This window comes from Epinephelus fuscoguttatus, linkage group LG8 (genome assembly GCF_011397635.1).
Source record: "Epinephelus fuscoguttatus linkage group LG8, E.fuscoguttatus.final_Chr_v1".
Classification (NCBI taxonomy): domain Eukaryota; kingdom Metazoa; phylum Chordata; class Actinopteri; order Perciformes; family Serranidae; genus Epinephelus; species Epinephelus fuscoguttatus.
The window spans coordinates 9893663-10177021 of record NC_064759.1 but is presented as its reverse complement, the minus strand read 5'-3'; the positions used below and the strand labels follow the sequence as shown (position 1 = coordinate 10177021).

At 41.5% G+C, this 283359-nt stretch overlaps 18 protein-coding genes and 1 long non-coding RNA gene across 35 annotated transcripts in view; 13 read left to right on the top strand and 6 right to left on the bottom strand.

Annotated features, from left to right (window-relative positions):
• LOC125892712 (uncharacterized) overlaps nt 1–7836 on the bottom strand; it is a 40833-nt gene extending 32997 nt beyond the window's left edge. Inside the window, exons 1-2 of the long non-coding RNA XR_007449777.1 lie at nt 7147–7836; nt 4499–4618 (exon numbers count right to left, since the gene is read on the bottom strand). This is a non-coding gene — a long non-coding RNA (uncharacterized LOC125892712). The remainder of the gene's footprint in view (nt 1–4498; nt 4619–7146) is intronic.
• Nucleotides 1–19953, top strand: part of pear1 (platelet endothelial aggregation receptor 1) — a 90330-nt gene extending 70377 nt beyond the window's left edge. Inside the window, exons 13-23 of one of the 2 annotated variants that reach the window (XM_049582831.1) lie at nt 1241–1343; nt 2462–2614; nt 2705–2836; nt 2994–3125; nt 4513–4629; nt 4868–5086; nt 8867–8976; nt 9224–9350; nt 11953–12015; nt 12234–12428; nt 16241–19953. In XM_049582831.1, the coding sequence (XP_049438788.1) occupies nt 1241–1343; nt 2462–2614; nt 2705–2836; nt 2994–3125; nt 4513–4629; nt 4868–5086; nt 8867–8976; nt 9224–9350; nt 11953–12015; nt 12234–12428; nt 16241–16380 (1491 nt within the window). In that variant the 3' untranslated portion in view covers nt 16381–19953. The remainder of the gene's footprint in view (nt 1–1240; nt 1344–2461; nt 2615–2704; nt 2837–2993; nt 3126–4512; nt 4630–4867; nt 5087–8866; nt 8977–9223; nt 9351–11952; nt 12016–12233; nt 12429–16240) is intronic. The other variant, XM_049582832.1, reaches the window with a different exon arrangement.
• A 1749-nt stretch (nt 19954–21702) lies between these two features.
• Nucleotides 21703–85888, bottom strand: LOC125892690 (lamin-A-like). 5 transcript variants are annotated; one of them, XM_049582835.1, is made up of 14 exons: nt 74898–75051; nt 74263–74383; nt 71980–72358; nt 37719–37875; nt 35863–35988; nt 35008–35178; nt 33538–33663; nt 33072–33292; nt 31141–31510; nt 30700–30807; nt 30146–30265; nt 29990–30049; nt 29307–29474; nt 21703–23341 (listed from the first exon to the last, which is right to left on the bottom strand). In XM_049582835.1, the coding sequence occupies exons 3-14, from the start codon at nt 72312–72314 to the stop codon at nt 23306–23308; spliced, it is 1998 nt and encodes a 665-aa protein (XP_049438792.1). In that variant the 5' UTR covers nt 72315–72358; nt 74263–74383; nt 74898–75051; the 3' UTR covers nt 21703–23305. The 5 variants fall into 5 exon arrangements, with proteins under 5 accessions (XP_049438792.1, XP_049438795.1, XP_049438796.1 ...); XM_049582838.1 differs by lacking the exons at nt 74263–74383; nt 74898–75051 and adding an exon at nt 85709–85888; XM_049582839.1 differs by lacking the exon at nt 74263–74383 and having other exon boundaries at nt 74898–75052.
• A 12889-nt stretch (nt 85889–98777) lies between these two features.
• On the top strand, nt 98778–111400 carry mex3a (mex-3 RNA binding family member A). The gene is made up of 2 exons (XM_049582841.1): nt 98778–99293; nt 102568–111400. Exons 1-2 carry the CDS (start codon nt 98873–98875, stop codon nt 103719–103721), a joined length of 1575 nt encoding a protein of 524 aa, XP_049438798.1. The 5' UTR covers nt 98778–98872; the 3' UTR covers nt 103722–111400.
• Nucleotides 111401–113284: 1884 nt separating this feature from the next.
• Nucleotides 113285–128081, bottom strand: rab11al (RAB11a, member RAS oncogene family, like). The gene is made up of 5 exons (XM_049582866.1): nt 127752–128081; nt 121820–122015; nt 120815–121008; nt 117417–117497; nt 113285–115152 (listed from the first exon to the last, which is right to left on the bottom strand). Exons 1-5 carry the CDS (start codon nt 127789–127791, stop codon nt 115013–115015), a joined length of 651 nt encoding a protein of 216 aa, XP_049438823.1. The 5' UTR covers nt 127792–128081; the 3' UTR covers nt 113285–115012.
• A 9376-nt stretch (nt 128082–137457) lies between these two features.
• rab25b (RAB25, member RAS oncogene family b) lies at nt 137458–156683 on the bottom strand. The gene is made up of 5 exons (XM_049582867.1): nt 156373–156683; nt 146630–146825; nt 141290–141483; nt 140330–140410; nt 137458–138066 (listed from the first exon to the last, which is right to left on the bottom strand). Exons 1-5 carry the CDS (start codon nt 156407–156409, stop codon nt 137951–137953), a joined length of 624 nt encoding a protein of 207 aa, XP_049438824.1. The 5' UTR covers nt 156410–156683; the 3' UTR covers nt 137458–137950.
• Nucleotides 156684–158812: 2129 nt separating this feature from the next.
• Nucleotides 158813–162790, bottom strand: lamtor2 (late endosomal/lysosomal adaptor, MAPK and MTOR activator 2). Of its 2 annotated transcripts, none has more exons than XM_049582871.1 (4): nt 162578–162790; nt 161294–161456; nt 161096–161185; nt 158813–159398 (listed from the first exon to the last, which is right to left on the bottom strand). In XM_049582871.1, the coding sequence occupies exons 1-4, from the start codon at nt 162643–162645 to the stop codon at nt 159342–159344; spliced, it is 378 nt and encodes a 125-aa protein (XP_049438828.1). In that variant the 5' UTR covers nt 162646–162790; the 3' UTR covers nt 158813–159341. The 2 variants fall into 2 exon arrangements, with proteins under 2 accessions (XP_049438828.1, XP_049438829.1); XM_049582872.1 differs by lacking the exon at nt 158813–159398 and adding an exon at nt 160230–160430.
• A 1826-nt stretch (nt 162791–164616) lies between these two features.
• Nucleotides 164617–171930, bottom strand: LOC125892694 (ubiquilin-1-like). Its single transcript, XM_049582844.1, has 7 exons — nt 171748–171930; nt 169457–169608; nt 169208–169365; nt 168421–168683; nt 167523–167638; nt 167243–167414; nt 164617–166596 (listed from the first exon to the last, which is right to left on the bottom strand). Exons 1-7 carry the CDS (start codon nt 171892–171894, stop codon nt 166456–166458), a joined length of 1149 nt encoding a protein of 382 aa, XP_049438801.1. The 5' UTR covers nt 171895–171930; the 3' UTR covers nt 164617–166455.
• A 2461-nt stretch (nt 171931–174391) lies between these two features.
• Nucleotides 174392–175856, top strand: LOC125892696 (1-phosphatidylinositol phosphodiesterase-like). Its single transcript, XM_049582846.1, has 3 exons — nt 174392–174495; nt 174600–174671; nt 174772–175856. Exons 2-3 carry the CDS (start codon nt 174619–174621, stop codon nt 175616–175618), a joined length of 900 nt encoding a protein of 299 aa, XP_049438803.1. The 5' UTR covers nt 174392–174495; nt 174600–174618; the 3' UTR covers nt 175619–175856.
• A 2945-nt stretch (nt 175857–178801) lies between these two features.
• LOC125892705 (uncharacterized) lies at nt 178802–187017 on the top strand. Its single transcript, XM_049582864.1, has 7 exons — nt 178802–178852; nt 182215–182409; nt 182577–182693; nt 183420–183476; nt 185617–185832; nt 186061–186183; nt 186643–187017. The coding sequence occupies exons 2-7, from the start codon at nt 182233–182235 to the stop codon at nt 186706–186708; spliced, it is 756 nt and encodes a 251-aa protein (XP_049438821.1). The 5' UTR covers nt 178802–178852; nt 182215–182232; the 3' UTR covers nt 186709–187017.
• A 1868-nt stretch (nt 187018–188885) lies between these two features.
• Nucleotides 188886–210964, top strand: LOC125892701 (membrane-spanning 4-domains subfamily A member 15-like). 4 transcript variants are annotated; one of them, XM_049582854.1, is made up of 7 exons: nt 188886–189015; nt 189099–189293; nt 189751–189870; nt 191430–191486; nt 209074–209289; nt 209600–209722; nt 210395–210964. In XM_049582854.1, the coding sequence occupies exons 2-7, from the start codon at nt 189117–189119 to the stop codon at nt 210458–210460; spliced, it is 759 nt and encodes a 252-aa protein (XP_049438811.1). In that variant the 5' UTR covers nt 188886–189015; nt 189099–189116; the 3' UTR covers nt 210461–210964. The 4 variants fall into 4 exon arrangements, with proteins under 4 accessions (XP_049438811.1, XP_049438813.1, XP_049438812.1 ...); XM_049582856.1 differs by lacking the exons at nt 209074–209289; nt 209600–209722; nt 210395–210964 and adding exons at nt 191801–192010; nt 192541–192663; nt 193864–195034; XM_049582855.1 differs by lacking the exons at nt 188886–189015; nt 189099–189293; nt 189751–189870; nt 191430–191486 and adding exons at nt 205624–205766; nt 207169–207363; nt 207779–207898; nt 208350–208406 and having other exon boundaries at nt 210398–210964.
• Nucleotides 195301–203222, top strand: LOC125892704 (B-lymphocyte antigen CD20-like). 5 transcript variants are annotated; one of them, XM_049582859.1, is made up of 8 exons: nt 195303–195377; nt 196465–196773; nt 197609–197803; nt 197908–198024; nt 199171–199227; nt 200507–200722; nt 201517–201639; nt 203094–203222. In XM_049582859.1, the coding sequence occupies exons 3-8, from the start codon at nt 197627–197629 to the stop codon at nt 203157–203159; spliced, it is 756 nt and encodes a 251-aa protein (XP_049438816.1). In that variant the 5' UTR covers nt 195303–195377; nt 196465–196773; nt 197609–197626; the 3' UTR covers nt 203160–203222. The 5 variants fall into 5 exon arrangements, with proteins under 5 accessions (XP_049438818.1, XP_049438816.1, XP_049438819.1 ...); XM_049582862.1 differs by having other exon boundaries at nt 195338–195377; nt 196610–196773; XM_049582861.1 differs by lacking the exon at nt 196465–196773 and having other exon boundaries at nt 195301–195377.
• Nucleotides 210965–211156: 192 nt separating the features above from the next.
• LOC125892703 (high affinity immunoglobulin epsilon receptor subunit beta-like) lies at nt 211157–217419 on the top strand. The gene is made up of 7 exons (XM_049582857.1): nt 211157–211260; nt 214129–214316; nt 214649–214768; nt 214856–214912; nt 215092–215307; nt 216423–216545; nt 216779–217419. Exons 2-7 carry the CDS (start codon nt 214140–214142, stop codon nt 216842–216844), a joined length of 759 nt encoding a protein of 252 aa, XP_049438814.1. The 5' UTR covers nt 211157–211260; nt 214129–214139; the 3' UTR covers nt 216845–217419.
• Nucleotides 217420–218165: 746 nt separating this feature from the next.
• On the top strand, nt 218166–244094 carry LOC125892699 (transmembrane protein 176B-like). The gene is made up of 7 exons (XM_049582851.1): nt 218166–218259; nt 221147–221341; nt 237349–237468; nt 238474–238530; nt 239635–239856; nt 240087–240209; nt 243526–244094. The coding sequence occupies exons 2-7, from the start codon at nt 221165–221167 to the stop codon at nt 243589–243591; spliced, it is 765 nt and encodes a 254-aa protein (XP_049438808.1). The 5' UTR covers nt 218166–218259; nt 221147–221164; the 3' UTR covers nt 243592–244094.
• A 2157-nt stretch (nt 244095–246251) lies between these two features.
• LOC125893272 (uncharacterized) lies at nt 246252–250230 on the top strand. The gene is made up of 7 exons (XM_049583841.1): nt 246252–246408; nt 247065–247208; nt 248761–248871; nt 249265–249321; nt 249450–249620; nt 249780–249899; nt 249999–250230. Exons 1-7 carry the CDS (start codon nt 246346–246348, stop codon nt 250002–250004), a joined length of 672 nt encoding a protein of 223 aa, XP_049439798.1. The 5' UTR covers nt 246252–246345; the 3' UTR covers nt 250005–250230.
• Nucleotides 250231–252594: 2364 nt separating this feature from the next.
• Nucleotides 252595–263958, top strand: LOC125892747 (uncharacterized). The gene is made up of 8 exons (XM_049582949.1): nt 252595–252728; nt 254118–254297; nt 254387–254497; nt 254829–254885; nt 256315–256485; nt 256816–256932; nt 258520–258582; nt 263945–263958. The coding sequence occupies exons 2-7, from the start codon at nt 254127–254129 to the stop codon at nt 258580–258582; spliced, it is 690 nt and encodes a 229-aa protein (XP_049438906.1). The 5' UTR covers nt 252595–252728; nt 254118–254126; the 3' UTR covers nt 263945–263958.
• LOC125892746 (uncharacterized) lies at nt 258600–264555 on the top strand. 2 transcript variants are annotated; one of them, XM_049582946.1, is made up of 8 exons: nt 258600–259043; nt 259586–259652; nt 260183–260362; nt 260466–260576; nt 260907–260963; nt 261877–262047; nt 263491–263607; nt 263860–264555. In XM_049582946.1, exons 3-8 carry the CDS (start codon nt 260192–260194, stop codon nt 263926–263928), a joined length of 696 nt encoding a protein of 231 aa, XP_049438903.1. In that variant the 5' UTR covers nt 258600–259043; nt 259586–259652; nt 260183–260191; the 3' UTR covers nt 263929–264555. The 2 variants fall into 2 exon arrangements, with proteins under 2 accessions (XP_049438903.1, XP_049438905.1); XM_049582948.1 differs by having other exon boundaries at nt 260449–260576.
• A 447-nt stretch (nt 264556–265002) lies between these two features.
• On the top strand, nt 265003–274781 carry LOC125892750 (uncharacterized). The gene is made up of 8 exons (XM_049582953.1): nt 265003–265292; nt 266712–266782; nt 266953–267132; nt 267242–267352; nt 267516–267572; nt 271421–271573; nt 273011–273130; nt 274497–274781. The coding sequence occupies exons 3-8, from the start codon at nt 266962–266964 to the stop codon at nt 274563–274565; spliced, it is 681 nt and encodes a 226-aa protein (XP_049438910.1). The 5' UTR covers nt 265003–265292; nt 266712–266782; nt 266953–266961; the 3' UTR covers nt 274566–274781.
• A 1789-nt stretch (nt 274782–276570) lies between these two features.
• Nucleotides 276571–282429, top strand: LOC125892745 (membrane-spanning 4-domains subfamily A member 4D-like). Of its 3 annotated transcripts, none has more exons than XM_049582943.1 (7): nt 276571–276687; nt 279211–279390; nt 279501–279611; nt 279745–279801; nt 281471–281638; nt 281876–281992; nt 282094–282429. In XM_049582943.1, exons 2-7 carry the CDS (start codon nt 279220–279222, stop codon nt 282163–282165), a joined length of 696 nt encoding a protein of 231 aa, XP_049438900.1. In that variant the 5' UTR covers nt 276571–276687; nt 279211–279219; the 3' UTR covers nt 282166–282429. The 3 variants fall into 3 exon arrangements, with proteins under 3 accessions (XP_049438900.1, XP_049438901.1, XP_049438902.1); XM_049582944.1 differs by lacking the exon at nt 276571–276687 and adding an exon at nt 277045–277113; XM_049582945.1 differs by lacking the exon at nt 276571–276687 and adding an exon at nt 277052–277113 and having other exon boundaries at nt 282097–282429.
• The last annotated feature ends 930 nt before the right edge of the window (nt 282430–283359 follow it).

The window sequence follows — 283359 nt, the reverse complement described above, 5'->3', positions numbered from 1 at the left end:
TTAGAGTAATATTAATCTGTTTTGTTTTATTTTTTATTATTATTTTACTACTTTACTTATAGTAATATTCATCTGTGTTTTATCTTTTATCTTTATTATTTTACTAATTTATTCACAGTAGTATTCATCTGTGTATTATGTCATCAAGCTCAGGCCTGTTACAAAAATGATGATGTTATAATAGCGAAAATAATAAAAATTTCATCATCATCATCAAAAAAAAAAAGCCGCTCAATTTGATAGTAAGATATAAACATACGATATATACATACCTACATATTAAGATAAAATATAAATACATAAACAGAATACAATAGAAATATTTAAAAAATGAAATAAATGGAGGTGTAATGACCACAGTAGGGTGCAACATTTTGATAAACAGATTTGAACGTGTTAATCCTCCGACTTCTTCTCTGTTTGTCTTACATATGGGACTGGTGATTACACGATATCGTGGCCAAAAGAGTTCACGACAATGATACTACTGCAAAATGACATAAAATAAATACATAAATAAAATAATGCTATCAGTCATATTAATCTTTAACTTTGATTATTATATGTTTTTTAACAAATAAATTATAATAAAATAACAAGAATCACACTTAATGGACAGTAAAAAGGCAGCCAGATGGTGTTGGGGGAAGGAGACATAGCGAGAACAGACAGAAACAAATTATTTAAGACACACTGGATTATTTACACAATATTATCACATGTGTATTATTACCATGATATCAATATTTCATTTTTAAATGTCACGGTTATCGCCAAAAGTGTAGCACCCCATTCCCAAAACAACACAAAAATGTCTTGGACTAAAGCCCCAGTAATACATGAAAACACATGCCACTTTGTAAAATAATATTCACTGCAGACGATGAGAAAAATGCACTATATGTTTATTCTATGTCGAGCTGAGTGGACAAATGAGCTGCTATCTTTGATAAGACTAACACAAATCATAAGGATGATAATTATACAGAACATGTCGGTTCTGATTGGACACTCTGTAGAAGTGCTGTCCAGTTTTTCATCCCTTACCTCACCCTCTGTATGCTTTAATCTGGGTCTTGGACGTGTGCCCCTCTTGTCTCTGCCACGCCAACCCACCAGGCTGTCCATACAACGACACATTGCCAGTGTAGTATTTTGTCTGACTCTGACTGAGCTGGCCGAATGTTGAAGAGATTCCCCTGACAATTCTTTGCCCGTTGGCATTTGCTCACATGTGCAGATGGGCACGTTTGGGCCAGGCTGCCTGAAGAGGTGTGATTGTGTTCATGCCGACGGCTGCCAAGCTACCACCGGGGAGTGCCACTGTCTGCCAGGTTGGTGGGGTAAGTGATGACGTCCTCCTGGAGTCGCTGCCAGCTTGGCTTTGGTACCACAGATAAGTCTGGTCCAACAGAGCTGAGTGAGCCACAGGTTTTAAACCACTCTGTCTCTCCTTGATTCGGATTGTACTGCTCTCAAGACTAATTGGACCACCGGTGACGTTGTGTATTTTTGCCCAGTGACTTCAAATCAACAATACATTACTGACAAACATTTTTTCCACTGGAGGTTTTTTTACTTTCCCTGCAGCTGTTAGTTTTCATTTTAAAAGCTTTACAGGATCAGACCAGTTCAGACCCAAGATTTGCAACCAGATGAAACCCTTGCAAAGAAAAGTTGCAGTGGTGTGAGCTGGCCTGATGATGTCACCTGCAACTCAGCTGGTCAAATCGCTGGCGGCTGGTTTAAGAACGTAAAGCATGTCACCTGTTTCTACAGCCAATCAGCTTGTAGTGAAGTCCGCTGGTCAAGTCAATATGACCGCAGGCAGCGCGTTTGCTTGCTGCCGCAGGTGCTCAGTCCCCATTGAGCCCTCTGTTTCCATCCGGTGTGTCGGAGTTGGACGGTGGGTCACTGCTGCTCCTCACTGTATGAGCTTATGCCCCGCCCAATTGGCGCTGGTTATTTATATTATTGTGGCGTATTTATTATGAATACAGTTCATCTGATGCTCATTTTGTTTCTGTTTTTCACCGTTTCATCACTACTGCAAATGCAGCTGTAGCCAGTATCTCACCATCACGATCCTTATTCATATTTTAAGAAGCTACAAATTATATTCAGCCACAAAATACACCTGAAAAGCTGCAAATCAGGACATAAGTACAGAGAGTTGTTGCACAGAGATGATACACCGTCCCATCTAGTGTCACTGGTGTGAACCGGCAGGTTTTTAGAACGTTGCAGAACGGCACATTGCCAGTAGTTGCTTGTTTCAGCTCGTCTTGTCGTGAATCTCTGGTCTGAACTGGGCATAAGACAGAGCAGATAGCGATAAGTGACGCACAATCCGTGGTGCTATCAGCAGCTGCAATCCATTCTTTTCATTCTCTTGTGAATTTGCCCGTGAGAGTGGGCCTGTGCTTCTCCTTTCATCCACTCTCCATTTTTTCCCTTCAAGGTTCTCGCTGCAGTGAGCCATGTTCGGAGGGCCTGTGGGGGCGCCACTGTAACCACACCTGTTTCAAGCATTGCCCCAACAGTGACACCTGCTTGAGGGAAAATGGAGCGTGTGTGTGTCGCCCAGGATTCTGGGGAGTCACCTGCCAGAACAGTGAGTGTTACTGTCAATCAGCTGACAAAATCTGATAAAAACCAGAAGTGTACTGGATTGATTGTGTTACTGATTATTCTCGTCTCCCAGAATGCAGAGTTGGTATGTACGGTGACCAGTGCAGTATGTCTTGCCCATCCTGTGGCCAGTCGTACCGCTGCCACCATGTGACAGGAGAGTGTGATTGCCTACCTGGACACACTGGACCCAACTGTGATCAAGGTTTGCGTTAACATCAATATATATCACCCATGTGCAAATCGTCCAAACTCCTTCAACACACATGCACACGGCACAGATGTTATAGAAACTGTCTGCATTCAGTTTCAATATAATCTGTTGCAGGTAATTTTAAAAAATGACATTGTGTGTTTCACAGTTTGTCCAGCTGGCTACTACGGCAAACACTGCTCTGAAGTGTGTGTTAACTGTGCCAACAACTCCACATGCGATCACCGGGATGGTCACTGTGAATGTTTGCCCGGCTGGACGGCCACTGACTGCTCCATACGTGAGTACAACATCATATAGCAACTAGGAAAGAGCATATTCTGCAGGCAGTGTCCCAAGACTGACATGAAATGTGTCTGCTGAGAGCGGAATACAGCTGATTGCTGCATCAATCACAACATCACATCCAAGAATGACCTTTAGTGTTATTATCTTAGTGGTGTTATGAGCGCAGGAGCAATTGTCGTCACAAACAGTTGTCATGCGTGCCCTCTTAAATGTTATTGTTTTGCTTGACGTATGTATAGTCTAATAATGCTGTAGCTAACAATTATTTCCATCATGGATAAATTTGGAGTGGGGGGGGGGGGGGGGGGGGGGGTCAGTTAATCACTTAATGTATAAAACGTCAGAAATAGTGTTATATTTGTCCAGCAGCCAAAACATATTAAGGTTATTATCCAATAAGACAAAGAAAACTGACTGAAACGTTTTATTGATTACACAGATTGCTGCAGATTATGCCGGACATTTTAAGCAATTTCGCTGTCGCAGACAAGTTTCCAATATCGGAATAAAATCATAGGAGTTTTATCGTAGTTGTTGCGCACTCTCGTGATGTTGTTTGTTTAGTGTAAGGTGGTCATAAAACTCAGTTGAAGCTTTCTTTAATCAGCCTTTTTCTCGTCTTGACGATAAATGAAACATGTTTAATATTATCTTACGTTTTTATTCTTGGCTTGTTTAATGATGTAAACACTGTCAGCAACCAATAGCTCTGCTCTCTCCAGCACCAAACAGGAAGCAGCAAACTGTGTAGACAGTGAACATGGAGGGGACTCTGGGAAGCCGCAAGAATGTGTCTCGTTTCTCTCGTACTGTAGAATAGGAGGATAAACTGGTGGTGTTGTGGAGTGAACAAGGCTCGGTGTTTAATTCAGAGTGTATCTGATCCATCAACCAACTTATTTTAGCAACTTCTTAATGATTCGCCCCTCACTCCCATGGTCTCCTCCCACTAAAATAGTGCAGCTAACCAACAGAGGCTGGTAACGAGTTGAGGCGACAAAATCGAAATGTAAATTTTATACGCAAAAATGTTTTACCTATATGCAATATATTGATGCAGAATTGACAAGAACACCGTCGTCATATGATGCCTTTTATCCTGTGTTTCTAGGGTTATGCGTTTTCTCGGACACGCAAGGAGTTGTAAATATGTCATATTTCTTAAAGGGAGTTTGGCTGCACATTTTCCACCAAGATCTCCAGTCTTTGCAAAATCATCCCAAAGCCTTCTTGCGTATAGTAGTGTTGTGCTGATCAACTAATCAGCATGACACCCACTTCCACTATTTATCATGGAGCAGTGTTATCTTTGCGCCGAAGTTAAATACTTGTTACATGTGTCTAATGCATGGATGTGACATGTACCTTGTGTTTTCCAGCCTGTAGTCCAGGTCGCTTCGGTCCATTCTGCACTCAGACCTGCTCCTGTTCGCCCAACCTCAGCTGTGACCGCTTTACTGGAGACTGTGTGTGTGAAGGAGAGGACTGTAAAGAAGGTATAGAGACAAACAGGTTTTCCCATCAATGTAGGAGCTACAGTAATACACTTAAACTGACTGCACACATCAATCTGCCTCTCGTCTTTGGCCTATATTAACCCACTGTGACTGAAGTCAGCCTTTTTCTTAAAAAGTTGAGGATAAAAGCTTCATGTCGTGCTGTCCTTGTTCCATCTCAGAGTTAAAAGGTTAATGAAAGCTGCTGTACTTTCTCCTTCCACCTCCTGTTTGACAGACTCCTCTGAGCAGTCAGGGAGCGTCATGGTCCCCCTTCCTCCTGGTGAGAGGGAGTCGTGGGGAGCCATCAGCGGCATCGTCGTGCTCGTCATCCTGGTGGTCTTACTGCTGGCTCTGCTGCTGCTTTACCGCCGCAGGCAGAAGGACAAACAGAACAACACGCCGACCGTGTCCTTCTCCACCAGAAGCACAGTCAACTCTGAATACGCCGTTCCAGGTACGTCAGTGTCAGTTTGTGTTATTGTTTGACTTTCCACAACGAAATAATGTGGTGTCCACAGCAGCTCAGCTTCTGTGTCGTTTAGGAGGACAGAGCAATATATAGCTAATTTGGAAGAAAGATATCTCTTCTCAAAGAAGGCTCAGTCACAAGGAGGCACATTAGGCGGGCTGGGGGCTTATGTGTAGCAACATCATCATAAAGTAACCTACATTAAGTAACTAATGTTTTTAGAATGGCTCAGGAAAATAGCACATTGATACTTAAACACATGTTCTCTCACTAAAATTATGAATGTTCAGATTTTTAATACATAAGAAACACGACGCTACAGCATGTTAAAGAAACCTTAAAATAATGATAATGTATCTGCCCTCTAATGGCTGTATATCAGCTTCTGTTCTTGATTTTGATTCTACTGACGTAGCTGACTCACCTGTTGGAAGAGTGTGCTTTAACCTGTCTCTTGCTCTCTTTCAATATAATTTTGTTTCTGTTTCTCCTGGATAAGCTTTCTGGAATAGTTGTGTAAACAAAAAAGTTTGGACTCTCCAACAAATCTTCTTTTTGGTCAATAATGCTAAAGAGGTTTCATTTAAAATCATTAATTCAATCATTTGCAGTTTCTGGGTTTTTCTGTTTTTTTGTTTTTATTTCTTCCAGCTTCAACACAATCTATGAAAAAGACTATTTTCTGTAAATTAGCTAAAGCAAAACTGCAATTCAAGTTTTCAATAATGACATGAAGCTAGATATTAAGACAACAACTTCAGCCTGAAAAAAAAGGCTATTAAATCTGAGAGACTCCCAATTTAATGTCTTCACATAAGTTACTTTATGTTTATTCATGTTGACCCCTGGTATATTTGATGTTACTTTATTTCAATTTATGTGGATTTGCCTTTACATCTGTGTATCGGTTTTAAGTGTTTTGGCTTTATTCGCACTGTGCATCTTTCATGGGATTGAACAGGGCCCTGTGTTCGATGGACACGAAACATGGTAACCCATGCCACACAAATTTTACCTGTAATTTGAAATTACATTTAAGACTATATGGCACCTAGCAAAGTGATCTTACAGTTCTTACAGACTTACACTTAAATCCAAGCGTTGTTGACGCTACAGAGCTGTCTTGGTTGCCGTCTGTCATTAGCTGTGTCTCAATTCAGGCGCAGCAGCCTTCAAAGGACGCGGCCTTCGCGGTCTAGGTCGGCCACGTCCTTTGAAGGCTGCATTAGCCAAACCAAACGGTCTCCAAAATGGGACAGTCTGGTCTGATTTCCTGGTTGCATCACCAACTGTTCTCACCGCAACCTGTTGGCGTTCCAGTTACCTAGCAACCAGTTGCACTTGACGAAAGAAGAGGTAAGCTAGTAAGTTAGTTAACCCTAAATCATGGACCCAGAGATTGTTATATATTTAACTGAATACTTGAGGAGATGATTCACTGCCAGAGACACCGCCGTTTCATATATTTCAGGCTGACAGACCGTTTTCAGGCCCCTGAATTGAGACATAGCTATTAAAATTGTTGTCTAGCGCACTGCATTGTGGGAAATTTACACCTGTACTGTACTGTGATATTTTGCTGGTTAAACTTACATACTGTTTGCTTCATGAGAAGGTTTTGGACATACTATGAAATCTCACATACTGTTTTAGCCCTATAAATATCATGTTGGTGTGGAAGTCAAAGGTGGAAGTTTGGACAAAGCCACAGTGTTTCATCTCTGTTCTGACTACTGTAGAAACAACATGGCGGACTCCCAGGACGACCCGCTAGCTTACTCTTGTATAGCGTTACTGTATAAACGGCTCATTCTAAAGTAACAACAATTCTTAGTTTCTAATTATTATCCACTAATGAAAACATAATTATGAATCTTACATTTTATTTCTGATAATACTGCCCTAAATCCTACACACCGGACCTTCAGCTAACTTACACACAGGAACACAGGTCATGTCCTTTTGGATGAGAGGCTAACTGCTACAGCTAACTCAAGTTAGCCGGCTAGCTAACTTACCTCTCATTAAACAGCATTTAAACTTACCTGCTAATGTCACCCCGGGCCATTCAGACGCTGGTGTGGTCATTATTATTTTACACCACTGCTGACAACACGCTGCCTGTCCATGAGCTGTTTATTTACAGGCATGTTTGTTTGTTTATTCACCTTCACCTGCGGAGCTGAGCCTGTCAGCAGCTGTCAATCAAACACATACATGCCCCCACAGCAGCAGACAGGAAAAGGAGCATTTCACATATTCCACCACTTTCTCCTTCTTTTAATCATATAAAACCACATTTTGATTTTTACTGTGACTGCAGAAAAGATAGCCAAATGTGATTACAGTCAGACAACTACACATTTACATAAATAAACTATCAAATTTAATTTTTTTGACATGATTTGTGAGGCACTTTGTACATATTTCCCTGTAATTCAGCCTGACATTACAATATAGTTTCCTTCAAAACTGAACTAAACCAGGCTAGACTACATAAACATTAGCTTGAATATTGCCTAGGCTTGTCTGACTTTCATTCAAGAGACTAAAGGTGCAATGCCTGACATTTTTAATTGAAATTATTTGACATTTATCGATGACATATCAGATGTTTTTACAAGTAAGACCATTGCAAAGTGCTTGTGTTTCCCAAACTCTGGATGACAATTCTTATAATGAGAATCAGAAGTAATTTATTAAGCCCAGAGGGGAAATTATGGTTTGTTACAGTTGCTCCGACATAAAGAATAGAGAATTATAAGAAGTAAGAGTATGAAAAAAGTAAAATAAAAAAGTAAAGTAGAAATGAAATGTGCATAATGCTACCTTGTCTAACACTTGTACTTAAGATATAAAAATAAAATATATCGCCACTGTGCTGAGGCTGTAAGTGTGAATATTTAACTACAATATATCCATCAGTAGAATGAACAACAATAGAATTAGAGTAAGCATAAAAAATGCGTGCAGCCTTGTGCATGTTATGTTGAATTAATATATACATTCAAGAGGTGAGGAATATTTCACAGTTGAATATTTGCACCCAATAGATAATTATGAATTATAAACGCAGTGGGTTAAAAAGTCCAAATGCCGGTGTCCTATGGTGCTCTGTGGTGCATTTTATAAATCTCATTATGTTTTCACAAAAGCATAAGCCGATACTAGTTTTATATTGTACTGTGAGATAAGGCACATATATTTATATTTTCACACACTTAACATACTCAGCACATTGGTCATATTTTCTATTTTGAATATCTTACATACTAGTGTCAACACTGAGGCATATTCCACATATTTTATTTTTATATTTTTACATACTGCGTCCTCATTTCTATCTCTATAATTCTCTATGCTTGGTATCAGAGTGACTTTAATGAACCACAATTTTCCCTGGGGGTGTAAAAAAAAATTTGGTCCTTTTCAATTAGTTATAATTTTAAATTGAGGCAAGTAGCACTGATAATACTGAGCACTGATGTACCTACAAAAGAGTTAAATATTATAAAGTGAAATAATTGCAAACATCAATGTGTGAACTTTAGGTAACAGTTTACTTTAGAGGATATTCATCATTTTTAAATGAAATACTTAAAACATATTTTGATGTTTTTATAGTTATTCTTGGTCACAATGTGGTTTTAGTTTTATCCCGCTGTTGTGTTTTGGTAATTAGTCTTCCACAGAGGTGCATTTTATTGACCTTGAGGTAATTTACTTGCAGCAGACGTGACTCCGTGTGTTTGTTTTGGCCTACAGATGTTCCTCACAGTTACCACCACTACTACTCCAACCCCAGCTATCACACACTGAGCCAGAACAGGCCTCCACTGCCACACCTCCCCAACAACCATGACCGCACCATCAAGGTGAATGTCACCTCTGTTACATCGGCGCAGTCATCTGATACTTCAGGCAGTTTTCGGGCCTCACGGCAACTGTAGTGCAGCACTGTGACAAACATGTAACTCATCCGGTCAACAACAACTAAACTCATTAACCATTAAATGTTGACCCAGGAAGTCACAGCTGTTAAGATTTTATGTCATATTAACCCGGTAGAGTTTCTTTGCATTGATGATTTCTGATTGGTTTACTATTCTGTGTGTCATACAGAACACCAATAACCAGCTGTTCTGCAGCGTGAAAAACATGGAGAGGGAGAGGCGGGGCCTGTTTGGGGTTGAGAGCAACGCCACTCTGCCTGCAGACTGGAAACACCACGAGCCCCGCAAAGACTCAGGTCCGTCCGGGTGACTTTCCACTGCGTGATTCACATTCAGGAACAGTTACTTTATCCACTTAGAGGAGAGCCCTGCAGCATTAGAGCAGAATGAAATAAGTGGATTAACATTTACAAGCTAATAAAAGTAAGGAGTTGATTTCCTGACCTCCTGACCACAGCAGCATAAAAGATAATCTGTGAAACCTCCAATTTACTGCTGATATAACCTCCTGCTGAAAGTATTTCCTTATTCTGTGAAGGGGTGTAAATTACTAGTTTAATCAGGATATGATATTATATCAGTTCTTGAGACAATATGATATGTGCCGCTATCACAAAGTCAACCTCAATATATCATTTCAGGGGTCTGTGATCAATATGCAACAATATGATATGACTGTTTAACACAATTGGTAACAGAGGAAGCTGCCACTACTTTGTTTTCTGCCCTTGGCCCGTAAAGATAAAATCAGCTCATAAATAATTGTAAATAATTTGTTAAAGGTCCAGGGTGTAAAATTGAGGGGGATATATTGGCAAAAAATGGAATATAATATATTTAGTATGTTTTATTTATTGTATAATCACCTAAAAATAAGAATCATTGTGTTTTCGCTTACTTAGAATGAGCCGTTTATATCTACATAGGGAGCGGGTCCTTGCCACAGAGATCGCCATGTTGCACCACCATGTTTCTACAGTAGCCCAGAATGGACAAACCAAACACTGGCTCTAGAGTGGGCCATCTGCATTTTTGTGTCGGCCACTGTAGTAAGAAGCCTCTCCGCAATGAGCAGCATAGAAACAACATGTGGTACTGCTTTATTCAGTGTTTTTACTGCTTAACTCACCTGGAGTCTTATGTATAAACATTGCATACGCACAAAACAAGGCCTGCAAGAGGCGTACGACACTTCCCATGAGAAAGTAGTGATATATGAGCCTGACAGTAGAAACGGTCAAATATTTTTTCCATACATACATTTTTAGTATGGATCCCACGCACTGTTTTATATATGACACCCCATGTCTGTTTTGGAGAGGAAAAGACCTCTGCAGATAATTCGGCTCCTGGTAAAACCTCCTGAACAATGAACACTAAAGGAATTCTAACCAGGTGAAGTTTCAGATGCAGTCCTCACTGCTACATGCCACTGAATCCCCTTAAATCCTACACACTGCTCCTATAAGTGCAGTTAAGTTTACTGTAAACTGACTCCACCAACACACATAAAACAGCACACTGGATAAGTTTGCTTTCAGAGCTTTTAGCCAGAGAGCTCTTTATGGAAGAAATCTTTTTATTTTAACCCAAACCATGATCCTTTTCCTAAAACTTCAGAGCTATCTGGCTTAAAACCCTGAGGACAAACGTCTCCCAACAGCTATAAAACATGGACACAAGATCATTTGGCAAAAGTATAAAGTTTGGCTCAGTAATAACTGTCAAGGTTCAGAGACAAAACAGCTGGTTTTTGCTAATCACCCAATATTATCTAAGCAATTTTACATTGCATAATTAGCCTAGCAGCTAGCAAATTTTTCCTCTGTTGATACTGAGTTACAGTCATAGTGTCCAGCAGTTTTATCACCAGGACAGATGAACCTTACAGTGGGAAAACACTGAATTTGTTTGTGTTTAACAATAAAATAACCTCTCATAAAGTCATTGAATACTACTAAAAATATCAGCTGTCAGCCCCCACCAACCTCCTCCTGTTGAACTATATCATTTTTCCAGGGATCATTATTTGCAAAAATATTGTCCAAATATTGTTTCTGTTACAAAAACTGCACATTACCTTCTAATAACATAAATCAATTGATTTACAGCCATAAAAAGTCACTGCAGTATTTTCAAGAACAACAAAGTCGCAGTAATAGTTTTAATTGCAGCTGAAATACAGCCAGTAATGAATAATGCCCAGTTTAGTCGACAGATGATAAATTGTAATTTCCTCCCAACATATAATCAATATTTGGAAAATTTAACAGCTGTAATACTCATTAGATGTTACATGAGTTTTCCAGATATTATTTACCTGCCAGGGTCTCCTATTAAAGGAGGATTGGCAAGATATTCTTGAGCTGCACAACATTTCTTGCACTCTGTCAGCCATCTTGGTTTCCAGAGATTTGTGTTGCAGTTACAACACCTGGCCAGTGAGCGGCAGTATATGGCATGACACACTGGGGTCCACTGTAGTGACTTAAATGCAACTATAGCATCAAAATTCATGCATATACAAGGAAATGGCTTTTAACTAGCTGTCCTATACCTGAAAGGGTTAAATCACAGGAGTGTAAATACAGGTCAGAAACACGCAGTAACAGCTGCAGGAGGAAACTTAGAAAGTTCTCTTTTTTTTTTTTTACAGTCGACACATCAAAGTTTATCAACCATCACATTTCCTTTGGACAGAAAATCCTCTCAGTCATCAATGCACATTTGATATGAGACAATAAAAACAATAAGGACTTCATAACGCTGGCAGTTGTGCTGCCAGCGTTCACTCACCTGGTATTTATTTTGCAGGTTTCCAAAGCGGATTATCTGCTTTTGATTAGTTTGCCATAAATGAAAATAAAGACGCCAGGATTTGTCTTTTATTGTTTACAGGAGCTTTTGGAATCGATCGCAGCTACAGCTACAGTGCCAGCCTTGGAAAATATTACAACAAAGGTACTTTATCACTCTGTTTTCACATTTTTCCTCTCCTATTACCTGCTACTGAGAATTAGGATCACCAAAGCTACATCAGCAAGACGGTGCTACATTTAACTGTGGGTGCAAAGATTGTACAGACTGTCGACTGACCTTGATCCTGCTGCTGTGCCACATGTTTCTGACTCTCCACATGTGCTCTAACTTCTCTCTCTTTGCGTCCTGTGTGGTGACAGAGCTGAAGGACGCGGTGGCGGTGAGCAGCAGCTCTCTGAACAGCGAGAATCCCTACGCCACCATCAAGGACCTGCCCGGCCTGCCCTTCTGCCCCCCAGAGAGCAGTTACATGGAGATGAAGTCAGCCGTGCCCAGAGAGAGAGCCTACACTGAGATCAGCCCACCACCTTTCAACACGGCCACCTTACGCAGAGGTGAGCAACACCTTACACCTCCTTCAGCAACATATACTGATGAGTTTTCACAACCAAAAAAGGTAGTTCACATCCATGTTTTTCCCATTCTCTTCTCCAGTCTCCTGACCACTCAAGGTGCTTTACACTACACATCACACCCATTCACACGCTGGTGGCTGAGGCTACCACACAAGGCGTCACCTGCTACTCAGTAACCATTCACACACACTGATGTAACAGCTATCAGGAGCAACTTGGTGTTCAGTATCTTGCTAGTACTGGGTTGGACCCCTTTTTGCCTTCATAACTGCCTTAATTCTTGGTGGCATAGATTCAACAAGGTGCTGGAAACATTCTGTAGAGATTTTGGTCCATATTGACATGATAGCATCACACAGTTGCTGCAGATTTGTCGGCTGCACATCCATGATGTGAGTCTCCCGTTCCACCATATCCCAAAGGTGCTGTGTGACTGTGGAGGCCATTGGAGTACAGTGAACTCATTGTCATATTCAAGAAACCAGTTTGAGATGATTTGAGCTTTGTGACATGGTGTGTTATCCTGCTGGAAGTAGCCATCAGAAGATGAGTACACTGTGGTCATAAAGGGATGGACACGGTCAGCAACAATACTCAGGTAGGCTGTGGTGTTTAAACCATGCTCAGTTGGTACTAAGAAAATCTCCCCCACACCATTACACCACCAGCAGCAGCCTGAACCGTTGATACAAGGCAGGATGGATCCATGCTTTCATATTTACACCAAATTCTGACCCTACCATCTGAATGTGGCAGCAGAAATCCAGACTCATCAGACCAGGCAACATTTTTCCAATCTTCTATTGTCCAGTTTTGGTGAGCCTGTGTGAACTGTAGCCTCAGTTTCCTGTTGTTAGCTGACAGGAGTGGCACCTGGTGTGGTCTTCTGCTGCTGTAGCCCATCTGCTTCAAGGTTGGACAAGGTGTTGTTGGTTCAGAGATGGTCTTCTGCAGACCGTGGTTGTAACCAGTGGTAATTTGACTTCCTGTTGCCTTTCTATCATTGGCTGATTAGCTATTTGTATTAACAAGCAGTTGAACAGGTGTACCTAATAAAGTGGGCGGTGAGTGTACATTATATTAATAATCTCAATATGCAAACTAGTAACAAAAGGTTTTGAAATAAACATCCACAACAGGCAGGTATATCTTGCTAGAAATTCAGGGGCGGCTGTAGTAAAGATTTCTATTTTTTAATGTTTAAGTTGGTTTAAATTTGGTAAAATGTCAGCTGCAATAGTGCAGCTCTTTGAAACAGCAAAACATAAACACAAAATTATCCTTACTTCCTCCTTTAATCAAAATCAGACCCAGCACACGTGTCGACCTAAATCTTAGAAAGCTCAGACTTAAAATAATGTTCACCCCAAAATGAAAAACTCATTAAGTTTCTTTTAAAGTCGCGATCAGTCAAACATTAGAACAGGACCAGTGCTCTGACAGACGGGGTGGACAGGCATCCTGAAGGCAGCGCCTGGTGAATCTTTACAGGGAAGAGGAAGAGCAGCAGAGAGGATGCTCTTTTATTAGTCCTGCTTTTTACTGTGGACACCAGCGATACATCAGCGTGAAGTCAGACTAATAAATGATTATGGGAAACACGTGTTGGTGTAGGTTAGGAGAATCAAAGCATTTGATTAATGGCAATATTGGCTCAAGGTCAGCCTCTTTTCCTCAAGTGAAGTGGAGCATCACTGATTTGGAGCAATTCAGGGGAGGAAAATGGAGAGAAAATAGCACTCCCCTACATCAATAACAGTTATTTACACTCAGTCTATTGGAAGCAGAAGACTGTGGTTAATGATAGAAAAACATATATATTAAGACAGCTTTGCCCCTGTCATTTAATAAGGGGCCCAACATTTTGTGATAATAAACTCTAAAATCAGTGATTTGATGTTAAAAACTTGTTTTTTTGGATCATCATGTGTTCACTGAACCAGGGTCCTTTTGTATCTGATTGTTTAAGACTTTAAGATGGTGTTAGGACTTGGCAGAAAACATTACCTTCATCCATCCATCCATCCATCCATTTTCAACCACTTGTCCTGGGCTGGGTTGCAGGGACAGCAGGCCAAACAAAGCACCCCAGATGTCCCTCTCCCCAGCAACGCTTCCCAGCTCCTCCTGGGGGACAACAAGGCGTTCCCAGGCCAGATGAGATATGTAATCCCTTCAGTGTGTTTTGGGTCTGCCCCGGGGCCTCCTACCAGTGGGACGTGCCTGAAACCCCTCTTACAGGAGGTGCTCAGTAGGATCCTGATCAGATGCCCGAACAACCTCAACTGACCCCTTTCGATGTGAAGGAGCAGCAGCTCTACTCCGAGTTCCTCACCCTATCTCCAAGGCTGAGACCAGCCACGCCAGGAGCAAACTCATTGCGGCCACTTGTATCCGTGATCTCATTCTTTCAGTCACTACCCAGAGCTCATGACCATAGGTGAGGGTTGGAACGTGGATGGACCAGATCGAATCAAAAGCTCAGCTCCCTCTTCACCATGATGGTCCGGCACAGTGCCTGCATCACTGCAGACACTGCACCAAACTGCCGATCCATCTCACGCTCCATTCTACTCTCACTCATCAACAAAACCCTGAGATACTTAAACTCCCTTGCTTCAGGCAGTAACTCTCCCCCAACCCAGAGGGGGCAGTCCACTGGTTTCCAGCAGAGAGCCAAGGCCTCAGATTTGGAGGTTACTGACTCTCATCCCGACAGCTTCACACTCGGCAGGAAACCACCCCAGTGCCTGCTCCCCTCCGGCTGCACCTTGGGTTCAAGTCCCCATGTAGATCAAATATGGAGTGTGGACTGGTGGCTGGAGAGGTGCCAGTTTGTCTCCTGGGCATTGCAGAGGTGCCCTCAAGCAAGACCGAACTCCCAACTGCCCGGCGCGCCTGTCCATGGGCAACCCCCTCACCCTGACATCTCCCCATTCAATGCATGTTTAAGTCCTGTTTGTGCATGTGTAAACTAAATTTCTCCCAGGGTATTAATGTCTTCTTCTTCTTCTTCTTTTTCTCAACAATTATACATTTTAAAAATATTAAAACTGTGTTTTATATATTGTCATTTATTATCTGTTGATGAGGAGGAGTTATTGGCAAAAACATAAATAAACACTTGAGTCTGCTTGCATCTACGTTACAGTGTGTCATAGTAAGTGTTTATATATTGAGAGGTTTAGATTAAGTGTTACTAGTCATTCATGCTCTCATTGCTTCCAAATCCAAGTTTCTATACATACAGTATGTAAGGATGAATACATTTACATCTCATCAGTCTTACATATCGGTTAATTCTTGATTTTATGTAAAGGTGCTTTGTGTGAGGATTTGCTTTAAAATGCAGATTAACAAAGGTTAAATCATCAACACTCTGTGCATTAAAACAGGTACAGTCACACAGTAAATCCCTCTAAACTAAACCCTTTGTTGTAGAGCTTTAGTCAGGACTGATTTAGACAACTATAATCTTAAAACCCACCAGTCGAGTCTGGGTCACGATCGAATTAGAAGCATGAAAATAAGATTTTTCAGCGAGTGCTCTGTACCACCCTGCAACTAACCAGTTCAAAGCAGTCTCAGTACTATAACCAGACAGTGCACAGGTGTGATCTATTTGCAGCACCAGGAAGAAAAATAACCAAAACCAGTTGCTGAAACATGAAAATTTGATAAAATCAAAAACAGTTTGCTCTAAAGGAAAAGATGAAGAGAGGAAACGCAGTGGAATAAGAGTTGGATATTTGCCTGTAACTGTATAAAAGAGCTTCTGTTTGTCTTCACAGAGCGTCAGAGTTCCCTCGGTCACGCTCCACATGAGGACCCCCAGAGCCACTACGACCTCCCCGTGAACAGCCACATCCCGGGACACTATGACCTGCCACCTGTCCGCCGCCCCCCCTCCCCCAGGAGAACACCTCAGTGACAGTCACAGCAGCAGAGCAAGTTTCCCTCCTCCTCACTTTGGGGATGATTTCAGCCACGCTCCCAAAAAAGGAGTAAACTTTTACACTCTTGTCTGACAATCAGAGCTGCAGACCACCCACAGACCAGCGCCTGAACGTCTGACCCACTGAGGAACAATTGTTTACTGTGTCTGCCCCCCTGTCAGCTCAACACTGCCCCTCTGTGGGCTAAAGTGGTACTTGCTTCACCATGACAGACTTGTCATCCAGACCGGGGAGCCAGCAGGCTGCGGTGAGGAAGGCTGGACTGTGGCGACGCCAGCGGGGCTTCAGCTGCATTCACCTCCCATGGGAAAAATACGCCACAAGACTTCATGCTTAAAAGCAAAAACTTGGGAATGTTTATGTGTTTGAACTCATCTAAACTTGCTGTAATTTCGCCTGCTACTGACGAGCTGGTGTGCATGTTTCAAAGGCCCTTTTTATTAGATTTCAAATCTGCATCATCAAAAATGACAAATTAAGACGTAGTTTAAGTTTTATTTTTGCTTTTTTGGTTAAATTTAGACATATTATATTCCAAAAATGTAAACTTTTTTATAGGCAGCTTTTGTATGAACTCGTCATAGCTGGACTTCTTTTGATTAGCTCATCAAAAGGGCAGAAACAAAGGTCGAGAGACCTTTTTAAACATGTCTTACAACGCATATGAGTTTGTTTTGGACAGCAAAAAATCATCTCACCAAAGTGCCTGAGATTTTTTTTTTACCAAGATGCACAATATTTTTTATGACTCATATCACTGTCTTCTCCTAATGTGGCATTTAGAGACACGATGATGCACGTGTCCCCCGTTTGTTTAAACAAATGTGGTTTACTTATTGCTGCTGTCAGATGGAAACTTTGTAAATATAGAAATGAATATATTGTTAGCTTTACAGAAATGTAGAACAACAGCCCTGTTTGAGGATGTTTTAAAGGGTTTGTGACCAAAGATTACACATTTATCACTAACAGATAGCAGAAACTCTGCTTAAGCACAATCATTGTTCATGCAGGACAAAAATTCCCATGACCTTCATCAAATGGGGAATTTAAAGCCAAATCAAAGCAGTATTATGAATGTTAACGCAGTGACCTACAGTAACTTTTGTCTGTGTGGTATTTAAAGGGCCGGTTCACCCAAAATACCAAAAGTTTAGCTTTACAGAGTACTCCAACTCATCCCAGGGGCGGAGCAGGGGGGTGGCTGATGGGGGTCCAGCCCTGAATGTTCAAGGTTTTTAAAATACCTTCAACTTTGTTTCATTTCCCCTCAGTCTCTCGACTGCATCAGCAAATCAGGGGAGCAAAACCTCTATTATAGGTGAAATATCACCATTTAGAGAGAGCGTGAAGTTGACCTCATGCTGTGTTGTTATTTTTTTGGGAATGGGGGAGCCATCTTGTGAGGATCACACTCTGTTACCTGTGCCTGCTATGGGGGCAAAGCAACGGTTTTCAGACAATTAATCACGATAACGACATACAGCTATATAAATTGGCAGCTCAAGGCTGGATTACAGGCCCTGTAATGATGTTTCAGGTTTGTGAATCTGCAGCTGTAACACTTGGGCTAGTAAGGTTAGCAGTGAGTTGGTGAGGTGACCAAGGAGGTTTGAAAGAGGAGAAGTCATGGCGTCATATAGCGTCATATCATTGGGGTGCAACACATGCGTAGTAAAATCTGATCTGCACTTCCTGAAAGGCTCAATAGAGGATGGGGGATGACTGATTTGTTTCAAAAACATGTTTTCTATATGAAAAGGCTCTTTTGTATATCGGCTGCCAATTATTCGAGTGTACCCAAAAAGTTCTGTCAGGTCCAGTGCACCCAAGGTGGCCAAACATAGCGAACCCTAAAAGCACCTCAAGTGGACATCATCCCTTTATTCATAACGCCATCTGCTGTGACCCTCTTACATCGCAGCTCCAGTTACATTGTGCTTATGTCATACCCCGTAACTACCATTGGGTCAAAGAGCATGTCCCAGCTTCGGAGGTGACTAGCCTAATATGGCATCATGTTCTCATCCTGACACGTCAAATACCAGTTGTTAGTGGACCTACATGTCAAAATATGACACACTGGGTACCCTCCCGCATCAGTTTTGGAAGTTCGGGTATGGCGTGTCAAATTACGCTCATTACACGCTTTGTGTCTTTTCAAAATACACTCACAACGTGGTGTCACCTCACAGCAAGAGGGTTCCTGGTTTGAACCCCAGGGTGGGCAAGCCCTATGTGTGGAGTTTCACACAGTCCCACAGTCCAAAGACACGCAGGTTAACTGGTGACTCTAAATTGTCCGTAGGTGTGAATGTGAGTGTGAATGGTTGTCTGTCTCTATGTGTCAGCCCTGTGATGGTCTGGTGACCTGTCCAGGGTATACCCTGCCTCTCACCCAATGTCAGCTGGGATAGGCTCCAGCACCCCCACGACCCCCAACAGAATAAGTGGTTACGGAAAATGAATGAATGAATGAACTTACAATGTAGGTAAAACAAGTCGGTGAAGATTCTCAGAGTCATCCAGGTCATGGTAATCGGAAGTGCTGTATCGTAGGCAACTGGACTTGCTTGCGTTTCTTGAAGACGTTTTGCCTCTCATCCAAGAGGCTTTTTTCAGTTCTGATGGACTGGTGCGAAGGTGCAGGCTATAAACCCTGTGTGGGTGGGAACCCTTGCAGAGTCGTAGGGGTCATGTGAGCTCTTAGTTTCAGAGTCGTTAAGGTCACAATGTGTCGTTGACCCACCTGGCCACCATGTGAGTTGTTAGGGTCAGGTGGGACCAGGGGTGAATGGGTGTGAAGTCATCTGGGGAGGGATCCTAAGACTGCAAGGCCCAATCCCAATACACCCCTTAACCCTACCACTTGTCCCTACCCCTCCGTTTTGCACGTTCATGCATAGGGGTAGGGATGTCCCAATTCTCATTGAGGCAGAGGGGAAGGGCGGAGTGCTAGGGCTATATGGCCCCCAAACGGAGTTTTTTCAGAGGCACACTTCAAAGCGAGTGCTACGAGAAATCTCCCAGAATGCCTTGTGAATCACCGGCAAGATGGCAGGGAAGGCTTCAGAGGCAATGAAAGAAAACCATAAACGTAAGTATTTTCTTCGTAACTAAAGATTTAAAGACTATGATAACCATCATTTCAATGTATTATATACATTTGTTCTAACAAACGTAACAAAAAAAATCGCTTGTTGTGAGGTTTCCCCGGCAACATACTCGTCGCGTTTTATTATGACATCACTGACAACTAATGATGACGTTTCCGGGTATGAAGGGTTGTCCCATTTCATAGGGGAATATTTCAACCCTTACCCCTTGTAACTTTGTTGCAAGGGGCAAGGGGCACTCGAAAAAGAGGGGTAGGGGCGAAAATGAGAAATGGGATTGGGCCCAAAGGTAGGTAAAACAACTTTTAAGTTTATTCCTTGAGTTTAGGTGACAAAAGTCCGTGGTTAGGTTTAATAAATAAAATCATGGTTTGGCTTTGTGACACATGTCACTTGCTACGCATACTAGAACACTAAGTTGATAGCAAAATAGTTCCAGACTTCTGGTGTCACACGTGAAACAGCAGGCTCCAGGGTGAAAGCCCAGAGTTAGTTTGACCAATCCACTCTGCTGCGCCAGAAATGGCTGCTACCTGTTGCATATCATACCAACACGATGGGTGCCTCTGTGTGTCGGTGTCTGCCACCAAGTCGTTTGATAGTGCAGCAGTATCTGACATGTTGGGAGTGGTAATGGCCTGAATATGGACGGCTGGCTAGCTAGCTAGCTTTTGTTAGCTGGGTTAGCTCGCTGGCTAGTTTGACCGAAAACCTTCCTGTGTTGACTTTATGTACAATTCCGAGTACTGAAGGGCACATTTACTTGTACTTTGTATTGTTGGGGATCCTTGATTTGCAGTTCATTCTGTGAACTCCAGCACATTGTCACAATGGGAGGCTTCAACATTAGTAATGCTGTTTTCACTAATTACGTTATGAATTTTCATCCTGTTACTTCAAAATAGTGACATCAGACAAATGAGAGAAAACAAAGGAGAGAAAATTAGTCATCCCTATAATATGTTGTGTTGTGGTTTCAGAATGATGAAGATGACGTTTGAGAACAATTAGATGCAAAACAGGATGTGGGCTCTACGGGGTGATTTTTCATCTGCAACTGTCATGTTTTTCCAAATGATGTACAGATTTTTAGGCATTCTATTAACTCAAACAGCTTCAAAAGTGGAGCATATAGCTGCCGTAAATGTGGAAAAATAAATAAATAAATCAAGCCCCCGGGCCCCCTTTGATTTGGGCTGAGCCTTGAATGTTTATGTCTGGCTCCGCCCCTGCTGATGTTTTGTGTTGCCTCTAAATGATTTTAGAAGTGTCATCATGTGTTTTGTTTTGTATCGAATTAACTGTTTTGTCAACTTTACCATAGAAACTCTGTGTACCACAAAGAATGTACAACATGCTTTACATGCTATAGTTTTGGGTAGAGCTTCAGCTTCTTTTTTTGTTGTTTACGTATGAACATATATTTCTGAATGTAACCATGGGAACATGTGTATATAATGTAAATAAAAATGACTGCACTTTTCGTCACTGGTTTTGAATGAGAATGTTCTACATCAAGGAAACAAGTACAACAGTCAGTCACTGGAGAGAATTTTACTCAGCATTATTTTAGAAAAGAAAAAAAAAAACATTCATTACATCGACTGAATGGCTTTTCCATAACGTTAACAGCATCATTATGATCGACACAAATCCTACTTCAAGCAAATTACAACTTTGGCATTAAAGGCTCACAACAACAAATCCCTTTCAGTAACATTTAAATCCTCAAGTCCTTCAGAAGATTCCTGAGGCCTCAATCAGGACTTTAACAGGGAGGGTTCAGGAATTTTTACAAAGGCCCCTCAAGACATTTGTCACATAAAGCACATCTGGGGTTTGAATCTGATGTTGTTAGTGTCTTGATTCTTCATCAACTTGAACTAACATTGCATATAAATGTTAAAGAACAGCCGTTTGTTGAGAAAACACAAGCCTCTGAAAAACCCCCGAACACACCCTCTAAAGCATCTGTTCTGAGCGGGATGGTTCAATTAATAGTTGCATATATTTCACAATTACATGCAGTAATCATGTCTCATATGAGATAAATACTGTGCCTTTGCTTATTAGAAATGAGTGTCATCTTTGGAGCTGGTCATTTTATTAATCAACGATTGTCATGGACTTTTTAAGGCACTTTGGGGATCATGGTGTCAAAATCCGACATGTAGTAAAGGCAAAAAAAAAATAATCTAATGTGGCAGAAATACCATCTATGAAGTACAATACAGAGAAAAATATCAAAAACAGCTATCAAGTATTTCCCGTAAATGCTTTGATATGCTTTCCACTGGAGTATAAATGACTTAAGCTGCCAGACTACAGTACAAATCTACCTGCTGTGCATATTTGGAGAGGCCCTCGATAAAAGCAGTGCATGAAGCCAAAGTCACAAAGTATAGAACCCCCCCGCCCCCCAACAATCCTGCTCAGATCCCAAAATCATGCCTGGGGATTTGCAAAGCCAGTAAGCTTAAGCGGAAAGGAAGAAAAAAAAAAAGCCCTTATGACCAGTTTTTTAGGAGCAACACAAACCAGAGGATAGCTGACAGTCACAAGACTGTGATCGGAGGCATGTGCCCAGAGAACAGTGATTGTTACTCTCCGTCCTCTGAAGGCAGTCTTTTTTTTTTCTTGTTTTTTATAATCTGTAAAAAAGCTTGTTAAAATGTTCCCAAAAACTACTGCTGCAGCTCACTATCAGAATAATCTTAATGTGGTTGAGTAAGCTGAGAAATCCTACAAATATATACTGTATCTATGGCACCAGTAAAGACTCAAAATATAGTACCTGTTCCTGATATCTCCCCCACGTAGAAAACATTTTCCTATCATCATGACAAAACATCTTTGGAGTTACTCAATAAGGCAACACATTTAAATCAAACTGAGATACACATTTATGTCTGGGTATATTATCCAGCAGACAGTAATTCCTTATTTCCACACACTTTCAAGAACCAAATACATCCCTCTGGGGTCGAGCTGTGAATTGCAGAAAAAAATATATTCATCTCAGATAATTATTTTTCTCTCTGTGTGCACCATTGCAGCTCAACCATGCGATCTAAATCCACATAGAAAAAACACTACGACTAAGGCTAAAGGTGAAACACAACCTGCTGAACGCCCTGAGCTTAAAGTACTTTGGCTTTCTTTGGAGACTTTTCCAACATAGTTTATCAAACAAAAAAATTATTTAAATGTATTTTCATATAAAGATACAACAATACTATCCCAAAATGAGGAAAATAAATTTCAAATGTAAACATCACCTTCCATAAACATTTGATCAATTCAGTGGGCGACAAACGTTATCAACAAACCCCACAGGATTCATTTTCCTGTCGACTGTAGAGACCTTCTCCTGACAGGGTTCACTAGCTGTGCGTGTTGAGTGTTGACAGCCTGGCCATTAAATGTGAAACCCCGCCTCGGATCCAAGCACAAGCACTGGTCAATGGAGCTGTGTGTGTGCGTGTGTGTGTCTGTGCGTGTGTGTGAGAGAGAGACTGTGCAAGAAGAGCAGAACAAGCATTAGCACGGCACACATGCAATAACATACCTTGAATACACAAACTCAAAAAGCTAAATATGAAAATCCTGTGCCCTCCGCCCAAAAAACCTCAAAGCAACTCTAACCTGCAGATTAATCTGAATACAAAAAAATAAGACCATATAAAAAAAAATAAAGACAAACAACCCAATGGTAGGACATTATTATTCTCCTATATGGGCTACAGGAGGTGGTGGTGGGTTCAGGTGAGGTGCTGTCTGGTTTTTACATGACGGAGCAGTTCTCCGGCTTGGCACGACCCTGAAGGAGGAAAGTGACACAGTGCAGTGTTAAACATGGAAGCACATTGACAAATAAACTGCATTAATGATGAGACGACTTTTCTTAAAGGGACAGTTTGATTTTTTTAAGTGAGGTTGTATGAGGTACCATAGTCAGTGTTTTATCCACAGTAGATGGCTGTCAACACACCCTGAAGCAGGCAGGAGGACCACCGCAGTAGCTAAGAACCATAGGTGAGGGTTGGGACGTAGATGGACCAGTAAAGTGAAAGCGTCGCCTTCTGGCTCAGCTCCCTCTTCACCACAACGGACCGGCACAGTGCCTGCATCACTGCTGAAGCTGCACCAACCCGCAGATCCATCTCACACTCCATTCTACCCTCACTCGTGAACAAGACCCCGAGATACTTGAACTCCCTCAGTCACAGTGTAACAGTAAAATAATATCACTTTATCGTTTTATTTCATCCGAAATTTGTGTGAAATTTTGTCTTAATTAGTGTATGATAAACATGTTCTGTGAGGTCACGGCGACCTTTGACCACCAAATCTGACTCAGTTTATACTTGAGTCCAAGTAAACAAGCAAACATTTATGCCAAACTTGAGGGAATTCCCTGAGATTTTTTTTTTTTATGCGAGTAAGACCAATGAGGTCACAGTGACCTTGACCTTTCAACACCAAAACCTAATTAGTTCATCACCAGCGCGGAGGCATAAAAACAAATATCAGTCTAAGTGGATGTTATATTAAGAATATTTCACCTCTTCAGCTGCCGTCAGACAGCTCTGTCCTTTTGGCACTACATTTTCTCCAACATAAAACTTCTGTGTATTCACATGTATAAAAGCAGCTGTTAAAAAGTTAGGATTTTTTTACTGACTATCATGTTGTGCACACCCATTTCCTAATATAGAGGCAAACTCTAATTCAAACTATTGGAAAGAATATTCATGTAAGGTGTTAATTCGATAATTTAAGACACCACAAATTCAAAGTAAGTATAAAGAAACACAACCTCAAGATGTTGGAGAGAATGTAGTGACCAGACAGCAAACCACAGTCACATATTCTGGTCTTGTTAAGTGATAAGAGGCTTCTGGGAAAAATCTTTTGGAGAACTGTCCAATATTTTTGACATTTCTTTAAATAAAAACCAACTAGTTCTGTTTTTCGTTCTCTACACATGTTAAATAATCCTCAAAAATGCAAGTAAAAACTAGAACTACAAGCAGTTATGAACGGGGTCCAAGCCTCCCAGCGCAACTCAGCCTCCACGCCCCATGGAGCCCACAAAAGTTGGCCCCGAAGGACGACGGGCTCGGGGCGAGCGTCAGGACACAGGCCAACGTCTGAGCTGCAGTATTCACTGTAATGGGAAGTGCACTGGAAGTACGAAAGCCTGAATGCATTTGTTGCAATAAGTCACGTCCACTTTGACCAACCATTACCATATTTGCGGCTGGCCTCAGGGCTGTCCTCTCACCAATTTTCGTACAAATCCGATCAACTTTTATGAAACGTGATATTTCTGGGTTTACAGTGTCCACTAGTGGCCAATTTGGGCCAAATTTGGCACCGAGCCTCTGAACAACCTCTGGAACAAGTGTATAAAGTGTCATGTTGATATAATGTAGTCTGACAAAAATATGCAACAGTATGTGTCTTTTAGCTAATTTTTTTTGTCGTCAATAATTCGCACATTTTTTGACCGGGCAAAATTCTTTTGATAACTCTAAATCAAGTCCATCTTGTGAGTTGAGGCGCCAAGTTTCATGCAGTTCGGTCAAAATCTCTAGGAGGAGTTCGAAAAAGTAGATTTTTCAGTTTTTGCTATTTTTGGCGGGAAAAAAGTTAGGCAGAAGTGGGTGGGGCCATGCACACGTGATGCAGCTCCATTCAGGGAATCCATGGATATAAGGCTTTTGAATGTGCGACATACAGTGTGGGAGTTACATGCAAAAACGTGTTGGCCTTGATTGTAGCGCCCCCTGCAGGTGCACATATACATTTTTGCATCTGAGGTCCCTGCAGGGGTCTGGACCAACCCTCCAAATTGCACTGCCCTCCCTTCCACAGTCTGCAGCACCCAGCACCGCTGGTCCTGCGGGATGCGTCTACTTGCATACATGTTCCCCAGGCCCCGCGGGCTTGGACCCCTAAATATAACGAGGCAAACTCTACCTAATTAATGTAATTTAAAGTCACAGGGAACCTACTTGTCAACATTCGTGTGAGGGAATTATAAGAGCGTGACACATCACATTATCTCACATTTTTTAACGTTTAGATGGATGTGTTGTTGGTGCTTTGATGTAATTTTAATAAGTTTAACATGAATTTTTGAGTCTTTTTTTTTTTTTCCAAATGTTTCATGTGTGATAGTTGGTTGTCAACTGTTATTTGATATTAGTAAATAAAAACAAACATTTATGTCATGATAAGAGCGATAACCCAACGTTATAGAGACTCAACGAACTGACAGAGAGAGATGTTCAGAAATAAGTGAGCTCTACGGTCCAGAAAATGTTGCGCCAATGGAAAGAGCTGAGTGACGGCAAGGTGAAGTGGTGAAAATATTCTCAATATAGCATCCACTTAGGTAGGCCTTTTTTAAGTGGCTAGAATATGTTTAGCTGCTGACCCCCATCCACAGCAGTGCATTGCTGAGCTTCTGTGTCGGTACTTTGCCTGCTTCTCCAAACTGGGGTTGTGCTGACCGCCTTCTACTGAAGGTAATACATTGACTATGAATACGTACCTCATACAACCCAACTTCAAGAAGTCAAGAAACATCCTGTTAAGCCAAGCTTATGAGTAAAATCTGATGTTTAATTAAATTTCTTCTTAAATATTACTGTTCATGAAGCCTTTTTTACACATACAGTACAGGCCAAAAGTTTGGACACACCTTCTCATTCAATGCGTTTTCTTTATTTTCATGACTATTTACATTGTAGATTCTCACTGAAGGCAAAAAGGGGTTTTTTTGGGGAGTTTTTCCTTATCCGCTGTGAGGGTCATAAGGACAGAGGGATGTCGTATGCTGTAAAGCCCTGTGAGGCAAATTGTGATTTGTGATATTGGGCTTTATAAATAAAATTGATTGAATTGATTGATCAAAACTATGAATGAACACATGTGGAGTTATGTACTTAACAAAAAAAGGTGAAATAACTGAAAACATGTTTTATATTCTAGTTTCTTCAAAATAGCCACCCTTTGCTCTGATTACTGCTTTGCACACTCTTGGCATTCTCTCCATGAGCTTCAAGAGGTAGTCACCTGAAATGGTTTCCACTTCACAGGTGTGCCTTATCAGGGTTAATTAGTGGAATTTCTTGCTTTATCAATGGGGTTGGGACCATCAGTTGTGTTGTGCAGAAGTCAGGTTAATACACAGCCGACAGCCCTGTTGGACAACTGTTAAAATTCATATTAAGGCAAGAACCAATCAGCTAACTAAAGAAAAACGAGTGGCCATCATTACTTTAAGAAATGAAGGTCAGTCAGTCCGGAAAATTGCAAAAACTTTAAATGTGTCCCCAAGTGGAGTCGCAAAAACCATCAAGCGCTACAACGAAACTGGCACACATGAGGACCGACCCAGGAAAGGAAGACCAAGAGTCACCTCTGCTTCTGAGGATAAGTTCATCCGAGTCACCAGCCTCAGAAATCGCAAGTTAACAGCAGCTCAGATCAGAGAGCAGATGAATGCCACACAGAGTTCTAGCAGCAGACCCATCTCTAGAACAACTGTTAAGAGGAGACTGCGCGAATCAGGCCTTCATGGTCAAATAGCTGCTAGGAAACCACTGCTAAGGAGAGGCAACAAGCAGAAGAGATTTGTTTGGGCCAAAAAAACACAAGGAATGGACATTAGACCAGTGGAAATCTGTGCTTTGGTCTGATGAGTCCAAATTTGAGATCTTTGGTTCCAACCGCCGTGTCTTTGTGAGATGCAGAAAAGGTGAACGGATGGATTCCACATGCCTGGTTCCCACTGTGAAGCATGGAGGAGGAGGTGTGATGGTGTGGGGGAGTTTTGCTGGTGACACTGTTGGGGATTTATTCAAAATTGAAGGCACACTGAACCAGCATAGCTACCACAGCATCCTGCAGCGACATGCCATCCCATCCGGTTTGCGTTTAGTTGGATCATTTATTTTTCAACAGGACAATGACCCCAAACACACCTCCAGGCTGTGTAAGGGCTATTTGACCAAGAAGGAGAGTGATGGAGTGCTGCGGCAGATGACCTGGCCTCCACAGTCACCGGACCTGAACCCAATGGAGATGGTTTGGGGTGAGCTGGACCGCAGAGTGAAGGCAAAGGGGCCAACAAGTGCTAAACACCTCTGGGAACTCCTTCAAGACTGTTGGAAAACCATTTCAGGTGACTACCTCTTGAAGCTCATGGAGAGAATGCCAAGAGTGTGCAAAGCAGTAATCAGAGCAAAGGGTGGCTATTTTGAAGAAACTAGAATCTAAAACATGTTTTCAGTTATTTCACCTTTTTTTGTTAAGTACATAACTCCACATGTGTTCATTCATAGTTTTGATGCCTTCAGTGAGAATCTACAATGTAAATAGTCATGAAAATAAAGAAAACACATTGAATGAGAAGGTGTGTCCAAACTTTTGGCCTGTACTGTATATGTGACTGTTTGGTTTCTCTGTTTGAACTGAACAGTACTATGAATAAAGAAGTTAATTAAAGAATAGTTTGCAAAAAAAAGATGCCTTCTTTTACAGATTCATAATTTTTAAATACTATTATAATGATCTCCTGAGAAGTTTCCCAAAAATAATGATGCAATTTGGTACCAATTACACAGAAAAAAAACAAACAGTGTTCATTTGGCACCCTTCCAATGAATTATTTCTAATTAATTGCTGGTGTAGCCGACACAGTGCACAGCAGGTTGGCTGAACATGCAAAAATTAAAAAAATGTCGATGGAAAATAAAGTTTCCGGTGATGAATGATTAAAAACCGCTGCTAATTGCTTGTGTTTTGAATAAAGGAGGAAATTCTTATTTTACCAGAATTAATACAAAATTCCACAGTTCTTCTTTCCAGGAGATTTCATAGAGAAATGATTGGAAATTACAGACATGTGAAATGAGGTGTGGCCAGCTTTTGGTTTGACTGATCAGAGGTCTGTAATTTCAGACAGATTACTGTTTCATATCACAGAGAATCAAGCTGTCTTACAGACATCCTTTTGCTGTGTTTGTCCTCCCAGTGTTAAAAACTAAAAGATAGACAGAGGACAGGAAACCATCCTGCTGTCTGCACCTGCATTACAACAATGCAATATGATCTTCTGAGTAACACTGAATGCCTCCAAACAGAAAGAAAAGCACCTCTGACTCAAGTGTCTTATAACTCTAAACTGTAAAGTTTCTCTGCAAGCGTTCGCACCACAAAGACAGACGAAGGATCAGCATTTGTGGATTAGATGGTCACCCAAGATTTTTTTGTTGATTTGTATTTCTTCTTTTATTTTCTGGGCTTTTAGCCTTTTTAATGACAGTTTGAGGCGGGAAGGAAAGAGAGAAGAGGGGGGACGACGTGCAGCAAAGGGCCACAAGCTTGAACTGAATCCATGGCTGCTGTGGCAAGGAAACTACCATACATGGGGTACCCGGTCTTTACTGGGCGACCGCTAGCTCACCAGGTAGACCCACATAGGCGGAGTCCTTTGCAGTGGCCTGGCTTTGATTCCAACCTTCCCATTTTCCTGTCACTCCCTAACTGCAGTATAATAAAGAGTTAATCAGTGTTATCTATTTTGAATAAAATTATAAATATATACATCTTTAAGTGACTCTTTGCCCCATCCTTGAAGAGCACCTGATTCTTTTTTTACAACTAACTACACAGAGCCGTTACCATGTGCAGCACTCACTATTTTGCCTTCATAATACAATGCTGTTCTGCTCTGTGCCGTGTAGTTCCTGTTCCAGTCTGTACCGTACCTGTCTGGGCTCATTGGTCCCCATGAAAAAGGAATGTCCCACGAGGCCTTCAAGACCTCCGCTGCCACAAGAACCTCCGCGTTCTGACGGCTGCCCGCAGGAGTCGCAGATCACCGTGCGACTCCGCAGGTTGTACTCGTTGTCTACACCGCTCGTGCTGTGCGCTCCCTGTGAACAACACACAACAGGGTGAGTTACTCACACTGCTGCTCAACTGGGAGATGCTGCAGGAGTCGCCTTACAGGAATACTTCACCTGCAAAATAAGCTTTTGTTTATCAGTTACTCTGTCACCTTGGATTTGTGGAGAAAGCTGTAATTCTCGCATTCCTCTACAGTGAACAGGGCACACTACTTGCAGGTGCAAGTGTTTTATATTGTAGCGTTTTTGTGAAAATGCATGTGTTTGGAAAGTACTGAGCATACGACTAGATAAATGAGATTTGGATTACACTGTATGAGGTGTCTGAGAGTTTCTAAACAGATGTTCTGCTGTTGTTTAACGCAGTCCTCAGTGACTTCAATTCATCAAGAATGTTTGCCTTTTTGGATTCTCCGTTCACCATGGAGGCATGAGAGAAAAGGAAAGTCTTCCTGACAAATTCAAGGTAACACGCAGTGAGCAACTGATATACAAACTTCATCTTGCAGGTGAAATGCTCCTTTAACAGAGGAGGTACTTACCATGTCGTCATCATCATCATCAGTGAACAGGGTGCGTGTCACCTTCCTCATGGCCATCTCCTGATAGGGAACAAAATAACAACGTGATGAAGTAACTGAGCATGTCTTATATTCCTGTTACTTTGATACTGCAAACAAACACAGGTGAGGTCAGACCTCTCCGTTGGCGCTGATGAGGGAGGTCTGCAGGAGGTCGCCGGTGCCCCACGAGTTCTGGCTCTTCCACACCAGGTCACTAGGGGGGTTGTGGGTTGCACCGCCAGATGCAGCCCAGATCTGTGAAGGTCAGAGTTAGGAAGAGGTCTTGAACTTAACTCATAATTCATAACCTGACATATAGGATTCAAGATTTATAAAAAAGGCGTCCTGTGTGTATCCTTGAGGCTGATGAACATCTTTACTTCCACATACAACATATACAAAATAATATCCATGTTTTCTTGCTTGCAGTCTTCTTCCCTGCATTTAACCACACTGATACTTTTCTTGGCACATTACCGCCGCCTATTGATCAATGTAAAAGCTGGACACATTGGCAGGAATGTGTATTACGTCACCTGCTTGCACACTATACATACAAAATGGGGACCCACTCGGAGCACTAATCATGGTCACAAAAAAGAGTACCTTTCTGTGCAGGGAAACAACAGTTATATTGACCATGGAAAGATCAACACAGCGACACATTTAGAAAACTTGGTGTAACTTACGGTGACAGTTCCTCCGGCCTTCAGATTGAACTTGTGGGGGAACTTGTAGACGATAGGTGTGGCACTACCTACTTGTCTCTTCACCTGCCAGTTGCCCAGAGATTGATCCTGCATGAGAGAAATGGGAAGAGAAAAGAGGATGGGACAGAAAATGTAAAAATCAAAACCAAAATGGATTCCTGCCTGTACATTTATTTATAGACTGAAAAGGTGTTGGCTGAAGCTACAGATAATTACAGCTGTCTGTCTTAAAATACATTAATACAGCAATAAATGCCACTTATAATCATATTTTAATTATCAAAAATGTCGGTTATGTAGTATTTTGTCGCCAGGACTCAATTTCTTACATCTTTTTCAAGCTCAGTCTCAGAGCTGTGAAATCACCATAAACCAGGTAAGAAGAGTTTATAAAGCCACCTGACAGATGGACTCACTGACCTCGTCAGCCTTGTTGCTGAGACGGACGTACTTGCCCTCCAGGTCAACCTCATCCACGGTGATGCGGCCGCTGGCTGAGGCGTGCTGACTAATACGAGTCTTGGTCACAGTGCCCCCCGCAACGCTGGAGGTCTCGCTTTCATTGTCATTGAGGCGGCGCTTCTTCGCACTGGCTGTACCAGAGGAGTTGCGGCTGCTGGAAGCGGTGGCAGTGCCAACGGCACCGCCGGAGCCGGAAGCGTGGGCGAGACGGCTGGTGTGGCTGTGGCCTGAGCCGGAGGAGTGAACCAAGCGGCTGGTGTGGCTGTGGCTTGAGCCGGAGGTGCGTGCCACTGTGACCTTGGCTTGAGTGCCGGGTGACAGACGCAGCCTGAGGAGAGAGGGGAGATTTAGATGATGGATTTAGACCGGAGGAGTCGGTCACACGTACCGTGTCACTCGTGGTTAAGTGCCTTTTTATCTCTTCCTTACTGCCCTGATGCTCTTACCACAGCTACTGTAACCAACCTGCTCCAGTGAGGCGTTAAAGCTTCACGAACCAGAACAGTTACTGCTGTTACTGCAACAGTCTCATAGAAAAATCTGCATCAGATCTCCTCTCAGGTCTCTCTCAGCTGTTCCTGTTATTGTTCGCATTTTTATAGTGTGTAGGATTTAGTGGCATTTAGCAGTGAGGTTGCAGATTGCAACCAACTGAATGCCCCTCCACTGGACCCTCCCCACGGTGAACCTAGAGAGGCCTTCAGGTTACATAAAGACATGAAAGACCTTCTCTAGATCTCTGTTCTGGGCTACTGTAGAAACATGGCAGTGCAACACGGCGGACTCTGTGGACGAGGCCCCGCTCAATGTGTTGATATGAAGGGCTCATTCTGAGCTAATGAAAACACAATGATTCTTAGTTTTAGGTTAGTTAGTGAACATCATATTTGATTATCGCCAATAGCCTCCTCTAAATCCTGCACACTGGACCTTTAACTTTTATAACTGTCAAAGAGCAGGTTTACTTTGCCAGCTGCACGTTTTAATGAGGCCGCAAGAACATGAAAGCTACTTGTTCATTTTTTAAAAGTTTATTGTATTTTCATTAATGTTTTTCATTAATCTTTAAGGTTTTATTATCACATTCTGCAGGTAAATTAGTCTAAAGACCCTGAAGGCAACATCAGCAAGGACAGCGGACCCTCACAGCTGCACTGTCAGAAAGTAGAATGAGCTGTTCTACAATAAATTTGAAAAAAAAATTCTTTGTGGACCTGACTTTGGGCACCAGGGCTCTCCCCCAAACTGTTGCAACTAAGCTGAAAGCACGCTGTTATCTAAAGCTGTGGTTCCCAACTGGTCCAGCCTCAGGGTCCAGATTTCTCCTTAGTCATTAGCTCAAGGTCCCACAGTTTGATATATTCAGTGTCATACTTGTCTTTGGCCATGTTGTTGAGCTAGTTTGCTGTCTCTGTCATGTAGCTGTCCGTTAGAGACTCACTCTACAGCAGGAAACAGCACTTTAAAATAAAATCTCTGTGCCGAAAATTCACTGTACTTAAAAAGAAAGTGTTTTTTCACACTTCATTCACAATGGACATGCGGCACACTTTTGGATTGCGACCCACCAGTTGGGAACCACTGGTCAAAAAATACCATTGTATGCTGTAACAATGAGATTTTCCTTTATTTAAACCCTGAAAACAGCCCCAGATCAAAAGTACACACGTATGTAAAAAGGTTTGTCTACATGTAGAGTCATAGTGATTCTGTGTGGTTATCTGCTGAACTGTCTGCTAAGCTGATCTGTGTCTGACTGGCAGAGTCAGTAGAGAGACTTCTCTGTTCGTACTCTGACTTGTTAGTGATTCCTCGTCCCTGTAACAACCTGTAGATCTTCATTTGCCTCAAGGTGTCTTTCAAGAGTCTAGCTCCTATTTCAATCTCACCTCTCCTCCTCTCCCTCCAGCAGCTTCCTGTAAGCATGAATCTCCATGTCCAGGGCCAGCTTGATGTCCAGCAGCTCCTGGTAGTCGTCCAGCTGCTGCTGCATCCGAGCTCGGATATCGGCCATCTCACGCTCCTTATCCTCCAGCCGCCGCCGCATCAGGTCCCGCTCCCTCGACAGAGCCTCCTCCAGCTCGCGCACCTTGGCCTCGCTCGCTGAGAGCTGATTAATTGTGAGAACACGTACAAAGGTTAGTCAATTAAGACCAATTAGGACCAATTAAGCAGTCTGTGCGCTACTTGTAACAGTACAAACACTGCAAAGTCTGCTTGATGAGTCAGGTGAGGCTTAAATTAATCAATGGTGCTCAGTCAGCCACAGTGTAGCCAGTAAAACCAGCAGACCGATCACAAACTCACTGTAGTGACACACTGTATATATATATATGTGTGTGTGTGTGTGTGTACCTGTTTCTGCAGCATGCTGAGCTGGCCTGACATGCCCTCCAGTCGAACACGGGTCTGCTGCAGCTCTTCGTGAGCTGCTCCCACCAAGTGGCTGTTCCTGTCAGCTGAATGACGAGCGTTCTCCAGCTGACACACACACAGAGACAGAAGGTACAGTCAGTTATCAGCAGTGACTTCCTGCTCTCAACAACCTGACTGAACCTGTGCTGTTTGTTTACTTCAGGAGACTTTCTCTTTTGCTCATTTGAAGACTAAACACCAGAACAGATTTGACTTTTTTGGCCTTTTGCAGTCTTTGCTAATTAAAGGAGCAGTGTGTAAGATTTAGGGGGATTTAAACATTAGGATTCCCTCAGTGTTTATTGTTTAAGAGGTTTTTACCAGGAGGACTCAGCCTACAACGATCACACACTCTACCAACTGAGGTCGTCCCGGTAGGAACTTTGTCATAAGTTAGTTTGCTTTTTATTGTATACGCACTGTAAGAACTAGAAACAATCGTAGCTCTCAGAATGCCATTTTGAGGGTCTTTTTTATTTCCTATTTCAGAGTAGGTATTCTCCCAGCACTAGAGGAACTATGAGTGACTCAAGTGAACGTTGACTGGTCGAACACACGAACCAGTGCAGCACCCTGTTACGCCTCACCCTTTCTCTCCTTTAAGGGTGGTGGCCTTGTGGGTAACCTGTGCAGGTGTGACGTGTACTTCATGGTGTATGTGGGGGTGAAGCAGTGCAGAAATAAGAGTCTAGATGAGCTCAGGGCTCCTGTTCAACCTCACGAGGAGGCCATGTTTTGTGGTGAAGACTGCAATAAAGCCATTGTTGGTGAACTGCACCTGAACACCTTGCCATCTTGCCTTCTGCAGAGTGGCCCGCACCGCTAGAAGCTAGTCACCAGGTAATAAAAAGCCAAGCTAAAATTAATGTTGATATGCCTTTCGATATCTTGACGTTGATAAGCCAACTGCCTGCCGGCTTTCAGGACATCATTTCAGCGTTCCTATTGGTGGTGTGAATGCAAATATAAAAAACTCCCTTGTGGTTATGTAGTTCTTTAAGGGGGGGAACTGTTTGGTTTAAAAATGCCTTTGAATTCTCCCCCAGAAACTCAAAAAACAGTTTGGGTTTTGTTTAAAAGTAAAGTCCAATCACCAAAACTGCTGCTGTGTTATCCACGTTCGTCCTACAAGCCAGTGATTATTGCTGTTAAATGAATTCCCCTCCTGTTCGTAGATAAAAGGCCAGAAACAAGCTACAAAGTGAATTCATACACTGACTGAGTGTAAAAAGGACACAAATCAATACGCATTATCTGGATTGTGGATGTTGGACCATTCGTAGCTCATTAAAGCGATTAACAAACACTAAACATCTCCACACAAAGCTGAGCTTCTGCTGAAAGTAACAGCCTCTGCTCGGCCTGTAGGTGGCGACAGAGCTGTGCGTCTGCTGCAGCATCCAGACGTACCTTAGCATCGTAGGTCTTCTCGATCTCCTCCTTGTACAGGCGGACCTGCTCCTCGTGTTGGGCTCTCAGGTCGGCCAGGGCGTCAGCCAGCTTGCTCTCAAACTCCTGCTGCCGCCCGCTGTCAATCTCCACCATGCGGGTCTCGTGCCGGCGCTTGGACTCACGCAGCTCCTGCAGACACACACATACAGGTTGGTGATCAGTCTCAAGAGCACTTACTTTTAGTCTCTTGGATTTGTCACATGAATTGTCTCACTTGGACTCGTGTTGATTAGAAGCTGATTGGACTTTCTAAACTCTATTAAACTACAAAAAGAGTCATTTGTATTGATGATTGGCTTATTTTCTTTCAGGCACCATAAACAATATAAAAGACTCCACCTGTAGAAACCTGCTATGGTCAATGAACTTAATTGCATTGATTAGTCAGTCGCTGTGCACTAATTACTTGTTTACAAGTACAGAGCTCTAGCAGAGAAATCCACCTCCCTAGTGACCTTTAAACAGCTCCTAATCATTATGTTTAAATTTGGAAAACACACATCTGTTGCCAGTTTTGGTCAGGACTTAATTACGACCAGGACAAATTGTGACTTCATTATGGGAGGAATTAAAATGTGTAAATATTTCTGCTTGTACTGTGCTTTATTATTTATGTGAGAATAAACTAAATCAAATAAAGAAGGGGTGAGAAGCAAAGGAAAAAGTGCATCTGTGAGATATCTGAAAGGGAAATGCAAAACAAACAAGCAGGAGGTTGGATGCGAATCAATATCTTGTGGAAAAGATGAAAAGTAGGACAGATGACTTAGACAGCTGAGTAAAAATAGACAGGTCCAGGTGAAGAGTTTGAACCTCGTTGTAGATGTTCTTCTGGAACTCCAGTTCCTCCTTCACGGTCTGCAGGCGGTTCTCGGCGTCCACTCTCCTCAGCATCTCATCCTGCAGCTGCCTCTTGGCATCGGCTAAGCTTCCTTCCAACTGAGAGGGAGGAGGAGGGGAGAGAAGTGTTCTTTAATGGAGGCATGAAAGTTAAAAAAAAAATCTGTGCAGCATTGTTTGAGCTGTGAACTGTTCTTTTAAGAGGAGACCTGTAGTTCCACAGTGTGACCAGTAGGTGGAGCAGGGCTACAACTGTATCTACGTCAGTCCTAAGGTAAACTTCATTGATAAAACAAACAGCAGAGAATGCAACCTTGCCTGCCTCGCCACCATGTCCTCATTCATAGTCAACTGCCTGGAGGGTGCACATAAAATTGCTACCTCCACCAGGTACTTCTGCACTTTTTAAATGTCAGTCACTGCAGCCTCCTGCTCCACTCACTCTGCTTTTCTAAGGCTCTGTCCACAAATATACAGTGTTTTGAAAATGGACATCAATGCCCCCACCTCCACACACCTCATCTATAAAGCCCCCCCATACTACAAAAGCTGAATATTTATCTATTTTTTTTTTTTTTTATTACTCCGTTATCATCACCTAGTTATTACTTTAAAAATATATTATTATTTATTTATTTTACTTATTCATTTTTTTTTATTTCTTTCCTCTATATTTCACATGTAACAGATTTCCTTTACAACAATCGGTAATTATATTACTTTAATAAACAATAACAGCAAAAAGGTTAATATTAGAATTATTATATTATTACTTTGTTTTTGTTTTTTTGTTTTTTTTAATCTATGGACCAATCTTGTGTCTGAAATAAAGTTATATATATATCCTAATTTAATTTGCTGTTTTATATATATTAATGCACACTGTCAAGTTCTGTATGTCACCTTGTTTTCTTTTTCTGTCCTTGTGTTTGTGTGTAAATATACATATATATATATTTGGTTTTGTACCTGTAAAGTCACCACTGTTTTAATTTTGCACAAATAAAATATTAAAAAAATATATTTTACTGGATAGTTTGGTTTGGTTAAAACAGTGAAAAAATAAATAAATAAATTAAAAGAAAAATGGGTATGGATCCATCCTGTTTTAAAAAATAATTCTGTGCTTTTATAAAATATCTCCGTCCACACTAGAACGCAAAAACAACCCCAAATGCTCATCGCTGTCTCTCATCTCTTTTCATCACAAAGGTAGCAAAGTGTACACGCTAACGTTCGACTTTTCAAAACACAGACTGGAGATCTCACCAGCATTAATTCTGGTTTGATATAAGGATGAAGGAGCTCATTCAAAGACACGAGCGCTGCTCTGGATGTGCTAAAGTTTTCCCTCCACTCCTGTGTCCTATGCTCAATCCCACAAGTGTCACAACATCAGCTAGTTCAACTGAGCCTTATCCAAACACGCTGTTTCTGGTGGACTTTAAACTGCAGACACTGATGGAGCAAAAACTCTGGGCGCAGCAGACACCGCTCGTCCATGAAGTGGTGCAGCAACACTAAGTTTAGGTGTAAACCAGCCATTAGACAGAGCAGTGCTGACAGAACTTTAACAAACCAGCAGTCCACCATTGGTATTAATGTTTCTAACAGTAAGAGGACCACAGTGCTTTCTGTTAACGATTCAGAGTGACGTGTGATGTGGAAGACGTCCTCTATAATCTGAAATGATCCTGATATTACTGTAGACGCTTGCTGTGCCACAACATGCATGACTGATGTTTTTCCATGTTTTCCGAGCCATGTAACGTGCCCCTCCTGCCAACAGCAGCCATGTGAGACTTCATTTCCAATAAAGATGTTTTTACCTTGGCCAGCTGGGCCTTGAGGTCCTTCACCTCGGCCTCCAGGGCCCGCTTCTCCCCCATGGCGGTGGAAAGGGAAGCATCTTTAGAGTTCAGCAGGGCCTCCAGGTCCCTCAGCCTGACCAGAGCCGCCTCCAGGTCAGACTCCTTCTTGGTGTTTCTGTAAAGACACGAGACAAAACATGGACGTTAGTTTTCAGTCCCTTTGATACTGTATGTGTCATTGTCACCCCCTGCTGCACACGTCTGTCGTATCACTGTTGGGGAGTTTTAATGGAGGCTTTTCTTCCTCTCTGGCGATGCGGCCTGTCTGTGTTTGTCAGGACAGTTTCGCCTGACACATAATTTTTCTCTTTTTTACTTTGCAGTTTGGATACAGATGATTTGTTCTCTTGGGAGCTGTGTAGCTCATCTCATGTGGTTTTAAAAACTCACACCTAAGACTTGTGTCGTAGCGGACAGTAGAGCTGCAACGATTAATCTATTAGTTGTCAAATATTAAATTAACTGCCAACTAATTTGCTAATCAATCAATCTGAGCATTTTTTTTTTTAAATTCCATACATTTTCACTCCTGCGTAGTCATCCTGACATCATCACACCAAACTAAAGTGAAAGTAAAGAACTGTAAAAGCCTCTGAAGCAGCATTTTACAAGGAGAGAGCAAATCCATGTATAACTTGCTCCTGAAACCTGGCACCTCTTAGCCTCCACCAGTGCATCACTATTAGGTGTGCAGAGTCATCCAGCGGGCCGCATTGGACACTTTGGCGGGCCGGTTCTGGCCCCGGGCCGTATGTTTTGACACCTCTGCCTTACATCATGAAGTAAAGGTCTCCTCACTCTACCTGGAATAAATTCTGAATCAGCGTATGGTGCTGTCAGTCCTTCTCTCTGGAAACTTCTACCGCAAGAACTAATGTCTGTTACAGCAGTGTCATCTTTTAGAAGCAGTATTGTTATCCGCTTTTTAATAATACCCTCTTATCTTACTCATGTTTCACTGTATTACTTCCTTAGCTTACATTCTTATCTTCTTTGCTATGTGTGATCTTTATTGTTTTAGCTTTTTATTTGAGGCACATTGAGTTTACACATGTTGTATGCAATGTGCGATACACATGAATTTGACTTTGACTTGATAGTGGCCTAACACCTAAGATTACCAACCTCTTACTCTACTTTTTGACGTCATGTTTGCACTTCGAAATGCTTCTGTGTTTGAAAACTGCCGTACAAATAAAGTTGCCTTTGTAGAGTTTTCCCATGTGACTAATGCACGACAAGAAGTTTTCTGTGAGAGGTTTACACGACATAATCTGTCTCTTTTTATCCACTTAAAGAAGCAGTGTGTGAGATTTAGGGGGATTTAGTGGCATCTAGTGGTGAGGACTGCAGACTGAAACCAGCTGAAACTTCTCCCGGTCAGAGTTCCTTCAGTGTTCATTGTTTAGGAGGTTTTTACTGTGAGCCAAATTGTCCGCAAAGGTCTCTTCCTCTCTAAAACAGATGAACCAAGTGATTAACACTGGTAGAAACACTGATTAAAGCAGTTTCATGTTACAAATCAGTGATTCTCCTATGGTGTTTGGCACATCACAGACAGGTAGCTAGCCCAGCAACAGCTATGTGTGCTCACCTTATTTGTCTGATAATTTAAGATCCAGATGTTCAGGAGGTTTTTACTGCAAGCCGAATTATCAGCAAAGGTTTCTTCCTCTCCAAAACAGATGAACCAAGTGATTAACACTGGTAGAAACACTGATAAAAGCAGTTTCATGTTACAAATCAGTGTTTCTCCTATGCTGTCCGGCCGCTAGCCCAGCATCAGCTATGTATGCTCACCCTATTTCTCTGATAACTTATGATCCAGATGTTCAGGAGTTTTTTACTGGGAGCTGAATTATCTACAGAGGTCTTTACCTCTCCAAAACAAAGGGACCTGGTCATTTAAACCAAAAATAAAGCAATTTCATGTTAAAAAAAAAAATAACACTCTTGTCGCAGAGGGGCTGCTAACTACTGTGGCTGACGCAAAAACACAAATGACCTTATCTAGAGCCAGTGTCTGCTTTGTCTGTTCTGGACTCCTCTGGAAATGGCTCTTTCCAAGGTAAGGAAAACCTTCTATGCACTAAAAGTATATATACTCACTATAATACATTTCCATTTCTGCCCAGATTTCCCCCGAGATCCTCCACACTGCACCTTTAATGTGTTTCTCTGGTAACATTAAGTTGTGATGCACTATCAGCTCCCACTTGCTGTCATATCTGATAAGTTAATGCTGATACTAAGAGGACCCTGTTTCTTTCTTTCTGCTTGAGTGAAACCTGACGAGCAGTGGACGACTGTGCGGCAGTGACACAAGTTGTGGACAACACAAACTCTCATTGTGCGGCGCAGTGAGAGCAGCAGTTGTCAGGCGTTGATGTGAACTGAACTCGGGCCAGCACATCGACGCACTGCTATTAGCCTTCTGTACTGAGTAAGAGCCCATTAAACTTTATCTCGAGGGAGCCCGTGTTGAATTAAGAGAATTCACGTTTGCTGCGCATGTGCTTGCATGTGCGCCCCGCCTCCCCCTCTAACATCTCTACAGGAACCAATTTAGAGTTCTGGTCAGAGAGAAAAAACTTGGACGCAGCCATGGAAAAACAATGCATTCCCTGGAGAAGATGAAGAGAGCGGAGGGGAGACGGAGAGGCGGTGTTAGCAGTATAGGTGGTTCATGCACAGCCAAGGAGGAAATGGGCTCCTTGTTATTCTATTTGGCCCTGTGGGCTAGTCTTCATTGTCACTAATAATGGCCATCTGCTGAGGGAGATGGCTTCCAGGCTGCTCACACACACCTCAGAGTCATCCGGTCACTGCCAGCCGAGTGTAGCGACGAGCTTTACAAAACACACTGGCAAGTCATAAAGTTACTCCACAGCAGGAATAATGATTCACAACAAAGATCGGGCCCATTCAGACGCCATCAGCTCAGAAGTGAAACTCTAATTTATGTGTTTATGACACAGCGATTAATATCCATCACTGCATTCAATAAACACCAATGAGAGGAGCTTCAGAAGAGCTGCATAGATGTAATTCTGCTTCCTGAAAAGAGCCAGCACAAAGAGACGATATAAAGTGGCAGAAAAGCAGAACTGCACTGTGGCAGCCTGCTGCGGGGAGAGACAGAAAAAAAAGATGGAAAAAATGAATGAGGCTTTTATGTCCAGCACAAAAAAACGTCTAAAATAAAATCCAGAGAAAACATACTTGTGATGCTTTACAGATGTACAGTCAAGCTCAGAGAACATGAGCGGGTAATTTCAAAAAAGACTGCTCATTGTTCACAGTCTAAAATTCTTCAGTCCAAATCAACAATCATGGCCGCTCATGCACACAAACACTTAAACATAAAAGAAGCTCTGTAAAGACGGCACAGATTTCCTACATCAATCACCTGTATCGCAGTTGCCAGTTCATTGTTAAACACACAAACTGTTAGATTAGATTGATAGATTAAACTTTAAGATCATTTTGGTGCCGTTTAGATGTATTGTGACATACTGAGAGGGGTTTCTAATACTTAGTTTACCCCACTGCGTTTGTTTCTGCTAGGTGTACCTAATAAACTGCCAACTTAAGTGAATATATTCTACGGAAACTCAACAATGACCTCCTGAGCCCATGACCACATTTAAATGAGCAGATGTTGGGACCAGATGTTCATACAATCCTTTTTTTTTTGCAGCAATGCACCAATTCATATTTACAAACTTATCTCGTAGTTAAAATACAGTTTTCTACCATTTAACAGCTGGTCGTACGAGTTGTTAGAGAGGTGTTGATTCAACTGTATGGTCACTTTAGAGGATGCATGATGCTGTTAAGTTATATTCTTTTATTTTGCTACTCCATTTATGTCAGTGAGGATAGATCAGGTCACACAAACACCTCTTTTTACTGTGCATACACGCTGAAAACACCAGAGTAATTCTGAGTAGATCACAGAGCTGGGGAAGTTTTTTTTTTTTTCCCCCCAGTGAACACACTGTGACTCATAAAGAGACACAAGAATGTGACTCTTTACGACCCAGGTGTAAAAGTGCTTCAGACTCTGGTTATAAATACACACAGAAAACCATGTGTGTCGCACACACATACCTTCAATTGTTGAACCCACATAAACTGGAGCCTTAAGTGACACCGTCTCCCCATACAGGGCCGTAATTTATAGGGGGGACACAGGAGACGCATTCCCTGCTCTTTTTTGGCAGCTAGCTGGTAACAAACGATCATGTCGTACAGTTAAACTGTAAAGCCTAGTTCACATTACACGATTTTCACCCCGATTTTGCGTCGCGGAGACTATCGTGATTTTTTGAGTGTTCATACCTGAGGATGTATGTTTCTGTCAGCGGGAGTCTCACCAACTGTGTTACGACCTGTGTGTGCACATCACAAGATTTCTCCACCGAGCCTTAGCCAACAGAGCTCCAGATAACACGGTGACGCCACCAAACTTGGAGACGACACATGGTAAAGGCATGGATATTCTTCCCATTGTTGAATCAAATCTGCCTCCAGGGCCTGGGTCCAAACACAACGCGCTCCCCATGATCCTGTGGACGCTGCCATTGTTGTTGTTGCTTGCCGGCTTGTCAGTGTTGCCAGATCTTGGGAGAGAAACAAGCAACCAGGGCTATGGAAACAAGCCCAAAAGAAGCGACGGATATATAGAGAGAAAGGTGACGTTTAGAGAGCGAGCCCAAATATGCAACTCCACTTTAGAAACAAGCCCAAAGTCGCAGCTAATAAGCAGACCTGGCAACCCTGCGGCTTGTCCTCCTCACATTTCTTCCGTCCTCCTGCGTGCTGACGTGTGATGTATCCTGCCTCTCATTGGCTGATGCTCTTTGTCAGCAGTGTCAGACTTCTCCAGTTTTCTAGCATGCCAGATATCCAGTCCCAGTCGTAGACGAGGGGGCGACTTGCTCGTAGGCTTGTTCACACATGAGGACTCGTCGTGGCAGACTATCTGCCAACTCACCTCCGACCTAAAGTGGCTCTCAAGATCCTCTGCGACGTCAAAATCGCGGTGAAAATCGTGTAATGTGAACTAGGCTTAAGCTAAAATATGCTTCTGTAGACAGTTAAGGCAAAAAATAGGCAACTCACTGACAGGATCTTGGGTTTATATTGGATCAGCGCTACTTAGTTTTACCTTTGATCTAAATTTTTAGCCTCTGTTTTCACTGTGCAGGAAACAGTATGGCGCACACTTCCTGTTCACAATCTTTCATTATTACGGCTAAATATGGCGCTAAAATATGTTTCTTAGGAACATTTTTGGCAAGAAATAGGCAATACAATGACATAATCTTGTGCCTGTGATGGCGGCATGCGACCTGTAGTTCAAGGAACAGCCCAAGCCCCAGTGAAACTTTTGCAGAGAGATCTGGGCACTGGTTAGATGGAGGGAAGTTCACCACAGTTCATTTACACACACTACCCACATTGTTATGGTACAGAGCTGGTTGAAAATTGGCAAAGACCCTTTTAAGTAAAAATAGCTTTCTTTTAAAAAGGTGTCTGTGTGAAATTTTCAGCCGATGGCGCTCCACATGGCTCTAGTTTTATAATTTGTGCCTGTACTAACTGTCCTGATACAAACATATGAGCCATCAGTCAGTGTCAGGATGCCGACAACACAGACAGATTAGTAACAGGGGTAAAATGAGACACGGTTGCTGCTGTACAAATGTTTAAAGACCATAATCTTGTTGTGACTGTAACAAATGAATAGAGCAGGCTGGGCCAAGGCTTGTATAACTCTCAAGGTGTGTTAAAAACTTTCCAAGGCAGCTGCTGCTGTTATTGTGGAACATTTTTAATTCACCACCATGCTGCTCATTAACATATTATGGACTTCAATAAGAAGCCCAGATCGACCAGAACAGGTCTGAGGCGAAGTTTTCTTCTAACTTAAATGGGCTGTAAAGCGTAAATGCATTAGTGAAGTGTGCACACACATTTCTTGTTTACAGCTCGATTGCATTTTAAACTATACGGCTCTTTGTCTGGACGTTAATACTTTTTTCAATTAAACTCTTTAACAGTGTGATTCTGTGTGTGAGTGTGTGGAGGTGGCTGCTGTGATGCTCATTAGTGCTAATGGGCCCAGTGGTTCAGCTCTAGCAGTGAATTAATGGACAGAAGTGGGTTTGGTATATTGACATGCTGCTTGACTGTTTGTACTCTCCTCGTACACAAATATGACGGCAAGACAAGAGAGGGTTCCTGATTTACAGTCTAACAATTTAATGAATGCTTTAAATAGAAATTTCTGACAATACTTCTGCTGTGGCTTCAGTGCAAGTGGGAGATGTACCACGATTCTTCAGTGAAAGAAACAATACTACTAGTGTTAGAGTGTACTTAGACACAGCCATGCTTTTGGCTAAATGCTAACACAAGCATGATGCTAACATGCTAATGCTTTTGCAGGGATAATGTTTATGTTCACTTTGGTCATCTCTGATGGGAGTGTCATTGGTTTTGCAGGTATTGGGTCATGAAATAAAGCATTGTACCAATCAAAATGTTTGACCTGGTGATGGGGGGGGGGGGGGGGGGCGGCGTGAGTGTGTGTGCCAAGTTTCATGGCAATCCATCCAATAGTTGCTGAAACATTTCACTCAAAAACACTAATGTCAACTCCGCGATGGCCTCAGAGGAAAAGTCAGGGGATCACCAGAGTCATTTAACACCATCCTGTGGGAACAATATGTCGCTGCCAAATTTTGTCTGCCGATCCATCAAGCAGATGCTGAGACAGTTCACAAGCTAAGTGAAAGTTCTGACTGACTGGTGGTGCTGCAGGACAAGTCAGGAGACCACTTAAGTCTTTGGGATTCATCCTCTAGGGATCATGAATGTCTGCACAAAATTTCATGGCAACCCATCCAATAATGATACTTCAGTCTCGACCAGAGGTGCAGATGGACGAACCGACGTACACTACTATGCTAGCAGGCAGCTAGCATGGAAACAGCTGTCAAATAAAATCACAGTGACATTTACGTACAGCGGGAGCTGCAGTATAATGAGTCAGGACATTGTGCTTCTGTACTGTACAGAAATTATTACACAGTTCAATCTGACCTCTGACCTTCATGTAGAAAAGTGTGGATGAAAACAAACCTCTTTGGGTAACGGGCAGGGTTGCAACGGTATGAAAATTTCAGGTACAGAAAATATTGCAGTTTCACAGTATCACTATATTACAGAATTATTATCAATCAAAATGACCCTTAAATGAAGGAAAAGGAAGGGTTATTTTTGGTTGATCAAAGATTTTATTTATTTTACTATAACCGAAACTTGAATTTTTTTTAATAGAAGTATGTGTTAAAGTCTCCTTTTTGAAGTAACTAAAAAAACGGAGATTTTTTTCGTCTATTTGGGTTTTTTTTTCTAATATTATAGATAAGCAAATGCACGTGGTGAGATACCCTTCAGTTTTCATATCACAGTATATCGTTGCAACCCTGATACCAGAGTAATTATTAGTATCACTGTTGTCATTAATAATGCTTGTAAGCAACTCCATCTTAATTTCTTTTTCCTATACTGTATGTAACATGTTTTGGTAGTGTAAATCTGGCCCAATTCCCCAGTCACATTTAATTTGAGGTGTCCTCAGGCAGAAAGAGGGCTATCAGGGGAACAAACTTGTGCAGTGCTCATCTGACCAGCCTGCAAACACTGCAGCTATTGAGCCCAGATTTGGTCCCAAACATGGATTTAGTCCTGACTGAATAAACTAAATTCATTTAGCTCCAACATTCAGTGCTCTTCAGGCTCCGAAGAGGCCTGCATGAGTTAAAATATGGCATCATCAAAGAATGTGAAAAGCATAAGCTAACTCTATTTTGGAGCACACTGCTGCTACAATATAGGATTAACAGGTTGAGGATAAAAATTTGTGGCAAATTAAAATAATAATGCACTTAAATTTTCAAAAGCAGCATCAGCAGTTGACCACCAAAGCTCGACATAAATTTCCTGACCCAACCAGGGATTCTGGTTCTGGCTTGTAAAACAACTCCCTTTAATATGATCATGTTTTTGTGTATAATCTCAGGTTTGAATACAGATAAACGGTGGACGTGAACCACATTTGAAGCCAATTTTAAACATGTAAAAAATAAAGTAAAGTAAAGTAAAGTCAGAGATCATAGCTCTGGACCACTTAGCCTCCCATGGCTCCTGGGATACAACATCCACGCCTCGTCTGTTCGCAAATATCTACATCGCAGGAACATCTCAACCAGTGGCTTCAGTTCAACATGTATAACACAGAGTGGTGTGATGGACAGGTCTGTGCTGTACTTAAACATGTTGTCTGTGCTTCTGGCACATCCAGGATGCTGCTCCTGGATGTCGGCTTAAAACAGAGAGTGGCGTCTGAAGATTTGTGTGTGTGTGTTTGTACTTCTCTTCAGTGCGTGTGTATATGTGGGTGTATTTGTGCATGTTTGAGTCTGTTCTGCACTGTGTGGGAGTGTTGGCTGCAAAAACTGTGTGTACCACTGTGTGCGTTAAAATGTATCTGTGTGCTGTATGAATGTGAGTGCGTGGTGGCACATACAGGACATGTGCATGTATGTCCCTGCAAACGTGTTTTTCCTCATATACAATTTACATAATCCAGTGCAGGGTGTGTGTGTGTGTGTGTGTGTGTGTGTGTTCTTCGCACAGCCATTTGCTCTGGACTACCTGTTTATATAATCCAGTATGAAGTGTGTAATTAGAGAGCCTCGGCATAAATATCCACTGACTTCATGTTTACATTCTGTTCCATCAAAGCCTCGCAGCCTGCGCTCAGAACACATGTGTGGAGACGCTCTGCAGTTATTTTTTAAGAATCACACTATTAATATTTACAAAACAATACACAGTCAGCATGAGACTAACAAATGTGGTACTGAGAGTGGCTGTGAGCCAACAGATGAGCAAACAAATGCAGATTACATTTGGGAAATTAGGTAAATAAAGAGCCAAAAAATATCAGCCTGTTTCATCAAGATAAGGGAAATCTGTTGCAAGTGAAACAAGGCGGCAGAGTTGTTTCTAAGCTTGCAAACTGAGGAAGACCTTTCTGCCGAGAGGGGAGCGCTGCACGATTTATATTCCGCTCTGAACGGAGGAATTAAAAACAGAAAATGAAGTGTAATTTCGGCAAGCTTTATTCTTATTTTTTTAAAGCGTAAACCACTTGCCTTCTTTCCTCCCACACACAAATGTCTGCGCTCTTGATAAAAAAAAAAATATTACTAAAAAATAATAAAGGTTTGCACATCATTCCGCGCTTTTCAGCTGCAATATCAAAGCTTTTTAAGGCATTTTGTTACAGAGCAAATAGAGTAAATTACACATTTTGAGGCACAAAGACAAAATGGGAGCTATTGGACGGAGACAGTGTGAGATGGGGGAGAGGAGGAGAGGAGAGGCTGTTGGGGGGGTAGTGTGAAATGGAAATGTGAAAAAGAAAGAGACAAAAAGAAAAAGAGAAAGAGGGGGAATAATAGAGACGAGAAATCTGAGGAGGAGGAGGAGGAATGTGTTGGCTCGGCTCCCAGCCTCAAGGATGACTCACAGCTATCTTTGTCCACCCCAGTAACGAGAAACGAACCCCGCCTCGTGGAGTGAAAGAGAGAAAAAAGCCCACCCCCCCCCCCACCCCCCTGTTTTGCTATGCCGTTACCGTGACAACCAAGGCCTTGTCGTCAGGCCTGCTAGTATGCCATTTCCACCATGCTGTGGACGCAATGGAATAATAAAAAAAAAAAAAGGTGTAGACTTTTCTGTGCAGATTTTCAAAATATCTCAACACGTAGAGGGTGTGCATTTTTGTACACTACCGAAGGAAAGTATAACCTATAATTTCTATTTCTAATTTATACGACGGAGGAATTACTGCAGCCACACGGTCAAAACAGGCACTTTATGAGACCTGAGCAACACTGACGCCAAATAGTTAATCAGCATCTGGAACAAAAACAAATCCCGTAATTTGACTCAGCAATATCAGAGCAGATCCACATTAAACCAAGAAAGAAAAGGCATCCTTTATTTTTGTGCACGTGATAAAGCAGAAGCACTATTTTAATGCACTACTCTGGATTTCAGGGCCACTTTACCAGAGTTCCAAATTTAACACACTTGAGATTACACAGCTTCATCATCGAAGCTTTGCACTACAGGAGCAGCCTCCCCCGGTTTTCCAACTTTGCAAACCAAATCCATGCTCTTACTACGGAGGGTCAACGGAGGCCACTGCACTGAGTCCTGCACTGATCAGACTGTTTATCATAATGAGAGGACATAATCTTGGCTGCACTGGATCTGATTTAACATGTTAGTTCACCAAAGTTACAATAAAACATATTTCCTCACCTCCACTCATACACATAGTGTAAGATGTTTTTGCCCAGGCTTTAGATAATCATCTCTGAGATATGCTGCCACCCCAATGTAATTGAGGTGAGAGGCAAATTTGTTTCAATTTGTAATTTAATTTAAGATCTCTTTCCGGAAACAGTTTCCCCATTACCCTGGATAATTCACAGACCTCACTGACGAGCAGGGACTGTTGGTAGCATGCTCTCTACTCTTTTTATCCAAAGTAGAAGGAAAAAGACAGAAAATATGTTCCTGGTGATTTTTTAAACATTTTCAGTTTTTTTTTTAAGATGACTTTTTTGGGCTTTTGGGGCATTTGATGACAGAGTAGTCAGAGGTGTGAAAGGGGAGGACATGCAGTAAAGGGCCAGCGGCTGGAATGAAACCCACGGCCACTGCGGGAGGGACACTGCCTTTGTACATGGGGCGCCTAATCTTACCACTGAGCCAATGGGCACCAAACTTTGTCAATGCTGTGAGCACCACAATTAAATTAAATTTACCTACATTTTACCACGGCAGCAGCAGAAATCTCAGATATGGATATTTCAAAGGGACACTTTGCCAATTTTCATCCAGCTTTGTATCATAACAACATGTACTGTATGTGCAAAAGAACTATGTTAAACTTCCCTCCATCTTACCAGCACCCCTCATTTGCCACAGAAAATCCGCCATTTTCGCTGGCTCTAAAGCTGTTGCTCCAACCACAGGTTGTACTTCTGCATTTTTTTATACCCGCCACCACTGACACAAAAAGTATAGAAGCAGATTGAGAGAAGAGAGTTGCCCCTCTCTTTCTCTCCCTCTCTTAAACCCTTTTCCCACTGCACCAAAAACCCTTGAACACTTGCAAACATCTGGCTTTTTAATGTAATGGGGAAGTTTACAATCGGCATTCACACCCTGGTCAAATGACTCTGCAGAGGTCACGGGTATTTAACGGCTCCGGCTCCAAACGGCATTGATGAAAACACAGCACGTGGGTGTATGTGCTAATTTTACCAATATGTGCTAATTTCTCCGCCCAAACTGCGCTCAAAAATTGATCCAAATTAGCCTGAGCCGAGTTTGAAAGAGACTGAATAAGTAAGAGTTTTCACAGGCCTCCATGCTGCCTTCTACTGTTTACTAACCTGTTTTCCAAACCGTCTGTGGCGTCGAATGTGACACGCTAAAAAACCCCTTCTGCTGCGGAGGCATTAAGAAAGGAGTCTATAGCCTGTTTTTGGAGGTTTTCCCGTGTTTAAAAACCCTGCGTACACATATTTCTTGTCAAAAATGTGCTCAGAAACATATTTTATATGAACGATTTAACTGTAATACAAGATTGTTTGTTGCCAGCCGGTTGCCATATTGTGACTGTGTCAAAACGGACAAGCTTGCATTACGTCACCCTCTACGGGGAGTGTTTATTAGTCTGGTGCGACGCAGTGCATTCAGGTAGTTGTGGGTTTACTACCTCTCGAGCTAAAGCGAATGCGACAGCCCTTTCCTTTGTTTTTCCGTCTTTCTACAGCAGACAGCCTAATTTTATAAAAAAGTCCACCTTTTCTGCAGCGAAAGACTTTTCTACGTGACATTTTATTTTTTTTAATAGTAGCTGACTAACATATCTCCATATTTGTCAGGTGGAAGAAGCAAAGTAGCTCCGAGGGATTGAGATACCTACATGCACACCAGCACCTTTGGAGCTGCCCGCTACAGCTGCAGCCTGGTGCTGTTCACCACAGAGCAGCTCCCCTGCAGCAGTAGGAGGTTCAGCACTTTGCACATGGGCACATCTGCTGAAGCTGTGGAGGGACGGGGAGGGTGCACACCTCATTCATTTCACCCACAGGGTTTTTCCCTGCCAGTTTTTTTTAAGCGGTTTCTCTCTGTGTGAGGCTGCTATAGTTACAATCCATCACCTCCTTCATTTCCTGTAGTCAAAGAATGACATGCAGTGTAAGTGTCCATTGATCCATATTGTATGTTACTATGTAAACAGACACACACACACACACCCCGTCTGGCAACCATGTGTGGGCATGTGTGGGTGGGGTTTCCCGATGACTCATTGCTGAAACACTGAGAAGAGGAGAAAAAAAGGGGGGTCTCCCAGATTCCCTGTAGATTGTGGAAAAATGTTCCCTTCTCCAATTATAGCCCCCTTTCCTTTTTCCACCCTGACTACATTTAGTTTAGCCATTCACAAAGCGGCTTTATGTGGAGAACACTGGAGGGAAAAGGTGACTAAGAGGAAGGTTGTTGAATAATGGGGGTTTTAGTAAACAAACACTGGGACCCAGAAATAGAGCTGGCACCAGGAGAACATGCGGCGTACAGTTTATTACTGTGTTAATGGGCCATTACATGAAACACCTTCCATGAAGCTGGCTGCATTATCATGTTGATCTTGCAATTATTTTTTTCTGTTTATCAGTTAATTGTTTTGTCTTTACAAAATATTCCCATCACATTTTCCCGGAGCCAAAAGTGACGCCTTTAAATTGCTTGTTTTGTCCAACCAACCGTCCAGCACCCTCAGGTATTAAATCACTTAACAAGCAGTTTCTTCTTATTTAGGACAACATCCAGTCGAATCCACACTCGACTCTGAGAGGCCGTTTACACGTTGCCGGCTATTTTCATCAACGGACATTTCACCGTCTCCGTTTTCAAAAAGATCTTCGTTTACACTTACCTGTGTATATATACACAAGAGCATGCCAAACCTGTAGGTGGCAGAGTAACGAGAAGCTCAAGCCTTCCATGTATCCAGTGTCACCATAGCAACATAGGTCGCACTTTTGACACGGCCTCTGAGAGACGATACATATTCTCAACACTCCATCACGGAAATCATTTTGAACCCAGTGTCACTGCAACAACTGTGGTTATTTTGTAACAAGATCAAAATCAAAATTAGAAAATTACAATTACTGATAATAAGTAAAAAAAAAAAAAAAAAAGATACCTCCATGAATTCATGTAAGCATTTCTTTGACTAATTCTGACCTCCCTTTTTGAAGAGACCAGGATTGGGACTCTAATCAAAGAGTTTAACAACAAGAAATATAAAACAAAGAATCCTCGTATTTAAGAAGCTGGAATGAGCAAATGGCATTTTTGTCCTTAAAAATGTCTTTTTCTATGAGCGAAATTGCTGGATTAACTTTCAGTCAATTGCCTTATCAATTAACCAACGAACGCTTCAATACAACTTAACAAGACATACTTTAACTCAGTGGTTCCTGACTGGTCCGGCCACGGGGTCCAGATTTCTCCTTAGTAATTAGTTCAAGGTGCACACAGTTTAATACATTCAGTGTCATACTTGCGTTTGGCCATGACGTCAAGCTAGTTTGCTGTCTCTGTCAAGTAGTCATTCACGCTACAGCAGGAAATGACACTTAAAAAAGAAGCTATGCGCCAGACATTCACTGTACTTCAAAATAAAGTGTGTTTTTTACAAACATGACATGTTTGTGGGTCACTTGTGGTCCAGTCAGAATGGAACCACGACCCACCAGTTGAGAACCACTGCTTTACCCTACAGAAGGTGTATTAGAGGTCTGGGGTGGATCTAACTGAGAGGCCAACAATACTATGCAAGCATGGCTTGTTAATCACAAGGTAGCCACACCCTAAAGCACACCCTGCTTTGTTGTCTATTTTGCTATAAATGGGACAATAATTTTCAAAATGAACATCATGCTGTAGTGAAAACTTGAAACTAGCAACTGAGTCCATAAACTAATTAGGAAAATATTCACTGAGGACATAAATCAACTGAGAATTAGGGTGATTTTCTTATAGACTTCTACATAATCGGGCTCCTTTTAGCAACCAGTGGAGTCGCCCCCTGATGGCCATTAGAAGGAATGCAGGAAAGCTGTAGTTGGTAACTTTCATAAAAAAAGAACCTTTCGTCATTTTTACTGAAAGAGATGAGATATGCAATCCCTCAAGTGTGTTCTGGGTCTGCCCCGGGGCCTCCTACCAGTGGGACGTGCCTGAAACCCCTCTAACAGGAGGCGCCCTGATCAGATGCCCGAACCACCTCAACTGACCCCTTTCGACACAAAGAAGCAGCAGCTCTACCCCGAGCTCCCCGAGCTGAGTACAGGATAAAGATTATTTGTAAAAACATACTCCTCTGCCTCCTCTTAGTGCTTCTAATGTCTTTTGTACAAATGTGCCACACATGAACAAAAACAACCAGTCACAGTCGAGGAGTCTCTGATCTTTGTTATTATTTGCGGTCAAATTAGGCAGCGCTAATCAAATATGACTCAAGATTCTGTCACTGCGTTGCCTATTTCTCACCTCTAATTATTTCAGACACATATTTAGTGTACTGTTTAGCTGTAAAATGAAGAAGTTAGGCTAGTGGGCAGTGCTTGGTTTTTGCTAGACTGTTTGCAACATGGCAGCCAGGTCACATTCTTTCTCACTTTACAGCTAAACAGTACACTAAAATATGTTTCTGAAAACATCTGAGGTGGGAAATAGGCAATGCAGTAACAGAATCTTGATTCATGTTTGACCAGCACTGCCTAGTTTGACAGTCTGACCGCAATTCAGGAGCAGCGACTGATATAATTAACAGCAGCATTAGAGACTCCTTGGCTCTAATTGGTTGTTTTCATTCACATGGGGCAAATTATCTGCGTCATGTAATACTGTGTAGATGTCGGGACAGTTTCTGCAAATAAGACAAAAAGTTATTTGTATGCAGGTTACCAACTGTAGCTTTAGGGCACTTCTACATTGGCTTCACCTTTTTAGACCCTGAGGCTATGGCCGTTATTTTATACAGTCTGTGTTTTGCAGACAACCTCTAAGATACACTGTTATACTAACTGCAAACACAATGAACACAGGCATGTGTAGTGCAGCAGGTAAGAGTTGATCCACACACTCTTACATAAACAAAGATGTGAGGAGCGTCTCAAGAACAGACTGCAAAACGGCGATGCAAAAGCTGTTTAGGCCTGCTAGCTCAAGTCAGCAGCGCTTTTCTCCAAGTGTGTTGTGCAACTGTCTCCCAAAAAATATGCAGTAAAATAAACATTACAGGCTGGCACATGACTGTTTCCTGTGTCTCTTCATGGATGAGGAACACAATAACAGGGATTGTGTGTTTGTGTGTGTGTGTGATAAATCATCAGACACCGACAACAGCGCAGCCTTTGCCAGAGGCCACCCGTACACATCCACATGTGGCAGATGGGAACAGAGTTGCCAGTGTTTTCAGTCTGAAAGCAGAGCAAATGTCGACCGTGTCTGATTTCAGTGAGACGACTTCTGACAGGGCAGCCACAGAGGGAGGGGACAGACAGAGAGGACGGGCAATGTTCTCTTATGTCAAACTCATGGTTTTGTTTAAGCCGTCTCCAAAGCAAACTTTGTGAACTCAAAAGAATCGTATGCACTCTCTTTGTTCCATTCATGCCTGCGACAATTTGCATTTGTTCATACAGTTCCTCAAACACGGCGTCAGTCAACAAGATGAACGAGAAAGGTGTCCCGCCTTTTATGAAAAAGTGTGTGTGTGTCCACAGACACCAGAAGGCCTCACAATGAAACAGCCCTTTTTCCTCTCTACATGATTAGTTGATGATTCATCTGGTGAGTGAGTCAGACACTAGTTTCCCAGTCTTTGTGTTAGTTTACAATCTACATTTTTACTGGTACTGAATACGAATATCTGCAAGGACTCCGAGGACTCACCCTTTCACTTTCTACTTTATAGTGTCGTAAAATAAGCAAGAGTCCACAGGGGAAAAAGATAGGGAGTGCAACTGATAAATCAAGATAAGAATAGTTAATAGTTACTATACACTTTATGAGTTTTCCGTTTGTTGTCTAAAAAAAACTGGCTCAGATCTGAAAAACAGTCATGTACACCATTCCAAGTAAATGACAAACATAAGCCTTGGCTAATTATCTCCTGAATGCATCCTTGGTGAGCCTGCAGGCACTTAAATATCCTTTTTGCATCCTTATGATAACAGGTTCAGCTGCACTGCCTCAACATTCTTGCTTTACATGTACAGGAAAATGCCAGGAGCAGGGGTGGAGGAAGAGATCCTTTATTTAAGAGAAAATACTCCACTACAAGTAAAAGTCCTGAACCGACAATGTTACTTAAGCAAAAGTATAATCAGGAAAATGTACTTAAAGTATTACAAGTAAAAGCTGTGACTGTAATTTAAAAGTTATGTCTGTAACTTTAAAAAAAATCCTTATTATTAGTGACACCTCCCTCTGAGGCCGTTAAGTGAGCATCCTGTTGCTTGTGCTCGTACTCAGTAGCCGTTAGCGGCACCTGGGCATCAGCCAAAACAGTGATTGACCATCATTATGTTCATATGATATTCAGAATAACATTACTTTCTGCAATGTCCTTTTTTTTTAAAAAAAAAAATTGGACAGTTGGCTCCATGATATCACGTAGCTTAACCACAGATAACATTATCTATCAACTGACACTGTGAGCAACCATGTAAAATAGCTGATTAGAGCTAGCTGGCTAACATTAGCTCAGGCTATAGTTAGCTAATTCGCTGTTACTGCATCACTCTTGGTAGCTGAAGGTACTTTTTACCATCACATCTTTAACTAGTGGTTAAATCAACACCGTTTGTCATAATACAAAAGTTAGTATCATGTTAGCTGGGAAGTAATTTGGCGAGCTAGCCAACTGACAAATCCACTCAGATAGTGTTGTGCTAGCAATAACATTAGCGAGCAAGCAAGGTAGGCTAGCCAGCTAGCTGTAACCCGAACTAAGCTATGCTGTATTTATCTGGTGTTGGTTGCTTTATAATGCTCGCTGATAAAGTAATTTGCAACCAGCCAGATCAGACGTGGAGTCTGGATGAATTAAATGAGAAAGCTGGGTAAAGTCTTAGTTTTTAAGTTACATTACAACCTGAAAAGTTACACAAAGAATGTTTAAACAATTGTCAGACGAGTTTCAGATTAATTTTCTGTCAACTGACTGATCATATGATTTTTCTGCAAAAATCTCATTTTCTAAAGTAACTAAAGCTGCCAGATAAAAGTGAAGTAAAAAGTACAGGTAAGAACAAAGTCAATTTACAGTAAAATTAAAAAATATTCGGTTATGATTTAAGCATGTATAGAAAGATGGTGCATAAACCAGCAAACTGTTGGGAGAAATAAAATGGTACAATGGCCAATTTTGTTGTTATAGCACAAAAATTAAAATCTTGTAGAGGGCATCGTGCCACACTACTGGGGCAAGATGCACCCTGCGTAGGGCAAAAAGCCCCCGAGCTATCTAACTAAATAAAAGAAATAAAAAAAAAAAACAACCCTGACCCATTACAGGATTATCTAGAATCCTTTTAGCCTCTCCTTCAGGCTAATTCTTTTAATTTGAGGATGACTTCCTCCAGCAAGCTTCTTAAAAATGTTGGCTAATTCTGGATAGCTAGCAATGCTAAGGATTGCTAGCAGTAGCAGCTAGCTATCTAGCTAATAATGCTAGCAAGCTGTTAATACTAATACTAATACTATATGTAGATATATAAAGTCACATATAGATTTTGTTTTTTTAAACTATTACTTTGAGGAGGGATGCCTTACATTTTTATTTTAAAAGGAGAATTTTTTTTCATCTTTCAAACTAAATTATTATTATATATAAAAAAAAATTTATGTACAACTTTATATAAATAAACAAACAGATCACTATTTTCCAGTGATGAAAAATTACATTAGTTTACCCTTAAATGGTTCTGGTGTAATAAAAGAATGCAGCAATTCAGATCAAATGTCAACATTCATTAAAGCAGAGCCGTGTCTTGGCTAGGAGAGGAACTAAGGGGGTGGGGACATCTAACCCCATCTAACCCCTACAGTATTTCCCTCTGAGATGTGGTGGAGTAGAAAGTAGCATAAAAAAGACTAAAGTAAAGTACAAATACCTCCAGTTTTTACTCAACTACAGTACTTGAGTAAACATACTTTGTCAGATTCCACTACTGCTCAGAAGAGACTTTATGAGCACTGATGCTCTGCACATATGTGACGCTGCTGCACATTAATTGTGCTTCTTAAGCTGGTAATTCACATCATTCTGATTGGAACAGTGTCTCAATTTGCATCCTAGAGTTTAATTCTCATTTGCACTAACAAGAAATCTCCCTGGTGTATCACCACCCTCACTTATGCTCCTTGCAGTAACAACAGATTGTTTTCTAGCCTCCCCTCCGATGAGGCACAGCGCTCCTTCCAGCTGCACAATGAAAACTCCATGGGTAGAAAGACTGCTGCTAACGTTAGCTTGAAGCTAAACAAAACCCTTGTGGAGTTTATGAGACTGTGATGAGCCTTGGTCAGCATTCTTTAGCTTTTGCTAGCGTATGAGGCGGAAAAAAAAGGACATGATGCCTGGAGTGTAACCGAGTTGTGGTTGTGAGACGAGTCTGGCGATCGGCTGCTCTCACGCGACTGGCATCAAATACAGACACTCAGGAAACACAGGAGAGCTCGTTGATGAGTGCTTGACAGACCAAACGGAGAGATGAGATGTGTTCTAACAGCAGACATCCACAGAAAAGGCAGAGTTTGCATTAGGACAATTCACTTTGTGTCAGGTGAGCTGTAAAACACTGAAAGTAACGCCGCATTGACTTTCCTGTCATTGTCTCAACTCTGGCACTCTGTGTCCTGTTCCCTGTGGCAAACCCCACCCATCTGGCACTAAAACATGCAAACTATTTCCAAAATAGCTGCTGAGCCAGAAGAGTGTGTGTGAAAACACACAAAAAACACTTAAAAAGTCATCATATCAGTTGTGTGTATCAAACACACTGACACAGCAGCACAAGAGCAGACAAGTGCACTTCTCACAAAATACATGTGATAAAGATTTTAAATGATACTAATTAGCATCTCCAACTATTTTACCAAAGTACAACAAACTAACTGATGAGGAGCCACATCAAGATGTAAAAACTTGGCTCCTAATCAGATTCCCCCCGTCCTAACGAACAAGAGTACAGCAGTTAATGCAGAACATCTGAGACATCTCACATTGATTCAAAGAGCTCTCTCACAAACTCAGTGCCCTGTTTAGATTATACAGTAGAGCTGCTCCAAACATCCCATCAACCCAAATTCATTTCAGAGTAAATGAGGTTTTGCAGATCTGGAAATGAACGATTGTTACGTAACAAACCAGATGGGACGAGGGTGGTTGAGGTTATAGTGCACCCAACCCTGCCCACTTCCAGCGGTGGAATGTAACTAAGTGCATTTACTCAAGCACTGTATTAGTATTTCCATTTTCTGCTCCTTTATACTTGTCCACCACATCTCAGAGGTCAATAGTATAGTTTTTACTTCACTATAACTTAAGTTACTTTTCAGATTACAGTTTTCCATCCCCCCTCTTATCCAGTGAAAATCATGTACCTCCAGATGTGCTGATTTTGGGTGTTTGTGCTAAACTAAAGGATGAAGTGTTCCTTTATGCGTTAGAAAATTCTCCTACTTCTTAAGCTAAATAAACTCATAAAAAACCCTGTTGGATCAGACTTTAACTTAAGGTTTTAAATGCAAGACTTTGCTCGTAGTAGTGTTTCACAGTGTGGTATTAGTACTTTTACTTAACTAAAGGATTTAAATGCTTCTTCCACCGCTGTTCACTTCCTAATAGGCTGGTCTTTGGGCAGAGAGAGCCAGTGAGCTGGAGAGGGAAATACAGAGAGAGTCTGGAGTCCCACCATCTTAAAGTGATTTACCCTGTCCATGTGCGAGTGAGTCATCGAGGGCTTGGCTGGCTCTGAGGGCTCTATGGAAACTCTAATTCTATAAACTACAGACACACACACACACACACACACACACACACACACACCAGCAGCAGCAGCAGCAGCAGCCTGCCAAAACCTCTGCTTGGTACCGAGTTCTGGTACGCTGAAGTCCAAGACCGACTCTCTCATTACTCGCACACCAATAAACCCGACAGAAACGGCTCCATACTAACAGCCATTCAGCACATTTACAAGCCTACAGCATCTGTTCTCTATTACAAAGTATTCTGTTAGAAGCCAAGAGAACAAATAGCCACCAGGCCAGCCAGCCTCACACACACCTACTGACATTATCTATAGGATATATGTTCAGGAACGAAATACAAAAACAAAACAGTAATAGATCATCAAGCAAACTGTGTGTCCTTCAGCTACAATACCTCAACATAATAAATCAACTGTATCAGGAGGAAAACATCAGTGAAGAATAAATGTCTGTAAATTAAAATAAACTGTCCCAGAGCTGACACAGTAATTAATAATCTGCCATTATTTTTATAATCAGCGAAGAACTCAAGGAATTTTTTTAAGCAAAAATACCAAAGATTCTCTGTGTCTCGCTTCTCAAATGTGTCGATTAGCTGCATTTTTCTTTTTTATATAACAGTAAATCAAATCTATTTAAGTTTTGGACCATTTGTTGACAAAGCAAGTAATCTGAAGACACACCCTTGGGCTAGGCCTGTCACGATAATTATGTTATCGACTTATCGTGGTCAGTAAAAATTAACAAGGTCACGTCCATGTATTGTACAATATTGCCACGGTTTTTACATGTGTTTGTTCACATAGGAATGTCACCAAAATTTTAGCCAACGTGATGCCAGAATAAACAGCTGGGTTTGACCATTATAAGACTTGAATGGAGCACGTTTCTTCACAGTGCCTGAGCCAAAGGAACAGAAAAAAAACACTATGCTAAGACATGTTTTTAACTTTAATTTCTCTCTGAATTTTTAAGTGCGTATTTGCATTACTATTTTTATTATTACCTTTTAATGAAATAATACTGTTTATCACAAAAATTTGGGATAATGTAGCCTGTCGTCCAACAAAAGTCGAACAAAAGTAGTTATCGTTACAGACCTATTTGGCTGTGAGAAATTGTGCTAGCCATTTTTTATTTTTTTATTTGTATTTATTTATATATACTTTATTTATTATATATACTTTATTAATCCCTCTGAGGGGAAATTCAATTTTTTCCACTCCGTTGTCATTAACACACAGGTCCAAAAGACACACAGATGCACAAACAGGACCTATACATGCACAAAGTGGAGAGATGTCAGAGTGAGGGGGCTACCTTGATCAGGCGCCCCGAGCGGTTGGGGGGTCCGGTGCCTTGCTCAAGGGCACCTCGGCAGTTCCCAGGAGGTGAACTGGCACCTCTCCAGCCACCAGTCCACGCTACATATTTGGTCCGGACAGGGACTCGAACAGGCGACCCTCCGGTTCCCAACCCAAGTCCCTATGGACTGAGCTACTGCCGCACAGTTTAAGAACAAATAATTACATTAAAATAATTGTTAGTTGTAATCTCTTGATATGAATTAGGGATGTCAACAGTTAACTGCCAAGAACATTTTTGACCGGTCACACTGTGCATCACCCAGGTCTGCTGAGAGCTAGCTAGCAGTGCCACTCTTTTAGCAATTGCTGCTAATAACGCTGTCCCCACCCAGCAGTGTTGCTGTGGTAACACTGTGCTCACCCTCCGGTCTCCGCCCAGGCTGCCACTGTGAGTAACAAACCCCACTTAGCATTGTTATCACTGTTAGCTCTGTTAGCAGTGTCAGCACAGCTAGTGATGCTAGCATAATTAACAACGCTAGAGGGGTTTTGTGGCTAAAAATAAGGCCGCTTATTCACCAGGGCTACCTCGGGCGAGACCGGAGGGTGGCCACCATGTTTCAGCAGCAACACCATGCCACCACCAGAACAGCCTTACCAGCAGTAATTGCAAACTGGGCAGCATGGCTAGCTAGCTCCCACCTGACCTGAGTGGCGCACAGTGCAGAACGGCTAAGGCTAACAGTAGGTAACTAACCAGTAAGGACTGGAGGGTGGGCAGTGGGTATGTTTTCATGTGTTAACACAGCCACCCAACCATAGGTCAACAAAGCTAATGGAAGATAAAATAAAATGTATAATATGTACAACACAAAAAATTAAAAATTCACCACCTCTAAAGGGATAGCGATTGGAAATGCGATGCTAAAGTTCACTGAATGCAGCATCATTTAGTTCAAAGGAGTGGCAGACTAAAAGAAAACTCTTGTATTTCATGTCATTTTTTTTTTTAATTAACCAGTTAGTTACTGGTTAATGGGTCAACAGCAAAATTAACAAAACTGACATCGCTAATATAAACATGAATTTTGTTGTGGAATAAAATGTGCATTACTCCTTTAGTTTTCATGCAATCACTTACAGCTACTGTTGCTGCTGTGTAATGTCACAAAAAATGTGCTGGGTAGGAAAAACTGTCACCCAAAATTATTAATATCTCTATAAGTTAATTCAGCTCTAAATTATTAATCATATGCAAAAAAAGAGATTTTTTTTTTTTACTTTACTTTTGAACAAGTTATTCAACACAGAAGAGTGTCTTCAATGTTGTGACGCTTAGAAAGAGATCACTTTACATCACTGCTGGATAACACCCAAAATCACGGGCTGCTTCTCGGCGCTCTTATCTGCCCTCGCATGACTCAATGTGACAGACAATTGTCTGCTGTCACATAATACAAGCTGAGATCAGCGTAGGGGAACACTGGGTTTCCCCCCTGAGGCAGCCGGCAGAACAGAGGGGGCGTGTGATCAAACTGCATGAGGGAAAGATGTAGAACAGCCAGATGAAATCTGCCGCTGGTGGTTGATGGTGGTTTGCAGCCCGTCTCTGGCCTTGGGGAGCAGAACTCATGATGCTGAGCTTAAAATGCTAAATGTTCTAGAGTTTAATTTTGTTCCACATCCAAACCTGAGCAAGGGTGTCAGGGACACAGAGACAAATGCATTTAAGAAGGAACTAGACATTTTTCACAGCAGACATTTTGATTGAAGTCATTTCAGGAAAAAAAAAACTGGTGCAATTAATAATAATGAAGGCAGTTCCAGGCTGTTGGTATTGTGCACACTGCCTCACCAGCATGACTTACTGGGACACTTACTGGGAATTAATCCATTGTTAATTTAATTAGTTCTACCTGTGCTTTCCCTGATATGACAAGTCAAAATGTCTGCTGTGAAAAAAAGGTCTATTGGTGCAATAATTATTGAGGCTGAAGGATAAAAGATGTTTTCTAATGGCTGCTGGCTTTGTGTTACAGTGATGCAGTAAATTATGAATGAAGTGGACAGACTGTAAGCTTCCACAAGTGAGTGTTAAGAGAGAAATACCCATCAAGGTGGGTATTTGACATTTAAACAATGATATACCAGGATAATAAGAACCGGGCGAGCTTAATTTTTCATCCCACTAATGACTCTGACCTAATAGCAGCACGTTACAGTCATTAATTTTTTACCAAGCCTGCATAATGAGTCTTTTAGATGTTGGAGGGAAGGTGCGTACAGTATAATGTGCTATAGTTTAGACTTAAGCTCCAAAATATTCCATCTGCTGCACTGACAGAATAGTTTTATTTGTTTCTTGTAGAGCTTCCGGCAGAAAATTAAAACCAACAACTACTTTTCTAAAGAATTAATTAATTTTTTTTAGGATAAATGACAAAAATTCTCTTGTTCCATCCTCTAAAATATGAAGAGTTTCTGCAGTTTTTTGTTTTTTTTTAAATTTTATTTTTTTGGGAGTGAGTCTTTTGTGATAGTAAATTGAATCTCTCTGGGTTTGGATTATACGTTGAAAAAAAAAGAGACAATTTGAAGACGTCATACTGGGGTTTAGACAATTGTGATGAGCATTTTTCACTAAAAGACCAAGAATTTAATTTAAAAAATATCCTGCAGATAATCAATATTGGAAATAGCTAACCAATATTAAAAACAATCTTTAGCTGCTACGTATTTGTCCCTGAGATGCATCAGATTTTTTATTTGTGACTATGAATGGATAGAGCATTTTTAATATACATCACTAAAGATCCTATTTTATTATTTATAATTCAGTCTGTTACATGAATCTAACTGATTTCTTATGTCAGTCAGTCTGAGATGCTGAAGTACATGGACAGCTTTTTATGCATCCGGAGATACATTCAGTTGTTAAGAGGAGAAAAGGGTGCTTATAGGCATCAGAACATTTTTTGAGATCATTTTTAACCAAATTTTAAGATTAGTTGTCCGACAAATCATCCTTTTCTTGCTCAAGCTTTTAATTCAATTGAATTTTATTTATAAAGCCCAATATCACAAATCGCAATTTGCCTCAGAGGGCTTTACAACATGACATCCCTCTGTCCTTGGACCCTCACAGCAGATGAGGAAAAACCCTTTAACGGGGGAAAAACAGGAGGAGGAGCATCTGAGGAGGTACTCTCCTTCCAGGACAGCAGACGTGCAATAGATGTCATGTGTATAGACCACATCAACATAATTAAATGACAGTAATTCATCTATTGTAGTTAAGTATAAAGGTAAGTAGTATATATGTGGTTCTGTGCAGAGGTTTAATGCAGAAATATGACCATTACAGTGAGTTAGGTTGATCTACAATTTGCCAACAGATAAAACAAGTATTAACTGCGTTGGGTAGAAACTAGTTACAGGTAATTAAATTACAAGATAAATGTCATTGTAATCAGTTACAGTTACTAAGAAAAACTACATAATATAATTACACTTAATAGTCAAAATGTAGGTGATTATAAAGAGGTGGCATCTGCATATATTATTTTTGGTAAAAGTTTATATGTAGAATTCTCTTTATCGTTTATATCCATTGTAGTCACTGCTTATTGTACTTATAGTGATGTCTGTGGATGGTGGTGGTGTTATTTATTTATTTATTTTTATTTTAACTTTTTTTAATTAAATTTTTTATTCTTGATTTTATTTTATTTTATCATATTTTATTTTATTTTAATTTTTCTGACTTTTTTTGGGGGGGTGGGTGGACGGTATGGGGGTGTACTGTTCAGTGTTCAGACCTTTCATTTTATTTTTTCCCTTCCCGGAAAATTCAATAAAGAGATCAGTCCAAGAAAAAAAAAAAAAAAAAACGTTCATATGTAGAATAAAACATCCATTTTGTTGCTTTGCATGTTTTCGCCGTGTTGACACGCCTCCTTTTGGCATTGCCTGTTTCTGGACATTTCCCAGCTTTATCGCCCACATTAAAACTTCAGTTAAGAAAGTAAGCAAAAAGTAATCAAATGCAAGAAGTTACATTACTTTGATGAAATTATTAAAAGAGTTACATTGCTTATTAGATTTTTAATAAGGTAACTAGGAATCTGTAACCTATTACATTTCAAAAGTAACCTTCCCAACACTGAGTATTAAGTAAAAATACAGTATTAGATTCAGCTGTAGGTTTTAAGATTTGTATCAGAAATGTGGACTTTCACACAGAAGAGCTTGACTCATTTTAACAAAAATAAATCAAAAAATGACTAATGACTTTTTGGGTCTTATATTTATAAAATTAAACGTGAGAATTTTTAAGGACCTGCAGACAAACTAACAAAAATAACGCTGTAACTGTTGCCACCAAATTATCCTGAGCAAGCTTCACTATAAAAAAAAAAAAAAAAAAAAAGCAGCTAAGGCATTTGAAAGGCTTCAGAGCACGATCAGAAGTAGAGTGCAGGCTGCTCTTGTCCATTTTAGGAAGAGATTTTGAAGAGAAAAATTTTATCTCAACAAACTTGACATAAGCAGCTTGAATGAATCCTCCTGTTATCCACAACATGGTCCTGTTATAGCACGGATGTATAATGTGTCACCTTAGAGACGCTTTGAAAGTTCCCCTCGAGTTAAACATAGAAACTTTACTCACTGAAACTCGAGCTATTACTAATATTACACCACTTCTTATGACGTCCACCTCTGCCGCCGCTCCGTCATGCTCCCCCCCTTTTACTTCCCCTTTTGGCTCATCAGGTTGGTGGAATATTAAAAAGCTTTTGTTTACCACATTGCATGCGTTGCTTAGCATGTGAGGTCTGCTTCTATTGTGCCATAAATGTCAGAGCCTGCTGTGTTGCTCCGAGATGACAATAAAAACATGTGATGTGTTGTACGAGGCAAATTAAGTCTCCAGATTGTAACGAATGAAAGGTCAGAATGCAGCTTTACATCTAAATATGCTATCATGAAGAAATGTAGTTCATGGGATAACAAACACTTTAATGAATCAAAGAGAGCTGTGGGTGATCATAAGAAACAAACTGCAAAAACACCAGTCATACTTCATAGAAAGCAAATATCCCATAGAAAGGAAATGAGACTGTGCTATAAGATAAGTGCACTTCCTGCTGCATTCTCTGATAGCTCCAACATTACATATTAGTCTGTGAATACAGCACAAGAACATGTACAGTGCTGCACAAGATCTTTGTGTTATATTGAGTTTCAGCCTGTGCTGCGCCTGGACACGTTCTGTTTCTACTTATTGAATCCATTTTGTTTTTAAAAAGACATTGTTCCAACAGACTGCCCGTACAGAAATGTCTGAGAGCTTCATCTGCTTGCTGCCACACCCTAAACCACAGTGTGCCGACAGGTGGGGCAGACTGAGCCGAGGTAAATCCCTGCTTTTATGTATTCAAAGCAGATCAGATCCAGAGAAGGGTTTGGCGGTTTACTCTTCAACCCTAACAGTCGAGTCTCCTGCTTATCGGACAGACTTTGACCAAAGGTGCAGTTCAAAGTTTAGTCTCAGAAAGGGAGTGTTCCCTTTTGATTAGACAGGGTGTGCAGCAGATGTATGCCACAGATAATACTACATTAACATTTTATTTTGTCTTTTACTTTTGCTTTTGCTTTATTTTGAGAGGCTTAAGAGACTTAAACGTGAAAGAGGGAGACAGACGTGATGATATGCAGCAAAGGGCCAAAGACTGGAATCAAACCAGCGGCTGCTGTGGCGAGGACATCGTCTTTGTACATGGAACACCTGCTCTAACCACTGAGCTACTGGGCACCCATGCCACATTTTAATTAATACAGTAAAAGCAGCTCTGCACCACAAAAAGCTCAACTGAACTGAACTGAATTTCAATTGATTTGACTGAATTGAATTCAATCGAATCAATTGAAAAATTTAGATATTATATACTATTATACTATTTTTGATATTTTTTAGTTTTTATTAAAAGACAAATATACCTCCTGACTTTCCTTTTCTTGATTAAAGCAGAGAAAAGCAGAATGACTGTAGTAAACATTAACAATAAAAGAGAGCAAGAAAGCCTAGCTGGTATCGGTGTATTGATACTGCTGAAAATGATTTTGAATCTGTTTCAAATATTCAGAATCTGTATGTATCAATAAATCGATATATTAGACAACACTTTTTGCTATGGAAAGATATAATGGAATAATGAGCAGACAATGGTGTCACACCGCCTCCTACCTATGTGTGATATGGCAATATGGAGACAATCACGTATCACAATATTCTTGACCAAATACCTCAATATCGATATTGCAGAGATATTGTAGGGTTGATTAGTGGTGCTTTTACAATATAGTTACACAATTAGACTTTTTGATTAATAATCATTATTTTAAAATAAAAAATCACATTACTGATGACTAAGTAGTTAAAGTCTGGTAAGTTCAGAAAATCATTTGTATTGATAGAATATTTTAAAATATATTGCCGAGATGTAGCTATAATAGCTATAATAATGTAGCTAAGTGTGTTTTTGCTGAGGTAGCATGTGAGTCCCTGTGTGTGGCTAGCTAGTTGTTGGTTAACACTAACATCGGGATGGCAACATCATAGAAGCGTAATGCCCACCCTCCAGTTCCCTTCTGGAGGGTGGGCATTACGCTTCTATGATGCCCACCCTCCAGTTCCCTTCTGGTTAACACGGTTAGCTCTGACGGCACTGTTGCCATTGTTAGCACTGGTCACAGTGTAAGCACCCTTAGCTGCAAGTTCACGCTGCTAGCACCACTAGCTGCTGCATGTTTACGCTGTTAGCACCATTAGCTGCTAACTGTTCACGCTGTTAGCACCATTAGCTGCTAACTGTTCACGTTGTTAGCACCATTAGCTGCTAGCCGCCAACTTAGCCACCTCCATGTTGAGAGCCAAGTGCAGACAATCTCTGAATTATAGATACACTCTGAATGTCACATACAGCTCTTTTAAATTGGGGCTGCAACTGGTGATTATTTTATTAACAATAAATCTTGATTTTTTTTTTCCCCATAGCATATTTTTAATTGTATCAAACGATGTTACATATTAGGTATTGACGAATAATATTAATTCCTATTTTTCCATTTGGATAAACGTCCTGTTTTATTTCCAGCTGTATTTCTTTTTATTCTTAATTTTATTTGTAATAACAAAGACACAAAAGTGACATATAGATAGGAACGCGGGAGCAGGTTCATTTCACTGTTAAATGATAATGGTCAGGGGGGAAAAATGCCCATCACTGTTTCCTGAAGCCCAAGTTGACATATTTAAATGGCTTAACACAAAGATGTTTAGTTTAATATTATAAAGCACTAAAAAAAACAGCTAATATTCAAATTTTAGAAGCAGGAAGTTGTACATTTTTGGCCCTTTTTGATTTTGAAAATGAATAAAAAATAAAAAATAAAATATCTGCAAATTCATTCATAGTTCATGAGTGCATGTCTTTTGCACAAAAACCAACATAGATAAAGAAAACTTTAACCTGAAATCTACATGTGCACATTGTAAATACCATCTACTCTGCTCTGCCTGGGTGGAGTGTTAAAGACGGATTTAGAGAACGAGTCTTGCCAGTGATGAGCCAGTTCCCCCACACAAGCTCCTGTGTCACAGCCAACGGCACAGCTGGAGGTTAGACTGGGCACGAGACACCAGACAGACGCGCTATTTCAGTATTAAAGCAAAGACGACTGAACGAGGTCTCGAAAAACCTGTGAACAGAGTTCTGTGGCTCCTGCCGTAGCTCACGGGCTCATATTTAGCATTTTATGACCTGTTTTTTTTTTGGATACCTGGATCTGAGCTTTACACCTCATTTTATAGCACCACATTCCACCCACACCTGATTTTGCCAAGTTACGTGTATCTTTTCTCTACAGTTCTGAATTATTCACAGTCAAAGTCAAACAGTGCTGTGGGGAGACTGGTTGGCATTCTGGCCCAACAGCTTGAGGTTTTGCCTCCGGAGGGGGGGAGGGCATGTGTTTCCTGGGTGTAGTTCTGCATACAAAGACGTGTGTGAGGAGAAACAGTGTCATGCCTTTGGGCTAAACAGGTGTGTCCAGTCAACTGAACTGCAGTGACGGCTCCACCTGTTGCTGTGTGTTCTGTCAAAATCGAGAGGAATAACCAAGGACACCCGCATAAAGTCAGCATATTGTGAGACGTAGATGTCCGGTGTTTGTTGCACCGCCGTCTGCTGCTGTCGCCACCTGAAGCTCAGCTCAGCTCAGCTCAGCCCAGCTCAGCTCTGCAGCCCATCACAGTGTGTATTAATAAACCTGACTTCCCGTTATAGTGAGTCCGCAGTCAGCCCATTCCAGAGACCATGAAAAACCTCTGAGTCACCACCCCCGTCACACGGCCGAGCCAAGACTCTCACAGCGCCATGGCAACAAAACACCAAACACAGGGGCTAACAGATAAAGCCGGCCCAGGCTGGATTGAGTGATTCTTTTCCACCACACATGCGTCAAAGGATCTGTGTCCTTTAGAAAACAATATTACTGCGGGAGCTGTTGGTGCTTCTCTTGCCAAGTAGCTGGAGAGGCACAGTGGCATGAGGGATACTGTGGCAGTGAATACTAAATTTAATAATACTATTCTCTCAACACTTAGAGGATATACACACACACACTGCCTTTTATCTGGAGCACACAACAAAGTAAACATCCTCATCCACCTACAGTGATGTGCAAATTTACAAACAATTGATTGATGAGCTCGAGACCAGGGCTGCAACTAACAATTATTTTCATTGCTGTTTAATATTCTGATTATTATCTATATTGATCGATTTGTTTGATCTACAAAATGTCCGAAAATAGTTAAAATGTTTCCCAAAGCCCAAGATGACGTCCTCAAATGTCCACAACCCCAAGATATTCAGTTAACTGTCATAAAGAAGGAAAGAAAGCAGAAAATATTCACATTTAAAAAGCTTAAATCAGAGAATTTTAACTAAGCTTTGGCAAAAATTACTCGAACCAATGATCAATTATTAAATTAAACAAACATTAATTAAATAGTTGACAATTAATCCATTAAATATTGCAGCTCTGCTTAGAACAGTGACACCACAATGACCACATTTAACAAGGCAGAATTTTTACATTTGTATTCATCTTTCCAAACGCAGCACTGAGTCACTCCCTCTGAGTATTACGTGCATTCATGAGGACATGCCTCACAGTGCACATTCAAAAATAATGTCAACCTAGTGAGCAGAACACAATGGTGCTAATTGGAGGAAAGTGCTCCTTACCTTGTGTGTTCCCCTCATACTCTCACACTGCTCTTTCAACACTGAAATATGCCTTGTTGAAATTCAGTTTTGTTTGTTTGAAATGTGCTGAATGTCTCTATCTCTGCATTCTGTCCCTCCCACAAAAGTGAATCTCTGTGCTACAAATGCAGGTATGTAAATGCACTGGGGGAGGACAAATACTTTCTTTGTAGTGGTTTCATTTTCTCAGACCCCTCTGCCCTCGGTTGCACTTTACCAAGACATTGACACATTCCTCAGCAGCCACTGCTGGCTGCGGCCTGCGGCAGTAGTCAGGCCTGCAGACATTCACCTAAGTAGCTGAAATCACAGCTCAGGAAAACACTGACGACAAACCTGCTGCCAGCACCTCACCTCAGGAAGGACTCAGCCACACATTTCTCAGCCTGGATGGCAACAAGCGGGCAGTAGAACAACAGTGGTCAACACAAAAATGGCCCTATGTGGAGCCAGTGTTTGGTTTGTTTGCTCTGGGCTACTGTAGAACAACATGGAGGACTCTGTGGAAGACAACCTGCTCTCTTTGTAGAATAAACGCCTCTTCTAAGGCAACGAAAATACAACAGTTTTTAGTTCCACATGATTAAAAACACAGCTGTGATTATTTTATACAATGTCTACCAATGGATGCCCCAAGATCCTTTAATATTTAAGGATTCTGTTATTCTATATTATTTTTGTTTGTATTGTTTTTTGTTAATAAAATAACATTTCCAAGAGGCTTGCTGGGTTTTGTGCAGAGAGTTCTGGTTGAACAAGGTTCTATTTATGCACTTTTGTGACATAATAACAGCGTGTGACAATTTATCTTAGCGCGGATAAATTACAGAGCTACATAAATGCTCATAATAATGGGCTCTGAATCTGAGGCGACGCCCAACGAAGTGCCATGAAAGAAACAAAACAAAACAAATAATCGTATCCCAAAACTTAAAACAGAAAACCTACACAACGGACAAATATCTGAATATTTGAATATTCAGGTCCAGCTTCACCGTACAGTCAGTATATGTCTCAAAAGAGATACAAACAATAATATAATTGCATGCTCTTAACTCTACAACCCCTTAAGTTAATAATTTATTACCCTACACACACACACTAAGTGCCAAGTTCGCTTAAAACCACCGGGTGACTTTTATGTGACTTCTACTTGAATATTTCCTGGTAAAACATTAACTTTTCATTTGATTGATGCAGTGTATTCCAACAGGATGTAGCAAGCACTCAGCTTTTCTGTGGTGACATCAAGTTTGTAGAAATCATTTAAAATATGTTACTACTCCACGTGTGTTTTAATCCACTGTGATCTGTGAACACCCCGCAGCTTGTCCATGATCCAACTCCATTAAAAGTGCAACAGATGTGAATTCGGAGCTTCTGTTCGTAGAGGCGATATTGTGCATCACATTAGAACTTTACGCAGCCGAGTTGTGTCACACACTGAAATAATGAAAGACATTCTGTCATTAGGGCCATAATTCCACCTTCACAGAGCAGGCTGTGTGTTAAAGGTGTAGCCTGTTTGGCTGGAGGTGTGTCATTTTCAACTTCCCCGAGGGCTTGAAGTGACGCAGCTGCACTTGCCAACTGACGAGTCACACAAACTTAACCGCCAGGAATGTACTCCGCTGTGCTAATGTTGGGTATGGCTGCACACTCCACGCAGCATTCCTGATAGAAAATTAAGGTGTTGCACTACCTCAGTCATACCGAACAACAGGCGTGAACTGGAGGCGTAAAAAGGTAAAACTACAACATCAAGATCCACACGTTCGACTGCTCTGACTGCAGCGCCGCCTCAACTACTGCTGTGAAATGTTTTGGAAACACATTATCAAAAACAGAGAGCCTCAAACTTAAAACTGAAATGCAGGCGAGTGGCTCTGAATGAAAAAATGCTCATTTAAAAAAAATGAACACAAATGCAAGAACAAACCTGCAGCGGCTGATGTGCCACAGCACGTACAGGAACATCACGTGTTACTATAAATTATGTCACATATAATTCATTCTCGTTTTACTTTTGTGGCTTAGTTTGGAACAGTTTATCTGAATTATCATCTTGTACTAAACATGACTGGCCTACAACGTAAAGCATATAATTCTCATGCATCAGAGCGACGAACATTCCCAAGTTAGTGTGGGATCAGTTGCCAGAAAGACGGGGAATTCCCAAACAAAAGAACCAGACAACAGCAAATAAACGTTAAGTCATCAATACTGCAACGCAACCTACAAGATTTATGGACGGCTCCTGGTGGAAGAGCAGACTTTGAAGTACAGCTGCATGAAAACCTGTTTTAATCTGATGCAGGTAAAAGTGCATTAAAGGGATAGTTCAGATTTTTTGAAGTAGGGTTGTATGGGATACTTATCTATAGTCGGTGTGATAAAGGGACAGTAGATGTCAGTCTGCATGCCCCCGGTTTGGAGAAGCAGGCTGGAGTCCGACACCTAAGCTGAGCAATGCACTGCTGTGGATGGGGTCAGCGATAAAATGTATTTTAGCAACCTGAAAAAGTCTTTGTCAGTTTAAGTGTATGCTATATTAAGAGTCGCTTTATCTTTCTATCAGACAGCCAGTTCAGAAGGGGAAACATAATGGCTTCAGTTCCCCATCTCGTCAAAGCCACCAGACTCCATTGACAAAAACAGCAATTTAAGCACAATGAACACAGGAGCTGCTGGTCTACCACTGCTTTGATTAGTAAGTTAGTTTGTGTTATTGTGTGACTTTGGTGAATCCAAACCAACGTTTTTAAACACTATTGTCACACAATAACACAAACAACATAACTGATCGAGGCTGGGGCCGACCAGCAGCTCCTGTGTTCAGCGATGTTAAATCTCTGGTTTTCTCAATGGAGTCTGGCTTTGAAAAGAGCGATATCACAGCTTCATTTTCCAGTTGTAAATCACAGAAAGGTAAAGCAGTAAAAATATTCTAAATATAGCGTACGCTTAAAGTGATAAGATTTTTTTAGGTGGCTGGAATACGTTTTGTTGCTGACCCCATCTCAGCAGTACATTGCTTAGCTTCCGTGTTGGACTCCAGCCTGCTTCTCCAAACTGGGGGCTTGTCAACTGACATCTACTGTTTGTAAGATACTGGGATACACTATGGATAAGTACCCTATACAACCCCACGTCAAAAAATCTGAACTATCACTTAAAAGAGAAATGAGACGTTCAGAGAGATGCACAAAATATTTTGTAGTGCGTACTATGACACAGTATAATAACATGAACTGTGTGCGTAGCCACATCCACTTTGTGACCTCACACTTGTACCAAAGCCACTCCCTCTCAAGCTCCACCCCCACATGCTCCTCCTACCTGGCTTTGAGCTCCTTGTGCTCCTCCCTGATCTTGCCCAGCTCTAGCTGCAGGCGTGCTCGCTCCTTCGCCACCTGGTCCAGGGTTTTTCGGGCGTCGGCCAGCTCTGCCTCATAGGCCGCCTTCATGCCCGACAAATCTCGGCTGGTTGAGGACTCCGACTCTGTGATCTTCAGGCGCAGTACGGCATTTTCCGACTCCAGCGAGCGAACCTTGTCGATGTAGACAGCCAGCCGGTCATTGAGGTTGCACAGATCCTCCTTCTCCTGCAGCCTGGTGATGCGGGTCGGGGAGACGGCTCCGCGGCTGGTGCGTTTCTGGCTCGGGGTTTCCATGGTAATAATGGCTCAGCAAGAGGTGCACAGGGGTGAGTCACTGGCTGTGGGGGAGGAGGGAGAGGGAAGAAGAGTTAATGACAACTACAGTATCTGGACTGTCTTCCCTAGAAACGCAGTGCACCAAATCATGGGTGGAATCACACGTCAAACTTTAATGGAGTTTATGCTGAAGAAATGTTCCAGTCTTGCGTAACTCTGATCCCTGTCTGGGCAGCCTGCCTTCAGTGCTGGGTCTACTCTGCTCACAGACCTGCATGATAATGTATTCCAGGATCCTTTTTCCAGAGTCAGTAAGCACATCTATAAACCTGCACTTGCATTGTGTGGAGTTAAAACTAATTTGCAGAGGCAGAATTCGTTCACAGGAATGTTTTTCTTGGTTCTCGTTTTTTTAGGACTTCAGATTTTTTGGATACAAAACCCCCATTATTTCATAAAAGAAGGCGCTACAGTGTTCCTGCCCTTTTCCTGTTTTTAGTGCTCCTGATAACATCCCTTATTCACACTGGCATTTCCACTGCACAGTGTAACACACTGTCATAACATATGCCTTCTCTCCTCCAGCTCCATTAAATTGTTGCAGGAGCAGTTTGGCCACTTTATACATTTCACTACCGAGCAAACATACTTCCCACGAACATCAGCCTGTACCCTTGGCTCACTCACAAGGCAATTAAAACACTTTTATAATTACTCTTAAAATATACAGCCGTAGCCAGGGACACTAAAATAAATTAAAACATGTCTCTTTTTCTCTGCTTTCCACAGACTTTTTTGGTGGAATGAAGGCAAACCGCATTACAAAAAGCTTCTAATTGCTTCCACAACATGTTCGGCAGTGATGATTTTGCCCTTGTCCACAGCCATTTGTACCAGCATGGATCATAATACCAAAGTGTTGACTCATAATATCAACAATTACTGCAAGATGCCCTGATAAGGACGTACAGAACATGCGCCCTCTATGTGGGCTAACAGGGGAATGAATCAAAGAGCTCAGGAGTATATTTGAAAATGAGCGGGGAAAAAAAGAAAATGATCCTTTTTGAAATCTTTCACAGAATTTGCTTTGATTACGGCAAATGTGAGCAAACATTTCAAACTGTAAATATAAATTATTGGGGGAAAAAAATGCAATATAGGGCATTTTTTTCCATACCAGAGAACTCTAAAATACAACTATAGATGAGGTCTTAAACCGTATTAATAAAAGGTGTCTGTATTGTTATCATCAAATACATCTGTGGTGTAATACAGGTGTGACTTTAAAACTTTTTCTTACTTTTCAGCAGTTAAGCGCGCGCAACCTAACAGTCTCTTCCCAATAAACGGCGGGAAAGCCTCCTCCAATTTGGTTCAGCGGTGGGTGGACTTTGCCATCCATCCCACCACCGCCCATTACCAAAAGTGCACATGAGGACACGCACGCCCATGTGGGTGGGATGGGATGGCGCACACATGCATGCACATGATGCGTGCGCACGCCCACAGGAGCAAAGCCATACACTCACACAAGTACTCTCTGGCCTAACTTTGAATAAATGAAGCATCCACTTAGAGCTCCCAAAAATGTGGCGAGTGTTAACAGGTGCTGTCTGATGTCCCACTCTCCTGTAACAGCAGGAGGTAAAATGAGCCGCAACTTTCAAAAGTTATTCCACATCACTACCCGACAAAAAATAACTTTGAGCTGACTAAACAGACACTATATCATGAGCGTATTATCTGCACAACTGTAGCTCTGCCTGTCAGTGTAACAAACAATAAAAGTCTCACAGGGAGACAGAAATCTGAGCTGTGAACCTTACCTCGGCTGTGTGGGAACCTCTCGACTTCTGCCTGCTGAAGGGACTAAAAGTGCGAGTGCAGGACCTTTCTAGAAGTTTATCTGCTGGTCTGAGTGTGCGTGAGCTGCAGTGAGTGTGTGTGTGTGTGTGTGCCATACCCCAGAGGAAGCGTAGAGAAGAGGATCCGCTGAATAATGCAGTCTCTGCTAGTGGGTGTGTGCGCCTTTGGCTCGTGCCCTGAACTGCTCTCCTAGCTGTCGCTCACTGCACATGTACCTACTGCTGAAGAGGGAGAGAGGGGGCGGGAGCACAAGAGCGAGGGGAGGGTGGGGCGGTGAGGAGGAGTCAGGCTAGACACACACACACACACACACACAGAGCAGCTGCTGAGCTTTATCTCTCCCTGCACTGGCCCTATCTTTCCCTTTCTCATTTCACTCAGACGGAGCCCTCTCAGACACACTGACCTCAGCGACTGGTGCAAGTGCTCTGTCAATAAAAGGCAGTGACACCGATGATACTCAACAGCTCCCAGGTGGATGAAAGTGTGTGAATGTGCAGATCTCACCCTGCTCCTCCCTGCTGATATGAAGAATACATTCTTAGCCCACTTTTCTGCTTGGAAACGGCTGTGACAGCTAAAGCACACACATGGAGGAAGAATTTCTGTTTCAATTCGAGGGCGCAAAAAGGAAATCCTCCCAGCTTCAGAAACAAGAAGGGATGACCTTGGCACACACAAACACGCAGAGCTAATCAAACAAGTCCAAAGTACATAGAAATCATTTATCACCTCGGAGCAGGGTTGTGGTGTTATCCATGGCAGAAAAATAACCTGTCAGCAAGCTCATCCACTGAATCCAAAGAGGAAAATGTCCACAAATCATTTGTATCATACTCCCAGAGAGAGACAGAATAATTCCCACAAGACATCCTGACAGTCTAAAGGTCTGACACTCAGAGATGAAGTTGATTCTGGTCTTATATATTTATTTCCTCGGGGTGGAGTTAATGGAGTCACAGGTCCAATGAAGTTCTGATGCAGGGGAAAAAGACGTTTTCTGTGTGTGTATGTATCTCCTCACCATGGAAATGGAGGTTAGACTATTTGTGTGTGCATGTGTGTGTGTGGTTAAACAAGGGGCAAGACAGCATCTCTGTTTTTGGGCATGGGGCAGGCCCAGTGGCGAAGGGAGTATCCTGGCTTCAGCGTGGCCTTCCAGTGGAAAGGAGCAGTCAGCCTCTGAAGCTGCCTCTCTGAGTCACACACCCCTGTACAAACAGCCCATTTGTTTCCACCTCCTCTCTACCTCTTTCTCTCTTTCTTTGTCTTTCCATTCTAAGTTACTGCGTTTCCATGGAAGTCGCTCTGGGACAGGCATGCCTGGCTGGCAGCCCAAACATCTCTCTTCGACAAGCTTTTTTTTTTTTTACGACCCACCAAATCTTTTGGCCTTTCCTCGTGTTGTCTGTGTGCAACTACAATAATTAAAGCGTGTCAAGAATGTTATCATGTTGTAATAGGGAAAACACAAGCTTGATCACTGAAGCAGAAAGGGGTGAGGATTTGCATGTTTCCCGAAATTATAGAACAAATCTGCAGGTGATTGATCAACTCGTGGTTTCAAGACTCTCTGCTTATTAGCATTTGAAGACAACTTGTGCCCTCATTACGCCTCCCTACTTGCTAGTTTGCAGTTTTACTGCTGAAGTTCCTCTACAAAAGGGACCCGCAGAGCAAAAACACTTCAAGGCTGAAAACTCTCTTTACAAATTAGAAAGGGAAAATAGAAGGAAAATATATTTCTAGGGCTGCAAATTATCATTTTCATTCATCTTTGTTGTCTAAATATTGTAAAAGGTCAACACAGATTCCAAGAATCCAACGAGATGCTTCAAATTGCTCTTTTCGTCCAACCTGCAGTCCACAACTCAAATATATTCAGTTACACGGAATACTTTGCCACAAAATCACCATCTGTGTATCAGTTACTCACCACACAACTTAGGAGTTGTCTTTGATCCATATCTAAACTTCAATCAGCACATTAAGGGTGTTGTTCAATCCTGTTTTTTTACAAATCAGAAATATTGCCAGAATCAAACCAATACTCTCCAAAAACATAGTTGAACAAACTCATTTGCTCCCCCCTCGACTACTGCAACTCCCTATTTACTTGTCTTAACTATGCCTCTGTTAACTGTTTACAATTGCTACAGCATGTGGCAGCACAGTTCTCACAAACACTCAACGTAGGGTACATATCACCCCAGTCCTTTACCAGCTCAGTGGCCTAGTGGTAGAGTGTCAGCCCTGAGACTGGGAGGTCGTAGGTTCGACCCCCTGTCGGGTCATACCAAAGACTTTAAAAATGGGACCCATTGCCTCCCTGCTTGGCACTCAGCATCAGGGGTTGGAATTGGGGGGTTTGATCACCACATGATTCCCGAGCATGGCACCGCTGCTGCTCACCGCTCCCTCAGGGGATGGGTCAAATGCGGAGAACAAATTTCATACACTCAGGTGTGTGACAATCAGTGGAACTTTACCTTACCTTTAGTCCTGGCTGAATAACACCAGCTCCCCGTTCAGTACAAAATTCAGCTTAAGGTTCGATTAATTACGTTCAAATCCCTACACGGTGTGGCTCCGTCTCACATTTCAGAGCTCTTAACCCCCTGTTGTGCTCCAAGATCCATCAGATCAGAACACCAAATGTTGTTAAGTCCCACGGTCCAGACATATAACAAAGGGCGATCATGCTTTTACTATTTTAGCACCAAAGTTATGGACAAACTACCCCTTATTATCAAATCAGCTGACTCAGCCCCTCAGTTTAAAAAGTTGTTAAAAACCCACCTGAACAGACTGGTATTTATAATGTTATATGATTATGAAGGTGTGTATGTGTGCTTATGTACGCATATATTCATGTGTGTGTATGCTTGTATGTGTGTTTATGGGTATGTGTGCATGTATGTACATATGTGAAGCCTTTATTTGTATGAATACGTATAGATGTGTATGTTCAGATGTATGTTTGTGTTTGTATGGACATATGTGTATAAGTTTCTGTATGTATTTTATGTATATGTATAATTTTAAAATTCCATTTTCTGTGGATGACGTTCTTTTATTTCTTTGTTTTTCATACTGTATGGTACTGCAAAGCACTTTGCAACTCTGGTTTAGGAAAGTGCTACAGAAATAAAGTTGAATGTTATTATTACACGTTACCAGGAATTCGTGACGAAAACTTTATTTTTTTTGTCCTGGTTTGAACCTGGGGTGGGGGAGACCTTCTGTGAGAAGTCTGCCTGTTCTCCCTGTGTCAGCGTGGGTTTCCTCCAGGTGCTCCAGCTTCCTCCCACAGTCCAAAGACATGCAGGTTAATTGGTGACTAAATTGTCCGTAGGTGTGAATGTGAGCGTGAATGGTTGTCTGTCTCTATGTGTCAGCCCTGTGATAGTCTGGTGACCTGTCCAGGGTGTACCCTGCCTCTCGCCCAGTGTCAGCTGGGATAGGCTCCAGAAAAAGTCTTGTTTTTGCGTTTTGTGTGGACCCCAGGAGGAGGAGTTGTTACTGCGGTAACGACTAATGGGGACCCTGAATAAATAAATAATAAATGTGTTTGCAACTGTTGGATCTTTCAGCTCTTATTACTGTCCCACATATATAGTATATAACATGTGACAATGAGACAAAGAGTTTTATATAGGTACAGCTATAAAAAGATGTAGCAGATTCAACAGAAGTAAACTATCATTTTCAACTACTGAGATATCACTACTGACACATTCAAGTCTTGAGCTGCCTGTCTGACACACACACTCTTGGAGTCTGCCCCTGTTTTACTCCTCCTCTCTCATTCTTCCCTCACAGCATTCCAAGCGGGCAGCAAAAAAACAAGGAGTGCCCGTTGTGCAATCTAGAGGTTTCATTTCTCCACTATGAGCCAATGACTTGCTGCTCTCCTAGGAAAAAAACGAGCAATGACAAATAAGGATTTCAGCATGAGAATATTTGGCGTGGGAGGGACCTCTGAAGATTTTTTCCGAAGCAATCAGGCTACTATAAACACCCATTCCAGTTTCAAAACCGGAAGAACAGCTCCACTTTTTCAACCTGCTTTGCCCGAGGGCCACTTTTGCACAGTGACAGGAGGCCAGAGGCCAGTTAGTCCACAAACATCAAAGGCTGTGTATGTAACTTTTAGAAAATCCTCTCTGAGGGTGTTAAATGAACTCCTGTCAGCATCCTGTTGCTCGCGCTCGGGTGCTCGTACTTGGTAATCATGAGTGAGTACCTGGGCATCGGCCAAAAACAGTGACAAACACAAGGCTGACCTTTGTTGACTGTCATCATGTTGATAGAAGGCTGTATCTGCAATGTGCCTACATTTCATTTGGACCATTGGCTCCATGACACTAAGTATCTTTACCGTTTGCAAATTACATCATCAGCTGACGAGCAACTGTGGCGAGCAGCCATGTAGAATAGAGTGCCCCAAGAACGAGTCCTAAAACCAGGAAATGAGTTAGCATTTTACCTCTCCCAGTTTCCTTGTCTCAGACTCAGTGGGTTTTTGGTTAGATGCCTGAAACTTTAAGGTGGGTTTTATGTGCATTAAAAAAGCTGGTTGCTAACAAGTAGCTAGGCTAACCAAACGTCCTCTTTTGCCCGGAGATGTCCACTTTTCACGTCCCATCTGGGACGTCCAGGGGGTTTTTATAAACTGATGATAATGTCCAGTTTTCCGTGTGTGTGTGTGTGTGTGTTAGAGTGCAGCACAGGCCGCATATTTCTGTCTGAACCCGAACCGAGCCCGACATTATTTAATGACCAAAGCAAACCGTGGGTGCTCAGTGGAGAGTGAGACCTCCGTGTTTGAGACGGGAGCGGGAGGCGGGAGGTCCGACGCTTCCAGCGAGAGGAGAGGGAGAAATAAAACAAAATAAGATAAAATACGAAAAACCTCTCTCCCTCTTTTATTTTATTTTCAGCATTTAATCAAGGCGGAGGCGGGCGGCTGGAGGTCCGAGACTTCCAGCGAGGAGAGAGGTAGAAACAAACAGCCAGTGTGTGTCTGTGTGTGTTATGTTCAGGTGTTGTCACGTAAATAACAGTGCTTAAGCAATAAACAGGACAGACAGGATTTTATTTATTTTTACACTACATTTTCACTGAAAGCTGACCGAATCCGACCCAAGCCCGAATACAATTTATAGCTACATTCTTTACCAAACCCGGCCCGACCCGTCGGGTACCGTTGGGCTCGGATCGCCACACTCTAGTGTGTGTATGTGTCCCATATCTATAGGGGCCTATCTGAATTTCTGTCTTTGACAGATATTATTTTTTAATATAACTGAATTTTCTATCCATACATATACATTTTAAATATATTAAAATTATAATGCATCTTTGAGTAAACTGCGAGTATCATTTAAGTAGGCTTTGTCGTGGCCGGGCCGAGTGTCCTCTTTTTTGGAAATCAAAATATGGTCACCCTAAAGTAGCTAAATGAGACTATAGAACGTTTTCATGCCGAATATGGCTGACAGCCTTGTTGCGGTGGCGACGTTAAATTATGCAACCTCGGTGTAGTTGATAGCCTAACATTAGCTTTTTCCTTCTGACTACTGAATTTAGGCTTCAAAAGTCATGAAAGCGGTGTTCGTGTATGAAAAGTTTCAAAACAAAAAAAGTTTGCCACAGGGATTATTTTCAGCAATATTCCAAAATCCGATTGGCTTAGTCGACAGCACCAGTGCGACGCTCACTTCCACGTCAGCCTACAGTAAAACCTCATCCCTGGAGCCCCCTGTAGCTAAGTTACAGCTAGCTTACGTTAACTCAGGCCGCGGTTAGCTTATTTGCCGCTACTGCATCACCTTGATTTGTAAGCGCTTTGTACCAACATCTTTTATATTGTTGGCTAAATCAACACTGATCTCTTAACATAAATTAGTATCATTTATCACGTTAGCTGGAGAAAAAATTTGGCGAGCTAGCCAACTAACCAATGAACTAAGATAGCAGCAATGATCTGGTGTTGGTTGCTTTGTGATGTTAGCTGAAGTAATTTGCAAAAGAAAAGGTAGCTAATTTACCAGCCAAATCAGCCCTGGAGACTGATGAATTAGATGATGTTTATCACCCAGGACAGGATTTTGCTGTGTTAGCTAGCTTCCTTTTCAAGCCCTGGGGGCACTGACATCATGACAAACATGAATGATACAGCAGATGTCTGCTCAGACCTGTAGCCGCTGTAGCAACTCAAATTCAGCCAGCACAAACCCCAGCACTGAGTTAATGTTGGGCTGAATTCGACCTGTCGCAGGGCCCTATCTGAAGGTCCGTCTCCGTCTCTGCGAGATGTATTTAGCGAAACAGCACATGTGTTGTGGTGGGTGCCGGTTGTTTGTTGATACTAGTGGACTCCATCTCTTAGCTAAATATGACTACTGTTTCACACTGTTAGTGCTGTAGCAGAGTTAAGCAGAGGCAAGGCACTTGGGAAGGCACATGATGTTACATCCTTTTGACTTTCTGGAAAATTTGGGCCGAGCTCTGCACATAGAAGTCAGTCCACAGGCTGCTGGAGGCGAGCGAGAAAAGACTCAGTCGAGGAAAGACTCAGTTTTTCAGTTACATTACAGCGACAATTACTATCAGTCAACTATCAGTATGTATAATGAATGAATTGCCTGTTTTCAGCCTTTCAGTGTTTGCTGTTCTTCTCACTCATTATTGCAAAGAGGCAAATCTAGTCGAAACAGCCTCACGCAGGTCAGGTGTCCGCAAAGATCCTTCCCTGGTACTTTTTATTTGATAAACAAGATGTATTTTGATGCTTTTTAATGTACTCTGGCACCTTATTTATACAAAAACTCCAGTGTGAGTGCATCAGAAAATAGTCGAAGGACCACCTTGATCTCTATCGTGGGCCAGATTTGGCCCATGGTCCACAAGTTGAGAATCACTGCATCATCACCTTATCTCCATTTTCCCGCACAGATGTACTGTACAGTATATCTCATGTCCTGATACCTTTTCAGATAACGTGGCCGAATAAAGACGACGTATTTCTACAAATTAACAGCTCACAGAAGCATTAATCTTTTATTTGACGAAGCACCACAGTCAGTTACTCAGAAACACGTTAACTGTCCTTGAGTGTGCTTTGTACCCCAGCAGCAGCTATAATTGTAAAGCAGTCTCTCACTATGTTATCTCTGCTGTTCAAGAGACCATTGTTCACACAGCATGCATTAATCATTAATAAAAGACTGTTGCCGTATCTCTGTCCAACGCACAAGACTCTGTTCTTCAGACTGCTGGTCGTTCTTTGTTTGGTTGCTTTTCAAAGTTAAGCTAAATACTAGTTTGATATTCTGTCTGTGAAATATGTAATATAACGTCAAACAACTGTTGCTTTGGGAGCTTATGTTTTGCTTACCATGCAAATTGTTCTCAGCATGATCATGGCAGCGTTTAGCCTTTATAATTTCTCATAATGTGCAGGAAATGTGGACTAGATATTGCTGCGACAACACAATGTGTCACCTTTGATGTTTTCTTGGGTGCGACTAAACAGACAGAAACCATAACCGAGGAAGGATCAGAAACTTGTCTCATTACTTCAATCAAAAACATGAGGAAGTCACTGTCCCAGGAGGAAATAGAGGAAACTGTAGATGGGAAAGATTAACGACACCCAGGCTGAATAATCTTACTACTGTGGATTTGAAAATCTTATCTGTGTGATGTTGCAGTGTTGAACAATCTCCCCTCTGGTGTTGGGCTGCAACTAACAATTATTTTCACTGTCAAATAATCTGTTGATTATTTTCTTGATATATTGAATAAATTGTCAGAAAATGGTGAAAAATGTCGAACAGTGTTTCTGAAAGCCCAAGGTGACATCCTCAAATGTCTTGCTTTGTCCACAGCCCAGAGATATTTAGTTTACTGTCATAGAGGAGGAAAGTAACCAGAAAATAATGACATTTAAGAAGCTGGAATCAGAGAATTTTCAGTTTAATTTTCTTAAAAAACGTCCTAGAACTGACTAATCCGGTATCATATTAGTTGTCGCTTAATTTAATAGTTAACAACTTATCGATTAATCGATGCAGCTCTACTCTGGAGCTCATCATCTCTACTTCCAGCTCAGTACTTTGGTACAACTCCGAAGTACTTGTGCTTCACTTAAATATTTAAATTTTCCGTTACTTTATATCTAGGGCTGTTAGCGTTAACACATCAACTGCGATGCGATTAACGCCTGAACATAACGCATTACATTTTTTTGATAGCGTTAATCGCATACCGCTATTTTCACTGTCGCCTGTCTTTCAGAGTTTATAGTCGGCTGAGTTTTGAAGCAAAGCTTGAGAGATGATACTGGTTTCTTATGAAACTAGAAAACAGAATGAATCCAGTGGTGCCAGCAATGTCATGCTAGGTTCTCAGGAATTAACGCTCCGAGGTTAGGCTAAATATTGGCGAGGGAAAAATCCAGGTCCCTTGACTTCTAACCTCAAGATATCTGAATTAAAATGGGTTCTGTGGCTCCCCATGAGTCTCCCCTTTACAGACATGTGCACTTTATATTAGTCCCATATAGTTTTGAGCACTAGAAAAACTTAACTTACGATTAATCGTAAGTTCAAATAAAGGGTGCGATTAATCACGATTAGTCACAATTTAAAAAATGATTTGTTTGACAGCACTATTTACTGAACTACATTTCAGAGACAAAATTTGTCAGTTTTACTCCACTGCATTAATTGGACAGTATCACTTTTCAGATCAAGATGATCAAGAGATAGCCCCATGTGTTTTTCATCTATTTCCTTTTAATCTAATATATCATTGCATTTCACAATCTTCATTTCTCATGTGCGCTAGTCTGCAATTGTTTTATGTTTTACAATTATACTGTCTTATCAGCTTGTCAGTCATGTGTAAAGCACATTGAGTTGCACTAACCTGTCTGACGGTGCTGTAAAGGATAGGTTCATATGTTTTCAAGTCTATATTGTACTTACAATATCAAAGTAAAAGTACTTATTGTGCAGTAAATTGCTCCCTGACAGTGTTTTCCAATTATATCTTATGTCTACTGGTGAATATTTCTGCTGCATTAATGTGTATGTTGCATTTTCCTGCTGTACATGTTTAAGGCTGTGCTCATTTTCACTCCTTTATGTACTGTTGGGTAGTTTAATTTACAGCAATGCATCATATTGCATAAGATCATCGTATGTTTGTACTATCTGTCCTGTGAGAACCACATTATCTCTTATGTCGAGTTTTTATGGTGTCAGAAAATCAGCCCTTTTGTCAGCTGCGATGATTTTTAAAGAGTTTATTTTACTTAACCTGCTCTGATCCCCCATTCATTCCAATGGACATGACTTTTCTGGGATGTCTAGATCTATGATTACTGTCATCTGACTCCACCTAGATGCACAGACTCATTTAATGGGACGTCTATAAGCCAATCACAGTGTTCCACATCTTCTAAAGTGGACTGCAGTAGAGCCATGCCCCATTTTTTAACAAGCATGGCTGACCATGAGGCAAGGAGGAAGCACAAGGCACATTTCAGTCTATTAATCATATTGTTTAAGTACATAATTTTTGTTTAAACAGTTTTAAGGTAAACATGAGATGTTATATTACTTACACATCATATAAAAGATTTATAACTTTTACTGAGGATTTTTTTTTTTTTTTAATGTCAGTCCACTGGAATGGATCGGATTGGATTGGATTCATTCATTCATTTTCTGTAACTGCTTGTCCTGTTGGGGGTCGCAGGGGGCTGGAGCCTATCCCAGCTGACATTGGGTGAGAGGCAGGGTACACCCTGGACAGGTCACCAGACTATCACAGGGCTGACACATAGAGACAGACAACCATTCACACTCACATTCACACCTACGGACAATTTAGAGTCACCAATTAACCTGCATGTCTTTGGACTGTGGGAGGAAGCTGGAGTACCTGGAGAAAACCCCCGTTGACACGGGGTGAACATGCACCTTGGGTTTATATAAAGTTGTGTTTTAAGACGATTCTTGAAAATCTCAATGGTGGGGGAGAATCGGATGGCAGAGTGAAGAGGACTCCAGAGCTTTTTGGGCAGCGACAGAAAAAGCCCTGTCCTCGTAACCCTTAGTCCTGGGTCTCGGGACAGACAGGGGTTTTTGATCAGATAATCTCAGTTCTATCATGGTGTGACACAGGGAGAGGAGCTCTATAATGTAAGAAGGGTGAGGCTGTTAAACACTTTGTAAACAAACATCAGAATCTTAAAATGTATCCTGTAGCTAACAGGCAGCCAGTGTGAGGAGGCAAGAATGCGTGTAATGTGCTCCCTCTTTTTTGTCCTTGTTAAAACTCTTGCTGCATTTTGAACTAGTTGAAAATGGGATAAACAAGACTGAGTAATACCAAAATATAACGACTTGCAGTAGCTGTGGCGAGAGGAAATAAAGGCGTGGATGACGTTTGGAGATCGACTGCATGAAACTTAATTTTTCTACATGACTGATTTGTCTGTCAAACTTAAATTCAGATTCAAACATGACTCCAAGATTTTTAACATGCGATTTATGTTTTAGGTGTGCAAGGTCATCCAGTGGGCCGTATCTGACCCCTTTGGCGAGCCGGTTCTGACCCCTGGGCTGTATGTTTGACACCCCAGATCTATTGGGATGCCTAGAAAAAAATAAGACATAATAAAGTATGCTAATCAAAGTTTTGGGGGATTTTTTTCAATGATTTTTGAGTGCATTTAAAGCAGAGATCCACCATTACGATATTTTTTGTGGATTCTGAGCAGGTTAAGAAGTAGCAGGAATTTCTGAAAACATACAGGACTACTTCATCCTTCAGTTTATCACAGACATTCAACACATCTGAATATGGTTTTCATCAAAACTGTAATCCGACAGTGACGCTACAAACATATGATGACCTTGCTGTATTAAACTACCCAAAAGTATATAAAGGAGTTGAAATGAGCACCCACAGCAGTAAAATGTAACATACACATCAATGCAGCAGTGCTGTTAATCTAAAAAAAACAGCACATATAATATTAAAACACTGACAATAAGTGCATTTAAATTTACTTTTCAGTGCACTTTACTGACCACAGATTTTCACTGCAGGACCTTTCCTTGCTGTGCAGCATGTTCACAGTCTGGTATGAGTGCTCTCTCTGAGGTAAAGGACCTGAACACTTCTCCCACCACTGGGTGTCTACCCCTGCAGTGTTGTGTCCTCATGAATGACGCTGCAGCTCTCACACTGCTGCTCTCTGGCGCCCCCTGTCTGCCCTGCTGTCCGCCTGTCGACTCCAGTCATTCACAAGCACAGAGCAGATACTAAGCGCCATCCACTGGCAGACACACTGAATGGAAACTTAAGTGAGTGGGAGAGATCTCTCAACATCGGTCACTGAGTTCACGAGTTACTTCACCGCCCTGTCTGCTCGTGTGCTTTAAAAAATAATGTCCCTAAACACAACACACAGCAGCTTAAAGACACTTCCGCTGCGACACACACTGACTCCACAGTCTTACCGTCTGTCTTTGGAAACGCGTTTCTGCAGTCGTTTAAAACACGTCCCCTCCTTTCCACGGTCACTGCTGACCTTTCAAAATGTCGACAGTCGAGTTAATCATGATATTATCCACTGGGCCGGTTTTTCCTTTGCACGAATCGGTGAGGGTGAACTCCTCTGAGCCGAGCAGGCAGCCGACAGCCACCTGCAAATCAACACACTTGATTAGACTGCCAATCTGTGCTAATTACAATGCAGCCTATAGGCGCCACCTGGCGACCATAATTAACGCTCCGCTCCTGCTCAGATCAGCTGATACTGGGTTTGCAGTGAGGGCAGGTGGAGTTAGACGACATTAAACACACACACTAAATGGAAACAGGCTACCAAAGTAAAGTGAGTTACTACATATAGGTCTATAGTGACTTACTTTGATTGAGTATTTCCATTTTATACTACATTACACTTCTACTCCTCTATATTTTACATCTCAGAGGCAAATAATATACTTTACATTGATATTACAGCTATAGTTACTCGTTACTCTGCACAACACATTAATGCATCATAATTATAATCCAATAAAATAACACAGGCGTAGTGATGCATAGGCATACTTTTACTTTTTGTGTTTTGAATGTAGGACTTTTACTTGCTGCACATTATTTATAAACTATAGTATATAATATATATTTGTAACACATGACATACATGTACATATGAAATATTAAGATTGGAAAAAAAGTTGCTCTTTATCAGAATAAACTGTAGGTGTGTAGCAGTTATTTTCTGTGTATGGCTCATTCAGAAATGTTTATTTTCAAATATGGGATTAGTGGTAATTTTTTTAGGGTATTTATTTATTCATTGTTTTTTTGTTTATATATATATATATATATATTCATATATTTGTTTTACCTTAAGATGATTGGCATGACACAGAAATAAAAATTAACTAACTAACTAAGCAGTAGTGCCCCCAAGTGCAAGGCAGTGGGGGCCATGGCCCCTCTAATACAATTGCTGCCCCCCACCCCGGTGAAAATAACTGACTCTTTGCTAAGTCCCACCCCTCAAACCCAGACTGGCAAGTCATAGCGTAGCATCGGCCAACTCCATCAAGACTCCGACAACAACACAGCTGTGCTCCATTGACTCTCATGCAGTAGTGTCAGATTTCAAGCTAAACGTTATGCCTGGGGCACCAACACATTCTCACTCTGACCTCGTCACATATTGACGTGCTTGGTCATGGACTTTCCACGTGCACATACAGCATGCAAGGTACCCTGGGTGTGTTGGTTGTTAACGTTCTGGGACACCGTGTCAAGTTGTGCCTGTTACATGCATTGTCTTCTTTCAAGATACACTTCTGTTGTCACAGGAAATTTAACGTTCACATACAGTCTCTTTCAAAATAAATGTACTACGTTGGTACAACACCGGAAACTGACATTTTTTTTCCTTCAAAAACTAACACACATGGTTAGGTTTAGGAAAAAAGAACTGGGTTTGGTTTTAGAATCTTACGGGACACGAACAGCGCTCTCTTGGGTGAAAGTCAGGTGAAAGTCACTTTTACACTGTGATCTGTAGCCTATAGTTCGGCTTTAGCTTCTAACTATCTTTGTCTTTTTAACCTGTTGTTGCTGCTGAGTCAGTTTGACATCCTGGATATATGCTTCAAACACAGACTGTAGACCCCTCTGTCTGCTTCTCTCTGGAATCACTGGTTAATTTTTCCAAAAATATGATAATATTTCTTCAGGGAGTGCAGTTAGTTACAGTGTGGGCTGCATACTAACTCCAACAGCTTGACGGACCATGACTAAGGGGCGGGGCTTAGCGAAGGGTCATTTGAAGGTCAATATTACTGTCTATAAGAGGCTGTGGTGTGCTTATTTTTCAAGCTACTGCCAGTGTAGTGGTATGTTGTGAAAGCTAGACAACCTAAAAACATTTATTGGTACCAACCATGTTGGCAAACCTTTTCAGACAGGAGTCTAAATAATGCTCAAAATTAAATTTTGGTGTGAGAACAAGTGGCATAGTCATCTTCAAAGCTGACCTTGTCCTTTCTTACAATCAATGTACTTCTTCAAATTAAAGCTTTGTATTTGTCTTTTTAAGGAAACGGACAACCAGCCTATTTGACGAATAATGAATCGCCTAACACATGTATAGATACATAACGTGTTAAAACAGGATTATTGTGGAACTCAAAATGTTAGCTGTGGCGGTATAAGTCGATGCACATCAGGTATTTAGTAATATTCATTTTAAAAGAATAAACTAAAGTATATCAGTGTGTGTGATCCCTTAACTCTCCATAGATCCTTTTCCTGTTAGTAAACAATATGATGTTTTTTGGTGGGCGGGGCTTAGCTGGAGGCAAAACAATTCTCCACAGACATTAGCTAGCGCTAGCTAGCAAGTTCTGTTGGCTTGTTTTAAATGATGACTCAAACACAAACTGGACCTTTCGTAAATTCGGAGTGCTGTCTGAATGTACATTCCTATGAAGCCTACAGCCCTGTGGGGGTGAGTCCTGTTTTGCCTCCAGCTAATAGAATTACGTCATTGTGACGTCGGCCCTAAAGGGGTCTGTAATGACGTAGTTTTCAACTAGCCTACAAATGACAACAGCAAAAGCAAATTCCTGAAATTCAGTTATGGCTCTTGGTTTTGGTTTGTCACCCCAAGATTTTCACTGGCCCCATATAGCCACCCCTGTTAAATATTTCTGGGGGCGCCACTGTAACTAAGTAACTAAAAATAGGTCATGGACTGTGAGTAATCTCAAATACACAGAAATCATAAATTGGTCATAGCTCCTAATTCCCTTTTTGTCTCTTCGCCACATTTCAGACACCTGTTATCACAACATTATCAATACACTTGGTTGTCAAAACTTTAAAGTAAATACAACAGCAGTGCTATTTATTTTGCTCAGGACCCCCGAAGAGCCCTCAGAGGCCCCCCTGACTCCATGAACCCCACTTTGGCAATGATTGATACACTGACCTGTGCTGGGTTTCACATGAATTGATAATTTAATTAAACCAGCAGCCAGAACAGCGCCATACAACTATTCCTCAAGGCAACTATACCAGCATGACTGCCACTATCAAGCTGTACAGATGGCCCAGTTGAATAGTGCAGTCAGTTTAATTCCCCGCGATCCCAAACTCATTCTAAACACAAACAAAAAAAACACAAATTAAAAACAAGTCAAGTGTGCTGCCGGAGATATTTTACAGAGCTCTTCGTGGATATGCTTATCATTATGTAACAGCTGAGCATGAATTTTACATGACTTATGTTACTGAGCTGTAAATGGTTTGTTTACATTCATAATGTTCATAAATGATGGAACAGGACTGTGGGTCACTTAGAGGCATCCTGATGAAGAGAGAACAAGGCCTGAGAATGTGCTGTGATTGTAGCCTGCTCTGGTACTAAAAGTGTATCTTCAGGGCAGTATTAGTTTGTCATCTGTTACTCTGAAATGATTGTATATAATAAAGATGGTCGTATGTTGAAGCATCGGTACAAAACTGCGCCCTTTGAAGTGTGCTGTTAGGACGACTGAACCCACAAGAATGACCTTGAGAAAAACAGTAATCGTGTTTCTGACATGGTGGTAAGTATAATAATAATAGTGTCGTCAAAAAGATCAGTCTCTAAATAAAATACAGTTGTGGAAGAAGTAGTAAGATCCTTGAATAAAAGAAGCAACACCACAATTTTAAAATACTCCAATAAAATCGCACTAGTGCCACATTAAAATCAAAATGTCATCTCATGATGCTGAATTGACCCTTTCGGAGTGTTATGTATATTTTTTAATTATCATCATCAGCATTTTAATGTTGTAGCTGGCTATGCTGAAGTTATTTTCATTTATCAACTTCGCTCAATTTCATTAGATTTACTTGACTCAGAGGGTTTGTCGGGGGCAGGATGGATACTATTTTAATATTATCTGGGCTTGCCCTTTATTTTTTCACTTTGACAAGAGCTTGCTTAAGCAATAATGAAATTTTTTAGTAATCGATTGCTTTCTATGTCACATCACAGCTGAGCGAAACCCCAGAAAAAGGCACAGCTCAAGCTGAATGTCTCTTTAAAATACTATAAGAAAACGGTCACATGGCTGCAGCCAAACCCTTGAACAGAGGGTGAATGGAGTACCATTGTCAATGCTTTACCACTAGCTTAAGACTATGATATTATCAATATGTAAAATACTGGAAACGATGGACAATATAGGTGCCTGTAAGCTGTAACCCATTACATATGTAATTGAAAGACATTTTCCTGTAAGAGCACTGTATAAAATTGTCTCAAGGCAATAAAACCAACACGAGAGGGACATTTTTTACTTTATATAGTATTGGACAGTTTAATTGATAACAATGAATCACATTTTATATGATTTTTTTAATATGTTCTTTAATTAAAAACCTTAATCTGCAAAGTAACTGTTAAATATGGCTGTCAGATAAATGTATTGTAGTATAAAGCATAAAACGTCCCTCTGAATTGTAGTGGAGGTACTAAGCAGTGGTGGAAGAAGTATTTAAGTCTTTTATTTACGGTAAGTGAAAGTAAAAATACCACAATGTAGAAAAATCCTCTGTTCAGGAATTTTAGCTAAGTAAATACTAGCAGTATTATGTACTTAAAGTATTAAAAGTACTCAGAAGGGGCATATTGGCTTTTCCAGAGTGTTACAATATGTATTCATGTGTAAAAAACATTTTAATGTTGTAGTTGGTATAAGTGCAGCACATTTTAATATACTGTTGGGTAGTTTATCTATGCTGTGAAATCAAAAGTACTTTTTTTTTAATGTAGTGCGGAAGAAGTGAAAGGAAGCATAAAATGATACTAAAGTAAAATACAAATACCTCAGAATTGTACTTAAGTACACAACACTTGAGTCATGGATCGATTACTGAACAGGTCTACGGGGCTCAGGCCTAGGGCCCCCAAGAGTCAGGGGGACATTTGTGAAATATCACTTAAATAACCGACCAAGAGAAGATACAAAGGAACTGCAAAGAGAAACACAGCGACCAGTAAAGACACAAAATGACCTCAAAGTGACACAAAACCACAAGAAGATGCACTACAACTACAAAGAGACACAAAGAAGAAGTAAAACCAGCACAAAGTCTGTGTCTTGCTCCTATTTAGGAGAGGTTATGGGGCCTTTTGCATAACTGTGCCCAGGGGCCCATTGTCCCCTAATCCTGTTTAGTTACTTTTGCACTGGATTAAGCAGCATGACAAGTAAATGCTCAAATAAAGCAGATTTGTCAAAAATTTAACTACACTACTTGTGTAAATACAGTGTTACATTCCATAAATATCTGAATGCCATATATGGTTTTAAAGCTTATCTTTTTTTGCATTTTATCTGTTATCCGATATAAAAACAAAATCTTAAATTGAAGCATTAAAGCTGCGTCGTGTGCAATCAGGTGTGAGGAGGTATATTTCCAATAAGCCATCATGACTCAGTGACAAAAATTCTTTCATTCAAATGTGAACCGTTCAGTAATTTCGCAGTGTGACACTGACCCTGTGACTTAATCCTTTTGCAGATTAAAGAGATGCAATATTTCATTGAAATGCAATATCTAATCAGCTGACTGTCACACTGTCTGCAACTGAGAAATGAATGCCAAGATTAAAGCGGCCATCAAGAAGGACTTCAAGAGTTGAAAGCTTTCTGTGACGCGTGTGAGATCACCGCCATACGGGAAGCAAGCGTTGAGGTGAGCCTTACTCATCACTAGGCGTGTCACTGGCTGTACAGCATCAATGTGATTAGAGAGACGGAGGGGGGGGGGGGAGGAGGAGGAGGAGGAGGAGGAGGAAGCCAGTGAGAGAGAGAGATGACCTAATACCCTGTAAAAAGCAATGAAGTCATGCTACCTGACTCATATTCCCAGCTGACACCAGCTCTCCCAATCACAACATCCCAGTGCATGTGTGTGTGTGTGTGTGTGTGTGTCTGTTGTTAGAGGTTAAAGGGAGAGTGTGTTTGTGTGTGTTTGTGGGTCAACAGCTTCATATGCATGTGAGTTTCACAGCAGGTGAGAAGCAGCTGTGTGTGTGTGTGTGTGTGTGTGTGCGCGTGGGGTTAACAAAGTCACACACTGTTGTGCAGAGAGGTTAAAGATGATTCAGACATTGAGCATTTCACATACACAACAAGGCTGAAACAATTAGCTAGTCAATCACGAAACTGACCAACAATGATTCTGCTAATTGCTAATATATTGTAAATCTGTCAAATGTTCTCTGCAAGGCAGTAATTATAATATATGTTAGGGGGCTGACATCCCCTTCAACATTTAAATATGCACAAAATATCCTCCCGTGATAGAAAAATAAATAAATTTGTCTTTGCTATGTCACGACAGGAGTCTACACACTGCCATCCAAAATAATTACAAAATGTAATCAAAGAATAAACTAGAAAAGTGCACTCAATAAAGTGCAGATCTCCGCCAGGCGACCACAGGGCCACCCAAGCTGACTGCGGCCACTCTAGACAAATCTTGTAATTCCAGCAGACGCGGCGCAGGGCATTTTAGAAACGTCCCAGGAATACATGCCTCGTCTATTTTTTGACAGAGCCACAGTGTGTTGCACAGAGCAGATCAAGTTTTCCTGCTAACACACACTGTATGTGATATATAGATATAAATATGAGGATTAATGTATTTTTAATTCCTAAAACACAGCCGGAAACCTTTGATCCATGTCAGTCATAACTGGACTTTAGGTAGTTGTAGCTTTGTCTGGTGGCTACTGCGCAACAAAGTAAGAAATAACACAATTAAAGTACACACACACAAAAAAAAAACACAACCCAACTACAGAGCCCACTTGCAAAGGGAAGAAGCACATGTATCTTGAATAAAATGACAAAATCTGTAAGTCTAAAAAGTGAGGCAGGAAAAACGCTCTCCTTCTGAAATGGATCTGGTTTCAGTATGACACCTTAAGGCAGCTGGTACATGGTGCAACTGCGCCTGGTGGAATTGTCCATCTCGGCTCCTTTACAGTCAAGATGGTGACAAAGATAACAAAAATAGAGATTTAATCATCTGGTAGTGTGCTTAACTTAAATGAATCACAACATATTGAGTATGAAGTTAATCCGTAGATGCTCTGGTTCAAAATGAACCAAACTTCTCTACAGATGTCAGTTTTTAAGCCACAACAAAGGCCAAAATGTGGCCTGCAACAGCACGGTAAGGCTTGTGTTTTTTAGCCGATTTCTGGAAAACTTGTGGCCCCAACCGGGTGGTTAAGAGTGAGTGAGTGAGGAGTCAGCAGTAAATGAGGGTATAAAACAGTCAGTAAAAACAGGTTTTTCAACACTTGTGAATCACCGCAACCACAAGAGGCCCTTGAGCATACAGTCATACATGTGCACACAAAATATGAGGCTGATTGGTCCAGTAGTTTGGGAGATAAGATGCAGACAGACGGATACACACACAACCAAAAGCTCACACATGACCAAATGCACCAGTTCCTCCAGGCTTATGTCTGGAGGAGATAATAAACATTACAAATTGCCATTATTATTACGACTGGTTCTCGTATAACGGTGTACTGCTCTTCTACATGTGGTTTGTCCAAGTGGTGTTGCCGTACCCTAGCAGAAGCTGTAGCTGTGGGTACAATCAGTGTCAAACACTGTACTGTCTCTCTAATTATTTTCAAATGTATTAAAAAGTGTAAAACTAGAGTGTTACATAGGCTCTATCACTGTCAACTGTGATAGTTTTTATAAAGTGTTTTGAAATTATAATTTTATGACGGTTAGGTTCAGGTTATCTTCGCGCAGGGTTAAGCTAAATACCTGTCAGAATGTTAGCTAGCTAGGATACATTCAATGCATTAGCTAGCAGTTAGGACGTGCATGAAAAGGTAACATAGATGTCAATATCTCAATTTTGCATTGGAAATTGTAATTGTGAAAATAATATCTTTAAAAACAGCCAGAGTTTGGGATAAGACAACACTGTTAGCTGTCTCACTCACATAGACAAACAGGCCTAGCTGGCAGCAGACATCAATATTAACATCAGAAAGACTTTGGTCTCTTGAATTGGACAGATCATAAATTTTGGTTGGAATGAAAATTGGCAACAGAACTTCACGTTGTTTGGATTTTAACATTATGACCTTTTGCAAAGGTTTGGTTTTGGTGTCCATACCTCACGACAAAATGTCTTTATGTTATGTCAGGATTATTTTGGCATGAGACACGTGGAAGAAGTTGGATTTTGGTTACTTTACAACACAACTTAAAGCCAACAAAATGCCAACGTCATCTGTCGTCAGTATTTTATGTCAAATTGACGTTGGCATGAAACGTTTTCCTAACATTGAATTTTGGTCACCAGACATCACAACCTAAATTCAACCAAATATCAGTGTCTAACAATGTTGGTGGCGAGCTGGGTAGTTTTCAATACTGTCACCCATTCCCAAACCCCAAAAAACTATATATAGGAATATATATCTATATGGAATAAATACGATCCATAAAATATTTTGATTTGCTTTTGTTTAACTTCTAAACTTGCTCTGTGCCAAACAAGAATTCACAACTTTAAACAATTAAAAATGTTTTAAAAGCCTTCGCAATTGAAAACTAACAGTACATACTGATGACATCGGTGTTAAAATGTACTGCTATAATCATTTTTATTTTAAAACATATATTTTTTGTGAAAATGTTGGCCCTTTAAAATTGTGTCCCAGATTTTTGTCAACTCCCTCAGATTTCTACAAAACCATAATTTAATCAGGCATAAAAGGAGTTAGCTATATCACAAGTACTCCTGTCTCACTTCCTGGTTTCCAAAAAGATAAGAATGCTGCTTAAGTACTGGTGAGTTTTCTATTTTTTTTTTTTATATATATTCTTTAAATAATATTGCTATCAGGTGTGTCTCAACCATAATATGTCAACTCCTCTGCCATGCTAAATCAAAACTAAATAAAAAATATGATTTAAAAATGAGTATTCTGATCAGCATTAAGAGAACTCTTACTGTAACTCCTGGCTACACTATACGACTCTAAGACATCAACTCTGTCAGATCTTACCTCTGATATCCATCATGCGTGCTATTAAAGGAAAAATAAAATCACTGGGAGGTTGGCCCATTACAAGGTTTAATAGTCAAGACTTTGATCTTTTATTATATATTTTTTCCAGCCTAATTGAAGAATAGATAAATAAATAAATATGGTTTTGTCCCAATTCTCAATAATGAGTGGTTACACTGCTCACTGATTAAAACCCAAACCATTTATATAAAAGTAAATAAACAGACCCAAGAGGAGTTTTGAATCTGTGAGCATAGCATAGACATTGAGCTTCACCTTTTTGGGGAGTAAAAGTGGAGCTTAGTGTGGTGACTTTATGCTGACTTACCCCAAAAATGGAGCATAGTTTGGGATGAAAAGGCCTTGTTATTAGGGTCTCTGCATAATGATCAACCTGCGGAAAAGAAAACAAAAACCTCAGACTCTCACCTGCTGTAAGTATGATGAGGTTTTTGCTTTTTAATTGTGCTCCACCACTACCTCTCCAACTCCATTTTATTAAATGATTGCTTTTTATTTGTTTTGTTTGATTATCATGTGCAGTCTTTCTGTAAGTACTTGTGCTGCTGCTGCTGCTGCTGCCGCCCCGGCCTAGTCTCTCAACAATGGAAAAAACTTACAACAAATTAAAACAAACACAAATGAGCAAACAAATAAAAGTTAGGAAAAAAAATACAGAGGGGAAAACCCCTCACACGAAGTGGCCTCTGGATTTAGTGTTTCATCTGGTCAGCTGATCAACTCCAGGGCTCTCGTCAGCTTATGAGCACAAGATGTGGTATCATTTGCATGAGGTCTTACATCATCCCTGAGAGCCCGCTCACCATGGCATCAGCACGTGGTGCTTAGCCAACATGTCCCTTTGTGCTCGCAGAAGCCTCATTCAAGTGACAGCGGGGCACCAGAAAAGTCTTGAAAAGGACATCTGGCCATGGAAGTCAAAGGGATGTCCTTTAGGGATTCTCAGACGTGTCTTTACAGCCTATTAAGCCCGTCCTCTTTGAGAGACAGATACTGTCCATAGGTGAAAGCGATATTTGCATGGGCTTTTGGACAAAGAGGATGGTATGTGTCTCTGCCACACAGTAAACCACAGCATCTCCCCAGAGATGCCAGTCAGCCTTTCATCGAGGGGAAAAAAGAGAAACAGCACTACCGTGACGACCAGATGGTCAAGATCATTGAGGGGTTTTTTTATGTGCAAGTAACATGACCTCAGCACTCTGGGTTTCACAAGTATCCCGCAGCTAACACACACACTCACGCACACACATGCACAAAGAAACACAAGTGTACAAATGACAATTGTAGCCTACAGCTATAGACAGCGAGGTCTGAATGGAAACCAAACCTGCTGTAGTCCATTCAAAGCACAGAGACGGTTTAGTTCAGGGTCACAAAGGTGACGTGGTACGACAGCATCATCGCCAATCAGGCCTCCAAACAGGCCGCACCAAACTCACACATCCAGGCAGAGAGGGGCGTGTGCACGGGGGGAAACACTATCCCAGATCCATGCTTTTTATTGATTGGGGCTCTGGACTCCCAGCAGACCCCTTTTAATGGAAATCCAGACGACCTCTTGGACACACTGACATACTCTGAGCACCGCGGAGAGGCCGTCCCATGTGGGGTGCTCGTCCCCCATCCCAACCCTGCTCTCACCCAATCCTCTGGCCTCTCCACTGGGTGGGGTGGGGATTGAGGGCAGACCTCCTGAGCCCACCCTCTGGTCCTTCATGCATCACGCAATCCTGTTCTCCTCCTGCTGCTGTTTTTTTTTTTTTTTTTTTTTTAAATCCATGTTATTGGGTGGAGAGGGGATGTTTTAATCCTGGACTCATACCAGGAGTCTCCCTGTGAGTCCTCATCTGCAACACACCCTTAGGGAACGAGCCCCCTTCCTGATTGGCACCCAGAGAGCGCGTCTAGACTGTGATTATGCATGTAAATACACCTGCTCTGTCTTTCTGCTGCCATTTTATTACCACATTTATTTTGTTTCTATTTTCAGACCCGGTGTTTGAAAATTTGTGATTATATTGTTGCTCCGTTCTATGTGTTATTAAAAGGCAGAAGGCGTTCTCACTAGAAATGCTAAAATATTCATGCTGAATCTCTCCAGGAGTCACATGCCACGCTCGGTCTGTCATATAAGCCAAAATGGAAGACTGCGTGTGTTTTTGTTTTTGTCATGTAACCCAGTTACAGTGTGGGAAAACACCATATATGACGGGGGAGTATTAAATTGAAATGGGGTTAAAATGCGCAAGTTATCTACAGGCTGAATACAACACCTCCTCTGGGAACGCAAAGCAAACACATCAAGAGAGGAATTTAGCTGCACATTTAGATATCAGTGAACATGAAGTTCACATGTATGTAAAGATATTCTCTAATGGTGGTGGAGCAGTGGAGCATTTACTGTTTCCTCAAACATCCCCAGAGTTCGCCTTGTCATTCAGGTAGTCTTACACAACACACTGTACATCCCACCATGCATATGCACAGATGGGAACGACAGGCTAAGCTTGAGTTAGACTGACACTTTGAGGGAGCTGCTCAGCACTGTATGGCAATTCATACACCAGGGCCAATGTTTCCCCAAAGCTTTTTTTAAGGTGGTGACCCAAGTGTGCTAACAATTTACAGCTCAGCAATAAAATAATGACATCATATGAGAAATTCCGCCTTTAACTCCCTCTGATATTATTTATTTAGTGAAAATAAATGTAAATTTCCAGATTATAATGTGAATTTATGGAAGTTGCAGGCACTTTGTTGCCTGTTTGAAACCTAAAAAATCTCCAAAAAAAGGGAAAAGTCTGCTGAAATGCATCACTTGTGTTAATATATATGGTTTTAAGAGTGTTATTATCATTACTGCAGTTGGAGTCTTTGTGTTGTAGCTACTACAACCATGCCGTCAGGCGTGGTTTCTGTCGAGGACATCTTGGGGAGTCCATACGCGAAACGAACGGCGCGGTTCTTTGTTCACCGGGGCTGCTGCAAACCCTTGTTTTTTTTTTTTTTGGTTTTTTTTTTTTAACGGGAAATGTGCAAGGGCTTTTCTGATGTTCCCCCGCTGCATAGGGTCTGCAACGCCTGTCTGACAACTCCCTTTCTCTTCTCCTCCTCGTATACAGCCCCCACCGCCCCCCCACCAGACACCCTCTTTCCCTCCTATACATAACATCCTCATGCGCAACGGCGCCGGAGACAACAACGCGGTGACCTGCCGCAAAGCACGGCTACATAGAGGTGGGCGGACCCCCCCTCCTCCTCCTCCTCCACCACCACCACCTCCTCCTCTTCCTCAATCCCCCTCTTTCCAAAAAAAAAAAAAAAAAATGTCACAAACTCCTTTACTCCCAAATTTCATGTCAGATGCTCCCCGATAAACCGCAGGAGCTGCTCGGTTTTTTTCTGAATGCTAAAGTTGACATCATCTTTTCAGCAGCAGCAGCAGCAGCAGCAGACGACCATGTGCGCACTGTACATGCACCTTTTGATACGCGACTGTTTACATCCAGGATGGCTAATCTTACATAAGTCACCGAAATGCGGTTTTCAGGCTACACTGCAGCTGCGGAGCTGGGAGCAGGTCTGCGTTAACACGAGTGCGGTGCGGGTGAGGTGAACCGATGAGGTGTTTGCTCCTTTTCTATAGGTGACGGGGAGGCAGCTTGATTTGGGATGCCACAGGCTCGGGAACCTGAGACGGAATGGTACAACGGGAGGGCGGCTCGTTTTGTCTCGGCGAGGAGGGGAGCTGTGTAAACCAGACTGGGTGGAGCAACACATCGCCCGCCCCATCTATCGTGCAGACGGCCTTGTGTCCCGTTTGCCTGGAGCTCGGAGAGAGACTACTGTACTGAAAGTCTGGCGGATAGAGAGAGAGGGGGCCGGTCTATGGGAGGGACTAGCGCAAAGGGGGGAATTGGAAGGAGGAGGGGGCGAGGAGGAGGCGGCACGGGTGCTGTTTCTCCAGTCTCTTTCCCCTGTCTTTGTCTCACACACTCTTTTGTTAGCCATGCCTAGCCTGCTGGTTCTAGCAGGGATCATGGAGAAAAATGGGGGCTATGCCGGGGATCTGGCCGGCTCCGGCTTCGGAGGCGAAGGTCTCCTTGTGCCGCCCGACGAGGAGGAAGACGACTCCCGTGCCCTCAGGGTCGCGCTGGGCCAGTTGTCTCTGCTGGGGCTCGGGGAAGGCGAGGACGGCGGCGGAGCCCCAACAACAGGAGTACAGGACCGGAGTAACAATAACAACAACCACCACAACCACACGAACAACGTCGGAGGTGGCGGGGACACGGCGATCCTGCAAGGGAAAAGCAAGTTGTGCGCCCTGTACGAGAGCTCCTCAAGTGAGACGAAAGGACGAGGCTGCAACATAACAGAATGCGTCCCAGTGCCCAGCTCTGAACATGTGGCCGAAATAGTGGGGAGACAAGGTAAACCGCTGGCTTGCAAATTATTTCCCTCCAAACTTGTGCTTTTATCCCACAAACAGTGCTGCATTATCCCCGCCGTGGTTTCCTGTGTGCTTTGTTTTTTGTTCTCTAACTGTTACCTGGTGTTATTTGACAAAGAAAAGGGAGTGGTGTGTGTGCTCGCGTGTTTTTTTTGTACTCCCCCGAGACATCAGCCTCCCACTTTTTCTGCTACGATGTACCAAGTTCCCGTGTACTCATCGTTACACTTGTACGTTGAAACAAGTCGGTCGCTGCTGCTTTGTGTTTATTTTGCTTTTGAGTGATTTTTTTTGTGTGTGTGCACGGAGGCAACGAGAGAGCCCCGTCCCCTCCTGGGCGAATTATTCTACATCCACGCCATCAATGTCAGCGCACAGACACACACACTGGAGCACGGAGAGCACTTGCTTCCTTTGTCGTCTGAGACGCGCCAGACTGTTCAAAAAGGCAACGTGCAGCTGGCGAGGAGAGGAATGTCTTTCACTTTGAATCGATGGGCTTAGAAAATAACCACACACACACATTTGGTGTCAGCGGTGGGAGATGTTGTGCCTCTTTCCAAATTTATTCAGCTCGTTGTTTATGTTGCGCACTGCCCCAGTGACACAATTGGACAATAGAGCAAGCGTGGTCCACTTGTTTTTTTTTTTTCCTTGCTCAAATGAGGGGAGTTGGAAAGTTCAATTCCAGACACGTTGCAGATTGTGCCCGGGGTTTTTTTTTCTTACAGTTGGAGGTTTTTTATTGAACAAAGACCTGAAGTTGAATGACAGCAGCTGTCAAACAAAGGTGTGAAAGTCGGGGGATGAGGGGAGGGGCGCATTAAGACAGTGTTGCTGCTCGGCACACGGGATGGCCTTAAAGGGTGACTCAGCGAGAAGTTGCACCAGGAGGTGGGAGTCCTTAAATAAAAAAAAAATAAATAAATAAAAATTGTAGTTGTTTGCTGTAAAGATTTTATCAGGTGATTTTTTTCCCCCCACTATATCCAACACTATATTTGTGTGCTAACAAGCCTGAAGTAACCCAGAAGTAGGTTTCTCCTCCTGCTTGGTGGTGGTGGTGGTGGTGTTTTCGTGGCTGCACCCATTGTTGAGTGTTGTGATGAACCCATGGGTGAGAGGGGGCAGAGGAAACAAGGACAGGGGGGACGGAAGGGCAGCGTAGCATCTAAAAGCTGAATGGGAGTCACGCCTTGGAGCTCAACGCAGGGGGCTCCTCATGAGCCCCACTTCACTGCACACTCTCAATACCACATGGTTGCCTGTCAGGAGAGGGAGAAATAGGGGGCTGGACTGAGGGAAGTACAAAGACTGCAGGGTGGATAAGGTGCCATCAGCAAATCCACATTTATCTTGAAAACAAACAGGTCTTGAATCATGTCACATGGCGTTCAGAGGAGTTGAAATGGCTTCTTCTTCTTTTTCTTTCTCTTACCAATACTCCCCTGTCTTGCTCCACTGTTGTGGTACCGTGGGTTTAGTTTGTGCTGCTAAGTGCCCCTTGTCTCCCATTGCGGCTCCTGTTCTTTACTCTGAAGTGTAAGTTTTGAATTTTAATGGGGTAACCGAAGACAGCTGGAGGGTGGATCCAGTGAGCACAAGAGCAGCGAGAGGGCCCTCTTGCCTTGACCGGGGAAGAAGTGCTGATTTGGGGGGATTTGAGATGTGCTGCTTTTGATTCAGGCCCTTCGTTAGTTGGCGCCACGTACACACCCCCTTTTCCTCATCCTCGGCACCGTGCATCACAGCCCGCCTGGTGAATCTGGCAAACGGAGCATCCTGTCTTGTAGAATGGTTTTGGATGTGATTGTGTTCTCCCATCAGAGTCGCAGGCATTGGTTCCCCGAGGATGCCCTTGTGCCTTCCTCTGGAGCTCCTCAGATCAAGGGTGGCTTTGTTTTGAATCACGGGCACCTCTTACACCACAGTTCAACAGTTTGAAGATAATTCCTGGTTGCTATTAATTAATCTTTGCCTATTTTGTTTACAGATAATTCTTTAATTGAGACATTCATTTGGGCTAATTAAAAGGTGCAATGTAGTTCGAGAAAAGGAATTTGGCAATTGCTCTTTGATCCCCCATGGCATGAACAGATCTATCAGACGAATACCAGGAAATGGCCACAAAGGGCATTTTCAGATTTAGGGTATGAGCAGTACTAACCCTTCAGAGCATCACTATCCGACTGTCTGTACCTCTGCTTCCTGAGAAGTAAGTGTTCCTGAACAAAGTGGGCCTATTTAGTTGCATTAGAGCGACATTCATCTTCAAGTTAATGTGTCTTTGAACCTTTTGATACCTGCTGCTGTGATTTTCAGATAGGTAGTGCGATGATGTGCTGTGTGATCTGAAGCACCTGGAGTCTGGTAAGATGAGCTGAGATTTGCTCACTGAATAGATTGCCTGATGGTTCTTGTTTGTCCAAAGAGACACGCCGGTCTCTTTAAGACACGGCCCAAGACGAGAGAGGCGCGTTTAAGTCGTCAATAAATGTGGAAGTCTTAATGAGGGAGCTGCCTGAATTTCTGAATGAAAACTGACCCGAGTGGTGCTTGATGCATTCTTCATGGAGTGTTATATAAACAGACTCTTACCATGTTCCTCTTGACCTTAAATGTACCTGACAATCCTCCCTAAATAATTACTGATTTACTGTATGTCCTGTTCCGTCCCATTACAATGTCAGGTAATTTGTCATGAAATAACATTAACCTGCACTCTCTCACACTGAGACTCTGCCTTAAAAGCAGCTAATAGAGTAAACTATTACACTCTGATCAGAAACAGGACAGATGTAGAGCAATAAATGGCCCGAAAACAAAGGACATGTGGGTTGACTGAATTGTCTCACAAGTTCAAGGAGAGGTCAGGAAGTGATTGCATCTGCTGCGGCTGTTACAGCCCCCCTAAACAGTCATGTCTACGCTGGCCAATACCTCTGCGCCATCCATGTATCTCTTAGCAAGACGTGTGTCTGATTTAGAGCTAATAAATAAGAGCACTGAATGAGTATACTAATGCTTAAGTGGTGGAAACCTCATGAATCATGGTAATTACTCTGTATCCTGTGCCAGTAAAAACCTGCAACATATTAAGTTGAACTGGTCATAATTGGTGAATAAATATGAATTTGGGGGATTTCTGTGAGGTCACGATGATAACAAAGTGCGCTCTGTTGATTCGTGAGTCACGAAATTTAACTGGTGCATCATATTTACTTATTTCAAAATGTATGTTGGTGTCTCTGCAGGTTGCAAGATCAAAGCCCTGCGGGCCAAGACCAACACCTACATCAAAACCCCCGTTAGAGGAGAGGAGCCCGTGTTCTTAATCACTGGCCGGAAGGAGGATGTTGCACTGGCCCGCCGTGAAATCATCTCTGCTGCAGAGCACTTCTCCATGCTCCGGGCATCCCGCAACAAGCTGGGGGTGTCCTTTAGTGGCTCCCCGCCCACACCTTTGCCAGGTCAGACCACCATTCAGGTGAGAGTGCCATACCGTGTCGTGGGGCTGGTAGTGGGGCCTAAAGGCTCCACCATCAAGCGCATCCAGCAGCAAACCTGCACTTACATCGTCACTCCCAGTCGAGACCGCGACCCTGTCTTTGAGATCACAGGGTCACCGAGCAACGCGGAGCGGGCCCGCGAGGAGATTGAAGCACACATCGCCTTCCGAACAGGAGGCCTGCATGACCACAATAATGAGAATGACTGTCTGGGGCCGAATGGTGGAAGCAGCCCAGCGGGCAGCAGCGGTGGTCTGGAGAGCCGGCTACAGCAGGTGTGGGGGCTGCAGGGGGGCCAGCGCAAGCCTCTCACCAGCAGCTACCGCCAGAACTTCTCTGATGCCATGGTTGGAGGGGGAGGGGGAGGAGGAGGCGAGGGAGGGGGAATCTACAACAAGAGCAACTTCTCCAGCTCCGGAGAGAAGCCTTGCTCTTATTTTGGATCTGAGGGCACCCAGAGCTGGGGCGACCCCGACTACCCCAAACAGGTGGCCTTCTACGCCCAGCAGCGGTCCAAGAGCTTTGGAGGCCTCCCACTCCCCCTGACCAGACTCTCCCCTGGTTTACCCGAGTCCTGCGGAGGTGGAAGTACCAACAACTCCTCAGTCACCAGCATTGTGCCCGTATCTGGCTCACCTCATGCCCAGGCCCGCCGCGCCCACAGTGAGCCCACCTCAGCCGGCGAGGGCTTCCCAGGCCGTCTGCCAGTGCCGGACTCGCCACCGGCCACTGTGCGGGACTGCATGACCTGCTTTGAAAGCAAAGTGACGGCTGCCTTGGTGCCCTGTGGCCATAACCTCTTCTGCATGGAGTGTGCCATCCGAATCTGTGAGCTCAACCACCCGGAGTGCCCAGTGTGCCACACCCAGGTCACACAGGCCATCCGAATATTCTCTTAAGGAACCACATCAGTTTTTATCATTAGTTTTGTCAGTGTTTGTTCAATAATTATTTACTGTTATTATGATTATTATTATTATAATACACATTTTTGTTTTTCAGAAAATTTAAAAACAATCAAGCAGATATTTTAGAAGGCACTGCTTGCTTTACTAAAAAGTATAAGAAATATTTTTAAGTTTTTCTTTTATATATATATATGCATATATATTTTATAAAAGTTTTGTTTATAAGAGAAGTATAGTACCTTGCATTTTCAGTTTTTTGACTGCTGCTGTTTTTCATTCATGAATCACAGTGTAGGCAGAGGTAGACAGTAATGTGAACATTTTATTATTCAAAATTTTTTATTTTACCATGAAGTGGGTTTATATGGAAGGAAGATGATGATTGTTGAGGTACCCAATCTGCACCTGACTGACCCAGAAAGTCAATGTTGTTATTAGAAGGAGGAAAAAAAATAGAATTTTCATTGCACCTTACAATCATCTTGGTCTAAAATAGGATTTTCAATCAAACCTTGAAATTTCGGGAGCTGATGTCAAGGTGAATTCAGCCTTTTCAGTTTTACTGTGATTAATAGGTCCAAAATAGATATTAATTTCAGCTAAATGAAAATGTGAATATTGGTTCTTGTCAACGCCTTTTAGTCTTTGCAAGAAAACAAAACAGCCCCCTTTATTTCATTATAAAACCTTAAAGTCTTATAAACTAGATTGATGCTAAAAAAAGGACATTACATCATTTATTTAAGGTTACATTTTATTGGTATCATCATTCACAGAGATAGATGAAAGTTGTATGAAGTGTCAGTAAAATTTTTCTTTCCAGTAGCCATTGATTACACCTTGGCCACTGCAGTTTGTTGAAAAGATTCAGTAATGCTTGCTCCTCGTGGCACTTGAAAAGCATGTGGTTCCTCGGTTGGCTTAAAGCACTGATTTAATTTGTGAGGCCGAAAGCCTTGGAATTCATCCAGTTGGCTAGTTCTCGATATCTGTCTCCCCAATGGACTTGTTTCAAAGCCACCTTAACCGCGCTTTATTGTCTTGTGTGGTCATTTGGCCACAGTCGCTGAACGATATAGGACACGGTGAGAGCTCCAGTCAACAAGCATTTCTCTGAGGTGTGCACTGTAAATAAGGAGGAGAATTAGTGCGTGGACAGAAGCCGAGTAAAACTGTAAAATGTTTCCTGAATCAGCAGCAGATTGAAATAGTTGACACTGTAAAATACAGAGTCCCAAATCAGTAATCCTTACTCCACGTCCCCAATACTAACAGCATTATGTGCGAGCTCCGAGGGGCCAGCTGTCTCCCCTGTAATTAGCAAAGCTGTACAGGAGCAGGTGTTTCATGGCATACTGTAGCTGTGACCCCAAGTTGGAGGTCTCGCCTAGCCCCCTTTCTTTCTCTCTTTTCTTTGGGAGTGGCTTTTATGTCTCTCCCTGCTTACAGTTTGATCGTTTGCTTTCTAAGGCCTCTCTGAGTGGGGCGTATTGTCTGGGCCCGGTAGCGGCGTGGGCTGCACAGCGCTCGGACACGGCCTGGATCTACTCATTGATAATTAGGCAAATGGGTTGGTCCAGGTGCGGACCGTGTGGGGACTCTGGAGCTGTGTGAGTGGTACGACGGGGTCCCGCAGCGAGCCCCTTACTGCCCCGCCCCGCTGTTACAAGCACAGAGGGGGCTGGATGGTCTGGATGCAGCTGGGCGAATAGGACCCCCTCCTTCCACTCCCTCTTGCCCCTTCCTCCCCCTTTTTTCCTCTCCTTTTCTGCTGCTCTGAGCTATCCCTACTGAGGAGAGGGGGGCCTCCTTTGTCCCAAAACACACACACACACACACAAAATTTGAAAGACACTAGCTGAATTTGGCAGCGCCTGTGAAATGAGGGGAGGCTTAGGAGCAAAATAAATTATCTACAGTTATCGGGGGATACCCCAGTTACCTGTTTTCAACGCTAAATCCCCGTATGCCCATTCTGAATTCTGAAAATGTACGCGCTCACCTACAAAAGAGAGATTGCGTGATCCTATCATGCGGGGTGCAGCATTAACTCCCCCTCCACTCCCCAACAGCACCGCCCTGAAAATTTGGACGGGGTCTTGTTTGTGTGACAGCGCCAGTGCTGATCGTGTCAGCTCGCTACTGTATGGGACATCCTGCAGCTGCCCCTTCACTATGGACACCCGGGCTCCAGCCAATGGCAGCCCCCCTCTTCGCTTTGAGCTTCCAGAATGAAATCAGACAATTGTAATTGACAGGAAAGCAGAGGAAACGCCCCATTTAACCAGCACTCATGCTGAATCAAATTACACACCCTCTGCGTCTGCCTTAGCCCCAGCCTGGGGATTTCAGAGGGCTAGAGGAGAGCGGATGGGGGTAGGGATTAAAGCTGTTGAATGATAGGAGGAGGAGGGGGGGGGATTCATTTTGGCTAGAGAAAGAGAGAAGTATGCTCCAAAAAAAAAAGGAAAAAAAAGAAATGGTGCAGATCTCACAATTGTATTGATCACTGAAGTCCTGCAGTGAGTTTTGAGCTGTTGTCACATGTGTGCCAGTGGTGATGACAGGGAACCTCTCGAGTGTTATATTGGAGAACTCGGCTTCTGTCTCAAAAGAAAAATTACAGATTGTGTCTTTCAGGACACAAAGGCCCCTCCTTTTTTTTTTTTCCAACAAAAAAAGAAAAAAACAGCTAACATGTAAAGCAGACCACTCGCATTAGGTGTGGACTGCAGGGAAAGCACTGTACTTGCAAAAAAGTACCCTGATATCTATCAGATGTAGAAAATAAAGAATAGTTATGATTTTTATGGATGGAGAAATTGCACAGTGGTTTGGCCTAAGCTTTCAAATTCAAGGCAGTATGACACTGTTCTTTGAACTTAGTATTTTTTTGTTGTTTTGTTTTCTGCCTTAATGTTTTTTATTGAAAGATTGCCATTACTTTGGCATACAAGGTAGCAACTTTGGCCTTTGATAGTACCGCCCCCCCTCCCCCCAAAACAAGTTTTAAAGTACTTATTTTTGGAGAAAAGAATGTGAATCAAACAGCTCGGGTGGGGATTAGAGGGATTCAGGAAATTAGGCCCTTAAAACACTTTACTTAAAATATAGAGTAAAGCACCTTATTACAAAACATCTGATTAATACCAAACCGACCACTGATGGTGAAAAGACATTTCATTGAATTTGAAAAACATGCACATAAGGATTCCCTATCATTTTTTTGTATTATGGTGGTTCTTGTTATTCTTAATACTACAGTAGTACTAGTGGTAATTTGGGAGACCTCTCGTCCATTTAGTCAATGCTGATGACTTGGTTTGAGTGTTGCACTGGTTTAATGAAGAGAGGGCTTATTGGAGATTCTCCCTGTTTAGACGCTGTATGAGTTAATGAGTATTGTACTTTATGGGAAAGCACTCTGAGCATCTATGTAAATACAGTATGTGTATCAGTTATGAACATCCAGACAAAGGCCCGCTTAAAGTGAGGTTTTGATTATTTTTACAAGCTGAGGGTGTCATTGTCAATGTTTTAGCATACGGAAGTCGAAATGTCTCTGAGTTTTAGGGGGAGTAAATCTTTTATATATGCGTCCCATCCTCCTTTTTGACTATAATAGTATATTAGATAGATCCATACATTTAAGAAATATTATTTAAACTGATTAACTTAGTATTTCATCCAAATATATAGATAAGAAATTAACCAGACACTACTATAAACTGTAATAATGAATATCCTTTTATGAAGCCGCTGATGTATAAATCCAATCTCAAATAAAACTGGAAGGAATAGTATGTGTAATAACCCCTAATGAATAAATCTGTTTCTATGTATATTAGGATGAAAAGCAATAATAGGACTATACTGGGACAATAAACAGAGGAGCCTGCTTAGTCAGTTCTTTAAATAATATTCTATTCAGAAATTGACCTTGATTATTAGGATAATACCGCTGCATTTCTGTCTCATATCTGCTTAAAATTCATTATGGATTCATGCCAGAGTAGAAACAGAGATATAATTAATTAGTAACAGTTTCAGGATAAGTAATTGTTCTTGTTGTGTTCATCAGGGTCTTAAAGTGATTGCTTAATTTTTTTTAATTTTTTTTTTTACATTGAATATCAATCAGATCACAGGGTGGGTCAAGACAAAACTTATGGATTCCTTTTTCCTGAGTAGCACTGAAATAAACTTGGAGGAAATCTCATAGCGCTGTAGAAGTGAGTGTAAAAGTCAAGTGTAAACAAACAAACAAGACCAGAGCGGAAGCACAGAGGGCTGTCCTGTTTGTTAAAAAGCAGGAGCTGGTGACTTTGCTTATGACAGACTGATGTCTTGAAGGCTTTGGTCAAAAAGACAACAACACAGCAGTGAGAGGGAAGAGGAGGGTAGGACAACATCATGATGCACCAGTCACTCATGTTGTCCATCTTTACCCTCTCTCAGTTACACACAGGGGCAGGCGTGTTACTTATAGCATATCTTAAGATGACTTCTGTTTACATAGCAGGCATGGCTCTATTTGAGATTTTGTTTTGCACCTACTTTTTCATCTGTATTGTTTTTGAAAGGAAAAGGTCAGACGTAGCCAAAGAACAAAACACAAGGAGAGGACAACTTATCAGTTAACTTATTTTAGCGTCAGAATCAGCATTGGTTTTAGAGTTTAATCAAATCAGGATTATTAAGACTCTGTTTGCCCCAAAAAGTCTTAGAGGCCGCTCAATCGATATCTGCAAAATGAAGGCATATCATGTTTCAGTGTTGTAAGATTAGTTTAACACTACAGAGGCGCCGTTAACAGACTTACTTCTCCCCAAAGAGATCAGCTTAAAGCACATCCTGGCACTTACACCGTCCGCTGAATAGTTTTCTATTGTCATGGTTAGGTTCATGGGAGAAGAACAGTCCAGGGAATGTCTTAATCTTTGTCGCCCGATCTGGAGAAAGTCAGATAAAAATGGACTGCCCACGCAATTAAAAAAAAATTGTGTTGACAATGACAAGCCAGTGGAAATTCAGGCTTCGTTCCTAATTTTAACCCCCCCCCCCTCAGAGTTAACTGTTAAGGACTAAACAAGGTGACAGTGGACAAAACAACACTGTGGTTTCATCGTTTGGAGAGCCATTAACTGTACCCTTAAGTTTAACTGCATGTTAGTGAGATATAGCACAGTAGGTAAGATTTATCTGAGAAAAAAAGTTAAGATCGCATAAAGAATTCATCAGCCTGATATAAAAAGCTTTAAGACCTTAAAGTGAACATCGGTTTAAAATCATATATTTACCGTGTAGTTTAACTAATTGATACATAAAGTTTAATTATGATTCTTAAGAATATGCTATGGTGTAAGTTTCATTTGTCCAACTCACCCGGTATGAGATACTTTTTTAATTCAGTGGAGCAACAAAGGGGTGGGGTGACTCGCAGTGACATTTGATTCATTAAGTTCTTGTTAGTATTATTTACAATATTGTATTAAGCTTACTATTATAGTAATGGTAGAAACTGTTGATGTTTTTCTTCTCTTGATATGAAAAGGTCTTTATGCATTTATGTAGAATCCCTTTTAAGGAGTGATAGGAAATCCTTATTTTCAATGGATGCACTTAAGCAATTGTACCAACCTGTCTAAATCACACATTGAGCAAGTAATGCATTTGAATGTAAAAAACAAAAAACGGAAAAAAAAGGAAAAAAAAAAGACCACTCAACTCAATGCACTCCTTATGCTTATTGTTTTGTCAATTTACAAGTGAGCTTTAAGTTTTTTGTTTGTTTTTTTAATTTTTAATTTTTTTTTTGGAAAGAATTTGCGACAGGTTTTCAGCGTAGACTATATTTGAGTTCTTCCACATACATTTATAGAAAGTAACTTAAAATGAATAAAAAAAAACATATTACAGTTTCTCAAATCTATTTTGCTAACATGGGTTATTATTTCATAGAAAGCAGAGGAAAAAAAAAGTCAGTATCTGGATGTTATTTATGAGAAGTTAAAAAATGAAGCAACATATTTATGAGTAACCTCAAGACATTTTGTTTTTTAATTAAAATTACAAGAAGTTAATATATTTCTAAACACAGGGAGGTCAGTTTCTACTAATAAGTAAAATGAGAAAAGAAGTTTAGAAGTTTTATTTATGAAAGTTGTGGGCGCTCGCCTTGTCCACGTACCTCATGGAAAATGACGTACATGGAACGAGTGGTCCCCATAGCTGAAATTTTAACTTCAGACGTGCACCACTTCAACATCAGTGCATTCACAATGGAATAATTACAGAAAATAATATAATATTTTTTAGAATTTGGAGATATTTTAGTCACAGAGCATCAATTTTGTGCCTCAATTATATATTTTTCCTGCATCAGCATTCTTTGTGCAGTGCTGCTTGCTGTAACCCCCTTTCCCCCTTCAACTAACCCCATGTTACTGACTGAAACGCATAACTCATTTCCTCTGTAATCTAAACTCGCTTTTACTTATCAAAACATAAAAAACATGTTACGACTGCAATGCTTGGAATGAATGAGGCAGCTGTGGCTCCCCCCCCCCGCCAAAGGGGCCACACATAACTTGTACACACTTTCATTCATACATTTTCTGCATCTACTACGCGGACAGTTTGTGATCAATAGTGACAGAGCATAATCAGCCTTTATGAGAGACTTTCCCTAATGTGTTAATTAGGTGAAGAGTGCAAATTGAGCGGAGGCATCTAGGAGAGGACAACAGCGCACTGTGTAGTAGATTTATGTAACTAGATGCACACATTTACACACAACAGGTTCATTACCGTACTAGCTTGCATGTATGTTGTATGGTCACTTAGACAGGAGGAACGGTGCAGGTCCTTTGTTATCCTTGAACATCAGGGCACCTGGGCTGTTTCTCCTCTGTAGATTTTCATAGTTGGAGTCTCTTTGGAAACTGGAAAGTTGACAAGAGTTTGGAGCCAGGTAAAGAGGCCATTTCAGTCCCCACACCAGAGTTGGATTTTATACTCTCAGTTACCTGTTAGTGATGAAAGACTGTTCGCACCTCACATGAATTAACTTGAAGTTCCTAGTTTGTGTAAGAGTTGATACAGATGAGAGAAACTTGACAAAGACACTACAATGGCACATTTTCTGCTGCACGTTAAAGATGGGGGCTGAAGTGACGCTCGCTGGTGAAACTCGCAACCTTTTCCGAAGAGGCCAAAACAGTCTGACAGTTTGTCTTTGGTAGCGTTTCCAATTTTTCCAGCACAGTAGAGGTGTTTCATACCGGTCTAATAGTGGTCGTAGTGCATTAGTTTTTGGGCCGGCATCAGCTGGCGTTAGTTTCTGGTTTCTCTGTGAACAGTGAAAGAGGGTTGCCAATGTGGCCCTCTGTGGCTGACCGTCAACTTTGATGGATGGAATAAAAAAAAAGAAAAAAAAAAGAAGTCTTTGAACTCTGTTACAGTATGCCATGCCCCAACAAGGCATGTGATATTGCAGGTTTATTTGTTATAGCACATGTTTTTTTGTGAATTACATTTTTTGGAGACATTTTTATTATTATTATTGTATCTGCGCCATGTTAGTTCTGGTTCTTTGTTATTTTTCCAAGATTCAAGATGTATTGTAAATGTTTCTAATAAAACAAAAATGAAATGATCTCCAATTGAAACCAAGTGCATTTTTTTTGAGTGAAGTTTTCACGGCTCAATTGATCCTTAAAGGGGCAAAAAGCGAAATCGTTTCACCGCTAGGTTTGCTGTTGTGCACTGCCTGTAGACCAAAACAAAGTGTCATGAGCCACTCCTCCCTCTACTTCTGCTCTCCACCCCCCACCCCCCACCCGCCTCGTCTAGCGATGTCTCGGTCTCTGCTGTGTTTAGCTATTCCCCTGCCTACTTCAATGATGATGGCACCTGTAATAAATGTAATATAGTTGCTGAGCTGGAGGCGAGGCTCAGTGACTAGAGGAGCTGGTAGAAGCGCTCCATAGCTGTAAGTTACTCCAGTAGCCGGTGGCAGCCGACTCGGCTAGTGCTAATACTGGGAGCTAACGCTAACGTTCCTCCTCTTCTCCGTGAGTGAGAGCGATGTTTTAGCCTAGCGGGCAGCTGGCTCGCGGGCTAAAACATCACTCTCACTCACAGAGAAGAGGAGGAACGTTAGCACTAGCCAGGATCCAGCAATGGCTCTAGCTGAGTGTGCTAGAGCCCGCCAGGCTGCCCGCCTGGCTCGCAGGCTGCTCAAGCTCCGGACGTTAACCCATCCCGGTGTTTCCTCCGCAGCCTCCACTTCACCCAGCTTAGCCCGATAAACCCACTGCTTCTTCCCACTTTAACCTGAAGCAATATTTTAGCCTTAGCGGGCAGCCCACGAGCCAGCTGCCCGCTAGGCTAAAACATCGCTCTCACTCGCGGAGAAGAGGAGGAACGTTAGCGTTAGCTCCCGGTGTTAGCACTAGCTGGGATCCGACGATGTCTCTAGCCGAGTCGGCTGCCACCGGCTACTGGAGTAACTTACAGCTATGGAGCACTTCTACCAGCTCTTCTAGTCACTGACCCTCACCTCCATCTCAGCAAATATATTACAAAAATGTAGCCTCGCGGGCTGCACGCCTGGCTTGCCAGTACAATGCTAATTGAAAATGTTAGCTGGGCTGACTTACTCACTTAACACAACCGTAACGCCTGACCCATTGCTGGGACCGAGCCGCTAATAACTCAAGCTCCAGACATTAACCCATCCCGCTGTTTCCTCCGCAGCCTCCACTTCACCCAGCTTCACTCAGCTGCCCGATAAACCCGCTGCTTCTTCCCACATTAACATGAATAACAAACCAGGGCTCGGTGCTCCGGTTGGATCCAAACAGAGAGCCGGGGCTAGTTGGGAAGCTAGCGGAGGCTAACTGGCTGTGCTTCTCTCCGGTCATGCTGCGGCTAACGCCTCACCAGCCGCTCCCAGCTAGCTCCGGATTGTTATTGAGGTTAAAGTGGGAGAGGCAGTGGATCTGTGGGGCAGCTGAGTGAAGTGGAGCCTGAGGAGGAAGCATTGGTTAGCCCCAGTTTTGTTCCGCTCTCTACCATTTCATTTCGAAAATACGCGCTGCCATTGCTCACTGGCTGTAGCCTTTTATAGGGAGGGAGGGCCAAGGGCTCCAATGGGGGGTGGGAGGGGTTCACATGAACGTACATGAACGCGCAGCCGGACCGGCTTGTAAACAATGGGCTGGAGATCAACACAGAGAGAGGGTGTGTGAGGTCATGCTATACTCCAGATGAAATTACACCTCTAGTTCTTCAGATAGCAATTTTTTAATTCCTTCAATCTACAAATGATGAATTTCGCTTATTGCTCCTTTAAGTTAACGACCATTGATATTTTAATCCCCATGATCAGAGGAACTATGATTTTACAGCAGATATCTTGTTATATTACAGCGGACATTCAGAAATATAAAAGACAAATTAAGTCAGACCTCTCCCACATTTGTGAATGAAAAACTCAGCTACTTGCAGCTTTAATTGTTCATCTTGAAGACACATGAGAGGAGGCAGGCTATAACAAATGAGATTTATTTATACATATGCAGTCCAAATATACATATATTAGAATAAATGTTTAAAAAGCCCTAACCTACACCACCCAGTTTAAGACCTGTGAAGTCAACAGAAGTCAGTGTTGATGTGGAAACATATAACCAGGATAAACACCATCTGTGTGCATAACCTTTGGATTTAATTAAGCCCCACCTAACACTACCATCCTTTCTCCTTTTCCTCATCTATTAAACTATTAGATACCAACAAACCCAATCCTGGCTCCTGAATACAACCCCCGCCCCCTCCACAGGAAATACAGGCAAGTGAGAGCGAGGGCAGACCTCAGGGAGATCCCAGAAGGCAGAGTCCTGTTCCAGTTACATACAGTGTAGAGAGAGACAGAGAGGAGTAGGTAGCAGGCAGTGGAGGATTTCACTTACAGTAAAACAAGCCATCTCGGGTACATCAGAGACCACAGGAGCAGGGCAGGGCTGAGTGCCCTCACTACCTCATCCCCTGAAACATTATCTATCTATCCATCCCAGCAAGCAGGCAGCAGAAGCAGCAGCACAGGGTTGTCCATGCATTTAAACCGATTCCCTAATCTCTCCCGCTACACCCAAAGGTTCAGGGCAGGGGTGAGACAGTCATGAGCAGAGCCAATGCTGCTATCCCACTGACTTGTGAGGCAGTTAACCCATTCACCAGTGATCCAGCTATCCCGTCTCATTTAGAGTTAACGCTGTGCAAAGCTTGCAAGAGCATGACTCATCTGCAGAGTACAAAGTGTGCGCGGAGCAGGAAAGCCTTCCAAACAAAGATCAAAAGCAATCAAAAAGAAATTACATGTCACTGGTAGGGAGGGATGTTATTGCTCTGAGTGGCCTGGTGGAACACAACTTGAACCAGCCGACTTTGACCAAATTCCGGCATGTGCATTTAGGAAAAATGACTTGAAGCCCTTATTCCCCCATTAGTGAGGGGTAGTTGCCCTCACAAGCTTCTTCACACAGAGATATGATTGTGGGCAAAAGCATCAAAAAAGCAAGAGCGCTCCATTTTTGCTGCAAAGTGATCAGCGTGGAGAATCTAAACCAAATAGTGTTAAATTGCAAACCCTTTGGCCAAACAAGACCTTAATCTAGTGTTTAATAAATACCGCGAGGGACATTATTTTCTAAATATTATACATTTAGGGGAGAATGGGAATGAGGGTGGCGACAGAGGGGTTGCAGTTCAGTCTTTTTGGATGTGGATTTTTATTGCCCAATATCCTGGTGGTGGGAAACTGAGAGAAAGCATTTACTGGCTTGTAAAATAGAGCTTTCAAAAAAGGGAGGACAGTTTTCAAAGACGGAAATCGTGATGAGATACAAAAGGGACCTCATAATGTGTTAAATTTTTCATTAGATTGTGAATCAGTTCTGATCATGTACCTCTTTCAAAAGCTTAATGCACTGGGTACGGTGCATCTCGCCCGTTTTCTTTCCATTGATAGTAATCCTCCCACACCACACCACACACCCCCCCTGTCTGAATGTCTTTACTATCCCTCCTTCAGTGGTCCCCCTCTTCATACTGTATTAAGATTTCTTAACCAGACAACAGACAAATCAACCCCAGTATAAGTGTCCTTGTGTGAAATGGTTATCTCTACCTGTCTCTCTTTTCTGTCTGTCTCTGTTTGTCTATCTGGCTGTTTCTCCAATTGCCTGGAGGTGAAGGAGGAGGTCAGTGGTAAGGTCTCAGTTGGTCTGGCAGCAGACACCCTTACTGGCTGAGTTTTGGGTGGGCTCAACCGTGATGGGCACTACGTTGGAGGCTGGTGAGAAGTCTGAGTCGCTTCGCCCTGAGATCTGCCTCTGTGACACGATGTTGTAGATGGCTGTGATGGAGAGAAGGGTGAAAGGGAATGAGTTATGTGTAGATGCCTATAAATCCAGCCAACAGTGGGACATATTGTGATAAGGACAAACAGCATGGCAAAACTGAACAACAACTGTTCTATCCAGACTCCTGGCAGCAGCGAAGGATTCTTTCCATCCTAAACTGGCATCGTTGTGTCATGTGGCAGTACCAAGTCTCATTTAGGCATTCCCAATGCTACAATATGCAATACAGTTTACATTGAATTTGCAATGCAAAAACGAACATTAGACATTGTTGGTCTTGCGTCTGTGACCCTACATGCGCATGCTGGTGAGCAGACACAATAATTAGCAGACAAGAGCTGCTGAAGCACACAGCTCAACTTCAGTGTTTTTCAACTGACATACAAATTTGCAGAGTGCAGATACCTCTCTGACTTACTGTTGCATACTGCCGCTTTGACTCTAAACTACAGCCAGATGTGAAGCACAACAGTCCTGAAATAAAAACTGCAGATGAAGCAAGACAGTTCAAAGAAAAACAAGACTCCTGGCTGACTGGAACATGACACGTCAGGGGGTCAAACTGTGACGCGCTACTACTGACCACGTGGCAGCCTCCAGGGATGACAGCTGAAGCCTACATCAAAGTGCCAAAAACTGCACTTCCTCTAATGGCCACTTGAGACTGACTCCAGTCAATCCCCCCACGTTAAAATGCCCAACTTTACAGCAGATGTAAACATGTTTACAGGCTGGTACAACAAAATGTCTCTCTATGGCTAATTTTCCCATTCATGACAACTGTGCGGGAGGGGGTTGAATTTTTATATAACACACCCATTTACATTTTATCAAAGGAGCAGTGTGTAAAATTTAGAGGGATTACGTGGCATCTAGCAGTGAGGATTGCAGATTGCAACCAGGTAATTCAGGTGATTATACACTAAAGGAAACATACTTTTATTCTTTTAATCTTCTATTTCTGTCAATATATCCCCCTAAATCCTACACATTAAATCTTTAAGGCTATAAGTTGTGCAGAATTAAGGGCATTTACATTTAGAGATGACGATCTACAAGTTAAATCCATCCCTCGCTCCTCCACAGCCCCACACTCTTATCTAAATATGGTCACTTCCAGCTTGAAAATCCAAGATGGTGACTGCCGAAATGCAAAACTTGACACTTCGAAACAGCAGTCCACAAATCAATAGGTGACGTTACAGTGGCTACGTCCATTGTTTTTATAAAGTCTATGCTACAGATCCCACACAGCGCCAGCTGCTGCGCCTGTATAACCCACCAGGATGACCCTCTCTGACCCACGATCTGTCTGCTGCTGATATCTACACGCGACATCATCTCTGCTCCACTGGGTCTAAAGTTCAGCTCTTACTGGCCCGCTAATGCACGGCTAACTTCCTCTCTTCTCCTCCCTTAACGAGCTCATTAGCTACGTTAGCTCAATGAGGCCTGTTGGTTTGAAGTTTTTATGAATTAGAAATTACTGATAAAGCTGTGGTGTGGGCAGAGTGTCTCAAATGGCTCAAGCAGAGGCGTCTGGGAATTGAACACGGTGCAGAAGCAGAATACAAGCAGTAAGTGGCACATACTTGCAGACTGATAGCCCCTGGAGCAATTGAAGTGGAAGCACCACTCACTGTTGGATTACCCCTTTAAGCACTCCAGGGGTTGACTCAGTCACAACAATTGCTTTTTTTGCCTCCATGTTACCAAAGCTCCAACATCAGATGCACTTGTTAGTGTGGCTATATGCCTCCTGGGCACATTTACTTGAGAAAAAAACTGAACCAGTATCAGAATTTCTGTCTTCCACAGATGCATCTGGTACAGTGGGTCAAAGTGGATTTGTGACCATAAACAAAGAGCATGGTGGTTTGCTGGTGACTGGCCGTCTTTATAGCAGCTCTCACCAAGACTGACTGGCTGAGCGATGTTTCATGGTGCCAATTAGTCATATTTTTGAAACGACTGAGGTGGAGTTGTCGGCAAAGACTGCACATCAGTGATGAGTACTGACAACAGATAAGATGGATTTTGCTGCCATCTAGTGGCAGACGATCAGTGTTATGTAAACCATCACCGTCTGGACGGAAATGTAACACTTTCAGACAAATCAATACCCAGTATATATACAGCATTATCATTAGATGACTTGGGAGCTTTAGACATCAGTGCCCTTCAGGATCAAATGCACTTTCATTCTATAATTTGATACGAACACTAAAAAACGGCACGAGATAAACACAAAACTCACCTGTGAGAATAGTCTGGAAAGCCAGCTCCACATTAGATGAGTCTAACGCTGATGTCTCCAGGAAAGACAAGCCATTCTTCTCTGTAACACACACATGCACATAACGCCACAATATGTCATAGGCCTGCATTATTTTTAAGTTTCATATCTACACAGAGCTGAGGTGGATTGTATTGATGTACAGTACTGGCATTAACACTGCACTGATTCAGCGACTGATTTCTTCTGCATAATTCGCTCACTCCAGGTTTCTCCACAGAGATGTAGTAATTTCAGCCCCTTCCTGTTTGATTGCTGACTGTGAAATGCTTTATAATTATAGAAAATCCAATGGGTTGTGTGACAGCTGAATTAACTGTTCACTCTATAAAATATTCCTTTTTTTTTTTTTTTACAGCAGACATATAAACATCTAATAGTAGGAAAAGCGCAGCTGTTGCCAATCAACGCTGACTTTGTTGTCCTAGTACATCTTGCCTGGGTACAGACCATTGACCCAGGCAAGACCAATGAGGAGTTGTATCAATGGCGAGCGCTACAGACAAGATAGACGCTGCTATCAAGGCTGTTCTAAATTGTCATGTCTTCTCCATTTCTGCCACAAATCGTAGTTAGTTTTAACTTCTCTCCACTCCACTCTTAAAACCCTGCACAGAACGGGTATGTTGGCATGGCTACACGAGTGTGGACTTATAATGCGGTTAGATTCAGGCTGATACGATGGTCTCTAGTGATTGGTTAGAGAAAATTAAGTTTCCCTCCCCGACAAAAATCAGTCAGGACACAATGTCAGATTGAAGATGGAAACAGAGTGTAACGAGTTGTCTAATCTGCCTGATATCAGGCGACAGTACATCAATGTGACAGTGCGACAGTTGGCCGTGACCCTGAAACCAAAGCAGCAAAATGGAATTCAGCCATCATTCATTTTTATCAATCAACCTGTGCTTTTCCTACTGTGAAATGTCAAAATGCCTCTAATGAAAAAGGCCTAGAACAAACAGTGAAGGACAAACTCCTATTTAAAAAAAAACATGCTCTTTATGCTGACTCAATCTGACCAACATCAAACATCACCCAAGTGTATGTATGACATGGAACTGAGAGACATTTCCTATGTGTGAAGATTAGGGTCGTCCACAACAGTATATTTTTTTTAGTGCTTAACTTTCTCTGTGATAACAAAAATGTCATTTTTAAACAAGCTGCGGGAGGGGGGGGTGCGAGACTAAAAAACAATTCTGCTCTTCTGTTTTTTTCTAATCACACATAAAGCTCATCTTCTGTCTCCGTCTATCTGTCCGTCTGCTTGTTTGTGTACGTGTGTGTCTGCTCGTTTCGCAGTGATGCTAGACGATTACTAAAACAATATAGAAAAGAAAAAAGAACAGATGCCAAAACTACTGCAGCAGATTGGTGCTGCAGTGATAGTTTTGGCTTGCTGGGAGGCCAATGCGGAGCTCTGTGGCCGGCTCTTTGGCTTTGGGGCGCTTCCACCTCCCGTCTAAACCAATTGCTCTCACCTAGATGTGCTCTCAAGTACTGAAATGTGGCGCTGATGGATTTAGCGTAAATCAGTATTCAGTGGTACAGCCGTGATTCAGTTGGTACCCTTAAAAGTAAGTTTAGAACAGCAGATGCAACCAGCAGATATTTGGTAATATTACGTAGTAAATGGTAATAAAGCTGCAAAGATTGCATTAATCATAAACATTTTCCAGTTTGTTCTTTCCGTCTCTTTACATTTTGATTCCAAGAATAAAGGAGATGAACAAATGAAATTATTCGTTCACTGTCGCTGTTGGGCTCTTTGAGGAGGAGCCTTAACTCATGGTATCATCATAAACTTTGCATGTATGTGTCCATCACATGGTCTTAATGTAAATGAGGCATCATAAATGATGTTTGTGGTATAGAGAAACAAATCAGTGAAAAACAGAAAGCACAGAAAGGTACAAACAATATTTATCTAGCGATGTAGATGAATTTTTTTACTCTAATATGCATCAACAGGACTCTTGTATTTGACGTTCTTACAGGCCGTCCTACAGGAGTCATTTACCAGTCAAAGCAGGTGCAACACGAAATCAGACACAAGCCAATAAACTCAAGGTCAAGAGTAAACACGTGGCCAAACTGCTCTGAAACAATAGGCTGTGAGTGTCAAAAGGTTGACTGTAAAAAATAAATGTTCTGAAACAAAGCCTTGAAATTCTCAAAGGGCTCCGATTAAAAGAAGTTTCATTAATTTAAATCAGGTCCTTTCGACCTTGTGCTGTGCTTTCTTACACGTGCTCAAACACGAGCCAAGGACGTATGGTGGACATATTTATGTAAAATGCCTTACAGTATCACAGTGCAAACATTTCTAACATGGGTGTTGCCACTGGAAATGAGCACACAAGACTGTACAAACTAAGTAAACTAAAGCAGAAGCATTAATTTTATCATATAACACATTATAAAGTAGTTAAGGATCTAATTAAAGCAGCTCACGGTCAGAAACGTTTGGTATTCAACACTACTTTTTTTTTTAAAGATTATGTTGTGGGGAGGGTTGTCTTTATTGTTAGAACATCTGAGGATAGACAGGAAAGGTGGAGGAGACAGGGGAGGACACGCAGCAAAGGGCCACAGGTCAGAATCGAACCTGGTCTGCTGCAAAGGATGAAGCCTATGTGGGGCGCAGAGTCTACCTGGTGAGCTGGAGGTCGCCCCTGAACTTGATACTTTAAGGGCACCTGGCAGCAGAATACTGATTTCTGTTAAATCCCTTAGTGCCAAATGTCTGTACCTGAGAGCGCATTGGTGAGAACGCCAGGTTTGCCATGAAGCTCCCAAAGCCAACCATGGGGCTCTGGGGCCTGCAACAGAGCTCCACAGAGCTGACGGGTACAACATCAGACAGGAGGCGGAAGCGCCCCAGAGCCCAGAAACCAGCCATGGAGCTCTGCAGAAGTACCATCAGCTTTCCAGTGAGCCAAAACGCCAATCTGCCAGGCTGATTTCGGCATCTGGTCTATTTTCTTTTCTATATTATTTTAGTAATAGCGTTGTATCACTACTAGACAAGCAGACACACACACACACACACACAAGCAGACGGACAGAGACAGACGATTAGCTCTATATGTGATTATAAAAGAAAAGCAGCATTGCTTTTTAGTCTACTACGTCGCCCTGCAGCTTGTTCAAAGATTAGATTTTTGTGATGAGAGAGAACATGAAGTATCGAATTCCAGGTCCTGGTACTGGTATAGGTTAAGTATGACCAGTACCCACCCATAGGGGCAGTCTATCTATGGTCATTATCACCTGACCTGACCTGGTGATAATGTGTTAAGGCCGAGTCCAAAACCTCACAGGCTGCAACACACACACACAGACAGTGACAATACCTGCCATGGCCTTGGCCTCATCTGTTGGCACTGCTCTTAGGTGGCGTAGATCACTTTTGTTGCCCACTAGCATGATGACTATGTTGCTGTCTGCGTGGTCCTGCAGCTCCTTCAGCCAGCGCTCGGCGTTTTCATACGTCAGGTGCTTGGCAATGTCGTAAACCAGGAGAGCGCCGACTGCTCCACGGTAGTACCTGGACAACAGAGGAGAGAGATGAACATTACATACACTGGAGCGGACAACTTTTTCTTGTCGCGGCCTGTTGGATATCTGGATTCTTTGCAGGTGTGTCACATGGGCTCGGCCTGTTTTGAAGCTGAGAAACACAAGAAATATTGAAGCAGATGACGCTCATAACACAAGTGAACACTGACTGACATCACTTGTTTTAATTAAAGATTGGCTGCGCTTGCTTGTCTGCTTCGTCAGTGCCTGTGGGGGATTGATACAGTGCATACCAATGCCTCGGGGGTTGGTTGCCACATCGACGCAGAGAATTCAAAAAGAGTGACGAATGCTGGGACGGGGACTTGATCGAGAAATGAGGAGGAATCAACAAAACACTTCCTGCCCTGAGGCAAAAAAGCTGCATTTTTGTTGTGTTAATCACTTCAGAATATCTAACTGATTCAGGAATGTGATTGTAAATTGAATTCATAGACAGAGGATGATCCTTTGACCTATGCAGCCAAACTTCATGTGACTGTGAATAACAGCTTTGACAAAAAATGCATGCAATGCACAATGCATGAGGAAGCAAAGAAGGCCCTTTGGAGTTCGTGTGCTTAGCCTGTATCAATATCAAGGTCATGCTTGTTTCAACCTTTGAATGCAAACCTGTGTGCGTCTGCATGCGTGCTAGACCCAATTAAAAATCCCATTATTTCCTTCAAGTGAGCATGTACTTGTGTGAAGTGGGTATCTCTGCCTATGTGTGGAGGCGAGTGTATGCACATGTGTGTAGCGGTGCTTCCACAAAGGCTTCAGTGATGTACTGTACTCACGCAGAAGTGATAGCTCGGTATCTCTCCTGTCCAGCTGTGTCCCAGATCTGAGCCTTGATGGTCTTCCCTTCTACCTGGATGCTGCGTGTGGCAAACTCCACCCCGATGGTGCTCTTGCTCTCCAGGTTGAACTCATTTCGGGTGAATCGGGACAGCAGGTTACTCTTCCCTACACCTGAATCTCCAATAAGCACCACTACAGGAGAAAAGAAAAGGCAAAGAAATAGGAACAATCATCAGCAGACTGTTTTGAACTTTTTTCAGTATCACGACCACAATCTCATTTTCAAGAACCAAAAACACATATGGAGAACATCCTATACACAATTGTGTTTCAGCAGCACAGCGTACTTTACGGCTGCAGCTGTAAAAGGTTAATTCCTGGTAGATCTTTGGTGTAACAGTTCATTAAACCACAAAGAAGTTACACTGAACAGTGTGGGCTGACCTTTTTGAATTAAGTCTGATTCTCATTGTAATCAGATAGCCTGTCTCGCCAATGACACACATGAGTGGCTTCCAGCCAAGGTAGAGCAGAAATTCAGGGGACTCCCACTGAGTATACTGAATATTAGAACCACCTGCTCTTTTTCAGGAAATACCCGCAGTCTGAGCGCAGGTGAATTCAGCGATTCACTGAAGATTTCACCAGTCAAATACAGTCATGACAGTGCTTTACTGTGAATACGTTAGATACGTTGGAGAGAGCTGAGACTCCCTTTTTCCTTTAGGGACCCCTTTTCTATAGCTGAGTAAACTTGCAACCCCTGACTTGGTGACACGGATATTTCATATAATATTCAACACATAAAAATAACAATTGATAAACTGCACATTTAATCCAAATAGTGAACGCAACAGCTGCAAAAAGTTTAAATAAAACAAGCGATTTCCTGTGAATACTGAGATGAGTGAGAGATGAGTTTTCCTACTACTTTTAGGAACTTTTTATAACAATCAATCATACTAGAGCCCAACCTATACTGGATTTTTAGGGCTGATGTCGATATTAGGGAGTTAAAAAAATCCTGAAACTGATATATCAGCTGATTCTATCTATCTCGCTCTCTATCTATACCTATATATCTATTTAAATGTCTGTATCTACAATGCAATCATCTCGTACATTGGGTTACCAAGGACCTATGACAAAGATATGTAATTGAAGCACGATTTTTTAGTTTACAGTGCAACAAATTAAGGATGTCCTCGTCAAGTATCTGCCAATACTGAGTCCTGATCCGATACCGAAAGCTCTATTTTCCTGGATAAAACAGCTGCACGTGCACACTTCAACTACTTTAAAGTTATTAAAAATCAATCCAATGTATAGCCTTTGCTTGACAACTGAATAGCTCTGCAATGCATTAGCAAAAAAATCCCTGCATCCAAGCTGCTCCTTAATGTTTTTTTAATTATCAGCCTGTTATTTACTTACTCTTTTTTTTTACAAAATAACTAAGTATAAAATGTCTTGAGGGAACTTCTCTGTCCCTTTAAGAGAGTATTCAGCCTGTGTCTGAGCCAGGTGACTGCACAGTATTCAGCTGAGTGGTTATTTTCATTGATTTATTTATTTCATTTCTGAACATCTTTTGCGTGGATTAGACTACATTAATATGTTACTTTTATTGGCTTTTTGCTGGAGGTGTTTTCTTTTATGACCTGTGGTGTTTCACAGCAGGCGGGGCTCAGCCCCAGCTCTTACACACACAGGAGATCGGCCATGTGGAGGAGAGACAGACAGAGTTGGGAGAGCTGATGAAGGCTGCACTCCACGCTGCTGTGCATGAAAGTAAACAAAAGTAAAAACACCTGTGTGACAGCTGATGTTTTGGGTTCTACATAGCTCAATATAACGGAACCTGATCAGTTAAAAATACCTTTAAACCTTTACCTTTAAACTTTATTGTAAAAAATGACATCAGTGCACTGAAAGAGTAAACTTCAATGGGAAATTAAGAATTAAAAATTGTTCTGCAAAAAAAAAAAAAAAACAACAAAAAACTTTTCATATGCATATCAGACAGCATACACGCTGATACCATTATATATGTGAGAGGCCAAGATCAGCTGATAACATCTGCCGACACACATATTGGATGGGCTCTAATACAGTCTTACTTGGGTTCTTACTTGAGTTCTTTCTGGCAATGTCCATGTTGTCTTCTCCCTGATACTTGACGATTGTTATATTAACTCTTTGGTTGTTTTAACCGTGTACTTTTTTAATGCAGGGCAAGTCTGTGTAGCAGGATAAAGGCTCTGTGAACATAGCTTGTGTTCAGGTCTTCACCGTGCCCTTATCCTGTCAGATTTTTTTTTTAACTTATTCTTAAACTTTAAAAAATAAAAATTTCATTTAGATTTCCTCACAGAAATAAATAAAATGCTGAGATATAGGCCCACTGTATTTTTTGTTTTTACTTTTCTTACACCCCTTAAAATCAAGAAGGCCTTGCAACCCTCTGTGAAATGTTGGCGACCCCTAGTGGAGGTCCAGGCCCCCAGGGTTGGGAGCTAGTGGATTGATTATACCACACATACAGTATGCTCAAATCGATTTGTATGAATAAGCTATCCTGCTGTTTTAAAAACAATGTATAATAAAAAAAAATTAATGTTTAGACATTAACTAAAAAATCTGAGAGCTAACTCAAGTCTCAGCCAAAAACTCTGCTGAAGTTTGTCCCGATGCCAAACACTTCCTCCAAATTGCTTTGGTTGACAGAAGCTACTATTTTACACTTCCCAAACAAAGCATAAAAAAATCCATAAAATCTGTGAACAATGACTAGACTTGGAGAGAGGCCTTGTTTTGCTTTAGATAAAAATGGCAGTGGAGTTGTTACTGACATAGGGTGAGAGAAGTAAATCACTACATGTGCAGTGTAGAAATGAGCTACTGCTTTAATGCTTAGTGTGTAATCACGATGATAAAAACAGAGGCTTTAATGCTGCGTCTCTTCTACTGGATCCTCTCCTAAAACATATTTAAACATTATTAGAGTGAGTGTTTGTCAGAAAACTACTTCCACAATTGTCAGGTGAGTCAGTGTGTCAAAAGGAACCAACTACACCAGCTCACCACCCTGCTGTTATGAAATAGGAACTTGTTAGGGAATGTTGAAACTGCATTCACGAACCGACCACTGTGTCCACACTTGCATTTAAGCAACACAGGTCGTTCTGAGGGGAAACTGTACATTAAAGTTTGTCAGTATGGTGTAACAGACACAAGCGGAAACCTGTCCTCACTAAAGGCTAGACTTTAAAATAATGAAAACACAGGGGCCACACATACCAACGGTGTGGCTCTCCTACATACCTAGAAAGGCAACACTGCCATTCTCCATTTCATCAGGGACAAAAGATCTTGGGCGGAGGACAAAAATCATTATGCAACCACTTCTAGGTCCTCTGCCATCGCACAGGTAAAATCATGGCTGCGTTACACACCCATTCTCCAACCTATTGTTGCGTTGGCATTCTTCAGCTAAAATGATATGACACCTCTATTTCATATTGTACAACACTGCACCCAGTGCAGCCTAGCCTGAAACTGTCTGGAGGTGGGAATGAAGAAAGAAACAAAATTATACTGAGAATCTTTCTTTTCAGAGAGATTATTTGATATATTTACATCCCCTGAATCCCTGTACATGGAATAAAAGATCACCATCACATGTCCAATCTCATTATTTCCATTTAGGTAAATTAAAGCAGTGTATAATGCAGACTATGGCTGGTTATCTAAAAGAGATACCTCCTATTAACATAGGATAATTAATTTCTCATTAGTGCTGACTTTATTGCATCAAAATGCATCATATATATATATATATATATATATATATATATATTTCCACTGAAAGAAGCTAATGGCTCTAACATGATTTACTCTGCTGGGCTATGAAAGGTGTTTTTAAACCAGAAAAAAAGACCAGAAGTGAAGCAGTCAGTCTGAAAAGTTTCTAAACAAACACCCAGTATTGAGGCTAACACACGGCACTAAAAATGAACATGTGCAGTACAAGAAAGGAGGTATGCTCCAGCAGGATGACCTCCTCCTGCTGATGTCTCCATCAGTAGGGAAAGGTTTAGGTGACTCACCAACAGCTCACCCAACTTGACTCATGCTATCTTACAGCGAGGGACAAAAAAGAGGTTGTAGGAACAAAGGAGAGCCATTACAATAACGTTAGCTCTTTCCTGGTTTAAGCACAGGATTGAAAGGCAGCCGATACCTTATCAGTGTCCTTGCACCACTGCACATGATTCAGATAAATTTGCTATTTGGTCACAAGGAGTCATGTCATTTTATTCTAGAGTGAACAAGTGAGTGAGTGAGTAAATCTCATCTCCTCTTTGCTCCGGGACAGAGCTTCTCTGTGGCCCAAACACACACTGCATGCAGGTATTTCCAGTTTGACAACACACGCTTGTTTGGTGTTCTATATTTGAACAGACCATGAACGCTCCATTTCCCCTCTGCTTATGACAAGGTACAACCATAAACTATTGTTTGTACCAGACAGCTATATGGGAACAATCTCCCCCCACCCCCACACATATACACTATACAGTTACAGTCCATTTTATACCAGATTACACATTGTGGGAGTGTTTCTGCATATCAAAAAAAGTTTCTTTGAAAGGCTTTAAAAAAAAACATTTAAAAAAATGTGTGAAAAGCCTACAAAAAAATTAAAATTAACAGTACATACAGATTGCACTGGTGTTCTAATGTACTGCTGGTCATCTTTGTTTAATTTGTGTGTGTGTGTGTGTGTGTGTGTGTGTGTGTGTGTGTGTGAAAAGTAGGCCTTTCACAGATTTCTGTCAGCTCTACAAAAACTTCGATCAGGTATAAAAGCGGTTACCTACGTCACAAGGACTCCTGCCTCACTGCCTGGTTTCTAAAAAAGCAGGAATACTGCTCAAGAACTGGTGAGCTTTCTATTTATTTTATATGTTCATTAAATAATGATGCTATCAGGTGTGTCTCAAACATAACACGTCAACTCTGTAGCCCTACAAATTCAAAAATAAATAAGAATAATGGTTTAAAAGTGAATATTTTTGATCAACATTGAGAAAACTCTTAAATACTATGAGAAATATAAAGGCTACTCACTATGACTGCTGTGAAATTAATAAAAATATAAGTTTTTGTCAACTCTGTAAGACATCAACTCAGCCAGACCTTACCTCTGACATAATAATATTATTATACTGATAATTACAAGGTTTATTAGTCAAGATTTTGATCTTTTGAAATATATTTTCACAACCTAATTAAGGGTAAAAATTAAAACCGCAAAAGAGGAAGGTTTTGTCCCAGTTTTGTCCTTGTGAATGAGTGTTACAATGTTTGTTAGACCATATTGAGATCTGTTAATTATTAGAGTTAAACTGCTGTAGGTGCAGGTGAGCTTTTATTGACATAACAGGTGATGTTTTCCCCAAGTGCTCAGACCTGTATGTAGATTAGACCTGCAAGTACACCATGAACCATGAAGTCCCCAGGCACAAAACTACTGGACCAAACTCCATTTATTCCCTGAGCCAGTCTGCTTGGAGGCTGTTTTGACGCCTCAGATTATGACCCCCTTGTTGACCAACACTGCATCCTAACATGATTGCATCATCGGCCTGCAAGATGATGACTCCACTGCAGATGCTGCTTAATACATAAGAGTACGGAAAGAGCCGCCTGTGTGTTAAAATGACACGGTGGGCGGCTGTAACACCGTGTTGTAATTCGTGGCAAAGTTGCAGCTAGCAGCAGCAGGTGCTTTTGTCTCAGGTCTAATGTCGCCTTGTTGTCAGGAGGTCAACACCTCCAACAACTCGGCATCAAATGACACTTGCTCACAGGTGAAGGCTGTCGAAGTTTAGCTAACTAGCTAGAAGACAAACAGGTGCTCACCTTTAAAAAGATAGTCATACTCGTCTTCTCTGTTGGTCATAGCTCCTCTTCCTCGGTGTCTCTACGTATTTAACTCGAAGTCGGACAAACTTCTGTTGTATTTTAGCTACTTCGCGACCGACACACCGCCGTTAACGACTTTAATTAGCCTCACGCGGACGACGGTTAATAATCACTCAGCGGTAAATTACTGTCACAATACAAGAACGCGACACCGCCGTTGTTATCACGCTTAAAAACAACCAACAGCAACTGGCAGCTGAAAAAGTTTCGCCTCGTCTTCCTCACCCTCTGTCACTTGCCATTACCGAGGCTGCGACGTAACGTCAGTTTCCTTGGTCCCGCCCCTCGCTTGCTCCTAATGGTCAATGGCTGATCGACACCTGTCACTAGCCTCCACGTGATTGGTCCGCTGTGCTGTCCGTCATGATTTGCCTCTTGGTCATTAACTGGGATGACGTATGTGGGCTCCAAGTCTCAACAGGTAATATCAGCCTCAGGTTGATCAGCAGCAGCAGCAGCAGCGGAGCTCGGCTGGCAAACAGTGGTATCACAATGTCTCACTGCAACACGTGTCACTGCAGACCAACAGAACAGATACAGTGATATAACACAGACTGCTGCTCCCAAAAACAAGACTCATAATTTAAAGCCTACTTTTCTGTTTGGGGATCCATTTAATAACTAAAAAATATTTATAACAGTGTTTTTATCAGCTTGATACATCAGGGTAGTCACTAAAACTTATGATTCCTCATAAACATGATTTTGATCTGATTACATGCTGCTGAAAGATATGTTAAATCTGCGTATGTGTAAGTTCTGTGTGGTGTAAAACATAATTAGAGACCCAAATATAACAACCTCAGAGACACAAAACGACTACAAAGAGACAGAAAACAACCAAATAAGGCACACAATTATCTCAAAGAGACACAACATCACGTCAAAGAGACACAAAACGACTACAAAGAGACAGAAAACAACCAAAAAAGGTACAAAGTTATCTCAAAAAGACACAAAATGACCTCAGACACAAAACGACCAAAAAAGGCACACAGTTACCCCAAAGAGACAGAAAACAAACAGAAAAGCACTGTTACATCAGAGAAGGACAAAGTTACTTAATAATACACAAAATAACCTCAAAGAGACACAAAACAACTAAAAAGGCCTCAGAGTGACACAAAGTTACCTTGATAAGACACAAAATTACCCCAAAGAGACACAAAAAGACTACAAAGAGACACAAAACAACTAAAAAAGCCTCAGAGTGACACAAAGTTACCTTAAAAAGACACAAAATTACCCCAGAGAGACACAAAAGGACTACAAAGAGACACAAAACAACTAAAAATGCCTCAGAGTGACACAAAGTTACCTTAATAAGACACAAAATTACCCCAAAGAGACACAAAAGGACTACAAAGAGATACAAAACAACTAAAAAGGCCTCAGAGTGACACAAAGTTACCTTAATAAGACATAAAAATACCCCAGAGAGACACAAAAGGACTAAAAAGAGATACAAAACAACTAAAATGGCCTCAGAGTGACACAAAGTTACCTTAATAAGACACAAAATTACCCCAGAGAGACACAAAAGGACTACAAAGAGTCACAAAACAACTAAAAATGCCTCAGAGTGAAAGTTACCTTAATAAGACACAAAATTACCCCAAAGAGACACAAAAGGACTACAAAGAGACACAAAACAACTAAAAAGGCCTCAGAGTGACACAAAGTTACCTTAATAAGACACAAAATTACCCCAAAGAGACACAAAAGGACTACAAAGAGATACAAAACAACTAAAAAGGCCTCAGAGTGACACAAAGTTACCTTAATAAGACACAAAATTACCCCAGAGAGACACAAAAGGACTACAAAGAGATACAAAACAACTAAAAAGGCCTCAGAGTGACACAAAGTTACCTCAATAAGACACAAAATTACCCCAAAGAGACACAAAACAACCAAAAGAGCCACACTGTAACATCAAAGAAGGATAAAGTTACTTCATAAGACACAAAATTACCTCAGAGAGACACAAATGTACCTTAATAAGATACAAATTTTCCTCCAAGCACAGCAAAGGCCACAGAACAACCACATCAATCAGTTAAATCAATTTTATTTATAAAGGCCAATATCACAAATCACAATTTGCCTCACAGGGCTTTACAGCATACGACATCCCTCTGTCCTTTGGACCCTCATAGCTGATAAGGAAAAGCTCTCCAAAAAAAACCCTTTAACGGGGGAAAAAAAACGGTAGAAACCTTAGGAAGAGCAACTGAGGAGGGATCCCTCTTCCAGGACAGACAGACATGCAATAGATGTCGTACAGAACAGATCAGCATAATAAATTAACAGTAATCCGTATGACACAGGGAGACAGAGAGAGAGAGACAGAGATAGAGAGACAGAGAGAGAGAGAGAGATGCAGGACAGACGGTAATGACAGTGGCTTACAACAACATTAATGAAAGTAATAACATTATAATTATAGTTCTGGCTACTGTGATACAATATGTTGAAAGTATATATTAATATCTGATAGTATACATATGTGACAATAATCATATGTGTATAATAACAGTAGAAGTATGACTAATGATGACAGCAGCAGCAGGAGGCATCTGGCAGGACCATTGCAGCAGCACAACCACACACGTCACACTATCCAGGCACCGCTGCAATATGAGTTAACCTGAGAGACAGTGGAGCACAAAGGCTCCGGAGAAGAAGCCGAGTTAGTGACATCCAGAATGGCCGAGTTAGCAAGATGTAGTAATAGGATACGAGAGAGAGAGAGAGAGAGAGAGAGAGAGAGAGAGAGAGCGAGAGAGACAGACAAGCGGAGAAGGTGCCCGGTGTATTATAGGGGGTCCTCCGGCAGACTAGGCCTAAGTCAGCCTAACTAGGGGCTGGTACAAGGCAAGCCTGAGCCAGCCCTAACTATAAGCTTTATCAAAGAGGAAAGTCTTAAGTCTAGTCTTAAATGTGGAGACGGTGTCTGCCTCCTGGACCGTAACAGGAAGATGATTCCACAGGAGAGGAGCCTGATAGCTGAAGGCTCTGGCTCCTGATCTACTTTTGGAGACTTTAGGGACCATGAGTAACCCTGCGTTCTCAGAGCGCAGTGTTCTGGTGGGATAATAAGACACTATGAGCTCTCTAAGATATGACGGAACTTGACCATTTAGAGCTTTATAAGTTAACAGCAGGATTTTAAATTCAATTCTGGATTTTACAGGGAGCCAGTGCAGAGAAGCTAAAACAGGAGAAATATGATCACGTTTCTTAGTTCCTGTTAGTACACGTGCTGCTGCATTCTGAATTAGCTGGAGAGTTTTTAAAGACTTACTAGAGCTACCTGATAATAGAGAGTTACAGTAATCCAGCCTTGAGGTAACAAAAGCATGGACCAATTTTTCTGCATCTTTTTGGGTCAGGATAGGCCTAATTTTCGCAATATTACGCAGATGAAAAAATGCAGTCCGTGAGGTTTGTTTTAAATGAGAATTAAAAGACAGATCTTGATCAAATGTTACTCCGAGGTTTCTTACGGTAGTGCTAGAGGCCAGAGCAATGCCATCTAGAGAAACTATGTCATCAGATAAAGAGTCTCTGAGTTGTTTGGGGCCAAAACAATAACTTCAGTTTTGTCTGAATTTAACATCAGGAAATTGGTGCTCATCCAGGTTTTTATGTCTTTAAGGCAATTATGAAGTTTAATTAATTGATTATTTTCTTCTGGCTTCATAGATAAATACAACTGTGTATCATCCGCATAACAATGGAAATTTACAGAGTGAATTCTAACAATGTTACCTAAAGGAAGCAGTAAATAGGGTTGGTCCGAGCATAGAACCTTGCGGAACTCCAAAACAAACTTTAGTACTTAAGGATGATTCATTATGAACGTGAACAAACTGAAAATGATCAGATAAATAAGATTTAAACCAGCTTAGTGCAGAACCTTTTAGGCCAATTAAGTGTTCCAGTCTCTGTAGCAGAATTTGATGGTCAATAGTGTCAAACGCCGCACTAAGATCTAATAAAACAAGTACAGAGACCGAGTCCTTTGTCTGAAGCAATCAGAAGGTCATTTGTAATTTTAACTAGTGCTGTCTCAGTGCTATGATGCACTCTAAATCCTGACTGAAATTCCTCAAATAAATCCATCCATTTTCGTAACCACTTATCCTCGTAAGGGTCACGGGGGTGCTGGAGCCTATCCCAGCTGACATTGGGAGAGAGGCAGGGTACACACTGGACAGGTCACCAGACTATCACAGCTATCACACCTACAGACAATTTAGAGCCACCAATTAACCTACATGTCTTTGGACTGTGGGATGAAGCTGGAGTACCTGGAGAAAACCCACGCTGACACGAGCAGAAAATGCAACTCCACACAGAAGGGCTCCCTCCTGGAATCGTCTCTTCGTGGTTGGTAGTCTGAGTGACATTTTGCAGATGGAGGCCAGGCCCTGTGCCCAGCTGGCCTGTTCAGTAATCCATCCATGTTTGACAGTGCAGCTCAAAAAGTCCAACTTAGTTTCTTTGACAAATAAAATTTAAAAGCAACATCTATGCAGTGTTTTAAAACTAATATTAGAATATAAGATATGGATCCTGAAATGTTGGATGTAACTGCATCAGATAGAAAGACGTGCCTTATTTATTATTATCTAGATAAAGAACTCTGCATTGAAGGTATCACAGAGTGAAAGTGAATAATGATACACAGTCTAAACTGTAATTTAGTACATTATGTTGGACAGTTTTTGGTATTTCCCACAATTTACTACTTGGCAGGTCAGGAAAGTCCCTGAAACAGCTTGCAGTCTTTAATGAGTCCGTGTTTAAACGCATCATAAAATGAGATTTCACTGCTGGTTTTACACACTGTTTTCATGTTGTGGTGCTCAGAGAGGACCTTTTTATTTTATCACATCAGACATGGATAACACAGACCAGCTGATATCTTGTGTTTGATAAAAAAGGGCCATTATTTTGGTTCAGCTCTTGTTTTCTCTGTCTCTTATCAGGCAGTCCACTAATTTCCCATAAAACTGACAGCTGGTTTGGTTTCAGTGTTATTAAATTTGCAGCAGGAAGGGAAAAAACATTTGTACCATATCTCCCACAGCCCTTCAGAGAGGCCTGCGCACTCGTTCACTCCATGCATCATCAGTCTGGCAGAGTTTAGCCAACATTAATTGGGCCAGTTAATTATCGCAGCTTAGTCGGAGGAAAAAGAGATATCATGTTTGAAAAGGTTGCATAGCCCTGACCTTTTCTGTCACACGGAGATGCTACTGTACATCTAAAAATAAGGAAAAAAGATGTCTCAGAAGTTTTTCTGCATCTTTGCCTCTTCGTATGTTGAAATCTCCAGATTTTTTAGACCTCATTATGGAGTTCCTGTTAGGTTATGAACCTCTGATGCAGCTCAGCATTTGATGTGGAAGAAATATGGTTTCATACTTTGACTCGTACAACTGTATGTGTTTGATAGAGAGTTTAATTAACAGATATTAATTGTAGGTTTAATGGTGTGTTATTGTGATTGATTTGAATCACAGATGAGGTGGTAAATCTTACTAATCTGGTATTCTTAATTACTTGAATTCTTTGGGCCTGTATCACAGGTGTTCAGGTGTTACTAATATCAAGAACAATGGCTCTGTGCTGTTTGTGTTTTTCAGTGGGTCGTGATAGTGTGACAGTGAGTGGTCTTTTACCTGTGCGATTTTGGGCAACGTAATAGGGGTTTGGTATGGGGTAAGATAGATGTATCAAAAGGGCATAGTCTTGGCTACCAAGGGCGTACATTTAGTTGCAACACTGGGGGGGGACACATATTAAGTGGGAGGCCTGGTTAATTTATAGACCTTTTTCCTGTTAGTGAACAGTATGACATTTGTTGGTGGGTGGGGCTTAGCTGGAGGCAAAACTATGCTCCACAGACATTAGCTAGTGCTAGCTAGCAAGTTCTGTTGGCTTGTTTTAGACAATAGAGGAAGATGATGTGAGTGGTGCATTCAGGAATATGCATTCCAAGTGACGGAGTGCACTCTGGCACAAACTGGAGTTATCCAGAGGACCGAGTGGAGTGAATGTGTGGTTAACTGTTTGTTGCTCTATAAAGATACTAGTTCATACCCATTGGTAGCTTTGTCACCTTCTACCTATGCCAATCCTCAATGCCTATGTGCAGTTTCACATAGATTGACCACATCAGTGAGTAGAGAAACGTGAGACAGACAGAATGACTGACTGACAGAATGACACACTGACAGTTTCCGTGATTATGTACAGCATACCATACCATGACTTAGTCATACCAAAAATTAGAAAAAAAACAACAACATTGGTCCACAGGGGGAGCCACAGCGATCAGTCGCATTTTAGCCATTTTTAAGCATTTTTCTGTTGTTATAGCGCCACCCAGTTGCCAATTAGAGTTAAAGTTCTCCAGTCACCTTGAGGCATCCTGTGCTACATATCTACCACGTTTAGTAAAAATTGATTGGGTGGTTATGCCTAGATAAGAAATTAGCTCTCTAGCGCCCCCATTTTGTTTGATGGGGTCAATAATGGAGGGGTCCCCTCAGATTATGTGTGGTCATATGCCTACAAAGTTGCGTTGTGATGGGTGAAACCCTTGAGATGTTATACACCTTTATGTGATGAGCCACGTCCTCCGCAATATTCATTGCCTTATAGAAGCTCAGTTTTAGTAAGTTTTCCAATTTTTGCCAAGAGGGAACTTTAGATATTGGTCCCTAGATTATGTTCACCCAGTTTCATGCAGATCGCTCAAACTTCCTAAGAAGAGATCGATTTTAACTGTTTTTCAAAAAATTCAAAATGGCCGAAAATCTATATAACCGGAAGTTATGGGTTCTTGAGGCAAATGTGTTCCTCATGAGGAGAGGCATCTCTGTGCAAAGTTTCATGTCTCTACGACATACGGGGCATGAGATATGCCCATTCAAAGTTTGCCATTTCAATCAGTTGCTATAGCGCCCCCCTTTGGCCAATTGATGTAATATTGCTTCATTCGCATCCTCCCATGACCCTCTACCACTGTGTCAAATTTCATATGGATTGACCAAGACAGTTAGGAGAAAAACATGGAACAGACACACACACACACACACACACACACACACACACAGAGTTTTCGTCATTATAGAGTAAAAAAGATATAAAGCTCCGTCTCTTCGACCAACAGGGCTCTCATTTTAGTGTAGAGCATCAGACTGAAATTACGAATGCACCACGTCAGGTCACTCACTCTCCTGAGGCCTGTACTACGAAGTAGGATTTGGAGTTAGCGAGCTAACTTCAGGGCTAACTAAAACTGGGTTTTCAGTACTACAAAGCTGGTTCTCTTTTTAGTGCGATAAATCACCGTGGTAACTGATGCAGAACAGCTACCAGCCTGTCAGCACCCCGACCTCTGACCAATCAGATCACTGAGGACAGGAGTATCCACAGAGTCTCAGGTAAAAAAAAACAGTAACCTTTAAACCTTATGAAGTTAGAGGTCAGTGTAGTAGAATCACGTCAGGGCTCTATTTTTAATGGTTTTAAAACAGCTTCTAACAAACACAGATCGTTTCCACACTAAACACATGATTTTAGCGGGATTTTAACACAAAGCTATTTTTACCCTGATTCATCACTGCAGCTCAAAATAACTTTAGACACCTGTGTCATGAGGACTAGAAAAACGCTGCTAATTGGCTCCCGTTATTAAATGCAACATTTAGATCAAATAGACCTCTTCAGTGATTAATGGGGCTACTTTTCCACCCTTTACTTCAGCAGCAGAAACAGTCTGATGTTACTCTAAAGTGTTTTATGTGACATATTCAGAGTAGTTTCATCATCATCCAACTAAAGAGGAAAAAATACTCTATATGTCACTTATAGCCTGGTGACACCTACACGTAAAGAGTACTGTTGACACCCAACACCAATGACATTTTACTGTCTCGTACTCGCAGACACTTTAAGTACCGTTTCATCACCTATCATATGAAGTACTTCATTCATGGTTCTGATGATGTTGCTCGTAATTAACAGCCCTACTTCTTTCACATGAACGCGCTCGTGGCTGGACAGGAAAACACAGAGTTGACTGAATTCATTGACGACCAGCTTTGTAGTACCGGTTATCCACACGGACAATGTGACTGGTAAAGCCAGCTAACGAAAAGATATCCTGGGTAAGTTGAACTGGCTTCGTAGTACAGGCCTCAGGACCATGAGTGTTACTTCAACACATAAACTCAGTGGATGGATGATGTCACAGGAAGCTTTGTGGTTGGTTACCATGCCAATCTTACAAAGGAGGACGACACTTGATCGGTTTCCTCCATTTTGTTTTGCTATCAAAGCGAACGTTAGCTAATGTGCTAAAAGTTAGCATTGAGGAGAAATCCAATATTCCTCTTAATCCCCCCCAGTTTCTGGCAGTGGTGGCTGGTATGTGATAATATTTAGGTTTTGAGCCATGACTCCTTCTATTCTGGGTCCCAGTAACACAACAAGACGACATTTTAAGACTCCTGTGTAGCCTAAAGTCCTACGTCATCATGACGTTGGCCCTAAAAGGCAAGGCAAGGCAAGGCAATTTTATTTATATAGCACCATTCATACACAAGGCAATTCAATGTGCTTTACAAGGAAAATATGTTAAGATAAAACATTAAAGGAACAATAGATCATTAAAAGCAAAAGCTAAAAGCAAGAAAAACAGTGCAGAAAATGCATTTAAAAAGCAAACATAAAGCAAAAGCAACAGCAGACAAATATAAAAACAATAGCTACAGATTATCCTAACAGTAAGTTACATATCTAGTTCACTGGTAAGCTGCAGTAAATAGTAATGTTTTAAGCCCTGATTTAAATGAGCTGACAGTTTCAGCCGACCTCAGATATTCTGGAAGTTTGTTCCACAGGCGGGGAGCATAGAAACTAAAGGCTGCTTCACCTTGTTTGGTTTTGATCCTGGGAACACTGAGTAAACCTGTTCCAGATGATCTGAGGGGTCTGGATGCTTCATAACGTACAAGTATATCAGAGATGTATTTAGGCCCAAGACCATTTAGTGCTTTATAGACAAGTAACAAGATTTTAAAGTCTATCCTTTGACACACAGGAAGCCAGTGCAGCGATTTAAGCACTGGTGTAATGTGCTCCACTCTCTTGGTGTTGGTGAGGACTCTGGCAGCAGCGTTCTGGATGAGCTGCAGTTGTCTGATTGATTTTTTACTCAGGCCTGTGAAGACACCGTTACAATAGTCCAGCCTGCTGAAAATGAAAGCATGAAAGGGTCTATGTCCACAAATTTATGGTGGATCAGTCTTTATATGTAAAGGAAAACACAAAATTCAGGCAGGTAAAGAATGCTTTGGGTATCTATAGCTAATTTTCCCCTTCATGACAACTGTACAGGGGTTGACTTTTTATGTAACTCGCCTGTTTACATGTTATAAAGGCTTAGTTATGCATAATTAAGGGTGTGGCCTCACAGAGTGACCCCAGAGGGAAATTTTGCTGCTCACAATGGATCTTTTCTTTTTCCCATCAGAAATAAATCAGCTTCTTATTTGGAGATGATTAAATTTTGATCTGTTTCTCGTAAACCCCCATCATAAGACACAAAGAACACACTAGGTCTCCATAAATCATTTATTTCTTAACCATTACAATCAGTCTCATCATTAATCATAAGATGGAGCACACACACAGCAGTGACAGCAACACTCAGAGTGACACCAACCAACCAACCGTCATGTGTTATTTACATTTACACATGGCATGATGTGTCTGTGGTACTCAAATTCTGTGCATTGATTATACATATGTCATGTTACAGGTAACACGGTGTTGGTGTTTTACTTTTGACCTATGTTCAATAATCTTAAAAGGATTCATGTTGGTCTCCAGCTACATTCATTCACATATATGAATCATTATTTGAATACATCACGCCATCATGCAGCTTGTAAGACTTGTAAATCAGTCATTTTCAAAGTGGCATCACATAAGCCAGGACCGGTGATATTGGCACACACAGTTGCCATGTTCCCCCGCCTGTCATCGAGCTCTCGAGCACAGGGTTGTGGGTCACCTGTCACCCACCCTGAGGCTCCTGAAGGATCTTGTGGTCAGATGTTCCTGCAGCAGGGCTTATTCTCCTCCGTCTCTTCTGCTCTGTTGTTCAAGGACACAGCGCTGATCGAGCCTCGAACCACTTCCTTACTGCTCACCTTCTTGTGAATCTCTGTGGCAGAAAAATAATATACATTACGTTTTCATGGGAAAATGGTGAGCACATTCAAGTTCAAGGTGTTATGTTAAAGTGTGTGTGTGTAAAATTTTGGGGGATATGGTGCTGTCTCGCGGTAAATTGCAGATTGAAACCAGTTAAAAGAACTCCCAGTTAGAATTCCTTCAGTGTTCATGGTTCAGGAGGTTTTTTACCAGGAGCCATATTATCCACAAAGGTCTCGTTCTCTCCAAAACAAACTGAACCAGTGATTTAAACCAGTAAAGGGGAACCCAGCTAGGGAAGCTGAGGCAATGACTCACTTATAATGATGGTTAACATATTATTTTACTGTAATTCTACATTGTGTTCTTACATTTTATCACCAAAATGATGTGGCATTTTGAATTTTGGGACCAAAACCCATCATGACATGCTGCTATAAACAGAAGACGGACAGGGCTTCAACTCTTGTGGGTTTGTACAAAGCAGTGAGAGAGGTACAGAGTGGGAAGTCGGTACATCAGGTGGCAAGCTTGACAAGATGACTTTAAATTAGGGAAACTCAACTTCCTTTGCTGGGGGGCTAGTTTTGCAAAATGACAGTGGGTCAGTTAATGAAAAACATTAATAATTAATATAAGTAATTAGCCTGAATAAACAAGCTCTATTTTGATGCTTTTACCTAATTTAGATTCAAATGTGAAGAAATTTATTGTCATTGTGAATTAGAAAATGGTCCACCCTATTGTGGGTCAGATTTGGCCCACGGGCTACAAGTTGAGCATCACTACTTTAAAGCATACATAGATATGAAACAACCAGGAGAGGTAAAAAGAACAGGGTATAAGATTTACCCCATGTGGCTCAACTTATCCTCTCCCTAGGCTTAATTTACCCTTCATCGGGGACAAGTTAAGCCAAGAGACCACGTTACTTTGGAAAGTCATATTTTGTGACACTACATTCTCACTCCAACCTTGTCACATATTGACATTTGCTCATGGACTTTCCACGTCCACATACAACATGAAAGGTTCGGTGCGTTGGTTGTTGACGTTCTGGGACACCGTGTCAAGTTCTGCCTGTTACATGCATTGTCTTCTTTCAAAAAAAATTACCGTTTACATTCAGTCTCTTTCAAAATAAAAGCACTACATCAGTACAACACCACAAATTGACTTTTTTTCCCTTCAACAACAAACACACGTGGTTGGGTTTAGGAAAAAAGAACAGGGTTTGGCTTTAGATTCTTTTGGGACGTGAACACCGCTCTCTCAGGTGAAAGTCTGTGTTTGTTAGACCCATCCAGCACCCTTCCCTCCCACCCCAATCGGACTTTTGCTGCCTTAACGCCACCGGGCAACGTTAAACTATAACGGCAACCAGCTGTGACGTTAAAAGGCGCCTTTTTCGTTGGTTTCTGATGCCGCAAGTCACTGCCCAAGCGCTGGATTCAGACGACTTCGGAGTGAGACTGGGCTCTTTGTAAACTATTAATTCTACATCCAAAGTGATTCTTCCCGGGGAGGTGCCACATCCTGAAATATATGTACATATTTCAGCTGGAGACATTACTGTCATGGCCTCACTTTAAAAACCCCTCAAGTAAAACCTCACTCAACTCATCCTGCTCTCCTCTGCGCTAGAATAAAAAGAAGCTGCAGTGTTTCCAGACTTTGAGAGGAAAAAGTAGCACAAGTGCAAATAATGCACACATTTTGATTAGAAAAAGACAGCAACACTTCAAACAAAAAAATCTGTAAAGTTGTTCATTTCCAACCAAAACCCAACCGGAGGTGTTTCCTCCCAAAGCAGTCAATCAAACAGCTGCAGTGGGACCACCAAAGGTCACGTTGAGCCCGACCTTTTCCAACCCTCGACTTTCCTCAAACCTCCATGAGCTCTGAAGAGAGGGAGGTCTGCCTATGTGAGGTTAAATTCAGGGTCACAGGGTGGAGCCGTATCTCAGCATGTTAATGGGTGAATGTGTGTGTCCACATCATTCATGTGTCTTCGGTGGAGGGAAGACAGGGAGGGAGAGACATGCGAGGGAGCAAACTGGCAGAAACCCACATGCAGACAGAAAGAGCTGGGGCTGGGGGATGCTGTACGGCAGCCAAACATGCCACCCACACAGTTCATAAACTGTGACAACCTTATTGTTAAAAAGAATATGCTTCTCTTTGTATCTCTGCAGATTTGGATGTGAACAACAGATTTACATAACAGCTTCTAACAAAGTGGGGAAAAAGTGAAATACATTAAAATTAATTACCTGCTAGGACGTTGTTGAAAGCTGCATCCACATTTGTCGACTCAAGGGCAGACGTCTCCAGAAACAAAAGGCCATGCTTTTCTAGATGATACGAATAAGCTGTGTTAGTTATTTTATGCATGTGTCACTTAAAGCTGCATATTCCAAATCACATAACATTTTTTTGGTGTGAGTTTGCGAGGGTTTGAGATGTCAGCCATAGAGATGTCTGCCTTCCCTCCAGTATAATGGAACTAGATGGCACTCAGCTTGTGGTGCTCATGGTGCCAAAAAACACACTTGAAAAACCCAACATCAGTGTCTCTTTCCAGAAATCACTACCTGGTTACTCAAGATAATCCACACACCTTGTTGTGAGCAGTTTCATGCAGGAACTATTTCCTCTTTACCGAACACCTGCCAATGGTATCACTGCACCGAAAGAAGTGTGCATGTACTGCTAGCTCACCTAGCACACCTAGTTACAGCTCAGCTGAGGACGCCATTAACGTTTACATCTCACACTGCCATGAGAACAAGCATCGTCCATGAGTAGATGCACACTCCCTTCTGCAGGTGATACAGTTATGCTGGAAGAAATAGTTCCTACATGAAACTGCTCACAACAAGGTCTGTGGATTATTGTGGGTAACCGGGTCATGATTTCTGGAAAGAGACATTGCTGTTGAGTTTCTAAAATGTATCTTTTGGTGCTTTGAGCACCACAAGTGCCATCTAGTTAAATTATATTTGAGAGAAGGCTGATATCTCCAACATTCAGCAACTCACATCAAAACAAGCTAGACTGATAAATGCACTATAGGTAAGAGTTAAAATAGAAAATGAATGAATAAATGACATGACATGACACACATCGACAGCCAAATTAAATTCTCTATAATCATCATAAGTTTAGTTTCCATTCACTTATTAAAAACACTGACTACAATGATTTTTCTGTACAGAGTTAACACTTTGTACCTGCGTAGTCTTTTGCCTCCTCTGTGGGCACGGATCTCTCTGACTCCAGGTCAGTCTTGTTGCCCACCAGCATGACCACAATGTGGGGGTCAGCGTGGTCGTACAGCTCCTTCAGCCAGCGCTCCACGCTCTCATAGGTTAGGTGTTTGGTGATGTCATAGACCAGCAGGGCTCCAACTGCACCTCTGTAATACCTGTTGGGAGGAGATTGACTTTATGGTGACATTTAGGTATCTTTTTATGAACTTGTTAGCACGCAGTTGCTTATTTACACATTTAAAAATTACAGAGCAACATTATCATCATTTGGTGCAACCCAATTGCCAGGAAAATCTTAAGCATTATACGTTTATACGTTGAAAATTGTTTCAACAACAATGTGATTAATGTGTGGTTGGGTTTAGGTGCAAAAACTACTTCATTTTGGTAAAGAAAAAATCATGTTTCGGCTTAAAATACCCAATTTTGGGGGCACGATCCCAGCAGGAGAAGCAGCAATATGTCTGTAAAACAACCGTTTTTTGTGCCACTATTCCAGCAGGAAAAGTTGCAATGTCTTGGTAACAAACATCTGATTTTAGTGCCTAATAAGCAGCTGGAAAAACAGCAATGACTCGCTAAATCACAACTGGTTTATATATTACATCACTTTGATAGGATACATATGAAAATGTAATGTATTCTTGGCTTGCAGAAATGTACAGTGCCAACGTTTCCTTCTGGTGACTGGATTGCTGGTGTCATGTTTTTGGTCACCTGATGAATTTAAGCCCAAATATTTAGCGTCCTTTTAGCTCTGTTTTGATCATCACCAACTCCAGGGGGAAATATCTGGCTCTTCAGCTGAAAAACGCTCCACTATGTTCACCAGCTGGATGCTAACTGTATCTGTGTGCCATTTGGTGCTGGGCAGCTAGCATAAAGTGTTTTATTTTAGCGGCCAAAGATGACACTATGAGAGCAGTGAGAGCTCTGCAGAGCTGATAGACCTGCAGAGCTGGGTGACATTCTCTGTGGGTTCATCACTGAGTGTAACCCCCTTTCACAGAACACACTGGATCCATTGTTAATACAAAAATAGTGATTAAGCATTGTCCTATCTTCACAGAGAATAAGCAGTGTCTCCTGCTGTCAAGTGAAAAAAAATGTAATGACTGACGATTGCTCTGAAGTCATGAACCAATCAATGCTTCCTTCACAGTTCCATCTCTGCTCCCCTCTTCCAGCAATATAATTAATTCCGCTTTAATTGGTTTTAGCTGCTTGTTACAGCACAAATGAGAAATTCCATGGGAGTGAGAATTTGCGTACTGGAATAAGTCGGCAAGTAATTACTCAGAAAGCCAAGCCGTCAGAAAAGAGCTAATCCAGCGGTGTAGCATATCCTCAGATTTTTCCCCGTCTTAAAAATAAAATTGACATGGTTCTATTGTTTTAAAACCAGTTTCCACACTGCTGATCCTTCTAGTTTAATTAAAAAAAATGAATCAGGAGCACCCTCAGATAGAAGAGAGACCTGCTGAGGGCTGAGTGCTCAAACAAAGGTCTCTACTCTAACCAGTTGGATTTTGGGACCCGAGTGCGTCAACCGTGTTGAAGTTGCAGTTGTCGGGTTCATCCCACAGGCCGTGAGACTTCTGACACTTGAGCTCATCACTTGTCATTCTACCATTATAGTTATATTTTACCATTATATTGTCACTTTTCCTCAAGAGTGTAGGTTTTTTTTCTGCATCTATTCATGGTGGAAACGTCATGGTACGTCCTACGCATAGCTGCGTCTTCTTCTTTTTGTTTTATCGCAGATTACAACCATCGCTTTTGGGGTCACAAACTGCTACCAACTAGAACCAGAACATGAAGAAGCCTCTTGGATGAGAGATGAAACATCTTCAAGGAACTCAAGCAACTCCTACGATATAGCACTTAGAGTTCTACCAACTACTTTACTGGAGTACTATACAAATACTAACACTATTAAAATGTTTACATTTTACCTGTTACCAGATATTTTGCCCATTCTTGGGCAATTTTTTAACACATTCCCATCCTAACTCATCAAATACCGCCATTTTGTCAGTGGATCTACATGTCTAAATATGACTAATAAGCCCTTTTTAGATAGGAATTGTGCAAATTTGCAGCAAAGCCAGTCTTTTTTCAGCATTGGCGGTATAAAAACAAAATCGGGGAGTGCAGCAAAATGCTGCCTACTTAATTTTGTTTATACAGAATGCACCTTTTTCCAGGCAATGGGGGGTGTCAGCAAGTAACAAAACGTGTGGCTCAGCGTGTGACGTAAACAGTGACGTGGGAGGGAAGCCACGGCTGGTCAGGCGGCGATTCTCTCGTAAATCGGCCCGTTCTTCACCATCCCCATCATCTGACGGTTAATGGCCTCTTCATTTGCGAGGACAAGGAGGGCGCGCAATTCCTTGTCTCCCCAGTTGCTTATCTTTACAGTGTCTGTCAGGTTTGCGTTTCCCTCTTGCTACTAGCTGCTTGCTAATTCCTGCTATCAGCTGTTTCCTGTTTATCCACTGCCAGTGGGTCGCACGTGCGGCGTCATCAACAGCTCCTCCCACAAGTCATCAACAGTCCTTCCTGTTGCGGAAGGGCACCTTGGTCTGTTTAAACTAAAAGAGTTCCACCTATATGACTACCCTACGAGGCAGAAAATTGGGCGCCTTGGATCAACTTATCATTCCACATCTGTGTGTCTAAACGCTCGCAGCTGGCTGGCAAAAAGGTCCAACATTCGCAAAAAATCTGGCAGTGTAAAAGGGGCTATAGTCACCCTCCTGTGTTTGTTTTGGACATTCAGGGATGGCGTGTCAATTTACGCTTGTTACATACAGTGTCTTTTCAAAATATACCTCCATTTTCACAGGAAATGTACAGTTTCTGCTTGTTAAATACATGCAGTCTTTTTCAAAATAAACTTACAACGTTGGTAAAAACCCTGTTTTTAGGATTATTTTCATAGGTTTATGCAACAAAAGTCCGTGGTTAGGCTCACAAAAAAAAGAAAAACCCATCATGGTTTGGTTTAAACTTCACACGGGAAACAAACAGCAGGCTCCCAGGTGAAAGTCCGGAGTTGGTTTGACCCATCCACCACCCTTCCTTCCTTCCCTATATGGACTTTCTCGCTCTTTAGATTACGGTAGTTGCCAGGGGCATTACAAGCTGCCACCACCCATGAAGTGTGGCTCTGTGCATCCCTGTCTGACGCCCACGTCCACTCACAAAAGCGGTGGTATTTGTTAAGTTTGGAGTGACAACAGGTTGCAATTTTAAAATAATTGATTTAAACACTGCTCCTTTTGTCTGTATTTCTTGTTTGCTCACTGTACCAGACTTTTCACATTATTAATAGATATTTATAATATTTATAATTCATCTCAACATCTTCCAATTGAGGACAGGTGAGATTTGGCTCTTTCTATTGAAACTATAACACTAAAATATGAATCAAACTTTAACCAGGTCAAGCTAAAGGCCCTGAGAAAGAGCATCCATGAGGTTTGGGGCAAATAATCCTGTATTCACTGTAGTCTATTTAAAGATAGTGTTGCTACCAATAGTTTGGTATACTTTTCATGTACATTATGTGCACTAAAGCTAATACACAACTTGGTTCAGTGCCATGTGAAGTGGCCCCCGAACCAAATCTGCTCAGGGCCCCCAGAAGTCTAGGGTCGGCCCTGCAGAGGGCATCGCTACGTCTAGGCTTCGAGTTGCATTCGAGCAGTTGGTCAAAATATTTAAAGGTCCTCTGCTACTTTCATGTTGTTATTGGCAGGGACAGATGGACATGTTATAAATTTTAAGGGGGATGTGTTCCCTGCACCCTACCAAAAAATCTACGCCAATGTTTTATCTTTATATATAACCTCTGTGTATATATATTACTTCACATCACACACTAAGTGCCTGTTAACATTCAGTTTATTTCCAGTATTGTTTAAATTTATGTTACTTTATTTTATGTTTACATTCTGGCCCTCTATTTTATCTTTCAGATTTTGCTTTTACTTCCGTGATTTTATTGTTTTTTAAATAGATATTTAATGAGTGTTGTTAGAGGGTGCCTGAGGCCTAAGATTTTCATTGCTTCTCTGTGACTGTTGCACATATGGTAAGAATAAAGAGACTGAACTTGGAGCTGACAGGAGACGAGAATGTGCTGATTGTTTTTCAGCTAATGTGGGAGGAAACTGTAAGATCAGTGCCTGTCCTTGCTTGTGTTTTGGCTGATAACAGCACCACCTCAATATGCCGACATACAGGTTGCTCAACTGGCAACAAAGCAAGCATGAAGTGTTGATTTGAAAAAATAAACTGCCTTTAATTTCAGTGAGCCTGTTTGAGAAGAAGTGCGGCTTTCAAAACGGTGCATGTGTTCGTTTGTTTAAGTTACTTCAGCACACATAGGGCAGGCTCTTTATGAACAAACACTTTTATTAGTCACAAAGAAATGAAGCAATATGAGCCATCATCTTTAGCCACTAATTGAGACTTCTAGGCTTAGTTACTCAGTGTTGCACTGACAACTGTTTCCAATAAAACACCAAGAAGTTGTGCAAAGATAGACTGTTAGATTTACCAATAATGTCTGTTCCTGTTGTTTGACGTTGTGCTGCTACTTGCTACTTAAAAGAATAGTTTAACATTTTGGATAATATGCTTATTTACCTCCTTCAGACAGAACCAGACTCGCTGTTTCCCCCCATTTCCAGTCTTTATGCTACGCTGAGCTAACTGTTAGCTGTAGCTTCATATTAAGTGTACAGACATGAGACATGTATCAATCTTGTCATCCAACCTTAAGCAGGAAAACAAAAAAAAGTATTTCTCTGAATGTGTGCATATTCTTCTAATGCATTAAAGTTACTTAAATTATTTTCCATGAGGTATTTTCTCTTTACTTGTTGATCAAACACAGCCACAATTGCAATCCTTGTGTAATACGAAGAGATGTCAGTTTCTCTACTCACAGTAAAACCATTAAGTAAGACAACCGCAATAGATATTGCAATTTAAATCAAAGGCTCTCTGGCTCTTACATGCCCAAATACCTTAATAGGACTAAAATGGACAAGGTCAGAACTGCCTCTGCCTTTGGGTTGGTGTAGGTAGACAAACAGTAGGTGAACTGAAAGCAGTTCAGACAGTTTAACATAAAGTAGGTGGACTAAAAATGTACTATTTTATATTAGAATAACTGCAGGAATGTCAAAACAGATGTGCCTAAACAAAATAAACATATATTCCATCAGTGTGTGTGTGTGTGTGTGTGTGTGTGTGAATCTATATAGTGAAGGGTGTTGCACTCACGCAGAAGTGATGGCCCGGTATCGCTCCAGACCAGCCGTGTCCCAGATCTGGGCCTTGATGGTGAAGCCTCTGAGCTGCACTGTCCGTGTGCTGAACTCAACCCCGATGGTTGTGCGACTGTCATGGTTGAACTCGTTTTTGGTGAAGCGGGACAGCAGGTTGCTCTTTCCTACTCCAGATTCTCCTATTAGAACCACTGCGGAGGACACAAACACAAGTATTTTAATTAGAGTTAATTTTTTAAAGCGGGTCAGCTGTTGCAAAAACTAAACCCAGTACATCTTGGATAAAGGAGACAAGACTCACATTCACAGAGCCTAACATGAGCCAATCCTGTGCATCCACCTCATCCTTTACAGCCCTTCTTAACAGAGGCTTTTAGTCTAGGTGTATCTTTCTTGGTTGCCCCATATAACCTCATTCTTAGCTGTGTAACACTGGGGGTAATTACACCACCTGGGATATGAGATCCTAAACAGCTCCACACCCTCACGGTAAATGAGTTAATTGTTTTAACTGAAGCATGCAGAGCAAATAATGCAGCAAGAGGACAAGTTGAGTAAAATACTGGGGAAAAATGTGGGTTGGTCCATAACCATGGGCGGATTATGAGACGATGGGTCCCTGGGCACAGATATGCACAAGGCCCCACCACCTCTCCTACACAGGAACAAGACACAGGCTTTGTGTTGCTTTCTTTGTGGTTGTCAGCATCTTTTTATTGTTTTGGTGTCTCTTTGTGGTAATGTTGTGTGTCCCTGTGGTTGTCTTGTGTTTTTTTCAAATCGCTTTGTGTCTCTTTGTAGTTTCTTTGCATCTCTTTGTAGTTGTTTTGTGTCTCTTTGAGGTAATTTTGTGTCTCTTAGGAGTATTTTTGTCTCTTTCTTTGGTTGTTTTGTTTTTCTTTGAAGTCGTATTGTGTCTCTGACATAAAAGTATGTCTTTTTTGTTCGCTTTGCATCTTTTTGTAGTCATTTTGTGTCTCTTTGAGGTCATTTTGTGTCTCTTAGGAGTATATTCGTCTCTTTCTTTGGTTGTTTTGTTTTTGTTATGTGTCTCTTTGAGGTAAATGTGTCTTTTATTCGTTCTGTGACTCTTTGTAGTTGTTTTGTGTCTCTTTGAGGTATATGTCTGTTTTTTTAAAAAAAATGTTTAGTGTCTTCTTGTAGTTGTTTTGTGTCTCTTTGTAGTCGTTTTGTGTCTCTTTGAGGTTACTTTGTGTTTCTTTGACGTAAATGTATGTCTCTTTTGTTTGTTTTGTGTCTCTTTGTAATTTATTAGCATCTCTGTATAGTCGTTTCGTGTCTCTTTGAGGTCAATTTGTGTCTCTTATGAGTATATTCGTCTTGTGTATTTGTTTGTTTTGTGTCTTGTTGTAGTTGTTTTGTGTTTCTTTGAGGTCATTCTGTGTCTCTTTGAGGTATGTGTGCAGATTTTGTTTAGCTTGTTTTGTGTCTTGTAGTTGTTTTCTGTATCTTTGTAGTTGTTTTGTGTCTCTTTGAGGTCATTCTGTGTCTCTTTGAGGTATGTGTGCAGATTTTGTTTAGCTTGTTTTGTGTCTTGTAGTTGTTTTCTGTATCTTTGTAGTTGTTTTGTGTCTCTTTGAGGTCATTCTGTGTCTCTTTGAGGTATGTGTGCAGATTTTGTTTAGCTTGTTTTGTGTCTTGTAGTTGTTTTCTGTATCTTTGTAGTTGTTCTGTGTCTCTTTGAGGTCATTTTGTGTCTCTTAAGAGTATATTTGACTCTTTTTTTAGTGGTTTTGTGTCTCTTTAAAGTCAGTTTGTGCTCTGCAAGATATATATTTATATATGTTTGTCTTTTTGCTCATTTTGTGTCTCTTTGAGGTAAACATGTTTTTTTTTTTTTTTTGGTCAAGTTGGGCCTTTGACACTTCGGGCCCCATGGCCTGTGCCTGGTGGGCCTGTTCAGTACTCTATCCATGCCAAGAGAATACACCAGATTACTGATTAGCACTGAGGATCTTGTGGAGCCTCTGTAGGCGATCCCAGCATGCACTGGTGAGATGCCAATTCTAAAATACACTTATGGTTTTGTTGATTTTATATTTATTTAGACAGCGAGGAGTGACGGTGTCAAGTAAAAGAAGCAAAGCACAGGCAGGAGTGAAACCCGTAGGGCCAAAAATGTAGCTGCAGAGGTGGAGGACTTCACAACTGGCATTTTGAAGATTTCCTTTTAGTTTTCTTTCCTGCATTTGTCTGCAATTTCCCCAAAATTGGCTCAGAGCATGGTTTAAATTTATCACTGATGCTGTGCAACACAAAGTCACTCATGCCTCACTCATGGTCTGCGTTACTGATGTTTAGGAAACCTATTTTAACAAAACGGAAGGACAAATTTACTGTAATTTGTATTTCTTTTTCCACATTTGTCAACTTTCCTAGAGGGGGAGGACACACTTCCCCCTCTAAAGCCTTTGGGGCAAAAATCTCTCACAAGTGAACCTTTGTTTCAGGAAATAAAACAGTCTCCTACAATGTAAGGTGATTCCAAATCAGGTGGAACAAGTTGAGCTGCCACCTCCTTTTATCTTGGTCAGGAAAACCTTCCTACTGAGCAAACAGGACGGGAAACAACTCAGACACCCCCTCTGTACATTTCAGTGACTAATGTTTGGGTTTCAGTTGTTAGTGGTTGACTCAGAGAGAAAAGAAGGCTTGGCTTAATTGGCGCAGATAGGAAAATATGACCACACTGTGAAAACACAGTGGCGCTGGGATCTAGGACTGGATAAGGCAGAGTCACAGCCTAATGCCGAGGCGTGTGAGCTTGTGAACACAGATAATTCTTGTGACATTTCAGCAGCCATTAAATATAGAGTAAGGGTGTGATGAGGGTTAAAAGAATAGTTTGATATTTTGAGAACCATCTGTTTTCCTGCCAAGAGTTAGATGAGAATGTTGATATTACTCTATGTCTGTAAGCTACAAGTTTAGCTTAGCTTAGCATAAAGATTGGAAGTAGAGGAAGACAGCTAGCTCGTTGCTGTTCGAAGATAAAGACAAAAGCTCCATCCACCAACAAAAGTAATTAATTAACACATCTTTTCAAAGGGGCTCTATTCGAAATTCAGAGGGTATGAGTTGTCTGTACACAGTTCTCAACATGGAGGTGGCAGCTAGCAGCTAATAGCGCTAACTCCATAACAAAACAAAACAACTGCAACAGTACTGACAGAGCTCAGCACCAGAGCCATCCCGATATCAATGGTAACTGCCGTATGAGATTCAAAATTCAGAACGTATGAGTTGTCTGTACACAGCTCTCAACATGGTGGTGGCTAGCAAATAACTCCATAAACAGAGCAAAACAACTGCAACAGTGCTGACAGAGTTAAGTACCGGAAGCATGTGAGCTGTGCAGAGTGGCGGCAATGAGCTAGCCAGTAGGATACACACACGCACTAACATGCACACACGGGCAGACCAGCTAACCACAACACACCATAGAGAAGCAACATAATCTCATCCCTACACATCACATTTTGCAGCATCGGCAGAAGCCACAGACGTTATTAAGATGACAATGAGGGCAGCATTTTGCGCTGTATCTTGATGTAGAAGGAGTTGGCGGTAAGAAGGTTGATGGCTATGTTTAGGCAACAAAACTACTTGGTTGTGGTAAGAAAAAGATGGTGAATGTGGCCAAAAAACATCTGACTTTGAGCGCCACAAATGCAGCCAGAAAAGCAGCAACATGTTGCCAAAAAAAACCGAGTGGCACAAATGATTTCAGAAAAGCTGCGGCGTGTCACTTAAAAACACCCAGAGTGCCACAAACACCGCAACCAATGTTGTTGTTTGTTGGTCTCGAACGCCACTCATCTGGGTCAAAGTTGTTGCTCTGAGCGTCAAAAAATGACTTGGACGGTTTAATGCAGGAGTTGGTGGAAAGCCCGGTGCATCCCACACAGACGTTAAACGGATGCCAGGGCCACTGCCCAAGTTGTAGGCCTATATTTTGACACCCTGGGAGTGGGACCAGGCTGGAGGAGCTCAGATTACAACACACACAGAGGCAGAGTGACTTCATCCTCTGCTCAGGACGCCATTACTTCACTTTTTACATAGGAAACAGTGGTTTGCTACTGTATTGCACGACATGATTTTGCCAAGTGGGACATGCTCCTGGCTCAACATCCCACATTGCAATCTAGGACCGACACTGCAATCAACCAATCACAGCCCTCTGACATCATCAGTGTGCTGCTCCTGTGTTTCTATCAAAATTCCTTTATTAAGTATATACAATTGGTTACTGAAAACAATCTCACCACAAGATCCATCATAATCTTTAACAGCTTTCAATCATGTTACATGATCTTTATCTGCAGGTGGAGTTTGCCTATTCGCTCTTTATTTGCTGTTGAAGATAATGTGGTAAAATGCCAGAACAGTTACTAAATGAACGCTGTGGTGAGACTGTTTTCTTAACTTCTTTCTTTTCCAAGGCCGAGATCGAACCTCAATCTTTAAAAACAAGTCACTGAAATGAACAACTCTTTGACGACCAGGTAAAGCCAGAACAGCCAAACCAGAAAACCAGGTAAACCAGAACAGCTACTAAAGGGACCTTGCTGTGAGATTGTTTCCCCAACGTCTGTTTCCAAAGCCAAGACTGAACTTCAACTCACAAACCATTTACTCATTGTTCACCAGTAACTCAACCACAAATTTGAATAAAGCTGGCGAGCACCTGCTGACTCCCATAAAGGCACGAGTACAAATGACTCTGCCCCAGTTCTTGATTTACAGTATGTTTAACCTAAAGTCTAAAGTCATGCCCAAGGAATGTTTTACAAGCTGCTCTACTTTTGCAAGTTTTAGGTAATTGTTCACTGTGCTGCTTTTTCTTTCAGTGGGTGAGGTGAGACGGCCTGTTCTCCCCCTCTTCTCCTCCACTACTCAGTAACTTCTTATGCAAACAATGCCCCTGGTTTCTATGGCGATGCAGGACAAGAGGCCTTCAAGCCTGGTTTGTTGATTTGGAGGAAGAACTCGATGTGATGCAGTGAGGATTAAATTTTCCTTTTGCTTGTTTTCATGACTCTCAGGACTGGAAATGTAACTTCTGTGCTGTACACAGAAATCCTGGTGGAGACCTAAAATGACTTATGACGGAGCAAAGTTTAATTCTGACAAGCTCCATATTCATTTATGTCCAATATTTAATATTTAAACACATTATAGTTTGCAAAATGAGCATTATTGAACATGAGCATATGTTTCTTAGTTTGTAAGTTAACTTTAGGTACTTGGTTACTTAATTTAATGTAATTTCACAGAGTTGATGAATGAAAACCCAGCAGAAATGCTTTGCCCAGAATAAACTCATTGCTGCAGCATTCCCGCTACCATGACTACTGTCACTTTACCTTTATGTACTTTTACTTACTGTTTTTCATTTGCTTACATCTCTGTACATCTTTGATCATCTTGTTACAAGGCAATGCTCTGTTGGGAAACCTTGGGTCTTGGCATTTCTGTGGATGCCACCTGAGACACTCCACCAACCCAAACACCTGCATTTACATGACATTAGAAAAAAATCTACCCATTGTGTTAGTCCAACTGAAATCGTCCTAAACTGAATTTCTAAAAGTCGGACTAACACACTCAGATAATGCGATTGCGAGTCAAATTACTCCTGCATGTATACAGTCAATCAAACTCAAACTGGCCGAGGTGATCGGCGCATGCTCCAGTGTCCGCCCCGAGCTTTGACCCAGAAGTCAAAAGCATTAAATGCTTAACAGAAGAAGAAGCCAGTAACAACATGGTAAAAATCTACATCCAGAGCCTTGTATGTGTCTTGCTGTGTCTCCTCATGCAGAGCTGTAAAGTTGTCCACCATGGTACCAGTTAGCCAGTAGCTAACCGCAGATAACTAGTCTGTCAATTGGTCTGGTCAACTGGAAAAAGGTCCAATACTAACAAGCTGAATGGGGGCATTTCACCACCTATGGTAGCGGAGTAGGACATGCTTTAGTCAATAAACTGATTCCCCTCCCTTGCTTGTATACTGGGACAAGGACAGTAGTACAACCAAATGGCCTAGTCGAGTTATAACCGTAGTTTGACTTAACTGTGCATGTAAACGTACTGACTGTTGCAGATCAAGTGCCCCCTTAATGGCAACGGCACTCCCTGATGGTAGTGCCCCCCAAAGCAGGACCAAGCACTATGCTACACCGCAAAAACTACTCAGATATGACCCAAGGAACGTGACAAAGAGCTCAAGGCGTCAACCTGGCCTCCAAATTCCCCAGATCCTGATCTGATTGAGCTTTTCTGGGATATGCTGGTACCCTAGGGGTACCCCTGATCCATAGCGGGGCCTCCTTGAATCGGACTGACCTGCCAAGGCATGGACACAGGACCTCTGGGAGGTGTCCTGTGGTGTCTGGGATCGGGGCGTTGGCAGAGGATCCTTTGCGTCTTGTAGTTTGAGAGGTGGGGTACCAGCATGTCCCACAGATGCTCAATCAGATTGGGATATGGGGAATTTGAAGGCCGGGTCGACACCTTGAGCTATTTGTCACATTTGTCGGGCCATTCCTAAGCAGTTTTTGCAGCGTGACATGGCACATTGTCCTGCTGGGGGGCCACTGCCGTTGGGGAATGCCGCTGCCATGAGGGGGTGCACTTTATCTGCAATGGTGTTTAGGTGGTTCTGGTACGGCAAGTAGCATCCTCATGAATGCCAGGACCCAAGGTTTCCAAGAACAATGCATTGTAACAAGATGATCAATGTTGCCCACTTCATCTCACTGGTCACTGGTTTGAATGTTTTGGCTGACTGATGTATACACTGTAATTACTGTACAACTGTCTACCACAAATACATATGATTTGATTTTATGTTCTATATATGTTATATTTAATGTCTAAATTTTAACATCTGCCCTACTTCATGTCTTCAATCCTCTTTTTTCACTTGCATGTTTTTCTTTTAATTCATATTTATTGAACATTGTTGGAGGGTTGAACAACTCCTTCTCTGTAATGGCGCATATGACAACAAATAACAAGACTCTTCTCCCACAGTGTGTCCATGTACAGTGTGTGTAGGGTCGACAGCGTGCAGGCTTACATTCCAAGCAGCTCTATAGAATCAGATTTTACTGATTAGTTTCTCTCAGTTATCAGTGAATCGCTAGGCGGAATGAAAACCCCCTCATACCTTCGAGATACTACAGCACCCACTGCTTACTGTAAGAGCACTGCAGCAGCAGAGTGAGTTTATTCAGAGATAACAATCAGTTTGTTCGCCCATTCACAATTCACCGGCGAGAAGAGGGATCTCTCGTCTGTTGCCTCCCCTGAGGTTTGGTCCTGTTTGTTCGCCCATTAAAGCAACAGCTCGATATTTTTGTAAATAAGCTTAGTTGCTTTCTGGCCGAGAGTTAGATGAGAAGATCAATACCACTCTCATGTACAGTAAGTGTGAAGCTACAGCCATCAGGCAGATAGCTTAGCTTAGCATAAAGACTGGAATTAAGGGGAAACAGGAAGTAGTGAGGTGAAACAGTCCTGCATATAAACCTCCAAAAAACCACAACTTCATTTTCATTTTTACACTTCGGTCTTTGCATAAATTAAACAAATGAGGTATAATGTGTTAATGTGTGAGCATTAGAGGTGCTGTAGGTGAATTTTGTGACCTCTAGACAGAGCCTGGCTAGCTGTTCCCCTTTGTTTCTAGGCTTTATGCTATGCTATGCTAAGCTTAGCTAAGTGTAGTATCAATAGTTCATCTTTCTCTCAGCGAGACAGCAAACAAGCGTGTTCCCCAGAATGTTGAAATATTCAGTTTTACATTTTCATTCTACCCTCACTTGTGAACGGGGTAGAAGCTTTCGAATCTTTTGAAGCGAAGCGAAAGCGAAGCTTTGGATTTACTGGTCCATCTGGGTCCCAACCCTCCCCTAAGGTCATGAGCTCTGGGTAGTGACAGAAAGAATGAGATCGCAGATACGAGCAGCTGAAATCAGTTTCCTCCGTGGGGTGTCTGGGCTCAGCCTTAGAGATAGGGAAGGAGCTCGGACATGCGGAGGGAGCTCGGAGTAGAGCCGCTGCTCCTTTGCATTGAAAGGGGTCAGTTGAGGTGTTTCGGGCATCTGGTCAGGATGCCTCCTAGGCACCTCCTGTTAGAGGCGTTCAGGGCACGTCCCATGGGCAGACCCAGTACACACCGGAGGGATTACATATCTCATCTGGCCTAGGAACACCTCAGGGTCCCCCAGGAGGACCTTTCTTCTGAACTACACCCACCAATTTTATCGCTGCATAGAAGCAAGCGTGCATCTACTGCTAACTCACCTAGCACCACTGAGCTAGCTAATGTTACAGCTCAACTGAGGAGGAGGGCATCTGTGTTTACCTTTCACGCTGTCACAAGCGCAAGCCTCTCATCTGTGAGTAAATGCACACTTCCCTGATAGTTTGTGGGTGTAGTTTAGTAGAAAGAAAATAGTTCCTGCATGAAACTGCTCACAACAAGGTGTGTGGATTATTTTTAGTAACTGGGTCACGATTTCTGGAAAGAGACATTGCTGTTGAGTTGTTTTTTATTGTTTTTTTTTTTGGCACTTTGAGCACCACAAGCTGAGTGCCACCTAGTTCCATTATACCGGAGAGAAGGCAGACATCTCTACAGCCGCTATCGTCAACACTCGGCAACTCACACCAAAACAGTCTACACTAATGTACAGCACTACAGGTACGAGGAAAAATATGCAGTTTTGATTTTGGGGTGAACTATCCCTTTAACTATTATGGCCCCAAAGCCCATAAAAGGCAAATCTGTTACTGAATGTGTGATTTGTGAACTCATTAATACAGTAAGTGATGCTTTCAGATGGACACAGTTACTTTGGCTTCACCATTCACCTGCAGTGCCTTTTATCAACCCAGCACTTTGCACCCCAAATGTCACATCACATGCACCTGAACCGAGTCACCTCTCTGAATGCCTTTCACTCCTCGGGAACATCTGCTAGGAGCCATCTGGTGCCCTAACTAGCTGCGTTTAAGAAATGATTACTGTGTCATGTAGTAGGCAGAGTGCAGGATGAAGAGACTGAGTGGCACAAGCTGGTACTTTTCAAAGAACAGAGCAGAGAAAAGATAAGTCCAGCGCAGATGCACTGACAGTACTTCCAACAATCACTGTATTTAGGAGAAGGACTGTATGAGTGATGCACCTTGTCTTTTGGCACTGACACAGGGCTTTAAAGCAGACACTTGCTTACCATGTTGTTCTGCGTGGCATGCAACAGATAAGCAGGAATTAAAGTACACATCCTGGTTTCAACAACACCCTGTACTATGCATGCTTATTGCTTACTCACTCAGGCACAATATACTGGACTACTTATGGTTATTACCTTTGTAATGATGCAGCTCGCCTGAAGTGTTTTTAAACTTGCAAAACACCAACATACATTATTAACCTACACAGATGACTGAACTGTAAACACCCATACGCATAAGATCAGACTATCTAAGCTGTGTATTACTGTGTAGTGTGTATTATAGTAAGCTGTGTATTACTGTGAATATATTGCATTCTGTTGCTGCACAACACAGTCCTGTTCCTTTAAGTTAATGATAAACAAGGAAGTATAATGTGACGGACAAAGGACCATTTCAGAGTCATCTCTTCACACACTGTAGAGATGCACCTGAGGATTAGATCAAGTAAACAGAACATGCACTCACCCTTAAAGACAAAGTTGTAGGCCTCATCTGACCCCATATTCTGTCCATTCAGTGTTGCCGCCCCTCAGTTTACTGCCGTCTCCAGCACTCACAGCCTGATTACAGGATGTAAGACGACACTGACTCACACCACAGAGCCCGCCTGCCCCCTCAGATCCTCAGGCTTCAGGAAATAAAATGGCTGCAAGATATGTTTTGACACATGAATGCCAGTTGCCAGCTCTCTGCCCTTCGCTACCCTTCCCTATCTGAGTTAATAGAAAGCTGGCTTGTTTGAACAGGGTATGCTGAGTGTATCCAGGTTGCTCTGCAGCACCAGGCGGGGCTTGTGTCAGGGAGTGGTGGGGCAGCTGTGGAGGTGTGTCTTGGAAACAGAGTCAGTGTAAGGCAGGTTGGACAGGTGGGGCGACTAGCAGGTAAGGCTGAGAGGGGCTGTCAGGCGCCTCCTGCTGGACCAATCACATTACTGCAGCCAGGAAGCAGGAAGTGAGTCTTGCTTCATCACGACAAGGGAAAAATACCATGGAACAGATGTTTCATTGTATTTTTGTACAGGAAACTTCATATTTTTTGATTTTTATCAGTCTCTGGGCCATGAATACACTTTAGTGATATATTAATAGGACTTTTAAAACTCTCTGTCGTGGTTAAAATGTCTGTGTTAAAAGAGAAAAACCTTTCACTTTATGACTTGGTGCCTCCTTGTGTTAAATTCTTAGCAGTAAGGCATCAAAATGTCTGCCCATAAACACCGACAGGCAGCGTGCAACAAAGACACTATGATAAATCTTGTTTTAAGCAATTTAATTTAAATCTCAAACTTATTTTAAGTGAAGTTAAAAATGTGTTGTGCAAGCCTGAGGCTGTGACTGAACTGCACCTACAAAGACTGACCAAGGTTTTTTAGTTTTACAGTCATTACGCTTTTATTAGTATTCATTTCAGGTTTTAAAGGCATGTGACTGAGCAGGGTCCAGAGTCTGATATAATGAAACACATACATTCACTGGCCACTTTATTAGGTACACCTGTTCAACTGCTTGTTAACGCAAATAGCTAATCAGCCAATCACATGGCAGCAACTCAATGCATTTAGGCATTTAGACATAGTGAAGACGACCTGCTGAGGTTCAAACTGAGCATCAGAATGAGGAAGAAAGGTGATTTAAGTGACTTTGAACGTGGCATGGTTGTTGGTGCCATATGGGCTGGTCTGAGTATTTCAGAAACTACTGGTATTTTCACACACAACCATCTCTAGGGTTTACAGAGGATGGTCCCAAAAAGAGAAAATATCCAGTAAGCAGCAGTTCTCTGGGAGAAAATGCCTTGTTGATGCCAGAGGTCAGAGGAGAATGGCCAGACTGGTTCAAGATGATAGAAAGGCAACAGTAACTCAAATAACCACTAGTTCCAACCAAGGTGTGCAGAAGACCATCTCTGAACCAACAACACCTTGTCCAACCTTGAAGCAGATGGGCTACAGCAGCAGAAGACCACACCAGGTGCCACTCCTGTCAGCTAACAACAGGAAACTGAGGCTACAATTCACACAGGCTCACCAAAACTGGACAATAGAAGTTTGGAAAAACGTTGCCTGGTCTGATGAGTCTGGATTTCTGCTGCCACATTCAGATGGTAGGGTCAGAATTTGGTGTCAACAACATGAAAGCATGGATCCATCCTGCCTTGTATCAACGGTTCAGGCTGGTGGTGGTGGTGTAATGGTGTGGGGGAGATTTTCTTAGTACCAACTGAGCATGGTTTAAACACCACAGCCTACCTGAGTATTGTTGCTGACCGTGTCCATCCCTTTATGACCACAGTGTACCCATCTTCTGATGGCTACTTCCAGCAGGATAACGCACCATGTCACAAAGCTCAAATCATCTCAAACTGGTTTCTTGAACATGACAATGAGTTCACTGTACTCCAATGGCCTCCACAGTCACCAGATCTCAGTCCAATAGAGCACCTTGGGATTTGGTGGAACGGGAGATTAAGGCAGTTCTGAAGGCTAAAAGAGAGCCAACTTGGTACTAACAAGGTGTACCTAATAAAGTGGCTGGTGAGTGTATTTCCTGTGGTTATCTGCAGGAAAATGTCACACAGCTAAGGATGCAAAACTGAGTGTTTTAGTGTAAAAGGGTGTGGGTACTAGACTGACCTGCCTGCCAATTACACCTGACTCCTGTTGAACATGTGTGACACATTATTAAGCGCCATGCGACTGCAGAACAGAAACCCTGGACTGTTGAGCAACTGAAATCTTTTATCAAGCAAAACTGGGGAAGAGTTTCAGTTCCCACACGCATACTGAATACTGCTCAAAGAAAAGGTGATGTAACAAAGTGGTAGACTTTCATCCATCTCCATCTTTCAGCCTGCTCACACCAAGCACTCCGTTCAGAGCATAAACGAAAAAATAAAATAAAGTGAATATTAATCCAAAAATTGTTTATTTGACAGATTTGAAACAAAACGTAGCAAATAATGTTTACTGCATTTTTTCAGACAGACATTCTTAAAAAGGTTTCCACAAACCATTTTAGTTCTCTGATGGGGTTCAAAGTGTTCAATTTCCTGCTTCTCTTTGATTGGCTCTGCTGAACTAAAACTGCAGATGAATGAATTAATCATCCACGGGACCAGTTTGTAATGGAATCATCTCGGCAGATGTACACTCAGACTCCCTACAGACAATTTATGTGGAAGTTCAGAACAGACCTTTAGATGAACACAAGAGTCACAAGGGAGGGCGAATCATTAAAAACCCAGACAAGTTAGCTTCAATACCATGATTATAAATACACTGCCCCCACCCCCACTCCATCCCACTCCACATGTTCACTCACTCACTCATAGATATAAGCATGTACACAGAATGTTACAGTAGTCCATGAATGACCTGGATCACATGACGCTTGTTTTCCAGGCAGACAGAAGGCGGAGCGTTCGTCTCATCTTCACTATGACGCTGCCACTTGGGTTAATGGTTCCTCCAGGTACTGCACCAGGGCTTCTGCCTGGAAACACAACACACACAGGACAGTGTGAGGAGTGATGCTGGATTAGTTTGGGCCTTATGTGTTGTGGTGTAACAAACAAGCTGTGTTATAAACAGAACATCTATTATAAACCAAGTTACTTTTGCAGATTTATTAAGACATGAGTGGTTTTAATGACTTCAAGTTGAACAATATTGAGAACTATTAATTATCCAGTCATCAATTAAGTCATTTATCAAGCAAAAATGCCAAATATTTGATCATTTTAGCTTCTTTAATGTGAATATTTGCTGATTTTTCTTGTCTTACATCAGAGTAAACTGAATATCTTTTGGTTTTGAATTGTTGGTCGCACAAAACAAAATCATCTTGGGCTCTAAAAACTAGTGATGGTTTTATAAACCAAATGATTTAATCTCCAAATGTAACAATTATGCAGATAATCTTTAGCCGCAGCCCTGTAGAGTGAACTGGTACACATTTCCAGTGTTTTTTAAATGCAGTTGTTCAGCCACAATAATGTCTGTCTGCAATGTCTGATAAAAAGTACAAAAAAGCTTGAATTCTGGAGATTCTTGCACATTACCAGAGCAACTTAATTCAGTGTTAACCTTCTGTCTGACTGATTAAAAGTTAAAGCCTTTGCACACTGAGTCAGTTTTTTTCGGATGGGTTTTTTAATCCTCCAATCAAAAAAATCCTCATGCACGGGAACTTTACACACTGATTCTGATGCATTTTATTGTTCTATTCGTTGTGAAAATTTGCAATACGTGACTCTCTCTCCACTGGAGTGGCTGTCATCACTCCCTCCTTATCTTTCATTTGGCACCGCAGCTACATGAAGGGGTGGAGATGTCCTCCCTCTGTGTGTGCGGTCCACACCCTCCTCTTCATCATCATCCACCTGAATATTACTATCTGACCTGTTCAAAGTGAGCTGTCTGAGTTATGTAATGATTCTGTGCACCCCGTTTCTCTGTCTTGTCACAGCTGTGTCCTGCCGCCACATTTTCTTCACTGATTCTTGGTCCAACGTCTGTAGAGGCTCTGACGGACGCAAAAAACACAGAAAATTGAGACTGTTCCAAAAATTTAAATGACGAAAGTAAGTTTCAGATTCAGTGTGCAAACCCGATTCAACTTGAAGTCGTGTTTATGTTTAGACATGCGACAGTTTTAGATCATAAAAAATTGGACTCAGTGTGCAAAGGCCTTTAGTATGTGTATGTAAATTGATCAAGACATTCTGCCAAAGTCGAGAGTAAAACAGTTTTAAGGTAAATTCTGAACATTTCCACAAGGTCTGAAATTCATCCTGGGATCAGATTCCATGCTGCAACCATACCTCTATTTTAAATGATGGGGAAAAGACATTTACATTGATCATATGTCAGAGATTTGAGATTTACAAACTGTAATATCTCTCATCGGTTCACTTGGTATTTCCTGTTCCTCTTATTTAAGATTTAAACTTAATCTTTATGCAAACCAGTTTTTCAAAATACAAGCAGCTAACAATGCATCACCAACCTTGAAAATAGAGCTTAAAAAAGGCCATGTTAGTGCCATAACCCTGATTATACAAATGGGCGTGGCAGGTACAGTAAACCACAACAAATGTACACTATACCATGGAAGTATAAAAGTAGGACGTTAGCTGTATGGGGAACCAATGACTGATGTCAGCACCAACTGCAAAAAAACCCTCTCACCTTTGCTTTGAGCATTCCAAAGCCCACTGTCTCTTTGGCGTACATACACAGCAGCAGGTTGGCGACACGAGTAATGGCCACTCTTCCCTCCTGAGAGAACAAACAACAGAGAAAGTCACAAACTGTCTGTATCACAATCACCCATCATCATATCTCTGAGAACAAGTGCAGTGGTTACAGACTAACTGCACTTCTTACCATACAATCCATGAGAATGAATTTGAGTTTGTCTTCGTTAAAGGCTTGGTGGCCGTTCTTGTCGTAGGCTGCCCAGATGTTGCTAGCGATGGCGGCTGTCACTCGTGCGTCTGTGTCCCCGTACCCGGAGTAGGCCAGAAGTGAACCTTCATTGTTCAGTAACCTGGTGAAAATATGAAGTTGGATGTTAAAGTATCCAGCACATTCATTCATTCATTTTCTGTAACCACTCATCCTGTTAGGAGTCAAGGGTGTGCTGGAGCCTATCCCAGCTGACATTAGGTGAGAGGTGGGGTACACCCTGGACAGGTCACCAGACTATCACAGGGCTGACACATATGCTAACCATGCTCCATTACGCTGCCATCACATGAACATGGGACGTTATTTTACTTTACTCTAAATCTACAATATGGATTTTACTCCAGCTACATCTATCAAGCTACTGAATACTGATGGAGCTATTTACAACCTTAATATGTATATTGTTCACAAAGACATTTGAAACTACCTGAACTACTTAAAAATATGTAAAACTGCTATAAACTATATCGCTTGTTTGCTGTGAGTTAAAAGTGTAATAAAGTAGATTTAAGACTTTTAAAGTCTATTTGAGTGTGAATTTGAATTAATTAGCCCTATTTATACACAAATAAACTAAAATAACATCACTAAAATTAAAAGCATCTGTTGAAATGCAGGCTGGGTTTATATGGACAAAATGACCTATTAGTAAATTAGTGAATTTAGACATTCTGAGTAGAATGGAAATAAGAGGCTCACAAATAATAAACACATATATAAATAAATAAATAAATAAATAATAGTCCAGCAAATTCATTGATAATTAAAAAAATATTTCAATAATTATAAAAAATGAATAAAATTTACTGCTCCCAGCTCCTTAAATGTGATGATTTGTGCTATTTTGTCAGGTGTATATTTAGCTGAATATCTGAAAATAAATCCTAAATTTCAGATAAATTAAGACTTAAAACCTGTAAATAACACGTAAGGTTTACACATACTAAATATATTACACAGATATATCTCTGCAAAGTGTACACTGGTTGATGTTGCTAATATTAGCCTGTCTGCTGGCACCATTCCTGATAATAATCAGCTAGCAAACTCTTTGTATTTCCATGTAAAGCTGTATCAAAACGCCAACCGATGTAACCGTTGAAACACCAAACTGTATAAAAGTCAAACCCATATTTAACTCCTGTACCAAGCAGCATATCGTTAGCATGCTAAGCTAGCTAGCTAGCTAACTGTACTCACAGTGTACTTTGGACTCCGTTTGTATTCGCCTGGCTCAGAACCTGCGTCAACGCCTTTGGTCGTAACATAGCTACTAACTCACTAACATATAATACTGACAAATAATAAATATATATATTTTTATGACTAAGCGACTGCCTTTAAACTGTCAAAAACGACTCATCAAAACACGAAGTGGAGTCAGCTGACTGTGTTTTCTTCCCTTTCCGGGAGTCGTCGCAATGAATTGTGGGAATTGTAGGCATTGAACCATCCTAGGAAACGGTCTTCTTCTTTGCTTATTAATGGCGGCTGGCGTCCACAAAGTTTCAATACCACCACCTAATGGGCTTACCCTTAAACCTCAATTTACTATATAAAATAATACTTATATTGATATTGATATGTCTTTCCCATCTAGTTCCAATTCTGTTCTTCAGAATTCTTCAGTTTCCTGGTTGTTTGAGAGCCTTAAAGCTTCTCTCAAAGCTGCTGTACATCTTCTCCAGACACACACAACATCCAGAAATCTCCTTGCCGCATCTGATTATCTCAGTTTTCTCAGATTTTCTTTCAGTACAGTAAATAACTGTTGCCACAAAGGACAAAAATCTCATCTAGTTTTTATACAAGCAATATTCTTAATGCTTCCTGGTCGACTTTTACATATCTTGTCTTACCTACTTCCACACGTTTGTTTCTTGTCTTCATTCTCTTATTATTTCTGCCTCCCTTACTCTCTTTGCACAGGTAGCTGCATGCTTACCTTTGCAAAGAACACACTCTGGTTCTTTCACACAGTCTCCTTCACATCCATGCTCTCCACATTTACCACATGCATCACAATCCCTTCTCCACACAGACAAACTGTGACCAAACCTCCAACAGCTGTTACACTGAAGTGGTTTGGTGATGTACTGCCTTACTTGAATTTTTTTTTTTTTTTTTTTTTAAATTTGTATATACTTTATTAATCCCCCTGAGGGGAAATTCAATGTTTTCACTCTTGTCATTAACACACAGGTCCGAAAGACACACACATGCACAAACAGGACCTATACATGCACAAAGAGAGATGTCATAGTGAGGGGGCTGCCTTGGTCAGGCGCTCCGAGAGGTTGGCTCAAGGGTACCTCGGCAGTGCGCAGAGGTGAACTGGCACCTCTCCAGCCACCAGTCCACGCTCCATATTTGGTCCGGACAGGGACTTGAACAGGCGACCCTCTGGTTCCCAACCCAAGTCCCTATGGACTGAGCTACTGCTGCCCAAATCAAAGTGCAGCATAACAGACTTAAAGTGTGACAATTTCATCCAGATTTACTTATATATTTACTATTTTTAGCTAAATGTGAAAGTATATTTTCTTAAGACAAGGACTGCACTACAGTTTACTTAAGTATTTGTATTTTTTTTTATTTTAAACCTTTTGTCCACATTTACTACCATCTGTTTATACTTAAATGTACACAGCACAGTAGCATAAATATATATATTTATTCACTGTGTTTATACCTGTACACATCACAGTATATATAATCATTAACTACCAGTTTATGTATATCTATCTTACTTCCTGTTGGTAAGGTTTTGTGCCAAAAAAAATATTTTTTAATGTATTTATATGCATACAAGTTTCTACATGGCCTTTAACAGTATTATATTTCATTTTTATGTAAGTTCTATTCTTATATTTTTGCACTTCTTTATATCTTGCATTCTAATTAGCTTTTACTCCACTTATGTAACTTGACTGTAACTTTACGCATATATTTTAGTACAGTGTCTGTGAGACAGCAGAGGGAGGGAGCCTGAGATCTAACAAACTCATCGCCAACATTTACTTCACTGTTAATTGTTGTGTACATAACAATAAAAGACCTTCAGCCTAATATTCAATGGGTAAACACCTCCTTTGTGCTGCACTGCATTTATCTGGCTGTCTGTAGCTTCACCTTGATGTGCAACACTCTAGATTTTTAAAGTTTAATGTTAATATCTCTAGCATAAACAATCCAATGTTTTCAGAATACATAAAAGAACAGAAACACATTCAAAAAGATCTAAAGCGACAAAAAGGTGATTTTACTTTAATAATTCAAAGACTCTGGTGCTGAAGACTTGATAAAGGCACGATACAGACTTTGACAGTGACTGGAGTAACATTCGAGGTATTGCTACATTTAAGTTTCTCCAGCACTGCACAGACAACTGTTAGTGACAATAACAGTATTTAAATTTAGATTTTTTTTTTAAGGAGCAATTTCAGATATCATTGGAAGCCATAAGCAATTTGATACGCTATGGTCAAAAACATATTGTCAGGACAAAAGAAATTTCAATCATGAATTTAAAAAACACAACGGAGCTGTCAGACTGTCAAAGGAAATCATTCACACATATTCAGAATAGACAATACACATTACAAATAATTTATTGGATTAAAATTATATATATATATGTTTTGGCTTCCCATCTGTCTGTAGGGAGACGTGCAACAGATTTCACAGATCATATTGCAGAACCCAACATTATCTTTAGGCACTACACTGCTCGTGTCACTGAGAAAGGGTTTTACTTATCTGTCCATCACTTTAAAACAATTCCCTAACAGCTTTTAACCATTTCTATCATGTAATCTATAACCACATTAATCACATTATTATCATTTAGATCCAAAAAACAAATGGGTGCAAGTTTATTTACTTATGTACTGTTAGTCAACAGGATCCGATCACACAGTCTGGGTTAGAGTTCAGGGATATGAATAAAAACTTGATGTTTTGTTTTAAGGCGATATTGTGATTCGGGGGCGTCCACAATTTACAGATTTGAAGATTCAAATGGAAACGACTATTTTGCTAATTCTGCAAATGAAAAACCTGACAAATGCACTTCCTGTAAATCCAACACTAGCAGCACCAGAGATATTAAAGGGACGTTTCTCTCAACATAGCAAAATCTCTACCAGTTAAAAAGTCTCTGTCCTCTCAGTATGTTGTCTTAGGGTGTTTCCACATATAGTCCGCTTTAAAACAAACCAAACTCGGTAATCTTAAAGTGCACCAAAAAGTGGACCAGAAAGGACTCGATTCTCTTTCTGGTCAACTTCAGCTCTGATGGGGCCTCAGTGCAAACTACAAGCGAACTGAACTCAGACCACTTCCTGAGGTGGCTTCAGGGTGTTGAGTTGTTGCTCTGAGACTGTTTAGAGGGCTGAAAAAGTGTGAAAACACCCTTACTGTCCAACCCTCCTCCTCCCCACACACACACACACACACACACACACACACACACACACACACACACACACACACACACACTTGGTCCTACTATCCATAATCGTTTACCTTCTCCTCCTTTGACATTTAGGCAGCAGTGCCAACCATACAAACAAGATTCCATACTGAGAAAAGTGTTTTAGAGGAAATATAAACTGTCAAGAGCCAGTCAGGGTAAAAAACTTAAATAAATACCAGGGAAGAGGATGGGAAAAAAAAAATCTAAAAACAAGCTTTGAGTATGGAAAACCATCAATTTAAACTCTTTATCAAACCACCTGAATATAATCTGTTAAATTTAAATAATGTAAAAATAACAGGTGATTCCTTTGTGACCTGATGTCGACATGCAGTGAGTGACCATTGGTCATTTTAGAAATAAACTCCAGCTGCACTGAGAGGAGTAACTCACAGGTTGAACAGTAACATAGACCCTATTCTGTTGGGCAATATTTTTCCCAACCTCCCTGTTTATTCCTCCTGTGGTTTACAGATCAGCTGCAGGAGCAGTCTGTCGGGTCACACCTGCATTTGATTCCAGATTATATTCATGTATTCATTTCTTTGAAATCTCCCATGCCAGTCCGTAACTCTACCAGCCCCAGAGTGAACTGAGCCAGTTAGGCCAGCAGTCTCTCGATGGCGGCGTTGACGTCCCCTCCTGTAGCAATGAGCGCCTGCAGGTTGGCTTGGCGGTCGATGAAGCCCATGGCGCTGAGCTGGTCAAGCTGCTGCTGGAAACGAACCTCCGGGGTCTGTAGCTGTGAGGGACGAGACGACGCATAGGGTCAGATACTGATTATTTCCAGATTACAGATTATTCACCTCTTTTCTTTAGATTCTGATGACTTTATAAAATGAGTGCAGAGGTTCCTCTAAATGGTTCTCTACAGACGAATCAGGGAAAAGTACAGGAAGTAAACAAGTTGCCATGACTGTGGCGTGATATTTGACTCCGCCTTAGTTTGACAAACAAATAAATGCAGTATTTAAAGACAGCTTTCTCCAACTCCGCACCATTTCCAAAATCAAGCCATTTCTCTCCCTCAAAGACCTTGAGATAGTCACCCACGCTCTCATCTCCTCCCGTTTAGACTACTGTAACTCTCTGTACACTGGTATCAGTCAGTCCCCTCTGTCCCGCCTCCAGCTGGTTCAGAATGCTGCTGCCAGACTCCTCACAGGAACCAGGAGGAGAGACCATATCATACCTGTTTTGGCCTCTCTCCACTGGCTGCCTGTTGAGTTCAGAATTGACTTTAAGGTTCTTCTGTTTGTGTACAAAGCCCTTATCACTACATCTCAGACCTTCTAACCCCCTATTCTACGCCCAGCCCTCAGGTCAAGGACATTATCACATCCATATCATTCAAACGGAACAAATTCAAGTAATTAAATAAAACATACTGATGGACCTCCGCCTGCAAACATCTGTAACATCTGCTGCATGAGCTGCTGCTGAGAGGGACTGGTGGCTGCGGCCGGAGTGGATCCTGTTGCCATGGCAGGAGGTTGAAGGTTCACTGGGGGAACGCTGCCCCCTGTGGTTGGAGGAACTGTGAGAGCTCCAGGGGACAATCTAGAGAGGGGACAGACATGTCATGACTGTGTCTTCAAATAACCACTACCAATACTTTATTAAACTGAATTCATACAGTATACATAAATCTGGCATCATAGCCAGTACCTGGACATGAATCCTGGGACTTCTGCCTGTAAGGTCTGCAGGCCCTGCTGGATCTGTACGAGAGCCTGCACGGCCCTGGGGTTGGTCAGCATGGACAGCGTTTCTGGATTCTGCAGCTGCTCAATGACAAATACGACACAAGTCAACTCCAAACCAAAGAGTCCCTGACGTCCTGATAGATGATACTTTCTATTCTTGTACGCACAAGATAACAATATGAATGTGAGCATAAATCCTCTGGGGTGAATTATAAACCCAGGGGACGCTCTCAGGGTTACTAAGCGCCCAGTCCTCCTGGTTACACATCACATCTTGCATCATGTCTGGATTCCTTGCCAACTCTATGGTCTGTCGAGGGACAGGAGGATTCAAATAACAAAAACAACCACAGTGAGAGCTGATGAGGTCTAGAAGAAGAAGCACTCTTATGACCGGAATGACATCTATCAGTGTCAGTCCTTAAGCTTGTTGCAGGAATGACCTTCTGCAACTAATGTCTCATTAGACTGTTGACCTCCCTTCACATTTCAGCACATTTTATCTGGCAGACAGACATCCAAACCACAGCAGGAGAGGATGAAACCAATATTATTCTTTCATTACGGTGAAAAAAAAATCACCCAGGCAGTAAGTGGTGAAAGAAAGAAACTAGATCATCATCTAGGAGCTGGTTGCAGTACGAGAAAGAATAATGATGTAAAGAAAGTAGCTGCAGGTGACGGTACTCGGACAAGCTAAAGTTCTGTAGCTCAGTTAACAAGCAACATCTCTAGTTAAAGCAAAAAGTGTTACAACTTGTAACACAAGACCTTTATTTGATCAGTGGACATTTATCTGCACTGGCTCTCTGAGGCTGACTCTGTTTCAGGGCACTAACATGAGAAGACTCTGCACTGACCTGTCTCATGAGGTCAGGGTTGCTGAACAAGCGGGAGACGTCTGGGTTCTGATTCAAGAGCTGCTGCATCTGAGGATTGCCTGCCATCATCTGTCTCATCAGGTCGGGGTTGGACATCATGTTCTGGACCAGCGGGCTGCCCATAATCTGTGACATCATCTGTGGGTTGGACATCAGCTGACTCTGCACCTGCTGCTGCATCTCCATGAGGCTGGATGAACGCATGCCTGGACCGAACAAACCAGACAGGTCACCGAGCCCACCTGAGGAGGAGTAAAGATGATTAGCTCCTTGGGGGGGAACTCCAATATACAGGGTGTCTACAGGTATAAACGAGATCAATTTAAGACTCTAAGACCTTTTTAACAGCACTTTAAATGGAATGTAAGACCAAAGTTGCGATGGATTAAGGAAGAGTACACTCGCAAGATAAATGTGACACTTTCTAATGTCACAACTTAAGTTCGATTGGACCAAACTAAAGAGGGCAGGTGTGAAAGCATCCTAAGGGATTAGAACATCCTCCATGATGGTGGAGGGTGCCATCAGTGGGTCACGGGAGGAGACAATGGGTGCAAGGGAATATAACTTCTACAGCTATATAAATAGTGAAAATAAATTATTCCCAATTTTTCTGTCTCCCTCAAGGACCCCTGGGGGTCCCCGGACCACTGACTGAGAGCCACTGATATAAATAATATGCAAGACTTGTGACCGGATCACTAGAATTAAACTCACTGCAGTGCAAAAAGCCAGCAATTAAAAAAAAAAGTGGTACAGTTCTTACTCAATGCATTAGCAGGTCCTGAAGGACCGGCTGGTTGTGTTGGCCTCTGACTCGTGCCGCCTCCTGCTCTGTCTGGTGCAGTGCTGCTGCTGCTGCTGCTGTTACTCTGAGGTGTTGCAGCACTGGAACTTGTTCGGGATGTACTGTCACCTGTTGATCTTAGATGAGAAAGCAACTGTGAAATTAAACTCTTACCAGGGCTGAGCTTTGCCTTTTAAGCTTCACACACATCTTGTAACTTGTACTTACTTGGGGGCACTCTTGATGACGAGATGAACGGTCAACCCGTCTTTGATGCCGTGCTGCTTTAAAGTATCGGCATCCTTCAGAATCTTTCCTGTAAATATCAACACCAGCTGGTCCTGCTGGGCGTTGAACTTTTTGGATACCTCCTGTCTGAACTGGACAAATGAGACAAAAGCAAGTGAGCAGCCGTCCCAACAAGAGCTCTCTGGTCATTTGAGTAGATTGTACGTTAAATATAAAATCAGCCTGCGTTATTTAAACTTAAAGCCCATTGTGAGGAGGGTGCTGTGTCTGAATCTACTTCAGAACCTTCATTATCTTTACTTAACTCTGCATTATATATGGTTCTTATTTCTAAATTACTGGACAGTTGATTTCATCAAATTATCACAAAGTGACAGAGACAACCTGGAGTCAGACAGTATTCTAACACTGGAAGTGGAAGACTGGTTGGTTTCTGGTTGAACTGGGGAACATAGGCTCCCGTCTGATGTCTTCCTTACCTTTAATGTATTAAGCTGTGGTTTTATTGGTCTGACAGTTCCCACAGACAGGGAACTTACAAAGGGATAATAAAAGAATCTCACCCACATTTTTTTTGCTTAAGTACCCCAGACAGGCAGGTTAAACAGGTTAATGGACAAGAGGTGTTGTGTGCGCAATCACTTAAAGGAGAACTACGCCATGTTTCAAAATTCATTCATGTTATCCCTATGGTGTGAGCACACAGCAGCAAGCTAAGACAGGCCGCTCTTCTCTGACATGCCAGACAGCATTGTAGAAACACTCATTTGCAACGTGAAACCATTTTATTCAGTGTTTTACTGGTTTTAATCACCTGGGGTCTCATTTATAAAACACTGCATAGGATCCATACTAGAAATGTACGTACAGACAAAAGCCAAAAATGGCGTGCGCCAAAAAATATTCAACAATTTCTACAATCAGGCTTCAACCTCACCATCACCATCTGCGTCGCCAAGCCCAAGCGTGGGTCGGGGTTTCTCCTATCAAGTCTGTTTTAACAGATCTCAACTTTTGTGTGGGAAATGGCGTTTGTTTTGTGCGTACACAGTGTTTATAAATGAGACCCCTTGTCTGTTTGCTTTGATGAAGAAAAGACTTTTGTGGATAATTCGGCTCCTGGTAAAAACCTCCTGAACAATGAAGACAAAGGGAATCAGCTGGGAGAAATTTCAGCTGGTTGCAATCCGCAGTCCTCACCACTAGATGCCACTAACCCCCCCTAAATCTTACACACTTAACCTTTAAACCTCATGAACACACCAAAGTCAGAAGAACGACCTCGAAACTCAGGAAATGGGACCATCTGAGTCGCACTTCTGGCACTAGCATTGAGAGACAGAGGCTCATGATCACCATGATGTTCACAAACACCAACTGAACTTTACTAAGCTATGGAGACAACAAACTGAGATTCTTAACCTATGTGACATGCATGTTCCCCTTTAACAGAGTAAAATAGTTTCACAGATAGGCATCAACGTCTGAATGATCAGTATCAGCTCTTAGACTTGTTTAATGTTGTCCAACAGCACCAGGTATGTTTACCTTTCAGCGACTTGTCACCTACACAATGTAAGATAAAGCTAAGTCGTTTTCGCTAAAACCCAGAATGCGTTAGCATTTTACCACTCACAGTTCCCTCGACTCAAACTCAATGGGCTTTTTAGTCAGATGTCTGAAATAAAGTCTGTGGTTAACACAAACTTAAGAGACTTTCAGGTTTTGTTCTACGACATAAAATACGTCAGTAAATACGACAAAGTGATTTTTTAAGCTTATATGTGTCTTTAAAAAAGCCGTTTGCTAACAAGTGGCTAAATAAGACTACAGAACGTCATCACGCCGAGCCGCGCCGAACACGGCTTTATGGTCTCATTCAGGGTGGCGACGTTATCTCATGCGACCGTAGTGTAGTTCGCTTAAAACCTAACGTTAGCTGTTAGTTACTGTCAGTGTCACATTTAGCTAAATGTCGCTGTATCCTACAACTTCGACGATATGCTCTGATATGCTAATTTTTCTTAACCACACAGATGTCTACTGTCTTTGGAAATATCGGATTTAAACGCTGGTTCCGCATCGGGCAAACATTTTTCAGACAGCTGACATCTGTGACACCACGAAAATACTTTTAAAGACGCAACCCGCTGCTGGACATCAAGTGAAACAATAAATCTTTTGAGCTTTCCCCTCATTGTGCTAGGAAACGCTTGATGACGGTGGTGTGATTTCCGCTGCCGGATGTTGAAAAGGGTCCGTGAACGCACCTGAAGGACAGAAGAATCCTCCGAAATCGTAATTTCCTCCTTTCCCATGGGGGTTTTAACGTTGACCACCATCATAGATACTCCGGGAGCAACATTTTTGTCTGCGTTTCCCTCCTCCGTACGGTCCGTCTTACTTTCGTCCGCCATCTTTACTACTCGCTCTTCTTCTACGTTTTTTTTCCTGGCAGAGTTGAAGCTGCCACCAATCGGTCGTTAGTTAAACAACAGCTTTACATTTTGAATCACGGAGAAGAGTAGATTCTTTCTGACTGTGTCACGTTGTTTAGTTAAGAATATTGATGGCACTTAGGATGAGGACTTGTTGAATACATTTTTAGTTGCTAAATGGACACTGAAGCACCTCCCAGAGCTCAACAGCTCAAACTGGTTGAAAAGGGCATTGGAAGTATCTGCCAAGGTACTCCTCACTTTCTTCCCTGTCCTTCTGTAAAGGGCTTTTTGTGGTTTGCCAACTTATTTGCTTGCCAGTAATACAATCCCAGAGAATTAGTGATGTGCAAAGCAGTTCTTTAGATGTTACTGAATCACTAGAATCAGTTCATTAAAAAGATTCGTTCAAAAGACTCGTTCACTGAATTGTTCAGTGTTTGGCGGGAGGAGCCCTGACTGTGTACTGCATAGTCTGACTCACTGAACTGATACACGGCTGAGCTGCTGCTGCGTCTGCCCTGTACTTGTGAGTCTCATTACTGGCCAGCCTAACGTTTTAAGTTTGTTTATCTGGAAACTAAATCTGTTAAAACAATGGTGAGGTGTGTGATTGTGTTCATGTGGCTTGACTCCTGGCTACATTAGCTGTTAGCTTGGAGAAAATGGTCCCTATGAAAGTGTATCACTGAGAAGAAATCATTTTAATCACTCAGGGATCGGGGTTACGTGGTTCACCGAGTGATTCGTTCACCGAGTGATTCGTCACGCGGTAGGCAGTTCCTCCCTGCACACGCGAGTGATTCATCGTTCGCATGGAACGAATCAGCAGTTCTGCTCCCGGCCTGCGCGCTCGGTGCCCAGCTCAACTGAAGTGAGAAATGAACAAATCAGTTCCGGAAGTGATTCAGTTCAGTATGTTCACTCAACAGATTCATTCTTTTGAACGATTCGTTCGCGAACAACACAATACCACAGAGAATAATTCCACGAAATTACACTCCAAAATTAACAGTTAGCATACAGTCTCTTTTCAGATAAATGGACTACGTTGGTACAACACCGTGAATTCACTCTTTTTTTCCCTTCAACAACAAACACACATGGTTAGGTTTAGGAAAAAATAACAGGGCTTGGTTTTAGAATCTTACAGGACGTGAACACTGCTCTCCTGGGTGAAGGCTGGTGTTTGTTGGTTGTCGTCAGTGTCTGATGCCGCAGACACACTCGGAGTGAGACTCACTCTCGGAGTGAGACTGGGTTGACTTAAGGCATCCATTGTTACCAAACATGAGTTCTCGGAACCCATCGGCTGTATTTGGCGTCTGACTTCCGGCAGACGGCGATACAGCCTCTGGGGGCAGACCCCCGATTTTTTGGCATTCCGTTTCTGACTTCCGTTTATATATAAGTAAATATGCTGAACCATTGCAATGGATTCAGAGTTTGCAGTGACGCCAATTATGTTCCGCCTCGTTAGTTCACCGCACGGAGCATTTAACCTGGCAACGACTGCAGCCGGCTCAAACATGATTGATCAATATCATGCGGACTACAAACAGCCTAGCACCGGAAACCACTCTCTGCTCTTCTTCCGGAGGCAAGATCTCTGGGGTTTGCCTACAGACTCTACATTCACTGAATGTAGAGTCTGTAGAGACTACCAAACATGTAATGCTATGTTGTCGGGAAGTGGCTAAACAGAGCAGTCTCACTCTGAAGTCGTCGAAATCCAGCACTTGGTCAGTGACTTGGGGCGTAAGAAACCAATGTAAAAAGGCTTCCTTTAACTTCGGCATGATATGCAGCGGGAAAAGGACGAAAGTTAAGATGGTGAAAGTCCGAAATTAGGGCAGGTGGGAGGGGTGGTGGATGGGTCCAATGAACACCGACTTTCACCCAAGAGAGCGGTGTTTGTGTCCCGTAAGATTATAAAGCCAGTGTGTTTATTTTGAAAGAGACTGTATGTAAATGTTTAGTTTCCTGTGAAAACAGAAGTGTATGTTGAAAGAAGAGGACTCAACATGGTGTTTCAGAATGTCAGCGACAATGCACCCAGGGTACTTTGCATGTTGTATCTGGATGTGGAAAGTCAATGACCAAAACGTTAATATGTGACAAGGTCAGAGTGAGAATGGGTTGCTCCGTAGCTAAATTTTGGTGAGGAAAATCAGTCCTGCCCCATTTTCATCGCCTGATAAGCTTGTACTTCATTATTGCTTGCATAAGTTAAATAATGTCACCAATTAGATGGTAAAGATGATATCTTATATCTTACATGGCTTATTCATTGTTATTCTGTTGCGCTGGTGTGGCTGCTTACACTCCAGATAACTCCTGCTAGAAATCAAATCTAATCTGACTCAAATCTTTATTTAGGGACGCGCCTTCTCAAACATTCTGAAAACAAACACCACAATCTGGACATACATGTTTGACATCTGCATTTCTTAACTGATATTTGTGGTCCACACCTAAAAGTTTGTAGATAACGAAGCAATATAAGTTATGGATGGTTTGTTGAGTCGTCCACATTTTGACCATTGGGGTGGCTCGCTGTGAAATCCTCCTGGCTGTAAGGTAAAGTACAAAACATTGATTTGTTTAAGTTGACGCTGTTAGATAAAAGCTTTGGATTGCAATGTGATTTTGATGTGATTTTTATTTTATAAATTATTTGCTAGATCGCTCGTCTCTGCAAGAATGATGGCTGGTCACAGGTGTCTCCTTTTCCACTGCATTTTGCTGTCCGTCACGTGAGTATAATATTAAAGTTTAATACAAGGACAGATTGTTTTTAGGCTGCAGCTTCGTGGCGCTGGAGATATTGTAACATCACTTGTTCCATATCAACAGTTTTTTGTGCCACGGAAACAACGTGTTCTTCAATGACAATAGTAACCTCATACTCCCGGGGTCCTACAATATTCCATGGATGGCGGGCATTGAGGATTTCCGCATCCTCTCTTCCATCACCATCCCTGGTTCCCATGACAGCATGGCCCTGTACGGAGGTCCAGAGGCTAAATGCCAGGCTTTGTCCCTGAGGGATCAGCTCAGAGCCGGCATTCGTTTCCTGGATCTCAAAGTGCTTGGACTGGGTGACACCCTCTATGTCATGCACGGGGTTATGTTCCAGCGCAGCACTCTCAAGGATGTCCTAGCCACTGTGCGAACCTTCCTGTCAGAGTTTAGGTCTGAGGCTGTGCTCATTAGAGTGCAACCAGAGTCCTTTGAGAAGAGTACTGTCAATCAAATGGTGCAGAGTCTTATTGGCAATGACCAGCATGTGTGGGTGAACTCGGGGATGCCAAATATGGGTCAGGTCAGGGGGAAAATTGTGTTCTTGCAGAAGAGCACCTTCACATTGGGAATTCCTCTCATAGATACAGGCAGGAAAGGTAGCAACGAGGTTAGCGACATTAAAAATAAAGGCAACAGAATCATCAAGCAGCTGAACCAAGCCACTATAGCCTGTGGAGGTGATAACGTTGTTCTGACGTACACTAGTGGCACAGGCTTTGGTACTTTCTGGGGAATGTTTCTGACTCCCAAGGGAGTAGCTGAGAAGGTAAACCCATGGCTCAACCAGTACCTGAGACAGTTTTACCCCAATCAGCCCAGACCGTGCTTTGGTGTCATTGCCATGGACTTCCCTGGCTTTGACCTCATTCAAACTGTTATCAACTTAAACTGGTGGTAGTCGAGTACAATGTGCCCAATCGTGTGTTTGAGAGGTTGAGGGTTTGAATCTGATACACTATGGAATATTTACCCTTCACTATAAACTGATGAAACTGAAATATCTGGAAATACAAAATGTCATCTGAAAACTCTCCTTGTCTTTGTCAGTGGAATCCTTAAATGCTTAAATGTGGCAGCAATGGCAGTAACATTTTGTGCATCATGACAAAAATAAACTTCATTTTATCGCCTCCTCATTGATCTGAAGTGCTCCTCAGTGATCTTACATCTCAGGTGCTTTGCATGAAGCTTAATACTGTCTTAATGTACTCTTTGTAAATACAATGTTGGAATAATTTAGTGCCCTGCCAAAGTATTCATCCCAGCTGGCATTATTCTAATTTGTTGCATTACAGCTTGTAATTTAAATGGATTTGTATTTGTATTTTTTTGTAATGGGCTTATACAGACGAGTCCATACTGGTTTAGGAAATGATGATAATAAACTTGTTCTAAAATATTAAAAAAGCAAAACAAACAAAACTGCACAGTGGTGCGTTCACCTTCAAAAGTCACATAGTGACTGCAGGTTCAATTCCAGCCCTTTGCTGCATGTCATCTCCTCTCTCTCTCTCTTTACATTACACACTAGACCTTCCTATCTAATAAAGGCAAAAGTGCAAAAAAAAAAAATCACATAAGTAGCTAAATAAAGTCCCCCTGTGTGCAATCTAAGTAGCACATGATCTCAGTATATATACACCTGTTCTAAAAAGGACCCACAGTCAGCAGCACCACTGAGCACATGGCACCATAAAGACCACGCAGCTTTCCAAACAGGTCCCAGACAACATTCTAGAGATCAGGACTGGGTTATAATAAAATATCTGTAACTCTGAACATCCCACTGAGCACCATTAATTCCATTATTACAAAGTAGGAAACAAATGGCACCACAACAAACGTGCCAAGAGAGGGCAGTGCACCAAAACTTACAGACCAGGAGAGAAGGGCATGAATGAGTGTAGTATTACAGTAAGTGAAGGTACTCACATAAGCGGCTGCTGTCAGTGTCAATGTTATTATATTAGGTTATTATTACTCCTGCGTCAGTATCAGGTCTATTACCAAGTATGTTGTCACATACAAGGAGTTGGTGTTTAAAGCATAAACATAATAAAAATAAAAGCAGTTACTGCAAAAGTCGAGAAAGTAAATATATAGAAATATATTACAGAGAGAAAAAAAGACAAAAGAATAGATTTGAAATACGAAAATTTTAGACTAAAAATTAGAAAAAAAGAAAAAAAATCACAATAAAAATATGCAGAATATACATATTTTTACAGTTTTGTGCAGGAATGTGTGGAAATAGTAACCAGGGATATACACTCATGTCTAAGAAACGCTGACATGTTTTAGCAAGTTGAGATGGAGCTTATTATAACTACTTATATACAGACATGTAGTTTGATCTACAAAAAAAGTGACCCTCTTTAACAAACTAATATGTTTTAATATTGGTTTATTTTTTAAAAGATTAAAATGTAATTGTAGCTGTAAAATAAAAGTAATTACAATATTTCCCTCTGGAAGTTGGAGTATAAATAAGCATAAAATGAAAAGGTTTGTTTTGTTTTATCTATTATCGCATTAATTATCTCAAACTATATTCTGAGGGAGATAAGAGGTAGTTTTACTCAGACTCAAGGAGACCTTCCTTGAGTCTTGAGAAAGGACCCAGACTTCAGTTTGTTGACAAGAATATTCCTCATGCCTCATAACATTATCTTTAAGCCAAAGCAGTGATGGAGTGGGAAAACCTTTTCTGGCCTCAGTTTACACGTCACCTCACAGAGCCACATATCTTAGTACCAGTTTACTGAAGAAGATCTGCATATTAGAGAAAATGTTACTCACTATGTAACTAGAGAACAACATAGAGAGTTTGTTACTAAGAATGAATTTTGTTGGTACCTCAGCCCATCTCACTGGGGCTGTCAGAGTTAACACAACAATATTCACTATAGAGCTGAGGCATTTCAAAACATACATGATATTTGCCAGCAGGCAGAAGAGAGAAGAAATAAAAAAGCTCTTACTGAAAGTCGTATCTGTTTACCGACAGTTTCAGCTTGTATTGATAAGATTGGAGTATCTGGGTCAGAGCCATTTATTCAGATTTGCTGCTTGCCAAAAACTCACCAGTCCTAACAGATAAAAATTGAACAGTCAACAGGAGTGTAGTACAGTAGGCCTGGGTGGTATTTACATGCTTTCATACCTTCCTGACATATATATGATATATTTTACTCTGAAAACAAGTATCTAAAAAGATGTGTTCCAAATTCATCTCTATGAAAGAGTTGAATTTCTTGATTTGCAATTTTAAAAGATAGATAGATAGATAGATAGATAGATAGATAGATAGATAGATAGATAGATAGATAGATAGATAGATAGATAGATAAACAAATATTGTTAAAAAGGAATACAAACAATATTTAAAACAAAGCATCAATATTTACAAAAACTGCAATAAATCCATTTAATAAATATGTGGCACAGGGGGGGCTGATTCCTGTGTACCAAACTCTGGTATCTTTAGTAAAACCTTTAAGTTTTCATTGTGTCCTGCTTTTGAATCTCACCACTATTGCAGCCAGTCACTCCCTGACAGGAACGATATTTTCGGGCTGACTATTGGTGCTTTCACAATATATTTAAACAATTATATTTTTGATAATCAACAGTAATGTAGACATAATGACTAAGTGGGTAATGGCAAAAAAATAGAGCAGCTAGATAAGCTCAGAAAATTACCTGATTTTACTGTAATGCAGTCTTTAAAACCAGGAAACGACAACACTTACAATATCATGATACTCAGCAGATAAGACGATATCTTGCCTCATATAATAATATCAATATAATATTGATATTTTCCAGTTTGAATATTAAGCAACAATTCAATATAACAATATTGGTATCTGAGCGATCTGCCACCTATATCCATAACTCATGTTTACCGATATGTTTTGATATTTTGGACCTCCTAAATTTAAAATAAAAATCGTGTCTCTCAGGTAAGGGTTAAGCGTCTGCCTCAGGATGAGTGGGAGGTGCTGAGCTGCCAATCTTTCCTCCTCCTCTTCCAAATATTAGGAACTGTACCATAAGATTGCAGACAGATGCAGTTTTAGGTGAAGCTCAACCTGTCGGCACTGCTGTGCAGCCAAACAACCAGAAACAGGTAAGACAGCTTTCGTATATTAATGTTTAAGTTATTGCATTTTATCATATACAGTATCAAAATGTTTCAGGTTGAGCAAAGTGTGTTCACTGCATGTTTAAGATTTTTCAAACAAAATGTAGACAGGATTTTTACGATTTCGAAACTATGTTGGATGTAAATTCACAAAATGTGTCGGAGAGGTTAGATTTGTTTGTTTTGTTTTGTTTATTATAACATGAATTATCTCAAACTATATTCTCAGTGAGATAAGAGGTGGTTCTCCTTGAGTCGTGAGAAGGGACCACAGTTTGTTGACAAGAATATTCGTCATGCATCATAATATTATCAGAGGAGTGATGGCGTGGGAAATGCTTTATGGCCTGAGTTAACAACGTTACCTTACAGAGACAAATACGTCATTGGTAACAATTTACTAAAGTGAAGTGCTGAATTTTTGTACAGTACAGTACAACAGTGCATGCTATTATGGACATATCATCTCGTCAAATGATCAGAGACTTGACACTGGATAACATAAACATACATATTACCCAACAATGATCATTGCATATCTGTATATGTAGAAGAAGTATATAATTTTGAAATAGATGCTATTGAGTTTACAAAAAAAGAAAAAAAAATGACGAAGATGGGTTTGCCTTTTTAAAGTGCACGTGTCCTTATATGAGGACATCACACTTTGGGTTTACTTGACCTTATACTTCATTCTGCTTAACGTAGACCTGTTGTCCTCATTCATGGACACTTTTTTGTGCCATCTAGTGGTAGTAAGACCACAAAACACTAGGCATTTCTCAATACCAAGTACTCCAAGTTTGGACATGCGCACTTGCGAGTTCGGACTTGGTAAGTTCGACTCGGGAGTAAAAACTCTCAAGGATGGCTGCCATTGCCGCTAGTCTGTGAGAAATGCAGTCTGGGATACCTGGCTGAAGTCCACACAAGTCACCTCCTGATGCATCCCCGATGGAACAGGCAGAGCAAGTTCACATCCGGGCATTTGGACTGTACTTGGCTGGATGCGGACTTTGAATTGGAACAGTACTTGGGCTGCGACTGATGATGTTTGACAAGTCCGCAAGAACACAAGTACAGGCAAGAATGCAGATTGAGAAACGCCAACTAATCCATGTAAAAACAACATGGCAGCCATCTCTGCCAAGTCAGTCTGCAATCGACCCCTACGCAAAAGTGGACAAGGTCCACAACCTGATCACACGTTATGGTTGAAACTAAGCTAGGACACTGTTAATTAGGAAGTACTCGTTTGACATTAGGACTTTTTATCGTCTCGTTTGAGGACATTGTGACAATATTGCATTTTTCTAAACTTATCGGGTCCTACTGATCCGAAATAGCTAGGAGAAATTAAAAAGCATATCAAACAAAGGTTTGGGTCTCAGGAGGATTTAGCAAATGGGACTGTTTTTAATTTAATAAGAGTTCTTTTATGAACACAGGCATATTTCCAAGATGGCAATTACTCATAAAGGCCAGATCTGCGCCCAACACATTGCTGGAGGGCCCACTCCCTCTATAATCCCCTCCACCTCATGGGCCCCAGTGCGGAACAACATATCGAGTTTATTTACTGTATGAATGAAGCATGAATTTGGTTCACACCTCAGCCCATCTCACTGGGGCTGTTAAGCGACAAGTATACTTGCTGCGTCGCCAAACGTACGCGTACATGGTGTGCTGCACCTGTGTGTATACTTGCTGCAGCACGGACGTTTGTCGATGCAGCCAAAACGCCTGACGCTGGTGGTCTCTGCCAGGGGCAGACCGCAGCACTCAGACACAGAGGTCGCGAAAAGTGAAGAAGGTGGTGACAGTGCATTTCCGGATAAACACAAACATGGACACTCTCGATGAAGGGGAGATCATAATTTTATTGCTGTTAAGAACTCGGCAGAGGAAAAGGCGTCGTCTCCGCCGCCATCGGAGATGGTATGTGCGGCCGACCAATCACATGGGGAGTTTGTTTCCCTTGTTTTACCCATGTGAGCAATCAATGAGAAAAAGCACAGGGAATTCTTCTTCTTTGGAGTTTTACAGCGGTTGGCATCTGTTACGTTGCATTACTGCCATCTTCTGGGTCTACTTTGCTCCTACATCTTTCATTCCATTATATCCTTTTCACCAGTCCTCCTCCAACCTCACGTTCACAGTCTCTAGGTATACGTCGCATGAGCGTCGCCAGTGTTCATGTCAATATTGCATCTCGCATACGCGTCACGCTACCTCGCAGCAAAGTGTGCAGTCTACGCGCCAAACGACCGCAAAATACGCGTGTCACCCAAACGTGCATGAAAACTGCACGCGTTTCGTGCAGCAAGTATACTTTAGCCTTTAGGGTTAACAACACAACAAATTCAAAATGTTCCATTTAAACATCCATCCATCCACTTTCATCCGCTTATCTGAAGTGTGGTCACGGGGCAGCAGGCTGAGCAAAGCACCCCAGACGTCCCTCTCCCCAGCAACGCTTTCCAGCTCCTTATGGGGGAACCCCAAGATGTTCCAGGACAGATGAGACATGTAATCCCTCCAGTGTGTTCTGGGTCTGCCCCAGTGTCTCCTACCAGGGGTAGGAGGTAGGATTTAAACAGATAATCTTAAATATCACCTTCAGCATTTGGTGGGTTCCAATAACGCAGGAAATTACAACTTGTAGTTCCTTACAGTCTTATAGTCTGCTTTATGCTCAGCAGTTGTAACCTTTAGCGGTCATTTACTCTACAATCACTACAGAAAAGAGGCATTTAAAAACATACATAGTTTGATATTTTGTCGGCAGGCCAAAGAGAAAAGAAAAAAAGGCTCTTACTGGAAGTCTTATCTATTTACTGAAAGTTTCAGCTACGATAAGACTGGATTATCTGGGTGGGAGCCATGTTTAGATTTATCGCTTACCAAAACTCACCAGATAAAAATTTGATATACAAGAGTACACAAGAGTGAAGTGCAGTATGGCTATAATACTGTATTCTGGGAAAACTCAAAATAAAAACCCATAAGTCAAAATACTTTTTGAGGAATTGGTTAAGAATAACTTAATTAACGGAAAACCCCCAGGAACCAATCAGAGGCCATCACATGACCCAGATAATGGCACGGCAGGTGAAACAAATGGACAATAATGAAAAAATAACACAGAGGGACATGATACCCAGAAAAAAATAATTCGAATATATACACACCCATCGAAGCTTTTAGAGAGTAATGGTAAATCACAAAAACAAGTGAAGTCTATATTCTCATTGAGACCAGGATACTCTAAAGCATCCAGTCGATGGATCCAAAAAGCCTCCCTTTGATTAAGTTTCTGTATTCCGTCACCCTTATTCTGTTTCCAGCCTCCAGAAGTGATCAGGATGTCGGTGACCATGAACAAGGCTGATGGACGCACAGTGGTTACTGTGGCCTCTGACCCCAAATGTGCTTGGCCTCCTCTGTGTCAAATCCTCAAGGCCCTTTGCTTCAACCCGCTGTGCTGCTCTGTGTCCCAGCACCTGAGGAGGGTCCAGGGTACCTCTCAGTCAGCTCTGGGGGTCAGTGCTCGGCTTTCTGTTCCTAAAGATGTTTGATGAAATTCAGCCGTTGCAAATTTTGTTATTCCTTCTTGATCTATAACACTCAGTAGAATACCAGTGTCATTCAGTAACTGTAAACTGTCTCTGTTGGTGATATTTTGTATATTGTGTTTTTGGCTCCGCAGGCTACACAAATTATGGTTGGGGCTATCAACGTCTGTCTCGGGGTCGTCATCAGTAATAACACTGAAACCTCATGGCAGTTCGTGACGGACTGGTATCCTGTTTTGCTTGGACTACTGGTAATCAATCTTGTTTGTTATTTAAGCACTAACAGTTACAAAGCATAGACTGTAGATGGATGATTGACCTCCACTGTCAAATTAAACAGCTAAAATATCTTGCATACGACTGCTGCCATCTTGTGCTGGTGACGTCATTTGGAGTCAGAGTCTGCGCAGTAGCGAAGCTCACATTATGACTGTTAAGGAGTGTAGGACTTGGAACTTGACTTGGGACTTGCCTGTATTGACACGTGCAGTTGTGACTCTTCCTATAGGCGACGTGGGCAGGTGCCAAATGTGCTAAGTGGGGCACTGGACTTGGGACTTGACTTGGGACTCACCTGCAAAGACTTGAGACTTGCTTGTGACTTGCAGGGCAGTGACTTGGTCCCACTTCTGCACATCACTAAATAGAACAGGTAAGAAACACAAAATGTCGGACAATCAGAAAGGTTTTAAACGTATCCACAGGTTTCTCAAAATCATTTACCTACACTGTAACAAACATCCATCACACTTTAGAGGCCGGCTGTCAGGTTCAACTTTGACCTTCTGTACTTGCCCTAATTGTGTGCACACCATTTCCCTGCAGTTAGGAGTCGTTATTGACATTTCAGGTGTGGTCACTTTTGGTTTTATCTCCAAATCAAACTCTGCCTTTCTTGCCCTGATGGATGTGTTGTAGTCAGGAATCGTCTGATAGAGTGCAGTTTAAATAACGTCTTTCCTTTGTCTTTTCTCCAGTTTGCTGCCATTGGGACTTTGACCGTGTTGTCTGAGAAGTATCCCAGCCCCTGTCTGGTGAGGTGTTTATCTATATACAGAAAAGACCTCAGTATGCTTCAAACTAACTAGGTCGCACAATGTGTTTATACCTGTTCAATAAAGTCACGCTCGAAAGGCGTTCGAAAAGCCTGCACAACCTAATCTATAGGCACACACTTTTCGTGTGTAAAGTGTGTATATGGATAGTTGGGACATGTCCTTACTTATATATGGACTCTAGTGTTGTCTGCGTTGTGTTGACATGAAGAGGCCCAGACTGTGGATGTCTTTGGAAGCAGTCTCCGTTCATTCCTGACAACTTTGACAGCCCTTCATAGGTGGGGTACTCCCAAAGGTGAACATAGGGGCACAGAAACTGAGTATCAAACGTTCCACATAAGACAGAGAGTGAGACAGAGAGTCATTATGTTGTGCTAATTCTTGTCTCGTCTGTGCTCTGATAAACAGTAAATTCATCACATTCAGTGCCATGTCGCTGTTTTCCAAGCTACTGTTGCTGCAGTCTGGTTGCCATGGAAATAGATTACATCCGACTATTAACCACGCTCCCATTCTCCCATTAGCTGTTTAACAGGAAGTAGCCTAACACTTGCTGAACACAAAAGACACAAAGGAGGATGGAAAAGCAAACTGTGCCTACTTGTGTGTTGACTCTGTAGAGATAACATTGAAAGAGAAACGTTTATCTACAGGAGAATAAATATGTGAAAACTTTACACCACCATAATGCAGGAAAAAAGAGTCTGGCGCTCAAAATTTTCTGGGGGAGGACCCCTAATGATGAAATTAAACCATTGTTGGGTTTGGTTGTCCGCTTACAAAATGAGGAAAGCAGTTGTGTGAAGAATAAAAAATAGCTGAAGAGGGAAATTCACATCCTGCTTACTCTTTCTTTGACTGTCTGATCTCGAAAATTACAGTAACTGTGGCGGGCAGCTGAAGGGGATTGCAGTCTCTATTAAAGCAATGATTCCCAACTTGTCCAGTCACGGGGTCCAGATTTCTCCTTAGTCATTTGTTAAAGGTACACAGTTTAATATATTCAGCGTCATACTTCAATTTGGCCATGGCATCGAGCTAGTTTGTTGTCTCTGTCATGTAGTTGTCTGTAAGTCACTCACTCTACAGCAGGGAATGACATTTCAAGAATCACTTGCAGTCCATTCTGACTTTTGGGCTGCGACCCACCAGTTGGGAACCAGGGTTAGGGTTAGGGGGGTTAGGGTTAGTACGTTTACATGCACAGCTTAATCAAGCTATGCTCAAAATTCAATTTTGCCGTCTAATCGGACTTCTGTCCTTGTCCCAGTTTACATGCAACTGAGAAAATCGAATTACTGATGGGAATGTGTCCTCCTCCTCAACACTAGGTGGCGATATGCGTCGTTTCAGGCCCCCTTTCCAGTTGACCTATTACGTCACTTAATAATAAACAACTGGAGTCAGGCGGCAGACCGGCATTTTTGAACAACAGCAAGATGGATAATCGTACAGCTTTGTTCATCTTGTACGTAATGTACGCGTTACTGATTGTGCAGATAAGGTCCACGCTATCCCTCGTGGTCATGGTGATTTCGAGAGGCAGACAAGAACGCCGTATGCTGTTGGAGGGCTACAACAATAGCATGTCTTGTCTGTTCCGGGGTCATACACCAGCGCAGGGGGTGTGGAGCATGCGCACATGCATTGTCTAGTTTAACTCCGATTAAGGTGTATACATGCGGGAGAATATCGAATTCCAATCGCATTATCTGGGTGTCTTAATCGGAGTTGGACAACTCCGATATTAGTCAGAGTAACGTGTTTACATGCACTTCAGTTGTCCAGTTATAGTCGGATTAAGACAATAATTCAGTTTTTTCAAGTGTCATGTAAATGTACTGACTGTTTCAAAGCATACTGAGGCCTTTAAATATCTTTGCAGTCTGTATTTCCAGTAGCTTGCTCCAGGGCTCTTTGGTGAAGTTACTCGGCATTGTAAAATTACTGCGTACTGTAATTCTTCTGTTAATTTGTGCACCATCATACCTGTTTTTTGAACTGTAGGCCAAATTACAGCTGCTATAAAACATCTGGACCACACTGTAAAGCTGTGGGTGTGCTGTGTATTGTTCGATTCCAGATGTGGTATTAACTGACATTTTTTCTACTTCAGGTCACTGCTAGTGTCATTGCAAATCTGGCAGGAGTTGCTTTTGCCGTCGTAGCCATCGTACTCTACCGTTTCGTCATCTACTTTGGGTTGTCGCTGTTGTGCTACCGTTGGGATTGGGATTACTGGTACGGCCAACGTATAACAATGCCTCCAGTTCCATCTGTTGCAGAGAAGATCATGATGAATAAATGCCTGAGGGCAAAAGCATTGGTCCTGGTAGGTGTGGAGATGACACTGCAACTGTTAAAATACAAGCTGTGTAACTGCTGAGTAAAACATTCAGAGCTTCAGTTATTATTATAATAATAAGTTTTTAAATGTTAATAAACACGCAAAAGTCTGGCAGGGTGCTGCAATAGCTAAATATAAAGCAAATGTACAAAACAGTGTACCTGACTGGTAAAGATTTTAAAGCTGTCACTGGTTCTTCATGTGTCCCATCAGAATCTTCTGCAGAGCATCAGTACTGTGCTGGCCATCATGTCGGTCCTCCAGCTTTGCCTCTTCATCAGCTCTGCTGTTTTGGGCATCAAGGCTCTGAGGAGGAGTCAGAGGGAAACAAACAAGGTACAGGATGCGCAGGATATGGATTTTTTAGCTGTTTAAAGGTCACCAGACTATCACAGGGCTGACACATAGAGACAGACAACCATTCACACTCACATTCACACCTACGGACAATTTAGAGTCACCAATTAACCTGCATGTCTTTGGACTGTGGGAGGAAGCTGGAGTACCTAGAGGAAACCCACGCTGACATGGGGAGAACATGCAAACTCCACACAGAAGGGCTCCCCCACCCCGTATTCGAACCAGGAACTCTTTTGCTGTGAGGTGACAGTGCTAACCACTGCACCACCGTGCTCCCTATATGCTGGATATTCCTATCTTATGTGTGCCTCATCTCTGAGTGTTTTCCAAATGTGAACGTCCACACCTGTGCCTTGAAGCTCTCCTCGTAGAGACCTGAGTGTCTACTTTTTTGTGAAGGCTTGTGTGACTACATTTGTGTATTTTTCTTTTCAGGACACTGATGACCCAAATCTCTACAAACTTCGCGTGCTGAAGGAGATCTCCACCATCACAGCTTAGAGGAAGTGCTGTTCTCTGCTATCATGAGTTTAAGTCTTAGGCATTGTTTAAAAGTACAAGAGACAAAATATAATAAAAAGTTTCTGTCACAGCTTCTTCAATTCTGACACATTTAGGTGCCTTTTTGTTTGTGACATCACTTGTACGTGTAAATAAGTTGTTGTGCTATTGTATTGATCTGTCACCGCTCCTTCAACAAAGAGGGGCTCGCAGTACATGATGATACAATAAAATATCTTTAAGTGAAAAAATACCAAGAATAGGCACGATTCAAACAACTGTATGACAATAAAACCATTTCTGTAACATAACACTTGAAATGTTGCATGCAGTTTCATTTCACATCAGCAGAGCTGCAACTGTTTGATTTTTAACACTGATTTCAATGTTTGATACAGTAACTTTAAATTCTACTGTTGTTTTAGCCACAAAATATAAATCAATAATTCAAAAAAAGGGGGTTTCTCCACTTGGACAGTTTTCCAGGCAGTGCAGGGAAGTCCTAGAAACTGTGTTTACATAGTAATGACATAACATTTACAGAATATAAGATTAACAAAGCTAAATACTGAATATTGTAGGTGGGTCGGTGATGGGCTGTGTCAGAAGAACTGTTCAGACTCTTTACTAAAGTGAAGTGGCTATACTACAGTGCAAAAATGCTACAGAATTTACAACATCTAACTGTAATATTTCACAATAAATTACATATTACCACCTCACAGGCTTTTACTGTGATATGTAACCAAATTCAGAATTTTATTGTGAAATTCTGGCAGGTAAATATAGCAATTTTACAAAACTACACTGTTAAATCACAGTCATATATGGAGTTTAACTGTGCGATTACTGTCAAATACAACAATTCTATAGGAGCATATTGCCAAATCACATGAAATGTACATAAACTATGAAGTTACAGTGTTCAGTGTTACATCAGTAATGTAATGGGCTTTAACTGTAACCATTTTACGGGAGTCAACTGCTAAATCACATTAATAGGCATAACTACTGTGAGATCACAGTATACAGCTGTCATTTCACAACAATTTACTGTAAAATGAACAGTAATTTATTGTGAAAGTAATGCAACTGGTAGCTAGTGATTGATCCTTTTGCTAAGCCCCGCCCCTTTGTGATGGTCCAACAAGCTGTTGCATGGAGCCCACACTGTAACTAACTGCACTCCCTGAAGAAATACTATCATATTTTTGGAAAAATGAAAGAGTGATTCCAGAGAGAAGCAGACAGAGGGGTCTACAGTCTGTGTTTGAAGGATATATCCAGGATGTCAAACTGACTCAGCAGCAACAACAGGTTAAAAAGACAAAGATAGTTAGAAGCTAAAGCCGAACTATAGGCTACAGATCACAGTGTAAAAGTGAACCACCACATCACTGCTGATCGCCACACAAGACAATGAATATAAAGGGAGACTTTGCTGATATTGAACCAGCTGTGTGGCATCACAGTGTGTGCAGCACCTGGACCTCCAACCTTTACCAGATGTTTCTTTGGTCTTGCTCCCACTCCATTGGACGTTAGGATGTGCGTGTCTTTTGTACTGTTTTGGACTTTCAAAAGGAGTTGTATCAATCGCAGTAGCTGAGCTCATCATATCCTCATTTTCAGTTCCTAGTTTGGGTCAAGCTCTAAAAATGCTGAGTGTACAAGTTCCAAAGATGCAGCTTAATAGCATATTTCATAAGATCCTTCCTGTCTGGTAAATACCAGTGCTGTTTATTTCTCCAGTTTATAATGAGGGCTTTCTGTTAAAAACTTTAAATTCAAACATTTAAACATACAGCTGTTTCTACAGGATGCATAGTACTCCTCCTGCTGACTACACTGATCTTAATTTGTGGCATGCCACTTTAACTTTAATAACAAACAAACCTCTTCATATAAATCCGCAAAGCATGAAGTATGATGCTGTAAAAAATCCCACACATGCATTAAAGCAACACTACAGGAAGATGTGTCACACAGTTTTTCTTTTTTTTTTAAATATATGTCTTTAATAGCTCATTTATTATTCAATTTATTATTATTATTATTGTTCAAGATTTTACTACGGTGTTGTGGAAACTGTGCTGTACATGCCAAGTTTCGTAGCCCTAGGTGCAGGGCTTGTCAGTGAGCTTACCAGGAAACCACTCCCAGATTCACTACCAGAGCGGCCATTTCACACAGCCGTGGCAGAGGAGCAGAGAGTGGAGAAAGACGTTGCATGTGTGAAACAGTAGATCCTGGGGAATAGGAGACAAACCAGCACAAGTACTAGTGTGAAGTGTGAAGATTCAATAAGTACGTAAGGGTTAGGTTAAAGACTCAGCAACAGCACTCTAACCTGATTCAGCAAAGTTTCTGTACTGTCTTCTTTCTTTCAGTCCACAGGAGCAGGCAGGATGTCTATAACCATGGCGAAGGCTGATGGGGTCACTGTGTTCACTGTGACCTCGGACCCCCAGAGTGCCTGTCCTCCACTGTGCCAAATCATCAAAGGCCTCTGCTACAGCCCTGAGTGCTGCTCTGTGTCTCAGCACCTGAGGAAAGTTCAGAGATCTTCTCAGTCAGTACTTGGGGTGAGTTACAACCTTTTATATGTTTTATGACCCCATCAACTTCAGCTTTTTTATGCTACAGTGCATTTTTATGATGTATTTTTTCCTCCCCGACTTCATTCTGATTCAACTTTGAGTGAAAAAGTTTTTTTAGTGGAATATTTTAGCTTAAAACTAATTTTTGACGTCTGACAAAAGCTGCAAGTTATTGTTGTAATCACATTATCGTCACATTGTTGTAAGTAAATCTTTCCATTACACTGTCACCACTCTGTGCCTGCTCTGGCGACCTGTCCAGGTTGTACGCCACCCCTCGCTCAATGTCAGCCGGGATAGGCTCCAGCAGCCTGCGACCCCCAACAGGATAAGCGGTTACGGAAAATGAATGAATGACTGAATAACCTTAACAGTGTCATCTGGTAACTGTCGTTATACTGTACAGGTGTTTGTTGTTCATGCTGTGTTTCCTCCTCCACAGGCTCTGCACATCATGGTTGGGTTGTTCAACATCGGCCTTGGAGTGATCCTCTTTTGCAGCCTCGGTGGCGCCTCGTACCAAATGTTTTCAACTGGGTTTCCTTTTTGGATTGGAGCATTGGTAAGGAAGTTAATGCTGTCATTTTTCTTTTATGTCATAACCAAAGTCCAACAGAATTTCTTTATAAAAGTCTCTCCCAAAGTTACAGTAAAGAGAAATATAACTTTCAACAGATCCACCTCACGGCTCGGTCATACGGGACAGTCTGGATACACACTCTGAGCTCACTTTGAAATGTCAGATGACATGAGATTTCCAGAGCCAATCCCAAGGATCAGTATCCAAGATTATCAGCTAAAATAAAGCCAAACAACGTTGTACTGTAGCTACTGTGTTTTGCCTACCTCACAGAATTCCACCAAAACCTAACTGTTTTTTTTTTTGGTCAGTGGACGGCTTAATCTCCTAGATTGTGATCTCGCCTGATATCAGACGGCATCATCAATGTGTTACACTTTGTTTCCATCTTCAGTGTGCCATTGCCTCCTCTCTTACTGATTTCCATGGGGGAGGGGGGATTTGATTTCCAGACCAAACGTATCTGCTTAACTCAAAACACACATTAAACACACATTAAACACACATTAAACACAGCTTAATAGAGACAGTTTCAAACACAAGTACACAAGACAAACACTTGTCTTTATCTGGACACATTTTCCCCACAAATACAACATGCTAATGTTTTTAGCACATGCCTATGGCATGATACATTTTATAAATTAGCCTAACAGCTAGCGATCTTTTCCTCTTCTCATATGAAGCCAGGGACAACAGCAACATTTAACAAAGGTAACGATACATAATTCGGCTCAATTACAACTCATAAGGTTCACTGACAAAACAACTGTCTTATACTAAACACGTTTTCCAAATAAATATAACATGCTAACATTATTAGCACAAGCCTATGGCATTTTACATTGTATAAATTAGCCTAGCGACTAGTGGGGATTTCCTCTGCTCATATGAAGCCAGGATGAATCACACACAAGATTTAAAATGGTATTTTTGTGGAGGCTTTATTGTCTTCACAATTTATTGTTTCTTATCTGTGAAAGCAAAATAAATAAAAGCTTCGTTTCCACTGAGGGAAATGGTTTCAGCTGACAGAAACAAACAGGAAGTCTGCATCACCGTGACGTTGTTACAGGCTACAGTGTAGCTACGCTGTAGGCTCTACGTTGACATGGAGTCTATGGCGTTGATTCAATGGAGAAATATAAATTTCCTTTGATGTGCAGCCATGCCAATGTAGTACTGGTTCTCCAAGGGTTTTAAAGAGTGGAGCAGAGCAAAGTAAAACAAACTACAATGCCAGGCGATCATTAAAAGACTTGTCGATTAAATACAGTCGCCACTGTTGTTATTACTCCTTGGATTGATGGATGGTCAACAGAAAAAAATGCTGTTTCATCACGATGCTAGTAGAATCGACAACAGCTCAACTCAACTTTATTCATACAAACATGCAGCCCAAAGTGCTTGTCTAGTTTCCCTCTTGGTGCTCAAAATGCTGTTCACTCAGTCAAAGATACTAGAAATAACATGCATATGAATTTAAGTGTTTGTGTGGAGGAATGGAAGTTTAAAGATTCTGTTTTTTGTCTTTTCTCTAGTGTATGTTGTTTGGCATCATCGGCATTGTGTCTGAGAAGCGCCCCAGTCCATGTCTGGTGAGTAGTTCAGCTTTATTTTATTGTCATCTTACTGTTTTATTTCAAGACAAACAAAATGGAGGATATTTTTTTAATTGGTACATGTAAAGTCATGTATCGCTCAAGAATATTCACACCCACATCGTCTCACATGTTTACAGTTTGTGTTTTTTATTGGAGAGGGCAGAATATAGCTTCAGTGTCGTGCTCCAAGGCACTTTGGCAGAGTTGCAGGGAGTTCTTAGAATAAATACTCGCCATCCAGCTGTCCAGGGTGAGATAGTCAGTGGCTTAATAACCTACATTGTGTGTTTTTGTGTCTTGTGTTTTAGGTCATCTCCAATGTGATCCTGAATCTGACAGGAGTTTCTTTTGCCATTGCATCCATTGTACTCTACAGCAACAACATAACAAATATCACTATGTGGTGGTTGTGTGAAAACCGTGACTATAACTATTCACCTGATGCACAGACTACAGATCTTTCTCCTGTGGAAAGGCAGATGAGGGCGGACTGCTTGGACGGCAAAGAGTCGGCTCTGGTAAGTATGGAAAATATAATATCTCAGCAGTGAAAACACAAGTTGTGTCAGTGATGACAGGAAAATATGGTGCTTTAATTATTTTACAGATATTGTCATAAAAGGGCCGGCATGGTGATGCAGTGGTCAGCATTGGGGTTTGCACGTTCTCCATGTGTCACCGTGGGTTTTCTCCAGCTTCCTCCCACAGTCCAAAGACATGCAGGTTAATTGGTGACTCTAAATTGTCCGTAGGTGTGAATGTGAGTGTGAATGGTTGTCTGTCTCTATGTGTCAGCCCTGTGATAGTCTGGTGACCTGTCCAGGGTGTACCCTGCCTCTCGCCCAATGTCAGCTGGGATAGGCTCCATTTTTCTTCCTTTGGTGAGCTAGATGAGCTTAATTAGTGGCAGAGCGAAATAGATCTCAGTCAGAAATCTAAAAAAAGAGCCACATTTAGGAACAAATTTGGCCAATTTTATATATCTATATAAAACAAATAAATCTGTTTAAGGATTAGAAAGTTCACACTGTCCTTTGTGTCCCACCAGATGCTCATGAGAAGCATCAACGCTGTGCTGATCGTCCTGTCAGCCCTGGAGCTCTGCCTCGTCATCAGCTCTGCCGTCATGGGCATCAAGGCTCTGAGGAGCAGCGAGAAGGAAGAAGACGAGGTAGAGTTTTCTTTCATCATTTCCTGTTTAAAATTTTACGTGTGAACAGGGCTATTAGAGCTCACATTTCTAACTTTTAGGATGCAACCTTTCAAATTGTTAACGTAAAATCGTCTCCTTATTGCACATCAGTTAAAGGAATAGTTCAACATTATGGGACAGAGGCGCTGGTTGGTGGATTTGTTACCTTTTGGAGGGAGCCAGGTTCGCTGTTTCCCCCTGCTTCCAGTCTTTATGCTAAGCCAATCACCTGCTTGCTGGAGCTTCATATTTAGTGTACAGACATGAAAGTGGTTTTGATCTCATCATCGAATATAAAGTCCTGGACAGAAAACCAACCAACACCCAATAACATTTGACTTTTTTATTTAATGGGAAAGTTAACAATTGGCAGTCTCTCCTGGGACAAATGACTTTATTCGCTCCGGCTCTGATAGGCTCTGATCATCAGCAGTAATGGAAACATGATATCTGGGTGGATGCGCTAATGTCGGCCCGTTTTCCAGTGCGATGCATCGACACGCCACCACAGTATGGTATCCCATTTATGCTACTATAACTATTGCACATTCACATATAGGTAGGTTTTTGTCAAGCTGCGAGCATCATGTAAGTTTATATTACCAAACATTTATGACAAAATTACTTGACGACACGACTCTCGTAAGGGAGAGAGGCTGTGCTGCTGCCAGAGGAGCCGCTGACTGAGTTCCCTCTGAGCGGTAAGTCGCTAAAAGAGTCTGAGAAGTCCGGGGCTGTTCATACAACATTCAGGACGCCACAGTTTATTCCACACTACTGAAGCTGCTCCTCTTTTTGGAACCATCGCGGAGTCGCTAACGATTTCACTTTCAGCCATGCTTGTTGTTGCCATGGGTAACGGTATGACATCAATATGTCAACAAGTCGAAATATTGCGAGTATCACACACTAATTTTGTTGGAAAAAAAGGTTTGTCTCTTGGTTGAAAAAGTGAATACGCTTACTGAGTAAAATGTTGAACTGTTCCTTTAAGAATTTGTAGGTCAAGGAAACATATTTAATATACATATGTATAATTATTCACCTGTGTATCCCTGCAAGAAACAGCACTGCGGCACAGTTCTTGAGTGTACGTAATATACAGAGAGATATGTGCTATTTGAATATGTCTGCACCTTTTTTTTCTCAACTTTACTGATATTATCTTTCTCATTTCAGATGATCGCTGACCCAGAAAACTACAAACCACTGCTGGTTGAAGTCACCAGTACACCTGCAGCCTAAATAAACATCTCAGTTAGTAGGTACTATGATATATGTAATCTCAGTGATTTACACATATTCAGCTGGTACAGTCTCTGTCCAACTTTGGGGTCATTTTCTACAAGGGTTGCTAAAAATAATTGCACTTGTAGCCTATATTAGAATATTTTTATAATAATCTGCATTTGTTTATGCTGCTGTCAGTTTCACTCTGTTGATGTTTGTTTTCAACTGTTCCCATTGATTGTGATTTATTATCAAATATTATGCCTTAATGTCAGTATGTTTGTAGGTAAAAGGGAGGTTCATGCATGTGTGTGAGGACACACAATGATGGACTGATGGGGTTTTTGTTTACTCTCCTCCTGAGACCCCAGCTTGTGTTTGGTATGCACTTTAGATGTCTTTTGTAACTCTATGGATTAGGAGTCACTGTTCAAAACTGTTCATTTCAATACCTGAAGATGGCTGTGCAAACATTGCAAATAATGCAACATTTCTAAAAGGCTTGTGATTTGTTAATTTTGTAGCTCTGTTTGAATTTTCCTCGCCAAATGTGTTGGATAGGTACGGAAGCGTATTGTATTCACTTGTCAAATAAAGAAAAAAATCTGTTTTATTGAATAATTCTTTCTGTTTTTTGAAGTAATTTTTTTATTTTTCTGTTTTTCGTGGTAATTTTGTTTCTGTTTTTCATCTGAATTTTTTCTGTTTTACGTAGTAATTTTTTTCATGGTAATTTTTTGTGGTAATTTTTTTTCTGTTTTTCTAAGTATTTTTAGTTTAGAGTTTAGAGAGCAATAGAACAAACAGATGCTTTCATTCTTTTCTTGAGAGCTTGGTATAATGGAAACAAACATGACCCGCTTCTTTAGTTAAATCCAGTTTTACTTTGTTTTGGGTTTGAGACACTGGGAGATACTCTTGTCTTTAAGTCATATAGATGATGTTATCATTTGTCGACTTTACACAGACCCTCCAATATTAACATCATTTCACCCAGACCATGTAACTGTAAAATGTTAAAACTTTGCTTTTGACTTTGAAAAAATAATGTACCACTAAATCCATGATGGTATGTTTTAAATATATAATGCAGGAGTGTATTAGAACCAATAAAAACTATGAAACATCACGAATGCAATTTCTCTTAGGTTGGGCCCATTTTTGAGTTAGATTGACTGGACTAATATGAGTCTGGACAGACATGGATGTAAACTTTCTGCAACCTGACTCATTCGTGGAGTTAAACAACTTAACTATGAGGCGGTAACTCTCCTTTGAAATATAAAATAAAAATCAAAGACGTGTCTCTCAGGTAAGGGTTAAGCGTCTGCTTCAGGATGAGGGGGAGGTGCTGTGCTGCCAATCTTTCCTCCTCCTCTTCCAGATATTAGGAACTGTACAATAAATCCTCAGGCAAATGTAGGTTTAGGTGAAGCTCAACCTGTCGGCACTGTCAGAAACAGGTAAGACCATTAAAGACAGCATTCTAATATTAATATTACAAGTTATTTTATTGTATATATAAAGTTTCAAAATGTTTCAGATTGAGAAAAGCATCTCAAACAGGATTTTACAATACCAAAACTGGATGTTGATCATTCACAAAATGTGTAATTCTAGAGAAGTGGTAGACTTGATTTATTTTCTTTTATTTATTACAGCATTAATTATATCAAACTATATTCTCAGTGAGATAAGTAGTGTTTGTAAAGCTCTCCTTGAGTCTTGAGAAAGGACCCAGACTTCAGTTTGTTGACAATATGTCATGCGTCATAACATTATCTTTCAGCCAGAGGAGTGATGGAGTGGGAAATGTTTTCCTGGCCTCGATTTACACTGTTGCCTTAAAGAGCCAAATACGTTATTGATAACAGTTTATTACGGAAGTGCTGAATTCTAGAGAGATTGGTTTACATATTAAGACTTTGCTTGAGAAACATAGGAAGAGGGTGATGAGCAATGAAAGACGAAATGACCCAAAAAGTGAGCAAGAAATTGGTAAAAAGAGAAAATTAAAAACAAGAAAATTAGTAAAAACAAACAAGGAAATTACCTGTGGAAAAGAGCTTGAAAATTATAATAATTCTGTAACATAACTTTAAATATATAATAATGATAAATAGTTTTTCCTTTTTTTAAAAAAAAATCCAAATCTATTCTGTTTTTTTTTTTTTGCAATTTGTGGAACATTTATTACCAAGTTGCTCAATGCCTTTTTCCCCCAATGTTTTCGAAAGAAACTGCATCAATTTTCTCAGGGTTCAAAGGTTTGAATACTTGCAAAAACACACCTCAGCCCATCTCAATGGGGCTGTCACAGTTAACAACACAGCAAATTCAAAAGGTTGCATTTAAACAGATAATCTTAAATATTTAAAACACTTCCAGAATTCAGTTGGTTCCAAAAATGAAGGGAGGATGCAAATATAATCTTCAGCGGTCATGTGCTGTTGTCTCAGCCCAGCTCAAGGGAAGGACAAGGATGGAGAATACACAATAGGAGGTGGAGGTTAAACATGAAACAAATGACTAAATAATGTTATTTTACAGAACAAATGAATGAGATATGAACAATCAGTAACATCAGCGGTGTGTGCGAGTGTCAGGGTGAGAGGAAAATGCTGCACACTGACAGGAAAGACAAAACAAATCAATCAAACCAAAGGACGAGACTGAGGCAAACTGAACTGCCCAGCTTCGTAGGCTTGCAAGCTCATCAGCCAGGACCAGGTGAGCCAGCTTCCTACTGATCTGCACTGCCAGCTCCCTACCTGCACGGGGAGGAGAAGGCACAAGCAGGCCAGGAAGAGTGGAGACACAGGAGGGGTTACCATACTCTATAATCACAACAGAACCAAGGCATTTCGAAACATGTATAACTTGATATTTTGCCAGCAGGCGGAAAAGAAAAGAAGAATAAGCTCTTACTGAAAGTTTTATCAGTTTACCGAAAGTTTCAGCTAAGATAAGATAGGATTATCTGGGTGGGAGCCATTTGTTAAGATTTGTGGTTTACCCTAATTTACTTATCAGATAAAAATCTGCTATGCAAGAGAGCATAAGTCTGTAGTGCAGTATGGAATGATCAGGAAAAGTACACTGATCTGTGCTCTTATTTCAATCAGCAGAGACAGAAGGATGACGTACAAATATTATTTAATACAGAATATAAGTGTACAGATGAACAGATGATTTGTGTTGATTAAGATTTATCAGAAGTCTTTAGCGCTTGGACACCAGAGGGAGATATTTTGTGATCGAGGGACATCTGAGCAGCAGCACGATGAATCCCCCCCATGGAGTCCAGACACTGGTGGTGCTGGTGGCTGATGACTCTGAGGCTGCTGAGGCAGATGAGGCTAATGAATCCTTAAAGACTGGGTGGTGATGGGGAGGTGGAGGGTGTGCACGACTGCAACAAGACAGAACTACGGCAGAGAAAGAACCGTATTTAAAATGAGGAGCAGTAACGTGATAGGCAGACAGAGATGGTGTGTCGCTCTCGCTGATACCTGGACATAGTGAATGTGAAAGAAACTTAGAGCCTGAGCATGAAAAGTATCATCTTCCTGACTGAACTTTCGCTAGAGCTTCATATGTTGGATGCTTTTATTTCTGATGAGTAATTATTTTTAAATGTATCCTACTGAGATGCTTCAACAGCTGTAGAAATCTAATCTTAATCTGTTTCCAGCCTCCAGAAGTGGGCAGGATGTCAGTGACCTTGAACAAGGCTGATGGACGCACTGTCATCATTGTGACCTCTGACCCCAAATGTGCTTGGCCTCCTCTGTGTCAAATCCTCAAGGCCCATTACCACAACCCACTGTGCTGCTCTGTGTCCCAGCACCTGAGGAGGGTCCAGGGTACCTCTCAGTCAGCTCTGGGGGTCAGTGCTCGTCTTTCTGTTCCTAAAGATGTTTGGTAAAATTCAACTTTTGTTATTCCCTCTTAATCTAACTAAATCTGTAAATTATGTTTTTGGATTCACAGGCTACGCAGATTATGGTTGCAGTTATCAACATCTACCTTGGGACCATCCTCATTAATAATGGTGCCAGCTCCTGGCAGTTATTGGAGTACTGGTATCCCATTTGGTTTGGATTCTTGGTAATCATGCTTTTATTAGTTATTTTATTAGTTATTTTCATAAATCGGAGACATGAGTACATTTCCTGGTTCTGAGCTGTCTGCACAGAGGATCTGATATTAACAAGTTCCCGTGAAGTTTGGCAGATATACCAGCAGGGGTCGTCCCTTCACAAGCAGTTAGGTGTTTCAGAGGGTTTGAATCCTTGGTCACACACACAATCCTTGGTCCTTGCTCACTTCTGAAATACTCCCAACTTGATTTATTCAGAGTTCCCATGGTCACGGAAAACCTTGAAAAGTCATGGAATTTTGTTGTGTGTGAAACTGTTGCTGTAATCTTTTGTGGGTAATTGTCCATGTAGTGTAACATAACAGAAACTTGTTTTTTGATGTTACATTGCTCAATGTGTGGCAGTGTTTTGTTTACCATTCATTATGTTTCTTCATTTTTTCACATAGAATAGAGTTGAGGAGAGGCATCTCTGTGCAAAGTTTCATGTCTCTACGACATACGGGGCATGAGATATGCCCATTCAAAGTTTGCCAATTCAATCGGTTGCTATAGCGCCCCCCTTTGGCCAATTGATGTAATATTGCTTCATTCGCATCCTCCCATGACCCTCTACCGCTGTGCCAAATTTCACATGGATTGACCAAGTCAGTGAGGAGAAAAACGTGGAACACACACACACACACACACACACACACACACACACACACACACACACACACACACACACACAGAGTTTTCGTAATTATATAGGAAGATATTTAATGGCTGATTAGCAGAAATGTAAACCAGAGTCATATGACCTGTACTCGAGTCAGACTGAAGTCACAGATTTAGACTTGACTTGACACACACACACAAAAAACCTTGCAACTCAACTTGAACTTTAACAGACTCGTCACTTCACTTAACTTGAGTCCTTTGACTTGAAAATACTTGATACCTTCCCCCAAAACCTAAAGATTAAAAAGTGTGATACTTAAAAAGTATGCCACAAATCAATTTATTTCACTTCATGTTCCTTTTTAATTTATTGTATTTTCTTTTCTTTTATTGAACAGTAGAAGAACATACAAAAGTATAAATGTACAACATCTCATAGAGGATGTGAGGAGTAGAATTTAAATAACCAACACTCTTTGTCTTTTCTCTAGTTTGCTGGCTTCGGGGTCATGAGCATTTTGTCTGAGAGGTACCCCAGTACATGTCTGGTGAGATGTTTCTCTGTATACTACAGTAAAGGCCTCAGTATGTTTCACAATGTCTTGTTCAGAATACACACACTCAGAGGTCAACACATTCTCTCTCCCATCCTGTTACATGTCTTCACTTTCAAATTTGCCGTGCCAGCTTATGCTTGTTACATGCACTGTGTTTCTTCAAATACACTTCTGTTTACAGAGGAAATGTACAGTTTCCATTTGTTAGATGCACACAGTCATTCAGAAAAAAACACCATGGTTCGGCTCCACATTCATACAGGAAGTGAACACAGGCCTCCTGGGTTAAAGTCTGGTGTTGTTTACCCATCCACCCCTCCCACTCACCCTTTAGGGACTTTCCAGAAGCCTACAAAGCCAGTTCATCTTTCCCAGGATATCTTCTCGTTGTCTGGCTTGACTAACCCGTCACACTGGCCGTCTGGATAACCGGTACTATAAAGCTGCTTATCAAGCAGTCCAGTTAACTGTGGGGTTTCCTACCCAGCTACGAGCGCGTGCTCGGTGTCTCTAACTGAAGCGGTGCAGCGGCGTATCATGCTGCAAAAGGATGTCTGTTTTTCATCAGTGTCTGACGCAGAAATCAACGAGTTAGCAGCGGTGTTTAACGACTTCAGAATGAGAACGGGTTGTAAAGTTGGGCAAAAATAAATTCACACCCTGCTTACTTGTGTACATCTTTACATTTGATTACACTGACATCATAAAGTTCTGATACCATCTCACAGGATTTAATTTAAGAGAAAGCTGTAAATAACTTTGCTTTGTATGGCATGTATCTCAAGTTTTTGATTAGTCGATTGACTGAAAATGAATCGGCAACCACGGTATTTTGATAATCAGTTAATCGTTTAGGTCCTTTTTCATGCAAAACATCCAAATATTTTATGTTTTCAGCATCTTAAATGTGAAGATTTGTTGTTTTCCTTGTCTTGACATTGTTGTCACCTGAATATCTTTGACTTTTAGACTGTTGGTTGGACAAAACGAGACATTTTATGGCTCTAAAAAACTGTAATGGGCATTTTTCGGACCAAGCAATCAATTAATCAAAAAAATTATTGGCAGACTGATCAGTTGCAACCCTAGAACCAAATGTAATTACTATAGAGATACTGTAATGTTATTTTGTGCACTATCATACCTGTTTTTTGATCTGTGGGCCAAATTGCAGCTTCTATAAAACACCTGGACCACACTGTAAAGCTGTGGCTGTGCTGTGTATGTTCGATTACAGATGTGGTATTAACTGACATCTTTTCTACTTCAGGTCACTGCTAGTGTGATTGCAAATCTGGCAGGAGTTGCTTTTGCCATTGCAGCCATCGTACTCTACGGTTTTAACCGCATACGCATTGAACTGTCATGGTTGTGCCGGCGTGATGAGTGGGACTGGCGTGGCCTAAGTATGACAATGCCTCCAACTCCATCTGTTGAGGAGATGATCATGATGGACAAATGCATGGACGCAAAAGAAAAAGTCAGGGTGAGGAGACATGCTGTTGGTGCATTGCTGCATATCTTGGTCCACTGGCCAACTGTAGGTCAGTGGATTGGTGTGAAGCCATCACCTGTGTGCGCATGTGTGTCCCATCACATGTAAATGGACTGCACTTGTGTTTTTTACACTACAAGTCACATTCACTCACACACACATTCACACATTGGTGGCCGAGGCTGCCATACAAGGAGCCACCTGCTGCTCCAGTAACCATTTACACCAATGGAACAGCCATCAGGAGCTTTGGGGTTCAGTATCTTGCACAAGGATACTTCAACGTGTGGACTGGAAGAGCTGGCGACTGAACCACTTATCTTCCAATTAGTGGACGACCTGTTCTACCTCTTGGGCTACAGTCACCTACATGTGCACTACACAAACAAACGGGGAGCCACTTACAGAAAAACAGCCCCATAGTGTTACCAGAGATCAAAAACTTGACTTAAATATGAAGCTAAAGCCAGCAGATGAGTAGCTTAGCATAAAGACTGTAAACAGGAGGAAACAGCTAGCCTGGATTTTTCTTAAATTAAAAAACTCTGCTACCAGCGTCTCTGAATTTGACTAATAAACATAAGGTCTAAAGGGATGTTATTTGCTGGACTTACAACAAATAGTCTCAGCACGTTACTCACTGTAAATGTTTTTACGACTAAGCTAATAAATAAATAAAGCATGCAAACATCTAACAGGATGCTGATTCTTTTTACAGGCACAAACAGTGTACCTGACTGGTAGAGATTTTAAAGCTGTCACTGGCTCTTCTTGTGTCCCATCAGGTCATTGTGCAGAGCATCAGTACTGTGCTGGTCATCATGTCGATCCTCGAGCTTTGCCTTGTCACGAGCTCTGCTGTTTTGGGCATCAAGGCTCTGGTGAGGGGTCAGAAGGAAGCAAACAAGGTACACGATGTATGTTTTGTTTTTTTTAACATTATTTATCCTGGAGGGCTGACAGAGTGGACACAACATGCTGCTTCAGTTGTTTAACTCGATACATTCAACTGCTTGGTGCTTTCCTTGACAGTTGGTGCTCCAGCAGTATAAGTAGTCACTCACCTGGCTCCAGCTGCATTTAGAGACGAATCCTATTAAACCATTTTGCGCCTTTTAAGGCCAAATCACACCGGCAGCAAACCCTGCGCGTCAAAAAATATGGCCCTATTATTTTCACTGTACAACCCCACACCTGCGGTGGCTAGACGCATGACGTCACTGTCCTATTTCCAGCCTCGCTACCCCTGGAATTAAATGCATTTTTCCCCCCTTTCACTCTGCTTGAACATAACAGCTCCCGTAGCAGCTCTTCTTCTCTGCTCCTGTGGCAGCTTGACTCCTCTCCTCACCACAGATGCAAAAAGAGACTCTGTGTTGAGGTCAAGAAATACCACACGCTAAATAACCCACAATTCTGTCGTTATAAAGACAATGACAAAAAAGATATTACCTGGCGAGTCATAGCTGTGGAGGTCGGCTCCTCAGGTGTGAAATTGAGTTGAATTAGGGGCTGTCCACACATGATGAGGTGAGAGAGGTAAAGATCTTTCAGTAAAAGTAGTAAATTTGTGTGGTTGTCTGTTAATGAGCTGCAGTGCGACACGCCCGGTGTGTGCTACGGGTGGCATTTGACGCACGACATATAATGTACCTCACTGTAAAGTGGCGTCAGAGAGCCACCGTTATTATTTATTTTTTTTTAAATCAAAAGCTCAGTCTTTATATGAATTTAGTCAGCCAATTTTATTTTAGTTGTGGCAGTAATTACTTATACATAAAAAAAACTGCAAATGAAACCAAACTTTCCATCACAAGAGTATTGAGGACCCCCCTCCTGTTGGGGCCCTGGTTAATCAGCCCCACATTTCCCCCCATTACGAAGCCCCTGTGCTTCTTTGGAGAACATGTCACAGCTCTCCAGACATCACAGATGGATGGATGAAGGCACAACAGCACCATAAACTACTGAATGAAACGTAACCATGGATTTCAATCAACTCCTGTCCGACCCTGTCAAACACAGCCTCACAGCAGTAACATTTATTTTAGGGCTTTACACCAGAGTGTCAGTTTTTCCTGATAATATGTGTAAACTATTGCACAGTGACAAAACGAACACATGTGCAGCGATTGAGATTTGTGATTGTTTGACATATTTGACAAATATTATGTTTATTATTACACAAGATATATTTTACACATATTAACGATGTGGGATAATCCTGTTTTGTGTGATGGAACGTTTCCCAAATATGAACAGCCGCACCTTTGCCTTGAAGCGCTCTTCCCATGAAACCTGAGTGTACACATTTTTGTGAAGGCTTTATTGTGCATGACTATTTGTGTGTTTCTCTTTTCAGAGCAGTGATGACCCAAATCTCCACAAATTTCCCCTGCTGAAGGAGGTCACCACTATCACAGCTTAACAGCAGTACTCTACTCACCACTATCATGAGCTGAAGTCCTGTAAAAGTCTAATAAACATGATATAAAAGTTTGTGTTGGGGCTTCTTCAGTCATTGAGACATCTTTTGTTTGTCATGATGCTGCCCTCAAGAGGTATTCGTATCCACAAGCTGTAGTGTTGTCACTGTAAACTGCTGTAAGTGCTTATCATGATCACAGTCTTTGAAAAACAAACTTAGAAAAATGTGCATGTTATTTAATATACAAAAACTAGTGTCGCTGATGTATCTTTAAAAGATTGTCATAATTCTAGACAACCTTGAACTGAATAAACTGCAGTCTAGCATTAGTTGAGCTTAGATGGATCCTTCTGATCCCCTCATTCTGCACGTAGTCAGTCAACTCTACACCAAGATCTGCCTCCTGTGCAAATTTGATGAAACAACAATCATATTAGAAAACAAGATGTTTGCTGTTTTCTGTGGAGGCATGCAGGAAAAACATCCACTAACCCACTGGTTCCCAACATGGGGTCACCAAAGCTTCACAGGGAGTTGTGAGGCCTTCTTGATTTTGAGGGATGTAAGAAGACTTTTTAAAAAACACACAGTTGGCCTATATCTCATCATTTCATTCCTCCCTGTGAAGAAAACTAAATAAAATTGTTTTTTGTTTAGATTATTATCTAAGATATAAGCTTTAAAAAAAATCTTACATGCCACGGTTGCAGACACACCAAACCAACATCAAAGAACTAGCGGTGACGAAAGTCAACTGTTGTGTCGTCTACGTCGCCTCACATCGCCTCACGTCGCCTCACGTCGCCCTGTGTCAGTTGCATTTGAACACACTACATGGACTACATCCAACGGCCAGGTAGCACGTACGTTCTGCGCCTTGTAACAGTCGAATATATGAAATGTGCCTTTAACATGGTGTATACTGTGTTGCTTAACAGCAACGTCATCAAGCAGCGCTTGTTAAGATTTCTGTCTGTTGAGAGCGCACCCAAACGCTGGTCGGACTACACCTATGTGCTCCCGCTTTCCTTTATGTCTCTCAACACAACAGTAATGGTTGTAAGTACGTGTGGCAACTATTGTGTTCATGTGTGGAATTGTAGTAGCCGTACAACCAGGCTTGGTAAGGTTGGAGTGTTTTAAATGGACGTAAAAATAAACGACGAGCATTTGTGAAATCCCACACGTGTGTGAAAGTGAGTTTCTGCCTGTCCTCTAACTCCAAAGAGCTACACGGACCCAAAACCATTACAACCTGCGTGAGAGGAAATAATGCAAAAAGGGAAACCGGAAGTCCGAGGAATGCATGAGATAACGCTCCACTAGCCTTTTACTACAGGCAGATTCACTCGCTACAGGGGCGAGGAAATAAAACCTGAACAGCCAATCAGAGTGATCTCTCTCACCGACAAGCTCTGCTGCTGATTCAACATGCTCAATTAGCCGAAAAGCCACCGACGCAGAAATGCCGACGGTGCGGGACACACCGCAAATACTGGAGCGACAGACGCTCACCGACGGCCCGACTTTGGCCGACGGCCAACTGTTGGCTTGGTGTGTCAGGGCCTTGAAGTGCTGGCTTAACGTCCTGTAACAGAAAAGCACACACTTAATTCATATAAAGTTCAGTTAAATTCATCCATATCATTCGCTTCACACAAACTTTCTGCAGTTATTGTGTTCACTAGTCGGTTACTTAATTGTACAGTTTATCAGTTCTTCTGTGCTGTTATTGTTATGCATTTAACATAATAGGAAATATCCATAAAATATGTCACTTAGTCAGGGGTCGTCTGTTTACTCAATGGTAGAAAAGGGGAAGGCTGGAAACCACTGCACTAACCTACTGTTATGTGAATATCAGGAAGTGATTCATCAAGGCAGGCAGGAGGTCACGCTAATTCTCCCCGTCAGGAGCCGCTTTCTACAGAAGAGAAAGCGCAACGAGTTGATGATGTAAAAAGAGCACTGGTCAAACTTCAAACAAAGGAAAAAAATGAATGAATTAACGGAGAGCACACTGGATAGTACAACTAATATTACAGCTATGTGCACCTGGGAGACTTCTGGTAACAGCTCTGTGTGCAAACATTGCCGTGTTTAAAACATCCAGAGACGATGAAGTTATCGATACACCAACTTTTCCAACTCCCCCAAGCGTAAAACCTTTTTTGTAATATTTAGAAATTGTTTGTGCTTCCCCCAGGTTTTAATGTGCAAATAGAAATGCACATGCACTTATGTATAGCCTACTTGGTTTCTTTCCAACACTGGTGCTGGGGGAAGTTTAACTTTTGACCTCTAACCTTCTTGCTACAACCCTGCGTCATGTCACTGACTCCTTCTCTCTGTTTAATGTAGTAAAAATAGCATTTAGGCCAAAAACAACAACATTAACATTTTCCTTTGTGTTTGGCTGATTGTGAAGCAAAGGGTTAAGTCTCTTTGTTGATCCCAGATGAGGGGAGGTACTTCTGGTAACAGGGTGACACACTGTTGGCACTGGTCCATCTCCGTCCCTCCTTATCCAAACAATAACTGCGCAGCACAGCTGTAGGCTACAAACCACATTTGGAGTTTTTCCTCTACTCTCATAGATACAGTCAGGTAAGTCATTTTGTTATGTTTGAGCCAGACTATAAAGGACTAACTCAATTTTAGCCTATCCTTATCATGTAGTTGTATGGTCCTGTACTGCTGTTGAAGTAAACACATCCTTTCAAGCTAATAACTGGTAATCAAGTGTGTTAATGGGTGAATGTTTCGAGTTAAATCTCACTGTGGAATAGGTGAACGTCTTAGGAACCTATCAGGAGAGAAAACATGTATGTCAGGCGCGTATTAAATAATATAAACCCGACTTAATCGGATGGAGTGCGGAAGATTTGTAATAAGACCAACACAACCCACGTAAAATCCAAGATGGCGCCCAATTTATTCTTTGCTCCAACGGCAGGGCTCCTCTGTGCCGCCAATGGTGCAATGGTGACTGGAAACGATATAATACACTTTTAATGTTTGACAAAAACATACTAGCTACTTTCGGATTTAATATTTTGTTTCTGTCAAACGTTTTAAAAGGTAAAAAATGAACGTCGACGCTCAGCTAATGCAATATAGCCTCCGACCACTGGCGGCAGCACTGAGCAGAATGCTGCTGAGCGAGCACTGCAGGCAATGAGGGAGGAAGACGACGGCGTTATGTTGTTGTATTTACTGTAAAAATGTGCTTCAGTATGTCGGAATAAATCACTTTCTGCTGCGTCGCACATCGTCTGACATCGTTTGTTTTCCGCCTGGTAAGTTAGTGAGAAATTCACTCTTCGGTATGAGTCTCAAACAGTTGCTGTTTCTCGTTTTACGGGACCGTAATACACCAAACCACGGCTAACGTTAACTTCACGAATGTTGCAATGACAGTTCATTTAAGGTCGTGCTACACTGTGGTTAGCTAAGTTAATACCACGAGAGCGGTCTTGTTTAGCAAAAAAGTGGCGTGAACCATATTTTCACAGTTTAAAAACGTCTCAACCAAACAATAAGTGACTTTAATGTATCAGTGTTTTAGACAGGTGTTTCTGCTACTTATTTTTTATTTAGCTTAATAGGAACACCTGTATTTACCAAACAAATGGAGAAAAAAACACCACCTAGCCTGCCACTGTCTGGTGTATGATCATTTAGGACTGTGTTTCATGAAGTTGGGGGACACTCAACAGACATATTTTAAAAAGAGTAGTGAGAATCACAGCAGCAGAGCTCAGTGATATCCTGATTTTTAGTTCCTAGTTTGGGTCAAGTTCTAAAATGCTGACTCGTACAATTCCTGAAAGGCAAATAAAACATATACGGCCATGAAACTTGAAATGTTTAGCCCGATCTAGGGTAACCCTGAGATTCCTCCAGAGCCAGTAGGGTTGAAGAGCCTTTAAGGTTTAAGACTCAGCAACAGCAACCTTAACCTGATTGAGGAGATTTTAAGTTTCCTGTACCCTCTCGTCTCCTTCAGTCCACAAGAGCAGGCACGATGTCTATAACCATGGCGAAGGCTGATGGGGTCACTGTGTTCACTGTGACCTCTGACACCCAAAGTGTTTGTCCTCCGCTGTGCCAAATCATCAAAGGCCTTTGCTACAGCCCTGTGTGCTGCTCTGTGTCTCAGCGCCTGAGGACGTTTCAGAGATCCTCTCAGTCAATACTCGGGGTGAGTAACGACCTTGGTTTTAAGTTGTCTTATGAACTTCAGCTTTAAAGTTTTTTTATACTACATTGCAGTATGTTTTCTTTTCCTGCTCAATTCTGATTTTAACTGTGAGTTGTTTTGGTGTAATTCAATGAAATACAAATTCTTGATGCCAGAAGCTGCATGTTATTGTTGTAATCACATTGCAGTCAGCGTTTTTCCATTATACTCTCACCACTCTGTACCTGCCTTAAAGCTTCAGGTACTCTTCTGTTTATATAGAAAATTCCATTTAGAAAACACCATGAAACTGTGAGAGAAAGTGTCCGATGTAACAGTATGCTCTGCCGCCCAGCTAACTCTAACAGTGTCATGTGGTGACTTCAGGTCGACTGTACAGGTGCTTGTTGTTCATGCTGTGTTTCCTCCTCCACAGGCTCTGCACATCATGGTTGGATTGCTCAACATCGGCTTCGGAGTGATCCTCATGTGCAGTCGCGGTGGCTCTTGGTGGCAAATGGATGAAACTGGGTTTCCTTTTTGGCTCGGAGGAGTGGTAAGCAAGCTGATGCTGTGTTTGTCCCTTTATGTCTTAAGTCCAACACAGTTTTTCTTTCATAATTTACATCTGTGCACTCTTGAAGTTACAGTTAAGGGAAATCCAACTTTTTACGTCAAGGTTGCGTATTTCATTCTAAGGAGATCCACCTAACAGTCTGGATACACACACCAAGCTCACTTTTAAATGTCAAATGACATGAAATCAATAAAAACCTGTGTGTGTTTTGTTATTGGACGTCTTAATTGCTTCCTTCTCAGATCACATTGATCAGCACTGGTGGCTTGTCTCTTGTCTGCCAGTATGAGCGCATTATGAGTGTTGCCTAGTTTCCCTTGGTGCTCAAAATGCTGTTCACCCAGTTAAAGATAACAATTACACAAATGAATTTCAGTGTTTGTGTGGAGAAATGGAAGTTTAAAGATTCTGTTGTTTGTCTTTTCTCTAGTTCATGTTGTTTGGCATCATTGGCATTGTGTCTGAGAAGTGCCCCAGTCCATGTCTGGTGAGTAGTTCAGCTTGATAACATCCTCATGTTATCTTTTATTGTCATCTTCTTCTTCTTCTTCTTTTGAAATTAATTCTAAGAAAAACAACAACAACAACAACAGCTCCAGTACCATACGCAGAGTAATTTTCAGGATTTGTCTCCAGAGTAGAGCTTAGATCGGGCCCAAAAAATCCAGCTCGACCCCACCTGAGCCCGTGCATGTTCTGTCCGAGCCTGGCCCGTCCCTTTAATTGTAATTATGAGCCAGAGCCCAGTTTAAACCCGACATTTTTTTTTAAGGATACGAACGCGTGCCGTCAAGGTATAAGTATTTAGTTGCTTTTTTTAAGGAAGTGCTTTAGGGGCCTTTTGCAAGTTATTTCCATATTGAAACATCATAGCAGATCTATAATTATTTAGGCCCTTTTCATTGGGGGCCTAACCGTAACGTCCACCTCCCACCTTGTTGTTTTATGAGTTTAAAAGTCTCCAATTGAATTCGGAAAATTCCTCCATCTCATATTTTCTTTAAGATGTTCTATCAAAGGTTAATATTTGAGATTTGCAAGGAGTTCTTAAAAAGCGTACGAGACACTCAGCTGTAGAGAGGTAGGACAGTCGGTGGCTTTTTAAATTCCATGAATATCTAATACATGGTGTGTTTTTGTGTCTTGTGTTTTAGGTCATCATCAATGTGATCCTGAATCTAGCAGGAGTTGGTTTTGCCATTGCATCCATCGTACTCTACAGCATCAATATGACAAACATATGGCTGTGGTCTATGTGTGACAACGATTATAATTATGACTACTATTCACGCCACCGACCCACTGCAACTCCATCTCCCGGGGAGGAGATCATGAAGGAGAAATGCTTGGAGGGCAAAGAGTTGGCTCTGGTAGGTGTGGAAAATGTGATCTCAGCAGTCAGAATACAAGTAGTATAACTGATGATGGTCATTTTGACACACTGCGAGCATCAAAGCTTGCTTGTAGCATTTTACAAGTTTTTTTTTTTTCATCTACACTTATTCTCATGTCACAATGGAGTGATCAGATTGTGTAGCATTAAGAAATCTGCACTTTTGCACTTTAAATGTTGTGTTCTACTACATTGTGGTAACAATTTGAAGTAGATTAATAGTTCAGCTCTCAAAACAGTTGTGTTTCAAAATGTTAAAGTTCACACTGTCCTTTGTGTCCCACCAGATGCTCCTGAGAAGCATCAACGCTGTGCTGATCGTCCTGTCAGCCCTGGAGCTCTGCCTCGTCATCAGCTCTGCCGCCATGGGCATCAAGGTTCTGAGGAGCAGCGAGAAGGAAAAAGACAAGGTAGAGTTTTCTACAATCACATCTAAACCTGTTCTGAATTCACAGTTCCACCTTTTAGTACAAGATCTGTGTGCTAGGTATACCAACAGAGGGGGGACCAAAAATGGGGACGGTACAGAATGGTGTTATTGGTACCATCCACAACTTCTCATAGTGGAAACAGAAAAAAAAACCCACACAGATTGGTGAAAACCTGGGCTTTAGTGTGTATCAGTTAATAACACTTTGACATTTTGATAAAGAATCGCTGGTTGGTGAATTTTGTTTCTTTGTTTCCTCGCCATGCTCGCTGTTTCCCCCTATGTCTAGTCTTTATGCTAAGCTAATCGCCCACTGCCCGTAGCTTCATATTGAGCGTGCAGACATGAGAGTGGTTTTGAACATTGTAAAATGTTGAACTATCCGTGAAAGAGTTTGTGGGTCAGGAAAATAATCTTCAACTCTAACATATCAATAAGTCATTTTTACAAAATATATATTTTATGTAGCTTGCTTCTAAGTTCTGTTTTTTGTTTTTTTTTAGCACATCCTAAATTGCCCGTGTATCCCTGCAGGAAACAGAACAGCAACACAGTTCTTGAGTGTATATATAATGTGTGAATATGTGCTAAAGATTTGAGTATGTCCGCACCTTTTTTATCGGCTCTACTGATATTATTTTTCTCTTTTCAGAAGATCGGTGACCCGGAAAGCTACAAACCACTGCTGGAGGAAGTCACCAGTAACCCTGTAGCCTAAATAAAAATCTCTGCTTTGTGCTATCAGTTAGCAGGAACTATAATCCTGTGCATTTATACCATAGAGTCTGTGTACTGTAACATGAATGATTCATGCATATTCAGCTGGTACAATCTCTGTCTGGCTCCTGGGTCCTTTTTTGCAAGGGTTGCTTAAAGATATTTGCACTTATATTTTAGTGAATCTTTGATAATAATCTGTACATAACTGCATATGCTGCTGTCAGTTTCACTCTGTTGATGTTTTTTTAAACTGTTCTCATTGATTATGATTTTCTATTAAATCTTGTGCCTTATGGTCAGGATGTTTGTAGGTAAAATTGAGGTTTGTGCATGTGTGTGTGATGGACACACACTGATGGAGTGATTTGTGTTTGTTATTTTACAACATTAAGTCATGTTAAATGTGTTTTGGTGTTTGTATTTCTGCTCTGTACTTAATGTTAGATCTCAAAGTGTAAGTGAGAAATTGAGTGAGTTCAATAAAACAATTATGACGTCTAAACTTTTTGCTCCGGCCCTGCATGTCACTGACTCCTTTTCTTTGTTTTATGCTGTAAAAATAGCATTAAGGTATATCTAAATAAAAAGTATTAAAGGGTTCCTTTGTGTTTGGCTGAAAGGGTTAAGATTCTTTATAGATCCCAGATGAAGGGAGGTTCCTCTGGTATCTGGATGATGTGCTTGGCACTGATCCATCTCCTTCCCCTTCTGAAAACAACTGCACAACAACTGGTTGGTGAGGTGGAGTACAAGTACAGGCGTTTAGGTTTTCTTTTGTACTCCAACAAACACAAACAGGTAAGTCATTTTCTTATGTGTGACACAGGTTGTAAAGGAACCTCTACTGTAGCCGGTCCTTATTATGTCTGCGGTGCTGTACTACTTTTTAACTTAAAAATTTAAGGCATTTAGTGCCCATAAAGTGTGTTATTGGGTGAATATTTCAAGTTCAAACTTATGGCAGCATAGGTGAAAGTCTTGGGAACTTATCAGGAGATAAAACCTGTTTGTCAGGCGGGCATTTAACAATAAAATCCGACTTAATCGGGTGAAGTGCAGGAGATTTGTATTAAGATCAGCACAACCGACACAAAATCCAAGATGGCGCCCAACGTCTGCGCTCATAAACAGTAGGGCTCCTCTGTGCTGCCAATGGCGACTAAAAACTACATTTCTACCAATGAAAATATAATGTTTGATGAGAGAATACTAGCTATCCTCGGTTTAATATTTTGCTTCTGTCAAAGTGTTTAAAAGTTAAAAAAAACGCCGACGCTCAGCTAATGCAATATAGCATCCGACCACTGGCGGCAGCACTGAGCAGAATGCTGCCGAGCGAGCACTGCAGTCAGTGAGGGAGGAAGACGACGGCGCTGTTGTTGTATTTACTGTAAAATGTGCGACAGTTTGTTGACATAACTTGTGTTTCTGTTACTTCATACACCGCCTGACATCGGCTGTATTCCGCCTGGTAATACACCTTCATTAGTCTTCGGTATGAGCCTTAAACAGTTGCTTTCTCCTCAGTATTTGTTGACTGAAAGATAAATGTAAAGTATAATTTCATATTTAAGATGCTTACTGACCTGTTCTTAGTGAAACCAGTTACACTTATAGAAGGCAAGACTTGACATATTGTCCTCATGATTAACAACCTGCACTTTGTATGCACACTCAGTTTATTAAATAGGCCACACTAAGCTAAAACAAACATCCATGCAATAAATCCCCTCCTTCATGTAGGTTATAATGTTCAGCTCATGTGTTAATGTGTCAGACAGGTGTTGAATTAACTTTATGGTCACTTTGGAAGGTGTACTGTAACTGTATTGCATTACACAGAGATGTGTTGCTGTTATTTAGGTTCCCTCATCTTATCTTACCTTACTTAACTATATAATGACAAAAACTGTCTGTGTGTGTGTGTGTGTGTGTGTGTGTGTGTGTGTGTGTGTGTGTGTGTGTTCCACATTTTTCTCCTCACTGACTTGGTCAATCCATGTGAAATTTGGCACAGTGGTAGAGGGTCATGGGAGGATGCCAATGAAGCAATATTACATCAATTGGCCAAAGGGGGGCGCTATAGCAACCGATTGAAATTGCAAACTTTGAATGGGCATATCTCATGCCCCGTATGTCGTAGAGACATGAAACTTTGCACAGAGATGCCTCTCCTCATGAGGAACACATTTGCCTCAAGAACCCATAACTTCCGGTTATATAGATTTTCGGCCGTTTTGAATTTTTTGAAAAACACTTCAAATGGATCTCTTCCTAGGAAGTTTGAGCGATCTGCATGAAACTCAGTGAACATTATCTAGGGAGCAATATCTAAAGTTCCCTCTTGGCAAAAGTTGGAAAACTTACTAAAACTGAGCTTCTATAAGGCAATGAATATTGCGGAGGGCGTGGCTCATCACATAAAGGTGTATAACATCTCAAGGGTTTCACCCATCACCACGCAACTTTGTAGGCATATGACCACACATAATCTGAGGGGACCCTCCATTATTGACCCCATCAAACAAAATGGGGGCGCTAGAGAGCTCATTTCTTATCTAGGCCTAACCGCCATATGGATTTTTACTAAACTTGGTAGATATGTAGAACAGGATGCCTCAAGGTGACTGGAGAAATTTAACTCTAATTGGCAACTGGGTGGCGCTATAACAACAGAAAAATGCTTAAAAATGGCTAAAATGTGACCGATCGCTGTGGCTCCCCCTGTGGACCAATGTTGGGTTTTTTTCTAATTTTTGGTATGACTAAGTCATGGTATGGTATGCTGTACATAATCACGGGAACTGTCAGTGTGTCATTCTGTCTGTCCCACGTTTTTCTACTCACTGACGTGGTCAATCTATGTGAAACTGCACATAGGCATTGAGGATTGGCATAGGTAGAAGGTGACAAAGTACCAATGGGTATGGACTAGTTGCTATTAATGGGGTGGACAAAATATCAGACAAAACCTGTACTTAACAAATAACCTATCAGTTCCTGTCGGTGTCTGCTGCACATAAATACTCTAGTGGTTTAGTACTGTGCTTCTATAAAGTTAAGGAACTCACAAGAGGCCATATTAAAAAAAAAAAGAGTAGTGAGAATCACAGCAGCAGAGCTCAGTGTAATCCTGATTTTAGTTCCTAGTTTTGAAGAAGTCCTAAAACGCAACTTTTATAGCATGTTTCATTAGATTCTTCCTGTCTGGTAACTACCAGTGTCTCTCCAATGCCATGACCTCAGTTTTTAATGAAAAATACCAGTTAGAAACTTGAAATCTTTTGTCTAATTTGAGATAACATTGATGGGCCATTTTTTTTCAGACCTCAGAAAGCTTCCTCCAGATTCACTAAACATACAGCTGTTCCTGCTGGATGCACAGTACTCCTCCTGCTGACTAAACTGATCTGTATGTAGAGCAACGTGGCTGTGAGCTCGTTAACATTACTACTTAATTTTGTGAATAATTAAACATATTTTTAGGACTCACTTGATGAGGATACATCAAGACAGGACGTCATCGTTTATTCACTGAATGAGTTCCCATTGCAGATAACTACATTTACTTATTATCAGAGATTGTTAAGAATCAGCAACAGCAATCTTAACCTGATCGAGGAGATTTAAAGTTTCCTGTACTCTCTTTACGCTTTCATTCCACAGGAGCAGGCAGGATGTCTGTGACCGTGACAAAGGCTCATGGGGTCTCTGTGTACACTGTGACCTCTGACCCCCAAAGTCCTTGTCCTCCACTATGCCAAATCGTCAAAGGCCTCTGTTACAGCCCCGTGTGCTGCTCTGTGTCTCAGCGCCTGAGGAAGGTCCAGGGATCCTCTCAGTCAATACTCGGGGTGAGTTACAACCTTTATGTGTTTTAAGCTGCCCTGTGAACTTTTCCCCGCTCAATTCTGATTTCAACTTTGAGGAAATAAGTTGTTTTGGTGTAATTTGAATCACATTGGTCAGTTTTTTCATGAACCTGTCACCACTCTGTACCTGCCTCGAAGCCTCAGGTACTGTTCATATAGAAAATTCCATTTAGAAAACACCATGAAACTGTGAGAGAAAGTGGTCCAATGTAACAGTATGCTCTGCTGCCCAGCTAACTCTAACAGTGTCATGTGGTGACTTCAGGTCGACTGTACAGGTGCTTGTTGTTCATGCTGTGTTTACTCCTCCACAGGCTCTGCACATCGTGGTTGGGTTGCTCAACATCGGCTTCGGAGTGATCCTCTTGAGCAGTCACGGTGGCTCTTGGTGGTCAATGGGTGACGAAGCATTTCCTTTCTGGCTCGGAGCACTGGTAAGCAAGCTGATGCTGTGTTTGGTCTTTTATGTCATAACCAAAGCCCAACAGGATTTTAAGATTCTGTCTTTTGTCTTTCTCTAGTTTGTGTTGTTTGGCATCATCAGCATTGTGTCTGAGAAGTGCCCCAGTCCATGTCTGGTGAGTAGTTTTATTTTGTTGTCATCTTATTCTTGTTTTAATTCAAGACAAACAAAACGGAGGATAATTTTGTATTGGGTACATGTAATGTCATATATTCCTCAAGAATATACACCTAAACATTGTGTCACATTCCACGAGTATTTATACATGGTGTGTTTTTGCGTCTTGTGTTTTAGGTCATCATCAATGTGATCCTGAATCTAGCAGGAGTTGGTTTTGCCATTGCATCCATCGTACTCTACGGCATCAATATAGCAGTCGTATGGGTGTGGGTGGAGTGTGACAACAATTATAATTATGACTACTATTCACGCCACCGACCCACTGCAACTCCATCTCCCGGGGAGGAGAACTTGAAGGAGAATTGCTTAAAAGGCGAAGAAATGGTTCTGGTAGGTGTGGAAAATGTGATCTCAGCAGTCAAAATACAAGTTGTATCACTGATGATGGTAATTTTCACACAAAGTACTGCGTGCATCAAAGCTTGCTTGTAGCATTTTACAAGTTTATTTAATCTACACTTATTCTCATATGTCATGTGGAGTGTAGGGTGCAGTGGCGGCTGCTGGTCTTTCAAACAGGGGAAGCTCACTTTAAGTTTACATCATAAAATTTGTCATAAGGTAGCGAGGCAGTAACTTATAAAAGCAACATTTAATTGAAGCCGTTTTTTGACCACACTCATGCCATAGAACCACAGCAACACACACCTCAAAGATTTTCAGATGGGTTTAAAATGGTGAAAATTAGCTATATCGCTTATGGAAATAAGGAACTCTGCGTCCGGACAGCACTCTGTCAGAAGACTCCACTCGCCAATATCTGCATGGGACTGAGCTCAAAAGGCGAAGCGCTGTCAATCACAAAGGGGTTCAGCCTTTTAGACAATTCCTCCAATCATCATGCACACACCGAGCATCCTCTCCCGCCTACTGCTCCATTAGGTCCCTGGGAAGCTGAGCCTCCCTGGAAGTGACGATTTTGTTGCATTTATCCAATGACCGTCTCGCTTTGCTGCATGAAAAAAACCTGCTCAGCACTGTCTCATAAGAATGCTTGGAGGCTCTGCATCCACCATGCTGACACAAGAATGTATGACAGGGAGGTCGCGTTTGAAAACTGGTGATAAACAGCTCACGTTTGAACAACATAGTCATGATGTTAAACGCATCCTTGCGCACGTTTAATGCAATGTAAATTCTTATTTTAATGTAAATTCAATAGTGCATATTTGAACATTTCTTCTATGAAATTTTAGGGGAAGTTCAGCCTCCCTTGTTGTCTCAGAGCAATTGCCCCTGGTAGGGTGGTGTGCACACGTGAATCCCACACGTCCAGGTGTTTCTGATCCCCTAGTTGATCAGATTGTGTAGCATTTAAAAAAAAAATCAGCGCTTTTGCAATTTAAAAAATGCGTTCTATTACACTGCAATATTAAGCTGAATTTGATCAATCATTCAGCTCTAAAAAAAATGTTAAGGTTCAACTGTTCTTTGTGTCCCACCAGATGCTCCTGACAAGCATCAATGCGGTGCTGATCGTCCTGTCAGCCCTGGAGCTCTGCCTCGTCATCAGCTCTGCCGTCATGGGCATCAAGGCTCTGAGGAGCAGCGAGAAGGAAGAAGACAAGGTAGAGTTTTGTACAATGCAGTGTTAACCTTTTGTTTGTCCAGGAGAGGTTGACTGAGCACAAATATTCTCAGGGTTGGACATACCATGAGCGTATGCGCGGTAGTGCATGTAAAATCTGAGCTGTGTACGTAACTCTCAGCTCTACGTGCAGCCGTACAGGTGACTGTAACTGTGAATATGTGCTACTCTGTGTTTTTATCAGCTTTGTTTATATTATTTTTCTCGTTTCAGGAGATCGCTGACCCAGAACACTACAAACCGCTGCTGGTTGAAGTCACCAGTACCCCTGTAGCCTAAATAAAAATTTTCTTTGTGCAGTCAGTTAGCAGGAACTATAATCCTGTTCCTTTATACCATAGAGTCTGTGTACTGTAACATGAATGATTCACATACAGTATGTTCAGCTGTTACAATTTCTGCCTGACTCCTGGGTCCTTTTCTGCAAGGGTTGCTTAAAAATATTTGCACTTATAATCTGCACTTTTTTTGTTTATGCTGCTGTCCATTCTACTCTCTTGATGTTTTTTCAAACTGTTCCCACTGATAAGGATTTTATATTGATTATTGTGCCTTATGGTCAGTATGTTTATGGGTAAAAGTGAGGTTCATGCACGTGTGTGTGATGGACACACACTGATGGGGTTTGTGTTTGTTATTTTACAACATTAAGCCATGTTAAATATACTTTGGTGTTTGTATTTCTGTGCTTTATATCAGACTTTAAAGTGTAACTAAGAAATTGAATCAGTTGTGCTCTTTGTGTGCAAATCGGAACGATAAGTATAGAGAGAAGTGTGAGGTGAAAATTGTATCGTCTTTTCCTAAATGATGTTTCTGACCAAATGAGAGTTAAATAAAGTGATTAAAGCCTGCTCAGCAGTGTCAATCCATCTGACATGAACATCCTGTCAGTTTACCTGTAACAGTATTAATCTGCTATATATGTACATGCTAGGGTTCAGTGATGTCTACTGAATTGGTGTATGACGATGTCCACAGTGAAACATCAGGATGGACGGTGATATTGTTGTTTTTATATACTTCGTTTACCTCTGAGCCATTAAGAGCCGTGGCTGGAGGCATTATGTTTTGTGGTTGTTTCGTAGAGGCCTATTCAGTGACTGTACGTCATCATTTACTCGCTAAATGAGTTTCCATCGCATATAGTCGCAATTACCTGCTGTCTTTACACCAACTTTTCGATCTCCCCCAAACTTGACAAATTTTTGCAATGTTTCAAGATTTTTTTCTAAATTTTGATGTTTCCAGTCGGGTTTCTTAATGCGTAAATTGTGCAAAGGTGGATGAAAAGGCTCCTTCTCTTCTGAAGTACAGTACTTGACTAAATGTACTTCATTACTTTCCACCACTGGGGGAAGTTTACCTTATGACCTCTAAACTTGCTACGGCCCTGCATGTCATGGCCACCTTTTCTCAGTTTTATGGTTTTATGTTGTAAAAATAGCATTAAGGCCTCATAATTTAAAAGAAGAAAAAAAAATCAGTGCAGCATTTTTTGTGTTTAGCTGAATGATCAGCAAAGGGTTAAGTTTCTCTATGGCTACCTGATGAGAGGAGGTACTTCTGGTATCTGGTACTGTGGGGGTGATCCATGTCCTTCCCCCTCTGTAAACAATAACTGCTCAACAACTGTGAAGTTCAGTGGAGTACAGTCCTTCAGGGTTTGTTTTGACTCCAACAAACACCAACAGGTAAGTCATTTTGTTATGTTTGATCCAGGTTGTAAAGGAACCTCAGTTTTAGCTGATCCTAATTATCTATATGGTCCTGTACTGCTATGTAACTACACACAACAATTAAAGGCATTCGGTGCTCATGACGTGTGTTAATGAGTGGATATTTCATCGTCAAACGCATGGAAGGATAGGTTTACGTCTTGGCAACTTATCAGGCGAGAAAACGTGGATGTCAGGCGGGCGTTAAACAACAAAAACCCGACTTAATCGGGTGGAGTGCGGAGGATTTGTATCAAAATCAACACAACCCGCGTGAAATCCAAGATGGCGCCCAGCTTCTATTCGCTCTGACGGCAGGGCTGCTCTGTGCTGCCAGTGGTGACAGGAAACACTACTACTAACAAAAAAGTTGTAATATTTTACATAAAAATAATAACTGTTTTCAGATTTAACATTTTGTTTCTGTCAAACTGTTTAAAAAGTGAAAAATAAACGTCGGCACTCAGCTAATGCAACATAGCCTCCGACCAACCGGCGGCAGCACTGAGCACAATGCTGCTGAACGAGCACTGCAGTCAGTGAGGGAGGAAGACGGTGGCGTGACGTTGTTTTATTTATATTAAAGATTAAATATGTGCTGCAATTTATCGAAATAAATCGTGTTTCTGTTACTTCATACACCGCCTGACATCGACTGTTTTCCGCGTGGTTGGTCGCTGAGAAATTCACCTTCATCACTCTTCGGTATGAGTCTCAAACGGTTGCTTTTTCTCTATAATAGTAACATTATTTAAGGGACCGTAATACGTCAAATCACAGCTAAGTTTAACGCTACTAACGCTGTAACTTTAGGACATAGAGGGTCGTGAAACACTGTGGTTAGCTAGTTTCATACCATGAGAGCAGTCTTGTTCAGGCAAAAAGTGATGTCACACTTATTTGGCAGTTTAAAAACTTCCCAGTTTATGCAAGTTATTATTAAGAGTCGTAAGAGTGACTGTTGTGATCACAGGTTTCACTTCCTCCACAGTTTTCTCTTCAGCTGTAGCTGACATAATTTTCTGGTCTGAGTCATATCCAAAAATCTTTTCAAATGTAGGCCCATGAAGCGAATTATCATCAAATGGGGGTCCATCACCTAATGTGAACCAGTGTAGGCATACTTGACACAAAGAAGGTTGAGAACCACTGATTTAGCTTCCCCTCATTGTTATTTATGGGATAGACAAAAGTTCCAGCAACAACCAACAGATAGCCTGGCAGCTGCAGTCATTGAATGCTGTGGTTTCATGCAGTTATGGGTCACGAGACAGGTTTAAAGACAGAGTATCCCAATCAAAGCAGCAGAGCTCGTCACATCCTGATTTTCAGTTCCCATTTGTGTCACTCTTGAGTATACAATTCCTAAAGTGCAACTTCATAAGATCCTTCCAGTGTCTTCATGCGACATCAGCAGTTTATAACGAGGGTTTTCTGTTAGAAACCTGAAGTCTTTCGCTTAATCTGAGAAAATCCTGATGGGTCATCACAGATTTTTCAGACTTCAGAAAGCTCCCTTTAGAGCCATGAAGGCCCAGACACACCAAACCAACATCAAAGAACTAGAGGCAACAAAGACTGACTGTCATGTGGCCTCATTTTGCATATGTCTCACCCAAAAAGTTGCACATTGACTGGCTTTAGCAGCCAGCCACATTTGTTCTGATCTCACTCCGTCTTGACTTTAGCTGTTTGTTTACTTTCCTCACTTGCGTTTCTCACGTGCTGCACTGAGCTGAACTGCCAGTAAGAGTGATTTCATTCACTGACAGGCTCTACCGTCTCTTATGCTGATTAAACAGCAGGCAAGGGCTAACGATGTAGGACACACCACAAAAACTAGGATGATGGACGCTCATCGCAGCCCGACATTGACCAATGGCCGGCTATTGGCTCGGTGTGTCAGGGTCCTTAAGGTGCTTGCACATGACCAGCGTTAAAAATTTCTTGATGCCTGTTGTGCCTTTGTTTTCCTATGGAAGCTGGCATTAACGCTGATGTCGGGGTACTTTTGACTTTGGCGTCGCGTTGTGGGCTTCATCGGTGTTTTGATGTGACATAGAAAGTTCAATTTTGTTGAACTTCGACCCTGTTTGAGTTGACCTTTCCGTGTAGAGCCAATGATTCCGCCGGCCGTCAGTGCGTGCGTATAATCAGCGTTGGGTCAAGCTGACGGCGAGCGCTGCAGCGGCGGCGGCAAATCGGCAGTCATGTGAAAGCGCCTTTAGACACTTAGAAATACAGCTGTTTCTGCAGGATGCGCAGACCTCCCCTTGCTAACTAATCTGATCTTTCTTTAAGTACGATGCTGTTAAAAAAAGCCCATTAATGCATTGGGAAAAAGGCCACAAATCACTCCCAGATGAACTACCAGAGCAGCCATTTTACAGCCGTGGCTGAGGAGCAGAGAAGTAGAGAAAGCACTTGCATGTGTAAAATGATGGGTCTGTGGAAATAGAAGACAAACCAGCACACATACTTTGAAGGTATATTATACAGGATTGTCAGTTACTGTTGGGTAACATACAAAAGAACATGAGAAAGTGAAAGTAAAGTAAAAGTCAACCCCAGATACACACTTGTTTGGCATTTAGCCTCGCTATATGTATTTTTTTTTTACGCTGTGTCTCTTGGTCAGGATTGGTCCGATACCTGGCTGCTACCTTTTTATAAAGCCCTTACCTGACCTGAGCACTGTGGGGAACACGCGTATAAACACCTGCCCCTAACACAGAAAATAAAACCCTGCATGTATATCCTTGACATTAAGATTCAACAAATATTTAAGGTTAAAGACTCAGCAACAGCAACCTTAACCTGATTGCAAAAATTTAAAGTTCCTGTACTCTATCGTGTCTTTCAGTCCACAGGAGCAGGCAGGATGTCTGTGACCATGTCGAAGGCTGATGGGGTCACTGTGTTCACTGTGACCTCTGACACCCAAAGTGTTTGTCCTCCGCTGTGTCAAATCATCAAAGGCCTTTGCTACAGCCCCGTGTGCTGCTCTGTGTCTCAGCACCTGAGGAAGGTCCAGAGATCCTCTCAGTCAATACTCGGGGTGAGTTACAACCTTTATATGTTTTGTTAAGGTTAAGGTTTGTTACTCTTCTGATTATACAGGAAAACTTCATTTAGAAAACACCACGAATCTTTGAGGGATGTTGGAGCCACAATAACATTCTTTGTATTTGTTTTAATTCATACTGAAATAATGGTGACAACATGTAAATAGATGCAGTTTTGTTGTTTGTACACAGGGTGGCGCACTAGAACAGGAAAATGCAGGTAATATTGGTAAGTTGCAGGTGATGAGCAGCAGGTGTGTGATGGGGGAAGCAAACAGTTTTTTGACCGTGTTAAGGTCCCGTTTATACGACAACGATTTCGACTGAAAACGGTAAACTTTAGTTGCGTTTTGGCTGATTGCTTACACGATAACAGCGTTTTGTGTGCCTGAAAACGCAACATTTTGAAAACCGGCTCTAGAGTGCAATTATTTGGAAACAGCACCGTCTCCGTTGCCATGTAAACTTGCAATATGCAGTTCCCCTGAAAAAAGAGACTTTTCACACGTGCATTACGGTTCCAGTCACTAGGTATGCGTGAGAAAATCGACCATCACAACAACAATGGCGGTCTACCGAGCTCTGTTTGTGCTGCTCATCGTGTGAATTTATCAACGCTTTTCCAGCAAAGTGTAGCTTTACTGGACTCTACCTCATCCTCCGTCCATTTTGTTTGTTTATACTTCACCACTCTGTAGAAGGAAGCACATGAGCGCAGGCGCGTGTTGTTTCATTACAAAATCACGCCACCAACTACTGGCCTGGCATGTATACTACAGCATTTTTGGTCATTTTTGGGGATCTATGTGCAAGGCGATTGTTATAAAAACGTTGTCGTTTGAACGCTGAATTTTTTTCAAAAAGAAAATGAGAAACATTTACCTTTGACAGACAGTTAACTGTTGAATGGACTCTTACCTGTGATGGACTCTGAAACCTTAAAATGTAAACTTACCTGAGATGAATTATGGACATACAATGTTGTACCTGTGTGAAGGTGAGCATGTGTTAAAATAAATGGGTCACCACACTAAAAGAAACCTGACGAATTGGATTAAGTGTTGAAAGTTTCTTTTTTCCAGACAATGAGTTTTTAAGGAGATGTAGTTTACCTTGACATGTTTCGACTGTCACTTCAGTCTTCTTCAGAAGGCGTGACCAGCCTGGCAAATCGGATTGCCAGGCTGGTCACGCCTCCCGCTGCCCGGTGTTCTTTGGAGGAGAGAGCAAAGAACACCGGGTGGCGGGGGGCGTGACCAGCCTGGCAATCTAACTGTAACTTCAGGATACTACCAGCTGATAAAGACACGTCATGACGCACGTCAGATGACGCTTCTGAAGAAGACTGAAGTGACATTCGAAACATGTCAAGGTAAACTTCATTTCCTTAAAAACTCATTGTCTGGAAAAAAGAAACTTTCTACACTTAATCTGTTTTGAGTAGACAAAATGAACCTAATTACACTCTGACGAATTGGACATTGGTTTATTGTTGTTGCCCAGAACACGCGCCTGAACAAGTTCTCCCTGTTTGACCCTCAGAGGCCTTAAATGTAAGGTTTTTTAGTGAAAGACCCTTTGAGGGAAAATGGTCCAGTACAACAGTATGTTCTGCTCTCCAACTAACTCTAACAGTGTCATGTGATGACTTCAGGTCTACTGTGCAGGTTTTTGTTGTTCAAGTTGTGTTTCCTCCTCCACAGGCTCTGCACATCATGGTTGGGTTGCTCAACATCGGCCTTGGAGCGATCCTCTGTAGCAGTCGCAGTGGCTCTTGGTATCAGATGGATGAAACTGGGTTTCCTTTTTGGCTCGGAGGGGTGGTAAGTAAGCTAATGCTGTATGCAATGCAGTGAGATATTAAGTTTAAAGGAGCTATATGTAAGAAATCTAAAGCAAATAGTTGTAAAATCCTCCTAATATGTCACAGAGACTAAGGAATAATGTTCATGTAACATACTGATCTCACCGACAAAAATAGTACAGCCAGAATATTTGCATCTAAAAAAAATTTTTGCAGTCTGCAAATCATGTTTATGTTTTGAATTTGTGTTTTGGCCTGTTGCGCCACCCACCACCGTCTACCAGTCACGCAGTCAGTAGAGTCTCAGCATCAGTTACAGTTACGACTGAGGTGCAGCAGCACGGCAAGCAGCATTAGCAGTGTCCCAGTACATAGCATTAGCAGTCTCCTCAGCTGTATCCCGGCAGCAGCATTAGCAGTGTCCCAGTACATAGCATTAGCAGTCTCCTCAGCTGTATCCCAGCAGCAGCATTAGCAGTGTCCCAGTACATAGCATTAGCAGTCTCCTCAGCTGTATCCCAGCAGCAGCATTAGCAGTGTCCCAGTACATAGCATTAGCAGTCTCCTCAGCTGTATCCCAGCAGCAGCATTAGCAGTGTCCCAGTACATAGCATTAGCAGTCTCCTCAGCTGTATCCCGGCAGCAGCATTAGCAGTGTCCCAGTACATAGCATTAGCAGTCTCCTCAGCTGTATCCCGGCAGCAGCATTAGCAGTGTCCCAGTACATAGCATTAGCAGTCTCCTCAGCTGTATCCCAGCAGCAGCATTAGCAGTGTCCCAGTACATAGCATTGGCAGTCTCCTCAGCTGTATCCCAGCAGCAGCGTTAGCAGCAGAGAAGCCGGACTTGCTCGAATGGTCTGCTGGAAAACCGAAGATCAAGGACGTGGCGACGCGGCCCTGCCATGGCAGCCGCCCGTGGACAAACAAATCAGTCTTCTTATTTATTAGTTTTTATTACATGTTACAAATTTCAGTTGCACTTATTCATTGGATGTAACCGTTTTGGCCACATTCTTACATACAGCGCCTTTAATGTTACTGTTGCTGCTCTCGAAACGACATTTAGTCATAAAATATTCAGTTTTATTCCTGTTGTGAATTTACTCTTTTTTTTTTTAATTCTTTGTAAAATATACAGCATTAGTTTTCTGAGAATCTCTTTCAAATATACAATGGCATACATGAATTTTAGTGTTTGTGTGGAGAAATGGAAGTTTAAAGGTTTTTGTTGTTTGTCTTTTCTCTAGTTCATGTTGTTTGGCGTCATCGGCATTGTGTCTGAGAAGTGCCCCAGTCCATGTCTGGTGAGTAGTTCAGCTTTATAACATCCTCATGTTATCTTAATACTCTTTCATTTTATTGTCATCTTCTTCTTCTGTTTTTTTATTTTGTTTTAATCCCCCGGTCCATTTGTTTTAACAGACAACTCCTGTATAGTAAACCTTTACAGATTCAGTTTGTAGGATTTAGGGGGATATATTGGCAGACATAAAATATAATGAAATAGGTATGTTTTCTTTAGTGTATAATCACCTGAAAATAAGACACATCTTGTCTTTGTTACCTTAGAATGAGCCTATAATATCTACATAGGTATTGCCATGTTGCACCATCATGTTTCTATAAAAGTGCCGACTGGACAAACCAAACACTTGCTCCAGACACGGTGTTTGTGCATCAGCCACCATAGATAGCAGCCCCTCCAAAATGAGCAGTATCGGAAAAACACAATTTTTCTTATGTGAAACTGCTTTATCCAGTGTTTTTGCCGGTTTGAATTGCTGGGTCTGTTTGTTTTGGAGAGGAAGAGACCTCTGTGGATAATTTGGCTCTGGGTAAAAACCATCTGAACATTGAACACTGAAGGAATTCTAACTGGGAGCAGTTTCAGCTGGTTGTAATCTGCAGTTGTCACCATTAGATACCACCAAATCCCCCTAGTCTTATACTCTGGACCTTTAAGGGTGTAAGTCTATCGAAGTTCAAATGTTGTAACTCCAAAATGTGACACAAGCCGAGCAAAGGCTAATGTGTACCCACCCTTTTCTCTGATAAGTTAAGATCCAGACACTCAGGAGGTCTCTTCCTCTACAAAACAAACTGAACAAAGCAGTTTCACATTAACAAAAAAAATCTGTGTTTTTGCCATGGTCTGGCCATTATCTGGTCCAGTTAATTGAGCTCTGCAGGGGCCCAGCAAAATGACTTCACAAAGTCAGGTTCATCATGTCCACAGCCGCCATCTTATGCTTGTTTCATGTCAATACAAATAAAATGAAGGAGAATTTTTATTTGTACATGCACCTTGACAGCTATACTTTTAGATACTCCCCCCTCCCCCCCCCCAATTAAACATGAAAGGAGGCCCCCACATACTTGAGCTTTACACTGCTGACTTGTATAATCAGAACAGACATGTCCTGTGATTTTCAGCCTTCTATGATTATATTTAGCCTTTACAGCAGGCACATCCTGACAGCTGAGAATATTACTGTCAGGTATTGTTCCCCCTCTATTAAATATGAAAGGAGGCTGAAAATCACAGGACATGTCTGTTCTGATGATACAAGTCAGCGGTCCTGAAATGTGTGTTTCTCTTCTATAATACACATTCTACATCTCGGAGGCGACGTCTTTCCACATACAGGTTTCCTTTGCCTTTCAAACGGGGCAGAGCTCCGTGGGAAACAGTAGGAGAGACACAGCTTGAGGGGGAAATGGGATCTGAAACAACACTGGAGGGAGAAGCAGGTCCATGGAGCTGTGCACTGCACAAAAACAAGCATGTCACACTGAATGCGTGCTGCTATGGCGTCGTTTGGGTTGTGAGCGTGCATGACATGCGTCTACATTGAAAGTAATGGGTTTGTGCGCGCAAAAGATGCTACATCTGAACGCCCCCCTTGCACACACACGCTTTAACCAAGGCGGCAGCCAAAATCACCCAGGCGGCCCGCCTTTGTCATGTTACGTCACATGTCTCTCAAGAATATTCATACCCACATTGTGTCATGTTTACAGTATGAATTCATTAGAGAGAACATTATATAGGTCAGTGTCTTGCCCCAAAGCACTTTGGCTTTTAAATTCCATGAGTATTTAATACATGGTTATTCTTTGTGTCTTGTGTTTTAGGTCATCCTTAATGTGATCCTGAATCTAGCAGGAGTTGGTTTTGCCATTGCATCCATCGTACTCTACAGCATCAATATAGCACACATAGGACTGTGGTGGATGTGTCGCAATAAATATGATTATAGGTATGACTACTATTCACGCTACCGACCCACTGCAACTCCATCTCCCTGGGAGGAGATCATGAAGGAGAAATGCTTGGAGGGCAAAGAGTTGGTTCTGGTAGGTGTGGAAAATGTGATCTCAGCAGTCAAAATACAAGTTGTGTAACTGATGAAGGCCTTTTTCACACAAAGTAATGCGAAGATGAAAGCTTGCTTGTGGCATTTAAAAGTTCTATTCTTGATCTCCTCTCATTCTCATGTGTCACGTGATTTAGATTAATAGTTCAGCTCTTAAAACAGTTGTGTTTAAAAATGGTTTAGTTCACACTGTCCTTTGTGTCCCACCAGATGCTCCTGAGAAGCATGAATGCGGTGCTGATCGTCCTGTCAGCCCTGGAGCTCTGCCTCGTCATCAGCTCTGCCGTCATGGGCATCAAGGCTCTGAGGAGCAGCGAGAAGGAAGAAGACAAGGTAGAGGTCGACTGAGCACAAATATTTTTATTTCCTTATTACATCATTTCTTGTTTGAATGTTTATGTGTGACATTAAGAACCTCTGGTCGTAATCTCTTATTTCGAACTTTTAGGATGCCACCTTTCAATTTTTTTTAAAAATGAAATGATCTCTTTTGAGCAAATCAGTTTGACATTTTGAGAAAGAAGCCGTGGTTGGTGGATTTTGTTTCCTGTGGAGGGAGCCACGCTAGTCGTTTGGTGGCACAGTGTAGCATTGGTTAGCATTGTTGCCTCACAGCAAGAGGTTTCCTTGTTTGAACCCAGGGTGGGGGAGCCCTTCTGTGTGGAGTTTGCATGTTCTCCCCATGTCAGTGTGGGTTTTCTCCTGGTGCTCCAGCTTCCTCCCACAGTCCAAAGACATGCAGGTCAATTGGTGACTCTAAATTGTCCGTAGGTGTGAATGTGAGTGTGAATGGTTGTCTGTCTCTATGTGTCAGCCCTGTGATAGTCTGGTGACCTGTCCAGGGTGTACCAGAGACGGTGGATAAACAAGACGGTCCACTGCCAGTCAGTTTCCTGTATCAGTGTCACGTGGGGTTCGCGACCACCATGTCCCTTTAGGAGACTAACAGCATGTCCTGAGTCCATTGACTTTAGTGGGAGAAATAAATGTGATTACAGATTATGGCAGATTGTTTCGCCCCATAGTCACGGAAGCAGATATTGGACCCATTTATCACAAGCCACATATCTTCAGAACATTCCGACACCACAATGGCAAATTTCAGAGGGACAAATCAAGAGAAAATTTACTTTGTTCAAGACCTGTTTCTGTCTCAACAGCACACTCTCGCAAGATCTGGCAACAGATATCTCCTCTCTGTTTTTTTTTTTCATGGACTGTTTATTGAGTCACTGAGTTCTTACAGACACCGCTAACGGCTCATGGTTAGCCCAGCTAATCTACAATAACCAAGCGAGGTTGGGGATACTTGTCTTTGATTGGCTGTTCTCCATCATCTTTGACTGGGCTACGGGGGCCAACGCCTACTTAGGAGACCGGAAATGTATACCATTTCATACAATGGGGGTATATTGTAGGTGGGCCATCTTGTAGTAATACATTATCTTTGGCTGTACCCTGCCTCTCACCCAATGTCAGCTGGGACAGGCTCCAGCACCCCCCACGACCCCCAACAGGATGAGTTGTTACGGAAAATGAATGAATGAATGAATGAATCCTTGAAGGATAAATCACAGACAGGACTTAAAATGCTATTTTGTGGAGGCTGTATTGTCTTCACAGGTTTCAGCTTACAAAAAAAGACAGGAGGTCTGTGTTTCTGCAACATGTAGTTACATTTCTGGGGAGGTGCACGTCACGCTACGGCATATAGGCTGAGCCAGAGCGTCAGTGGGCTGTGTTAACTCGCTAATTTGGTCTGATGAGCAGTAAATCCATCAAATTCAGTGCCCCATGTCATATGTTCAGTGCCCATTGGTGCTACAAAGAAATCCTGACGTTACAGAAAGCACTTAACAGTGAAATAAACTGTGATGTTGGGGTTTTAGCTGGCTAATGTTAGCAGGATGCTGACTGGATTTTCACTTAAGGGCCTCAGAGAGCGGCGTCACTAATAAGAGGGATTTTATGAGAGTTACAAACAGAACCTTGAAGGAAAGTGACTAAAAATGTACACTAATAATCATTCGCCTGTGTATCCCTGCAGGAAACAGTACAGTGTCACAGGTCTTGAGTGTTTGTAATTTGTATGTCTGCACTTTTATATCTGCTTTACTGATATTATTTTTCTCTTTTCAGAAGACCGCTGACCCAGAACACTACAATCCACTGCTGGAGGAAGTCACCAGTACCCCTGTCGCCTAAATACAAATCTCTGCCTTGTGCTATCAGTTAGCAGGAACTATAATCCTGTGCATTTATCAGGGTTCCTACGCAAGTATGGAAAGTATGGAAAAGTATGGAAATAAATTTGATCAATTTCCGGGTATTAAAAAGTATGGAAAACGAAAAATAAAGTATGGAAAAATATTTATGTTTCCAGACTATTACCACTGTTCTAAAATACTGTTTTCTAAAATAGAAAATTAGGTATTTCCAAAAATAATTTAACTGACAGATGCCCTTAACGATTCATAATAAATCCTATTTTTGTCACGCTACATGATGGAACTGCATTGAGGAAGGGGAGAATAAAAATAAAACAGCTGTCGCAGGTAAAGCAACTCTAGTCGCAGGATGTGTGTCACTGCTCGCCTGCCTTTCTCTCTCCCGCGGTCCGTCACTCCACTGTCTCTGCTCTGATACTCGCTCTCCCCCGGTCGGCCTATACTACGATGCACGTTTAACATAGCCAGGCTTTCTTTAGGTGAGCTGGCCTCACAGAGCCTAACAGCGCCCATCCAGGATAACCAGTACTACAAAGCTGGTTATCAACTTACTCTGTCATCTCTGTGTTTTCCAGCAATGAGCGCGTTCATGTGAAAGAGGCGGAGTTGTTAATTAGGAGCGACATCATCATCATGAACTCATACTCATATGAGATGAAACGGTAGCCTATCTGTAAAAAACTTCTGTTTCAGTGACAGCAAAACAGTTATTTTCAACTAAGTAACAACAGCCTGTAATCATAGGCTACAACAGAATAAAATAAGACAGATAGAACAGATAAAAAATCCTTGTCAATAATTTTGCGAACATCAGCTTGTCTGATTTAACAGATTTTAAACTGTAGAGACTAGAAATAATAATAATAATAATAATAATAATAATAATAATGATAATAATTTACAAATATTAAAAGTAGGCTAAGGCACATTTAAGAATTATTATGACTTAAGTACAGAGTATTTTTCGCTATTTAGTTTGATGACAGGATGAAATCATTCTTAATATCACATACTGTAATAGAACTTTAAAATAATTCCAGACTGTTTCTGCTACCAAACCAAAGAGTGTAAAAGTAGTTAATGACTGATGACGTCTATCTGATCGAAATGTTATATTTATAATCACGGGAGCTAATTAACAATGTGGGTTATTTCTTTAGTTTTTATTTCCGGTTATCAGGTGTCTCAAGTTATTCTGAGCTGCAGAGTGTAAAATCATCCACACTGTCAGCTGTCACTATGAGGATAAAATAAAGTTTACACCATTAAAATGCAGCTAAAATCATCATTAGGCTATGTGTTTCATGTGGTTATAAAGCATCTCTCTGTTTGTTAGAAACTGTTTTAAAACCAGAGTGGAAATAGAAAACTTAGAACAATAAAATATTAATACTGACCTATTAACATATAGCCTATATTGCTTTTGTTTGTTTTTTTTTTTTAACACTGGCCTTTTTAGCTTGGTTAATGCATATTTTAGATATTTAGCTTACTGTGGCCAAAATTGTTTACATTTGCTCCCGAAGTGCACCAGATTGATGTATTATAACTTTAAAATAGTCAAACTTGCCCCCGGACCCCCCTATAAGTTCAGAGGCTCTCTCTTTTTTCACCATACCTGTGTTTGCATCACTCCGCCCCCATTTGAAATTCCAAATGTGTAGGAACCCTGATTTATACCAGAGATTGTACGTACTGTAACGTCAGTGGTTTACACACACTCAGCTGATACAGTCAAACTTGGGGGTCTTCTTCTACAAGAGTTGCTTAAAAATATTTGCACATATATTTTTGATAATAATCTGCACTAAACTGTATATGCTACTGTCCATTATACTCTCTATTGATGTTTTTCAAACTGTTCCCATTGATTATGATTTTATATTGATTATTGTGCCTTATGGTCAGTATGTTTGGAGGTAATAGGGAATGTGTGCGTGATGGACACAGATTGATGGACTGATGGGGTTTTTGTTTGTTTGTTTTATACAACATTAAGCCATGTTATTAAAAAAGAAGTCATCAAAATGACTGTTACATATATTTTGGTTTGTATTTCTACTCTGTACTTTATATTAGACCTAAAAATTGTAACTGAGAAATTGAATCAGTTTAATAACTAGTTTTGCTCTTTGTGTGCAAATAGGAACGGTAAGTATAGAGAGAAGTGTGAGGTGAAAATTATATTGTTTTTTTCTAAATGCTGTTACTGGCTAGGGCGGGAGGTGGCGTAGTGGTTAGCACTGTCACCTCACAGCAAGAGGTTTCCTGGTTCAGTCCCAGGAGGGAGTGTGTGTTTTCTCCGGGTATTCTGGCTTCCTCCCACAGTTCAAAGGCATGCAGGTTGTGGATAGGTGAATGGTTGTCTGTCTCTATGTGTCAGCCCTGTGATAGTCTGGCGACCTGTCCAGGGTGTACCCTGCCTCTCGCCCAATGTCAGCTGGGATAGGCTCCAGCACACCTGCGACCCTCAAGAGGATAAGCAGTTATGAAAATGGATGGATGTTTCTGACCAAATGAGAGTTAAATAAAGTGATTAAAGCCTGCTCAGCAGTGTCAATCCATCTGACATGAGCATCCTGTCAGTTTATCTGTAACAGTATTAATCTGCTATATGTACCATGTACATACATGGTTCAGTGATGTCCACTGAATTGGTATATGAAGATGTCCACAGTGAAACATTGTAATGGACAATGATATTGTTGTTTTCATATACTTAAGTTTATACTTTCTATGCCTCTGAGCCAGCAAGAGCCGTGGCTGGAGGCATTGTGTTTTCGGGTTGTTCCACAGTGTCATTTTCAAAGGCTGTATGTCATCATTTATTTGCTGAATGAGTTTCCATTGCATATAGTGGCAATTGCCTGTTATATTTACACCAACTTTTCCATCTCCCCCAAGCGCGTTTCCAGTCAGGTTTTTTTAAGCGGTAATTGCACATAGGTGGATTAGAAGGCTCCTACTCTTCTTAAGTACAGTACTTGACTTAATGTACTGAGTTTCCACCACTGGGGGAATATAAGTTACAACCTCTAAACTTCTTGCTACGGCCCTGCATGTCATGGCCACCTTTTCTGTTTTATGTTGTAAAAATAGCATTTAAGTCTAATATTTAAAAAAAAATAAAATAAATCAGTGCAGCATTTTTTTGTGTTTAGCTGAATGATCAGCAAAGGGTTAAGTTTCTCTATGGCTACCTGATGAGAGGAGGTACTTCTGGTATCTGGGGCTGTGGGGGTGATCCATGTCCTTCCCCTTCTGTAAACAATAACTGCTCAACAACTGTGAAGTTCAGTGGAGTACAGTCCTTCAGGGTTTGTTTTGACAGTAACAAACACAAACAGGTAAGTCATTTGTTATGTTTGATCCAGGTTGTAAAGGAACCTCAATGTTAGCTGATCCTAATTATCTATATGGTCCTGTACTGCTATGTAACTACACACAACAATTAAAGGCATTCGGTGCTCATGACGTGTGTTAATGAGTGGATATTTCAACGTCAAACGCATGGGAGGATAGGTTTACGTCTTGGCAACTTATCAGGCGAGAAAACGTGGATGTCAGGCGGGTGTTAAACAACAAAAACCCGACTTAATCGGGTGGAGTGCGGAGGATTTGTATCAAAATCAACACAACCCGCGTGAAATCCAGGATGGCGCTCAGCTTCTATTCGCTCTGACGGCAGGGCTGCTCTGTGCTGCCAGTGGTGACAGGAAACACTACTACTAACAAAAATGTTGTAATGTTTTACAAAAAAACTGTTTTCAGATTTAACATTTTGTTTCTGTCAAACGGTTTTAAAAGTAAAATATAAACACAGCTAATACAATATAGCCTCCGACCACCGGCGGCAGCACTGAGCACAATGCTGCTGAGCGAGCACTGCAGTCAATGAGGGAGGAAGACGACGGCGTTACGTTAACGAATGGCTAATATCACGAGAACATTCTTGTTGAGGCAAAAAGCGATGTAAACCTTATTTGGCAGTATAAAAACTTGTCAGCTCAACATCTGTATTTGTTTATCAAACGGTTGTGGCTGAAAAGCAAGTTATTATTTACGATTCCCAGGGTGAGGAAGAGTCATAAGAGTGACGTGAGCATAGGTTTCACCTCAGCTGTAGTTGACATAATATTCTGGTCTGAGTCATATTCAAAAATCTTTTCAGATGCAGCTCTCTGAGGCAAAATCTTATTTAATGGTTGGTGACCTAATGTGAACCAGTGTAGGGGTACTTGACACGAAGAAGGTTGAGAACCACTGATTAGCTTTCCCTCATTGCTATTTATGGGATAGACTAAATGATTGAAACACCCATACATACTAAAACAACAACAACCAACAGGTAGCCTGGCAGCTGCAGCCATTGAATACTGTGGTTTCATGCAATTAAGAGACTCACAAGAGATCGGTTTAAAGACAGAGTATCCCAATCAAAGCAGCAGAGCTTTTCACACACGATTTTCAGTTCCTAGTTTGTGTCACTGTCTAAAATGCTGAGTGTACGATTCCTAAAATGCATCTTAAATAGCACATTTCACAAGATCCTTCCTATCTGGTAAAATATCAGTGTCCTCATGTTACATCTCCAGTTTATGACGAGGGTTTTCTGTGAGAAACTTGAAGTCTTTAACCTAATCTGAGAAAATCCTGATGGCTAACCGCAGATTTTTCAGACTTCAGAAAGCTCCCTTTAGAGCCACGAAGGCCCAGACACACCAAACCAACATAAAAAAAACTAGTGGCAACAAAGACTGACTGTTGTCTCGCCCAAGTTGCACAAGAACACACTGCATAGACTTCAGCCAATGGCCAACTAGCATGTACATTCTCTCCATACCATCAGGCGGTGGTAGTCTGTATTCATCATTTCAAAAGGGAAACTAGAAGACTGACAGGACCATACACTGTAAAAATAATGGATGTAGCTACTGTGACGTCAGCCATCGGTTTGTGGGCCCCCAAATTGAAGCCTCGAGTGCAGCCAGCCCCAAGTGGCCATTTGATGAACTGCCTTTTTTGGCACCTCTGTGTTTGCCTCATTTTTCAGCCCAGGTTGCTACTCGGACAGGACGGATTCAAGACACTAGTTAGCCAGTTTGCACATTAACAACCCAACCCGATGTTAAAAGAACAAAGCATATTAACCGTGAGCTAGCGAACAATAACACAACCCATTTCTGCAAAAGTGCTCAATGGCTAAAAACGTCATCTTACCTAACACATTTGTTCTGATCTCACTCCCTCTTGACTTTAGCTATTTGTTTACTTTCCTCAGTTCTGTTTCTCTTGTCCTGCACTCAGCTGAACTGCCAACTTTTTGCATGTGTAAAATGATGGGTCTGTGGGAATAGAAGACAAACCAGCACACGCACTTTGAAGGTATATTATACAGGATTGTCGGTTACTGTTGGGTAACCTTCAAGAGAACATGAGAAAGTGAAAGTAAAGTAAAAGTCAACCACAGATACGCTCTTGTTTGGCATTTAGCCTCGCTATGTATGTATTTTTTGACGCTGTGTCTCTTGGTCAGGATTGGTCCGATACCTGGCTGCTACCTTTTTATAAAGCCCTTACCTGACCTGAGCACTGAGAAAATAAAATCCTGCATGTATATCTTTGACATTAAGATTCAACAAATATTGTCTCTCTTATTCCACAGGAGCAGGCAGGATGTCTGTGATCATGTCGAAGGCTGATGGGGTCACTGTGTTCACTGTGACCTCTGACACCCAAAGTGTTTGTCCTCCGCTGTGCCAAATCATCAAAGGCCTTTGCTACAGCCCCGTGTGCTGCTCTGTGTCTCAGCGCCTGAGGAAGGTCCAGAGATCCTCTCAGTCAATACTCGGGGTGAGTTACAACCTTTATATGTATTGTTAAGGTTAAGGTTTGTTACTCTTCTGATTATACAGGAAAACTTCATTTAGAGAACACCGCGAATCTTTGAGGGATGTTGCAGCCACAATAACATTCTTTGTATTTGTTTTAGGGTTGGGCGATATGATAATAAGGTTGCCCTCGGTATCTAAAAATAGCAACGGTATCAGTTTCATTACCGTCATTAAAAAAATCTGCCACACATATAGGCCTATAGGGGCCTAATATAATATTAAATATAATTTATTTAATGCCTAAATAATGAGTGTTTGTCCAGCACCTATGTATGTGTGGTTGAGTGTTCAATTTAATACTATTACAATTTAAAACTAATAGTAGGCTATAATGTTTCTCTTAAAACCGCCCTTAACTGTTGTCGGGAGATGACATTTGATAAAGTTTTTGGATGTGACGTCGTCATGTGACAGCTCGGACGTGAAAAAGAGAAGAAAAGATGGCAAGCCGCGCATCAAGCGAGTTGGTTGCAGAGATAACTGCCTATTGTCGCGAGCCTGTTATTCAGGGAGACGAAGACCTCCTTCTCTGGTGGAAATGTGATGGGAGCCAGGCGTTTTCCTCTGATGTCAAGGGTTGCCCGAAAGTAGCCTACCTGTGTGTTTGTGTCACAAGCTCTCCATCAGAGCCGGTGTTCAGCACCGCGGTCAAAGTTGTCAATCCACTACATGCCCTGCTCCAGCTGGAAAAAGTAAACATGCTGGTTTTTCTGGCGAAAAACCTTGAATAGTTTTGAAGCATATGATGCTGCTATAGTAATCATTATACTTTGTTTTTATTTCATTTTCAATGAGCAGTAGCCTGTTCTGACGGACAGAAAAGTTCGGACTTGGAGAGGGTGAATTTTCAAACTAAAGGTAGGCTCTAAAAATAAACCAGCGAACAGTATTTCCCGTTGCTTCTCAGGACAGGATTATATTATGCCCATTTTCAGTCATGGCTTGTTATTTGTTGTTCTATTTTTCTTATTTGATAAGCCCTAGTACTGGATGCTGTAGAGCTGTGCTTTTAATTTATTTGATTTATGTTGATAGGTTCTAAAAATAAACCATCGGACAGTACCCGTTGCAGTCTGAGGATACACTGTATAGCACACATTATCGTTACTGCCTTTGTTATTTATTGTTACTTTTTTGGAGTGGACTGTAGCCCACAGACAATTTGTTGTTATTTCATTCTGTTTGGTTGACTGCTGCATTTGCACTTTTTTAAAAATATTTCTTAATAAAAGTTGTTAATGTTGTACATGTTTTCTTGTTATTTTTCAGTATTCTTAGGCCTATGTAATGTTTGCTATTCTGTTTCTGAATGGTATAGGCGCAAGCCGACATTTAGGCGACTCCCTCTGAGCCCTTCAAAGTGATTTATAATTAGTCACGGTAATGCCATATACCCCGGGAAAATGTGGGGAAGGTTTAACGGTAACAAAATTTGGATACCGCCCAACTCTGATTTGTTTTGATCTATATTGAAATAATGGTGACTACATGTAAATAGATGCAGTTTTGCTGTATGTACACAGGGTGGCGCACTAGAACAGGAAAATGCAGGTAATATCGGTAAGATGCAGGTGATGAGCAGCGGGTGTGTGATGGGGGAAGCAAACAGTTTTTTGACCGTGTTAAGGTCCCGTTTATACGACAACAATTTCTGAAAACAGTAAACTTTAGTTGCATTTTGGCTGATTGTTTATATGATAACGGCGTTTTGGGTGCCCGAAAATGCAACATTTTGAAAACCAGTTCTAGAGTGCAATTATTTGGAAACAGCACCGTCTCCGTTGTCATGTAAACTTGCAATATGCAGTTCCCCTGAAAACAGAGACTTTTCACACGTGCATTACGGTTCCAGTCACTAGGTATGCGTGAGAAAATCGACCATCACAACAACAATGGCGGACTCCCGAGCTCTGTTTGTGCTGCTCATCATGTTGAATTTATCAACGCTTCTCCAGCAAAGTGTAGATTTACTGTAGCAACTCCACCTCGTCGTCTGTCCAGACAAACGTTTGTGCGGTTGCCATTTTGTTTGTTTATACATCACAGCTCTGTAGAAGGAAGCACATGAGCGCAGGTGCATATCGTTTCATCACAAAGTCACACCGCCAACTACTGGCCTGGCATGTATACTACAGCATTTTTGGTCATTTTTGCGGATCCGTGTGCACAGCGATTGTTATAAAAATGTTGTCGTCTGAACGCTGAACTGTTTTCACAGTGAAAATGAGAAACGATTCAGTTTTCAGCGGATCGTTTTCGTGTAAACATGGCCTAAGTGTGGCAGCATGAAGAGTTTGTGGTGTGTTGAAACTGAAACTGATGAATGGACTCTTACCTGTGATGTATTCTGAAAGCTTAAAGTGGAAACTTCCCTGAGATGAATTATGGACAGACAATGTTGTACCTATGTGAAGGTGAGCATGTGTTAAAATAAATGGGTCACCACACTAAAAGAAACCTGACGAATTGGACATTGGTTTATTGTTGTTGCCCAGAACATGCGCCTGAACAAGTTCTCCCTGTTTGACCCTCAGAGGCCTTAAATGTAAGGTTTTTTAGTGAAAGACCCTTTGAGGGAAAATGGTCCAGTACAACAGTATGTTCTTCTCTCCTACTAACTCTAACAGTGTCATGTGATGACATCATTTCTACTGTGCAGGTGTTTGTTGTTCAAGTTGTGTTTCCTCCTCCACAGGCTCTGCACATCATGGTTGGGTTGCTCAACATCGGCCTTGGAGCGATCCTCTGTAGCAGTCGCAGTGGCTCTTGGTACCAGATGGATAGAACCTTGTTTCCTTTTTGGCTCGGAGGGGTGGTAAGTAAGCTGATGCTGTGTTTGTTCTTTAGTGTCATAACCAAAGTCCAACAGAATTTTCCCTACATAATTTGCATCTATATACTTCTAAAGTTAAAGTTCAGGAAATCCAATTTTTCATCTTGGGCTGTGTATTTGATTACAAGGTGATCCACCTAACAGCTGGCTCATACAGGACAGTCTGGATACACTGAGCTCACTTTGAAATGTCAAATGACATGAAATCTGTTAAAATCATTTGAGGCAGATATCAGGTAGGGCTGGGTTAAAATGATCGATTCATCTGATTCAAATTGATTTTCATTTGAATGACCCGATGTCGCTTCGTAAAATCCGAGATTGATTTTTTTTTTATATACGCCTGTTCCCACGGATGTGTGACGGTTTAACCTCATTAATGTCGCCGGTAGTTAACAAGCAGCAGTGCTTAGGTATTAACGACCGCAGTATCTAGAAGCTCCAACGTTACCGGCTCTTTTATCTGTAACTGTTAGCTTACTGTTTTACGTTTTGGTGGGATTTTTTAATTTTGTTTCCAGTGAGATATTAAGTTTAATATTACCGTTGCTGCTCTCAAAACGACATTTAGTCATAAAATATTCAGTTTTATTCCTGTTGTGAATTTACTTTTTTTTTTAAATTTTTTGTAAAATTTACAGCATTAGTTTTCTGAGAATCTCTTTCAAATATCAGCAAAAATTGGTATTGCAACTGAAAAATCCCCATTCGAATTGATATCAGATTATTTCAGGAAATCAGCTGCGATACCCTGATCCAAGTAAATTTTAGTGGATCGGTATCAGCTAAAATAAAGCCGAACAATACCGTGTTTTGACTCTGTATTACAGAATCAGCTCTCCGATCACATTGATCAGTGCTGTTTGCTTTACTAGCTTTACCTAGTTTCCTTCTTGATGCTCAAAGATAGCAATGGCATACATGAATTTTAGTGTTTGTGTGGAGAAATGGAAGTTTAAAGGTTTTTGTTGTTTGTCTTTTCTCTAGTTCATGTTGTTTGGCGTCATCGGGATTGTGTCTGAGAAGTGCCCCAGTCCATGTCTGGTGAGTAGTTCAGCTTTATATCATCCTCATGTTATCTTAGTACTCTTTCATTTTATTGTCATCTTCTTCTTCTATTTTATTTTTTAAATCCCCCGGTCCGTTTGTTTTAACAGACAACTCCTGTATAGTAAACCTTTACAGATTCAGTGTGTAGGATTTAGGGGGATATATTGGCAGACATAAAATATAATGAATTAAGTATGTTTTCTTTAGTGTATAATCACCTGAAAATAAGACACATCTTGTCTTTGTTACCTTAGAATGAGCCAATAATATCTACATAGGTATTGCCATGTTGCACCATCATGTTTCTATAAAAGTGCCGACTGGACAAACCAAACACTGGCTCCAGACACTGACTCCTGAGAGTAGTCAGTACATAATGTGTTCAGAAAAAGGAATGAAAAAAATTTGAGCTCTGTGGCAGCTGCAGGCCTGTAAAAACTCTAACCAATCCCTGCCATTCGGTGCGAATGGCCAGAACCAATCAGATGCCTTCATGTCTCGTCCTGCCCGAGCCCCCCTCCGTCCCTCCCTCCCTCCTCCCTGCATCCACTCATCATGTGTCACCGTTGCCGGAAATATTCAGCATACTCCTCAGCAGAAATACCGAGTTAGCAGGAGTTTGCAGAACAATAGCAGAGAAAATGCAGCCAAAAGTACCACTTCCAGCATTACTTGTAACAGCTCGCCCCGCTAAACAGGCTGAGAAAGGAAAGTCAGAGGCAGAAAAGGCTGTGACGAAAAAGGCTTTGGATAAAGCGAGAGGACAAACCAGACATCAACATCGGTGCAGATTTTGAACGGTGGAGACAACTGAGGGAGCTGAAGAGCCTGAAAAGTGATGTAGAGGTTGCTGTCTTTCTGTTGGACAGGTAATTGTTTGCTTCGGGGGATTTGTTATTTTACTCGGCTCTCCTCTGCCCTGCTGACTGCAGGACGTGCATTCAAGCTTGTGGTGGGGCCGTGGCTTTGGACGGAGCACTGACAGGAGGGGGAGGAGGGGGCGGAGCTTAGAGGAGGTGCCGCTTTCAAATCTTGCTAGCTCTCCAACGTTACCAACTATGGCTAACACATGGTTGTTTTTTGTGTCTTGTGTTTTAGGTCATCCTCAATGTGATCCTGAATCTAGCAGGAGTTGTTCTTGCCATTGCATCCATCGTACTCTACAGCATCAATATAGCACACATAGGACTGTGGTGGATGTGTCGCAATGAATATGATTATAGGTATGACTACTATTCACGCTACCGACCCACTGCAACTCCATCTCCCTGGGAGGAGATCATGAAGGAGAAATGCTTGGAGGGCAAAGAGTTGGTTCTGGTAGGTGTGGAAAATGTGATCTCAGCAGTCAGAATACAAGTCGTGTAACTGATGAAGGCCTTTTTCACACAAAGTAATGCGAAGATGAAAGCTTGCTTGTGGCATTTAAAAGTTCTATTCTTGATCTCCTCTCATTCTCATGTGTCACGTGATTTAGATTAATAGTTCAGCTCTTAAAACAGTTGTGTTTAAAAATGGTTTAGTTCACACTGTCCTTTGTGTCCCACCAGATGCTCCTGAGAAGCATGAATGCGGTGCTGATCGTCCTGTCAGCCCTGGAGCTCTGCCTCGTCATCAGCTCTGCCGTCATGGGCATCAAGGCTCTGAGGAGCAGCGAGAAGGAAGAAGACAAGGTAGAGGTCGACTGAGCACAAATATTTTTATTTCCTTATTCCATTTCTTGTTTGAATGTTTATGTGTGACGTTAAGAACCTCTGGTCGTAATCTCTTACTTCGAACTTTTAGGATACCACCTTTCAAAATTTTTAATTTTAAATACACAGGATGTGATGTTAAGATCCAGAGTGCTGGGGACTGCAGGGGCGTCCTTCTCCCTGAGCCGAGCTTGCACCTGACCACATACCAAGTTCAGGACTAGGTGTTACAATCCTTGCATATACCTCGAGACACTTGTGAGACAGATGGTGACATTTCGGGGTTGGGTGGTTGAAGGAGCTAACGATTTCACCAGGGTCGTCAGGTGGGCACCCTACTTCTTTGGTGTTTCGTTGATGAGGCCCACGACACCTCCAGAGGGCTCAGCAGCATCATCTGGCGTCCCAGGTGTGCCCCCCTCCACTTTAGACCCTTCCACCTCTCATTCCCCCAGTGACAGCATGCTGTTATTTTGGAGCCCAGGTGTTGTCTCTCCTCCTGATCCAGAGCCCCTGAATGGCCCTTTCAGCTGCTCTGGACAGGACTTTGATGGCTTGACGTTGTGCCTGGCCTCGGATTCCCATATCCTTGAGGAGCCTCGTTGTTGACTGGCTGACGAAACCTCTGCAACCAACTTCAACTGGGAGAACTGTGGCTTTCCAACCCCGTTGTTCTGCATCAGCTGCCAGCTCAGCGTACTTAAGCCTCTTGTGCTCATAGGCCTCACCCACAGCATCGTCCCAGGGGACTGTGAGCTCAATGATGTACACGCTTCATATTGAAAGGGACCAGAGCACAAGGTCAGGTCTGAGGTTGGTCGTGGCAATTTCCGTTGGGAAGCAGAGTCTCTGCTCAAGGTCAGCGAGGAGCCTCCAGTCTCTTGCTGCACCCAGCTGCCCGGCCTCTGATGTTGGTGTGCGGGTCCTGGGTAGCTTCTCACCTTCGCAGACAAACTGTCTTGCAAACTGTCTTGAGGAAGAAGGGTGGGAAGACCGCGGAGGAAGGGCATTGACAACCCTCCGTCTGCTCTCCAGCATAGCTGTCAGACACTTAAGCACCTGATTGTGCCGCCAGGTGTATCGGCCTTGTGTCAGGCTTGTCTTGCAGCCAACCAAGATGTGCTTCAGGTTAGCTGCAGATGGACAGAGGGGGCATGTAGGGTCTTCTCCATACCATTGGCTAAGATTCTGAGGAGATGGTGGGACATCGTATGTGGCACGTATGATGAAGCTGGATCGAAATGCTTCCATGTCCCATAACTCCTTCCAAGAGATCTTTCGCTTCTCAACGTCTTCCCAACGCATCCACTGTCCTTGCTTTCCTTGTGAGACAGCCCTTGCGCACCTTGCAGCCTGCTCTTGCCGGCGTACCTCCTCGACCACGAGACCTCGCCACTGAGCTGGAGTTGCCTTGTACCAGGATGGTTGGCTTTCCCCGAGACCAAGGCCTCCTCTCCCTTTTTGCACATGGCCCACGATGTCCCGGTACTTGAGGGCTGATTTGGCCTTATGTGTAGCTGCAGCTGGCATCCACTTCCTCCCAGTTGCAAGGGTGGGAGCAGTTTTAGCTACACATGGGTCACGGGACTGTCAGCATCATCTCCAATCTTACTTTGGTGAATGAGCTGACCAACCTCTCAAGCTTGTCAACCTTTGAGATCGGCGCCTCGTAGATGGTCAAAGGCCACATCAGTCGAGGTAGGAGACCAAACTGAAGGCACCATAGCTTCAACCTGCCAGGGAGCATGGTCTTGTCTATGCTCTCAAGGCCGCTGGTGGTGTCCTGCCTGAGCTGCTCCACTTGGTCTTTATCCCTCAGGGTTGCACTGTACCAACCTCCAAGGCTCTTGATTGGTTTCTCTGCCACAGTTGGAATGGGCTCATCACCGATGTAGAAGCGTTGGTCTGACAGCTTCCATCTGACAACTGACAAGCTCCTGGACTTGCTCGGCTTGAGCTTCATCCCAGCCCATTCGATGTTCTCCTGTAATTTCCTCAGCAGCTGCCTTGTGCATAGAAGGGTTGGAGTGAGAGTGGTCATATCATCTATGTATGCCCTGATGGGAGGGAGTCGCAGGCCTGGTTGTAGTTGCACTCCTCCAACCACCCACCAAGATACACGGATGATGACCTCCATGGCCATGGTGAAGGCTATAGCAGGGAGATGGTGCATCCTGCCATGATGCCCACTTCCAGGTGTTGCCAAGCTGTGGTGTAATCTGCTGTTGTTAAGCATAGCTGCACGTCCTGGAAGTAGGCCTTGACAAAAGCAGTAATGGTATCTGGCACTCTGAAGTAGCTGAACAAAGTCCACAGGAGGTTATGTGGAACAGAGCCGAAGGCGTTGGTGAGATTGAGGAAAACGACATGGAGGTCTCTTCCATCCCTTTTTGCCGCTTGGATTTGGTGCTATGTCATAGCACGGAAAGCCTGGGATCCCTGCTTTCTGCACTGATGTGTTGATGAAGTGGTTCCTTTCTAGGTAGGTGGTCAGCCTGCGAGCCACAACGCTGAAAAAGATTTTGCCCTCAACATTCAGGAGACTGATTTGGCAAAACTGGCTGATGTCATTAGTCACTTTTCCTTTGGGATCAGGATGCCGCCTGCCCTCCGCCAGGCTGTTGGTATTGCCTGTCTCTGCCATATCATCTTCATCAGCCTCCACAGGAATCATCTCTTGAGTGCAAATCAGTTTGACATTTTGGGAAAGAAGCCGTGGTTGGTGGACATGTTGAAATTGAAATAAATGAAGGCTTTCTTTTCACTGAGGGAAGGGATGGTTTCAGCTTACAAAAATAGACAGGAGGTCTGTGTCACCGCAACATGTAGTTACATTTCTGGGGAGGTGCACATCACGCTACGACATATAGGCTGAGCCAGAGCGTCAGTGGGCTGTGTTAACTCGCTAATTTGGTCTGATGAGCAGTAAATCCATCAAATTCAGTGCCCCATGTCATATGTTCAGTGCCCACTGGTGCTACAAAGAAATCCTGACGTTACAGAAAGCACTTAACAGTGAAATAAACCGTGACATTGGGGTTTTAGCTGGCTAATGTTAGCAGGATGTTGACTGGATTTTCACTTAAGGGCGTCAGAGAGCGGTGTCACTAATAAGAGGGATTTTATGAGAGTTACAAACAGAACCTTGAAGCAAAGTGACTAAAAATGTACACTAACAATCATTCGCCCGTGTATCCCTGCAGGAAACAGTACAGTGTCACAGGTCTTGAGTGTTTGTAATTTGTATGTCTGCACTTTTATATCTGCTTTACTGATATTATTTTTCTCTTTTCAGAAGACCGCTGACCCAGAACACTACAATCCACTGCTGGAGGAAGTCACCAGTACCCCTGTCGCCTAAATACAAATCTCTGCCTTGTGCTATCAGTTAGCAGGAACTATAATCCTGTGCATATACACCATAGATTGTAGGTACTGTAACGTCAGTGGTTTACACACACTCAGCTGGTACAGTCAAACTTGGGGGTCTTTTTCTACAAGAGTTGCTTAAAAATATTTGCACTTATATTTTTGATAATAATCTGCACTAAACTGTATATGCTGCTGTCCATTCTACTCTCTGTTGATGTTTTTCAAACTGTTCCCATTGATTATGATTTTATATTGATTATTGTGCCTTATGGTCAGTATGTTTTGGAGGCAATAGAGAATGTGTGCGTGATGGACACAGATTGATGGACTGATGTTTTTTTGCTGTTTTTTTACAACATTAAGCCATGCTAAAAAAAAAAAAAAAGTCATCAAAAAGATGGTGAAAATGATATTCCTCTTTTTTAAAATGCTGTTTCTGGTCAAATGAAAGTTAAATAAAGTGATTCAAGCCTGCTCAGCAGTGTCAATCCATCTGACGTGAACATCCTGTGAGTGTGTCATCCAGCCATCCATTTTCATCCGCTTATCCTGGGCCAGGTCGCAGGGGCAGCAGGCAGAGCAAAGCACTCCAGACGTCCGTCTCCCCAGCTATGCTTTCCAGCTCCTCCTGGGGGACCCCAAGGCGTTCCCAGGCCAGATGAGCTATGTAATCCCTCCAGCGTGTTCTCGGTCTGCCCCGGGGCCTCCTACCAGTGGGACGTACACCTCCAACAGGAGGCGCCCAAAATATGGAACCACGCAATGCACAGAACCCTGATATCTGTCCCTGCGGGTGGTGGGCCCACAGAGCGAGGGCTCCATGTTATTTCTTAAATTGCTCTCTAACTTACGAAAACATAATCTTAGCCAATCAGGATATGTTGAATGTGGAAGGCTGCAAATTCATGGACCCATGCTGAGTGGTTTCTGTCAGTCAAAGTGACTATTGACTGACTGAATGAACAGCCAACTGAAATACAACAGGAGGAGCTGAACAGTCAGGCCACAGTGATGCACTAATTCTTTCAGATGACAATAAGACTGGGCAGTTAGTGGACGCCTTTTCCATGATCTCTGACAAGCAACTAATTGAACAACTGCAACAGAAACCAAACAGTACCACAGCAGAGAATGATAAATAACAAAATAGTTGAAGAGAAAGAGAAGTAATCTTCCTCTTCTTCCCCCAACCTAATGTTCATTGTTCTCAGTTTATTTAACTGGATCCATGTTACATTCACAGACCTGGATACTTCCTGTTTTTATCATGTCCTCAGTCTGCTGTGGCTGCTGCTTGGTGTCACGTATATTCTGGAATTTCCTGTTTGTTCTTTTGCGAATTGCACAATCACACTGGACATGTTTTAACTTGATCATCATGCTGACAAAACATTTACTGCGAGGCTGTTGTTTATACTGGCGTTGGAACCGGTTAATCTGGAGTTCATGTGCATCAATTTTATACAACTCAGTGAATTCAAATGAGAAATTTATCTGACAGTGTGGAGAGCACTGAATCATAATCTATTCATTTTAATCCACACTGCTTAAAACAGTAAAGGAACCCTTAAATCACACATCAGATCGTGATGAGCAAATTATTCAAGTTGAAAATTTTTACTATAATGTGTGGAGAGCAAAATGATGTAACAATGATCATGGAATTCAAAATCATCAACCCACTGAGGGCTGGATTCAAAATCAACCCGAAAATCAAAGTAAAAAATTGAAATCACAGGCTGATCCAACTGTGACTCAGTAATTTGTATGTGTATGTGTCAGTATGAACTCCTGACAACGTGTCCTGTCCATGCTCCTGATGAGTTGGCGGATGGTGTCCTGGGGGATCTCCTCCCAGACCTGGATCAGGACATCAGTCGACAGTCTGTGGTGGTACTTGACGGCATTGAATGCACCGATAATGTGCCATAGGTGCTCAGTTGCATTCAGGTCAGGGGAACAAGAGGGCCAGTCAGTGTCATCAATGCCTTCGTCATCCAGGAACTGCCAACAAACTCTGACCACATGAGGTCGGGCATTGTCCTAACTCCTGCACCAGGAGGAACCCAGGGCCCACTGCACCAGCGTAAGGTCTGACATTTGTTCTGAGGATTTCTGAGGAACCTAACGGCAGTCAGGTTACCATTAGCTGTGACATGGAGGTCTGTGTGACCCTCCAATGATATGCCTCCCCAGACCATCACTGACCTACTGCCAAACCACTCATGCTGGATGATGTTACAGGCAGCATAATGTTCACCTAGGTGTCTCTAGACTCTTTCACGCCTGTCGCATGTGCTCAATGTGAACCTGCTCTCATCTGTGAAGAGAGCGGGCCGCCAATGGTGGACCTGCCAATGCTGGTGTTCTCTGGCGAATGCCAATCAAGCTGTGAGCACAGGTTCCACTAGAGGACGTCAGGCCCTCACGCCACCTTCATGGAGTCCGTTTCTGACAGTGTGGTCAGAAACATGCACACAAGTAGCCTGCTGGAGGTCATTTTGTAGGGCTCTGGCAGTGCTCCTCCTGCTCCTCCTCACACAAAGGAGCAGATACTGGTCCTGCTGCTGGCTTGATGCCCTTCTACAGCCCTGTCCAGCTCTCCTCTTGTAACAATGGGTCTTTCACTTAAATCCAGCTTCCTCTGGCACTGCTAGTTACTTGCAGTCTGTAGAAATGAATTGAGGCTTTTATTTTGAAGAAATCCACCAGTGGATGGGAAGTAACTCTTTGTTGCTGCAGAATGAACAGAAGCTGCTGGCAGAATAATCAGCCTGTCTCAGGTACAGCATCAAATCATCAACAGGTGAGTTCTCTACACAAACCAACTGACAATAATGTGAACTTAATGAGTGGACCAACATGTTGAGTGAGCTGTGAACTGGATGTTATGGCTATTTTTTTAATGATAAAATTTACGTAAATTGAATTATGCTATGTTGTTTTTATGGTCTGTGTGAGAGTAAGGTGAGTTTTAAATTGAATTAAATATTGCTTTTAAGTGCATCACTGAGACACTTAACTTTTCTTCAAAAGAAATCAATCTATCCGTGTCTTAATGATGAAACTTGAATTTCTTGTTAAGTTTATTTTTACTACTTTTGCCTTGGCAGCTAAAGCCTTTGCAGCATATTTCACAGTCACTAAATAAAGAACTTCAAGCAGTGTAATCTCGTTCCTTTATAGCAGAACCATGGCCGTGATACACCTGCATATTTGGATTTGATAGGATTGTTGATCGATACCAGTGACTCTCTGTTTACACTGGCAGGTGCTGAGAATTTAACACATTCATGCTCTGACCCATTCCTCAAACACCCACCCCCCTCACACACACGCAAAACAAAATGAGAGACTTAAGAGCTTCAACCTCAAGTTAAAAGTACCATAATTCAAGAGGAGACACATTCCCATCACTGAATCAATCTATACAGTCTATCTGTCTATTATTTTGTGTTCCAGGTGAAGACTTTGAAGATGACTGTCGTCTCTTCAGCACCCGACAGAAAGAGCATATTTCCATCAATGTGTCAAATCCTGAGGGCTCTTTGCAGCTACTTGGTGTACCAGGGGCAGATACAGGCTAGTGTCACTACAGCATTTGGGGTAAGAGGAATTAAAATTGATATACTCACATTAAGCTACTAGCTGGTGGACTTAAGTAGTTCAAGTATCAACCCAATCTCTAGAATAGATGTTGGCATTGTACGTTTCTGCAAACACTGGATATGTTACATATGTTTCATATGTAGCCAATATTTTGCTTTAACGTCATGACACCGCTGTGGTTAACGTGTGGCTAGGATTAGGCACATCACAACAACACATTTTGGCTTAAAGTTCCCGGTTTGGTCTAGACAAACACCATCAGAAATGTCCCAAGCTCTCGTTTAAAAATACTTTTTGTTGCTAAAAACACAGCTGGAAATATCCCAACCTCTAGCCAAAAAATAAACCACTAAAAACACAGCCAGACATGTCCCAAACTCTCATTAGAAATACCCACTTTTGTCACTACAAGCACAGCTGGAAATGTCCCAAGCTTTTTTTTTTAAAAAAAAAACCCTGACTTTTGCTGCTACAAACACAGCTGGATATGTCCTGAACACTCTAAAAATGCCTGGTTTGGTAGCTACAAACATGGCTTGAAATGTCCCAAACTCTTGTAAAAAGTACACACTTTTGTTGCTAAAAACATGTCTGGAAATATCTCGACCTGTTGTTAAAAAATACCTGCTTTTGTCACTTAAAACACAGCTGGATATGTCCCTAGCTTTCATTAAAAAATATGCGCTTTTGTCACTACAAGCACAGCTGGAAATGTGCCAAACTCTTGTTAAAAATTACCCGCTTTTGTTGCTACAAACTGCCAGAAATGTCCTGAGCTCCCATTACAAAAATACCTGTTTTTGTCCCTTAAAACACAGCTGGATATGTCCCTAGCTTTCATTAATAAAATACCCGCTTTTGTCACTACAAACACAGCTGGATATGTCCTGAACTCTCTGTAAAAAATACCTGCTTTTGTTGCTACAAACACAGCAGGAAATGTCCCATCCACTTGAAAAAAAAGGACTACAAATAAGCTACAAATACGGCAGGAAACATCCCAACCTCATTACAAACATGGCTGGAAATGTTCCGACCTCTTGTAAAAAAAAAAAAAAAACAAAAGCTTGCTTTTGTTGCTACAAGCACAGCTAGAAATTTCCTCAGCTCTCATTACAAAATACCAATTTTTATCCCTACAAACCCAGCTGGATATGTCTCGAAAACCTGTTAAAAAATACCCAGTTTCATCGCTACAAACAGGGCTTGAAATGTCCTGAACTCTTGTTAAAAAAATACCCACTTTTGTTGCTACAAACAGAGCTGAAAATGTCCCAACCTCTTGTTTAAATAAAATCTGCTTTTATCCCTAAAACATGTCTTGAAATGCTGTTAAAAAAATACCCGCTTTTGCCGCTACAAACTCAGCATGAAATGTCCCGACCTCCGGTTACGAAATTTCTGCTTTTGTCGATAAAGCTGGAAATGTTCTGACTTCTTGTAAAAAATTATCACTTATACTACTCACATATGATGCCAGCATTTTACAATGGCGACTGGGTTGTAAGTATAAAACAAAGAGATGTAATGATTTTGAAATCTTTCACAGACTTTGCAGATCATGGTCGGCCTGCTCAACATCGGACTCGGGCCGGGACGAACAAGCACAAATCCGGGGGATCTGACCAGTTTGGGAGCTGCTTATTGGCTGGGCTCTGTGGTAAAATAATTCTGTTAAATTAAAACATATTACTGAAATGTCTCAGGGTTAGTAGCTGTGTCAGCTGAGTTATGTAACACAGTTGTGTTACCAAAACCTTTAAACACGCAAGGGCTTCAACACAGACTCTAATTTTTCTGAGCAGATAAACATTGATATTACGTTTAATTTTGGTACTTTAAATATATTTTGATGCTAACACTTTTGTGCTTTTTCTTGAGCTGTATTTTGAATGCAGGATTCATACTCATAAGAAACAATTTTTACAGTGTAGTACTGCTGCTTTTAATGAAATAAAATACCTGAATACTTCTAATAATATTACTGGCAAACTCATACAATAGTTTCATCTTGATTATCACTGATATGAGCTGTCTTCTGACCTCTCATCAGTTCATCGTAACTGGAATCATGTCCATTTTGGCTGGACAGTTCCCGTCTTCCTGCTTGGTGAGAGAAGTAACACCACTGACTAATTAAATCAAATATACACTGTGCTTTAAACAGACTATTGTGTCTGTCATATTATCAAATACTGCCTGATTTGGGCTTTTAATTGAAGGACCCTTTCCTCTTAGATGGGTTTCACAGTGTTTATGAACATCGCTGAAGCTATCTTTGCCATTACGGGCATCGTGCTGTATGCCATGGACCTGGGAAATGCGTCTCTCCTCTGGATGTGTGAGCGCAGCAGGAACAATGCTGACCGTTACGGTGACAACTGCATAAATGTGGCGCTCTTTGCCCAGGTAAGGATAACTCCAAAGGCAAACTCCAAAACGCAGCCCTACAATATATGGCATGAGTCCCCACTGAATTGCAAGAGTCATAATTAGTTCAAATATTAGTTTAAAACATATTTTTTATTCCATTTAAAATGAGTTTAAAAGATGTTTCTCATCCATCAGAGTTTGTTGACTTCTATGGACATCATGCTGATCGCCGTGGCTGTTCTCCAGCTCTCTGTCAGTATCAGGTACACCATCCTGGGCATCAAGTTCTTGACCAGTGAGATGAAGAAGACGGAGGTATGAAGCAAGTATACAATTTTAAAATGTACACAGTCCACGTGTTTTGTTTTACTCTGTTTCTGTTTGATAAAAGTTCACCTTTTTTTGTGTGAACAGGGTTGACAATCAGCAGCCACAGATGAAGGACGTTCTCCCGACCAGCCCTGGTACTTAAAATAAAGTCAACTCAACACATGGAAGCATGACTCATTATAATATTTGTGCTTCTACACACACTTACTTAAAGTGATCAAAACTGCTTCATGTCACATGGATCCATTTTTTTGTAATCTATGTTTGTTTGTTTTTTCCTATTTTTTAAAGTAAACTTCTCAAATAAAACTGTAACATGGTGAAACTGTCCAAAGAGTTTTTTAGTTGTCATTTTCAACTGATTAAATTAAAGGGATAGTTCTGTTTTTTTAGAAGTGGGGTTGTACTGGGTACTTATCCTTAATCAGTGTGTTACATACAGTAGATGTCAGTCTGCACGCCCCCAGTTTGGAGAAGCTAAGCAATGTACTGCTGAGGATGAGGTCAGCAACAAAATGTATCTCAGCCACATAAAAAAGTCCCATCTAAAGATTTTAATATCAGTTTAAGTGTATATTGAGAGTATTTTCACTGCTTTAGCATTCTGTCAGACAGCCCGTTCCGACGGCTCTAGTTTCTCATCTGTTCTCTCGTCAAAGCCACCAGACTCCATTGAGAAAAACAATAATTTAAACTCACTGAACACAGGAGCTGCTGCTTTAATCACTTAGTTAGATTGTGTTATTGTGATACTTTGGTGCATCAGAATCAACTCCTTTAAATGTCAAAGTCACACAATAACACAAACAAAATATCTGTTCGAGGCTGGGGTCGACCAGCAGCTCCTGTGTTCAGCAATCTTAAATCATTATTTTTCTCAATGGAGTCTGGCTTTAAAGAGAGCAATGTAACGATCACTCTGACATTAAGGTAAAGCACTGAAAATATTCTAAATATAGCATACACTTAAACTAATATAGGAGTGTTACCCCCCAACATGCTAAGCTTCAGTGTCAGACTCCAGCCTTCCTCTTCAAAGTGGGTGGTGTTCAGACTGACATATATTCATTGTACCATACAGACTGTTTAAAAAGGTTAGTGCAGATTCCCCAAAGTCACACAATAACACAAACTAGCCAGCAGTTCCTTTGTTCGGTGAGCTTAAATTACTGTTATTGTCAATGGAGTCTGGTGGCCTTGACGAAAGTCTAGATGGGGAACTGAAGCCGATCAGAGTGAGCTCACTGAAGGAAAGGTGAAGCGCTGAAAATGCTCTCAATATAGTGTACACTTAAACTGATATTGACTTTATGGGGTGGGACCTTTTTAGGTGGCTAAATACATTCTATCCCTGACCCCTCCACAGGGCTGTTTCAAGACACTCTGTCAAGCCCTTATCTTGCGCCGTATTTGACAGGAATACGGTGTCTGTGACCCCCGTTCAACCCACAACCGGCAGGATTCGCCTTTAGTTTCTGCTGCTGGTTGAAATCTGTACTCGCACAGCGTGCTCCTGAATGATTTGTTTTGCTTGCACAAAACTATTTTTAGTCACAAATACGAGTAAAATGCTCGCACTGTAGAGCTCTGTAGTGGAAAACAAATCACTGTAGCGTATAAACAAATCTAGCCTACAAGTAAAAAGAAATAAATAATAACTTTCACTGCTTAAAGATACTCAATAGCTCAGCTAATACCTGAAATGTCACTGGATACAAACCACCGCAGCAGCATATTGAGTGCCAGGTGGCCAGCGTGCACTGTTATTGGACAGCGCATGGACACTCACCCTCTTGCAACTGGACTTTGAACGTATCCCACAGTAGTGGTACCATGAGGTACCGTAGTACTACAGTACTCCAACAATGTGCGGGTGGCAACCAATCATGCGGGACATGGTCTCAATTTGCGTGATGCGTGAAAAGAGACAGAAATGCTGCGCAGTCCCGCACCATGCGGGATGTCTGGTCACTCTACTTCCACTGCCACTTGCAAGCAGCAGCTAGTAGGGGGCCCCATTAGAGGGGATTCCAACGTGTTGTCGTTGTTGCAGTGTCTATAGGGGTTCCATCATATTGTCATTGATATGGACCAATGTCAGCCGTCTCTGGGGGTCCCCTTCCAGCTCGGGGCCCTAGGCAATTGCCTAGTTTGCCTGTCTGGTTGCGACGGCCCTGCCCCTCCACAGCAATACATTGCTTAGCTTTCATGGCGGACTCCAGCCTACTTCTCCAAACTGGAGGCAGGCCAACTGACAGTCACTATAGATAAGTAGCTCATGCAACCACACTTCAAAAAAACTGAAAAAAAAAAAAAAACAAAACCCTTTTGGTTGCATTGGAGAAGCCAGATATCTCAAAATCCCCCACTGCGTGCACAGATCTGTCACTGAACATGTAGTGGTGTGTCTGTCATAAGTGCTGTATTATAGGCTACTGGACTTGCTTGACACACAAGATGGCCGGGTGGGTCAGAGAGGTGAAACGTCTTCAAGAAATTCAAGCAAGTCCACTTGCCTACGATATAGCACTTAGATTACCATGACCTGGGTGATTGAGAATCTTCACTGACATGGTGTGTCTAGTTTTACTCAAGTTAAGGATCTAATTACTTCTTCTGCCACTACTAATTATTTAATTTTATTTTTGTTTAATTTTTTACTAAATAATTTTTTAAAAGAAAAGATTTTGTTAATGGCGCTTTTATTTTGAAGAAATCAAACGAGCCACAGGAAGTATCAGTGTTACCTCAGCCTGAACTCACCTTCAGTGAACCAGACTGTTGCTGTTACAGGGGTCTGCAGACACAGAACAGGTGAGTTCACTGCCCATAAAAGATTTGAACTTTATATTGAGACAAGCTGTTTATTGAGTTTTGAACTGGGTGATGTGGACGTTTGGTTAATGGTTAATATGGTTTTTTTTTTTTCATATATTTCTAGACATTTTGTACGCATATTTTCTGTGCATGTGCGTGTGTTGTTATATTTTGTGAAAGCTTTTATTGCATCCTATTTTTTGTCTATGGCTTTAGGTTGAAGTTAAGATGGAAAACACAAGTGCACTTTCTGAGAAACTGAACTTCCCTCCATCCAAAAAACAAATCCTGTTTGTGAATGTAAAGCTGTCTAATTAATTTTTGACCCAACAACAGATGCCATACTGACTGTGCAACTTGTCACAGGTGTTCGATACCTCAGTGCTGGTTGAAGTGGCTGTGAATGCTTTTTCATGACTCCTCAGGTTTCACTTGTTGTCATTTATAGTAATTAGGAGTCTCCTTTCAGTTGTTTTGTGCCTATTTTCCTTTCTGTTTTGTCGTCTCTTTGTCTTTGTAATCGTTTGATTGACTTTCCAACAAGAAATGGTGGAGGCACCGCCACCATCACATTCCTGAGTCGTGCCACCCGTCTGACCCCACACTTTGTTGACCTTAATAGGAATGTAGAAGAAAATGTGATGTCAAATAGTTTTAGTTTAGTTCAGGTATGCCAGGTAGCTGCAATTATGTTTGAACAGTGTTTGAATATGTTTGAACAACAGTGGACAAGTGGGGCAGGAAAAAAAAAAGATGGGACCTTAAGAAGTCATGGAAAAGTATGTATACAGTATAAGAGATGTGCACTAATCATGTACGTCACATTTCCGGGCACTATCATTTTAATTTCTAGTTAATATTTTTGTTATTCATGTTTTTATTTATTTATGTGTCTTTTAGCTGCTGTAACACTGCAGTTTACAATGGCATTGTACATTTTTGCAAACCACGACTTTGTAACATTTGCACGATTCATACATATCATATCAGTGTTTCTAAAGTGACGTAGTTTATTAGCTGTCTTTGTCATCTGGAAGAGATGGGGATGGTGGATTGCGTGACACCTTGGCGAGAGACACTGGTAGCAAGGAGGTTAGCATCGTCCTGGATCCCTCGTCAAAAAGCCTATGGGATTTTTCCACTGTATTTTGGATTACCGCAGAAAATAAGCTCTGTGGCAAACAAACATTTATGATACTACACCTTTTGTTAAGCAAGATCATCTGTGTTATAAGCAGACCTCATTTCAGGCATTGAACAAAAAAAACATTTTTCTTCAAGACGAGGGAACCGTGACTCATTCCTGGATCACTCTATGGCCTCTTAGTAGCGCCACCTTTGTGGCTATCCAACTTTCCATCTCAAAATCTCCATGTCATGTTGCAGGTGTGAGAGATGTCCGTCACTGTTGTTAAAGACAAGAGGGTGACTGTGGTCACTGTGGCGGCTGACGAGAAGACCATTTTACCGCCGCTGTGTCAGATCCTCAAGACTCTCTGCTACAGTCCGATATGCTGCTCAGTGCACAAGGGGCTGATGCAGACCAGTGTGGCAGCAGCTCTCGGGGTGAGAGATTAAAATCTATTTATTCATGTAAGATGTTAAGTTGCTCAAGTGTGAGACAATGAGATCTAACAGTTCTGAATCTTTTACAGACCATACAGATCATGGTGGGGCTGTTCAACATCGGACTCGGGCCAGGACAAACAATCTTGCATTTTGAGGATTTGACCAACTTGGCTGCTGCGTACTGGCTGGGTGGTGTGGTAAAGTGATACTGTTGTGTTGATTTTACCATGAGAGCATATTTAATTATTTCATTTGATATCACTACAGAGCAGGAAAAAGCAGGAATTTTCCCAGTGTTGTGTAATGTTTTGGCAAACAGGCAAAGTTACCAGAACTTTTTCAAATGATTTTACGGCTGAAGGATTCCGTTAATATAAGGATAACAACATCTACTGATTCTAGAGAATAACATTTCCATATGAGAATTAATTTATGGAAATATTACTGGTTTTCTTTTTCTTTCCTAATAAAAGAACAAGTGACACAGTATCATTAACCTCTCTGAGCTGTCTGCTGTACTCTCTGCAGTTCATCATAGTTGGAATCATGACCATTGTTGCTGGGCAGTTCTCCTCTCTTTTCTTGGTGAGTAAAAACCATCTCTGAATAAACACTTATTTATATAATATTTTTTATCATATAAATTATTAATATTACAAATACAAATTAAACTTAAGATAGCCTAATAGAATAATATGATCAATTGCTCTTTCAGTGAGAGATAAGATTAACAGACTGGAAACTTCATCATATTAGATTAAAAAGATGTTGACAAAGTTATTCATTCATTCAAAGTTATTATTCGGCTGAAAAAAGCTGATAAATCGCAATATATTTTATCGTGACTCAAGTATCGTGATAATATCGTATCGTGAATCCAGTGGTGATTCCCACTCTTACCAAAAACCTGCTTATATCCATCTGTCATGATGTTTAAAGTAGGTGTCTTTCTTCGTATCCATGAAAATGTACAGAGAAGAGAAGTTGTCGAAATCCGGTGCTTGGGCGGCAACTTACGCATCAGAAAGCAATGAAAAAAGGCACCTTTTAACGTCGAAATAATACACGGCCGGTTGCTGTTATAGTTTAACAGTGCCCGGCTGCGTCAGGGGGATATGTGGCGGGACAAGGGTGAAAGTTAAGGTGGCAAAAGTCCTTCTGGGGCGGGCGGAAGTGGGGGTGGATGGGTCCAACATACACCGACTGTTGCCCGAGAGAACGGTGTTCGTGTCCTGTAAGATTCTAAAGCCAAACCCTGTTCTTTTTTCCTAAACCGAACAATATGTGTTTGTGGTTGAAGGTAAAAAATGTAAATTCACAATGTTGTACTGACATAAAGCGTTTATTTTGAGAGAGACTGTAAATGTTAAATTTCCTGTGAAAACAGAAGTGTATTTTGAAAGAAGACAGCGCATGTAACAGGCAGAACTTGACACGGTGTCCCAGAACGTCAGCAACCAACACACACGGTTTACCTTTCACATTGTATGTGGTCGTGGAAGGTCCATGACCAAACGTCAATATGTGACGAGGTCGTAATGAGAATGTGTTGTAAAAACCCCAATTGAGATGCATATTCCACATGCACCCTACACACACCTGAATAATGCTATTAAAACCCAAATAATAGTGGCGTATACCACGTCTTAATTGGAAAATGCTTCATGCGGCTGTTTACATGGCACGCATTAAATTAAGAATATTGTCATATTCAGAAAAATAGGGGAATATTAACATGCATGTGAACGTACCCCTACAGCCGTTCCACTCACTGAATGTCGCTTGTTTTGACCAAACTAATCATTGTCCCCTCTCACTCTTTCTGCTCCTTCTTGTGCACTATGTGCCAAATATCATGTGAGCATTGTGGCTCTTTGTGTAAAGTCCTCTCATGTCTGACTGAAACCAAAAGGAACATTAAAGTAAAAGAGACCTATGTCTGAAAAGAACTAAAATTAAAATTAAACATGTAAAAACGTACACTGTGGTGAAGCACTGTCGTCTGTCCTCTCAGGTGGGCTTTGCTGTGTTGCTGAACATTGTCGGATCTGTCTTCGCCATCATTGCCATTGTGCTGTATGCCAGAGACATAGCAGATACCTCTGTCTACAGCATGTGTGACGGGCACTGGCACAGTGCTCGTAGTTATGATGACAACTGCAGAGATGTGGCGCTCATTGCCCAGGTAAGCTTACTTTGAAAGGATAAAGCTGGTGTTATGTTATATTTTTCTTATTGCCAGTTAGCCCCATCAAAAAATAAAACCAAGAACGGGCTAGTGCGTCTCTCAGTGCTTTCGATCTTTAAAAACTGCCCACAAATACATTTCCTTTATAAAAAAGGTTCAGCGGTTTCCTTAAACAACAGGAATAAGATATATCAGGCTGTAGATACACAAATTATTTAAATCTTCAAATAGGACTTGTTGAAAATGATAAAAGATGAGTGAAGTTTAGTTGAACTCCTCTTTGGATCAAATTGAATTCCTTTATTCCTTTTATTTCTCACCTACCAGTATCTGTTGGGAGCCAGGGACATCACTATGATCGTCATGGCTGTCCTCCTGCTGTGTGTGAGCATCACCTTCGCTACTCTGGGCATCAAGGCTTTGGGCAACAGGAAGGAGGAAGAGGTATGAACACAATGTACACAGTCATTATTAGTTGGAGAACAGCTGGGTGGTATGTTCAGAGAGGTGAAGTAAATGTTATGGGATGTATTATATATGAATATACCCTCCCAGTGTTTGCATACTCTGGACTCATGGACTTTATCACTAACTGTAAGCCCCTCACTCATCACTGTGTCCTGTGTGCTCGGGTTAGGTGGCATTCTCTTGTTTACAGAGCTATTCTTGGCCGACCTCCAGCATATTTATGTGTGTACATTAAGCAGAAAATGAAACTGCTCTCCTTTCACAGAACGTTTTTATTGTCTTTTCCGAGGGTACGTACGGAGTTTGGCAAACAAGCATTTATGTATGCAGCTCCTATATGTGGAATCTTCTGCAGAAGGACTAAAAGCTGCACTCTTTGGTTCCTCCCAGCCGTTTCAAAGCACTGCTGCAGGATTTTTGTGCACAATCATCTATATGCCAGTGTCAGGGTGCATTTTTGGAGGTCACTAATAGCATATATTAACGTACTTTCTCGGCTTTTCTTTGTAGTTTTATATCTCTCAGTTGTCTGTCTGTAACTTATGTTGCTGCCTGTCTCTGCCAGGACACTCCTGGACACTCTTGATTTTAATCTCAAGAGTTTTTTTCTGGTTAAATAAAGGTTAAATAAATACATAATAAATAAAGCGAAGTATCAGTAGCACCAGCAGTAATAAGCCCCTTTTGCACTGCCTGTTCAAGGTAGAAATATCACGCTGTTATACCGTCTCGCTATTCTGTATGAAAGGTACAATCGCGGAATTAGAGGGACAAAGTTGCCTCACCTTTACGCTAGCAACGGAGTTGGTAACAGCACCGAAACAAGGTCTCTGTAAGAGGGACAGCCAGCAGGATTGGACCATGGGCAGCACAGGTGTGATGTTTGATGACATGTTATGCATGCACCCCACCATGGGAAATTTCAAAAGCAGCTAGCAGCAGTTAGCGCCTAACTCAAGAAGAACAGCAGTTGAAATTGTCAGCAAATAGGGAAAACAATGAAGTCCGGGAGCCCCTTACCCTCCGAGCAGAGGATAAGATCAACCACTATATAACAGGGACGACACATATGTAATATGTAACACTAGAGGCAGACACTGTTGTGTTATACGTCACACCCATCAAGCCTATTTTGCTTCCACGATGCCAATACGCTGTCTAAAATCACACACTGGAGTGGGATAACACCGCCGCTGTTTGGTTCTGTTTAAAAATGCAAAGGTGGCATAGAGAAGGGACTTTTTATCCTTTTGTATGTATTAAATCTCACAGTCTGTAGGAGGCTTTAAAGGCAAGACAACTCTGTCGGTGAGGCGACATAACAGCGTGAAATTACGGCCTTGAGGAAGCTGTGTAAAAAGGGCAAAAGAGGGAGACACAAAGACAACCTGGAGCCAGAACTGTGACAGTGAGAACAACTGCAGTAAGAATAGCAGCAATAATTGTAGCAGGGATAAAAGCAGATGTAGCAGCATGTAATTATTATTTACTCGCAGTGTATAATTCTCGACTTCATCCTGTTTTGGCTTGATGAAAGTTTACTTTGTTTTTCTGTACAAACAGGGTGATGTAGAGGATCAGCAGCCACAGATGAAAGAAGTCCTCCTGCCCAGTCCTGGTGCTTAAAATAAATTCAACTCAACACATGGAAGCTTGACTATGAGTTGTTGTAATACTTGTGCTTTTATACACACTTGCTGAAAGTAATCAACACTGCTTTATATCACAAGGACACTTTTTTCCAGTTTATGTATGTGTTCAAATTTTTTCTATTTTTTTAAAGTAAACTTGCTCAAATAAAAACATCTTTCCAATCTATCCAAAGAGACTGTTGCTGACTTTTTTGTTCAGTTCAGTTGTGTTGGAGATTAATATATGGTGGTGTTACTACTTTTATTCAAGCAAAGGATGTAACCACTTCTTCTGCCACTGTTTTTAAAAGATTTTTTAAGGAATTACTTTACTAATGATGCTTTTATTTTGAAGAAATCAAACGAGTCACAGGAAGTATCAGTGTCACCTCTACCTGAACTCACCTTCAGTGTACCAGACTGTCAGTGTTAAAGGAGTCCGTAGACACGAGCCAGGTGAGTTCACCGCACATTAAAAGATACACATGATCTATAATGATTTGAACTTGACAGTGAAACAAGCTGTTTATTGAGCTCTGAACTGGGTGATGTGGACGTTTTGTTAATGGAAATCATGTTTTTACAGTCAGAGAGAGGAGAGTTATGGAAAGTTATCAACTTGATTTATTTCATTTTAGGTATTTATATAATTTTTTTTTATTTTTGTGTGTTTGTGTTGTTGGTTAACATTAAAGACTGTGATTCCTTATTTGTATCTTAGCCTTTGTTACCTGTGTGTGTGGGTGTTTGGGGGTGTGTGTAAGCCTCAGGATGAGATGTTGACACAAGGAAGTGCAGCAGCATTTTCAGGGAAACTAAACTTCCCTCCGCCCAAATGACACAATTTAATGATGAATGTAAACCTGTATAAATAACTGACTATATAAACAACTATCCCTTTAAGTAAATATGTTTTTTCTTAAATGTGAAAAGAGATTTTTTTCTTTAACAAAATATTTCTTCCACAGATACTAATGACTTTCTGTTTACTTTTGCAGGTTCTGAGACAGACACATTTACCCTGTGATCTACAAACACCGTGTTGCTGAGTTGTACCAATACAAGGTAACATACAGCAGTGGTTACCAACTGGTGGGTCGCGGTCCAAAAGTGGGTCATGGGCCCATTCAGAATGGACTGCAAGTGACTTGCAAACATGTCAAGTTTGTAAAAAACACACTTTATTTTGAAGTACAGTGAATTTCCAGCACAGAGCTTTTATTTTGAAGTGCATTCCCTGCTGTAGAGTGAGTGACTCACCGACAGCAACATGACAGACACAGCAAACTAGCTCAACGACATGACCGAACACAAGAATGACACTGAATATATTAAACTGTGTGGACCTTGAACTAATGACTAAGGAGAAATCTGGACCCAGTGGCTGGACCAGTTGGGAACCACTGACATACAGTATATGCTAGACTTTCCATGTGAGCAGATGGCCACTATCATTGTGTATATTTAGAGCACTGCCCATTTAGTTTTAGTTTGATTTCTAGTTTAGACTGTTTCTGTTTTCATGTCTTCATTTATGTGTCACTTGGCTGTATCTATCCAACCTTCCATCTCAAAATCTCCATGTCATATTGCAGGTGTGAGAGATGTCCGTCACTGTTGTTAAAGACAACGGGGTGACTGTGGTCACCTTGGCGACTGACGAGAAGAGCATGTCACCACCGCTGTGCCAAATCCTCAAGACTCTCTGCTACAGTCCGATATGTTGCTCAGTGCACAAGGGGCTGATGAAGACCAGTGTGACTGCAGCTCTCGGGGTGAGAGGAACTGAAATGTGTTTATTCATGTGCAGTATGAAGTGATGGTCTTACATTGTGAAGTATGAGACAATAAGATTTAATAGTTCTGAATCCTTTACAGACCATACAGATCATGGCGGGCCTGTTCAACATCGCACTCGGGCCAGGACGTACATACGTTCATCCTCGAGATGTGACTGGGCCCAGTGATGCTTACTGGCTGGGTGCTGTGGTAAAGTAGCATTGCTGTGTTGATATGACCATGAGATACATACAGTATTTCATTTGTTTAACCTGATCATAGAGCATGGTGGCAGAAGAACAGACACAATAATCAGAACTTCCCCAAATGTAAAAAGTTTGTTATGGCCGGAGGATTTCCTAAAAGGAAAATGAAGTCTACTGATTTTAAAGAACAACGCGGCTTAGAAATAATTCATGGACATATTACTGGTTTTTGTTTTCTTTTTCTTTCTTGTGCATGATTTAAAAACAACAACATATATAATACGATATACAGTATTACTCATTTAATTGATGTCACTGTGCTGTCTCTATTCAGTTCATCGCAGCTGGAATCATGACCCTTCTTGCTGGTGGGTTCCCCTCTCTCTTCATGGTGAGTAAAGACTTAAAGCCTTTTCAGACATGCACCCGTTCATGTTGTGGGTGATGGGAATATAACATGCTGGTCTCATGTCTGAATAAACACCCTTGTTACTTTAAGATGCAGCTTTATAAGATAAAATACACAGAGTTGAGACTTGACTGGCGGTTCAGCACCACAGAGAGAAGAGATCATTGTCAGATGTTGTGAGAGTGGGCTGCTGAGACAAAAACATGTCTGGCACAATTTGTGCCAAGTTTTGTGGCTTGTGAAAAATGGGTCATATATCAACTTCAATAACTGTAGGGCAGAAGAATCAGTCATAATCTGTACTCATGTTCACTCTCCCCATTGGAATGAATACAATAGTCTCCTGTTGGTGCGGGGCAGTGACAAAACCCACGTGACTCAGAAACAGGAAATGAATCTAAAGTGGGCTGTCTCAGTCTATGAGCGGTCTCTGGCTCAGACTACATCACAAAAAGGGGTTTGCTGCTGTGTTTATGTTCTGGATGTCACATACAGACCCTTTAAATGATGAAACTGTTGTGAATGAATTTGTGGATTCACTGTGAGAAAAGGGGCCAAGCATCACTCACGCCTCAACGTTAGATCCATTAGAGATGCAGATGAAAGAACAAAGAACACTCTGCTTCCTTTTTATCATAACAGTTTCAACACCCCACTCTTCCTCTCCTGCGCAAGGTATTAAATATCATGTGAGGATTGTGGCTTTTTCCCTAAACGTCATCTCACACCTGAATGACACTGTAAGAAATATTAATGCAGAGGAACCCTTATAGATGAAGCCAGCGGTGTTACGTATCCCTTATCTGAAAGGGACTTAAGATTATAATTGAAAAAAAAAAAGATCATCAAAACATGCTCTCTGAAGTCAGAAGAATAATGGAGTCTTTTCTTTCAGGTGGTCTTTGCTGTGGTTGTGAACATAGTCAGCTTGATCTCAGCCTTTGCTGGCGCTTTCCTGTACGCCAGAAACATGGCAGCTGCCACTACCTCAACAATATGTGACGGGTACCGGAACAATGATCCAAGCTTTGTTTCCAGCTGCAGATATGTGGCGTTTGGTTTCCAGGTAAGCATGCTTGTAAAAAATGAAGCTGATTTTATGCTGTAAGTCTGTGTGTCTGTTCCACGTTTTTCTCCTCACTGACTTGGTCAATCAATGTGAAATTTGGCACAGTGGTAGAGGGTCATGGGAGGATGCGAATGAAGCAATATTACATCAATTGACCAAAGGGGGGCGCTATAGCAACCAATTGCAAACTTTGAATGGACATATCTCATGCCCCGTATGTCGTAGAGACATGAAACTTTGCACAGAGATGCCTCTCCTCATGAGGAACACATTTGCCTCAAGAACCCATAACTTCCGGTTATACAGATTTTCCGCCATTTTGAATTTTTTGAAAAACACTTCAAATCGATCTCTTCCTAGGAAGTTTGAGCGATCTGCATGAAACTGGGTGAACATAATCTAGGGAGCAATATCTAAAGTTCCCTCTTGGCAAAAGTTGGAAAACTTACTAAAACTGAGCTTCTATAAGGCAATGAATATTGCGGAGGGCGTGGCTCATCACATAAAGGTGTATAACATCTCAAGGGTTTCACCCATCACCACGCAACTTTGTAGGCATATGACCACACATAATCTGAGGGGACCCCTCCATTATTGACCCTATCAAACAAAATGGGGGCGCTAGAGAGCTCATTTCTTATCTAGGCCTAACCGCCATATGGATTTTTACTAAACTTGGTAGATATGTAGAACAGGACGCCTCAAGGTGACTGGAGAACTTTAACTCTAACTGGCAACTGGGTGGCGCTATAACAACAGAAAAATGCTTAAAAATGGTTAAAATGAGACCAATCGCTGTGGCTCCCCCTGTGGACCAATGTTGGGGTTTTTTTCTAATTTTTGGTATGACTAAGTCATGGTACGGTATGCTGTACATAATCACGGGAACTGTCAGTGTGTCATTCTGTCAGTCAGTCATTCTGTCTGTCTCACATTTTTCTACTCACTGACGTGGTCAATCTACTGTATTTTCAATAAAGCAACTCATACTATCAAATTCACAAAGACTCTGTCTGAATACATTGCTCTTCTTAATGGGTTCAGTTGACTATTTAATCTGCAATTTCCTAGCATTCATGAATCTGGTGTAGGTTTAGTATCAAGGTTTTTAATGTGCAAATCTACTCACAGGTGTACTAACATTTCATTAATGACACCCACTGTGTTTTTGTTACCTCAGAATGAGCTGTTTATATCTAAGTTTAAAGGCGGTCCTCTTTCATGGAGCCTGCCATGTTGTTGTACAGTAGCCCAGAGCAGACAAACCAGACACTGCTTCCACAGGCTTTGCACATGGAAGAAGTTTCAGTTGTTCAGCCTCACCAAAAGATGCCACTAAATCCTGCTTACTAGATCTTTAATACTCACATCTTAAAGTGAACTTTACATCATCTTTGAATCATATTAAATTCTGTCTTTTTTATTTCCTGTCTGTGTCAGGGTTTGTTGTCAATCATAGACCTGACTATGATCGTCCTGGCTGTTCTCCAGGTGTGTGTCTGCATCAGCTTTGTTGTTCTGGCCATCAAGGCTTTGGTCAAAAGGAAGAAGAAAGAGGTACAAAGCATGATGACAATGCACAAAATATACAGTCCACATGAATTAGAGGACAGCCGAGTGGTATATTCAGAATTAGTAGTGCAAGCAATAAAAACAGCTGTAGCAGTGCTGTAGTATAAAAGCAGCTGCATTTCTGCTGCAGTATTTAACATTTGCAGTGTTTAATTCAGTAAAATATCACATTGTAGAATTCTCAACTTCATCCTGTTTTTGCTTGATGAAAGTTCATTTTATTTTCTGTGCCAACAGGGTGGCAAAGATGTTAAAGATCAGCAGTCACAGTTGAAGGAAGTCCTCCTGACCAGTCCTGGTGCTTAAAATCAACTCAGCTGAACACATGGAAGCTTGACTGTGTGTGCTTTTACACACACTTGCTGAAATTGTTCAAAACTGCCTCATATTACAGGGACACAGTCTGTGTCCAGGTTTTGTTTCTGTCTACTTGTGAATTACTTTTAAAGCTAAATTGCTTTGATGAAAACATGTGAAATAGTGAAAACTGTCCAAAGAGACGCTTCAGTGTTACGATAGTTAAGTTAGATAATAGTAGCGTAAAATTTCAATCAAAAGCCCAGTCCCTGTCCAACGCCTGTCTCAATTAGACACCTGGAAGTTTTCCGATATATAAAACCTAGTTGTTTGCTACCTCAAATTATGTGTCCATTCCTCGATCACCCTGCAAGTTATTGATATTTTTTAGTCCATAAGGGTCCTCAGATCAAAAGAATCAACAGGGTTTTTCATGAAAATTAATCCAAGTTGTGAGGATTGTTTTAACAGGATAAAGTGATGTAGTGTCAGTATGCTGGGGCCGTAATCCTCGATTCCCGTAACTCTCTGATGTGGAGCTAGATCAAATGACCGATTCATAATTGATATGTTATCTGAAGCCTAATTTTTAAACAAGTAATATTCATACTGATTTAAATAAACAATTTGATTGTATTTCCCATCTTTGCTGAGCAACAGTTTTGTGTGAAAGGAATTAAAGGCCTGCCCCAAATATAGGCCCATTGATTTCAGTTATTTAAGCAAATATTAGCCCGAGCTACTGACTGAAGTTTTACGGTAAAACTATTTTTTTAATAGCACTTTTCAAGCTTAAGCATAAAGTGCTTTTCAGATTAAAAGATTTACAGATAAAAAGAAATTGAAACCCACAAAGATGCCAAATATATGTGTTTTTATATATATATATATACATATATATATATATATGTATATATATATATATACATGTGTGTGTGTGTAATTATAAGTACAGTTTTGAGTGTGTTGTTTTTTAGGATTTCCAACTTGTGCTTGTACTACAATATCTGAGGGAAGTATTATTCTTCCCTAAATATATAAAAACTAGTCCATACCCATTGAGCCATTGAGTGCACAGTTGCCCACGTACAGTATTGTTCTTCCTTTATGTTTTGATACTGAAAAACTTGTAAAATTAAATACAATTTGCAGGTCTGTTACAATATATACTCACATTATGGTGTTGCTTCGTTTACTCAAACAAATGTAAATACATTCTTCTGCCACTGCTCATTTTGTAGCGTTAGTAATGGCACTTTTATTTTGGAGAATTCAAACGAGTGACAGGAAGTATGAGTTTTGTTTCTGCCACCTGAACCCACCTGCAGTACACCACACTGTCTCTGGTAGAGGAGTCTGTAGACACCAACCAGGTGAGTTCACTGCACATTGAAGTATATAATTCATAATAATTTGAACATTTTAATGAGACAAGCTGTTTATTGAGCTCTGAACTTGGTGATATGGATGTTTGGTTAATGTTTATCATGCTCATAGTGTGCAAGAGAGAGGAGAGTTATGGAAAGAAAGATATTATCAACTTGATTGTTTAATTTATTTACAATTTTGAACATTTTCTATGCGTTTATCCTGTCTTGACATTAAAGACCCTAAAATTAAATCCTGTTTTTGGTGTGAGCTGTAGGATGAGGTTGAGATGGCAAACACAAAGAGGTGCAGCACTTTCTGTGGGAACTGAACTTCCCTCCATCAAAATGACAAAACCGGTTTGTCGACATAAACCTATAGACTGTAAACACTTTTGACAGTTTTTGTGAAACGCCTCCAATAAACGTTTTTTCCTTATTCATCTGTTTTTTAAAATATGACGCAACAACTTTTCTGGACAATTATTAAAAAAGAGCAATAATTAATACCATGACTAATTGTGGTCAAGGGGGTTCATTTACAGTACAGAAAAACAATAGTAAAATAAAAAAAAATTTATGATCCAAATTTGGTTGTAGTTTTAGAGGTTAACTACACAAAAGGTGCAGTTCAGATATATTGCACATTTTTTATAGCTTTTTTTTCATATTTTTAATCAGAATTTTCTTTCGTTCTTTGATTTTTGCAACACTTGCTTTTATTTGTTTTGCTTTTATTTCATTTTCTTGTACTATGTTTATGTTTTGCATCAATACACCACAGCACATCTCCTGTATGTGAAAACCTACTTGCAAGAAACCAGATTCTGATTCTGCTTTAAAGCCAGCAATTCAGTTTGACACCATCTTTTTTAAAAAACATGATAGCCTACTATTAAACGTTTAGTGATGTTTATACTAATTTAATCCATTACTACTTTTTCCACCTTATTTATACAAATATAAGACAGCAATTCATAGTATCAGCTTGTCAGCTTCCAGCATTCACGCCGCACTTTTTTTTAGTTTTACCTCGATATTCTCTTCGTGTATTCTGAAATATTTTCCCTCCTCTCTGTATAACAGCGAGCTCTGTGTTGAGACAAGTCTTTAGACAGACTATCTGACCTGTCTAGTGAGTTGTGTTCAGTGGGGAGTCACACCTTAACTATTGTGGGAACTCAACTTGTGTTCCCATGAATCTCAGCCGCTCTCCTTTTTTTCTTTGTCACTACAAAAACAACTGAAGCAACGCTGAAATGTGACTTGTGTCATCCAGGAAAGCCCCAAACTCAGTTCGCCATCACTTGTGTGTGTGTGTGTGTGGCTCATGCATCATTAGGTGCTCCATCGTAATGATCTTTTTTAAAATCTGAACCTTCATTAAATTCAACTTGAAAAGTGACTTACTGTTTATTGTTGCAGGTTCGTAGCCAGACACATTTACCCTTTGTTCAACGTACGTGTGTTGCTGCGCCGTGCTGGACCAATACAAGGTAACAGAATACAGAATATTACTAGCACTGTGTATATTTACAGTCAGAGTACTGCCCTAGTTTTAGTTTTAGTTCACTTGGCTGCTGTGACACTGCTGGTTTACAGTGGGATTCACAAAGTTCTGTATCTGTCCAACCTTCCATCTCAAAATCTCCTCGTCATGTTGCAGGTGTGAGAGATGCCCGTCACTGTCGTCAGAGACAATGGAGTGACTGTGATCACTGTGGCGAATGACAGGAAGAGCACGTTACCGCTGCTGTGTCAAATCCTGAAGACTCTTTGCTTCGGTCCATCGTGCTGCTCAGTGAAAAAGGGGCTGATGCAGACCAGTGTGACTGCAGCTCTCGGGGTGAGAGAGATTTAGTATTTATTCATGTGTAGTATTAAGTGATGGTTTTAAGATGTTAAGTTGTTCAAGTATAAGACAATGAGATTTAACAGTTCTGAATCTTTGACAGACCATACAGATCATGGTGGGCCTGTTCAACATCGGACTCGGGCCAGGACAAACATTCATGCATCCTTGGGATCTGACTGACTTAGGTGCTGCGTACTGGCTGGGTGCTGTGGTAAAGTAATATATTGTTGTGTTAATGCTGCCATAGGAGCACTGTTTTTTATTAGACATCACTATAGAGCCAATGGAGAAAGCTGATAACAAAAAGAAAAACAAAAAACAATTGAAACACAGTATTGTTAATGTCTCTGAGCTGTCTGCTGTCCTCTCTTCAGTTCATCATCACTGGAATCATGACCCTTGTTGCCGGGCGGAACCCCTCTATTTGTTTGGTAAGTAAAACCCATGTCTGAATAAAGCACCCTGGAAATAAAAGTCCTGCACTTAAAATTTTACTTAAAGGGGCAAAAAGCGAAATCATTTCACCGCTAGGTTTGCTGTTGTGCACTCGCCGGATCCCGGCTAGTGCTAACACCGGGAGCTAACGCTAACGCTAACATTCCTACTCTTCTCCGTGAGTGAGAGCAATGTTTTAGCCTGGCTACATTTTACAATGGTAATTGCAAATGTTAGCTGGGCTGCCGGGCTACTCACCTAACACGACCGTAACACCCGACCCATTGCTGGGACTAGAGTTGCCACCCGTCCCGTTTTTCCCAGAATTGTTCTCTTTTTTCATCAGCTGTCCCAGGAAAAAAAAAAATCTCTCCCGGGACACAATTTGTCCCGTTTTTTTGGGGAAAATGCAGCAGCAGCAGGCCAAGGAGTCCATCCAGAACGACGCATAGTGCCTCCAAATTCACACCTGTTCTTCTCTATGGTTTTTCTCCACGAAAGAAAATGATAAAGTTACACTAAAATTATGTATAACAGAGCTTTCATACAGCTTTACACACACATTACTCTTGGATGGATTACTCGCGAACGCAGGCTCGCACAGAAATGCCACGCATATCACATGAAAGCGTGGGAGCAGAGCTTTCCACTGACACCACAAACATCATTGTACTGTCATCCCATCACACTATAAATCCAGATTAATTGTCTACCAAATAAAAACCTGACCAATTTCTTTACAATCCATTATACAGATCTTGTTATCAGTCACTTCATATAGTGAGGAATATCGTATCTTACCACGTCTTAGGCTTGCATGTGTTTCTCCCTGTCTATCCACATTTGTAGTCCGGCTTTCAAGATGCATGGTTGACTATTTTTCTATTATCTTAGATGTAAATATTGATTGTTTCTTTCAGATAAAACACATTTTTGACTTGTGAATGAGTCAATGGAATTTCTTGCAATAATGAAAAAATACTGTCAATCATGTCCGCCTGGCACAAACCACATGTTTTGGACAGCTGTGAAGTGACAGAATGTCCCACCATCATGGTTCTTAGTAACACAGATTTGTTTTTTTCATTGATATAAAAATTAATATAAAATACAGGCACATAGAAGGACATGAAATGATGGCAAATCTGGTCTCCTATGTCTGAATTTCATGTTCATTGATCAGTCTGAACTGGTAATAATGGCCGAGCCCTCCGTCTCAAACATTTGGTTGAGTGTCCCTTTTTTTCACAAATCCAAGGTGGCAACCCTAGCTGGGGCCGAGCCGCTAATAACTCAAGCTCCGTACATTAACCCATGCTACGACTGTAACCTTAAATTTAATTGAATCGACATAGCGACATGTGCCTAACGTTACTGTAACACTAATAAAACAGACATTTGACTTTATGTTGTACCTGTCCAGGAGAAGAAGAGCTAGCACCGAGTCAGATTGTAGCCCCTTTAGCTCTGGCAGCGCTCTCCACCTTGGAAATGCAAGGCCGATGTTAATCTGGGTTCTGTCCCTTTCTTTATCCAACTTCTTCACCAACGACTGTTGTTTCTTTAGAGGTAATGTTGGATTCTGGTTGTCTTCAGGTGAATGTTTTGTTCCGCTCTCCGCCATTTCGCTTCAAAAATACGTGCTGCCATTGCTCACTGGCTGTAGCCTTTTATAGGGAGGAAGGGCCAAGGGCCCCGAGAGGAGGGAGGAGGCGGCGATTCACATGAAGATACATGAACGCGCAGCCGGACCGACTTGTAAACAAGGGGCTGGAGATCAACACAGAGAGAGGGTGTGTGAGGTCATGTTATACTCCAGACGAAATTACACCTCTAGTTCTTCACATAGCAATTTTTTAATTCCTTCAGTCTAGAAATGATGAATTTCCGCTTATTGCTCCTTTAAGTAAATGTACAAAAGTATGAGCACCAATGTTTACCAAAAGTACCAAAGGTCGTCATGATGCAGAATGGCTGACTCCAGAATCATATATATAATATTAATGAATTATGATCACTGATTTTACATGTTGCAGCCGATGGAGCTATTATAGGTAGCTTTATCTGTAATGCATTTTATTATCACATTTTATTTTCTGATAATGTTTTGTATCAATAATCTCATGTGTTACTATGTTAAAGATACCTGCATCTGAATGACGAAAAAGGCATCATTTTAAAGGGATAGTTAGAATTTTTTTAAGTGTGGTTGTGTGAGGTATGTATCCATAGTCAGAGATGGGCAAAAATACATCAAAATGTATTTTGATACAAAATACAAAATACCCCTCAAATAAATGTATCAAAATGAAATACATGTATTTTGCATTTTCAAATACAGAAAATACTTTTTTCTTTTTTTTTTAGCAGCGACCCGCAGCTCTATAGGTCATTCGGTCAGTCGGTCGGTCCACAAAGCTTTTCCTGGATAACTCAAAAAGTCCTTGACCAAAAATGCTCAAAATTTACATGCTGCAATTAGAGACCATGAGTAACTATGCCAGAAAGAACAACCATGATTCATCTATTAATGGCGTGATAGTAGCAAATTTGGTTGCAGCTATTACAAATTTGCGCTTGTTTTCTCACAATTTGGTATAGCAGAGTATTCAGGTTTGGGCTATTGCTAGCTTGATTTTATAACTATCATCACCATGTTTATTGTTATACAATAGGCTATGTAGCCAGACCCAGACATAAATCATATATCAAGCCATCTGTCACACTCAGATAAAATATTCACCTTGACAGACAATCTGTTGAACTTGGAAGAGGTGAGCAGCAAGGTAGTCTACTGGTAGTGTGGGTCCATCCACGTGAGCAGCATGCCTGGCAAGTCTAGTCTAGCTGTGCTGTGAACTGTCCACCAACGGTCTAGCTAAACAGCAGCAAGATACTGTAGCCACCTTTGGAGCCCCGTGTTCAACTTTTTTCAAATGAAAAAGAGAAAAAAAAGCTAGGGGCATGTAGGCTACCCTAATATATTATTTATTTATTTATTCAGATTTGGATTCAGACAACTTTATTGATCCCACGTGAGGGGAAAATTACTCCACTCAAAAGTATTTTGTTACAAATTACATTTGCTTTTTATCGGCCTTATCAAATACAAATTACAAAATACTCAAATGTAATTGAAATACGTATTTTAAATACAAGTAATAGAAATACTGCCCATCCCTGACCACAGTCAGTGTATTACATACAGTAGATGTCAGTGTGCTGCAGTTTGGAGAAGCAGACAGGAGTACCACCCCAGAAGCTATGTAATCAACACATTCTCACTCCGAAATGAAAGGTACCCTGGGTGCGATGGTTCTTGATGTTCCCTCATTTCTTTGCTTGAGCAGTCCAGAAAAACACAAGCACGCTCCATTCATTCAGAAATCTTTAGAAAAGTTTTAGTCTAATCGTGCAACAGCACTTTCTGACCCAAACAGCTGACCTGCGGCGTAATACAGTGCATGGCATACAGGAACACCAAAGTTATGAGAAGTTGAGAAAATGTAGCGCCAAAAGAAAGTACTGTCTGACAGCAGGGTAAAGCGGTGAAAATATTCTCAGTATAAAGGCCACTTCGGCTGATATTTATTTTTTAGGAAGACATTTTTAATGTTTTGGTTCTGTGGTGGTACTTCTGCCTGCTTCTCCAAACTAGGAGCGTGCCGACTGCCATCTACTGTGGGTAATACACTGACTATGGATCAGTAACCCCACTTGAAGAAATCCAAACTATCCCTTTAACAGATTGATAAAGCCAGCGATGTTACGTGTTACATATGTGAAATAAAACGCACACTGTGGTGGAGCAATGTCAAAAGAATAATGCCATCTTTCCTCTCAGGTGGGCTTTGCTGTGTTGATGAACATCGTCGGATCTATCTTCGCTCTTACTGCCATCGGGCTCTATGCCACAGATTTGACAGATGCCTCTACCTACAACATGTGTTTTGATGGTAATTACCGCTACTGCAGATATGACGGGCCCATTGCACGGGTAAGCATACTTTGAAAGGATACAGCTGGTTTCATTTTTTTTTACAATATATTTTTCTCTTTGTCAACGAATCCAGTGAAACAAACAAAACAAACAAAGTGGTAGTCCGTCTCTCTACTCTGTCTGTGGCTAATTGGATGCTACTGAAGACATAAATATGTTCTTGGTGAGTGGCTTGCTAGATTTAGCGACTTTTCAGAGCCTCTTAGCAACTTTATTTCTTAAAGCAACTAGCGACAAATTTAGTAACTTATTGAGACCATCAGCGAAAAAGCCACAAACATATTCAGATATATGATATTGTATTGTATTTCACTCACATGCAGGCTGCTCAGATTAATCAAAATCAGTGGCTACTCTGCTGAGTCTTTCACCCTAGTAATGGGATTTATCGTTCACTAGTGAGAGCCGGTTCTTTGGCTCTCGTTCACTTTAAAGAGCCGGTTCAAAGATGCAGTTCGTTCGTTCGTTTTTTTTGGGGGGGGGGGGGGGTTATTGCTGTGTGTGTGTGTGTGTGTGTGTGTGTGTGTGTGTGTTTGTGTGTGAAAATTCAGCCATTATCTACTCACCCATATGCCGATGGAAGCCCTTGTGAAGTTTTACAGTTCTCACATCCCTTGCGGAGATCGGCGGGGGGAGTGGCCAGCACATCTAATGGCATACGGCGCCCCAGACTAACGTCCAAAAACACAAAATTGAATCCACAAAGTATCTCCATACTGTTGATCCGTAGTGATCCAAGTGTGCTGCAGTTGCGACATAAAAAGTTGTTTCGAAAAACGTCATATGAACTCTGTTTTTAGCCTCACTGTAGCCTGTAGCTCTGACTTGCTAAAAGACCGTAGTGCAAATTATCATTTAGTGACTGCTACCGTTGTCTCTCCCTGCGGTGCACGTGTCACGTGATGTAAACATGGGTGAGCAAAGCTTATGCTTTCGCTGGTCTCCCACAGGTGCGCACACGTGAACACGGAGCACAGAGAAGCAGTCAGAGCTACAGGCTACAGTGAGGCTAAAAACAGAGTTCATATGACGTTTTTCCAAACAACTTTTTATGTCGCGGCTGCAGCACACTTGGATCACTATGGATGACCAGTATGGAGATACTATGTGGATTCAATTTTGTGTTTTTGGATGTTAGTCTGGGGCGCCGTCTGCCATTAGGTGTGCTGCCGCTCCCCCCGCCGATCTCCGCAAGGGATGTGAGGACTGTACAACTTCACCAGGGCCTCCCTCGGCACATGGGTGAGTAGATAATGGCTGAATTTTCATTTTTAGGTGCACTATCCCTTTAACTGTCTCTACAGTTGTGTGTTTCAGTCCACCTTCACTTGGTTCACCAGTTGTTACAATTGGTTAACAATGACAAAAATCATTACTGATGCTTTAAAGTGAAATTGTCTTGGAATAAAATCACCTCTGTCTCTTTTATTTCAGAATCTGGTGACAGTCAAGGATGCCACTATGATCATCCTCGCTGTTCTTCAGCTGTTTGTCTGCATCAGCTTTGCTGGTCTGGCCATCACGGCTTTGACTGCTGAGATGAAGAGGGAAGAGGTACGAACCAAGAAGACGATCCCAAAACTGTACAGTCCGCATGAATTAGAGGACAGCTGGGTGCTATATTCAGAATGTTGAAGCAAAGTATGAGCAGTAATAACAGGGACGCAATAGCTGTAGCAGTAAGGATAAATGTAGCTGCATTTCTGCTGCAGTATTTAAAGGGCCAGTGTGTAATATTTGGCATGGTTTATTGTCAATCTGAATCTGAATATTCTACCCATTAATATGTTTATACAAGTGTATAATCGCTATAAAATAAAATTCGTTTGGTTTTCGTAGCCTTATAATTATGCTTATATATATATATATATATAGCAAGGGCCTTGCTTTAGAGAGGTCGCCATCTTGCGCCGCCATGAATGTAAGGCAGCCGGAGCGGACAATCCAGCCAGCCAGAGAACGCGTTTCGCGTGTATAAATGAACCAATGAAGACAGCGGAAGGAAGGAAGAAGGAGGAGGAAACAGCAGAGAGTGTTAGTAGTTCGTTGATAGAGAGTAGTGAAAAGTTTTTTTAGTTATAAAGTTTGCGAATGGACCACACTTACCACGCAACAGGAGAGAATGAACCCGAACCGTCATCTGCGAGGAAAAGAAGACGCAACTTCACTCCTTGTGATGCACTCTCTGCAGCGCTTTTCCTCCTGGTGATATATCTCCCCAACGATGGTAGCACCAAATCCCATTCTGTGCATTCAGCCTCTCTTCTCACCCGCTCAGCATCAAACACATGGAATTCCTCATCTGTATGCTCCGGCTCAAACAGGTATGGCTCTGGGTCTGTGTCCGATACAAGAAACTCTTCAAAATTGCGTTCAAAGTCGTCCATTGCAGCTACTATAGTCCGGAGATATGGCTAGGCTAAATAAACAGCTGAGCTCTGTTTACAGGCTACGCTGTCAGTCAGTGTGCGGGCTGGAGATTGGTGGAGCAGAGAGGGGAGGGGGGTCCCCACTCGGAATGGTAAACGAGTATGTGTGTGAAGTTATGAAGTGTGTCTGTTACGCTAGAAGAGTCGGAGTTTGGGACGAAGTCTTTTACTCCCTGGAGTGTTACTGGAGTTTTTGGAGTGCTCAAATAAACGGGCCTTTTTCCCGAACGCTACTCTGGTCTCCTGCTCGTGAGGGATTCATTACAATGTCGTAACATGGTTTAGATTTCTAAATAAACACTCACCTCGTCGCTAGATAGACCTACTCCTGAAAAACTCGTGCGCAAGGCTTTTTGTCCCTACGAGGCCACCGTCATTTACCTGGCGGGAGGGGTGAGCGAGTGAGCCCTGCAATCTAGAATTTGACAACTGTTTTCAACCCATTTTACTTTCAGTCTTATGAAAGTTTATTTTATTTTCTGTGCCAACAGGGTGGCAAAGATGTTGAAGATCAGCAGCCACAGTTGAAGGAAATCCTCCTGACCAGTCCTGGTGCTTAAAATCAACTCAGCTTAACACGTGGAAGCATGACTCTGAGTCGATATAATATTTGTGCTTTTACACACACTTGCTAAAAGTAATCAAAACTGCTTCATATCTCAGGGACACTTTTTCCAGCTGGTGCATGTGTTTAATTTTTTTTTTCTATCTGCTTATGAATTTTTTTTTTAAAGGAAACTTGAATAAAAAAACATGAAATGGTGAAAACAGTCAAAAGAGACACTTGAGTTATTTTCGGGAGGCTAGATATCTTAAACCCTCAGCAGATTACACTAAAAACTGTATGCATAAATACCACAAGGGGTAACTGAAAGTAAAGATTTTAAAGATATTAGTTTATTGGCCATTTGAAGCACCACAATTTGTATTAGAGCGTTTTTGGTAGTTTTCCACATCCTTAAACACACTGAGCAGCAGCATATACTGGGTAAGATTGAGTTGCACCTGAGACAGTTTTCTGAGAACTTTGGGGTCTTCTCTTGTTTGCACTGTACATGAGCTGCTAACTCAACAGTCATTGCAGCTTGGTAATGTTCATTAGCCTCACCTTTCTAAGGTGGACGGTATGTCAAAGTCTCTTGCTCAAAAAGTTACAGAACAATCCACTCTGACTCACAAGTATATTGGTACACTCGAAATAATAACGATAATAATAACAATAATAATAATAATAATAATAATAATAATGATGATGATAATGATACAGCTAACTGGCCAGTATTTTTCAATAGTATGTAAATGTTAGCTAACTAGTTCACCTCACTGTTACAAGTGCCACACAGTGATTGGGCGTTAGCTAGCTCACGTTTGCAGAAGGATTAATGGGTTAACAGCTTTGATGATGTTTCATATATTCCCTGCTGATAGATCAATAAATAAATGAGCCATTTATTATGAGACTGAGGCTGTATTGTCTGAGACCTGCGGCTGTTTGGTCTGAGACCTTTTTTTTTCTGAGGCCCTACCGTCTGTGACCTGAGGCTGTTTAGTCTGAGATCTTTTTTTTCTGAGGCTGTTTCATCTGAGACCTGAGGCCGTTTGGTCTGAGACCTTTTTTTTTTCTGAGGCTGTTTCATCTGAGGCCTGAGGCCGTTTGGTCTGAGACCTTTTTTTTTCTAAAACCCTTTTGTCTGAGACCTTTTTCTTTTCTAAGGCCGTTTCATCTGAGACTTGAGGCCATTTGGTCTGATACCTTTTTTTCTGAGGCCGTTTCATTAGAGACCTGAGGCCGTTTAGTCTGAGACCTTTTTTCTAAAACCCTTTTGTCTGAGACCTTTTTTTCTGAGGCTGTTTGGCCTGAGACCTTTTTTTTCTGAGGCCCTACTGTCTGAGACCTTTTTTTTTTTTCTGAGGCCCTACCGTCTGTGACCCAAGGCCATTTAGTCAGAGATCTTTTTTTACCGAGGCTGTTTTGTGTGAGACCTGAGGCCATTTAGTCTGAGACCTTTTTTTTTCTAAAACCCTTTTGTCTGAGACCTTTTTCTTTTCTGAGGCCGTTTCATCTGAGACTTGAGGCCGTTTGGTCTGAGACCTTTTTTTCTGAGGCTGTTTCGTTAGAGACCTGAGGCCGTTTCATCTGAGACCTGAGGCCGTTTCGTCTGAGACATTTCTTCTAAAACCCTTTCGTCTGAGACCTTTTTTTTCTGAGGCCATTTCGTAAGAGACCTGAGGCCGTTTTGTCTGAGGTAGTTTCATCTGAAGTCTGACAGAGGTTTTCCTGAGACCTGATACTTTTTCATCTAACTCCGATGCCTGAGGATGTCCTAAATGGACACCATATGCCTGCTCTTGTCCACTTTCCAGGAGAGGTGCAGTTCATCCTGACTAACAATTCACAGTCTCTTTTACTCTAAATGAAACCATAATTTAAAAAAATGAATATACTGCATTAAAGCAGACTTAAAACTAGTCATTAAGACCTTGAACTCATGAGAATAATGTTAACTGTTGCTACTTTTACTCAAATGAATAATCTAACCAATTATTCTGCGGCTGCTAATTATGTAGAGTAGGTAATTTAAACGCTTTTATTTTGAAGAAATCAGCGACAGGAAGTATCCTGCGCCTCCGAGGAGCCAGTCTGCCTGTCGCAGTTACAGGAATCTCTAGACAGAAAACAAGGTGAGTTCACTGCACGTAAAATTAATAATAATTTGAACTCTATAGTGAGACAAGCTGTTTACTGAGCTCTGAACTGCTCGGTGTGGATGTTTGGTTGATGGTAATCATGTACTACAGTCTGGGAGAGAAAGAGAGATGATGTCAACAATAAATAAGGTAATGCATCGTCATTTTCTGGGAGACTCGGATGACCTCCCTCAAATATCACAACCTGTAGGTGAGCCTGCACCAATCTGATTTTAAAACAAAGTCAAAGCTGTGATCTTAAGCCTCGAATAAGTGCCGGTTGATGTGAAACTCCTCAGTGCGTCATCACATTTCACTGATTTTCATTTCCAGTAATTCCAGCTGCTCAGGGAGGGACTTCACTGAAACTGAAACCAGACATGTTCTGCTTTGACAGCCGGAACATATTCACTGGCATTTGTAAGGAACAATATAAATAATATGGAGCTCCAAATGACGATGATTTTCATTATGTAATCTGCTGATTATTTTCTTGATTAATGCATTAATGATTGGTTTAAAAAAAAAAAAAGTAGGAAAACAATAAAATAAATGTCATTAAACTTCTCCAAAGCCCCAAATGACATCATCATGTTGTGTTTTGTTTGACCAGCTGTCCAAAACCCAAAATATTTAGTTTATAATGATAGGAAACAGAGAGTTAACAAATCATTATATTTTGGCAGTCAGAATGAGAATGATTTTGGCCTTTTTGGTTTAAAAATGATTTAAACATTCAGTTATAAAAATATTTTCAATTAGTTTAATTAGTTAATTAATTAATTATACAGCTAATTGGTCCATTGTTGCACCTCTAATGACATTTTACAGTTTCAAAGCACATTTATATGATTGCATGTGTGCATGTTTGGGCTAAGATACTTCACTGGTTTCTGACTTTTTCAATTAAATTTTATTTGTTTATTCTTTCTTTTTTTAAAGATATTTTTTAGGGCATGTTTTGCCTTTAATTGATAGGACACTCAAGTGTGAAAGGGGGAGAGAGAGGGAGAGACATGCAGCAAACTGCCACAGGCCGGAGTCGAACCCGGGCCGCTGCGGCAACAGCCTTGTACATGGGGTGCCCGCTCCACCACTGAGCCACTGACGCCCAATTCAATTTTGTTTATAAAGCCCAATATCACAAATCACAAGAGGGCTTTACAGCATATGACATCCCTCTGTAATTTTACCCTTGCAGTGGATAATGAAAAACCCCCCAAAAAACCCTTTAACAGGAAAAAAAAAACGGCAGAAACCTCAGGAAGAGCAACTGAGGAGGGATCCCTCTTCCAGGACGGACAGACGTGCAATAGATGTCGTACTGTCGTAGGGATCAGGCAGGACCACGGCAGCAGCACAACCACGACACACCATCCAGGCATAGCTGTGATACGAGGTAACCTGCGAGACAGTGGAGCACAAAGGCTCCAGAGAAGAAGCCGAGTTCGCGAGATGCAGTAATAGGACATCAACTGAAGAAGAACCAACTTTTTAGAAACTAAGGAGAGAGAGGGAGAAGGTGCTCGGTGTATTATAGGGGGGTCCTCCGGCAGACTAGGCCTAAGTCAGCCTAACTAGAGGCTGGTACAAGGCAAGCCTGAGCCAGCCCTAACTATAAGCTTTATCAAAGAGGAAAGTCTTAAGTCTAGTCTTAAATGTGGAGACAGTGTCTGCCTCCCGGACTGCAACAGGAAGATGATTCCACAGGAGAGGAGCCTGATAGCTGAAGGCTCTGGCTCCTGATCTACTTTTGGAGACTTTAGGGACCACGAGTAACCCTGCGTTCTCAGAGCGCAGTGTTCTGGTGGGATAATATGGCACTATGAGCTCTCTAAGATATGACGGAGCTTGACCATTTAGAGCTTTATAAGTTAACAACAGGATTTTAAATTCAATTCTGGATTTTACAGGGAGCCAGTGCAGAGAAGCTAAAACAGGAGAAATGTGATCTCTTTTCTTAGTTCCTGTTAGCACATGTGCCACCCCATTCTGGATCAGCTCTTAAAGAAGTATTAGAGCTACCTGATACCTGATAGGGAATTGCAGTAATCCAGCCTTGAGGTAACAGAAGCATGGACCAATTTTTCTGCATCTTTTTGGGACAGGATAGGCCTAATTTTCGCAGTACTACGCAGATGAAAGAATGCAGTCTGTGAAGTCTGTTTTGTGTGGGAGTTAAGAGACAAATCTTGGTCAAATATGACTCAGAGGATTCTTACGGTTGTGTTAGAGGCCAGAGCAATGCCATCCAGACAAGCTATATATTTAGATAGAGACTCAAGAGCTCCATTCTCAGGTGAATTTAAAGTTCTCAGTTTCTGGTAAAAAAAAAAAAAAAAAAAATTCTTTAATCGTAGACCCACCTGTTTGAGTGTCCTTATGTTGTTTGTTTTTGTGACACCTATGTGCAACTTGGCTGCTGTACCACTGCAATTTTCCCAGCGTGATTAATAACTACTGCATCTTTCCTGTCATCCATCCACATAATTTCCAAATCTCCTCGTCATGTTGCAGGTGTGAGAGATGTCCTTCAATGTTGTTAAAGACAAGGGAGTGACTGTGATCACTGTGGCGGCTGACGAGAAGAGCATGTTACCACCGCTGTGTCAGATCATGAAGTCTCTCTGCTACAGTCCGGTATGCTGCTCAGTGAACAGGGGGATGATACAGACCAGTGTGGCTGTGGCTCTCGGGGTGAGAGATTTAAATGTATTTATTAATGTGCAGTGTGAAGTGATGGTTCCAAAATGTTATGTTGTTCAAGTATGAGACAATGAGATCTAACAGTTTTGAATCTTTTACAGACCATACAGATCATGGTGGGGCTGTTCAACATCGGACTCGGGCCAGGACGAACAAGCCTCCATCCTGATGATTTTGCCCATTTGGGAGTTGCGTACTGGCTGGGTGGTGTGGTAAGATAATTTTGCTGGATTAACAATAGCAATAGCACAATAGCAAAAATAGGGCTATCTATAAGAAATAATTCATAGATTTTTGTTTCCGATTTCTTCCCTATAAAAAAATAATGTGCTGTGCTCTCTTCAGTTCATCTTAACTGGAATCATGTCCATTCTTGCCGGCCAGTTCCCCTCGCGGTGCCTGGTAAGTAAAGACCTTTTGAGACGTGCTCCCCTTCATGTTGTGGGTCATGGGAATTTAACATGCTGGTCTCATTTTTGAATAAGCACCCCGGTCACTTATGTTCTGCCTTCTTGGACCACTGCAGTGATTCAGTTCAATCATTATTAATAAGTGTATAAGAGACAATTTTCCTTGTTTTTGTTTTCCTGTATTACAACTGGTGAACACTGTGTGGCAGTCACCTTGTTTAGATGTACAGGGAAATGCAGCCACATGTGTTGCATGCCTGGGGAGGCACTCATGGCGTCAGGGAGAAAGATAGTGAGGCAGTAATCAGTGTGATTAAGCTACCTTACTCTGCTTGACGAGCGTTGTGTTGTGTAAATGTAAGTAATAAAAGCAAGACAGCAAGAGAAGTTTGTGGACTCAGTGAATGAACAAAGCAGCTGATGCCTACAGCACACGTCAGCTAGAACTCATTGACATGGAGCAACGTAGAGACTTAATGGAAAGCCACTGTAATAATAATAAAAAATAATAATAACTTTATTCATATAGCACAATTCATGCATAAAATTCAACACAAAGTGCTGATCATAAAAATCAAAACATTGTGATAGAGAAAAAAAGATGATAAAAACATATATTAAAGTAATGATAATAATTATTAAAGAAAAAAGTAGTGGATAAAGTATTATTCAGTGAAAACTACAGGCTAAGACAGGATAAAACAACCATCAGTTAAAGAAGCATTTCAGGAGAAAGCAGTGGTAAAAAGATAAGTCTTTAGGCTGTCCATGTAGGCGTGTGGAAGAGGCTTTCTGCGTAGCCCTCAGAAAGGCAGAGGGGCCCCAGCACAGAGCCATACCGCCCCAGTTTTATATATTCAGCATCAAACTTGCATTTGAACATGTCATCAAGCTAGTTTGCCGTGTCTGTCAAATAGCTGTCCAGTAGCCACTCACTCTACGGCAGAAAATAGCTCCTCAAAATAAAAGCTCTGTGCTGGAAATTCACTGTACTAAAAAATTAAGTGTGGTTATTACAAACTTGACATGTTCGTGATTCAGAATGGACCCACAACTCACTTTTGGATGGTGACCCACCAGCTGGGAACCCCTGTATAATAATAATAATAGTAATAATAATAATAATAAAACAGAGTTACAAAGTGCTTTACATGTCAATAATTAAAGCAGACGACATGAAAACAACAATTTTTATAAGAACTGATAAAACCGAGGAAATAAAAGACAGTTTAAATGAACTTAAAACTCAAGTAAAATCAGGAAAGGCTCTTCTGTAAAAACATGTTTTAAGAGGGGACTTTAAAGAGATCACTGACTCTGCCGACCTGATTTCCTCGGGCCTCTGTCCCCTTTAGTTTTCAGCCAGGCCTATGGAACAGACAAAAGACCTCTGCTTGAGGACCTCAAAGAATGTCCTGGTGTGTGTGGCACTAAGAGGTTAGCGATATAGCTGGGAGAGAGACCATGAGGAGACCCTGGCAGCTGAATTCTGAACAGTCTGGAGTCCGGAGGCAAGAAAAGAGGCTGTTGCCGTGATCCAGGCATAAAGAGATGAAGATGTATTAGTGGATTTGCTACCAGAAGCAGGGCCGAGCATCACGTTGAAAACTGTACACTGTTGTGGAGCACTGTGGAAAGAATAATGGGGTCTTTCTTCTCAGGTGATCTCTTCCGTGGTGATAAACATAATCGGATCTCTCATCACCATTTTTGGCGTTGTGCTCTACGCCATAGACATCTTTGATGTCACGGATGCCAACATGTGTGACTGGGAAAGGTACAAATCTCGTGAAGATGACAACTGCACATCAGTCATGCACTTTTTCCAGGTAAGCATGCGTTTAAAGGATGATGCTTGTTGTATGCTGTAGTTTTCTCATTGTCAACGAATCGACAACAACTTAGTTCGTCTCTCAATATTGTCTGACTTCTAGAACTATATTAAACATTCAGTGGAGTTTTGACAGTGTAATTTAATTTTGTCAGTTTCAGAGTGAAGAAATCTGATTTGTCTTTCCTTCTTAAATGATTCGAATTCTTTCTTTGTCATTTCTTGTCTGTATCAGCGCATAGTGGTGGCCATGGACATTACTATGATCGTCCTGACTGTTCTGCAGCTGTGTGTCTCCATCAACATGACTCTTCTGGGCATCAAGGGTGTGTGCACGCTGAGGAAGGGAAAGGTACGAAGTGAGACACACAAAGTCACAATCCAAGTAAAACAGTGATTAATCGTACTTGTAGCAGTATTCCTAGAGTACTTGTTTATTTTGTTGTGTGTCAGCAGGGCGGCAGAGCTGACGAGGCTGACCAGCCACTGTTGAAGGAAGTCCTCATGACCAGTCCTGGTGCCTAAAATCAACTCAGCATTCATCCAAACATGAAGATGTTGGAGTGTGATCAGCAACGCATCATTACAACTGTTTAATGTGTCAGCTTGAAATAATAACTAATAACTGTTTTTTTTTCTAAATTTCAAGTACACAACTTTTTTATGTTTAAGAGAAAAATCAATCTATAGTCTGGTACAATGTGATTTTTATAAATATTTCTTTTTTTATCAGCTTGTGAATCATCATTTAAAGTAATCTTCCTTGAATAAAGGTAAAAGTGTTGACAATGTTTTGAGTTATCAAGAACAAAATTCCCCTCATTGGGGCAGCATCATTAGGCATGATCGGAAATATGTAAAAGATGGGCATCATATGCACATTTAAGAGGGGGTAAATGTGTTTTGGGTAGGCTTCTAATGCAGTCTGAAAGAATAACATTTGCTAGGAAAGAAGAAACTTCTCCATATTCACCAAGGTTATCAGACATGATCTGAAGAGCAAAATAAAATACTTGATGTCGGGTCAGAGGCTGTAAATTATGGAGGGGTTATATATTTTGGCAGACTTCATTTCCAGTTCATTTCTAATATTGTATCGGGAACATAAGTGTCGACATTCACTCACTGCAGCAGGCGTTCTGTTGCCACCAAACCCTCTGCTTTCGTCTTCATGTGTGCCGGTTTGGTCGGTTGCTGCTGCTGCTCGCTGTATATGCTTATGCCCCGCCCACACACACATTCTTACTGACTGACTAATTGGCACTCTTTATTAAGAATACAGTCTATCTGAAGCTTTCATCACTACTACAAATGCAGCTGTAGCCAGTATCTCACTATCACTATCTTCATTCATATTTTAAGAAACTACAAATTATATTCAGCCACAAGATAAACCTGAAAAGCTGCAAATCAGAACAGAAGTACAGAGAGTTGTTGCATAGTGATGATACACCATCTCATCTAGTTGCGCTGATGAGAACCAACAGGTTTTTAGAACGTTGCAGAACAGTGCATTGCACGTAGTTGCACATCTCAGCTCGTCTCATCGTGAATCTGTGGTCTGCACTGAGCTTAAAGCCCACCCTTTGGTTCCTATGGTAGCTCGGTCAGCTCGATAGCACCGTTAGCTGCTAGCCGTCTGCTCAGCACCTCCCTGTTAAGAGCGAGAATATACACATACAAGTACATGTACCTCTGCATGTATACACTTGCCATTTT

What these genes read in the sequence shown, in the direction of transcription:
- rab25b (XM_049582867.1), bottom strand. Translation starts at nt 156,409, where the DNA reads ATGGGGTCAGATGAGGCCTACAACTTTGTCTTTAAGG. An exon ending in GGAGGCAAAAGACTACGCAG is followed by an intron (nt 140,411 to 141,289) that starts GTACAAAGTGTT and finishes CGTATCATCTAG; the next exon opens with AAAAGCATGGCCTTTTGTTT. An exon ending in TTTCAACAACGTCCTAGCAG is followed by an intron (nt 138,067 to 140,329) that starts GTAATTAATTTT and finishes TTTCTGCCACAG; the next exon opens with AGATTCACAAGAAGGTGAGC.
- rab11al (XM_049582866.1), bottom strand. Translation starts at nt 127,791, where the DNA reads ATGACCAACAGAGAAGACGAGTATGACTATCTTTTTAAAG. An exon ending in TGAGGCCAAGGCCATGGCAG is followed by an intron (nt 117,498 to 120,814) that starts GTATTGTCACTG and finishes TGTGTGTTACAG; the next exon opens with AGAAGAATGGCTTGTCTTTC. An exon ending in TTTCCAGACTATTCTCACAG is followed by an intron (nt 115,153 to 117,416) that starts GTGAGTTTTGTG and finishes TCTCCATCACAG; the next exon opens with CCATCTACAACATCGTGTCA.
- mex3a (XM_049582841.1), top strand. Translation starts at nt 98,873, where the DNA reads ATGCCTAGCCTGCTGGTTCTAGCAGGGATCATGGAGAAAAATGGGGGC. An exon ending in CGAAATAGTGGGGAGACAAG is followed by an intron (nt 99,294 to 102,567) that starts GTAAACCGCTGG and finishes GTGTCTCTGCAG; the next exon opens with GTTGCAAGATCAAAGCCCTG.
- LOC125892704 (XM_049582861.1), top strand. Translation starts at nt 197,627, where the DNA reads ATGTCAGTGACCTTGAACAAGGCTGATGGACGCACTGTCATCATTGTG. An exon ending in ACGCAAAAGAAAAAGTCAGG is followed by an intron (nt 200,723 to 201,516) that starts GTGAGGAGACAT and finishes GTGTCCCATCAG; the next exon opens with GTCATTGTGCAGAGCATCAG. An exon ending in GTCAGAAGGAAGCAAACAAG is followed by an intron (nt 201,640 to 203,093) that starts GTACACGATGTA and finishes TTCTCTTTTCAG; the next exon opens with AGCAGTGATGACCCAAATCT.
- LOC125892705 (XM_049582864.1), top strand. Translation starts at nt 182,233, where the DNA reads ATGTCGGTGACCATGAACAAGGCTGATGGACGCACAGTGGTTACTGTG. An exon ending in CTGTTTTGCTTGGACTACTG is followed by an intron (nt 182,694 to 183,419) that starts GTAATCAATCTT and finishes TCTTTTCTCCAG; the next exon opens with TTTGCTGCCATTGGGACTTT. An exon ending in AGTATCCCAGCCCCTGTCTG is followed by an intron (nt 183,477 to 185,616) that starts GTGAGGTGTTTA and finishes TTTCTACTTCAG; the next exon opens with GTCACTGCTAGTGTCATTGC.
- LOC125892747 (XM_049582949.1), top strand. Translation starts at nt 254,127, where the DNA reads ATGTCCGTCACTGTTGTTAAAGACAAGAGGGTGACTGTGGTCACTGTG. An exon ending in CGTACTGGCTGGGTGGTGTG is followed by an intron (nt 254,498 to 254,828) that starts GTAAAGTGATAC and finishes TACTCTCTGCAG; the next exon opens with TTCATCATAGTTGGAATCAT. An exon ending in GCAACAGGAAGGAGGAAGAG is followed by an intron (nt 256,933 to 258,519) that starts GTATGAACACAA and finishes CTGTACAAACAG; the next exon opens with GGTGATGTAGAGGATCAGCA.
- LOC125892745 (XM_049582943.1), top strand. Translation starts at nt 279,220, where the DNA reads ATGTCCTTCAATGTTGTTAAAGACAAGGGAGTGACTGTGATCACTGTG. An exon ending in GTGTGGCTGTGGCTCTCGGG is followed by an intron (nt 279,391 to 279,500) that starts GTGAGAGATTTA and finishes AATCTTTTACAG; the next exon opens with ACCATACAGATCATGGTGGG. An exon ending in GCACGCTGAGGAAGGGAAAG is followed by an intron (nt 281,993 to 282,093) that starts GTACGAAGTGAG and finishes GTTGTGTGTCAG; the next exon opens with CAGGGCGGCAGAGCTGACGA.
- LOC125892746 (XM_049582946.1), top strand. Translation starts at nt 260,192, where the DNA reads ATGTCCGTCACTGTTGTTAAAGACAACGGGGTGACTGTGGTCACCTTG. An exon ending in GTGTGACTGCAGCTCTCGGG is followed by an intron (nt 260,363 to 260,465) that starts GTGAGAGGAACT and finishes AATCCTTTACAG; the next exon opens with ACCATACAGATCATGGCGGG. An exon ending in GGTTCCCCTCTCTCTTCATG is followed by an intron (nt 260,964 to 261,876) that starts GTGAGTAAAGAC and finishes CTTTTCTTTCAG; the next exon opens with GTGGTCTTTGCTGTGGTTGT.
- LOC125892703 (XM_049582857.1), top strand. Translation starts at nt 214,140, where the DNA reads ATGTCTGTGACCGTGACAAAGGCTCATGGGGTCTCTGTGTACACTGTG. An exon ending in AGTGCCCCAGTCCATGTCTG is followed by an intron (nt 214,913 to 215,091) that starts GTGAGTAGTTTT and finishes CTTGTGTTTTAG; the next exon opens with GTCATCATCAATGTGATCCT. An exon ending in GCGAGAAGGAAGAAGACAAG is followed by an intron (nt 216,546 to 216,778) that starts GTAGAGTTTTGT and finishes TTCTCGTTTCAG; the next exon opens with GAGATCGCTGACCCAGAACA.
- LOC125893272 (XM_049583841.1), top strand. Translation starts at nt 246,346, where the DNA reads ATGAACAGAAGCTGCTGGCAGAATAATCAGCCTGTCTCAGGTACAGCA. An exon ending in CTTATTGGCTGGGCTCTGTG is followed by an intron (nt 248,872 to 249,264) that starts GTAAAATAATTC and finishes ACCTCTCATCAG; the next exon opens with TTCATCGTAACTGGAATCAT. An exon ending in ATGTGGCGCTCTTTGCCCAG is followed by an intron (nt 249,621 to 249,779) that starts GTAAGGATAACT and finishes CTCATCCATCAG; the next exon opens with AGTTTGTTGACTTCTATGGA.
- LOC125892750 (XM_049582953.1), top strand. Translation starts at nt 266,962, where the DNA reads ATGCCCGTCACTGTCGTCAGAGACAATGGAGTGACTGTGATCACTGTG. An exon ending in CGTACTGGCTGGGTGCTGTG is followed by an intron (nt 267,353 to 267,515) that starts GTAAAGTAATAT and finishes TCCTCTCTTCAG; the next exon opens with TTCATCATCACTGGAATCAT. An exon ending in GGAACCCCTCTATTTGTTTG is followed by an intron (nt 267,573 to 271,420) that starts GTAAGTAAAACC and finishes CTTTCCTCTCAG; the next exon opens with GTGGGCTTTGCTGTGTTGAT.
- LOC125892690 (XM_049582838.1), bottom strand. Translation starts at nt 72,314, where the DNA reads ATGGAAACCCCGAGCCAGAAACGCACCAGCCGCGGAGCCGTCTCCCCG. An exon ending in CACAAGGAGCTCAAAGCCAG is followed by an intron (nt 37,876 to 71,979) that starts GTAGGAGGAGCA and finishes GTGTCTTTACAG; the next exon opens with AAACACCAAGAAGGAGTCTG. An exon ending in TCAGCAACAAGGCTGACGAG is followed by an intron (nt 30,808 to 31,140) that starts GTCAGTGAGTCC and finishes TCTCTCATGCAG; the next exon opens with GATCAATCTCTGGGCAACTG.
- LOC125892694 (XM_049582844.1), bottom strand. Translation starts at nt 171,894, where the DNA reads ATGGCGGACGAAAGTAAGACGGACCGTACGGAGGAGGGAAACGCAGAC. An exon ending in GTCATCAAGAGTGCCCCCAA is followed by an intron (nt 169,366 to 169,456) that starts GTAAGTACAAGT and finishes TTCTCATCTAAG; the next exon opens with ATCAACAGGTGACAGTACAT. An exon ending in GTCCCAGGATTCATGTCCAG is followed by an intron (nt 167,415 to 167,522) that starts GTACTGGCTATG and finishes TCCCCTCTCTAG; the next exon opens with ATTGTCCCCTGGAGCTCTCA.
- LOC125892701 (XM_049582854.1), top strand. Translation starts at nt 189,117, where the DNA reads ATGTCTATAACCATGGCGAAGGCTGATGGGGTCACTGTGTTCACTGTG. An exon ending in CTTCTCAGTCAGTACTTGGG is followed by an intron (nt 189,294 to 189,750) that starts GTGAGTTACAAC and finishes CCTCCTCCACAG; the next exon opens with GCTCTGCACATCATGGTTGG. An exon ending in CTTTTTGGATTGGAGCATTG is followed by an intron (nt 189,871 to 191,429) that starts GTAAGGAAGTTA and finishes TCTTTTCTCTAG; the next exon opens with TGTATGTTGTTTGGCATCAT.
- LOC125892699 (XM_049582851.1), top strand. Translation starts at nt 221,165, where the DNA reads ATGTCTGTGACCATGTCGAAGGCTGATGGGGTCACTGTGTTCACTGTG. An exon ending in AGTGCCCCAGTCCATGTCTG is followed by an intron (nt 238,531 to 239,634) that starts GTGAGTAGTTCA and finishes CTTGTGTTTTAG; the next exon opens with GTCATCCTCAATGTGATCCT. An exon ending in AGGGCAAAGAGTTGGTTCTG is followed by an intron (nt 239,857 to 240,086) that starts GTAGGTGTGGAA and finishes GTGTCCCACCAG; the next exon opens with ATGCTCCTGAGAAGCATGAA.
- LOC125892696 (XM_049582846.1), top strand. Translation starts at nt 174,619, where the DNA reads ATGATGGCTGGTCACAGGTGTCTCCTTTTCCACTGCATTTTGCTGTCC. An exon ending in TGCATTTTGCTGTCCGTCAC is followed by an intron (nt 174,672 to 174,771) that starts GTGAGTATAATA and finishes CCATATCAACAG; the next exon opens with TTTTTTGTGCCACGGAAACA.
- lamtor2 (XM_049582871.1), bottom strand. Translation starts at nt 162,645, where the DNA reads ATGTTACGACCAAAGGCGTTGACGCAGGTTCTGAGCCAGGCGAATACA. An exon ending in AACGGAGTCCAAAGTACACT is followed by an intron (nt 161,457 to 162,577) that starts GTGAGTACAGTT and finishes TATTTTCACCAG; the next exon opens with GTTACTGAACAATGAAGGTT. An exon ending in TCATTCTCATGGATTGTATG is followed by an intron (nt 161,186 to 161,293) that starts GTAAGAAGTGCA and finishes TTGTTCTCTCAG; the next exon opens with GAGGGAAGAGTGGCCATTAC.